Source organism: Anoplolepis gracilipes, chromosome 1 (genome assembly GCF_047496725.1).
Source record: "Anoplolepis gracilipes chromosome 1, ASM4749672v1, whole genome shotgun sequence".
NCBI classification, from domain to species: Eukaryota; Metazoa; Arthropoda; class Insecta; order Hymenoptera; family Formicidae; genus Anoplolepis; species Anoplolepis gracilipes.
This window is the reverse complement of record NC_132970.1, coordinates 11,700,418-11,939,041: the sequence shown is the minus strand read 5'-3', so window position 1 is coordinate 11,939,041 and position 238,624 is coordinate 11,700,418. Positions and strand designations below refer to the sequence as shown.

At 33.1% G+C, this 238,624-nt stretch overlaps 13 protein-coding genes and 1 long non-coding RNA gene across 48 annotated transcripts in view; 8 read left to right on the top strand and 6 right to left on the bottom strand.

The window, feature by feature from the left end:
• The first annotated feature begins 10,013 nt into the window (after nt 1–10,013).
• Nucleotides 10,014–37,368, top strand: LOC140664279 (uncharacterized). 2 transcript variants are annotated; one of them, XM_072889282.1, is made up of 5 exons: nt 10,014–10,186; nt 19,236–21,155; nt 24,540–24,611; nt 34,531–34,676; nt 36,301–37,368. In XM_072889282.1, the coding sequence occupies exons 2-5, from the start codon at nt 19,643–19,645 to the stop codon at nt 36,664–36,666; spliced, it is 2,097 nt and encodes a 698-aa protein (XP_072745383.1). In that variant the 5' UTR covers nt 10,014–10,186; nt 19,236–19,642; the 3' UTR covers nt 36,667–37,368. The 2 variants fall into 2 exon arrangements, with proteins under 2 accessions (XP_072745383.1, XP_072745392.1); XM_072889291.1 differs by lacking the exon at nt 24,540–24,611 and having other exon boundaries at nt 10,016–10,186.
• A 611-nt stretch (nt 37,369–37,979) lies between these two features.
• On the bottom strand, nt 37,980–45,272 carry LOC140664288 (uncharacterized). The gene is made up of 3 exons (XR_012046426.1): nt 45,014–45,272; nt 40,329–40,416; nt 37,980–40,204 (listed from the first exon to the last, which is right to left on the bottom strand). It is a non-coding gene; the product is annotated as an uncharacterized lncRNA (long non-coding RNA).
• A 3,390-nt stretch (nt 45,273–48,662) lies between these two features.
• Nucleotides 48,663–51,838, top strand: LOC140663703 (coiled-coil and C2 domain-containing protein 2A). The gene is made up of 3 exons (XM_072888102.1): nt 48,663–50,545; nt 50,879–51,030; nt 51,175–51,838. Exons 1-3 carry the CDS (start codon nt 48,862–48,864, stop codon nt 51,712–51,714), a joined length of 2,376 nt encoding a protein of 791 aa, XP_072744203.1. The 5' UTR covers nt 48,663–48,861; the 3' UTR covers nt 51,715–51,838.
• Nucleotides 51,839–53,680: 1,842 nt separating this feature from the next.
• LOC140663292 (very long chain fatty acid elongase 4) lies at nt 53,681–78,921 on the bottom strand. Of its 3 annotated transcripts, none has more exons than XM_072887368.1 (7): nt 78,472–78,921; nt 57,436–57,517; nt 56,673–56,860; nt 56,462–56,542; nt 56,073–56,244; nt 55,533–55,810; nt 53,681–55,458 (listed from the first exon to the last, which is right to left on the bottom strand). In XM_072887368.1, exons 2-7 carry the CDS (start codon nt 57,512–57,514, stop codon nt 55,297–55,299), a joined length of 960 nt encoding a protein of 319 aa, XP_072743469.1. In that variant the 5' UTR covers nt 57,515–57,517; nt 78,472–78,921; the 3' UTR covers nt 53,681–55,296. The 3 variants fall into 3 exon arrangements, with proteins under 3 accessions (XP_072743469.1, XP_072743479.1, XP_072743463.1); XM_072887378.1 differs by lacking the exon at nt 78,472–78,921 and adding an exon at nt 70,100–70,328; XM_072887362.1 differs by lacking the exon at nt 78,472–78,921 and adding an exon at nt 62,456–62,722 and having other exon boundaries at nt 53,682–55,458.
• A 4,924-nt stretch (nt 78,922–83,845) lies between these two features.
• Nucleotides 83,846–89,202, top strand: Alka (glycine receptor subunit alpha alkaliphile). Its single transcript, XM_072891129.1, has 9 exons — nt 83,846–83,922; nt 86,753–86,823; nt 86,926–87,025; nt 87,187–87,347; nt 87,420–87,575; nt 87,938–88,078; nt 88,338–88,567; nt 88,688–88,822; nt 88,914–89,202. Exons 1-9 carry the CDS (start codon nt 83,852–83,854, stop codon nt 89,166–89,168), a joined length of 1,320 nt encoding a protein of 439 aa, XP_072747230.1. The 5' UTR covers nt 83,846–83,851; the 3' UTR covers nt 89,169–89,202.
• A 104-nt stretch (nt 89,203–89,306) lies between these two features.
• On the bottom strand, nt 89,307–94,168 carry LOC140664854 (periodic tryptophan protein 2 homolog). Its single transcript, XM_072890463.1, has 15 exons — nt 94,032–94,168; nt 93,615–93,727; nt 93,391–93,485; nt 93,152–93,280; nt 92,782–93,052; nt 92,446–92,633; nt 92,074–92,329; nt 91,452–91,956; nt 90,989–91,326; nt 90,780–90,927; nt 90,477–90,645; nt 90,074–90,217; nt 89,939–90,013; nt 89,623–89,842; nt 89,307–89,536 (listed from the first exon to the last, which is right to left on the bottom strand). The coding sequence occupies exons 1-15, from the start codon at nt 94,047–94,049 to the stop codon at nt 89,395–89,397; spliced, it is 2,811 nt and encodes a 936-aa protein (XP_072746564.1). The 5' UTR covers nt 94,050–94,168; the 3' UTR covers nt 89,307–89,394.
• Nucleotides 94,169–95,188: 1,020 nt separating this feature from the next.
• On the top strand, nt 95,189–102,158 carry Vha16 (vacuolar H+ ATP synthase 16 kDa proteolipid subunit). The gene is made up of 3 exons (XM_072891904.1): nt 95,189–95,463; nt 98,138–98,327; nt 98,564–102,158. Exons 1-3 carry the CDS (start codon nt 95,382–95,384, stop codon nt 98,766–98,768), a joined length of 477 nt encoding a protein of 158 aa, XP_072748005.1. The 5' UTR covers nt 95,189–95,381; the 3' UTR covers nt 98,769–102,158.
• Nucleotides 102,159–104,813: 2,655 nt separating this feature from the next.
• On the bottom strand, nt 104,814–119,246 carry Nat1 (N-acetyltransferase 1). Of its 5 annotated transcripts, none has more exons than XM_072890705.1 (8): nt 119,101–119,246; nt 109,576–109,687; nt 109,194–109,410; nt 108,142–109,096; nt 107,908–108,048; nt 106,881–107,770; nt 106,346–106,651; nt 104,814–105,996 (listed from the first exon to the last, which is right to left on the bottom strand). In XM_072890705.1, the coding sequence occupies exons 4-8, from the start codon at nt 109,055–109,057 to the stop codon at nt 105,922–105,924; spliced, it is 2,328 nt and encodes a 775-aa protein (XP_072746806.1). In that variant the 5' UTR covers nt 109,058–109,096; nt 109,194–109,410; nt 109,576–109,687; nt 119,101–119,246; the 3' UTR covers nt 104,814–105,921. The 5 variants fall into 5 exon arrangements, with proteins under 5 accessions (XP_072746806.1, XP_072746892.1, XP_072746975.1 ...); XM_072890791.1 differs by lacking the exon at nt 119,101–119,246 and adding an exon at nt 118,897–119,027; XM_072890874.1 differs by lacking the exon at nt 119,101–119,246 and adding an exon at nt 118,217–118,875.
• Nucleotides 119,247–119,852: 606 nt separating this feature from the next.
• On the top strand, nt 119,853–124,556 carry Syx13 (syntaxin 13). 2 transcript variants are annotated; one of them, XM_072891681.1, is made up of 6 exons: nt 119,853–120,004; nt 120,852–121,055; nt 121,236–121,401; nt 121,524–121,654; nt 122,087–122,220; nt 122,365–124,556. In XM_072891681.1, exons 2-6 carry the CDS (start codon nt 120,853–120,855, stop codon nt 122,538–122,540), a joined length of 810 nt encoding a protein of 269 aa, XP_072747782.1. In that variant the 5' UTR covers nt 119,853–120,004; nt 120,852; the 3' UTR covers nt 122,541–124,556. The 2 variants fall into 2 exon arrangements, with proteins under 2 accessions (XP_072747782.1, XP_072747875.1); XM_072891774.1 differs by lacking the exon at nt 119,853–120,004 and adding an exon at nt 120,073–120,282.
• Nucleotides 124,557–124,729: 173 nt separating this feature from the next.
• Nucleotides 124,730–153,822, bottom strand: LOC140664612 (ankyrin repeat and BTB/POZ domain-containing protein 2). Of its 6 annotated transcripts, none has more exons than XM_072890330.1 (15): nt 153,201–153,822; nt 152,552–152,827; nt 145,992–146,230; nt 130,580–130,787; nt 130,171–130,413; nt 129,353–129,832; nt 128,874–129,204; nt 128,404–128,639; nt 128,099–128,301; nt 127,199–127,945; nt 126,748–127,016; nt 126,425–126,630; nt 126,014–126,307; nt 125,721–125,903; nt 124,733–125,624 (listed from the first exon to the last, which is right to left on the bottom strand). In XM_072890330.1, the coding sequence occupies exons 3-15, from the start codon at nt 146,195–146,197 to the stop codon at nt 125,418–125,420; spliced, it is 3,813 nt and encodes a 1,270-aa protein (XP_072746431.1). In that variant the 5' UTR covers nt 146,198–146,230; nt 152,552–152,827; nt 153,201–153,822; the 3' UTR covers nt 124,733–125,417. The 6 variants fall into 6 exon arrangements, with proteins under 6 accessions (XP_072746171.1, XP_072746262.1, XP_072745996.1 ...); XM_072890249.1 differs by having other exon boundaries at nt 153,421–153,822; XM_072890070.1 differs by lacking the exons at nt 145,992–146,230; nt 152,552–152,827; nt 153,201–153,822 and adding exons at nt 135,194–136,147; nt 137,762–138,072 and having other exon boundaries at nt 124,730–125,624.
• Nucleotides 153,823–153,946: 124 nt separating this feature from the next.
• On the top strand, nt 153,947–157,127 carry Mrpl44 (mitochondrial ribosomal protein L44). 5 transcript variants are annotated; one of them, XM_072891260.1, is made up of 7 exons: nt 153,947–154,310; nt 154,420–154,783; nt 154,862–154,946; nt 155,040–155,343; nt 155,436–155,542; nt 155,967–156,059; nt 156,769–157,127. In XM_072891260.1, exons 1-7 carry the CDS (start codon nt 154,241–154,243, stop codon nt 156,949–156,951), a joined length of 1,206 nt encoding a protein of 401 aa, XP_072747361.1. In that variant the 5' UTR covers nt 153,947–154,240; the 3' UTR covers nt 156,952–157,127. The 5 variants fall into 5 exon arrangements, 4 of the variants coding, with proteins under 4 accessions (XP_072747361.1, XP_072747450.1, XP_072747544.1 ...); XM_072891443.1 differs by having other exon boundaries at nt 153,952–154,310; nt 156,490–156,893; XR_012046603.1 differs by having other exon boundaries at nt 153,954–154,310; nt 155,936–156,059; nt 156,769–156,851.
• An 8,317-nt stretch (nt 157,128–165,444) lies between these two features.
• Nucleotides 165,445–188,666, top strand: LOC140665654 (uncharacterized). 13 transcript variants are annotated; one of them, XR_012046646.1, is made up of 3 exons: nt 165,445–166,048; nt 167,588–167,789; nt 185,943–188,666. XR_012046646.1 is itself a non-coding variant. In XM_072892395.1 (3 exons), exons 1-3 carry the CDS (start codon nt 182,637–182,639, stop codon nt 188,542–188,544), a joined length of 288 nt encoding a protein of 95 aa, XP_072748496.1. In that variant the 5' UTR covers nt 182,026–182,636; the 3' UTR covers nt 188,545–188,666. The 13 variants fall into 13 exon arrangements, 3 of the variants coding, with proteins under 3 accessions (XP_072748277.1, XP_072748137.1, XP_072748496.1); XR_012046655.1 differs by lacking the exon at nt 167,588–167,789 and adding an exon at nt 166,753–166,927 and having other exon boundaries at nt 165,446–166,048; nt 188,482–188,666; XR_012046659.1 differs by lacking the exon at nt 167,588–167,789 and adding an exon at nt 166,753–166,948 and having other exon boundaries at nt 165,446–166,048; nt 188,482–188,666.
• Nucleotides 188,667–188,999: 333 nt separating this feature from the next.
• The window catches only part of Smr (nuclear receptor corepressor smrter), a 75,497-nt gene continuing 25,872 nt past the window's right edge, over nt 189,000–238,624 (top strand). For 2 of the 6 annotated variants that reach the window (XM_072889461.1, XM_072889391.1), the window contains exons 1-10: nt 189,000–189,135; nt 204,743–205,037; nt 222,350–223,010; nt 225,451–225,915; nt 226,103–226,408; nt 226,590–227,009; nt 228,324–228,368; nt 228,786–229,142; nt 231,405–231,940; nt 233,149–233,384. In XM_072889461.1, coding sequence (XP_072745562.1) covers nt 204,763–205,037; nt 222,350–223,010; nt 225,451–225,915; nt 226,103–226,408; nt 226,590–227,009; nt 228,324–228,368; nt 228,786–229,142; nt 231,405–231,940; nt 233,149–233,384 — 3,301 coding nt within the window. In that variant the 5' untranslated portion in view covers nt 189,000–189,135; nt 204,743–204,762. Of the gene's footprint in view, nt 189,136–204,742; nt 205,038–210,568; nt 211,251–222,349; nt 223,011–225,450; nt 225,916–226,102; nt 226,409–226,589; nt 227,010–228,323; nt 228,369–228,785; nt 229,143–231,404; nt 231,941–233,148; nt 233,385–238,624 lie in introns of those variants that run through there. The other 4 variants (XM_072889547.1, XM_072889697.1, XM_072889617.1 and 1 more) reach the window with 4 other exon arrangements.
• Nucleotides 233,738–238,624, bottom strand: part of LOC140665173 (uncharacterized) — a 6,001-nt gene continuing 1,114 nt past the window's right edge. The window contains exons 2-4 of the mRNA XM_072890993.1: nt 237,143–237,569; nt 235,074–236,318; nt 233,738–234,573 (exon numbers count right to left, since the gene is read on the bottom strand). Coding sequence (XP_072747094.1) covers nt 235,115–236,318; nt 237,143–237,569 — 1,631 coding nt within the window. The 3' untranslated portion in view covers nt 233,738–234,573; nt 235,074–235,114. The remainder of the gene's footprint in view (nt 234,574–235,073; nt 236,319–237,142; nt 237,570–238,624) is intronic.

The window sequence follows — 238,624 nt, the reverse complement described above, 5'->3', positions numbered from 1 at the left end:
ATATTATTTGTGCTAAATTCGCAACTGAGATAACTAAATATCTAAATATAGAATTATCTAAGTTGATTCAAATATACATTTATAATATATGTGTATTTGGTTTAAATGTATACTCATTATCAATTATTTTTTAAATAATAGAGTTACAAAAAAATGTTTCGATTAAAAGTTGTTTTGTTTAAGTCTATTTAATGACAATAATAAATAATTTTTAACAGCACCCAAATAAAAATTAATAAATACTTTCTTATTAGAGATATTTTGTTTTTCCGTGTTCATATTTAAAAGCATACAACAATATCTTAGGAACCACTATTGAAAATCTCACTTTATTACACATTATTGAATTTGTCATAAAAATACCTTATAAAACTGTAGTAAAATAGATATTTAAAAAATAAAACTATCATGGATAACATTTAAAACAAAAATAATTTAAAATTTTCATTTAAAAGTCATTATACAGATTTTCTTAAACAATTTATTTGAGGAAATAACTGATTTTATACATTTAAACTCACTATATAATAACTAAGTTTATATTTAAGTACACTATATACAGGGTGTTCGGTAAAGATTAAATAAACGTTTGTGAATAAACCATTTTGCGATTTTCGCAATAATTATTGAGAAATTAATGAAAAAATATCGACCAATTCGTGTGAATATTAGCACGTGGCGAAAAAAGTCAGCCCGCTATCACGCAATTGCTAGTCGCACGCATAGTGACTGTGTAACAGTGGGCTGTCTCTTTTCGCTGTGCTTCTAACGACCACGTGACAGCAAGCTGTCTTTTTGCACACCGCTAATATATTGGCGCGTTGATCACGAGCGTTGATTCAATCTTTACCGGACACCCTGTATAATACAATTATGCTACATAACTTGAATATTAGTAATATATGTGTTGAACACCTGTTCTATTCAATAATATTCATTGTTAATTCACTTTCTCTCAATAGTACTAAAACGTTTTTTAACTTTATAGCTAAACGGTTAATTATTTGACTTTTATAGCTAAACTATAAGTTAATTATTAAGAATTTCGTCCATTGTGACTTTTGATCAGCATTAAATATACGTTTTCAAAGTTTCAGCTATTTTCACAAAAACCCAAAGGAGGTCTTTATAATCAAAAAGCATTACATATAAATTTTCAAAGTTTCAGTCATTTTCTAAGAAACCGTAGGGGGTTTTTATAATCAAAAAGTCGACTTACAATTAGTCTAAAGACCTATTAGACCGACGGAAAAATAATAAATACAATAGCATATTTTTGCATTATAAGAATGTTTCAGCTATACAATAGACAAAAAAGTTATCAAAATTAAAAAAAAGAAACATTTCTTACGTATACTATTAAAAAACTCAATTAAACAAATCTGGATTATAAAAAGAATTAAAAAATAAAATTAACATAAAATAAAGTAATTTTTTTATTCTTAAATTAAAATTATTTAAGAAAAATTTCAAAATTCAAAAATTGCAACTACCTTTTGAAATCAATTGCAAGAAACGAAAGAAATGAAAAACGCGCGCGCACACACGCACGCACACATAGGATAAACTAAGGTATGATGGCCATACGGAAAAGATGGCCATAGGCTGTAATTTTTCTAATAATCGCTACTTATACATGCGCTTTTTTAGTCATTAACCGATATTTACAATATCGATTATCTTTGGTAATGACTAAAAAAGCACACTATGTAGCAGTTATAGAAAATATACAGCCATCTTTCTAGTTTACCCTATATATATGCATATATAATTAAAGTTTAACAAACACGATTTTGTGAATATTTAAAAAAAATTAATAAATATGAAAAAGTTAATTAGTATGAATTATTGTTGTAATACAATTATATATATATATTATGGTTCATCGACCTATATTTACTCGTATATGAAACAAGATCCAGAAAAATAAGCGAGATAGCGAGACTCCTTTATCTCTATCACATGTCACATTATTAAAAAAAACAGTTATTGATTGCGGACTCATGCTGCCCTTATTCCACATTGGGATGATTTACTTTCAATTTGTATTTGCACAATCCATGTTATAATAATGATGTTATGGTCAAAGCATGGAAATTTCTGGAATTTGAAAGATCAATATGACCATAATAAATTTTGGTTTAGTCAAATGGTACACAGGTATATCCGGACTCCATTTTTTTCTTTTTAAAGCTGTGTACATTAAAAGAAAAGTTTAGACTTTGCACTATCTAGAGAAAATATACGTGTACTAACTGTTTCGAAATATAAGTAATTTATGGTGGATTTTTTCAAAGTTTTCTTCTAAATGTTTTTAGATTTTTTAAAGTTTTTGTAAAATTTATTTTTACAGTTTTTTTCTAAAAATTTAAGAATTGTTTTTTTTTGTAAAAATGTATACATTTTGTAATAAAAAAAAATTTAATTATCTGAAATTACTGGTCATTTATTTACTTCAAAACGTACGCAAAACCAAACAACTCGCAAGAAAAAAAGTAACAAAAATAAACAAAAATATATCACTTTGATCCGTCTGAATAATTCAACTTTTTGCAGTGCACGAAATTATAATAATTCTTTTCATGTAGTATGGAACTTCTACTTTAAGATTATACCGATTTTTTCTTGTTACAATACTCTATATAGGATATAAAATTTTTAATGTAAAAATGACATTTTTTCTATATTATTGCATATATTGCTTCTAGTCTTCCTCGCATAAAACCTATAACTCCCACATCAATGAACTTTTTATGAGCACACTCATTAAAGTCTAAACTTTTGATTCATGTACGATTAATGTCAAAAAAAATTAATTCTAAGTAAAGTTATAGTAAAAAAAACCGATCAGGGTCACACTTTCTGTGTATCACGTGTTCGGAATTTAGGATACATATCGTAACGGTTAAGATCAAAATAGCTTTGTGTTTCGGTTTCCAACTAGTGTGCTTTTAGTCAAAGCATATCTAACGTGGAAAATCAAACTTAGAAATTAAAAAAAAAAGTCTTAGGCTTTGACTAGTCGATAAATAATATTAAGACAACAATATATCTCAATTACCTCGTATGTGCTGTCGCCAATAAATTATTATTAATGATATAATAATTTAATAACAAAACATAATTTTTTATACGACTGAAAGAAAAAGTTTGTGTAACACATGTCGCTGTGTTCGATAAACTATTATCAATATATAAAAATCTGCCAACAGCTGAGGATGATAATACAGTTAAAACAATAAATTAGCCAAAGCACAATGTTATATACAATCTTAATGAGTAACTTTCTAGTATGCGTTTCGCAGAACTCTTCGCAAGAACGAGATAGAGAACGCTATTTAAAGCATCGTCGTAAATATTATGCAATCGCAATTAATACCTCTAACGTGTACATCGAGATATCGCATATGTTGTGTTGTGCGACAACTGTGACACAAACATTTTATATAGCACGAGCATCAATAAATCATTCAAATCATTTTTTCAATTTAATCCTTCGAATTTCGAAATATAAGGAGTTCGACAAAGATGATTTCGCAAATATTAAAAAAAATTAATAAATACGAAAAAGTGAATTATTGCGTAACACAATTTAAGTGCAACATATATCCGTAAATTTATAATAACAAGCATATTATGTGCAAAATGCGATATAGACATTATGACATCTTAAACTTAAATTTTCTTTCATGAATGCTTTGTTGATTTCACAAAAAAAATAAAAAAAGATATTTGTTTTTTGAAATTTTTTCCGAGTCATAGTATTTTTATTAATTTACAATTAAATAAAATAATTATTAACTTTTTTAAACATAGCGTTTTCGATTAATCATCGTATCGTTTTGAATCATACTTGACATAATCTCTCGATTATATTATTACGCACTTCCAGGATCTAATGTTATGTTCGTCGATTAAACGTTTGAACTTCTGACCGACTATAATGTCGGTACGAGAGCTTTCCGCGGCCCTCGAGAACGAAGGGCTTTTAGGTACTAATTTTATGTAAAGTTATGAGACGTTGCGGTGCTCTGATGTGCCATCACGCTTCCCGCAGGTGCTATAATCGAGAGGTTGCGCTTCACGACCACCGCGCTGCAGTATAACTAAATGTTCTGCTAGGAATTCCGAGATCTCCTTTGAACGTAGCAGGCAGCATTCAACGCGAAAATAAACTAACGACATTTTTGGACCTTATGAAAAGTCGTCAAATATATTTCTTATTCGTAACAAAAAAATAGAGAGTGTACAAATCGAAATTGGCAAAATATTTTAAGAAAAGTAGAAACAAAATTAAATAAATTGCTAAAAAACTAAATCAATTTGTGATATTGTAATTTATAAAACGATATTTTATAATTAAACTTTTTAACATTGCTTCAAAAACCATCATAGTACACAATTATCTTACAATTAGATGGATGCAATTTAATTTTATATTTATTAATAAATCGATTCGAAAATGTATGTGTAACCATATATTAATATATATATATATATATATATATATATATATATATATAATAAAATGATCAACAAGTTAATTATAATAGGAATGCTACGAAAGATATCGTCATGCAATGCATAAATAAGTTGCAGCGAACCACTCTACGCGCGCCTTCAGCGGTGAAGTGTTTATGGCGCTATAAAAAAATAAAAATAGAGAACATTTTTATAGGCTGATCATTAAAGTCGGCTTGGCAAGGCAACGAAGATGTCCGCCAATTAATGTCCGCGGGCTCTCGCGTAACTATAACTCTCCAGTATGCACAACACGAGAGATATATCGAATTATCTTCGTTTGATCAAGCTTTTTCTTTTTTCTCCACGTTTATCGTAAGAAATTATTATTCTTCCATATTTAATGGCTTGAACTTATGAGTCGTAAATTAATGAAAAAAAATTAAAGAAATTATAGATTAATCAAACAAAAATATGAGATATATTATTTAGTTATAGATTAATGCGAAAGAGAAGTGAAAATAAGAGAAAAAAATTACATTGAAATTAAGAAATTTGGCTGAAATCTTTATGAGAATTATAATTATTGTTGATCATTTGTAATCAACAAAATGCGACAATTTTAAAATTATATTATTATTCTGTTATTCTAATCCTCTATTGTTTCCTACTAGTTTTAAAAAAGAATTTTTTGTTACATAATTATCCATTTCTTAAATAAAAAAAGAATTATAATTATTTAAAAAATCTTGATATTGCACTGGATATTCATACAAATAAATAAATAAAATAAATCTATAAACAAATAAATCAATCAGTCTACTGATACAAGATTGTCGAAATGTTTTGCGCAGACCTTAGAAATTATTTTCAAATAAATTAGTAATTATACTATATATATATATATATATATATATATATATATATATACAATATATGGTATAATATTAGGTTTGTTTTATTGTCATTATTTTATATATATATATATAAAATAATGACAATAAAACAAACTTAATAAAACTCTTTATAATATCTAAACTTATAATCTGTAATAAATAAGCACGTGGCGCAGGACAAATATATAATAATTACGTGCTTTATTATCTGTATAATGGACTGTTACAAGCGCTCAATAAATTCGACGTTTTTATACTTCAACTTGTTCTTACTGTAAATATATTATTGGTATGATATAAAACTCTTACTATACTCACTTTAGAGTGACTTTCGGCGAGAGAGACCGACTGAAGCGTTTATGACTATCCTAGGACAAAACCCTCTAAGGACAAACCATAAAAAAAGTATAATAAATGTGCAATCTTATACATGATAAAAAAAACTGAAGTAAACGCAATGCTAAAATCATAATAAGGAAAAATAAAATTGTTTTTAAAAAATAACAATAATGCAATGGAGGAAAGATACAGATGTTTCGCATAAAGTTAAAGATAGCATATGAGTAAAAAGAACTGAAATGGCAATGAAAATTGCAGAATTCTGAGAAAATATAAAAGAAAGAACTTGTATCGAAATTGAACAAGCCGAAAGTCTAAAAAGGAAAGGGGAAAATGCAATAAAATAAACGAGCTTTCACTACATTCAACAATATGTATTTTCCAGGTACCTATTCAGAAAAAAAACATTGAAGAGCCTTCTTTCTTAAGTAATTTGAAAAAAAGTGACGTGATATTTTAAACTTAAATAAAGGAATAAAAAGAAAATCAAACATTCGAGCTTTTAATTTATTTATAACAGACAAGATATTTTCTAGTTTTTTCAAATATATATTGTATATTAGCTGAGAATATTCATTGAATATTAGATTTAAATTATTAATTCTTTCACAAATGGAATGTACTTTGTATAATTGTACACATCTATGTTATTATAAACTTATATTATCATGTGTGATAAAATATATTTCTCTCTCTAATTTTATTCACTTCTTTTATAAACTAATATTATATGATAGAATATTATACACTAAAATAAAAATTAAATAAATCCGATTTTATCGTAAGACAAATTATTAATCAAATTACTAAAGAAATTTATATGTAAGACACGACAGCAAACGAAAACCTAACAAAGTCCAAAAATGTTTGTCTAACAAGGAAAGGTATAGAAATGTCCCCCTCTGATTTGAATGCACTTTAAATATGTTGTAGTCTAGGTTAAGAGGGTAAAATATCCTCTTGAGAAAAATTGGTTTTAATATTTCTGAGCAAATACCGTCGAAACGGTAAGAGATATAAAAAAAAGTTTCGAATAAAAATCTTATGGTTTTTAATGTAATTTGAAATTGCATAATTAGATTTTTCAAAAATTGAGGGAGGAAGGGGGATTTCGAAAAATGACATTTTCGAAAAATCTGATTATACAGTTTTAAAGTACATTAAAAACCACAAGATTCTTATTCGAAACTTTTTTTATATCTCTTACCGTTTCGACGGCATTTGCTGAGAAATATAAAAACCGATTTTTCTCAAGAGGGTGTTTCATCCCCTTAATGTGCGCGCGCAGTCGAAAAGGCACGTATAAAAAAATACATGTCTCCTATTTTGACCTAGATTACAACATATTCAAAGCATTAAAATTGAAAAGAGACACTTCCATACCTTCTTTTGTAAATTAAATAACCATATTCAAACGGATACAATTCTATTTGTTACATAAAGGTCTCGTAACTATCTGTCTATGAAAGTCACGTCTAAAGTTGTCTTTGGAATAGTGATATATGTCATTGTCTGTTGTGTTATTTAGAGAAAAATGTGAAGAATCTAAAAACATAATTTAAAAATAAAAAAGCCCACCGGCTTTAAAGTTTTGTAAGTTAAAAGACTTACAGGTGATCCGATTCTGGCTCTCTGAGATGATATCAAAAAATCTATCACACTATTTTAAAAATCTTTACTTAATAATAAAGAAAGTTCTTATACATTATTAAGATCTGCAAAGTAATATAAAAGTTATTTAAGAAAAATGATTTCCAAAACGAAGCTTCGTCGTAAGATTACATTTGAATAATCACGATCGATATTATAGCTTTAGCCCAATGTAGGTTTTGTGTTATTCCTATATATATGTAATAATTTTTATCAATGTGTTATTCCTATATATATGTAATAATTTTTAAAATCGTTTGAGTCTCTTCGTCAGTCGTAACATAAGCAAATAGTCGACATTTAATCGTCCTCAGTCTTACATCTATACTCTTTTTAGATAATATTTCCAGAGCTCGACGTTAGGTTGCACGTTAAGTTTTCTTCCATCTTTTCAAAAATCTTGACGATCAATTTATCGTTCCTTTCTGACGTAGAGTCTGTCGACTTCTTTCAGACAGATCATCGACACTTTTCATCTCTTTATAACGGTTCAGCCACTTCGCGATGAACTACTGAGATTTTCCCATGTAACAAACAGCAGATGCATATGATAATTTTGGTTATTTTGGGTGATACTGCTTCAAGACGACGTAAAAATACTGTCAATTCATATCGAATCTTTATGGCGACCATTGCACATCTCTATTAAAGTCATGGATCAACTATAAAAAGAAGTTTTTCACCTCCAAACATCAATTGACTTTCTTATTACTGTGCAGAAGACTGGATCTCGTTCCTACACACATAAAGAACCTCAAGATTGACATTGAATTTCACAGTTGTAGTGTTAACCACAAATTTCAAAAGTTGTTAACTTTAAGTCAGCATTCTATTCTAAATTTCGAGATTGAAGACTTGAACATTAGTTTGATGTTTTTTAGAAAAAAGATCTGTGATATTGAGAAAGGACTCTTTGAATGTTTACCACATGACTTGGTTTTTGACTTTTTTAAACGTAGCAAACAAAGGATGTTCTTATTCGGTTTAAAGATAAAAAAATAATTTAATTAATAAGATTGACAAATTAAAATTAAAAAATGATTTCAAAGATGATCCTTTTCATAATATTGATAAATCCAAATGGTTTGTAAACATTAGTGATAAGACCATTCCTGAATATGTCTCCACTCTCTTAAGCTTGGGTGACAATTTTGCGCTACCCATAAATCCGTCACGCAGTAAAGATCGCGTTGATTATGTATTAAACGTCGTTAAGAGTTTTGAGGCGTGTTCTAGCAGGATTCCAACTGATCTTATAGAGACTACCAGAATCTCTGTTGCAAATACACTGCAGAGATTTTTGTGTTCTCGTCGTCATGTCAGTTATATTGAAAGACATATTGGGCGGGCCTTCTCACTTTCGAGAAAGTTTTTATCTAACAATAATGATTTATTAGTTACCAAAGCTGACAAGGGACAGTCCACAGTCGTAATGACTGATGACAGTCGACAAGACTGATTATCTGTTAAAAATGGAGTCGATGTTGAGTGATGAATTTACTTACAAGAAAATCAATAAAAATCCGACAAAACCACTTATGAACAAGATAAATTCATTATTAAAATCTTGGCTCAACAACGAGCTCATCGACGAAAGAACTTACAAACATCTTAACTGTACAAATGGAAATTTACCACGTTGCTATGGGTTGCCCAAGATCCATAAGCCTGGTTTTCCATTAAGAATCATTGTTTCGACTGTTGGCAGTGCTTTGTACAATTTATCAACTTACATACAGGATATACTGCAAAGGTCAGTTGTAAAACCAGCTTCACATATAAACGACGGATGGTCTTTTTCCAAAAAGATCAAGGACGTTATTATTGAGGGCGGTCAAGTAATGATATCATTGGATGTTAGCTCGTTATTTACTAATATCCCCAAAGAATTGGTACAAAAAACCCACTTGATCGGGAAGATATATCAACTTTTATTTGAATCACCTCATGAAATATAAAATTAATACGATTTATAGTCTTGTTGATCATGCATTGCTGCTCTCTGATACTAGGTTCCACAATGAGAATTTGTGTATCGTTTATAAAACACTGCGTAATAATTGTTTCCCTGACAACCTTATTGGACGACACATCAAAAAGAGGATCAATTTTTTAAAAAATCGCGACAATTTGGAATTTGAACCCCGGGGGAAGGAATTACAAAGAAGCAGCCTTTTTGTTTCAATTCCTTATGTTAATGAATTTAGCTTTTGTTTACGTCGTATTGTTTGTGACGCTGGTTTGAACGTCGTTATGACTATAACTAATAAACTTAATACATTGATTAAGCGTGGTAAAGACAGATTACATACTGACTTTAGAACTGATGTTGTTTATAAATTACAGTGTAAGGATTGCGATGCGCTTTACATAGGCCAAACAAAGCGACATATACGCACACGTATTAGAGAACATCTTAACAATATAAAATTACATCCTACCAATCAATCAGTCGTTAGCAAACACAGAGTTGAATTTGGGCATAATTTTGAGTGGGACGATCCGGTTATTTTACACAATGAAAAACTTATTAAGAAAAGAGAAATAGCTGAAATGTTTTTTATTAAGAAATTTAACTCCACGATTAATCTACAAAGAGATACTGAAAATTTAAATAATATTTATGACAAAATTATAAAGGTCGTTTGAACTGTTTTCCTTTTAACCATTGACAGTTTCGTTTAAAAACTCATGCTGACATGACGTGTCTCCTTGTTTGTGTTCATCTCAAAGTTAATAACCATTGTTTTTAACTAAGTGACATATTTAATTATTCCATCATTAAGTTCTACCTTTAAACATGTCCCATTGGATTCTTTCTTCTCTTTCTTAATTTACGTGTGAGTAGACTAGTTTTATAACGCCATTATGTTGTATTGTTTGGCTTAAATCCGTTAAAAATTGTATCCATATATCAATGTTTGATCCGTTATTTATTTTCTTTATAGTTACATTTGAAAAGGACCACAACCATATGGTCGAAACGTCGTGTAAATAAATTGAATAATTTTGGCTAGTCAGGTCGTTTTTAATTAACCCGTTGTTTATAATTAAATACTAGCGACTTTAATAACTTATAATTGTAAAAATACTGCTTCAAAAAGATTAACATATGCTGCATTTTGTTTACATTTGAGTATAACATAATAAAACGAACCTAATCTTTAAAGTATTTTAGCTTAATATATTGTCAATATTAACATGTAAAAGTTTTACTCATATATGACATCTCCCAGACAGCACAAAATATTTATAATAATTATTTAAATATTTTATAGATATTTTTAAAATTTTAGATTGAATAGATTATAAATATTTATCATAAATATCCTAGAAAATATTTGAGAAATATTTACAAAATAATTACTATAATTACTATAATAAATATTTATTTTTTATTTATCATAAATATTTCATATGTATAAAATATTTCATCTATATTTTAAAAATATGTCAAATAAAGATTTTTATAAAATATGTATAAAATATTTATATGTATAATATTTCCAAAAAATATATTTTCATAAATATTGTGTGCTGTCTGGGCTACTAACAGAATTATGAATAACACGCTCTTGTGTCTATATACGTATAGATATAAGTATATGTTACAGACTTTTTACAAACTCAATTATCAGAATTATACACTTACGTTGTAACATAATGTACATTATGTACATAAATATACATACGTTGCAGATTTTTTATCAAACTTTACAAAAAGCCTCTTTTTAAAGCATCGAATCTTTATTATTTAATAATGACTGCTAGTCTAATAGCAATATATTTAACGATTAACTAACATTTATACTTTTATCGCACTGCTATCATAATATTGACATATTTAAGAAAGAATTGGACGGATCAGAACTACGAAAAGTTAAATAAATCGAATATATATTGAGATTTACAAATTTGACAAAGCTTTTAGCCTTTTAAAACATAAAATTAATTATTAGTTTGTAAATTAAAGTAAAAATGTGCCCTGGATAATATAATTTAGTCTCAAAATTGTAAATATTATCTTGTATCAAACTTTTTTATAGTAACATTGTAGTACAAACTTTTATAGCAACTGTACACAAAAATTCATCATAAATAAAAATTTTAATTTTACAAGATCAATTTTTATTTTAATTCACAAATTAATAATTAATTTTATATTTTAAACACTAAAGAGCAATGTAAAATGTAAATTGTACAATGTCAAATTTATGAATTTCAAAATATTAGTATTAGATTTATTAACTTTTAACTCACCTGTAGTAGTTGGTTCGTCCAGTTCCCCCTTAAGGGGGATAAATACTGTGACGGCGACATGAGTCGACTTCTTTTTTTTGAATTTTCTTAAAATATAATATATACAGAAAGATATATAGTCTCCCAAAATATTATGTTTAATATTCATATAAAATTATGCTTAATATTTATATAAAATTCATATAAATAACGGAACTACGTTTTATTGCACGCATCGTATAATGCTCCAGATAGGTATGACATTTTCACAACTGGCCGTGCACTTTTCTTAACCAATTTACATCCAAATGATTTGAAATTTTGACAAAATATTTTCAAATATAATATCTTCAGGTAAGCTAAATTTTTTTCAACGGATTTGTGTTCATCGAAAATACATCAAAAATACCTATTCACACTCGTGTTAAAAATTGGACAGTGTAATTAGTAATTTGATCAATATCACATTATAACGTTATTGCACTAATGCGATATCTATTCCTTCCTACATTTCCTGAATCTAACCATGAAATTTGAAGTTTTACTACCTCTACATACTACTAATGTACCATACCAATCATTCTTCCATTATTGTAAAAAGCTGTTTTTACAACAGTACAGATTATATAGAGTTTAGAGAAACTCGTTAGTAACAGTTGTCCAGCCAAAAAGAAATAGTGCCGAAACTATTGCGTGACCAATTAAACTATTGTATTATTAATGATTCAACTTAGATGTCCTTCCGGCTTTCGTTTCATTATGGTCTTCTATTATGATTTAACACGGTTACATACAGATTACAGTATTACAGCAATAAAAGCAACAGGTGTATTAATCTTTGTCACACAATAAATGATTATTCTCAATAATTATACAACAACTAATTGACAATGTTTAATCATTTATTAGACGTTTGTTATATCAGCGTAATATCAGCGAAAATATCACAAATACATATATTTCGTTATACATGACACAGTTATACAAAAAAATAATCTTTTTTCAAACACAAGAAAAACAATTTTAACTATTTTCTGTAGTCGTTTTACTGAATACGTTGTTTTCCAAATTGTTCCATTATGTTATTTTTTTAATTTTACAAAAACTTTGCAAAAAAGCTATTTTAACGTGTTTTAAAATTATAGTATGTGTTGAAGAAGTTTTAATTGCATTTCAAAATTATGACCTTCCGTATTCAACACACATGTTTTTCTTATCTTCCATCAGGCATTGAGTCTTTGAACTTAAGGAACTGTTCTAAGCTTTGGAAAAAATCAGGGTCACTTGTGTGTTATATTATCCAATAAGTTTTTAAGTAAAATATTCAAGATAGAACTGAATTCCGGCTTTCTTTCACATCGAAGAAATTTTAAATTAAAATTTCGACTTTAAATCCCTAGTGTAACGGAGCGACTAATTATCGATATATGAAATCGTCAATATACAAATTAAAATATAATAAATAAAATATGCTAATATAAATATAATAATATAATAAATAAATATAATAAATAAAATTAATATAAAATAAAATATAATAATAATAAAATATAATCGATATATATATATGAAATATAATAATAAAATATCGTAATACATGAAAAATCGGAGTATGCTACTTGATCACGTGATAGTAAGTATAGTGCGACTAACAATAAGTCGCTCGTGTACTCGCCTTATAATCGATAAGATATTCATGGTTTAATATGCATTAGTTTTCGATTGTTCTTCAGATTGTTCAATATTCAATGTTAAAATTGACAAATTTAAAACAGGAATTATATATCAAAATTTTAAAAATATTTGGCAAAAATTTACACACACACATACACACACACAATATATGTACACATATTGTATATATATACACACACACACAAAAATTTATGTATACATTTTGAATTAATTTTGACATTAGATTCATATTTAGTAACTTAAAAATCTTTAGGTTTGAATAAATTCAATTGATACTTATTTGAGAGTTGTGAATTCTCAAAATAATTGAATTCACAACTTTTCCGCAATAGATCCCATATTTAGTCATGAATATTTTATTAACCATAGCAAAACAAAAAATTTCTTTTCAGAATTAAAAATCCTAAGAATATACTTAATTTTTCAATAAAACTTATTCAACGTATACTGTACCTATAATGTTCTAAAATATATTAAAAGCCTTGTTTGCAACTTTACACAAATTTTTCAAAATTGTGACGTGTGGAGCAATTTGAAAAACGAGATATAAAACATTAAAATAATAACATATTTATTTTTTTTTTATATTCTTGTTGGAGTTATGTACATATCTAAAAAATGAAAACAAATAGGAATCTTTATAAATTACGAAACGTATACGATATAGCGCGCATCCGATTATATTATTATTATAATACATAATTCTTATATAATACATATATATTATATATAATCCTTTGTTACAATGGCGCACAGTGTCAATGTACAACTGGAATAGAAAACGCTATCTTTTTAATTATTCAAAGATATTATTTAACATTTGTTACTATTAATTAATTAATATTATTATAGAATTAATTATGGAACATAACAGCATAAAGCGCGTCTCGTTTAAGTTTTGAACTAACATTCTGATAGACGATACTCGTGAAGTAAATATGCATAATTAAAAGTCGCTTTTGTGCGCGATAATGCGTAATAAAACCACAAAGAAAATGAAACGATAACTATTAGCCGGAAAAATATTAAAGTGAAATGAAATCTCGCCTCACAAATTGCAAACAGATGCTATTACTTATTCAAATAATAATATTGTAAAATCGTTCTTTCTGAAAAAAGCAACTCAAGGGCATAGGTATACATATAATTCTGTTGTTACAAATCAAGCCTGTTGTAGTTTAACCCTTAAATATGTCAAACTTAAGGGATTGAGTATATAAATCCAGTGACGTAAAAGAGAAAAGAAACATTATGCATATAACACACTTGAGAAACTCATTGGTTTACCATGGAATACAGTAAGTTGTAACAAAACACACGTAAACTAGGCCGATAAATTTTCCATGGCAAACCATGAAAATATCTAATGTATATACTAATTTAACCATACGTAAAAGATGTAATATGTGAAAGAGATTTCTCCTTTTCTACAAAAGGAGAAAAAATTCTACATATGTATAATCAAATATAATTACATTATAACTTAATTATAAATATATGGGAAAAATTCCATCTTATGTATAACAAATATAAAGAATAATCTCTAAAAAATATAATCAAATATATTTCAAAACCTTTGAATTTTCTTTTAAAGACGGATTCTTTGATTAATTTGGAGACGATTTTTCCTGAGCAAAAATATGGAAGTATCAATAATTTTCGAATTATAAGCTATTGAAAAAGTAAAATTTTTCGCATACTAAACTTTGTGTTATAAAGTTAAAAGATCAGACCACACAACTAAATTCTTTAGGTAATTTCTCAAGTGGAATTTATTTCAATAAAATTTTAATTTAAGACTTAATAAGGCTTACAAAATTATATAATGGCAAAAATTGGAATGCAAAAAATGATGACTTCTCTTCTTAACTTCTCCGATGAGAAAAAATTGTCATACTTCTATAGCAAATGAATCTATCCTTAAAAGAAAATTCGCGTTTTTCTTTCAAAAAAGAACTTGAGTTTTTATTTGCGCCTTATACTCTGCTCTTGACTCTTATTGTTTTTCTCTTGACATTATTAATTTAATTAGACTATTTCAAAGTGTTAAGTAAAGTCTCATTATTTTTAAAACATACCTCGATTTAGCTTTAGAGAATAATATTTATGTAAAAATGATAAATGGCTATTTTTTGTTTATTACAATATTAATATATATAATAAAATTATCTATATTTCAATAACTGATTGTGAGCCGAATTGATCTATAGTGTATTATATGTAACCTTTTTTGCTTAAAATGATCTCTAGAACATATTTTAGAAATTTGTCAGTTAAACTCCGAGACATCTTGTATATAATACATAAAATATATTTATATATATTTTCTTTCTCTTGTTTAAATCTTTGTCCGAATGCGCGCAACGGCAAGAAGAATGTTTCTCAGACTTTCAGCATCACACGCATATATACGAAACACGTATGCATGTATGTATGTGTATGGATATACACTTTTGGTTGTATGGTTGGTACGCATTTGGTTTGACGCTGAAGTTGCCGACGGACATTTCTGCTCTAGTGCGTCTATGTACAGAAAAAATTAATAAAAAGAACTAAAAAATAATCAGAAGAATTTTTACATTGGTTTTTTTAGAAAAAGTAAAATTTATTTAAAAAATAGTAAAAAATTATCCTTCTAATTATTTTCAAGTGTTCTGTTTATTTTCTGTGTATACGCAAATTATGTAAAAATAAGAAAATATGAAGTTCTATTTTATATATAATTATATTTTTATATATTTATTTTTGATTATGCAGGGTGTTTCATTTTAATCTTACTAAATATATCGAGAAATATTGAAGAAAAACGTTTCAAATAAAGTTATTTGACTCAAAGGGATATATAAGTTGATGCCATAATTTGATCATGAATAGTCGTTTAAAAGTCACATAAGTTCCCTTCAATTTCTTAAATAGAAACCCTGACTTTCATTACATATTCTTATAGCTTACTTTGAAAGATTTTCAAAACGTTATAATAAAGTATTTTTTCATTAAGAATTTTTCGAATTATAAGGTTTGAAAGTTAAAGTAAGGCTGACATTAGCATCTAAAATTTTCTCTAAATGCAGCGAAAAACTATTCCTCACAAAAGAGATTAGAAAGAAATATAAATGAAAATAAAAGTTGACAGAGGTGTCAGAAATCTTTATTTTACAACATGATTTGAATAACGCAAAAATGAACCTTTCTATTTAAGAAACATTCTCCATTATGCAGTTAGAAATTACATAAAAAAGAGTTAAAAAAAGAAAATTTAAGTAGAAATACTTCAATAGAAAACTTTTCTTATGAAAAATTTGAAAAACAATCGAATATGTGCATAAGCTTATTAATAATAAATCAAACATTAATCTGATTAAAAGGCCATACGAAATTATTGGAAGATACACTAATTGCCGAGAACTTGAAGTGTGGACGTGAAGAGGATTATATCTACTTTGGACATCTAACTTCATGTGTAAATATGTCAATGTTTGACGTATAGTCTGGCTATCCATGCGTGACAGTTTTTAAACACGTGCGATGTCGCGTCAATCTTTCCTTTGCAATCTTTTATTACTATGATTTTACCAGTTCCTCTTTATAATAACTTATAACGTTTTTAGTTTTAAGTTACGTTGAAATTTTAATTATAATTATATTAGTTTTCGAGTTGCGTGAATTGTCGGTTGTGTTTTCGTTTATTTACATCGAGTTATATTGAATTTATAAATATTGCGAATGAGAACTCGTCGTTTATGTTTTGATTTTGCCAGCTATGTTATCATGATTAAGTCATTATACTGAAGAAGATCCCAAAGTAAGAACTGAAACTCGAAACGTACACATTACATATGAAAGAGGCTTCATACTAATAAATGTACATACGTGCAATAAACAACTGTAGTTTAGCTTTTAAGTTTTTTTTTTATGGCCTTTTAATTAGATTTATATTTGATTTGTTTTCTTATAAAATTAAAACTAATCTAAAGATATGTGCGTATGTAAATTAAGAATTGACTCATTAACTACTCATTAACTTGATGTTAGTTAAAACTATTGTAGTTTGTTACACAAAGACATCTATCTTTCAGTATTAAGCGTGCGTAAAGAAATCCCACTTCAACTTAAATAAACGTAATAAACAATGATCATCGATCGTAATCATAGCTGTGATAAACTTGAGTTTTCGGCTCTAAATTATCTAAGCACGGAAATAATTTATGAACTTCTGACACAGTATATAACTGTTATACACATCCCAGACCATTTTGTGTATATATGTATGTGTGTGTGCACGCGCGCGTGTTGTATATGAGATCTTATTCGTGCAATAAAATAATATATTACGCAAATGCACTACTTAAAATTGAACATATACGATACTTGCGTTGATTTATATGCAATTTATATGTGATATATATTAAGTTATCATTTTTATATAACATAAACTCTGAAAAAATATTACATATGTTATATTATAATATTATAATAAAAATATATATAAAAAATATACTTTTATTAATGACAATAAATAAAACTTCATCTAACTTCATATAATTGCCGAAGTGTGTTTGATACTAACAAATATTTTTATATTTTTGTTATAATATAAAAATAGAAGCTAATACTCAGACATCATAAAATACGAAAAATATAGTTTTTTTTTTAATGTATATATAATTTAACCAAAGATTCAAGAATACTTTAATCTTTATTGAGATTTCTACTAAAACAAACAAAACTAAATAATAAAATATATAATATAAATTATGTATAATAATGTAATATAATATATTAAGAAACATAACAAATATAATAGATTTTCTTATATTATTTTTTTATATTTTCAGAACACACAATATATGCACTCATCTAACATAAAAAAAGAGAGAAAGAAAAAAGGAAAAAATAGAAACGGAGAAAGAGAGAGAAAAGAAAAATGAAATTAATTTGTATATCAGCATCGCTTATTTAAAATTTTTTAACGTAAATTCATGAAATACTTTGATGGCTTAGTTTATTTTTAACAATTAAATCGAGAAATTTGAATTAGCTCTTTGTACAAATTGTATATACAATCAAAAATTCTTTATTCTGAGATTCATTATTCGCGTTTTGAGTATTTGTGAAGAAAAAATTTGTAATCATTTCTTTTATTCGCGACTAAAAAAAATTCTGTATTTGTGGTCAAAATTTCAATTCTATTCTCTTTATAAATTCTTTACATAATTAAAAAAAAGAAGGAGCAATGATCGAATATGAATATAAGTCCAAAAGCTTGCAAAGTGCCGCAAGAAAAAATTATCAAATTTTTTTCAAATTTCTAATCAATCGTCCAATAATATTTAAGTAATTTTGTTGTAATTCTTACAGTAATTGTTGCAATTTTAACATATAGATCTTAGAAAATATTATACAATCGCATATTAAGTATTAGCTATGTATTTAATTGTGTTAATTTGAAATAACCATCTTTTCTAACTTTTTTCTTAATTTTTAATCTTGGAATATATCCTCTATTTCATACATTTTTTTATCATATTCGCGGTATTTTAGCGGAACCTATTCCCCGCGAATAAGAAGTTTTAATTGTATAAATTTTCAAATAATTAATTTCTATTAATTCTATTGTTCAATAATAAACGATTAATTTCGAGAAACAAATAAACAAATAAATATATAAGTAATTTTTACTTTATAATTAAATAATTGAGAGAGAGAGAGAGAAGAATAAAGATAAAATTTTTCTTTCATGGCAAAAAAATCGGAAGAAACAATGCGAGTCGATGCACTGACATATGAAATAAATATGTAACAGAGAGAGCGTGTCTTGTCGAAAGAGGTGGAGTCACAAGAGAGAAGACACAATACACGGGATCTCTTTTTTCTTTTCCTCTCCCTCTTTCTCCCTTTCTCCCTCTCTTCTCTTTCTCTCTCACTTTCTTTTTATCTATCTATCTTTTTCTGTAGATGGGCGACTCGTTGGACACCATTACGCTGAATCGTGGATGTAGATTGGTCGGTAGTACTGCTGGGTGGGAACAGAGCTTATCCGATTCGACTGCACCCCACCAAACTCGTGAACTTAGTGAGCAGAGAGTTAGTCGAGCGTCGAGCTTTAGCTATGTCGAGATATACGCGAGAGGTAAATTGGCGACAGACACTCGACAAAGTTACATCGTAGTATCTTCAATATCGATATCGAAGAAAAACAAGTCCGTCGCATCAAATAACGTTTCGTTCAGTTCGTCTGTCGGTTCGATTTTGTCTACAGTTTATATTCAACTCCGACTGTGATTTTTTATTTTGTTGTGTGGTGAAAAAAAACAGACATTCATATATTGTGTAAATATTTCAAAATATTATTAAAAAAAGACATGCCATCAATTTATGACGAAATCTTTACGGCAGAAACCTCGAATCTCAATAACATCGCCAACATGATGTCGCATTTTAACCAAGCAAACTTCACGTTTCGTCAACAACCGCAGCAGATCGCGAATAATCAGCAACAGCAGCAATTAATAATGCAGCAAACGCAACAGCAGACACCGATGCAACAGGTTCAAACGCACACCGCAGCCGCGGTTGCCCCTGTCATTGATGGCACCCACTGGTATGGATATCCCAGATCTATACCAGCGACACCGGCCTTGCATCCTCAACATCAGCCAAATACACACGCGCACGCACACACAACTCCTTCACAATTCTTTAATCATACCGAGGCCGGTATGATCATGCTCCCCGGATGGCCTTATTCGGCCTATTCGCAATATATACAATATCAGTCGCAACAACTGCATCATCTTCAACCACAGTCACAACAGCACTTGCAAGCAAACTCGATGCAGCAACGAATTCAGCAGCGTTCGTTGCTAGATGAACTTAACGAGCCACATTCCTCGCCGGAACAGAATATGCAGCAACATTCGCCATCTCAGCAGCTATATCCGCAACATTCATCGCCGCAAAATATGCAGCATCATTCGCCACCTCAGCAAATCTGTACGCAACATTTATCACCGCAGCAAAGTATGCAGGAACATTCGCCAAATCAACAAATCTGTTCGCAACAATCGTCGCCGCAGCAGAATATCCAGCAAAACTCATCACCTCAGCAACATTATCAGCAACATTCGTCACCGCAACAACACATGCAACAAATTTCGCCACAACAGTGTCAGCAACATTCATCACCGCAACAACACATGCAACAAATTTCGCCACAACAGTGTCAACAACATTCATCACCGCAACACCACCATGATCAACGTGCTTTATTAGCTAAACAGTATCAAAGATACTCGCATCAATCATTTAGAAGCCCTTATAGACAGCAAGTATTATTACATGAGTGGGGAAACATTAGACATGAAAATGAGGGAATCTCGATGCTAAATCCACATCCATCAATATCCATCAGAATAAACAATTCAAATGACAATATAATAAACAACAGTGGAGATAGCAGCATGAGTGGCAGTAATAGTACATCGTCGCCTAATAATTCAAACGCGATATACGATATGGATTTATCATGTACTTCCGGAAATATCAACTTGCCGTCGACATCCGCAGCTATACCATCTACATCAAGAGAAATGCCGGCCATACCATCTACACCAAGAGAAATGCCGGTCATACCATCTACATCAAGAGAAATACCAGCTATACCATCTACATCAAGAGGAATACCAGTTATACCATCTACATCGAGAGAAATACCGGCTATACCATCTACATCAAGAGAAATGCCAGATATACCTTCTACATCAAGCGAAGAATTGCCATCCAGGCGTCAACCATACACTTCCAGAGTCGCGCATGGAAGAAGAAGCCCCTTCGAGTGGATGAGAAAACCATCGTACCAAAATCAACCGAAGCCAGGTCAGTGCGATTGTCATCAAATAAATCGATTAACAAAAATTATTTCGGCTTTTAAGCTTTGTGTCCATGATTCTAAATTTTGGTCCGAATTTTGATTCCAAGAAAAAGTTATTATAACTTGGATAGTGAACATAAAGCCCACTTATTCACAATGCTAAATTTAGCTGTGAGAAATATTTAACCGAAAACTTACAATTAGTATTTATGAAAAAACAGCAATTTTATTGGCTACAAATTTCTCGAAACCTCTGACTAATTGTAAGTTCTAGCATCGTGGACATTGGGAATTAAAAAATTCGCACAAAAAAATATATCACGTCTTATTTTTCCGTACTATTAATTAATAGACTTTACTTAATTTCACGTTGACGAATTTTTATTAAAATTAATCTTATTTTATTTTTATTACAATTTCGACTGACAACTTTGATTTTTTTTAACATGAATGTGAATAGTCATTTCCAATGTATTTTTTCTCGCTGAACACGAATCCATTTTCAAAATTGGGTTACCATGTCATAATTTTATGAAAAATGACGTCAGAGACCAGAAACAAATTTCGTTTGTAGCTTCTTTAATACTATTTTTCTTAAAAATATAACGTGATAACCAAATTTTGAAGATGAGTTTATATTCAGCGTAAAAAATACATCGGAAATGATTATTCACACTCGTGTTAAAAAAAGTCAAATGTCAGTGTTACATGGAAAAAAAAGAACTATTTTAAAATTGTTATATTTTAAAATTGTTATATCTCGAAAATCATATCGAATGGAAACAAATATATTTTACAGCTAAAAGTTGGTACTTTTGTATGGTGTTAATAAAATTTAGAAAAAAAAATTTGGTGCCGATGATACAACACCATGAAAATCCTCAAAATTTTTGGCCTCTTTAACGCTATTTTTCTCAAAATTATGCCGTGATAACTAAATTTTTAAACCGGATTTATATTTAGCAAATTTTGTTTGCTAAATATCGGAAATAATTATTCATATTTGTGTTACAAAAATGATATTGGACAGTGTAAGCAATTAAGACAAGGAAAAAGTTCATTGATATTACTGTGAATAATATATGTTATAATAAATCATATTTTGGTAAGCAATTGTAATAACTTGATTACAATCTATCTGTATTTATATCCAAATGTAAATATTATTGTACGAGAACTCAGACTGAGACCTAGTATCGTGGACAAAAGGTTTAAAATTTTATTTTATATCGAGTCTTGAATAATAATGTGAATTTATCCAATAGTAGGATCATATATGTATACGTGTTTTAAAATTCGTTAGAAATTGACAAAATTATTATGTCATTAAAATAATACATTGAGAAACAGAATACATTGAGATTACAATAAAAGTATCTTCCTCACAGAACACATATAACATAGTACCATAAATTATAGTGAGCAGTAAATTAATGAGCAATAGTAACATAAATTAAAACAAAATTAATGTGACAAATATCAATTTAAATTCGTATTGTTAATATACATAGATATCAAAAAACACCTATTATATCTTAATATACGATAGATAACATGTTTCATGCAGAAGAAAAATTGCCACTTTTTATTTCATAAAATTGTTAATTCTCATTATAAATAAATTCATTTTAATGCATGAACAATAGATTCCACGCGCCGTCGGGAACATTTTACACCTCGATTCGTCGCTTTCTAGTCCCACTTAATTTTTATCTTATCTTGCATATTTGACTAGATATAGCACAACAATAGCACAGCATTTTATACATGAAAATTATTGTAGATCAGATTTTATTTTTTAATCTTAATTAACCGATGAAAGAAATTATACCGTCTACAATATACAGTATTCTGTTAATCGTGTTGATAGAAAAATTTAATATAAACATAGATCCATATATAGATTTTTTCAAATTATTATAGAGACAGTGTTATATATTCAATAAATTATCCGAAAAATTAATTAAAAATACAAACATCTCTTGCTCGGGATATCCTAACGAAAAAAATGTAAATAAATAAATAAATTTAATTATAAATGTCAAATATAAAAGAATAGTGTTAAATAATATTGAGAGCATAACAGTAATTCCTATTATTATTTGCTTAATTTGAAAAGAATGACTTGATATTGCTCCAAACTAAATAAAATTGCATTAGAAATTAATTACTGTAAATGTATAACAAATAGTTTATTGATGGTACGGTATTCAGAAAAATTCACAGCCAGGAAAGTTCGCAGAATTTGAATTTTCAAAAATCGCCATTCGGCGAAATTATGATATAGTAATTATTTAATTAAATATTTTCTTTAAAAATTTTCCCATCATATTTATTTACCAATTAATTAGTTAATTTAAATGACCTCTTATAATCGTATCAACAATAAAGACATGTTCATTGTGAAACATATTATAGGGCTAAAGTCATGATAATCATCGTAACGATGATATCTGATCAAGTCAGATGAGAAACGAAAAAACTCTATGTTATCGAGGATTAAAGCCAATAATGCAATTCATTATCTAAGCATTGTATATACCTAATTAAAATTTATAATTAAATAGAGCAGAATATTTAAATGCTGAATTGAACTAGCATTAAATTGAAACAAAAGCTCAAAAGATTCATCTACAGAATGAGAAAGTAGGATATATTTTTTAGTAAATTCTCCTATATTATATAGATATTTGTAATATTTTCGAGAATACATTTATTATATATTAAAAAGAAATATTGAAAGTACAAATATGTATTTTTTGTTAGAATATATAAAATTTAACATTGAAAAAGAGACGAGTCTACAGATGGTTCAGTTGCTGCGAGAGACGCGCAGATCTTACAAATATCTTTTTGACGAGACTTGAATGAAAAATCTAATCTTCGGTTTCACAAGATCAATTGAGAAATTGGAGACTATTTAAAAACATAATAGAGTTTAATACGCGTGTATTAATTGTAAGATGCACGTCTAACGAGAACGCCGAGAACTTCGACGATTATAAACACGTCTCGGCGGTCTAGATACGGCAAACCATGTAAACACGGTAACAGACGAGCAAACATCTAATTGCTCTCAAATATTTGTGAGATAATCCTCTCCTCCTCCCCTCCCCTCCCCCCCTCCTCTCCTCCCCCCTTCCTCTTTTTCCGTCCTCTTGTCACACCTGAATTTTTCTCTGGTTTCGAACGAAAATCCCATTCGTTCCCACACGATGTCCTGAATCAACACCCGCGACAAGAAAGAGTTAAAACTTTTACATAGAAACCCGCGTGTCTCGCGGCACCGTAATACTCGAGTCCGGTAGCTCGATAAACCGGTGAATTTCTTAATACTCATATCGACAACTTCTCGTACGATGAGAGAGATGTCATGTTCATTCTTGCAGCGTGCAACGCTGCTGACAATGCGGATTCACCTTCGCCAATTAACGAACTCTGCTGCCGACTTGAAACTCTCGGTACGAATTACAATTCGAGATTAATCGTTGTATTTTGATGTCTTTTGCATGCGTTGTATAGCATTGTGCATGCAAGTATATACTCAATGTTATTTAGTGAAGAATTTTGTAATTAAACTTGGACTCCAGCATTGAATTTAAACAGAAGCTCATACACATAAAAGAAGTATCTGAGAAAGTAAGATATATTTTTTAGTATTTTTTCTTATATTTCCAATTTACTTAAATACTTGCAATATCTTTAAGATTATATTTATTACATTTGGGGAATAATAGTAAAAATGTTGGATTTATAGAGCTACAATATTCAGAAAACGCTATTAATAACGATAGAAAAATAGCAAATATTGATATAAAATCTATAGATCTTCTTTTTTATTATTTTTAATATATGTAATATATATCATAATAATGTATCTTGATATTTCTATAAGAGCTGAGATGCTAACAAAACGTTAATGACGTTATACGTAAGATTTCAAGAGATATGAATAAATCTCTTAAATCAAAATTAATTAAAATTTATTATTATAGTCACTGTGTATGATTAATCGATCATTATTCAACGAAGCGATTCATATCTCTTGAAATCTTACCGTTTATCTCACTTTCCCAATCATCTTTATCCATCCAAAAATTTAGTTAAAAATTTTCATCGCGTAAAAAACGAAGTAGCTATTTGGCAAATTTTTTCTACTTTTTAGTCCATTTTTTCTTCCTGAAAACCATCAACTTCTTATGTTCTTTTATTCGACTGAAATTTGTATACCCGTAGAAAGACGAAATATTTCCCGATCACTATCTCTTCCGAATTCTGTTATTCTTCAGGCTCTATAGTTATCAGGTTCTTCCCAGATCCGCAGATTCTCTATTTCTATTTTTTTCTTTCTTTATACATATCTTCTCTCTTATTTGCATCTTATTTGACGCGCGTGCAGCAAGTATGCACTTTAAGTACCTTAAAACGAGCGTGTGTCCCCTGTACCTTCCAGGGACTATTATCTCCATTTTATGGTTATATTGCAGGCAGAAGCGCCGCTCAGGCAGGAGCCCTTTCTCATGACAACAGTCTGCTCGCATAATATACAGAAATGCGAGGCCGTCGTACAATCTCGAAGGGAAGGAAGGCGCGTTCCTTTCGTACGCGTTTTCTTGTTCGCGAATCGCACGCCTGTTCCGTGAGAGCGATCCTGCGATGGCAGCACGCGATTTCTACCGGTTTTATGACACCTTTCGTCTCACCGCGATCCCTTTATCGACTTTTGTGCGATTAAAAACATCACAAATGGCGGACGAAAAATTTAAGCCTTTGAGGACGGTTACTTTTTTGGAAAAATCAAACTTTTATCAAATTTAGAAAAAGTATTTTATTTATTTTATTTTATTTAATGAAACGATTTTTATTTATTTGATGAAAACGAACATAGTTTTGATTAAAAATCAATTAAAGCACATGTGATATTCATTGAAACAATTGAATCAGTTACACAGAGATCAACATTGCATTCTAATACGCATTCTTGACTCTGATCTTTTTTTTCTATTGTTTTTCTTTTTTTTTTTTTACCAGCTCAAATTGAATAAGAGAAGGAAAATTGCCTATCTATTAATAAGTTTCTTCGGATGTTCTATTACACTTGTTCGTCCAATTGATTTCGCATATTAATTGATAATTTCTCTGATCAATTGAACACTGAAATCAACAAATAGATTCCATTTTAAGAAAATTTTAAGAAGGAAATAAATAAAAAATATGAAAAAATGTGATATCTATCGATTATTAAAGTGAAAAACTTAAATATTATATGTTTACTGTTTTTTGAAAGAAAAATCAAAACATATACGCGTCTTCCTTTCTCAAAGGGTTAAAAAGGTTTTCGAATAAAGTTAAAGAAATACAGATTATTATCACTTTTTAGTCAATGATTGTAGACAATGATCTTTGTTTTTCTAGCTTTGTTGGAAAATTTAATCCAGTTAGACACGCATAATTTTCTTACACTCTGTAATTCTTATTATTCGTGCAAACATCTTTCTCAAAAAAAGAAGAACAGCTCGGTACGTTGTATTATGAGAAGCGTGAAACAGGACCGTATCAGTGATTTCAAATTATGGTCAAATATTTGGACACTAGGACCTAAATGTAACTAATGCCGAATGAAAGAAAAAGCGAGAAAGATAAATGTATTACAAATGTACAGATGTTAACTGCCAATTCAGTCGAATAGGTATTCATCTTTCTGCATCATTTATTTTCTATTGTAGCCTCGCGCTAGGTTTCCTCAGAGTTTTGTAAAGAATTTTTTTAGTTTGCTGTGTCTTCCTTTTATTCTTCATCAGCTAACTTGTCAATTTGCAACACAGCTAACCGGAACGAAAGCCTGTTAAGTCCATTTGTATTATACAATATAATTCAATCTCCGCAATGTTGCTACTCTCTTTCTTTCCTATTCTTTTAATTATCTGTCAAATATATAATCATATGTATATAGAACATAGGTTTGTATTGTATAGGTTTAACACATTGTATGCAGGTTAGAACTGACCTAACAATATCACTTCCTGTCGACGAATTTTACAATAGATGCTAAAAGAAAAAGATTGATGAACCGTCATAAAAAAAGCGGTCCAATTTGTGCTAAAGTCTTTTCATGCTGACAAAATAGAAACATCAATTCGTTTTCGGTGACTTGGTCTTGGTTTTGAGGCTAACAATGAGCCTGGAGCATGAACATAAAAGATGTCTTAATTAAATACAGAACCCCTCAACAGGGATAATGTCTTCTAATATGTAACAATTGATTTCTTTAACGTGGTAGAAAAACAGTATGATCGCTCGAGGTTGGCTCCTGGACGCGAATTCATATTTTATTTTATTTTCATCTTGTGAATCTTCCAATTATATTAGTATTATAGAGTTTATTGTTATATGACAATAATTTTATTCTTACGTTATTAATTTAAAAATACACTATTTTATAAATTTTATTAATGACTTGTATATACATATGTACATATGTATAAGTACACATATATATATATATGTAATTTATATAAAAAAAAAAGATTGCATTATTTGTGTATGTTATTTATTTTTAATAAATTTTGTACCCTTAACTTGTTACCTAACCTTAAACCATTTTTGTGCCAAATCTAGTTTTTGAAATTTCATATCTAGGGGTTTCTTGCGTTTCTGATATAACGAATCTGAAGTCAGATATTCAAAATTAAAAGAAAATAAGGCCAGTCAAATACAGAGAAAAAAATTAAAAAACCTTTAATTTTTGTGAAAATCAGTTGCTAGAGTTTTTCGAATTTCTGATTACGAATCTGAAGCCAGATTTTCAAATTTCAAAATGTTAAATCCAATGAAGATATACAAAAATTGAGGAAATAATACGATTAGCTCAAAAATACTAATAGCAATAAATTTTCTGTAAATCAATTGTCTTTTAATAATTTTAGTCCGTCATTTTAAATTTTGTAATTTTGATTCCATATTCATAAACAGTGATCCCGAAAACTTAAATGTCTAAATTTTCATTCTAATATTTTTAATAAATCATGAAACATGACATTTTTTTATAGTAGTTTTTCAATTAACAAAATTTATTTTTTTTAAATTATTTTTACGTTCATTTCTCGCTAAACAATTTTGCATGCAAAGAATCGAAGTAACTATCAAAATATCAGTGTAAACAATTAAACATCATTATAAAAAAAAAGTGTCACTGGTGAGACATTGTGGCTCGGAGTTAAATATTTTCTTTATCTCTTAATTAATTTATTTCGATCTCATCATTGTCATGTTTATCTGGCCCACCGTATTAATACCAAAAAAATGTTAGGTTTGCTTCAATCGAGATATAATATTTGCGCATTCAAATATTACCGAAGGGTAAAAAATTACGAACGAATACCTATATAACGATTACATGAAATATTATAAATGAAAGAATCCTTTGAGGGTGGGGGAAGAATATATATATGTATATGCATATATCACACGATCGCGCGCGCGCTGGAAAATCCCTCCTCGTGTACGTGGGCCATTTGATGTGCGATATACAAATGCGAGATGGCACAATAGAGGTAATTGTGACGCCGCTGACAAATGGCACCCGCGCGAGTCGGCGCACATGAGTCGTGGTGGCCCGCGCCGACACGAGAGATATCGCCGGGGGTTGTCAAACGCCCACAGGAAAAGCGGGGCACGCGCTTTTGCCATTTCGCGGCGCGAAATGGAAGAGCAAACGCTATAATAGGGTGGCAACGAGTCCCAGGAGCATCATTTCTTCCGCTCCCTCGCTCGCGTCTTTCGTCTCTCTCCCTCCCTCTCTCTCTCTCTCTCTCTCTCTCTTTCTCTCTTTCTCTCTACTTCTTCTCTAACTCGTAACAGTTGTCTCTTTTTCTCTGTCTTCCGTCACGCTTGTTCACATTTTGTGCGCGGAGAGACACTCGAGAAAAGAGCTCGGAGCTCGATTTGCCAAGTCTATTCGTTCAAAGATTCTGACGAACCAATGTTAAATCGGCCGGAAACATTTTTTGAAAAATTTTCCTCAATGTTGTTGAATACACGCTTTGCATTGAAATGTTACATCATTGCCGAGTTAAAATAAAAACACTTTTTGTGTTAATTATTGGTTAAAATATTTTTGATCATTATCTTTCTCACAAAGATGACAAAATATATAGACTTTGCAAGCAACTAAAAGATTTCTTCTATATAATCGTGTTTAAAATGTATATTAAAAATAAAATACATATTTTTTAATGTATAGAAAATATAGTAAGATATAAAAATAAATTAGTAAAAATAGTAAAGTTTGACTTTGGCTTTCTCACAATTATAAAAGGTGTGAGAAAGAGTGCAACTAACATATTTTGTCTTTATAATCATTATTGAGAACATTCGGTGCATTGCAATCGCGTTCGACACGTCATCGAGGCCCGGATAATCGTAGGTGCTATTTCCGATATCGGTAAGATGAAAAAGCCGACGGTAATCCTTCCAAACTGACTCACACACTCGCATGCAACTGTGCGTGCGATGAAAAATCCCGACGCAACACTCGCCTCCCTTCAAACAAGAGCCTATACAGTCCGTAAACTATCTGAGGGGTTGTCGACGAATAGTCTTTTCAGAATATAAAAAGTTTAACTCCGAGTAGAGTTATCCTGTTAACCCTGTGAAAAAACTTTCTAAAAACTAAAAATTCCGATCTTTTGTGTTTTTCGATTCAAAAAAGTTTATTTTTTTCCAAGTTCTTTTTTTATATGTTACAAACATAGTTAAGAAAATGAATCGTTTATCTTTGATATTAAATTGTTTTTATTTTGACAATTTTCTTTCTTTTTATATTTTATATGTAAAATATTTTATTATATAAAATTTGTCGTATATTAAATATTACATTTAAATATTATGTTATATTTTTTTGTCTAAAAATTTCGATATATTATTTCCATGCATTGTCAGATTATATTGTTAATTGCTTTTTATTATTTTGTTTTATTATTGTATATTATCTTTAGTATTGATTTATTTTTATTTTTTTCATGTATTACACTTATTGTTAGACAATTTTCTTAATCTTACAATTAATAAATGATATTAATATTTAAATTATCTATGTTCTCTATAAAAATTTTATTTAATTTTATTACACGTACACAAATACAAGCATCTGTTATTTTGTGTCTTTATTAGATATGTGAATAGTTTAATTTCCTTCTTAGACGGCGAATCATTCAACTTTGATGTTTAAATTTTTCTTTCTTTTTATTTTGAAAGTTTTTATTGTTTCTCTATTTTATATATAAAATTTGTCATACATTAAATATATTTGCTGTCTAAAAATATTAATATGTTACTTCTACGCGCACTGCCTGAGATTATACTATTAATTTTTTATTATGTTGAATTTCTGATATTGATTTAACTTTTTTATTGTATTACTATATATTTTATACACTAGGCAGTTTTTTTAATCTTAAGATAAATGATATTATTAATTAAAAATTTATAGTAATAATTTAAAGTAATAATTTAAAGTTTCGTGTTTGTAAACATTAAAGAGCCTTACTCCTTAAGTAATTTATTATTAATTATTTAAATCATTATTCTCTCTATAAAAATTTTATGTAGAAATAAATTTAATACATGACCTTTTTTTAGATATATGAATAGTCTAATTCATTTTTTATTAGCATTGATAAATGCTGTAACTGTTTTAGTTTCGCGATAAAAAATTGATTCGAAACTGTGGAATTATCTTTGCGAATGTGGCGTGATGAATCCCCCCCGTCGCTCGCGTACAAGGAATCTATCACAATTAAGGCCGGTGTACAGTTGAGAATTTTTTTTATTCGATTACAATCTTCAACGAGATAAAGAATCTGTCTTTTGATAAGGTTTAAGGATATTTTATGTTTGTTTATATGCATCAAGTTGCGCGACATTTGTTCTTAACGCGTCAAATATTTACACGTTCAACAATGTGCAGCACACATGACAGAAAAAAAATTTTTAAAATAAGACGAAATAAAAGGAAAAATTTGAGCTACATCGTGAGATATCATATTGACGAAAATGTAGCGAACACAGTGTCTAATATTTATTTTTCATTTATCTCTCTCGTGTGTATGTGTAGCGCTTTATTTATATAACAGAGATTTAAACCGATTACGCAATCATGAAGTAATCAATTGTTACAAAAAAAATCTCTTGTAATCAGGAAAGATTTCCTCTTAGAATGTTTTCTCATTTATTAAAGCTTTCGTTTCTTCAAAATATTATTTGCAAATTTGGCATAATAACTTGTTTTCTAGAAAGGAAATAAAATAAGCTTTATACATATATGTGTGTCTATTTTTTGACACAATTATCAATTTAATTAGATTTTAGTATAGCGGATAAATGATTGAACAATGAGTTGTATATCGGAATTGGAGTCTGGATAATCGAAAATCGGTAGTGACGGATAAGATGTAATGATCAGTAGCGAATACGTGTCAACTTATTACATAGCGCGCGTTCTCTCATACAGAATATACGGCAAAGATGTGATTCAAGCATTATCATAGATATGGAGCGCTAGAAGTGCCCGCGATAACGATCGATCTCAATCTGAGTAAATGAAAACTCGAAACCCGACAGTTCGTAATATATTGCTGGGTGTTACATTTGAACAGATTATATATAGATTTAACAATAAACGCGCGCACGCAATATCACCTAAATGTCAATTTGTTTCGCCTAATTCGCTAAATCCTCGATACTTATGTTACATCTCGCACGAATTTTTTTACAGTGTCGTAATAATAAGATAATTCTTTCGTACGAAATTTTCGTAAAAAATGTGTGCGCTAACGTAAAAGTTTTATATCTTAAAATTTATAATTTTCTGAAATCTGTGAAATTATTTGTTTAAATAAATAAAATATAATTTTTTTCAGATAAAAAATGTAGATGAAGTTTTGATGTGAATAAGTGATGCAATATATGCTCTCTTCTGCTTTGTTTTATGCAAAAATTTCATATAATTTTCGCTGCAAAAATTAGAGTAGAAGAAATAGACAAAAGTGTGTCCTTTGAAAATTTTTTTTTTCTTTTGTCTCAACAATTCTGATTTTAACATATTCTTAAAAAGAGAGAATAAAGAAAGAAAGAAAGAAAGAAACCTTGGAAAAGAAAGTTGCATAAAATTTGAAAAATAAAGTAAGCGACATTTCGTAAAAATGAACAATTGGTTCAAAATCTTGTGAATACTTTTCAAAGAAATATTTCATAAACTCTAGTAGGCTTTCTTTTTTTAACAATTCATCGTTCCTTCGGTTCTATTGTCTGTCGTCCATGCATCTTCGTCACGAGGATGTCCATGTTGGCAACCATTGAATTCATATTGAATCCACCTGGATCCATGTCTGAGATGGTGTACCGTAGAAAGTCTGTCTCTATAAGGTCGCCGCTTACTCGTGATGCCACGAAGGCCTCGGTATCCCCTTATCGAGGAGTGGTGGATTAACGTGCACGCCTTTGATCTCACCGGCGCGGCAGGGCCTTATCTAATCGTGTCCCTCTCTCTCGAGACATCTCGCGCCGTTCCCATCCCTGTCTCTTATTCCTCTCTTTCTCTTTCTCTCTCTATTCCGTATTTTGTGCGCGTGTTACCGCTACAAACGCGCGCCACGTCGTAAGAAACGCATTCACACCGCGCGATTGCCAACGCACTTTTTTCTTTTACCGCTTTCTGACGTAGCTGACGCGTCGCGTTTACTTCTTTCCTCTTTCCCAAGAAATATGTATAATAAGCACTCCGCGTTACTCATCTGCGAATCATAAATGCATCATGTTGTTTCAGACTTGTGGCTTTTTCATGTACGCTTGTCTTTTTTTTTTTTTACATTTATATAATTACTATTATAAAAAAAATATAAATTTTAATTCTCTTGTAGAGGCTGTACTCTACTTTGTTTTATTCCGTTTCAGAATATTTCTTATGTATGTTTAGCGCATAATCGTTTTAGGCTAATAATAGGTATTAAGCAAGTTATTAACATGACGAATGTGTAGTGTTGCTCAATTAAATTCATAATATTTGAAATTCATTGGAATGCGACGAGGTTCATGCGAAGCAATATTAATTTATATTTTTAATTGCCATCTAGATACTACTATTTCTTTTCTCGAGTGATAGTTTCGTAAATCTGAGATAAGCAATTAAAATAAATCGTCATAATCGCTATATTTATTTTGATCTAATAAGTATAAATACACTGGAGTGCTGAATTAAAGCAATTTACGTGCTAAAAATAATTAAGATTAGACAAGCACTGTATGATAAAGAGTGCATACGTTAATATAAATAATATTACTTTAATTAAGTGAAATATTTTATGTTAACGCAATTGGAAGAAATCTTAAACGAATTTTCATCATAGTTTGATTTAATAAAATTTTAAAGCAACCGTTCTCAATCATTTTATATATTATTATATTATATAGTAAAGCGTCCCTACATGTTACATTCGAAATTATAGAAATTTGTACGCAATTGTTTACCTCAGATGTAAAACTTCTTGTAGAATGGCTGAATTGCAAATGCCTCTTATGTTACCCTTTTTTTATTGATAATAATTTCTTTAATTATTTCCAAATGAAATTTAGCAAAGGATAATTCTTTTTGTATCGTCGATTATAGCCGACGCAGCCGTTTATCACACACACAGAGAAAAATATTTCTTTATATTTTGAATTAATGAATGTGTTTGTTTGACTTATATTTATTTCACTAAAATAAAATTATTATTTATACAAAACATTATTTTCATTGAATAAAAATTTGATTGTTTCGTTACATTAAATCAGATTGTTTGATAGTTTGAAAAATAACTATATTATTTGAAATAGTACTTTAAATATTCTAATTCGAACAAATTTGTGTTGTTTGTTTAAATTAACTTATTACTTTTGTTAAAATTATTTTTTAAAGGAATAATATAACTGTTTAAGTCTACGAAAAAATGAAATTCTTTTAAAAAATATTTTTATTTAAATATACATGTGTTTACTTTAAAAAACATGTATATGTTTTTTGAAATTTAAACAATCGCTTTTATTAATTTAAACATTATTCTGGTTGGACTATTTCAATGATTAAATTTCTTTAACCAAATTTATTAAACCCAAAGAAACATTTTTCTCTGATAGTCGACGTTGATACTAATGAAAGGGTTAATCCGACGTGAAATTAATTACGAAACTTTGTCTCTTCGCTTGGCTTAATGTCGCTACGTGGTGTATGTGCTGAAAACGTTATCTCTCTAACGTATTATTGACAAGAGAATCAGTACGATAGATACCTATTAACCGCGTAATAACCGCCGGCGTTATCTCTTCTTCTTCTTTCTTTTTCAGGAAAAACTCGCACAAAAGACAAGTATCGTGTAGTTTACACCGACTATCAAAGACTGGAGCTTGAAAAGGAGTTTCATCTGAGCCATTACATCACCATCAAACGTAAAGCCGAGCTTGCTCTTCAGCTCAATCTCACAGAACGGCAAGTAAGTATAAATCCCACTCAAATTAACGTTCAACCTTCGTGATGTTCTCTAATAGCTTCTTTTCGCACCATTCTTGTGGTGTACGTGTATTAAGATTATTTTAGCAGAAAATAACAGTTTTATATCACAAAATAAAAAATAAGATTAAGGAAAAGACAACCGCATAAAATTATCTAGAGATTCTCATTATAAGATCTTTATATACTTTATTTAAAAAAAAAAAAAACAAAGTTAAATGCAACGAAATAATAATTTCGAGATAAATTATAATTTAAGAAATTAATTATATATAATTATTTTATTTAATTACTATACATATATGTATTTGTCGATTTTGAGCTTTTTTTTACGTACTTTTCTCTTTATTTTTTTCCATTTTTAGTTTTATTTTCGTTTAAAATAGAACTAAAAATCATAAAAGAGAAATATAATTTTGAATTTGATATTTAAATATATTTTATATTTACGTAGAATATAAATATAGACCTTTTAATTTCTAAAGAAATAATAGGACTACGAATACTATATGTATATACAACACAGAAATGTGATACATAAATATATATATAAATATATAAATAGAAAAAAGGGGTATAATACCATACCGATCTTTTAAATCGTACTTTATCAATTTCTTGCTTATTAATAGTTAAAATATGAAATAAGTAAGCAATAAGAAAGAGAGATAAAAAATTATTAGATCTTTTTTGTGCATACGTTTGTAATGCAAATATACATATGCATTACAAATATTTGAAAAAATCAAATACGATTAACGTAATTTTTGGATAAATTTATATACAGTAGCTGATATTAATACACAACGTGTTCTGATTATTATGTTCTTTATAAAATTAGGTTTATTTTAAACAATTTTACATTTATTCAGTATACATTAGATAATTACAATTATTATCATGTTTAACACATTCGCACCATACATTTAGCTTGTAAATTATACCTGTATTCATTGCTGATAAAAAATATGTTATTCAATAATTATTTTATGTGTGATATTTTTTCATTTATTAATATGTATGTAATTTTGGTATTATTAATCTAGTCAAATAAAAACAGACTAAAAGCAACCGCAGAAAATAAAGTACGTAATAATCGTTTTTAAAAGAGATTAATAATTAATAATTAATCAATTAATAATAATGAACAGTTAAAAAAAATTAAGTATTATAATTATTTTAATAATATTAATTATTAATAATAATATAATAATACTTAAAAATTAAATAATAATTTTTTTTAACAATTATTTACGCGCCTTGTTTTCTTGGTTGGCTCTCAGTCCATTTCTATTACATTTTACATTACCGTAGAGTATAAATATAAACCTTTTAATTTCTGGAAAAGTAACAACGAATATTGTATACAGAAACGGTACGCAATATATTATATAAAAAATATAATAAATATGTATATAAAAAATATATATTTAACATAAAATATTTGTAGATAATAAATAGAAATATTTGTCACAGAGAATAAAAGATAACACTTTTAATTCAATAATTGAACAAAAAAAAGATTATTCTTAAACAATCACAACGACAAATTAATTATTATGATCAAATGCAACGAATGAACGAAACGCTTCGCTCGAATGTTTCAGGTGAAAATCTGGTTCCAAAACCGTCGGGCGAAGCAACGAAAGCAATTGAAGAAGCAGCAGGAACAGCGAGCGAGAGAGCAGATGAGGCAACAAACGACAACGCAGGTAGTCGCCGCGGCTGCAACTGCAACGAACGTCGTGAATGCAACGGCCGCGGCCGGCGGAATGGCGAGTTACGGCGGAGCAGAAATGGGAGGGATGCTGGGCGGTCTGATGCAGACCAACGGCGCCGGCGGTGCCAGCGGTAGCAGTTCCTCTTCCTCGATGCCCATGCCGATGCCTCCTATATCGCAGCCACCACCGCTTCTACCACCATCGTTGCCCCCGTGGATGGGACCCTCCACATCATCCACGCAACCTCCATAACCTCGTCCTCAGTCTCCGTAAGGCCGGTTCTCGTCTACAAGTTTCTCGTCTAGAGTCGTAAGTTGTAAGTCGTAAAAATTAACCAATCACAATTAAATTTAGGGAAGAATAATCGAATCAGATTGATTAATTTTTTACGACTTATGACTCTATTGTAGACGAGACCTGAGCCTCCTCATGCTCCTCAGCCTTCATAACTCTTCGTAGCCCTTATCATAATTTTCGTCCGAGCCCCTATAGCAGCAGCCTCCTAATGCGCACTTCTAGTCGACACTTTGCATTCCTTTCTTTGCAACCATCGAAAATAGTTCCGACTACAGTGCTCAATCTATCGCACTCCACATCCTATTACAGCCTAATCTCACAGAAAACACAACGCGAAAAACGCTCTGTCCTTGAAAAAATGACTAGACTATAATTTTGGGGGCAGATACAAGTAAAACAACCATAAAATAGAAATAGAAATGCACACGAATAGGCTGTAATTTTAGGAACAAAGATAAGTGGAACAACGATAGAATAGAAGAGGAAATGAAGACGGCTCATTACTTCATCCGAATTACCGAATTTTATTTAAGTGAAATCAATAGTGATCGAATGAACGAATGAGACGGCTCATATCCATCATTACATGGTTTCTCATCGCTCGCATCCGTCTATCCCTTCCATCGACCTGTGATAAGCAACTGTTGAATCAACGAATCGTTCATGAATTTATATATGTATATACATATATAGGAAACCTAACAAGTGGTTTACAATTCTTAATTATATATAATATGTATATATATATATGTATACATAATTCAGAATGATAAACCACTACCAAATTATGAAATTGTACTTGTAAAAATCTTGTTGTTTACACAATTTTAAGGAGCATATACATGTATGTACATATATGTGTAGACTGATAGATAATGATGTATAAATACATGTAAATAAATAGATAGAAATGATAGTTGAAATAAATAATTTTATTTCATTAATTTTGATGTCTACACATTCATCACAATTCTCGTTGATATGACAGTCGCATCTCGATTTTTCTATTAAGAAATTAAATTCGAATGCTCCCAGTGCGCACTGGTGTGCACATATTTAAACTCTGTATATAAATAGGATAAGTAATTGGATATTATAATAATTGAAATATTATATGTTATTGTTATTGTTCATATTTAATACGAATAAATATGATGCGTATCAGTTCCTTCTGGCGCATCCAATTTAATCTGATATGTGTTTTACGCCTCACCTTCTCTACAATTATATACACGCACTGGCAGGAATAATATCCGTCGACACTTTAATATACACACGCATACACACGAAGCGCGTACGTATACACGTGTATTGCGTACGCTTTTGGTGAACGTTAAAGTTGCCGATAAACACAATCCGGTGCATATACATATAATAGACTGCATATGAATGCCTTTACCTAGCCTACTATATTCTATATGCAATATATTTATTGCAATATACAATGTTGTACCTGAATATTATTTGTTCCTTTATAATATTCGCAAATTTCGTACGATTATCTATTTGTTGCGTTTTAAGATAAGGGTAGCGTAAGTATTCAAAAATAATAAAATTATCCGAAATAAACATAAACAATGTGATACTTTTCAACATGTTCAAATAATTTCTTAATCTCAAATCGAACTAACAATAAGTAATCACATAATTATGAATGATTTTTTCTTATTACTCGCGAGCATACTTCAATTATAAAAAAAGAGCATTTTACCTCGTAAACGAGATAATGTAACCATATGGTTACGATGTACAGATCCCAAAATGGTTGGACAGTTTTCTTTTGAATTATGTCGATTTAAAATATACATAAAGACATGCACTTGGGCTCAAAAATTTTTTATTGAATAAGATTTTTTATAAAATACAGGATTATTTAAATGTCACCCATTCACGATGACATTGACAATGACATTTGATTAACAGAATTTTCGAACAATTTTTTAAAGGCAATTTAGATCTCTTTTTGAAATCGACACATTAAACATCAATGTCTCAACAGAGGTAACTCGTAATTTTAAATAATCTTATAGAAAAAAGTTAGAAGAACCGTTAGGTCTGGTAGTAATAGCAAAGTGACAAAATTAAGGAACTACAGGAGGCAAAAAAAAAACCTTGAATCTTACGATTTATGTAAAGCAATTGTCTTCTTTACGGTATAACACGTCATATTGAAACACACGTGCGAGTTGCCTTTTTTTTTCGTTCTAGGATAAGAATAAGAAACGTTTCGATCATGGCTTCTTTTAGCCATGGGTGGAACTAACAATAAGGAACGTATTTTGAATTTTATTTCCTGCGGTATCAACTTCATCTGACTATCTTGTCATTAGACCTAATAATTTCGGATTTTTTCTTATATTTAGAACCACAAATTTACACAGCAAAACCACGAGACATCAATAAAACTAAAAGATTGAAGAAGAAATAATCGCGAATATCTAAATTGTCATTGAAAAATGTTCAAAAACTTCATTGATGACTTCGCGAATGTATCGCCTGTTGATGGGCGACATTCAAATAATATTGTATTTTGTCAATAATTCCATTTAATTTTTATATTTCCAAATACATGTCTCTATTTTTATTTTAACCGGTGCAATTCAAAAAAGAAAACTGGAAATTATCTGAAAACAAGGAAACTATCTAACCATTTTAGAATACTCACTATTATACATATATTTGTTATTTCTATATTTGATCATAAATTAACTTTAATTACTTAATAGTTAATTATAAATTTATTTTTATATTGACTAAATTAATTAAAATTGTACACAGACGTTTGTGTAAAATTTTACTTAAATATTATTTCAAATATATTAATTCTCGCAATAATTTTTTTTAAGTAACCCATATTCTTGGCGATCTGTCTTTAAAGCGATAGGCTTTCAATTAATGCAAATGCAATGTTTGTATCCGAGATTAAAGGTTGTCATTTTCAATGCATTTTATTATAATAACGCAAAAAAGAGATATACAAAATTTAAAACACTTAATCAAATATACAATTTTTTTATTCTTATTTTTATTCTTTCATAGAAATCAAGCAGCGTTCACAACAAGACTAAAATTTAATACCTTAAAAAAACACCGTTGCTCATATATTATTTAATAAAAATTGTTCAATTTACACCAGATTGTAACAAGATATATATCTTATATATATATATATATATATATATATATATATATATATATGTGTAAATTAGTCGAATTCTAGTCAAATTCAAATTTGTTCGAAAAGATCAAACGCGGTGGATTTTAGAAAATTTTGAATACTCGCGCAGCCCTAGTTGATAATTTGCGACGTCTCTTAAGAACGCAAGAACACTAGGAAACATGTATAATATATTAGATGTAGGCAAATATAAATGTAGGTAAATAATAAAAGACTCAACATAATATGCACATAATTTTAATGTACGAGGGGGAATACGTTCAGCAGAATTCAAAGTGGTGAAAATAGATCTAAGATCTTTTTGCATAGTAGCACCTGAAACAGTGATACATTGTGAAGATGATCCGATTAAACAAAAGAAAGAAAAGGAATACTATTGATTACGATATTGGTAACGTTGATAAATATTTGACACAAATTAAGGAAATAGTAGAATTACCTCTGAGACATTCATTTTTATATTTAAAGCTGCCGGCGTTAAATCATACATGATATTGTTATATCGGGAACAGCAAAGATTCTTATTGCTGTAACAAACGAAATAGAAAATCATTATATTTATATTTTACTTTGTTTGATTATATTTTGTTTAAAACGCATGTGGCAATTGATTTTTAATATTGTATATCGACATTATTTGAATGCATTTATTTTACCGCACAATCTTTCTCTTTAATTTTTAGGTATCTTTTTATTTTCTTGTGTGACAACAAAAAAGTCAACATACAAAAATATATTTGTTTCTTGTTGTATTATTAAAACTCTACACGATTTATTACATTCATCCGTGTCTGACAATGAGCTAATAAATGCCTCAACATCAACGCATATGTACATTCAGCTAAATATTAAACTTTATATATCTGAATATGCATAAAAAATATATAGAATTAATATAAAAATGTGCCTTAGAAAGAAACATGTAAATATGTTGAAAAAAATATAAAATCAATACAAAGATATAAGCTATTTAATTTAATAATTTAATCTAACAATAAGTATACGTAATATGTATTAAAATGTTATGATTATTAATTAAAATCAGATTAAATATTTTTAAAATGTTACAATAACATTTATGCAAAGTTTATTTACTTCCTACATCCGTTCGTGCATTTCTAAATCCATTCGTATAAACATCTATACACAAAAAGTAACAAACGATTAATTGTCGCTTATTAAAGCTTATTAATACTTATTAAAGTATAACTTTAAGTAATTTAATAAGTATAACTTTTAGTTAATGATATTGAGTATATCGTATCGAATTATAATGATTCAAATCGATTTTTCCATATCTAATACATAGCATGAGATTTGAGAGTGATGAAGATAAAAGAATGAAGGGAGAAGACAATGGACATAGCTCAGTGAAATCAGATGGTGGAGGAGACCAAAACTCACAAAGGACTGTAGAGGAAGGGAAGAATATTTTTTCTATTTTTTTTATTTTTTCTATTTTTTCAGTTTTTCTATTTTCGCTCTAACATCTATATTTTGATATTGTAAGCAAAGTCAAATTATTTTCTTTTAAAATTATTTATATTTCTACAAATACTCCTATCAATCCAGTTTGATCGTTAATTAGCTTGTAACATAATCAATAGTAGATTTAAAAAATTTCTATTAGATAACTATATATCGTCGGAGATTTTGATGAAAGAAAAAGAAATTGGAATTCATTTTAAACGTGAAAAAGTGAAAAAAATGCAAGAAAACGTGACTCAAATTTGATCCGAAATATGAATTGAGAATAATGAATATGAAATTGAATCACGTATTATCAATTACCTATATCATTCCTTCCGTTTGCACGCCAAAAATAAGATGCACAAAGAACCTTTTCTCAACAAAAATAAAAATTAAGAAAAAGAATAATTATTTCTTCTTATTTACCTCAATACAATTTTACTTACGTCTTTTTTTATAAAACATAATAGATCGTTTTTCACTCTTGAATTCAATTGTCTTTTTTTTCTGCGTTTTAGAAGGTTCCTTTATTCTTCAACAGTTGCAAGTTACAAAAGAAAATAAATTTGTCGCTTTGTTCAAGATGAAATAATCTTATATAATTTGTCAAAATTTATGCGGAAAATATTTTACATTATTTTGTAAAATAGGGCAGCATCTTTCCTCGGAGATAAAGACAAAAATGAATGAATAGGTGATTCAATAGATCGAGTCAAAATAGTAATGTTACTGCCAACAATGGTGGTAACCGAATAACAGTAATCGATTGAGTTATGCGGGGTTAAATGTGTGTAACAAAAAGTTTGACAATACGTTAAATACAATAAATATAGTTCCCAGCATGCACACAGTAAAAATGCAGAAACTCCTCCTTTTCCAGACGTTTATGTTAAATCTATAGCTTTCGGTATTTTGAATTAACCCAAGTGTAAACGACAAACTTGATTCCAGAAACGAACCAGTCTTACATTATTCCTTGCCGTCATCAAACATTGCGAAAAGGAAATTACAAGATATATAATATAAATTTTGTTACCGTGTTAAAGTTTCTCAAGCTTATCGGGAAATGAAATTTGCCTCGTTTTCGTCTCTTTCACACTTGTCAAAAGTATATGAACGAGTGTGAAAGTTCGAGTGGGAATGTCAAATTAATTAAAAAGCTCGCTACCGATACTAACAGTATCATCGTGTCGTAAACGCAAGCGGGAATTTGATCGAATTAGATCGCGCGTAAAAGCAAACGTAAAAACGCTTTATGCGAATCATCCCTCCTCCTCCCCTTCTCCACCCCGGATCCCCCGGATCGAGGAGACTGTACCCCATCTCCACGCATACCGCGAGCGCAGACGAAGGTGGCAACGAGTCCCGCGGGGGCACTGAAGTTAACTACCAGATCGATGTTCGACCCCAGCCCACGACCCTCCCCCCTTTCCCCCGTTCCCCCATCTCGTGAAACCAACCCCCCCGACACTTGGACGCGAGACCGAGAGCTCGTGTCCTGTCGAAGCGAATCGGGAACAACTTTGTCGCGGTTATGCGACCCGAGTTGATGCTTTCTTCCCCGACGGCGAGACGTCGCCCGAAAGCTCGGTCCGTAAACACGATTATCGCAAACGTTTAATGGTTATTCGACGCGACCGCAATGGTTTGGATTTACACTCTAGATAGTTGAAAGTCAAGCTTCGATAACTATAAAGAGAGAGAAAAATTTCTCTCGATGAAAATATAAAATTAAATCAATGATTTTTTAGTTTCTTCTTTAAATAAAATTGATGTACGGTACAGTTGATTTTAAATAGAAGCGATATAAGATAGAAGAATTTTGTTTAATCTAATTTTTCAATTAATTCTAATAAATCTTTTTAAATAGAATTATCAAGAATGTCAGGAAAAGTTATTATTTTAATTTTCACAGGTAGAGAGATATATTTGAGAAAAAAGAAATATATATAATAGAATACTTCTATACTAATATTTATAATAATATATTGTATTTATAATAAATAATATTAATAGTTCCTTCTTTAAATAAAATTGATGTACGGTACAGTTGATTTTAAATAGAAGCGATATAAGATAGAAGAATTTTGTTTAATCTAATTTTTCAATTAATTCTAATAAATCTTTTTAAATAGAATTATCAAGAATGTCAGGAAAAGTTATTATTTTAATTTTCACAGGTAGAGAGATATATTTGAGAAAAAAGAAATATATATAATAGAATACTTCTATACTAATATTTATAATAATATATTGTATTTGTAATAAACAATACAATATTAACATACATATTTATATATTAACTCTTATACTAAAATTTATATTAACTCGTAAAATTGAATTTTGCTTAATCTTCATCTCAAAATAACTTTGTTTAGCTAGGATGTCAAGGTCTCGAAGTCTGATGGTATGACAATCCCGACGGTGTGAGAAATAAACGCTGTGGAAAATTAATGGATCTGCTGCATAACTGTATCTATAGTCCAATTATTGCCGCGGTGCCGATTATACGAGGGTTCGAATGTAGTCATTCGCCACCAACGATATATCATTGTTTTAACAGAAGAGAGATGCCAACGCCGATGATGTAAAAGCGACGTTATCGAAACTCGATCATATCACCGAGCCTTCGCTTCGAATCTATTTGTCAAAAATATATCGCGAGATATAAAAGAATCGATTGACATTTATTCAAGCTCCTTTATAGAAAATAATGCAATGTATATATGTATATTATTATAAATATGTAAAAGTTCACACACGACATACGCTGTGTCTTATAACATTTCTAAATAATTAAAATTTGTAGATAATTATTATTTTAGATAATCTAGATCGACAAAAAACATGATTTTTTATATGTTTATTCGTCGCCTTCTCGGAAAGATTTTGACAACGATTTAATGTTACATGTTTTATGTATTATGCAGCATAACTCTGTCGACCACAAAGTTAATATTTAGTATGTCCGAAAAAAGTGGTATTTCGATTAAATTTATCCAACGATATCGCACCGACAAAGGCAGACCGCTCATTTGAAAACCGCGACAGGAAAACGAAAATGAATATAAATTATACCTATATATGTAGTCACGCGCTTTTTATTCACTGTGATAAAGGTGTTAATATATTTAATGACTTTTAACAAAATAATTTATTTAAATAAAAATATTAATTATATATATTATGCACTCTATTCACATATTTTTTAAATTAAAACATAATATCTTAGTACACGATCTAGTTTATTTATTACACAAAATTGAAAATTGAAATGTTTTTATAAAAATAAAACAAATAGAAAAGAGAATACAAGTTTAAAAAATAGAAATTTCACACTAGCCCTTTATTTGTGGCACATTTGTTGATCATTGTACCACGTTAAAATGTAGCTGCCATCGAATAGAAAAAAAAGATAGAACCTTGTCATATTTTCTGAAATGTAACGAAAGGAACAATAGGGTTGGTATAGTTAAACTGCAATATTCGCAAAGCGTCGAAAAGCACGTAATTTATGGCACGTTAAACTAACGGGAAAAACAAGAGTGAAAGAAGATAAAAAATGTCGGCATCAGGATCTTAAGGATAAACGAAAAAAAAAAACGTCGGCAACCTATAGTAATTGGACCCAAAGACGTAATAGTTTTTACGTACCAAAATTCCTCGCTTCACAGGGGTATATCTTTTTGTTCAACTCGTGCTTAGGTTCCAAGTCGGAAACACCAAATAGATTCTTTTTATGAGGGTCATAAACTCTGAATCGTCTGAATCTCGATTCTCGAGTATCGATGGAAAAGGGACTAATATCTGTTGATGAAAACTAATAAAACGTTGGTTCACTGCGGATATATTTTTAAATCTTTTCTGAATCGCTTTTCCTTACAGAAGTCTGACTTTCTTGTGTCATTTGTGAAAAATATAAATTGTTGACTGTTTATATTTTTTACATATATGCGAGTTAAGTCTTTATTTGGATTTCTGAAGAGAGAATATATATACACACATGATAAATATTTAACTCACATATTTTATATTTGGAAAAATGTAATTTATGTTTTTATACTTTAACAATTTTGTTAAATCTTGAAGGCAATAGAATGTATCATCAATAATTATTCCTTTGGAAAGGAAGAAAAAAAGATATTATGTGTAATAACCACATTTGAAAAAAATTAATGTTCTTTTACTATATAAAAATAATAAAAGAAATGTTATTTTTATATAGTAAATAGTTATATTTTTATACATTTTTACATAGTTATTTTTATACAGAGTGAGATAATAATTTTATTCACTTAGAACATCTTTGCTATTTTTAAATATATGAAAATATTGTAATTACGAAAGTTAAACACACAATATCAAGAAAGCCATAATATGGTAGCTATAATTTTTTAGGTAAAGGCGCTTCAGGAATTTCAAAGTCACCTCCATTTTTTTAAATGCCATACTATACTTTTTTATTTTTATACAATAATGAATGTCCAGTTTCGACGACTTATAATGCAAGATCGGTATTCGGCATTAAATAACAGAGTAAAGCAATTCTATCATATCATAAGAGATACTCAAAGTAATATTTACATTGATACAACGTTGCAACCATTGAATTCCTGAAGCACGAACACTTCTTCGTCGACCGATGGACGAACATATTGCAATAATTCGTCACTTCATATTTTCTGCTGTGGTCAGAATTTCTCAGTAAACAATACAATATTTTTTAATGTTTTTCATATAAAAGTCGAATGATGTTATATAGGCGAACGAACTAGTTGAAATAGATCCATCGCGTCCTATCCATTGCTATGGGAAGATTTCATTGAGTGTAGCTCTTACTCTATGTCCATAATAATACCAGGTATCCATTATGTTGATACTAAATTACTCGGCAAATATTTAATTGTACATCCTCTAATAGAATTCTAAGATCGTTGCGTCCGCTGCGTATAACATCCCTTCGAGCATCTTTTAAGAATTGTTTTACTCCTTTGTTTAATGCCGAATGACCTTGTCTTATAAGTCGTTGAAATTGTCTGAACATCTTACATTAAAATAAAAAAAAATAGCATGCCATTTAAAATGCAGGTAACCTTGAAATTTTTGAAGCGTCTCTATCAACAAAAAAATTATTGCTATCATATTATGACTTTCTTGATGCTTGATGTAATTACAATATTTTCGTATCTCTAAACATAACGAAGATATTTCCAAGTGAACAGAATTATTGCTTCATCCTGTATAATTATTTTTAATTTTTAACAAGTTTTTTTTACGTCATTCTCTGAGAAGCTTTGTAATAACGAGCAGATAACATTTTTTACCGTAAATTTATGATATCTAAATAATAATAATTATACATTACAATAAATACATGTTACATATTTATAACTTTATATATACATAAATAAGTGATTTATATAAAATAAAAGAATACTAAAATTGATATATTAAAGTAATTAGTACTATATAATTATTACTAATAAATATTATAATAATTTATTCGCTATAAAAAATGAAACAGGCTTACGAAAGAGCGCAATGATGTAATTTAAAAAAAATATATATTCACGAATTGTTTCTGATTGATCTAAATTCATCAAAATGTAGTGACCCACAAAATTTTGTCTAATGACTATTATAAACACTTGCATATTTTTCAACAGTAGTAATGTGAAATATATTTTACTCGACAATATTTACTTTGCGTTCATTTCTTTTGCATTATTTATTCTCTCGCTTATTTTTCACTATTATATATGTAATAGGCTTTTTTTCCTTCTTTTCCATAATCGAAAGAAGCCGATATTTCTTTCAAATATCCCTTTAAAGTTTTGTAATATCGTATAAGTAATCGTGTGTGTATATATATTTTGTTTCCGTAAATGTGGGCCAACAGCATGTAGAGAATTTCTTAAAATCTTTCTTCTTTTTTCAAAGAGAAAGATGTAAGAGCTATAAGTATGTATAAAAACACATCGTTTATGTATTTATACATACAAATAAATGTATATATTTATTTATTTTTAGCTACACATATGCTATTTTAATTACAAAATTTATAACAATAATAAATTTTCATCTATAATAAATCGTACTTAAAAACAAAGATCATTATATCTAAATTTAAAATAAACTTTTACGGGATATGCAGCTGAATTTCTGTTAAGTGGCGTCCTGGCTAGGAATAACACTTTAACTAAATTCATGAAAATGCTGTCGGTATACATTATATGAATGTTACCTTTCATCGATATTATCGACAAAATGTTCTTAGCTGCCTCTGTTTCTAATTATCAACATGATATATTTATAACATTGTTTTTCTTTGACAGGATTCATAATTTACTACAAAATTTGCTGTAAAATGATATTTATAATTATGAAAAATACAGACACAAAGTTCACACATTAGCAGAAAAAAATCGAGAACTTGCTAAACATACCATATATAAATCATATATATATTTATTACTTGTTATTTTATATATAAGCCATATATAAACAAATATAATCATATACAAAATATATTTAAATAATGTTTTCTTTTTCTTATATAATAATCTCTGTACTTTATTAACCATAGATAAACAGGATATTATAACAAATTGTATTTTTAACAATTTAAATGATTCTAATTAAATAGAAAAACAAGCACTTCTGACAAGTAAATTCGCTTTCTGTTTTTAATATAACGCAAAGTAATTTTATAAATACATTAATTTAAAGTTTATAAATTTTATATTATAATATTTTTTTTTATTTGTTATTTTTATTTCATTATATATACTTATATCTTTATTATATACAACGTATATTTATCACTACAATACTTTTGCATATAATTTTCCAATTATTATATTAATAAGAATATATAGATTTAATTAAATTTATTTGTTTACAAAAATTTTTTAATATATGTAACACACATTAATTGCAATAAAAATAATGTATTATTATTGTTATTAGTTTTTAAATCAATGTAATATATATTTATTTAATTAATCGTATAAACAGATAAATATAATATCGAAAACTTTTGATAATGGGAGTATTCAGTAAACTCAACCGCTTGACAGCAATTGAATGTGATTGTCTCTTACTTTTAAAAACAAATCAAGTTGAATATAACAATTTCAATGCTTTCTATCTTCTGTCGCAAGATTATAGATGTCGTTACTTATATCCTTTAGCTTGCTCGTTATAGGGTTCAAGTCTCTTTTCATATTTTATATTTCCTTTACCTGTTACCATGGAAATTGTCACCATAGTGACATCGTGAACAAAACAGATACCAATGAGAGTCTATGAAACAAAAGATTATACAGTTCTGTAATTTTACAGAAGAAAGAAGAAAGAAAAGCAAGAAATTTAGAAGTTTTATATAATGCTAAAAAACGATAGTTTAAATAGTTTAAAACTCTGTATAAATAAATTAATAAATAAATACCATAAATAAATTATGCAAAAAAATTTCTGAATAAAATTCTTTTGTAATCGACATGTCTGTCTCTCACATTGACTTTATAAGTGGATCGACGCAACATTCGCAAGATAAAACCGAGCAAGATCTTGGCCTTTGCTATGCATATCCGGTGATCGATGACGATCGTAAAACGAGCGACGTACTCGCGAAAAATCAAGCTACTTTGCGAGTGTCGAATGATAGAAACTCATCGGCAACGGAAGATGGATTGTACGTGTCCGAGAATCCCTTTACCAGAAAAATAATCAAACCTTATCAGCTTGACAATGTCAAGCAGCTGGATTATGAGTCACGACCGCGATTCCGCGGAAAACTCGTGGAAATTGCGATACGTGAGATTCGCATTCATCCGCCACGCGAACCTCATCAGTCGAATGATAACACAACAATGATCGAGATCATCTCGGTATCTATTCTATTCAGGGGGAGATCGATATGCAGAGCGAACAGCCCATTCAACAGGAAACTGTTCAAGCTATTGATCAAAGATTCCGAATATCATGATCTCTCAATACAAGTGCATACACGACACGGTGAATCTAGCGTGCTTCCGTTACCCTTACCCCAACGTTGCAATGCCAAAGACTATAAGGTAGATATAGACTTCGCAATTAGTGACAGCTCTCATAAAATACATGCTGGAATTGTCGCCTGTACTATTTCTCTATCGACATACGGATCTACGCACGAGCCGAAGGAAAGCGACGAGTGTCATCTTTTTAGACCGAGCAACGATCCAAACGATCCGCAAAATAGTTTCTCTTTACTAAGATCACAAAGAAGATATTCCACTAGTACAAAAAAGGTCAATTATTTTTTGCTGGAAGAACCGACTTTGATCTTCGATATCGCAAATGTCCGTGCAACACCTCCTAAATTGTCATCGTTGGACTCGAAACAGCCAGACATTGTGGTGTTTGAACAACCGGCATTCTCTTTGCTAGACGTATCTTTTAAGAATCTTTTTCGTCCTAATCGACCGCTCAGACCATCGTCCAGTGCTAATCACAGCAGGCGTCACACTATAGGAAGAACAATTCTCACTGTCACGCTCCTGCGGGGGGTGGAAGTACCAGTGAGAGAGGAATCAGCGCTCGTCTCCCCATTGTTGGAAGTAGAATGGGGTAATGTGCTTCGCGTGACTTCTATTGCGGATGGACCCGCCCCTATCTGGCAAGAAACCATAAATTTCGAACTACCTAAACAAAATGGAGAACAATGCGTGAAATTTCGTCTGTATGATCAACACCCAGTGTGGGGTCAACAATGGCTAGGCGAGGCAAGGATCCCACTCGAGCGTCACAGAAACTATCAAGAACTTGAACGTTGGATTGCTTTATCACCGCTTTTCAGTCCAGCGTTGCTCTTCGGTTATGCACAAGCCAGCCCCGGACACTCGCACACCAGGATCTATGTGCTAATGAGACTTGAACAACCTGGAAACTCTATGGAGGCTAATGCTGTCAACGCTTTGTCCAAGGGCGTCCAACGTTGTTTGGCACATCCCTATAAGATTTCTAACATAGAAACCCCCGACGATGCCGCCCGATTTGTCATGCTTCTGTCATCGTTACCTATTCATTACGGCCCGATCATGCCACGTCAAGCTTTGAATGTGAATAAAGTTGATCACTACGGCAGAGCGGCTTTGCTAGCGACGTTACTGCAGGCTTTCGACTTGCAGTCATACGTACTGTTAGGTATATTATCTTAATTTAATATCTTTGCGTATTAGCAGCAAGGTTTAATAATTTAAATATCGATATAAATAATATTTTTGATTCAATTTAATTTTAATTCAACATTATCAAAATTTAATGTCGCACGCATGTCTTGACACTTTATTAATATTTATATTAAATCAAATTTATTTATTATTTTATACTTATATTAAAATTTCTCTGTATATTTTCTTTCTTTATGTAATTATCAACAATGTGCATAAGTCAATTAAAGCCAAAATGCAGATATATATTATCTTTACAATAATCAAAATAGATAGGTGTAATGTTTTATGCTTGTGAATGTTACAGGTTCTTCGCAGATAAGTAAATGGACCGCCTATGTTTTGACCATCGAGAAAAATGATGTTGTTTTATGGGATCCCGAAATCGGGGAGCATTATAAATTAACCGACAGCCGTTGTTCATTGATGAAAGTGTCCCGCTTAATTAATCACTCTGGCGTTAGTATAAAACAATTATGTAATTAGATCTCTAAGTAATGACACATAATTTTCTTTCCGTTATCATTTATTTCATCTCCTTTTTTTATAATTATATTATTCCCGCTCGTATCCCACAATTCATAGTTTCTTCATCCATTTCAGATATGGGAAAACACACAAAGGTCTACTCTACCTCATAATCTGAAATACAATGTGACGATCAGCAAGGATTGGCGACCACTCGTGCCTGTCGCTCCGTCGTCGAATAGTAATCGATCCGTTCAGACACTAGAATTGACCGTCACAGCTGAGGAAGATACGCAAATGAAAGAGAGCGAATCGCAAATGGAGCAATATTTGCGAGATAAATTGTCAGGTTTGCGTAGCGCTCTCGGCTTAACGACGATATTTAATCGCCACGCGGTAAGCGTCTTGCGCGGTTTCATCTCCGACATTCCAAACGATGTGAAACACCAATTGGACAAGCGTGATCTGAAACAATTATTCAGAGCCTATCACACGCATGGTTTTGTCTTGAATCTGCGTCAGACTACTCTCGACGAACTGGCGGAGCAGATAGCCGCCACAAGAGTTCATAATATTACTGGCCCGGTCGAATTTGCTCTTGCTTGCCACATACAACGATACGTCGGCAAGACGTGCTCGATATGGTTAGCTCTAGCAATTTTACGCAGTCGTTAATCTCTGATTTTCACGATAATATTACTGTTTTTTTTTTCTTTCGTCGACATAAATAAACTTAAAACTAAAACACTTTACAAATGACAGTTATAATGGACACAAAACTGTCATTGAAGGAGTAAAAGACTGACTTTTGATATTTGTTATTAATCATTAAATGACTAAATGATAGTCATTAAATAATTTGATTTTTTTAAATTAATTTTAATATATTACACTTACTTTTAATATTTAATAAAAAGACTTAATTAATTCTTACATTAAAGTGTCGATTTAAAGATATTTAAGTTAAATATTCTTTTGTTTTTTATGTATGATGTAAATATATTCTCTCTTATTTCTTCAATAATAATTTTATTTTTTTATTCTTAAATCAATTTATTTGATACATTTTTCTCTCAAATCGTAACAATATTAAAATCGCAAACAATATAATTTGATATTAATAAATAATTGAAAATGAAATTGAAAATGATAACAAATATTATTCTTATTTATTATAAATTATCATAATTTATTATATTGCTATGCGAGAAAGGAGGAGAATTTCTTCAATATGTAGGAAAAAATAAAATACACGAATTGTAATTGACCGTGAAATCTGTATATGATATTTCCAACATGTAAATTATCTCTATAAATAATATAAATTATTTATATAAATTATTATTAATAAGATTTTATAAATATCGTGTATAAAGCACGCGGTACATGATATTATTTTATCTGTTGGATTGGTTGCATGCGCCTATGCTGGCAATCTGCTAGGCTAGAAATCGTATGTTTACTAATTATGCTGCTGACTAATTTTTTTGCATAGTTTGATGCTGACTCATTGCCAGAAGCAATTAAGATACAGCTTAGGATATAACAAGTTGCAAAAGAAACGAAAAGGAAAAATAGAATATTTTAAAGAAGAAACATGTTTGCATGAGATAAACATGTCAAATTATCATAATAAAAATGTTTGAATTAAGAAATATGTGCGTCGGTGCTCGTACGAAAGTCAGTATGTATAAAAGCTCGTATTAACCCTAGCCAACAACCGGTTAACAGCAATGCTGTTCACAAAGTAGCAAATACGCAATCCAACTAACAATTCAGCCAATAAAATAACGTATCTCGAGCTTAAGTAATGCTGGATTAATAAATAAGAGAAAAACGATCGATAAAATTAATCATGTATATTTCATTTTATTCGTATATCGAAAATTGTTTAATTATTTTCTCGATGCTTTATCTTTTCATATAACTGTATATTTTTATATTATAAAAGATTACGTTATAAAGGATTAATTGCATTTTGCCACATGTATCTAACGCGAATTCCGATACGATATACTATTCGGTTTTTAAATTAGGAGGAGTTTCATACATATATTTCATATACATATGTATGTATGTAATATATACAGAGTGTAACGAAAAAATATATATGATATATAACAGCAAATTCTTTGGACAATTTGGAGACGATTTTTCTTCAACAAAAATGTTGAGACATCAATAATTTTCAAGTTATAAGCGATTCAAAAAGAAAGGTTTTACAAATTAAACTTTGGAAAGTTAAAAAATTTAATTAATTTAATACAATTAAATTCTTCAATTAATTTCAAGTGCAGTTCACTCTAATAAAATTTTTATTTAAGGCTTAGTTATAAAGATATATAATGGCAAAAATTGAAAATTTAAAAAAAATGATAACTTCTCGACATTTTAATTAAGAAAAAAATTTCTCCAAACTGGCGAGAATCTGGCATTATATGCTGTATATGTTTTTTCAGTTACACTCTATATACATATTTTATGTGTACAATAAATGTAACTATATATGTATATATATGTAAAAAAATTATTTCATTTAACATAACATTTAATCAACACAAAGAAAAATTATTTTGTAATTTTTATTACAGAAGTTAGATATTAATTAATGGAAAACTTTATATAGAAAGGACGTAAATAAACGTGAATTGTAAAGAATTAACATAGCACAATTTCTTTCGTTTAAACATTGCGCAGCAATGCCATTTTTATAACAATTATCCGTTACATTATGTGTGAGTGTGTGTACGTGTGTGAGTGTGTGATAATAAAATAAACACATTAACAATAATATAATTATCTAAAAGAGATTGAGAAATATGTATATTAGAAGGAAACACACGATTCGCAAATAATAAAAAGCTATCGTCGCAAAATGATTATCTTGTAACTTATAGCTAAGGGCTAAGAGTTGCTATATCTGTAAATTCTGGGGTTAAAAATATGAATCGCACCGTGGATGAAAAGCAGATTCTACGCGAATGAGAGAAAACATGTTGTGATATAAATGTTTTCTCTGTTTTCTATCTGATTCTCTTGCATTTTACTATTATCTTGCCGCTATCGTAATTCTTACTGCGACAAAAAACGCATTATTTGCATATGTACACCTGTAGATTACTCGTGTAGAAAAGTGTCCGTATAAAAATCTGCGTCTAACTGATGGATACATTGTTTTTGTTGAAAAATATATGTCGTTTAGAAAACGAATAAGAAATCTATATCGTTTATCCAAATGTGTGTAATCATTTAATAAAAATGGTCGAGCCTTTCGTTCGGACTCTCGCAAGTTTCTCTATTCTGTGTGTAAATCAGTTGAAAATTAATCACGTTATAGGCTTAATTCACGTTTCTAAATATTTATGCATACAAGATTCGTTCATAATGTCGCTCGCGAAATTTAATTAAATCAATTATTCTAACGCAAGCATACATTTCGCATACATTTCGTTATAAACGTTTTAGAAAATCGAGCGCGTTAAATTTCGAGTAGGACCTCTTTTGTTCTCTTACAATTGATGTAACTTGAATTTTCCCAAGACAAACAAAACGGAGAAGAGAGAGACACTCTTCCATTAAAAGTTCTTTTCACAAAATTTCTTTTTCCGTTAATTTCTTTTTTTTTACTCATCCACAGGTAGACTTCCCTTCAGTTTGTTTATTTATTTCTTACCTATATATATATATCTTTCTTCTCGTTACTATTTTGCCTCAAATAATCTTAGTAGTCTCAAATAATATAGAGAAAGATTTCTTAAGCTTGTTTACTTCGACTTTTAAGAGAAGATTGTTTTCTTTTGACCGTATTTTGATATTTACGTCGAACCCTCGGGCGCTTCAGGCCTCCCTTCAAGAATATCTGAAACCTGTTGCACTAATCACTACGTACTCCTAGGTTCTAGAGCGCATCCGGCATGTATATATTTCTTAATATGTACAGAGTCATGCTGAGAAATCAGCATCGTGCCGCGAATGTACAATGTTGGTTGAGCTGAGATGAGGGAGAAATCGCGTATCGATAACTTTGGAATCACGTGGTGATCACGTTGCCTCGCGAACACAATATTTTCTAAATAGAACCTTTCTCTTTTCCTTTTTTTTTTTTTTTTTTGTTTCCTTTTTTTTTTCTTACATTATAAACTATCGTCGACAGATCGTCGTCGACTATACAGATTACTAACGTCCGTGACTATTTTCTTTTATCATGTGCGTCGCGAGCGTCGGACTCTCGATAACGAGAGAATCTCAGAGGGAGATTCATTGAGCCTTCCTCTTGGTCACCCCGTTCGTGTAACCGTTCATGTGTCCGTTCGCGATTGTTCCATTGCTAAATGTTGCGTCAGCAGTCAGCTGCGTATTCATTGCCTTCTCCTTGGCTTTTATCCTCTTCAACTGCTTCTCCGCATATACCTGTTTACCCTGCAAACAAACGTCATGAATTGAAAATATATTCGCACGCATCAGTTCCGAAGTCTATCAAGTTCAAGACTGACCTTTGCGATGTAAGCTTTGGCGTAGAAGTTTCCGAATAGGACGATGAAGGAGAGCATGTAAATGACGAGTGCGTACTGCATCCAGAGCGGGAAGTCGCATCCTGACCGAATGCCGTTGATTCCCAGAATCAGGGCGGTCGTAAACTGAATCAGCTGAAGGATTGTCAAATACTTCTTCCACCAGAGGTACTTGGCCACCGAAGGGCCTAACGCGGCGAGCCCGTAGTACGAGTACATCAGCACGTGGATGAAGCTGTTCACCATCGCTGGCAAAAAAGCTGCAGACACGCGTGAATGATAAAAAAAACATGATCGACTCTGGTTTTATTATGTAAACGAAGCGACTTTTTTTATTCTCATGTCATACGATTAAATTTTTTTTAAATATCCTAAAAATTAAGCTTATTATTCGATAATTGTCATTTCTAAACCTAGAATGTTTGTTAAATCTTTCATTTTTGGCAAGTTGCCCCATAAAAGAATTATCCAATTATTACAAATAAATTAATATGAAAGGAGAGAAAAATTTGAGATACTTACTAGAGCCGCTCGGTACCCATTTGATACCGATCCACCACAAAGAGAACATGGTGGAGTGATGATAAACGTGAAGAAAGCTCAATTGATTATCCTTCTTCCGCAAAATAAAGAAGAATGTATCGCAGAATTCCAGAAGTTTACTAAAGTAGTACCACCAAACCGCGTTAGCGATCTGCAAGCATCAGTATTTTTGAATGGTTTCATCTCGCAACGTTTTTCGCAATCTTATGCGTGACGCTTAAAAGCTTTTTCTTTATCGACTTATAATTTATTTCAATAAAGCAGAAAAGATCTTTTATTTTTAATAAACAATTTTTTTAAGCCAACTTGAAATGTAAAAATATAGAAAAAAAAAAGATTGTTTTTGTTGCTTCTCCGAGATTTCTTACCTGAAGTTCATCGGGGCGTGTAATGTGCCTTATCGGCTGACACACGTAACTGTATCGTAATCTCGTGGATGCTACGAACAACTGCAATGCAAAGAGATATCGATGAAACGACGGAAGCGTACTTTCCGTCAAGTGAAAGCGGATACATGGAAATAAATGAAATGATCCGCGATATTTTCTCGTTGCCCGAGGCAAGAAATGGTATACTCACTTGAATGGCAATATAAGCATTAAGACAGGCCATGGCAAGGTTGTAGGGAACGAGCGCCCATGTTAATTTGAAAGCTTTCCGTTTCTTCATGACCTTAGGACCTCCCCAAACAATGAGGAGGTATAACAACGTGTATAATAACGTTGGTTTCGGTGAATCAACCAGTAACCATCCTCTCGTTCTCTCGTCTAAAAAGCAAATTACAATACAAATTTTATGGTATTTTTTATATTTATTTGTTTAAAATTTATAAATATTTATTTATAATATAAAAAATACGATTTATTACTTTTTTATATTATCATAGTATATTTACAATGTAATTTTCTATATAATAAGATATAATTGTTTTTTTTATTTTTTTCATAAATTTATATTATATTATAAAGAAAACATAAAGATATTAATTTAGTAATATCTTTATATTTTCTTTATAATTAAAATATCTAATTATTTATATAATTAACATAATTGTGTCGATAATTAGGTTTCTGATTTGCTTCGAAAACTTCCACATTCGAAATCTCGAAAGCTCTTAATCTTTGAAGTTATCAAAAGTAATTGCTCTATTAATATACCTATGATAAGTTTAATATATAATTAAACTAATTTTTCTGACATTTATACAATTTTTATCAAAAAATTGCGCAACTTTATAAAATACACCTACGCATGCGCGATGTTGCGAGAGAGAGAGAGAGAGAGAGAGACAAAAACGAATATTATAATTAAAATACCGTAAAAATCAATTTCCGTAAATTACCTGCGAGGGACAACGTCCAGAGGTAGTAGTCGTATGCATCGTTGATGAGTTGCGCTGTCGAATTAATGAGGTTCGCCATCGCCTGCAACAACACGAACAATTCGTCATCACCCTTGAATCCGTAACCGCCTTGAATGAACTTGCATTTACGGCTTGCATGCGGGATAACTGCTGCGTCGAGTCACATTCTCTACTTTAATCATACACTGTCGAGAAGTGACAGGTCGCTGCGCAGGTTCACAGCAGCAAATAATTTTAATAGAATAGCCGCTTTCTATTGTCGTATACCTCATCTTTCAATACTACCTTGACCGAATAGCTCTTCAAGCTTAGGCACAAGGTATCGGAGCAAGACCACTATTCGCTCATCGACGAAACCGCTAATAGTTTTACGGCGTCAAGTACTTTGTCACCGACAAGATATATTTTTAACGAATTTAATAGGTATATTTTTAATAGATATATTTTTCACGCACTCGTGAAATATGTATGTCTCATAAGGAATAATTAGCATTTTAAATATAAGTATATTTAAATTTCTTAAAATTGTTAATATACGTTTTAGACTTGAAAAGGACCTAAACCAAAGTTCGAAACGTTGTCATGAAAAGCCTGTTCTAACATTTAATAAATGAATAAGGCTTAAATCTGTCAGTTTGGTCGCTTAACTAACAAACCTTCCGAATCATTTTCATCACTGGCGATATCAATTACTATTAATTAAATTTTTTATTTTAATTTTTCGTTTACTTTAACGTCATTTTTGCGTGACAAATATTCCTTCGAAAAATATCAACAATTCAAATGCATGCAAAGCATAACTAATTGATAGCTGGACTCGGAAAAAAGTCATATAAACAAAATAAATAAATATAATTAAAAAAAAGAATAATTTTTGAATTATTTTTTTTCTTTTAGAAAAATATTTTTGAAGAAGTTTTTGTAAAAATTGTTTATATATATTTAATTAAATGTGAGTAATTCTCTTCAGATTTTTTAAACTTTACATTTTTTTCAAAAAAAAACAATGCATAAATTATTCTTCTAATTATTTTTCTAATTATTTTCTATTACTTTCTATTTTTTCTATATATATGTACATAGAGTTTATACAGAAAAAAAAGACATATTTATATATTTTATCTATATAATTATATATGTATATTTACATAATCAAAAATAAATATATAATAATAAAAATAAATAATTATATATTTGATTATATATGGACTTTTTCTTCCCGAATAAACAAGATATTAAGATACTTAACAGCGACATATTCGTATCGTGTAAGGTTTTGATCGATTGAAGGGGACTAGCAATACGTATATACGTCTATTAGCGCGTAATTAATCTCTAATAGCAATTTCCTCGATGCACATTATTCGGTCGTTCACTTCACCGTTCGCATCGTAGAACATAACTTTCACGCTCCGAAGAAAACTATTACCACTATCTCCCCAAGTCGCTATAAACATGTACCGATGGAACACTTCTCTTCTTTAAGCAACTTGTTGTCAAATTGATCATCCATCAACTAACGCACATATCTTCCGAGGAAAGTTACTTTCATTCAACGAGCGACTTCTTATTAAACTTTCCGCGAGTTATTATGTTAACAAAGATTCATGTCATGATTCATGCAACGAAATCTTATATTTTTGAGAAAAATATAAATCTGCAAAAGTGAACCTATCGTTTCAAAGAGGAATAGAATGTTTTTGTAAAAATATATATATTATCCAAAGTAAAACGACGATTAAGAAAGGATCTTGCTGAGAAAAATCTCGCGAAATTTCTGAAATTTTAAGATCTCAGACTTTATGGCACACAAAAACAGATTGCTGTAACGTATCGCATATTTACATCTTTTTATTTATTTATGTAATAATCATAATAATATCACATAGTCAGCAAATACGTTATATACAATTATGTATGTACATACATGTACATTATAATTTGTGTTTCAAAACGAGAACTTAGAGAATATTATAGCATTTATTATTCAATAGAGTTGATCCTAAAAGCAAAGTTGGCTCGATTTTCTTTCAGAAAAATAACGTGTGTTTCTCGTTTTATATATATGTATATATTATATTTACAATAATATTAATTTTTTTCAGTGATTATTATTGTTATATCATTAATAAATTTAATAAATACAAAAATTTGTACTGTGATATATTAAATCTCCAATTTTAATTACTAATATTATTTATTAGTAATGTTAATTATTTTTAAAAATTATATTTTCTTTATATTCAGAAAATTTCATTATATATATTACATACTTTACACAAACTCTTTTAAAAATTCAAGCTAACTATTATTCACAAAGAGAATAATAATTAATAATAATTAAGATCGTACACAAACTTTCAAAATCCTCATGGATAATAGATAGTTGGAAAAAAATATGAAAGTTCGCTAAAGGGAATATAAGGAGGAAAATGGTGCGTTTTTATCAAACTCCCAAATATTTAATCTAAATATTTAATTATTCATATTTGTCATCTTCTTCTTCATTTGTTCGCGAACTGATTCGGCAAATTTCAACGACAAATGACTTTGCATATCAATAAGTTATTTTTCGAACAAAAACAACATTATAAATTCGGCGTTTAATTATGTCGAGCCGAAGTCATTAAAGGTGTATGAAAGTAAGCCCACGTAGCACAGCAAAAAAAAACACAATTAATCATTTCGATCGGTTTAAAGTGTAAATTGATTAATATTATTAAAATGTAATACGGCCATTGAACATCATATGATACGTGACAGCGGAAAATACTAATTACGCTTTCTTTACACCGGACAAAAAGAAGCGCAAATGAGAGAAGGCTACGAAATTTTACATTAAATGCATTTATGTTCTTCATTAAATTGCATCTTGCATGTAACGAAAGAGGCCGTGTCATGAAATATACAGACAATAATAAAATATAAAAGTTAAGTTAATATAATCATGTAAAATTTATATATATATATATATAAGTAATTCCAAAAATTTGCAAAGAAAACTTTTTATAATCTCTTTTCAGAGAGAGAAAGAGAGAGAGAGAGAGAGAGAGAGAGAGAGAGAGAGAGAGAGAGAGAGAGAGAGAGAGAGATAATAAATATTCCATTAATAATTAATACCTCAAGTACAAAAATTTTTATTTAATTTTTGTTTGTATATATTTTAATATATTTTTTATATATCACGAAAATAACATAAAATAAGTTTAAGCTTTTAACTAAATTTAATATTGTAACAAATACCCGAAACATAGATGTATTTTCCGATATTGTTATACTGACACATTTACTTTAAACCTTTTGTCATAAAAAAATTACACAATTAACTTGATTGAATTCTAAGCAAAAATAAGATATCATTTCGTTGCAATATCATTAATGTAATATCAAAACACTTATTTGAAATTTTCGCGAAATGAATTTGCTGACAATCACACATTTTCAAGCGGCATATTGCGACATTGAACCTCGAATCAAGTAGGTCATTATCCATTGCCAAACCTAATTTTTTTTTTATCATCATGATACCGTTTCTTAATTTCAGCAACAGAGAAGTTCTGATTGTACTAACGATTGCTCTGTTGGATTTCTTAGGATCTTAGAAAAATCATTTTAATCGAAAACCGCTGTATCTCGCAATATAGTAAACAATTATGTAATACAAATTTAAAAACGAGAATCTTACTTCCATTACTTGCAACTTTATTATTTTAAATATTCCATTAATAATTAATAATTTCAAGCGCAAAAATTTTTACTAAATTTTTGTTTTTTTACACACACACACACACACACACACACACACACACACATACAGGGTGTCTCATAACTAACGAGCCAACGCTCGTGAACGGATAGAGTACAGTAAACTGAACAAAAAAGTAGGGGACAAAATTATGTCATTTTGCGATTTTCGCAATAATTATTCAAACATTAATTAAAAACGCTTAACGAACAATATTATACATATGTACAAGATGTCCGGTAATAATCGCCCCACCTCTCTAGGGCTGATAGAGCAGGTCAAACTGAACATAAAAGTCCTGTATCATTTTCCGATTTTCGCAATAATTATTAAAATATTAATTAAAAACGCTCAGCGTAGGAGCGCGCGCCGCATATAGCGCTCAGCATACCCTGAGCGTTTTTAATTAATAGTTCAATAATTATTGCGCTAATCGCAAAATGATACAGGACTTTTATGTTCAGTTTGACCTGCTCTATCTGCCCTAGAGAGTTGGGGCGATTATTACTGGACATCTTGTAGCTATGTATAATATTGTTCGCTAAGCGTTTTTAATTAATATTTTAATAATTATTGCGAAAATCGCAAAATGACTTAATATTTTTTTGTTTAGTTCACTGTACTCTACCCACTCACGAGCGTTGGCTCATTAGTTATAAGACACCCTGTATGTATATATATATATATATATATATATATATATAGTATGTAGTTACCAGATATCTTTTAATATAAGCGAATTATCTGGACAATTTGGAAATTTTTCTTTAGCGAAAATGTTGAAGCATCAATAATTTTAGAATTACAAGCTGTTGAAAAAGGATTTTTCGCAAACTAAACTTTCTGAAGTTAAAAGATTAACATAATTATATTCTTCAATTAATTTTAGGAGTTTACTTTAATAAAATTTTAACTTAAGGTTTATTTAAAAATATATAATAACAAAAATTAGAAGTCTGCAAAAAATGATGATTTCTCTCGACATTTTCGCTGAGGAAAAGTCGTCTCCAAATTGGTAAAAAAGTCTGCCTATTAAAAGGAATAACTAATAACATCCTGTATATATATATATATATATATTTTACTTTTTGCGAAGTATCTGCGCGACTTGCGCTACATTAATAAAAAAACCTGATAAAGAAGAGACTCTTGTCAAAGTTAAGATAATTTTAAAAATTACTTGAACTTGGGATTTTTTCTTAAAGGTAAGAAGAGACTATCTTATCTGATACAGGGTTCTTTAGTGAACAGTACCTTAAGATCAAGTGTTTGGATCCCCTGTTCTTCTACTACGGGAGCGAAATGACGTTCCGGGAGATCGTTCCGAGACTGTTGATGATTAACCGCACCCACGACTTTAACGTTAGAATGACATGGCACGACGACCGTGCGCTTCAGAGGACGACACCGCGCGAGGTGTCCACCGAAAAGTGCTTATCCTTCTCTCCTTTCACGAAAGCCGAAGGAACCGTGGCACGTCGTGATCGCTCGACAAAGTGGCAGCGCCGCTTGTCAGCTTAGCTGGTCCACTTTATAACTTTGGTGCCATCCGCGCCACCGAAAGGCTCTGGTGGTGGGTCGTCCGGCACGTCGGAGGTGGTATCGCGCCCGCGAACGTAGGACATAAACGAGGCCAAAACCACGATCACGTGGTGGGAATCGATCGTGGGGATAGATCGACCGAGATCGGTCAAGGCGAGGATCCCCGCGATCGAGGCGTATCCCACCCTCTGGCCGTTACCGTCTGGCCTCTCTTCGCGCGAGATCGAACCCGCGAGCGGAGACAACGGGAACTCTCGCGTCTCGCGCGTTGCCTTCGCCTCTTGCGATTTCTACTTCCGCCCGCGGGTTGATAAGCTTGAAGTAATCGTAAAACTGAAACGTCCAATTTTACGAAAATTCGACTAGACTTGTCGAAATATTAGTAGAAAAATTAGTTTAAGAACAGGCGTTCTGATTTTTTACTTTTTTAAAACATTCGCTGTTGTTTTAGGCGTCGTCTACAATGACAGCAAGCAGTATAGAGTATTTAAAACAACGCATTAAATTTTTTCTTCATTAAAAATTGATCTTCATTTCATACATATACATCGATTTACGCAAAAAATTAATAGTTCTCATTAAAAAGAAAATATAATCTTCTACATCAAAAGTCAAATCAATGGCATTTTATATCACCCTTGACAAAAAACTTTTTGTAGGAAACATTATTCGATAAAAGCTTCGATTTTCGAAAAAAAAATGTGGTAAACTTTTTATCATAATACAAATTATATAATATAAATAAAGAATTATTGATAGTATCACGAATAACGAAGAAATTGTAAAATTTTAAAATGACATCTTATTAACGAGAGAAAAAATAAACATAAAATCAAATATTCTAACTTTATTACTGTTCGTAATTTCAATTTTATTTTATTGCAATGAAATCTGGATTTACAATAATTTTTACTTATATCACGATATGTTAAACAGAGTTTTGAGAGATGCTTTAATGCAACGGTAATACAGTTGAGGAGCAATTACTCGAAGAAGCTTTATTGTATTTATTCTATCTTTATCATCATCATTTAAAACAAAATCTCTCGTTGCAAAGAGTTTTAATTGCACTTTAAATTACGATTCAATACGAATATTATTAAGCTATAAGAACATAATTCAATTCAAATACAAAAATAATTTCAAAATCGGTTGTTTCACCAACGCGTTTGTCAAAAAAAACGTGTCAATTCAGCATAATCAAATCTCGTCCTTGTAACATTGTCGTCACTGTAATAATCTTTTTAAAATTTCACAATCAGAAATTTATTATTATAATATCGTCATGTTGCATACAACCGATCACTGATATGTGAAATCTACCGATTTGTATGATAAATAAAGGGTGTGTACAACGTTGGAATTCTTCGTGAATGAAAATGTGTCAGGATAATCCATCTCTTTCCAGACCATCCGGCCATATATAGATACCACTTGCTACACGCTACATACTACGTCACCGATGTAGCCTCGTTTTCCAAGCGAGAGTCGCGTAGCATCTCTTCACATTGCTACGTAAGTCTTCTCATAGCGTTTTTGCGGTTCAGGATCCTCGTGTCAGAAAAGTGGGCCCTGGAGCATCGTCCGGGCAAGGACGAACAACCGCGGCGAGTACAAAGATTCCCTTTCGTTAACTCTAGAATATTAATTTAGCAAGTTTCTCAAACAATACGTAAAATCGACGCATGAGTATGTTTTAAAAAATATGCTCTAACATATACTACACACACACACACACACACACACACACACATATATATATATATATATATATATATATATATGTATATAGTGTATACATATGTGTGTAGCTTCTCGGTAGTAAATTCATATTTTCTCTTAAAAACAACTTTTCTTTATATCTTTTACAGAATTGATTCCTTTCATTCTTCTGCGCGTAAAAATATATTGAGATAAGATAATCGAAAAACAAATATTTTACAACTTATGTCAAATGAAAATATGAAATATCTCGTAAACTATTTAATTCTTGGACATCCTACAATCTTATGCCTATTTACATCGAATATTGTGAGGAATCGATTTATATAAAAAAATAGAATTGTTCCATTTTAAAAAAATAGGTTGATCTTCAGACTTTAACAATTACACCCAAAATCAAACTATCTCTATTTTTTCCCCTTCAAATCAAACAACTTTTATCTCAAACATTTTTTTGCTATAATGCATATATTTTTAGAGATAAAATCAGCTTGTAACACTTACGTATGTAACGGCCATCCTTATATACGTAAGAATTTTCGAGACTTTTTATTTTAAATCTGCAGTCAAAATTTAAAAATTTAAAACAATATCTAATATTAAGAAAATCTCTGCTCTTTAAATATAAGTAATTTTTTATAATTGTTAGTCATTTTGATTACTCTATTGGATCTACTATTTTAAATGCAAATTTAACATCAGCCGACCGCATTAACATTAATGTAATACGATTTTAGGATACATTTATTACCGTTTTTTTTTTCGTTCTCTCCAGCATAAATTAAAAAAGTGTTAATTTTTGCTGATATTTCGTTTCTAATTTATTGTTGATTCATAACATATTTATGTTATATACTTATGTACATGTATATTCAAAGTGATTCGGAACCCTCACCCATTAAAATTTTTTTCCCAACTTTCTGCGACATTATTTTCGAGCACTTTGTAAATTATTGTAGACACCCACACATTCAAACGATTTTTTTGGAAACGTAAGAGATAATTGAAGTTCTAATAAAAGTTATTTCTTTTTCAAAGTTCTAGTTAATGATACCCCATTCGATCCATGTTCTCGTTTAAAATTTTATTTGAATTTGTTTTATTTTTTTATAAGCAATAATCTTGCGTAATATATTGTATTTGATTTCTTGTACTATTGTTTCTCTATTTTACATATTCATGATGTAACATTAGGGTTAATTAATCCCATAAATTTAATTTTATGCTCTTAATTGACCCCAATGTTACATCATGAATATATGAAATAGAAAAATAATAGTGGAAAAGATCAAACGTAATGTACTATGCACGATTAATACTTATAAAAAAAGAGAAAAATATGTATATATATTCATAAAAAAAATTCAAATGTCCATACCAAGCAATCTAAAAATAAGAATCATACAAAAAAATAAAGAGCACGCATAGGTATATATTTATAATATAAATGTAGAGATAATTTATTATAGCATTTTTCTCTTATATAAAATATGTTATCGTTTTCAACTCTATTTTAGTTCTCTGTACTTTATATAGACTGCTTTAAATATGCTGTAAAATATGCATGCAAAATGTAACAAAAAATCTTTCTCTTTTAAAGTAAAGAAAAAGGTTTTCTATTTTTTTTTAATTAAACAACAAAACATAGCGAGAGGAAAAACAAATTGTGGAGAAAGCAATGTGGAAGAGACAAAACCCATGTCAACGATAATTCAATGAATCGAAACAGGTCAATGGACCACTCGCTGCTGTGTAGCACGGTTCCAAAATCCAAATAACTTGGTTCATGAACCGAGACACGTCAGTTTCTTATTTTTTACCTTTCACCTCTCTCTCTCTCTCTCTCTCTCTCTCTCTCTCTCTCTCTCTCTCTCTCTATTTTTCTCTCTTTCTACCTAGTCACAATGTATATAATTTTGTACTAAAATGTACCAGCCAAATGTATCTACACCAATTCACAGATTTCACCGGCATTTCTAGAAAAAAATATTTCGCAAAAAAGTAAAGAAAAACGATCAACACATCCATTCTCTGTTGTTAAATCGTTAACAATTGATTCATGACAGCCAGTTAAGTTTTCAAAGAGTAGAGAATAAAACTATTATTTATTATAAGTTTCGTGTACACTACGTCCCTAACTCTTTTCCTTTACTTTAATCTCATTTTTCACTCTAACATCTAGTTTGATACTTTAAACAGTCAGATTATCTTTTCTTGAAATTGTTTAATCTGTAATTTAATCAAAAACTTCTCCTTATTATTATTAAATATCTTTGTAAGTGAAAAATTGTTCGTTTATTGCCTATTTAAGGTATAAAGTAAAAACGATAAATTTTTATAAATCAAATTTCTTTGTTAATTAAATTAATTAAAATTTCCACTCGGGATATATACAGAAGAAAAGAAAACGAATAGAACTTTATATTCGATGTACAGTGTTGACCTTGGTTTCTGCCCTATGGTACCATGCATTTAACGTGGTTTCCATTACGCGATTTCCTCTGTAAATGGTCATTACGCATTTTTTTTTCGTACAAGATAGAATAACTATGTGGTTATTTCTCCATTGTATATAGTATTCCTCTCGATTTGAATATGAATTCTTTTAAATAAAATTGCTGTATCATTCTAGCAGATAGATTTTCAAACAAGAGTATCAGTGATATCTGCTGGCATTTTATATAAAATTGAATTTTATTTTATTTTCATTGTAACTAATGCCAAGTTAACACATGTATATATCACATATTCATTTAATATCACAAATGTATGAAAATTTGTGTTTTAAATATTGATTTAAAGGTAATTGATCGATTTTCAAGAGAAATCACTAATGTGTCTTTTAAAATAAAAAAAGCAACAAGGAAAATTTGATGACAGTAAAAAATTTTTTAAATACAATATAAATTATAAAAAAGCAATTATTATATCATTCTCTCTTTTTTTCCTATATATATTGTAAATCAAAATTTTAATTGAAACAAGAAAAGGGTCGTATCTTTCATTGTTCAGAAGAAGCTAATTAATATAATACAGAAAAAGATTATATTATAAGTGTGTAGGCTGCACTCTTTGATCATACTTTAACATTTTGGATACACAACAGTTATTCACTAAGTTGATTTATATGCGCTTGTATACGTTTAATGTTTTAATAACAGGATTCAAAAAATCGAGAAATCGGTGTCCCAATCTCTTTAAATATTTGCGTAATGAGTTTGAAGCCGGTTGGCAATTCACGTGTCTTCCAAAGTGATGAAAAAAAAAGCGAAAAACGGGACCCGTTGTACGTGTGATCTCTCGCCGCTTAGTGGGCCGATGGGAGACTGGACCAACTTCAGCAGATGAGACACATTGGAAGCTGGGTTACTGGGTACCGACGACACGGTATCATCGCATCAAACCAAACTGGTATCGAGTTGCCCTTTTTATCGGACTCGAGCTAAAAACGAACCAAAGATGACAAGGAGAGAATTATCTCGAACCGAATTATTGAGAGAGAAAGCAAATGATATATATAATTATCTTCCAGAGAATCTCTTTGATTGATTAATTTTAAAATGGATTCGACCTTAATTAAAAGATATTTATTCGGTGAGCAAATGTAATTAACCCAATGATCTTTATAGGTAAGTCCGTAATGAATAGCAATTAAAAAATTGAAAAAAAATTTATTGCATCCTTTTAAAATGTTAATTTTTTTGTATTATTATTTAATTTCTGCCAATTTATTTTAATGTATATAAGAGAAAAATGTTATATATACACATATATATATATTTATTATATATTATATTATACATATATATTATATATTTTAAAAAATTATTTATTATATATACATTTACTTTTAGTATTTATCTTTTAGATAATAAAAACTGGAATTTTGCAAGAAATTAAAAGATTAAATGGCCAAAATAATAAATTATATGTATATATGTTTGATAAATGCGGAATAAGAAAATCCATTTCAATTTTAAAGAATTTTATATAAAATATTATTTCTAAACATATTAACATTTAAATATTAAAGGCAATACAAAACAGAAAGTGTATGTACATATATATGTATACACACGAGAAAGAAATCTGGTCAATTTACTCCCTCAAGCAAACTTTCATTCGAGAACATCTTTTGGTTGGCTTTTCGCCAATCGGGCCGTCCGGACCCTCACGGAGTAAAACAAGTTTACAAAGGGCATGAAAAAGATGCTCTCACTACCATTACAAGATAATGACGTAATTAAACGGAGGCACACGACGCCAAAGAAACCGTCTCTTATTTTTTCAAAAACATGTAATTTTTTTACAGTTAATAATTCATAAATGAAAAGCGAACAACATAAAAACGAAATGATGTATAGGATGATTCAAAAGTTATAACACAATCACAAAAAACGAGTAAAAACTCTTGTAAAAAAAAATCTTTCTTATTTCTCATAAAGAATCATCTTCTCAATCACGTGTTACAGACATTGAATGTATTTGGTTACTGAAATATTAATAACTGGTACCATTTTCTTCATCTTGTTAGAGCAGGTTTAATTCAATAAATTATGTTCGGAAATAATAAATTTTTCTGAATAAATAATAAGGTCACTCTCTCTTAATGGTCAAAGTTAAGGTAATATCGAGGCTCCTGATGATTCTCGCTACAGCGGATTATGACGTCAGCAGGAGAAATCAGATGTCATTTTTCTGTATGATTTAAAACAAGACAAATAAGCTTTTTTCGCATGTCACATTTGCGTTTAATAACATAAAACATATCACAATTTTTTTTTCATCGTGTTAAAAATTTTCATTGTGTTAAAAGTTCCTAATAATTTAGAATTAGTATAAGTATACAATGGGCAGTTTTAATTTCACAACAAATCTTCAGGGAATCTAATTGCTTGTGAAGTAAAAAAAATCGCCCAAAAAAAAACGTAGAATATCTTTGAATATTTATTAGTTTACTAAAATCTAATCTACAAAAAACATAGAATATCTTTGAATATTTATTAATTCCCTAAAGCCTAATTTACAAAAAAGTATCAAGACAAAATATCAAACGCAATGATACGGTACTTTGCTTCAATATAATTCTTGGCACTTTGAAGAATTCGTCTCTTTTAATCAAGCATCTCATAAGTGTTTTGAAAGTATCACACTTTGACCGTTGAATACCAATATATCATCATAACGAGACGTGTTTTATACTGTATTTTAATATTATTATTGATAATATATCATTCGCTTATTTTACTCTCTCTCTCTCTCTCTCTCTATTCGCAAAAGATCGTAAGTGTTGACATTATTACGGTAAATCTTTTGTCATAAAAATCGAACCTATTAACACTATCATTATCGTTTATGTATAAGGGTGGAAGGAACATCTAAATCTAATACACGTGTCTGAAAAGGTAACGGGAAGCCTTTTATAAAAATCTTCAGTCTCATTCAATGATGATGTATCCAATAGGCAACGACCTACTTATTTATATAAGAACGAAATATCGATTATTTCATCATTATTGACTTAATAATGCATTATGATTTTAACATTATTATTATATTATTATTTTTATTACCATTGATTATTTATCATTGTATTGATATCATGTAAAAACCAAATTATACTGAAGTACATACTTTTTACATTACTCACGTCGAAGAAATTGCCGAGATATATTTTTTTCATTTTACACACACATGTCCAGGAGATCTACTTAGTACACAGTACTCTTTCACACCTCACGAGCCGGGACATTTCTTCAAATCACGTTACTAGACAAACGTGTCTTCATGAATAATAAGCAGAACATCTCTTTTAAACTGAAAAAACACTGAATGCCACATGTTATACGACCTCGTTTGTCGCACGCGCGGTTGGTTGCGGCAATAACTTTTACACGCGCTCTCTATTTTGTAGTTGACTGAATAGCGATTAGAAAAACAAAAGATTAGAATTGTTTACGTCGGTACATGCTTCTATTATTTTGAACAACTATCGCAAGTAACACGATACGATTTCGAAGTCTGTTATGAAAACAAGCATCTACGCGATTAAAAGCGCATACATTTATTATTTACCGTTTGATAGAAAAAAATAGAAAATTTTTTCAACGCTTGGAAGTGCTAGGAATTGACAATTTGAATATTATATTTTATAACACAATGCACAAGATTGTTTATATGGAGCAATTGAATTTTTAGAAACTGATAAATGACTTGTACGTAAATATTAAAAGTATAGTAATAGCGTACATAAGTTTCTCTTGTGACATATTTTTATACATATGTGATAAAAAAATTGAGCAATAATAGACAAAAAAATATTAAGCAAGAGACTCTAAATTTTTTATTATTGTTGTCTGTTTCTATTATTATTGTGTTAACAATTAAATATTAATACGATAACATTCATTAAAAAAAAAAAAACGTAAGCACGCTGCAATTAAAATGTTGCAATTGATTCGTGAGACTATTTGACTGTAAGTCGATCGATTTGCTTATCGCTTACATCTTATTGCTTATGTTAGCCTTAACTTGTATATGCGTAGCAGCTAAAATAAACTCGACAAGTACATCATTGAGATTTTAATATTGCACACTTTCCGGGAATATAATAACTGACACACTTTGACTTTTGCACGGAAATGTATGAAACGTTGCTTAAAGACAAATTTAAGAAGAATAATATTTGGCTCTTCTCCTTAAATATTTGTCTGTCATTGTAGATCTTTCGAGAACTCATCACACATTAAATGTCAATATATCTTAGACTTGCAAGATTCAAATCTTTGTTATAATCACGTAATTTCCTGCAGATAAAAAAAAATATAATACTCGAAAAAATCCGTGACGAAGTCTACAGTTATGATCAGAATTATAGTTTGCATTCTGGAACATTTTATATGGACAGAGTAAAATGTATATAATAATATAATTTATCACATGCATAATTCAATTCAAATATCTTTTTTGACATTTGTAAAACAACTGGTGCTGTGTATCTAAAAAAAAAGGACAGAAAAAAATGATTAAAGTTAACCAATATTGGATAAAACGGACTATAAATCTACCCAATATTTGCTCTTGAGAAATGATCATAAATAGCTGTATGGTAAATCACAACTCAAGCAATGTGTGACTCAAAGACGTCGTAAAAGTGTCTAATAGACAAAGCAATCTTTTAAGCATCGTTTAAACTTCTGTATCGTTTAAAAGAAATAATCGATACTTTACTACTTATTTTGCTTTACAAGAAAACATTAAAATTCAAAATTTTTATTTGTAAAAGAACAATTTAAAAAATTACAAGAGACAAATAAATTTAAAGTTACATGTAACAAATTTTTAAAGCCACGATTACACTACGTTTATTTATACTACGATTATTCTTTCGATTTATTGCTGTTCAGAAATTGAAGAAATCTGTCGGTATGAAAATAATTGGCCGAATTTTCAAATCTGCACACGTATGTAATATTATCATCCACAATATAAGAAATTCGACCATGGCATAATGAGTGAAATTGCTTTCAAATAGTGTGTTCTTACGTTAACCAGTCTTCAGTTAACGCCTGGTTAAAACGAAGGGAAAAGTTGTCTAATAGAGAGTGGTTGCATTTCCTTTCTCCTGCATCAAATAGCGAGGATTGTATCTATCGTAATTATTAGCTATAAGACAAGAGCCTATGGTAATCTCTTTAAAATCTAATTCTCTTCTTGAAGTATACATATAATACATCAATGTCTCAACACTTTCTAGCTTCGATATTTTATAAAATAAAGATTAATACAAATATCTAAATCGTTTTAAAATCATATAATGCTTATTTAATAATTCCATACAAGTTTTCGTATATAATTTTTTTTTTTAATATTTTAGAAATATTTAATAAAACATATTTGTTGAATTGGAAAGAGTGTGCCATTTCTACGGCATGCGATAGCGCGTGAAAAGCGAAATAAGAAATATGAACATTGAATCTATGGATACTCTCACATTGCAAAACACGTACCGTTTGAGATTGTAGAAAGACAGTATTCATCTAAAGGCAATATTGACTAAAGAGAACTTAATTCAATATAAATAAATTCAATAAAAATAAATATAATTCTTTATATATATAAATTAATATATATTTATATATAAAGACTTATATGCAATTATATATAAAATATAAATGTAATATAAAAGTAATATAAAATTATATATAATATATAAAATATATAACTTTTCTTTAATTTTAAAAATAGCAACACACGTTTTATAAATTGGAAAGAGTGTGCAATTTTTCTAACAATAAGACATCGACAGAGTACGAAAAATGAAAAACTATTATAAAAATCAACAGACTATAAAAAAACTTAATAAATAATAAAATAAATTTACATGCATAAAAAAATCTGAAAAAATTGTAAAAAATACTTAAAATAATACTTTCTTTTTCCACGTAATTACCATGTACATTCAAGTACTTATCGTAACGGGAAATGAGTCTTAAAATTTCACTTTCAAACTGCACATTTAACTCTTTAAGTCATGATAAGATACCTTCTTAAACTCTTTGTCGATCCGAAACCGTTGTCCACCAAAAATAGACTTGATAAAAAGTAAAAATCAGAAGGTGTCAAGTCCGACAAATCCAGTGGGTCCTTATCATGTAAAGCGTTATGATCAGCTTGGAATTTCTTTATCCACGAAAACGTACCGTATATAATTGGTCATAATATTTGCATCATAAACTCGATACAAACATTCATGAATTTCAGCGGCTAGGTATAAGCAATTTTCAGACTGCAAAAAAAAAAAAAAAAAAAAAAACGAATTACGCACTCAAAAAGAATGATCTTGCAACTTCAACAAAAATTTTCTAGGTATAAAAAATTAACTAAAACAGATAAATTATTAGCAAATACTGTGATACTGCATATATTTTGCACTTAATCAATTTAAATGACAGACACAGAATTTATATCTGTACTAGTATAATTTAGACAGAAAATTTTTCTGCGATACCTATCTTTAAGGCCTATTGTCAAGGACAATTATATTTGTGATTAATATTTGGCAATGAGATCTAAATTTCTTCTAGAAGTATTGCTAGAATATTGCTGTTATAAATTCTATACGTGACAAACAATATTCTAACAGATACAAAAAGTAGCGATAAATTTTAATTGCGACATCTAGAAATCTATCTACATTAGCAAAATATATTTTGGAGTGCGGTACACGCTTCACAATTTTCAGATGTTAACACGAGTGGCAACTTCATCTTTCACTAAATTCGTAATGTAAATGTTGACCGTTTGTCTAACTTAATTTTCTTTCTATAAACTTGTTTAGGCTTATTAAATATATCTTGCCAGTGTCGTCGCATCAGTTGCCGCAAGCAGAAAAAAATAATATATATATAGCAATTACTTTTAAAATGCCGAATAAATTTTCTTCAATTTTAAAAATATTAATAATATACATTTTTAAATTAAAAATAGTGTGCACTTTGTGGGACATCGATAATATATAAAAAGCGAAATACTACAAAAATCAAAATGGTATGTGTATAAAGATAATGTTATATGTACGCAAAGCAAGTATCGTTCAAGATTGAAGAAAGGTAATACTGACCTGATGATCGGTTTCACCGCTAGTTTCATATATGTATACATATATTCGTGCTATATTTGAAGTTATTAAATTTCGCTTTCTATGTAAACCGCAAGTACCGTAATGCGCGCGATATCCGCGGGCTCCGTCTCACTCTCTTCGACCCTCTAGCCCGGGAAATGGATGCAATTATCCAAATCACAGATAAGAGCGCGACAGTCGCGTAGACGGTCAAAGAAAAGAAAAGGAACAAAATTAAACCGATACAATTGATAAGGTGAAAGCGATTGGTTTTTATTGGAATTTCTCTAATTGGCCATCCTTTTTGCATTTCCGCCAATCGGGAATGTTAATAATGAAAACGACTTCTCAAAGAGAAGTTCATAACTTATGCTATGACTGCTCATATGTTCTCTCTATTGTTTAGGTGAAGTTGCAAATATATGGATATATATCTTGCTTCGCAAAAACACCGTTATAAATCTATTAACGCTTAGATTAAATTCTGTTTTCCGCGAATTAAAAAAACAGCGATAAATTCATTACATAAATACAAAACAGTCAATAAAAAATATAATAATACATAAATAAAATAATATAATTGATATAATAATAATAATAAATATAAATATAAATATAATACTAATAAAATAATAAAAATATTAATTATTTCAAATAAAGTAAACTATTTAATAGATTTTATATTTCTTTATTCCATCACTCTTATAGTTTTATATCATTTTAGTTGCGTAAACTATTATCGCACAGCGGAATTCATTAGAGAGAAACTCTCCAGTTCTACCAGTAAATTTAAGGACTGGACGCGTTTTGTGCCAAAATTTTAATATATTCTCCTTCTATGTTCTATAACTGTGCATTAGCATGACATCAGTAACTGAACAATCGTTACACAAAGAAAAGGTCCTTTGAAGACGAGAATCGTCTTTAGAGTTTTGATTCAATGATATACGTAAGACGTGTATGGCAAACCGGTTGGAGGCTGGCGCACTTTCTTCGATACGTCTCAACGTTGGCCATGATCACCTCACTTTCGAGGTCAATGTCTAGGCCTGATGTGTACGCCCGTGATGCGACTAGCTCTTTTTGCATCGACGCAACTTTCCTTGATCGAAGTACAAATGTCAGTCGCGCGCAATTTTCCTATTTCTTAAACCAACGAATATTTACTCGAATATAACGCGTTTGTTGAAAAGTTTCATTAAAGCTTTCAATAAATTGCCGATTTTATTATTTGAGATTCAAAGTAGAATTAAAAACTATTTACAAAAACAAAAATGTTATATGTATATATGTATATGATTTAATTATTATCTCTCCGAAACTGTGTAGTTTTTTTATATAACTGAAAAGTTATAAAAATTATTTATTGTATAAAATAAATTTATTTATTTATATAGTTTTTCACGTATAGTATATATTTCACTTTTATGTACATTGTCGATGTTCTACAAATTGCACCTTTTTTCAATTTAAAAACATATGGGAAAATAATTCTAAAATTAAAGAAAATTTATATACAATAAATTTTATATATGATTTTACATTTATAATATAAATAAATTTAACCATTTATTTATAAAATATGGTATAACAAGAAATATCAAATATTCTAATTGTTATTTACTTTCCAATATTTTTATTACAAAAAAAGTGATATTTTTTATTGGAGTCAATAAGAAGATAATTACGGGTTTAATTTAAATGAATACCAAGAATATAGTGGAGGCAAATTCTTCGATCGTAAAAGATCTCGTAATACGCATTTTTTATTGCATTTTTCTCTCGCGATCGCGGTGATTTCTCCGCTACACACATCGACATATCCGATAGATCTCGCAAAAAAAGAAGCAGCGAAAGTAACATTTGCTTGGAGATAGGATCGATACGGAGAACGTTACTGGCTTTACAGTGACATTAGTGGCGTAATCTTCGCCAAACAACTTTGAGAGATTCCGCGCCTTTGATATAAAAATGCACTGAAAAAAAATAATGTTGAATCAACAACACCATTATAGAGTTGAAATTTATTTCATTGATTCAATAGCATTATTAATCAAATCAATACGCGGCGTATTAATTTGATTAATAATGTTGTTGAATGAATAAAATAAATTCCAACTACAATGATGTTGTTGATTCAACACTATTTCTTTTTTCAGTGTGTTTTTCTCTGAATTAAAAAAAAATTCAACATTTTAAAGCTCTATTAACATTTGTAAAATTGCTTTTTCTCGACTTAACGCGTCAAGTTAGTTAGTCGAATCGCGGTCATGGTGCATGGGTGGACATAAGTCACTTTAATCTAGCTGAACTGCCTGAGTTATTGTGATGCTTTCTACTGTCACATGTCACATGACTAAGTACGCGTTTGACCGCGTTTGGACATTTCGTGTCGTCTCATTAAACATCGTCAAATGACGATGGCAGTTCGAATTCCGCATGTTCTTGAACAGCATATTAAATAAGAAAATTGTTTATACGAATTACCGAATGTGCGCGGCCTCAATCGAGCGCGACTCATAATTCCTTTGTTCAAAATCGTCGATCATCGCGACGTGAAAAAAAAGCGCGCTTTACGAATGATTATTGATTGGTTGTTCATGTACCGTCATTCATGTTTTTCTTTTATTTTACTCGCATATTGTTTACTTTTTAAATATAATATAATATATTTAATGGCGTGAATTATTTTGTATAAATACTCCGGGAATGCATCGTTGAATCGAGCAAATCTACAGCCTGCAGTCGCGTGAGTCGATGACCGAGATATTAAAAGTAAGACGCATGAACACAAATGACGAAAGGGGCTACAAGTTGGTCGATAGAGCGTAAACTACAGACGAGCCATTCGCGGACAAGTGACAAGTGACAGGTGTGTACGTACAGCCTTTATATGCAATTACGGTTGAATAACCGCGTGAAAATTTTCATGTCAAAATTCAATTAACATTCAAATTGAACGCGAATTTAATTAACATACGAGATGCGACGCGGGTCTGTATAATATAACGAGAAAATCATGCATTTTCGTTAATATCGGGTAAGCTTTCCCCAGAGTTACGAATTAATAACAATTTATCTTGAATATCAGTGACAGTTTTTTCAAAGGGTAAAAATATAAATCTAGCTTCCCCCGTAACTTGCGCTAATCACTTTTGCACAATTAAAAATTTTACTAAATGTCTGTCCAAAGATATAAAGCAACTTTTTTTCTCTACTTCTTTTATAACATAATTTATATATTAGACACACGATTAATAAAAATAGAAGATATATTATACTATATATATACTATACATATACTAATTAAAATAAAAAATCCAAAAGTTCTTGTTTAGATAATGTCTATATATAATAGACAACTAACACTTTCGGAAAAATTTCTATATAATTTTAATTTCCGATAAGTATTTTCATGTGAAATCCAACATTCGAATTTTTAGTTGCTGCTTTTTTATTCAAGTTAAAGAAATATCATCCTTTAATTTAATTAGAGTCGTACATTAACGAAATAAGGTATCTATTTTTGTAAAAACAGAGTATTTATTTCCTGGGTAGACATAGAAATTCTCAGGAATTTCTTTTATGGAAAAATCAGAAAATTTTATTGAAATTCAAGGAATTTTTAAAACATTTTCTCTTTGATAATTTTATAAATTACTTACATTGTAAACAATCAGCAAATCCCTCGATAAGCTAACAATAAGTTATGTTTAAAATAGATATTTTGTTTCTGTTTAATTAGGTTATACGTTTTTTAATGCTTTTCACTTATATGAAAAACACAGAATAATTTAAGTTTCAAGATTTGCAAATGTATGAAAAAACTCAATAGCTTTCATAAAATAAACATTTTTCAGTTGCATAACATTTTTTTTTATTACTAATCAATGTTTTGACAAAAGACATGTTAATATTTATTGATGAAATATTTAATATTTTGTGAATGTCTTGACAAAATATTAAATATTTAACACATATTCTTTGCAATCTTATTATAATTTTTAGTGTAATAAAAAAAATGTTATGCAACTGAAAAAATGTTTATTTTATGAAAGCTATTGAGTTTTTTCATACATTTGCAAATCTTGAAACTTAAATTATTCTGTGTTTTTCATATAAGTGAAAAGCATTAAAAAACGTATACAATAAAAAATCTTATTTTAGAAAATTTAATCAAAAAATCTTGAAAATATTCTCGATCTTATCTAGAATTTTGAACAAAAATAGCTAAAAAAGGTCAGGGTTATTTTTAAAGAATCTTTACAAGAATAGACATCCTCTATAATCGACATACCTTTGATATGAAATTAACAAACTCTTGGTGAACACACACCGATATGTTACATCGATAAACCCGTCTGGCAAATCAGCTATTTCTTACCCAAGAGTATCGTTGCTCTTTGCTGATTTCTCCGACGAGTGATCCACGCGACGAGTAATCCGAAGGTCGGTCACGCGCGACCCTCACGTTTTTCGTAGCAATAATCCTCGTCGACGAGGCTGCAACCGCCGCAATTGCAACGTACGGGAATCCTATTAATTCGCGACTCTCTCATTCGAGAAGGTCCATCTGCATAACTACACTGCGCTAGCTCGCCGCCGGTCTTGACCGAACAATCTCAGGTGTTCAACGTTCATCCATCGTCAACCATCACTCGCGGACGGACCTCGACCAACAGTGATCCTTGATAAGCTCGCCGAATCGAGAGATAACGCGACACGTATCGTTTTGTAATAATTTGCTTTCACACTCGCGACATCGCGCTTCTTTTGTCGGGTCTCTTCCAGAAAAACACGACGATGCAACGATGCTTTACTCCTGGCTTTTCCTCCGATCGCCGAGGGTGCAGGCGCCGGCCGGCCGCCATCATAGAAATCAATACAACCCTTAAGGGGAGCTTGTACCGTCTATGTGTGCATATACATATATATATATATATATATATATATATATATGTATATATGATATAGGATTTCAGGACAATTTTTTGTGCTAGATCAAGAATCAGTTGGATACATGAAGGAAAATCATATCATTTTCGCGTTTTTTGATAATGAATTGATCGTGAATAAATATGTAAAAATCACTTTCGCGCGCCGACAATCGAATTTGATATTATGTATATCATTTTCGACCTGCTGTCAATGTTATATAAATCCGATCGCGTAATCATCGATCACGTAACTGTCAGTAGAAGTAGAGCCGTCAGCCTCTCTTTTCACTTTTTATCTTTTCTCATATCGATCTTCTGTCGATCGAATTAAATCTCGTTTCAATCTTTCTCTTACGCGATAAATCAGACGGTTGAAATTTGTTGAACGTTGGAGGTAAATAACGGGGACGATAGTTGAAGAAAATGTGGATATCCACGATGGCTTTCTATGTGTAAAATCTTTTTGACCGCTTCACCTAGTGTCCGCTTTACTGTTTGCCGATCCACCTACACGACGTGACATCCTTCTGATGATAATGGATGTCTTTGAAGTTGAACATATATTGATCGAAAAAGTTTTCTGATATTTTGATAGCGAATGGATGATCCGAATTAACATTTTTCTTTTATTTTCGATCTCAATTTTCAATCTGACATTTATTTTGATAGATTTTTAAATCAGATCAATTTTTTTAAAACTACATATTTAATTTATCATTTTTACCAAAAGTCCCTCTTTTAAACCTTAACTTACGGGAAAATTGTTTGTTTACTGTATTTGAAATATAAATTATAAGTTAGAGTTTAAAGTCGCTAGTATTTAATTGTAATCAACGGGTTAATTAAAACGACCTGACTAGCCAAAATCATTTAATTTATTCACACGACGTTTCGACCATATGGTTGTGGTCCTTTTCAAGTGTCAACGTAAATTAAGAAAAAGAAGAAAGAATACAATGGAACATGTTTTAAAGGTAGAACTTAATTGTGGAACAATTAAATATTTCACTAGTTAAAATCAACGGTTATTAAAAACAAATAAACGCTAACAACGAGACATGTCATGTTAACATGAGTTTTTTAAACGAAACTAACGTTGACACTTGAAAAGAACCACAACCATATGGTCGAAACGTCGTGTGAATAAATTAAATCATTTCGGCTAGTCAGGTCGTTTTAATTAACCCGTTGATTGAAATATAAAGTATAACAGCTTAATTATATAAATTAAACTAATTATTATATAATTAATATATTAATTATACACTACTCAAAAAATTAAAGGGCCACTTTCTTCCATATAAAAGAAGGCCAATTTTCAAGTAGTTGTAACTTTCTTAAAAATAATCGGAATAAAATCATTAAAAAAGAGTTTCAAAACTTGAAGTTTCCAGTTTTAGAATCTTTAAATAAATTTCAATTCTTTCTATTCGTTACAAAATTACATTGTAAGAAAGCGGCGGCCGTCGGTTGAACAAATTTTTCAAAAGTTTATCCAAGAATACCGAATTAAAAAAAAATCCTAGCACGATTTTATTACTTGGGTGTTAAAGAGCAGAGTTTTGGCTTTAATTTATTTTTTTAACAAATGTTCTATGATTTTTTTTTCGTCGAGATATTTATTATTAAAGCAAAATCGAGTTATTGATTTTGGACGCTTATAACTACTGAAAAAATAATCGTACAATAATCATTAATTTAGGTTTTTGAAATGAACAGAAAAAAAATAACATTTCGGTCTTTTGTACAAGTAACTGGAATGCTTTTTACTTGTAAATATTGTAGAGTTTATAAAAATTTTAACGTCTTTTCGTTAACTTTTATTGATTTAAATAAAAAAAGATAAAAGTGCAAATTTTACTTGATTTTTAAATAACAATTACGCTTGAAAAATGAATATTAATTGAGAAAACGAAAGGAGCATGCTAACTTTCTTCTTTAAATTAATTTTTACAGTTCTTGTACAATCTTTTGCCGAAAAATAAGTATAACTCTGACCATGTATGCAGCGTCGTCGACTACAAACCAATAGAACACGGGTTAGGTGCCTACTGGAGACCCATATGCTTCTACGAAATTTTTCTTCTATAAATTTTTTCTTAGACATATAAGATGCTATTATAATAGGAAAATGATAAAATAAATATGTTTATGAATAATAACCTTCTTGAGGAAGCTGAAAGAAAAGACAGATATTTACATAAATTAAATTATATAAATTAACTACATAAATTAATCTATCGAGAAATCTTATAGAATAATTATCTTGATAAAGCTAAAGGAAAAAAATATATTTATATAAATTAAGTATATAAATTAAATTCTATAAATTAACTATATAAATTAAATATATCGAGAAATCTTATAGAATCTATAAACGTGAGAAAATTGAGTTGAAAATAAGAACAAAACGACTCGAAGCTGTGTAAAGAAATCAAATTATTCAAATCAAGGAATCGACTAATTTCATGTTCTCACTGTTTAAAAAAATAAATATTAACTAATTTATTTATACCTCCTGAAATTCTTTCATTCAATAACAATATTCTTCTCCAACGCGCATTGATAAACGTGAAAACATTGATTTTTAAGGTAATGTATTTCTGCAACAGGAAATGGAAAAAGTTCCAATACCGTTTGCGTCTAAAAAATTTTTTAACTTAACTTTTATATCGATATTGCAAGCTTAAGTAAGAAATGAAAAAAGAGTAAAAGAATAATCTAATAGCAAATTCGATCATCCGCACTACACCGCACTAGTGCATAATAAAGGCTGCTATACATGAAGATATTTAAATAAAAAGGAATCATCTAAACATTTTAAATAATTAAAATTCAATCGTGATATATTTTTTCGTCACTTTTTTTAGTAGAACATACATTATTCATCATTAACGTGTTCATATGTTACGTCATTGTACTTACATACTTTATATATATACAGTCGGACCTCTTATCCTACGACCCTCTTATGCTACGAAACCTCTGGTCCTACGACAAAAAATCCTCTCATGCTACGACTGCGAAAGAGGAATTATACCCCCACTCTTAAATTTTTGTCGTAGGATCAGAGGTTTAAGGGGAAGATTCCGGACCGAAAATGTCGTAGGATAATTGAAAAAACTTAAAAATCGATGGATTTAATATGCACTAGTGTGGTGTAGTGCGGATGATCGAATTTGCTAGATTTCTAGGACTCAGCGTGAAATGTCGAAGAAAAAACATTATCCTTAAATGAAAGAAGTATGTAGAAAAGTATCTATATAAATCTTATGTACATTTAAAAATATATATCTTTGAGTACACATAAGCGACTAAAATTATACATACACATAAAGAGAAATACTTTCTCTTCCATCTGCATTGTATGGTTTCGATCCTTCTCATTTAAAACTACTGAAAAGAATTTCACAACTGATACATTAGAAAATAAAATATTGTTTTCAAACATGCAAGTCTATTATTTTGACCCTAAGACTCCAACGAAAAGGACCTATGTTTTTTAACAAAGGAAATAAATAAATGCAAACTATTTCTTTGGGATCCAAGTTGTACAGACGCGACGTGACGTCTAAATGGTACCGTTGCTCAGGATGCGAGCAGAAGGAAAAGAAAGAACGTGCGTGTATAGCTACAGTATATCTACCGTAACAAATCGTTCTTGCGCTTCCTCCTCGCATCATTTGTGAAGCTTTGCATCGGGACCAGTTATCCGTAAGCCGACCGCTTATATTGACCCACTCTCACTCTCACCTTTCTCTTTCCCTCCGTCTCTTTAGATTTTCTCCTCTCAAGAAATGGCACTATCTTCTCATGCGAGTCTATCAGAACGATAAGAGCCTATATATACGTATGTGACTCTATAAAACTGTATAAATTTTTATTTTCAAGTTATAAGTTGAACGATTGAAAATCACAAACATTTCTCAATCGCTTAAATTGAAAGAGTTTTCGGATACACGAAAAGAAGTTTAATGTCTAAACTAACAAATTCAAAATCAAAGAATTTTCGGATTTTGCATATATAAAGTCTCTCATTGTCAGATTAAATTAAATACAAATAAAATGTTAAAAAGTGACGAATATAATTGGGCGGATTCAATATGTTTCGGTAAGTAATTAATTATAATCTTTCTACAGTTTGAGAATGAAATATTTTTATTAATCTCAATCTTTATAACAAATTTCTCTCGAGAGATAAAGATTCTAACAATATGTAGACTTTATTTTTAAACGGAATACTATTTTTTTACGTCTCAAATACTACAGTTATAACATGATAAAAAAATTAAATAGCTCTTTCTTACAATTTTAACTTCGCCTATCTCAACAAATCGATGTTGAGCATGAAAAAAAGCAAGAAGAATTTTCTTCCTTGAATTTTTTTTTCATTTTGTTGTTTAGGAATTAAAGAATAATTAGAGGTAAAGCGTACGTGGAAAATGCATAAGACGGAAGAACGGCATGTGTTTTGGAACTGCAGCTGTAACCGCAGGGATTGTCGATAAATCTCATTAGCAATTCGATGTTAAAAATCAAAATGGCATAGCAAATATCTTTTGTAGACGCAGCAAGCGAATAATACTTTTCCCGACTGCGCGATGTAAATAACGTGTAAATAACGTGTATCTATGCCTAGATGGGCAAACTGTTACGCAACTCGCGTAAAGCAATTGCCTTGACGAGTACAAGATATTCGATAATGATATTCGCAATTGGACTAGATGATCGCGCGTAAACGAGTTAATTGATTAATTGCACAGCGCGGTGCAAAGGATGCTTGCTAAGGAAGACATCGCCGTCAGTCGACCACAACGTCCAGCTACGATGAAGGACACACTTCTAGTAGCTCTGCTTCACCTGTGCTGGAATTCTCTCCCGGAAGTGTGTTCCTCGAGGTAAATGACTTCGTACTCCTTTAAACGTCATTTTCGCCTCATTACGCACAGCGCGACAAAACGTCGTCGCATCGTTTCGTCGCGGCGTCTTTTCTCGCTTTCGAAAAAGGATGAAGAAAAACGTGCAAGTAATTTTGCGCTTGAGAACTAGAGAAAAGAAAGTCCCAAGTAATTTTATTTTGACACACGCACACACACACACACACAGTTGCAGCAATTTCTTATAACGTACATTTCCGCTATATTATTTTCAATTAATTATTTTTGGCAATTTGTGTCAGCAGAGAGTCTGTTCCCTAGATTTTTATTTTTTCAAAATTATATTATCTTTTATATTTATTAAATTAAATTTTAAATTATTTCAGCGGTTATAACAATTTAATATATTTTTATTTACTTAATAATTATGCGTATCTATATTATAAAAATAAAAATAGATGAAAAATTCAATAAGATGTTTCTGATTTTCAACGATAAAAATAGAATAGGAAACGCTTAAAAATATATAAATTGTAAATTAAAAAAGAAAAGTATAAAAATCCTTGAACTTTTAGAATATTCTCTTGTATTTAGAAAAATCAGAGAAATTATCTCATGGAAATTTATTGGGACTTGAAAATAATTTTTTTTAACTATCTCTCATAATTTGACTCTTATATTGTAGATAATGAGTAATATATCGATAAGCCAAGTTGTAAATTATGTGTCTAAAATATATTATAAATATATATCAATCTCTCTAATTATATCTTCAAAATTTCTTAATAAAATATTGAGTACATTTTCCTTATAGTAATTTTTAGTAATAAAAAATACAAATGTTGTACAAGTGAAAAATGTTTAGCTTACAATAGTTATTCAGGTTTTTTCAATACATTTGCAAACCTAGTACTTGAAACTTAAGTAGTTTTATGGATTTCCTTCGCATGAGAGAAAAGCATTAGAAACACATAGAACTAGAACTCTTATTTTTTAAAATTTACTAAAAATTCTTTAAACTATTAACTTCTTAAATTATTTCTCTTTACCTTAAATTTTGAACAAAAAAGTCTGGAAGATCAGGGAAATTTTTGTAAAATTTGAATAAACATCCTAGTCACAGATTTATTTTGTAATTAATATTTAATTTTTTAATTAAAATTATATACATATATATATATATATATATATATGTATACAGGCCAAATAACTTGTTACAAGACATTTATTTCCTTGAAACTATTAATGATATCAAAGAAATTTCTTTTGTAGTTTTTATAGTTTGTTAAGTCTTTTAATGATAAACAAGGCATTTACTAACAATATCTTAAAGAAAATTACAAAAAAATAAAATCTTATTTTTTAAATGGAACCATCCTAATTTTTTTATATAAATCGATTTGGCAATAATCTAGCATAAAAACTATAGGTATGATGGCCAAAAATTGAATAATTTACGAGATATTTTATATTTTAATTTGACATTGTTTTACATATAAACTATGAAATATCTCGTAAACTATGAAATATCTCATAAATCGAGTTTTTACCATCATACCTTTATAACTTTTTATGCAGAATGACTCAATTAGGTAAAAAATTAGGGTAGTTCCATTTTTTAAAAATTAGGTAGGTAGTTCCATTAAAAAAAAATAAAGTTTCATTTTTTGTAACTCTTAAAGAAATTATTAGATCTTTAGAGAAAATACTTTTTGCACTTTTTATAATTTAACGCATTTTAAAATGCCTTGTCATAACATGCGCCTGTAGTGGTAGACAATGACATTGTCATGACAAGGCATTTTAAAAGGCTTTAAATCATAAAAACTGTAAAAAGAATTTTTTTGCTACTTTTAAGTTTCAGAAAAAATAGCTTGTAACATTACAAGTTATTTGGTCCACTGTATATATATATATATATATATATATATATATATATATATATGAAAATATGAATGGCACACGTACAATTATACATAGAATTTTCTATATATAAACTATTCTATACAGAATTATATGATATATATATATATATATATATATATATATATATATATATATACATATAGAATATAAATATATAATTAAGTATAAATAAAATCCTATGTAAAATATTTTATATATAGAAAATTCTTTGTAGAATTGTGTGTGTGCTATTCTGTCATTATATATTATATAATTATGATTGGAAAAGCAAGTTAAAACAAACACAAATTGGAAAATAAATTTGTCACAAGTTGCCAGAAATAATTAATTAAAAATAACGCAAGTGCGTAAGTTTACATTATATTAAGAAATTGTTATAATTTTATGTATAAACAATATGTAATTTTTGAAATCAACTAACAGTACTTAAGTAAATGTTATTTGACTTTGCCAGTTTCACAACCTGATTAAGCTCACTCATATTTATCTGTATTATTTATTAATTCATTTTTAAAAACATATATCTATGCACGTAAGTACTTAGACTTTCGCAAACTTCTTGTAAAAAGATAAATTTTTTAACTTATCATTTTCCTCTGTTTTTCAACAGATAACAAACATCTGCCTGCAAATAGATACAGACTTAACTCGCTCGCTTCGACTTCTCTCTCTCTCTCTCTCGCGAGATCAAATAAGTATTACCTAACCAGAAAGATAAACATCGCGATTTTATCTCGATGCACGTACAAAACTGTATTGGAGTAGAAATATTTTTCCATGTTTAATTTTTTTCAAGAATTTTCAATGAGTCAGATATATAATACGATAATTTAAATAACAATGAATGCCGACAATAATGAATGAGCAAATTAAGTCAACACAACGTTAACAAACAAAAAATTTTAATAACATAACATTTTTGCAGCTCATTCAATGAGAATGTCAATAATTGCACTATGACGTCGAGGCTAATTCTGCCAAAACGTTACGTCAAAGGTAAATTGCAGCGTATGAAACGTTTCTAACGGACAATAAAAAATAAAATTTAAATTGAAACAAATTTTTAATTTGCAAATTTTGTAAATTTTACTTTTGTAGAAATTAGACCGCCGTCGGAGAAAGGCGCACCTGTAGTGGTAGACTTCAATATTTTAGTAGTCGATATTAATTCCATAAATGTTGAAGATATGGATTTTCGGTAAGCTTATTATTAATTATTATTTTAATTACTATTAATTATTTCATATAATTTTTTATCACAGTGAATTAAAATTGTATCTATATACAGTTCTTTTTTAATTAAAAAATACAAAATCTATATAATTAAAGAGAAACAATAAAGATTATGTAAATATATAGTGTGGACATGTTCGTCAGTCAGAGTTGGGTAGAATCTCGATTTGATATGTCTCACAATCAGAATATTTTTGAGGATGACGACGATTATGTGACACTTCCGCCAGAACTCTTCGATAACCTTTGGCAACCTGATCCGTATTTTTTAAATTCGAAGGTTTCCGGTAAGTATTGCAAGTAGCAAAAAATATCTTGCGAATTAAAATATAAATTATTGCATATTAATAATTTGTCAGAAATTGCGACTTTGAGCCACAAGTTCTCACTGGTCACATTATATCGGAATAAAACCGTCAAATATTCTGCACGAATTAATGCCATTGTCGCCTGTCAGATGGAATTTCAATTGTATCCAATGGATATTCAAATTTGCCCAATTTACATAGAAAGCTGTAAGTATTAGCCTTAAATACGCATGTTAATAAAAAGTGATAAAAGATTAATGATGTATCAATTTCATACATATTTCTACATAAAAAGTATCATTTTAATTCAATATTTATATTTTAATATTTAATTTTAATTTAACATTTTAAAATTTTTATTGAATATTTATAATTTTAACTTAACATCTCTCATAGAGAAAAGTTATTATTACACCTCTTCGGAATATGTATATTGTGCACGGATACCACTTTTCTTATAGATCTATCTTTAAAAGCGAGGATAAAAAAAGACGAGAAAAAAACAAGTATCTTCAGATAAGACTCCGGTAAATTTGTTCATTCGTTACAATCCGGATTATTTGTCGCAGTTTCCTACAATCGGAAAAAATTGCGTTTGAAATGGGGCGCGAGTGGTGTTACGGTGAATCCCGAATTGAAGCTCTTGCAATATGACATCGGGAAGCCTGCGGTATTCGAAGAAACTATAGATTATATGCTGGAAAAAAACGGTATACATCTGAAGTTTAATCTTTATTTATATTTAATAATATAATTAAATATAAAATCTTAATTTGCGATCAGTTATTCAATTTTATTATATGTTAAATATTACATATTAAATCAAATTTTTTAAATCTATCTGGAGAAAAAAGTTCATATAATATATTAATTATATATAAAATACGTATCCATATATATTTTTTTGTATAATTTCTGTCTGTATGTATAAAAAATAATAAGGGAAATAATAAAATATAATTCTTGTAGGAAATTTCTCGCGACTAGTGGTCTTTTTTCGTTTTGAGAGACAAATCGGTCATCACTTGATACAGACGTTCGCGCCCTCGACTCTAGTGGTGATGCTCTCCTGGTTCAGTTTCTGGCTGGGCTTGGACGCGATTCCTGGTCGAGTGGCTCTTCTGGTCACGAGTATGCTTACACTAGTGACGATGTTCACCGGACTTAAGAGCGACATTCCGCCAGTAGCATATATCAAAGTAAGTTTGCGAATGTACTCAAACAATCTTCGAGCTCTCTGTATAATGTAGGGTGTACCTTTGTGTCAATTTTTTTTCTTTCACACTTTTTGAAAATTTATGAGTTATTTACTTATACAGGCATTGGATGTCTGGATGGCTGGTTGCATGATGTTCGTATTTGCAGCTTTGGGTGAATTCGTCGTCGTCAAGGTGCTCGACTTGCGACACGTAGAGAATGATTCGCAAAGTTCCACGGGATCTCGCTCCTTCTCGGTTCGAATTATATATAAATCTCGTCCAGACAATCCTTACCAATTGTATCCCACATCTCTCTCTTTGCTGAATATTAATTATTTATTTTTAGCGATTAACGACGATGAATAAAGGATCGAACATCTGGAACGATGAATTCATTTACACAACTAAATCGAAAAATAAGCGAACTGGTAGTCATCTGCTACCAACTCTGTGGCCGTTAGATCCTGGATGTCAGACGACGCAGATGCGTAAAACGCGCTCTCAGAAAATTGATTGCTATAGCAGAATTGTGTTTCCTATACTCTTCTTACTTTTTATCGTTCTATATTGGCCGATAGTATTACTTAAAAAGGCGTCGTAATGAAAAAAATAATAATTTAGATTATAAATCTTTTCGTATACATGTTGTCTATAATTGAAATTTCTTTCGTATCTATTGAAATACATGAATCAATGTCGATTAAATTAAAAAATATCAAAAATGTGTAAAGATGGCACATATTTTTGTCCGACATTTGTATTTATTTTTCCTGTACAAAAATTTCATATATACACTGTCTTTTGCTTCTATGACATTTAAATAAGGTTCAATCAATTTCCATTTCTACAGTAGCATCAGAAAGCGATCCATCTTCTATCGTGATAGCGGAATATTTTGATATATTTTTTGCAGATTTTAATTCCCCTATATTCAATATATAACGTATTGTATATTGATTAAAATCACATCTGCAAAAGAGAATAACATTTTCAATTGTCTCCCTGTTTATAGTAACACATGTTATTACAGTCGAGAAAATATAATATGAGCTTACATTCTACTCAAATCGTCGTATTTCTTCTGCATATTCTTATGTAACATTAATAATATCGGCATTTGAAGTGCAGTATTAATCCGCGACCCGTGTTTTGTCAGAATTGTTTCTATCCATAGAAGATAAAAATGTATATGCCTAGTTGATTCCAGTTCAGACGCTATAAATTTCAGTAGCTTTTCCACATAAATGTCTGGCATACTTGTCGCCGTTAATTCAACTGTAGTATAATGAGAAAATAATAAATACCCATTTATATATCATTCATTGATAAAATTATTAGTACGTTTAATTAAAGATATACATAAACTCTTACTTTCTTTGTATGGAATAGCTTCTATAACTTGTTGCGTTAATAGCTTCTCATTTAATTTCAGTGCCATCATTAGAGCTAAAAGAATAATATCGCGTTTATTTTATTATCATTAATCTGGTATAAAAATGCTTATACCTTTTGCATAGTCGCGTTCATCAAGTGTTTCTTTTACAGTATCCGGAGTAACCCCAAGTTCCAATTGAAACGGATCAAACATCAATCCAATATCCAAAGAGTATATCAGTAAACCTTCCGTTGTTACTGCAGCCCATGCTTGTCCTATTTCACAAAATACAAACTGAGTCATTTATCTTGATCACTTTAAATTACTCATAACCTTTAATTTAATTTTTTTAAATTTAATTACTCATACTTTAGTTTGTATTACTTTTTTAAAATTATAGGATATCAAGGGATATAATACAATAATCAGTTTTTTATCTTATTTTTTTATCAGACATGAGTAATTTAAGATGATAAAGCTAGGTGACTCCTCTTTATACTGATTATTTTAAAATTGACAATTATTTATTTTTACCTGTTGGAGAGAATTGTAAGCAAAATACTCTCACTTCCGGTTTGACTCTCCTGCTTGCCATATCGCCACTCTTGACACCTGGTAATTGTAACGATCTGCTTCCACCGTCTCGATACTCGATTAAGGCTTTGTTTCCAAATTCGGACATATATTTCCTATTTATAACATCCTGCGAAAGTCGAAATAAAGCGTTAACTAAAGGGTCCTAACATTATAACATAATTTGGATAAAAACGGAATAAAAAAGTATAGTATTATTTTTTGCGATTAATCACAAAAACAAAAAAAGAAATTGTTTCTTACGTCCACACCGTCCAGAGATCTATTCTGCGTGATCTCATATTTTTTCAACAATATTGATTCTCGGACATTATAAATGCATACATTCTTGGAACGACCACCGGCTAATATACATGCACCGTCGGCCGAATAACATAAAGTAGTGAAGGCTCTGAAAATCAGATTTAAACAAATTAAAACATATTTTATAATACTTCTTACAAACTACTTACTTGCCCTGCAAATTTTTCTTTGCTGTAATGAGGTCTGTTTTTGATCTACCAGCACCTAAATCGTTTCTGCCTTCGATGAAACCTGTTTGTCTTGCTGTTTTACTCTCGAAAAACGTAATCTGTCCATCTAATGTAGCGACAGCAATTTCTTCCCCATTTGGTTTGTAAGTTACGCACAACGCATCAGCGATTAATCGTATAGTCTCGTGCGCGGAACCGTTTTCGACGGCATTCCATATTTTCAATGTTTTATCCCAGGACGCAGACACCAGTTCCGTACTGGCAGGACTGGGATTGAATGCTAAGCTTGCGATAGGTCCCTCATGACCGCTCAATATCTAAAATCGAATATTTTATCAATCGTAATATATAAATGGATACATACATAAGAATCAAATTGTACAATCATAAAAGTTAAAAATTTCGCGATTTACAATATTGAAGATTAAAATTATATGCATGCCTCTAAAAGAGTTCCGAGCTTCATACTCCACAGATACACATCGAAGAAATCTTGACCACCCGCCGCGAGAAACTCATCACTCGCGTCAATCGCCAAGCAAGAGAATTGCACTGGTCGTGGCGACGTGAGAGTTCGAAAGTTTCTGTATCTCGTTAGATCGTATGCTCGTATTGTTCCGTCCAACGAGGCAGACGCGATGAATTTACGATTGTGGCTGAACAGAACGCCAGATATAGACGAGGCGTGTTCGTGAAACGTAAGCGTACAAAATCCGCTTATTGTATTCCATAATTTTACTTTCCCGTCATCGCCGCCTGTCACGATGTATTGGCCGTCCGGACTGTATGCAAGACAGTTCATATTAGTTCTATGTCCTTGCTGTTTCATGGCATATGTCTCGCTCTGCCATTCCCAGACTAGTAGCTGACCAGCATGGGAAGATCCTATAGCTATCCAATCTCCAGTGGAATTTAATGCGATTGATGAGATACGTTGTCGGGATATACTGTAAGCATATACAGTAATTTAAAATAATTTAATATCTAATAATGTGTGATATTATAATAAATGTGTCTAAATATTTTAAATTAATCTTTTCTTGTATAACTTATTAGAATTGTACCTTAATGAATGGATCAAATTGGCGTGCGGCATTTCGTATAAATAAAATGAGCCTACATTAAAACCTATAACCAATATATGAGTGTTCTGATGATAAGCAGCTGCAGTAAGTTTTGGTTTCTTATAGTGCTTCAGAAGTTCATTTGCCAAATAAAAAGTAGCTTCCTTTCTGTAACCTAGCATTTTGATTTCTGTCTTTTTGACAGTATTATCCTCTTTCATAGCATCCTCTTCTTCATCATTTTCCAACAAATTACCTAATAAAATATGTACTTTTATAAAAAAAATAATGTTTTACTTAATCTTACAATATAATTTGTAAATAATATGGAAATTAAAAGATCTTATAGGATATAGAAAATTTTATCATCACCTGATTCTAATAATTTACGTTCAGCACGAGCTTTTTGCTTTTCTGTTCTTTCTATAATTTTTTCTATATCAATATCATCCTCACTGTCACTGTTACTATCTTTAGACTTCTCTTTTTTTGCAGGTGGTTGCCATTCAACCCAATCGTCCGGCTCGAGTGTGCATTCCCAGACACAAAGTCGGCCATTTCTATAAAAGAAACCAAAATGTATAACCCTATAACTTATTTGTATAAAATATTTCTGTTCAAAATTATAATAAAACTATTTCTGAAGCAACAATAATAATCAAGAAACTATCAATTTAAACATAATAAATGTCGATATTTTACACTTACTTGCTAATAGTATACATATCATAATCTTTACTTTCGAAGAAACATGCTACTATTACATCAGCGTGACCACCCAATGTAATCCATTTAAGATTCGCACATTTTTGTAAACTATATAACTTTATAGTAGTATCTTTTGAACCAACTGCTAATAGTTTTGAATCAAAAGACCAACTAATGCATGTAGTTTCAGCAGTAGCTCCATGAAATGCACGTTCCATAATAAACGGATTATAATTTCCCGTTTGTAAACCTGGTGCATTAAAAACGAAAACTGAAACGTGGAAAGAAATGTTATTTTAATTAGTAATTATAAAAATTATATATGCTTTCATAAATATAGGTTTACATATTTATAATGATATATACATACCACCACCTCCTTTGCAAACTGCAAAATGTTTTCCATCAGGAGAAAACTTTACACATTTGGGACAGCCTTTAAATCTATATTTATGTAGAATAACTTTACTTATTAAACTGATTATATGAGCCTCACCATCTGTGAATATATTATAAAATTATTTTTTACAAGAACATTTTTAAATTCTTATTAAATATTAATACAAATTATATTGCTACAATATGTACATATACAAAAAGAAATCTTACCTGTATTAATTGCAACTAACATAGTGCCATTTGGCGATATATCAATAGTAATATAATCAAATCTGCTTTCCACAGGAAGGGTGATAGATTTATTACTGTAAAAAAAAATAATTCTTATATATAGTATAAAATTTTGTAGGAATTCTTATCATATAATATTTATAAAAAGTTTCTTGAAGCTTTTAGATATGTGATCTATGTTCATTATGTTCATTTATACCTACTTTTTTAAGTCAAAAATTGTAATTCTATTTCCTACAGGACTAATCACTGATAATCCATCTGGAGAAAAGAGTAAGTCTCCTTTACGGTAAACTGTACCAAGTAAATTACTAAACTGTAACAGAATATATATATATATATATTTATTTATATTTTAAATGTATAGTATTTGTCTTTAATAACTTACAATAACTATATCAGCATATATTGCTTATAATTAAACTAACTAAATGTAAAATTTGTTTAAAAATCCATATATATTTCCATGTATATTTATTAATTTTAATAAATTATTAAAAAAATATAATTATATTTCATAGAGAGGTTAGAAACATTATATGCTGGAAACATGTGAAAACTTCGCAATTTAACGCAAAAATACGACCATATATTATGCAATTTTCCAAATAGTATTTTACCTTGTACGAGAATTTCATCTTTCTCTTTCAATATCAAATAAATATTCTTCAAAAACACGTGACAGGTCAGGAGATACCGGGGATACGGAAATTTCTTATATTTCAGGTCCAACTTGAACTCCACATCTTATATCCTATACTTTGCCACAAGATGGCTCTGTTTGGGCAGGGTTCCAATCTTTGCTAAGCGGGTTCGAGTCTTCGCTAAGTATTTGAATGAATTTTTTATTTAGATAATTATCGTATCTCAATCATATGAAAAATATCAGTTGTGCGATATTTATCATGTGATAAAAACTCTTTAACAAGTATCTTTGATAAATCAAGCTTCAAAACGATATCTAAAAAGGATATTTGTTTGAGAATTTATTTATCGTTAATAAAAAAAATCGAAGAAAATATAATAAAAATGTGATGAATAACTAAGTAGAACAGAAAGTTACGAAAACATTAAAATAATAAGAAATAATCGAATTATAATTAAAAAATGAGTTTTTATAGCAATTTACTCGTTATTTTAACGTCGTCGTCATTTTCTGTCGTCTATCTATTTTCTTCTTTTCTATCTGTTTTCTGTTCTTTCTGATGTGTATATTTGACATTTATTCTTAAATAATACCTACTTAGCAGACTCGATAAAATTACTTAAATCTAATTTAATTTAATTTATTAGAAACTCTCCAATACCAAGAAGGTGTAATTAGGTCAAGGATACACGAACGTTGATCAAATAAGACAGAAGCTGCTGAGGTCCATCAAAATATATCGTAATAACAATGACAAACAAAAACGGACACATTTTTCAAGACAATTTCACTCGACATGTGTCCTACTCGTATCACGTTCAATTTTAATCATCAATGTACCGTTCACCCTACTCTTTTTGAAAGTTCGCATCCAACGCAGTAACTCAGCTGACAGTTGAAACACGCGGTCATGTGCCTGCGAGAAGTCGCCCTGAATCTCGCGATATCATGTCACGCGCTCGCGACGACGAAATCGTGCGCGTCGGCGCGGCCAATCGGCAATCCGTACGCCGGATAGTGGGGATGGGACGTGGCGGGCGATTGGCGGCGGGCGCGCGTCACCGGCCAATCGCGACTCGACTACGCGCCGACACGGCGCACGACCACCTTCCACCGAGCGTTGATCGCTCGTCACTCATCACATGACCCGCGGCACTGTGCTCCGGTGTAGGCCATATTTGACAGTGGCCCACTAGTTTAGCGACGTGAGTGACGTGAAGATTGTTCTACGTTCGACGATCCGTGCGACCGCCACGATCGGCAACCTGTAAATACATCCGCGCTCAACTCCGATCGATCGAGAGATCCGACAAATCAAGCCACAATGAGTTCAATTGACGATGGAGCCCCGATATACTCGCCGTTCTTCGGCGTTATGGGCGCCGCCTCTGCCATCATATTTTCCGGTGAGTTTCAACTGTTGTCAGCCCACCATCGCCCTCGTGATCTCGCTCGCGAGATCGCTCGGGGATTGCATTCAAACTTCCTTTGCGGAAGTGAGGAAACGCTCGGATACATCGGTTTCTGATCATCATCGTCATCGACGACGACAACGACGATGACGACGATAACGATGACGGCACGATATAATATATCCCACGCCATTTTCTCGAACGGCGTAAGACGGACGAAAAATCCCTCGTCGGTGTGCGAATAGCGCGGCGCGCGCGGATTATCGATCTCCTCGCGGAGAAACGTTGGGGGAGCGTTTTCCACGAATGTTCGCGGCGACGCGACGTCATGTGCCGACGAGACGCGTGACGTTCCGCGAGAGTCGTCGCGACGACGAGAGGCTGCCTGAAATTTCGGATGCGTTATCTTCTTATCATGCTCGGGCAGGAATCGTAATTCCTGCCTCCTTCCCTCCCCTCCCTTCCTTCTCCCCTTTAACGGCCTCACAAATCGATTTCTTTTTTTTTTTTCTTCTTTATTCTCTATATCGCTCGTCGATTCAATCTTCTCGTTTCGCGTTAGTTCTGATCGAAGGCTATTTTCGCAATCCGCGAAAACGCGATCCAAGTGTCCGCGCCGTGGATTCTCGAGGAATGTCCACGCTTTATTCGCGGATCCGCGGGTCGATCCGGGCGCAGCTTATTTCGTAATGCTGACCTCGGATGAGCGCGCGCCGCTAGAATTTTGCAAGTCTCGGAAAAGCGACAGAGAAGAGAGAGAGGGAGAGAGAGAGAGAGAGACGAATCGACAGATATTTGAGCGGGCGTGCGCCTCGTGCGTGTCACGAGACACGCTTCCTCGCTATAATTTGTTCTCTTTACCTGCACCTTCTTACACTTTTTCCCTCCTCTCTTTTATATTTTTACTGGTATCCAGATATAAATTTTGACACAAATGTCGATTAATCGGCGAAAAATCGATTTTTCCACTCTCTCCTTTCCGTTCTTTATATATTTTTTTTTTTTCTCCTAAAAATACGAAAAGAAGTATAGATTATATTTCTCTCGCAAGAAGCGAACGCACCGCGTATTGATTTATATTTAATGATTTTCCCGAATTTGCGGCAAACGATATGGCCCCCGCGGGATCGCCGCCAGCGTCGCTTACCATCGGAAAGATCAATACCTTTTCCTGTACGAGCCTTCGACGCTTTTCTCATCAATGGGCATACATTTGCGCGATTACATCGTAAACGAAGCGAACATCACACTTTCCTCCCTTCATCATCATTCCCTGAAACGTATCGATCAAAATTATCAATTATCTGAACGTCCTATTTACGAGACGTTCGTAATTAACTTTTCACTGTATTCGAGTTCTTTTATGATTATTTGGATGACAGAGATGGGAGAATTTTATATATATAACCAACAAGAATGCAAGTTTAATTCCAATTATTCGCGTTTTTTTTTTTTACAAAGTTTAAAAAAAAAATAAAAAACGAAAGAAATCGAGAAATAAGAAACTCATTTATTAGCCTTGCAATATTTGACATAAACTAAGCAGCAAAATCGACCTACACGAGCATCCGTGATATTTATTTACGTACAATAAAGTGCTCACGATAACGCACATATGTTCGAAATATCGGCGATTAAATGGTCATAATTGATATACATATAATTAGGGTATAAAAACGCGTTGGAGAAACAAAAAAAAAAAAAAGGAAAAGATGCACAATCGCACCTTTCGTGCAGCCACGCCTCCCCCCTCCCCCTTCCCCTACTCACGGGATAGGACTTGATTGTCATGTGACTGCCAACGTGAGAATCATGTGACTGCAATTTCCAGGACTGGGCTGGGTATCCGTAAAGATACCTGTCGCGCCGCTAAAATCGGCCGAGTTTCACGGAGGATCTTATCCTATGAATTTTATTCTCGTCATTTTTTCGACGAAAATGGCGTGGGACAAAAATTATTTTCGTCCGCTGTGCAACGAGTTCTGGATCGATAATCTTTTCGTGCACACTCTTGGCGGCTAAAACCGCCAAGAAATGCACAGTGCGTCTGGAAAATACATGCGGCACGATTTATTTTACGATTCCTTTTACGAGATATTTTCGGCGGCTTTCTAGGACGGAGAGTTAATTCACGCAGAATTATACTGTCGATCTAAAAATGAATTTATTTCGCTTTAAAAATGTCGGACGACACGCCGTTCGCATATATCTCAAACATTTATTAAATTTCTATTAAATTCACTAATTCTAAAATCTATTAAATTCATTTCTATTCAATTCACTAATGACAGAAAAGAATTTTGGATTGCTTGAAGACAGTTGTAGTTAAATACTAAGCTGTTTGGATATACAGGCAGTTTACTAAATTTATTTTATAGTCAAATTTGACAAAATTTTAAATGTTATGTAGATAATAATTGTTATTATTATTCCATCATTTATTCTATTAGAAAAACAGATGAATGTTTCGACATCTAACATTTTTAAATTAACTTTACATAATTTTTAAAGTGCTTTAAATTAAATTATTATTATATTTACTTCTACATTATATGTCATTAATTAATAAAAAAACATTAATTTGGGAACAAAATATATAAAATAGAATGTAAGAATTTTTTACACAGTACACATATAATGAAATATTATATACACTTTTATTTTACAGCTTTGGGAGCAGCGTATGGCACAGCAAAGGCTGGTACAGGAATTGCAGCTATGTCTGTTATGAGGCCAGAATTAATCATGAAATCCATCATTCCTGTTGTCATGGCAGGTATCATTGCCATTTATGGTCTTGTAGTGGCTGTTCTCATTGCTGGCAATCTTGAGAAAGTCCCTAAATATGACCTGTATACGTACGTATCTCATTTAACACTTTTTTTATATAACAATTACAAACGTTACAATAAATCTGCTACTGTAACAATATCATGATACAAATGAAACGTTATATAATGTAATTACAAACTTCAGTTTTTATGATGTGCTAAGACCTAAGAGAAAAGAATATAATGATAATAATCTATTTCTTACACACATAAAGGAGAAAATAAATCTGTAATTGACATTAATTTTTGTTCTTGTATATTAGGGGGTTCACCCACCTGGGCGCCGGTTTGGCCGTAGGTTTCTCCGGTCTAGCTGCCGGATTTGCTATTGGCATTGTCGGTGACGCCGGTGTCAGAGGCACCGCTCAGCAACCTCGTCTTTTCGTCGGCATGATTCTGATTTTGATCTTCGCCGAAGTATTAGGTCTCTACGGTTTGATCGTCGCCATCTATCTATACACCAAGTAAACGGTCAGTAATGGCATCCTATTACCTGCCACATGGCTCCATGCAAGACATGTCGCCTGCAACCAACAACGCTCCCCGACTACTATTATGGCTAAAAAAAAAAAAAAAAGAAAATTTGTTTCGATATTTTACTTAATCACGTTACTCCATGCATACCTATCTACTTCTTACCATCTCGGCTCATCTCTTTGCGCGTTTCTCCTCCCCTGTAATATTGTAAACTCAAAAATCGATCTATTTAGCGTCCGAACATTTGTAATCACACACCAACGCCATTATTCATCACAAATCGTACAATTATATCTATGATTGAGAAATGCGCCTGACACTCTATTGATATTTCACAATATCGATGCGCGATGGTGTATTTCAATGCTATGGTATGCGAGTGTATAGCAAAAAAAGATAGAAAGAAAATGGAGAACAACGGCCGACAGGGAAATACATATGATATATATATATATATATGTATATATACATATGTAGAGAGAAGATCTCCTACGTTAATTCCACTGTCGAACATTTCTCTTTCACTGTATAGTAATCATCATTTGTAGCTTAGTACAACATTGAATTACCAGTTAAAGTAATCGGCTCTACTTGAGTGTATAAAAGAAACCATGTTATTGATAAAAGAATATTTAGCACAATTATATATATAAATATATATATATATATATATATATATTAAACGCGCGAAACGGCAGGTACGCGAATAAGTATCACTTAAGAGAACAAAAAAAATAAAAACTCTAAAGAAATGAAATTATGTTATCGGAATAGAAATATGTATGTAAGTGTAGGCGACACGCGAATCGCGTGTGATAAAACGGCGTAATATAACTGAGAGAGAAAAAGAGAGAAAGAAAAAAAAGAGAGTGAGAGAGTGAAATTGTATCGGACAAGATCTCGCGTGGACGGAGATTGTTCAGTTGAAAAAATTAATAGAAGAATGATCGACGAAACTTTGGTAAAAAAGAAGTATGAATGCAAATAGTAGTTGATCAACAGATACACACGATAGTATTAAGTTAATTGAGAGGCTGCTGGACGCGGCGAAATTTTCGCATTTTCACGGTTATTCATGGACAACGATACGATCGGCGCGATAGAGACGAGAGAAAAATCCCGTCTAATCGTCTGTAGAAACCGCAAAGGCCAGCGGTCGACATCCGATTAGATGTGCGACTTTTTATTCGATAGATTATATGCACATATACCTATATACATATTATTTCCATCGCTGTGAGCAGAAAGAAACGTCATCGTATGTCAATGGAGTAACGGAGATGTGAAAAAGCTTGCGTAAAATCATATAAAAACACCGTACGTGTACCAGTAGACACATCATATACACACAACAGACACACAAAAAAGGACAAACACATTTGATAGCGAGGAATTATCTAAGAAGAGAGAAGTTATACGATGATAACGAGACATGTGTAAACGGAGAATAATTCGTACATTCCATATTAAGTTTGTTCAATGCAGGCGAGTGGGCGTTTGAAAGAAAAAGAAAAAAGAAACAAAATTCACACAGTTCGCTACGTCAACATTCGTCGCGTTGGATGGATTGTCCGATTGGGAGCTGATGATTACATCCCTCGCGTGTGTCACGATCTTTCGAGCTGCACCTCTTCCCAAAATTTTTATTACAGAAACGAAGGATATAAATGGATAGAGAAAGAGAGTGAAACCCGAAAAAAACGCCCGCTTGCCATTCTTTCGACTGTGCAGTATTTTCTACCTAAGAAGAATCAATGTATAGGCGCATTTCCGAGAGGAAAGCACGAGATGTCATCAAGAAAGTTGAATTGATAAAGTTTGAAAAACCGACATGCGAATCGAAGAAGGAATTAACAATGCTCTTCTCCCCTCGAAAATGCACCTACATATATGAATGTCTCAAGATTACCGAAAACACACAATAGATTCGACGTCATCGTCGAGGAAAAATGGAACGGCAAGATGCGGAAGAGAAGTTATACTTTTCCGGAAAGTCGCGCGTACATAATCATAAAGCGCGCCGCTATAAAAGGAAATCTAATTCACGAGCGAGCCGGGGAGCGGTGGTGGTGGTTTGTTTATCTATTTTTTTTTTTTTTTTTTTTTTTTTTTTTTAATGTCACTTTACGCTTTACGAGCAAAATGCAGGCACATAAAAAAAACAATTTTAATTGCGCCAAATTATCTTTCTTCCCCCCTCGCGCATATTTCTCCCTATTGTATTTTAATATGTAACACATTGAAGCACACAAAAATGATTATATATCGAGGCAAAAATGTATCCGGGATTTAATTATAGTTATGCGCGCGCGTGTGATGTATATACATACCACCACAATGCTTCACGCTACGATAATTAAAATTTAGGCTAGATTAGGGTTAGGTATTGTTGTATACCAAAACCTCGTGTAGCTGAATGAACGGTAATTCTTCAAATAATATATATATAATGAAAGGATGTGTATATGTATGAACGAGCGATTGGGTGAGAGAAGGAGTGATTGAAAGAGTATGAGAGAGGAGATGCATGAGAATGAAAGATAGATGCACTTGGCAGGGGGAGCAGAGAGAGAAAGAGACCACCACCCCACCCCCGCCCTCGCCCCCAACCCCCAACTCTATTATCTTCCAGTGTTACTAATAGACTCATTGTTGAGCGCGAAAAAGTGATACTGATTGACGATGATTATTTATGTTATAATTCGTCCTCGATGTTACAGAGAAACCGTGTTTAATAAAAATTTCATTTGGACAAAAAAAAACAAAGGCGGAATCACTCAACCAGTCATCGGGAGTTTTACCTGGAGTGTGTCTGATCCGAAGAATAAGCGGCTCGGATTCCAATCGACTAGACTCTTTCAAAGCTGATAGAAAAAGATCGTAAATCTTGAAACAAAGACTTGTCATTTTTGCTAGTTATTCGTATATCAGTTTTATTTATCGAGGAGAGATTAGAAGAATCTGTCGTCGGAATTCCAACCCGCTTATTCCGGGATACTCTGTATATAAAGTACATACAGAGTATAAATCTGGTAGCCGAATATATACAATATATATATATATATGCATGAATTTGAGATATCCATTTTTATCACTGCCATTCAATCGAAACGAAAGGGAACGATACATGCACACTTGCTCTACATTCAGCACACAAATATACACATACACTAGCACACGCATATTTGGTTGCGATATATATTTTAGCATCATACTCCCAGTGCAACAAAACGTGTAGCGCAAACGCTTTGTGTTCATTTGCGGGAAGATTACTCCGGAAAGAATTTACAAATGCGAATACGTGAGATGTTAATTATGTTTCACGATGTCTTAATTTTGACTTTCCGAAAATGATAATAAAATGTGAACTTGTCCATTCGAGTCGTGATACTTGTACCTCATTTTCACAAAGCTTTTTAAGAGTTCGATAAAAAAAAATTTTATAAACCCAGAAAAGGAGGAATAATTTCTTGAAGATGCTGAATATAGTTGTCAACGTACGAGGTGCTTTATCATATTTTTGCACGAAATTTGTGATAAATAGTATGATAAAAAGACCATTTTATCTATATCAAGTTATAACTTTGGCATGTGATACATCAGGAAAATTTTATTTCATTTTAAATTAAATATATTGTTAGAATTTTAGTCCTAAAAAAAGATTTCTTATAAAGTGATTAAAATTAATAAGATTTTCATAATTAAATATTCAGTCTATTTCGAGAAAACTAAATTAAACCATTGAAAATTACGGACGCGATCTAACTTTTTTAATAATATAATTTTAAACGAAAAATAAAATTTATTTAAAAGTTACGTTAAACAGAGTGTCTACTCTCTGAAAAAATATGAACAACCTGAAACTTTTAAGGATTTTTGTACCTGAAAAAATTAAAAAATTTTTTCGTGGAATTTTATTGAGACTCAGAGAATTTTTTTTTTAAACTCTCTTTAATAATTTTGCTCTCATATTGTAAACAGTCGACAAGAGCCAAGTGAATTATATGCTGCAAAAAATCTTTAAAATATTTTCTTTAGTTTGGAATTTTGAATAAAAATATCTGGAAGCTCAATTTTCAAGATTTTCAAAAATTTTTTTCTGCGAAATTGACGCATTAACATCCGCGTCTGGCTCTTACATTCGCCAAGTATACACTTGCTTGTTTGTAATTTTCAAGATATTTTTTTACAAATTTTGAGTGGTTAAACTAGCATTTTTTAATCAAATCTCTATTCAAATATTGGGACGCGATAGAGAATCCTTCTGTGGTCAAAATATTAAGAGAGAGAATAAATATTCTTTTTCTTGGATTTTTTATTGAACTGTGTAATTTTAATTTGCATAATGTATGTAATTACACCGTTAAAGCCATCGCCATCCATTTATGCAAAGCATAAACTTCAATTGACTTCTCACACAACTTGTAAGTCATGTATGGTAAGTATTATGCTTTTTTATAAAGAAATTTTGTTTAGCTGCGTTTTTCTTAACATTTATCTATTTAATTATTTAATATCATGTGATCGAGGAGTGTTCCGCGCACGATAAGATATATGTATAAAATAATTGTCACTGTGATAAAAAAGAATTCCATTCACGTTTTAGAGATACAAAGGCAAGAGGAATGGCGATCATATCACGCAATCATAAAGAATGAATCTCGTCCTAGGAACACAGTTTTTATTGACAGAGATAAAAGAGATGACGGATTTATCAGATTTTTTTAATATCTAAGAGAAACTATATAAAGATCTCTACATAACGTATATAATTCTCATTACACGTGAAATAATACTGAAAATGTTATACATGGATCAATTATTATGCGCGCGTGTGTGTGTATATTAAATTCAAGAGCTGTGTAAATGCGTGAGAAAATAAATTAACATAATTAAAAAGATTCGCATCATCGCTCTCTCTCTCTCTCTCTCTCGTGAGAATGAGCGTGTAATAATGAAAACTTGCGCGTAATTATACAGTATACGAATGTGTGTCTATTAATGTATTACAATAATGTTGTAACAAATATATATATATATATATATATATATTTCTTTTTCTTCCTTTTCCGTTCATTCTCTCTCATGTGCGAAGATAAAACTCGACTAATTCGACGTAAAATCTTTGCAATGAGATGTATGTTTGTCCTTTTTGAAACTATTATAACAAAAAAAAACGATGACATAATATTATACACGCTAATACATATCGCTCAAACGCATTTAATGTTCTACTTATCATATATACTGCTTCAGCTGCAAAGGAAAATTCTCATTAGTAATTAATGTGTATGTATGTATGTATATATTCATGTGTCGTTAAATTCTGATTCATGAGTAATGCGGACCGGATGACAATGATACTTGACGAAAAGAATGTTCAATAAGCAACTGCTCGTTCTTAACTGACGATATTCTGTGTATATATCATCTACATTTTTAATCACAAAAAAAGATGCTGTCTTTGAAGAGAAAAGAAAAAAAAACACACTTCAGTCCGGCGATAAAATTAGACAGATTATGAGACAACAAAAGAGAGGGATATGTATATACACATATATATATACGTGTATATATATATATATATATATATATATATATATATATATATATATATATGTACAATATTTTCTAACGACAATGTTATACATAAACAACTAAAAATTCCAAATTCTCTCGGTACTTCAATCTCTACTAATAGGACAATAAAAATACTAATCAGTCGTTGTAAAGAGAAAAACAAAGGATTAAATGTATGCGCGACAAAATGTTACACAAGTGCGTCTCGAAGGCTTTCGAACGAAAGAGGGAAGATATGATGACAGAATCTTTTAATTATCGCACGGAGGTCCTTGGCTTAATTATTGGCATCTCTCATGCCGGTCTGAAGGTTATTATAAGCTATCGTATAATCGGCGACGATTTCGGGAGATACAGCAGCTCTCTCTCGGTACCTGGCTCTTCATCCGCTCATCTCGATCAGTACGCGTGGTTGTCCTCTTCACGCTTGACGACTCGCGCGTACTGATCTCTTCCTGTTCCAACGGCATCGAGCGAGATATAAAAAAAAAATGTAGCGTATACAAGGTGGGAATTGTAAGGTGAAGGTAATTGGTCATCAATGCAACAACCAGAGGGCCATCTGTAATAAATTACACCAAAGCATATTTTATTCTTTTTTTTTTTCTTTTAAATACGAGTTTTAATCGTGTCACTAGTGTTCACTAATTATTATTGTTAAATGGATGTGATGTTGGCTGCTGGTTGTTATTATTAACTGTAATTAATTACTTATTAAGAATCAAGTGGCGCTGCAAGTAGATACACAGGCAAACGGTGTATTCACTTTTTTTCGTCTTTAGTTTCGATAAATTGATTTGTCTCTAGATCGCAATCTAAAGATATTATTCCGATGTGGAAAAGAAAGTGTTTCACGGTTTGCATTTTGCGTACACTACTGAGTCGGCCGTTCATTTCTCATTAATTCCGATTTTTTCTTTTTTTCATTAGAAAGATGTAGATATATTTCGATTATTGGATGATAATTATGTATAATATTAATAATATAATAATAATATTAATAATTGATAATAATAATAATTCCTCATAATAAATGTAATGCTTGGTACACAGAGATAACAAACGACTTCACTTATTGCCGCGGACAAAAAGACTTACAAAACGTGACACATGCACAATACTAGACAAAAACTCGGACAACAAAAATGACCAGATTAATTTTCTCGCGTTTTCTTTTTTTCCCCTTTTTTTTTGCTTCCCGCACCGATAATCGTACAGCGGCGTAGTATCTCGATTGTATCTGTGCTGGCCCAGTATTATTTTATAATATAAATTATGTACCGATTTTTTTTTAATTATCTAAAAAAATTCTAAAACGTCTTGCTTGAAACGTCTGTCATATACCACTCATTTGTTACAAACTCTTATCCTTTTTCCAGACATGATTGTAAAGTCCTTTTCAATCACGCAAGAGGGCTTGAGACAGACTAACAAGATGTTTATGATTCTGGATGGAGATAACTCAATTAATAAAACTGAAACCGTCTGCGGTTCAGTGATATAGATAGTAAAACCCTATTCCAAATCATAGGTAGTCTGAATAATGCTCTCGAGGCTCTTCTGATTAATTCTTCTCATCCTCGTCGTCTTCTTCTTCCTCCTCCGATGCTTCAGCAAGCCATGTTAACCAAGTATTCACCTATATATATGTAACATAAATATACTTGCATTAATTTTTTAGTTATTTAATTTAGATTAAATTAAATAACAAAATTTATCACACACAATATTCACAATTTCTTATTTGTTGCTTACTTTTAAACCACAAAATGTCCAAGATTTTAAATTTGAGAAAATTTATGTAATAAAAGTATATCTACAGCATGCAGTTTTTAACAATTTATAACACAGAATTAATCTATCGCAAAACAGAATGAAAAAATTCATCTAAATGATAGTAAAATTCGATACGTCATCAAATATCAATTATAAGAGACTCTTTAGGCAAAACTTGTTTATGAAAAACTAATAATTGCACATGTACGTGCCTGGAATAATGCCTTGCCCTTGCCCGGATAAGCATCGGTAACAGTGTCTCTCCATTTGTGGTAAGCTTCCTCTTCGATGACTTCAAGGTTATAGAGTGCTATGAACCATCGCAACAGCAACCCTTTTGGAAAATTGTGCGAGAAGCAGAACACTTGAAGCGCATGAAGAGCCGTAACTTGAGAGTCGATGGTAGTCAGGAATGTGCGAATAAAGCGTGCATATTTCTGCAGTAACGCACTTTCCTTCTCTTGCAGTTGTTTGTCTGGATTTACGGTCGGATCAACACCAGGCGCCAACGTTGTTTCCTATTATTTTTTCCAAAAAAAAAAAAAAAAAAGTTGTATAAAGATATTACGCAGACTGAATTATAATCTCTCTACACATATATGTATATAAAAATAAGTCACATTTATTAATTTAAATATAATTATCTAAATCAGTAGTAATTTAATTGATCCTTATTTTTCATTATTTAAAATGCAATGACGACAGAGAATTAAACGATAAAGAGATATCGATATAAGTTTCACTAACCCCAGTGATGTATTTGAAAAGTACATTCATCATAGCATTAATAAATGCAGGATCTGAGTGGTGTTGAGGATCCAACTTCTCCTTGATCCACTTGTAAAGAGCGTTAGGCGCTGGATCGGCCTCTAATTGACGCCACATATCTCCCTGGATTCTGAGAAGAGGATAAAGGAAAGTCAATTCCCGGTCTTCCAAAATCTCGCCCAAGCGCTCCTTTGTCTTCTCCGCTTCTGGCAGTTGACTAATAAGATCCACTTTGCTATCGTTGAAGATCTGTGTGAGCCTTGTCTTGCCTTGAGTCTTGTGGAGCTGTTGTAAAGTCAGTAGGAACAGCGGATGATGACGACCATTTTCCGTTTCCGAGGCGAGATCCGTCAACTGAATTAGATTGTCCACTATGGCCTTAGCTGTCAAGAAGGCAACGTGGGACGCTACCAAAGGCACGGTACTTTCCTTCTCCGATATACTGGCTACTAGTTCCTTCCATCCCTCGTTTGCTTGCTGCAAAGTGAGCAAGTTCTCCTTCTTCAGCTCGACCACGAGTTTGATGGCGAGCTCGCGTTCAGAGTCTCCGCGATCCAATGTGTTAGAATACATCGTGCAGATCGCATGACGCAAGAATCGCTCGGGGATCTTAAGATCTTTGAATGCTGCCAAAGTGTCCTGCACGTTTGTATGTGAAGCGAAATCGTCCATTAACGCGTTCACCTTCTTCAACACTTCCTCTCGTGTGGGTCCCTTGTCCTTTCTATCCCGAGCCTTCTCGCGCTTGTCTACAGGACCTTGCTTGATCACGATAGCAGGCGGTGTCTCTTTGTGCAATAGAGGTGAGCTGGGCTTCAAAGCGGTAGTACGCAAGAGAGGCATGTCTGAGCCTCGTCCTGGGAACAAATCTGTTATTTTTATAATTAAAATATATATAATTATTATTAGATTTTATATTTTTTCTTCTTAGTATTATATTGAATTTTTTAGTAATTTTATTTTTGAAAAAAATAATGCAAATAAATGCGGATAAAAAAATATTTACCATTATTGAGAGGTAGGTTCAAGTTGATATTAGTTTGTTTGAACATCATTGAATTGGCTGAAGGTCTTAGAGACACTTCTTCCGGATGTCCTCCGATCAACATCTTATTTTTATTAAATCGAAGTTGTTCTTTATTGCTATCTGTAATGATACGAGAAACGAAAAATTTCCATAAAAATAATTGTTATATTTATTGATTAATAAAATAAAATAATTCACCGTATCTATACTCACTGTTGTTAAAGTTCTGCGGTAAATTATGTTGCGGCTGGTTGCGTTTTCCTTCAAAATTGTTCTGATGACGACTCTGGTTTTGATAGTAGCCTCCTCCTGGCTGATTACGTTGATTATGACGGCCATAACCAACTCCAGGAGTGCCGGTGAATCCATTCGGACTGAATGGTGGTGGTGGCATACCGAATGAGGGGGAAGTCAATGGAATACTTCCCATCATATCCACGTCTAATCCGCCTCGTCCCATCTTTCGTAAAAACTCCGCACCGAGGCGATCCTCTCGTCCTCTGTGGAAACCATTTCCTCGCGATGGCTCCTCGTTGTCATTGCGAATCTGATTAATCGGCATCGGGCCTTCGGTGCTAGTGGCCTTGCGCGGTTTCCAATCATCGCGGCGTAATTCAATCACATCACGCAGCATGAATTTGATGCGTAGAGGAAGATCCCTACTCTCTGCCAGAGAGTTCATACGTTTGAAGTATTGATCCATGAGTCCGCGACCCTTATCCGAGTCAAGGATACGGCCGCAGGTACGCATAATCTGGCAGAGGCATTCGATATCCTCCGCAGCGTCCCCCCGGGATCCCCCTCGCCTTTTCTTCTCCAGTAACTGCTGGATGCAACGATGTAGAATCGGCTCCGATACGATGCCCAGCTTGCCGAGCTCCCCGATAAACTTGATGTTACCGAGCATCTTGCGCTTGGCCACTTGCCGGCGCTCCTCTTCCTCTGGACCAAGCTCATCCTGATTCTCGAACGCCTCGCTTGCTTTTGAACGATTTTCGAACTCGTCTTTGCACTTGTTAAGTAAAAGGACTCTGAATGTGCTCTGGCCTTTTTGACTTTCATCGATCGGTTTACGGGGTTCAAAGTTTGCGGCTTCGTCAGACAGCTGTTTGCACAGCCGTGCGTACATAGAACTGTACTTGGGTTCATCAAGCGCTTTTTCGAAGATCTGAAAAATTGTTATTAATATTTTTTTTTAACGAACCAGCGTCAAAGCATCTTATACGATAAATGCCGTCACTTTACGATACACTAAGGCTACGTACCAAGAAAATAACACCCTTGAGAATCACATGGGAATTAAGCTCAACGTTGAGCAGGTCGTTGCTCAGCTTTGCGAATTTTTCCGGTGTGAGCTTGTTAAGAATACCCCGCACCTTTCTAAAGATGAGATCATTTCGGCTTTCTGGGGTGAGTGCATCGCGTCTAACAGTTGAAGGAGGGATCCAGCGTTGCTCAGTGGATAGGGAGCGAATATCGTCCCTGGAAGGCATCGAATTTTTCTAATGTCAGTGTCAACGCAACTAGCAACGCAGGGACGATTTGCGCACTATTTGTTGTAATAAGTAACACGTTCTTGCGTGTTCTCTATATTTTTTTTTTTTTTTTTTTTTTCGTTACTGCCAAGGTAACTTTATGGACCCTGACCTTCCTCCCGAGACACGAGAAGCACCCCCCGGTCCTGTGGGGTTGTCCGTTGTTGCGCGTGTTTTGGCCCCCTTAGTGATAAATCACAGCACACAGATCTTCCTTGAAGAAGCTGCAAAAAATTAATAAATTTTAGTTACATATATATATATATATTTCTCGCATACTTAAATATATTAAATATAAATATAAGAACACTGACTGATATAGCTAATACGTTACATTCTTTTGCAACATGTAATTACAAAAGAAGTGTATTTCAAAATTCATATATTTTCATGTTATTTCTTTAAAATGTATTTTTCTTAAAAAAATGTGTACAAGAAATTATAATAAGAAATAAATTACTATTTTCTAATATTTACATACTATTTTTTATTATAAAAAATAAAGACAAAGATTTCAACAGCTAGATTAGAAATACGTAAGTTCAACATATGTAATCTGAAAGCATAGCAGTTTTGATTTAGCTCTTTTTTTTCAATAAAAGAGAAATGAGTGATTGCAATCTATCGCTTTTTGCCAACGGCGTCGTTGATGAAATCATTCAATAACATTTTTCTCGTCGCGCTACAGTGACTTACATGATATACATATAAAAAAAAATTATATATATATATATATATATGTATCATTTAACAATGTGGTAATTGCGCATGCGAGCGCAATTTTAGAGAAGGTTCTCTCATTACGCGTTCAATAAATGACGCACGCAAATCCTACGGTTAACGTACTCGAATCAAGTGGTTCAAGGATAGAATCATAATAGGGCGACATTTCGCGAGTCGAGTCGTCTAACAGAGTCATTTCGAGTCTCATTTTTTTCCATTAGAAATAATCATAGAAACGACAGAGTTCAAAGTGACAGAGATCAGATTTTAAGAACTTGATGTAAGATCCTCTCTCCTCAGAAACTTCTCGCTGAAGAAAGAAAAAAAGAAAAAAAAACCTGTCCCAAAATCAGAGCAAAGACGGTGATTTTTTTTTACAGGACACCCTGTACACAATCCCTCTTGGAAGGCCTTCCGCGGACGAGAGAGGCAAGGACCTTCTTTCCCGGGGAAGAAACGACGGCTTTGATCTTGCTCGCTGCTCGAGAACAAAACGACCGAAACGACCTACGGACGAGGGGAATGTCGAAGGGGAGCATATATGTGGGGCGCGGCTCATGGTCAGACGGTCAATGAACCCTCTTCTCCTAACTCCCTTCCCCCCAACAGTTTCACCACGACCGATCATCTCGCAGACCCCGCCGCTGTTCGGCCGAGGTCGGACGACTTCGTCGGGATGTTCGACGGAGGTCGTGTCCGTCCGGCCGCGTCTACCGGGTGTCTCGAGGGTTTTCGACTCTAAAGAAGACGGTTTGGAAAAGGAATTGATAACACGTGGGATATACAAACAATAACTATATTTAAGAATAAAACTAAAATTAGAATAAAAAGACGTTCTCGAAATGGATACCCAGTAATTATAAATTAATATTATTTTGAAAAGGAAACTTATGTTTTTTTTTCTTTGTACGTGATGTGACTGGCGATTTAAAATCTTTGTTATATCGTGAGATAACACGTGGGATGTAGGAACAATAACTATATTTAAGAATAAAACTAAAATTAGAATAAAAAGACGTTCTCGAAATGGATACCCAGTAATTATAAATTAATATTATTTCGAAAAGGGAGCTTATATGGTTTTTTCTTTGTACGTGATGTGACTGGCGATTTAAAATCTTTGTTATATCGTGAGATAACACGTGGGATGTAGGAACAATAACTATATTTAAGAATAAAACTAAAATTAGAATAAAAAGACGTTCTCGAAATGGATACCCAGTAATTATAAATTAATATTATTTCGAAAAGGGAACTTATGTTTTTTTTTCTTTGTACGTGATGTGACTGGCGATTTAAAATCTTTGTTATATCGTGAGATAACACGTGGGATGTAGGAACAATAACTACATTTAAGAATAAAACTAAAATTAGAATAAAAAGACGTTCTCGAAATGGATACCCAGTAATTATAAATTAATATTATTTCGAAAAGGGAGCTTATATGGTTTTTTCTTTGTACGTGATGTGACTGGCGATTTAAAATCTTTGTTATATCGTGAGATAACACGTGCAATTAACGATAAGCTTTTATTTAAGTATTCGATGTCATAAGCAGAGAGAAAAATTGGCGGCTACGTTTAAAAGTAGACATATAATAAAAAGACTAGGTTCTTCTACTGAAATAGCATTTTCTAAATATTTGGCTTCAACTATGTATGTAGTTAAAAATGCGCAATGAAAATATCCGGCTACTCACAAACGTTTATAAATACAAGTAATGCAAACTTGAATAATGCGAAAAAGAGAGAAAGAGAGAGAGAGAGAAGAAAGAAATTAATCCGAGCGATTTCTGAAGAAATATCATCTTAAATAAGAGCATCAGAGGTTGTTTTAATGTGATAAGGAAAATTGCTTTATAATATGTATATGTATTAATCAAACTTTGTAAAATTGATTGAAATGCATGAAATCCGACATCGCGATATCACATACTTATCACGTGATATTATACAGGGCGATGCTATTCGATGTACAGAGTATCTGTTTTTTTTTCACGCTGTTAAAATCCGAGGGATTGCAAGATTTTGCCTCCATCGTGACGCTTCAAGAATTACCAATCTAACTTTCAAGGTTAGGTTTTTTTTTTTTTAATTAGAAGTTTTAAAGAGAAACACGCATTTCTGTTACGCCTCACCTCGTAAGGCGCAAAAAAGAAACGTGATTAACGGCTTGGACTTGACGACGATACGTAGAGAAAAAAAAATTCCACGCGGCAAAACGCGCTATACAACGATGGATATCGCTATGCGAGGTCGGGATTACACGTGTCGGAATTTGCCGAGATAATTAAATGAAGAGCCGATGCATGCGAGGAGCACAGAATTCAAAGATCGGCGCTTCTTTGTCTCTCGTCTTTTCGTACACGCATTTTGGGCTTTCTTCATTCTTGGCAAATATACTATTTCTGAGTATATATGTATTTACAGTCGCCGAGAGAGACGGTTCCCGTTATTTAGCTAACCGTTGATCCGAAAAAAGATTTCGCCCCGTATCCTTGGCAGTCGTCAGATTAACGTCGTTTACTTATTTAGTCAATGTTAGTTGTAATAACTCGTAATACGCTTATGCGAATATCAACGGATAATTTAAAATTGAAAAAATCACGCCAAACGTTAAGGAATTGATCAATTCTGATAGCAAAGCTAATAAAAATATTGAACGAACAATAACAAGTCTATTCAGATTTTGTAAAAAAAATTCTGTAAAGATTCTTTGATTTTCTAGATTTTTTTTTGTTCAAAATTCTATTTCAAGTCTAATACTTGAAATTTAAATGACCCTTTACTTTGCCTTAGTTTGAATGAAAAGTATTAAAAACCGCACAAAAAATTTATTTTGTTGAAAGTTGCTAAAATAATTCTCGTTACCTCCAGATTTCAAAATTATCAGAGATTTTTTTTTAAATTCTCTGAGTCTCGATAAAATTCCATGAAGATTTCCTGATTTTTACAGATAAAAGAAATTCTTACGAATTTCAGATTCGTCGTGTTTTTTCAGGTAGTAAATACCCTGAATAATAATTAACAATTCTAACAAAGTATATAAGAAAACAATTATTTTTAAAACGAATAATAATCATTCAAAAATACCGACTAATCAACGACTTCTTTTGGAGCAAAAATTAAATTCTTTTTTGCAGAATATATATATAAAAATGTAAAAGCATAATACTCTCTAAATGCAATATAATAATAAAGATAATAAAGTAAAAGATATTTTTCTGGAGAAGAGAGAAGCGAGGACGAGTCCACAGACGCAAGAATATGTCTACGTTGCACTTTAGAATAAGACACTTGGCTCATCATGGTATTTCCATGCCATGAATAATCGTTTTTCACTCAGGTAATTTCGCAAATGCAAACTTTCGCGTTCCGATCTATTTGCGCCGGACTTCGGCGAACTAAGTTACTACCCTCTATCGAACATCTATTAATATCATCAAGAAATATCGGAATTAATTGAATGTGATTAAACTCGCAACTACCCCGATGGAAAAAAATATATACGTAGGAGAGAGTATATATCTCTCAATATCTATAGGACAAAATCTCCATATTGCATTACTTGCCAATATTATCACAGTTTATATAGTGTTCTTAATCAATATAAAAACCAATATAATAAATTTAATGTAGTAAAACACAAACTCTCTTATATATAAGGATTAATATAAAATAAACAAATAAATCAATATCAAAGTTATAACCGGGATGTAAGTATATGAATGATTTATAAATTAATGACTAATAATCAATAAAAATAAAAAAGATTTATAATCGTCCGTTCATTGTTTCTGCGTCTTGTTTTTTCAGACGTCTGGTAAACTTCCGAAAAGCATGTATAGTCGTGACTTCTCGAGAAAGATCAGACAAACAGCGTATGCTGAATTCGTTCGTCGAATTTATTCGTTTTGTGTGCTATCGGCGGTCGATGTGACGCCGAAAGATCCTTGAAAGACAGAGAGACAGAGAGAGAGAGAGAGAGAGAGAGAGAGAGAGAGAGAGAGAGAGAGAGAGAGAGAGAAAGAAAGAAACCGTCATGCACGAGGTGGATGACGATGGCGCACAAAGAGATAGGCGATAGAATGACGCAAAACGTGCAAGTAAGCGAACGAACTTCCACGTTCCCTCCTTTTCTCCTTCCCGTCCCCCTATCTCCCCCGAGCGCACCATAACTTTCCGTTTCCTCACGACACGTCACTGATGCGCCGTGACAGCTGCTCGCTATAGCTCGGGACTGTCAATCTTGAACAAAATTTATAAAAAATCAACGACGAATCGATCGAATGACAAATTAATTGCCTTTTAAGTGCTTTTCGCAGAAGAAATATTAACGGTAAATACAACAGATGATAGAAAAATGACAAACTTTCGGTAAAATTATGTCGGAAGTACATCGAGCATGGAAAAATGCAAATGGAACACTCAGTAAAATAGATTACTGAATTTGTTTGTGTAAATTAAATGAATGAGAGATAAATTAAAATTTTTTGCCACAAGGACTTATCTTGATATTGCGTAAACTCGGCAAATTTGCGCAAAAGATAAATCGAGTAGTGAGTCATTCACTTATTTTATATTCTTTGAAAAATGATAATGCAAAAAATGATAAAGCGATTAATGTGCTCTAGTTGACTAAACTAATAAAAAGACAAGTAGCAAGTTATTATTCTTTCGACCTTTTTCCGGTAAGAATAATAGAAAAGATAAAGTGCAAGTTAACTTTTCGAGTTAACTCCGAAACTAACGACGAGACAAATAGCAAATGTAGAATTTTTTTAACAAGAGATAATACAAAAGATAAGCGAGCAACTCACTGACGCATTCGCCTTCAATATTTATGACATTCTAGTGTAAATTCAATGCATTACAGTGGACTACAGTCGAATAGATTTAACGACTTTTCTATGGAAACGCGTGCATGGAATATTAATAAACACTAGAATTTTAATAACAATAAACAAAAACATATCTAAAAATAAGAAATAAAATAAATACGCGAAATACGATGAAAGCGGAAGATTACACATCCGATATAATTTTGTTCTTTAATACAAAAAATATAAAATATATAATTTACATCTTTATCATTACGCAAAATTAAGCAAATGACTAGTCGAGACAGAAAAAAAAAAAAAAGATTGCGATAACGTCGATAAATATCTTTATCTCGCACTTTATATGATCGATGCAAATTGGCTCATCTAGATATATGTTGATAACAATCCCTTGACAAAGGATTCCTGCAAGACGTCTATTATTTCTTATTTGTGACTTCAAGTATTGGAAGAGATCGAATTTTGAGTTCAAAGATTATCGATGAGTTTTAAAGTCTGTGATTTCGGATAACAAGAAATATATTTACTCTGTCAAATCTGATTATACAGCAAACTTGCCAGAGGACAAAAGATCGTTGAAAAGAAGAAAAGATTTTATGTCTCCAGAACATCGAAGAAACTTTTACGAAAAAATCGCACAGCCAATGAAACAGTTACGAAAAAATCTACACTGCCATAAACAGATAAACAAACGCGTAATTAAGGCTCTCCTATAGACTTGTCGATAATGAGAGAGAACTCGTGTGAGTATGATCTAGAATGACCTGGAATAAAAAAAATCCAGATTCACTTGACCATCGCAAGCATCGCGAGAGATCTGCGTTCTGGGATCGAGTGGCGCGAGAACAGAATTTAGAATCGCATATTCATTGATTTGCACGTAGCTCAAACGTTAGACTCGCTCGAAAGAAAATCAGCGCGTCTATTCATAGTATAATAAACGTTTTCAGGTCTTGCTGCAACAAAGGAGCGCCGTCGCCGATCGGAGCCCTCCCCATACAAGCATGCATGCGCTGCACGGCCGTTTAAAGGTGCATGTATAGCGATGCACTTCGCTGCGAGAGACGACCGCACAATCGCATGGGCGAGGTTGAAATGAAACAAGAACGAGTTTTTCAACCAGATGTTTCGTCGGCATTCTTCGAATTCTCCGTTCGAATATTCACAAACTTTAAGAAGATCGTTTCATGGAAATTATCGACGCATAAAATGTTAGAATTTTCCTTCACCAAGATTGTTAAATATTTGATTGCGTGTATCTCTCAATGAAATTAACATTTTTTTCAATAATCGAGCAATTTGAACTTGATTTTTTGTTCAAAAAATATATCAGGATATCATTTTTTTCTTTCGATATCGCACATCGTAATTGCTGGCTCGTACTTTTTTTTTTTTAATTATACGTAACCAGAAAAATCGTTAAAAATCAAAACTTTACTGATTAAGCTTTACTGATAAACTTAAAAAGATTACCGTTTTATATGGAAATTATTATCGCGTAAAAATAATTAATAAATCATTTTCATTCCAAGATCAGATATTTGATTGCATTTTTCAACAAAACTAACGTTCCTTCGAACAATCGAAGAATTTGAACTTGACTTTTCGATAAGATAAACGTATCGAGAAGAGGATGTAATTTTTTTTTCCTTGAATCACAAGATTGTTAAATATTCGATTGTATGTACCTCTCTCGACGAAACTAACATTCTTTCAGATAGTCGAGAAATTTGAACTTGAGTTTTCATTAAGAAAAAAATGTATATCGACACGAGAATATATTTCCTTCGATATCGGCTTGCAAATTGTTTAAAATCATACGCCATCGGAGAAATAAGAATCAAAACTGTTAAGCACGGTAACTTGATAAATGCACGATCTTGAGAACATTTTAATTAGATCCACAAACACGAAGGGTATATCAGTCTTAAAAATAGCCCGATTAATGATCGCTAGTTGAAGCACGACCGAGTGTATGTATATAGATATAAAATGCTTATACCGTATTCCCAACGAGTGTATGCCTGCAGGAATCTTTTTATATACATCCCTATATAAAATATTTAGAAGGTACACGCGCGCATCGAGACTCGAGAGCTAATATAAAATCGCCTATCGTTGTTGAAACAAGCGTGACACAAGCGGGAGCACACACGCCTGCCTTCCAAGTCGGTCGTGTGTGCATGTGCTCGAGGCAACATCGATCGGTAAGAGGCACACGCGTGCTCTCCCGTGTGTGTTGCTCTTCGACACGCCGGGAGTGCCCATCGCATTTCCGAGAACAAAGCGGAATTTCCGGAATGAGCGACGATACGAGAGCCTCTTCCTGGAAGGAGGACGCGTGTGAACGCGTAATGGCGAGAAGGAGAAGATCCCGTAAGGGACGCGCGGTCCGACTCGCCATATTTCGAGCCTTGACTCCTTCGAGAAGATCGAAAAGAGATAAGAGAGAGAGAGAGAGAGAGAGAGAGAGAGAGAGAGAGAGAGAGAGAGAGAGAGAGAGAGAGAGAGATACCTAATATGTTAAATCTGATAACGATCCCATCGACGCGAATAATAAACGATACACATGCTATAAAATAATGAATTATGGAGATTATTTTTAATTATGGAGATTAGTTTATGCTGTAGCTTACTAATTCTGCGATTTGCAAAGCGATTTTAACTTTAGAATGCTGACTACGCGAATAAGATATGCGTACGTTATCGGATTGTATGCCAATATTTGGAGTTATCATGTACACTTGCCGTTAAATATTTTTTTGCAAAAATTTTCTAATACTGAAATTAAATTTCTACATGAGAATATAAGGAAAGTTACAATTAAATTAAATTAAATTAAATTAAAAATTAAAATTAAATTGCTATATGAGAATGTAAGTAAAATTTCTTGTAAATCACATTGTGCTTATAAAACACTCGTCGAAATTTGATCGATCAATTTTTGCACGTCTTTAGTATTACTGTGTTACTGCGTGTATTATCACGGAAAATACAGTCAGCGTTCTAAAGTCGAAACATAATAAACGGAAGGTAGGAGGAAAAACTATCACGAGAAAAACACGCGTGTCGTTGCTCGGTCTTGAGGCTTTTTTTTTTTTTTTTTTTTTTTTTTTTTTTTTTTTTTCCGAATCCGAGAAAAGACACGATAAACAATTTCTCCGAACGGTCGCGCGAACGAAAACGTTACTCGGAAACTCCAAAACGTCGAACGGGCTGCTGTTGCACGAGGAAAAGAAGCACGGCAGAGGATGACACGCTCGTGGCAACGAGCGTCTCCGAGAAGAAGCGTAGCGTCGAAGGCACGTACTAATTCCGGAATTCGTCGAAGCCAAGAGGGCACGCGGAAGAGAAGGGGGAGAGAGACCGAGAGACTCTCTCGCGCTCTCCTCTACTCTCTCCCTTCCCTCTCCCACCCAACCGCTGCTTCAGGGCACATCGTGGAAAATTTAGTAAGAAAAAAGAAGGCTATGAAAATCATCTTTCTCGCGCAACAGACTCGTTCACTGCGTTTCTTTCCGCAACTTTTCTCACGCGTGTGCCATTCTCGATAGACACCCTTCCCCTCCTACCGAACGATCGCGCACATCGGCTGGTTAAAGTGTCAAACGTGGGAGTTGCGTGGGCGACGACAAACCGCGGCGGTTTCTTCGCGAAAAATCTCGAACGGAAACCCTCTCTCTGGGCGGGAGGGGGAGGGGGCGCAAATCTCTCGCGAAAAATTCGCGGAAACTCGCGGGAGAAAAACGGTGGCGGGCGGAGGCTCCGAGAGAGAGAGAGAGAGAGAGAGAGAGAGAGAGAGAGAGAGAGAAATAGGTAGATAGAGACACACGATGCTTTGCACACCCGACATGACGCACGACGACCTACCCGTGTCCGCACGATGGGGTCTCGCTGCCCCCGAGAGAGAGAGAGAGAGAGAGAGAGAGACTTCGCGGAGGATCCTCCGCGATTCTCTTTTACTTCCGCGAGCACACGGTCGCGTTTCGCACCCGGTTTCGCCGCACCCACGCCACACCACACCCGTTAAATCACCGCGCAAAGCGAGAAGAGAACACAATAGCGTTTACTTACGGCCGACGGTTGTTGTTTCTGAAGGCTTTCGCAATCTGTCGGTCGCACTCGGCAACTTCCGAGCGAAGAGCGAGGAGGGGGAAATACCGCTGCTGTCAGCTCAACGTCCGTAACGCGACTGATGTGGAGTCGCGCGACGATCGATCGTCGCGCGATCCGAGGAAAAAAAATGCCGGAATATTAGTTGGGCGGAACACCCGCGAGCGAAAATTCGACCGATAATCGTCGAAATTAATCGGCCACGTCGGACTCTCTTTTGATCTCGCCAGTCGATGATACGTTGGACGGTAGATTAGACATTTCCACATGAGTTAGCGAAAACTCATCCCGGAAGAGCGTCTTCCGGTACAGCGGAGAAGGGGCAAATATATAATTTCAGGCGTTTTTCGCGCGCGATTCGAACGTATTCGCGATCGAATAATTGACATTTGGATCGTCCAAATTTTGCTCGCGACTTCGCAATACCGTACAAAAAAATGAGAAAGCGCTCGTAGATCGCAACTTGACTCCGGTGGTCCGACTGAATTTCGTAGTAAACGAATAGAATTGAATCGTACTTTGTCATGGATAGTAAAAATCTTGAAAGAAATTCGAAAATTTTCTTCGACAGATTCGCGTCGTTTTCGTAAATTTAATTCGCACGTACATGGCAAAAAAAAGAAAAATATACACGTCGGTAAATCAGATCTCTGTCAACGTACACGGACGGGAACGGAAGACGGAAGATGGGAGGATAAAAAGTCTGCTGTCACGCGGCCGTTGCGTCAGAACGTTTGGGCAACTGTCAGTTTCTGAGCCAATTCGTGTAGGAAGACACTTTTCTGCACGTTTTTAAATGTAATTCCACACGGAGACGATTTATATTTATACGTTTAAGGACACTTGTGATAAAGAACGGATTCAGGTTAGTGACGGACATCTTACGAGGTATTATCCACAAGCGCGACTTGCGTATCCCTAATCTAACCCCTCCTTCAATTAAATGATTGTCATACAGAATTAGAGAGAGCTCGAGTTTTTGACGTTAAATCTCCCGTATATGTCATCGTACAAAGGACGTGTCTTGTAAATTTAGCTTCGCGATACTTGTGAGCGTTTAAATATCTCGCGTTGTATAAGAAACAAACGTAGATTGACCGAGAAAAATTTCTAGCATTTTTAAAATAATCGTTGCACACAAAGGTACGTTAAGCAAGTTTGTATATCGGACAATTTTTGTTTGGAAAAATAAATAAAAAAAACTTGGACGTATAATTTCTAATAACACAAATAATAACTGACAAAATATCATTAATATGGTATAAGTAATTTGTATACATTATATATAATTATATACATTATATATAATTATTCATTGTATCAAATATTTATATAACTAATGTTATTTCATTATATTATGTATACAAGAAGCATATAAGAAGGTCACATTGTAAATATATTACAAGAAAATATTTACTATAATAACTCATCATATATAAATTATATATGATTTTTTTTAAATTCTGCTTTTAGTTTTCTCATATTTTATATAAGAGATTGCTTTCTTTATTTATTATAGATTTTATTATTTTTTTGTTTTATTATACACATGTGTGTATATGTTAGCAAATAAAGTTAATAAACAAAGAAATGCTTTTACATGTCTCAAACTTTGATATATGTCATGAGAACAGTTTATAAATTTGTTTATATAGGATTCTATATTTATATAAGATTCTGAACACAAAAATTAAGCAGTATTTTCTTCTCAGAATGGCTCAGCGCTCGCAAAACTATGGGTCTACGGATCAACGGGTGGATGTACCTGAAATAGGATTTAGTCCTACCGAACTTTATAGTCTCAGTGAAAATATTACCACTAACATATATACGATTAACACAAGTTGGAAAACTTTGGAAAGAGCTTATAAAAACATCGGAACCAGTAAGGATAATCAAGGCTTAAGAGACAAAGTGTAAGTAAATGCAGTTATAATATATATGTGATTGATTCATTAAATTATAATAATAAAATTATATATAAAAAATTCAGAAATATATATATATATATATATGTATATATGTATATATGTATATATTTGTGAATATATGTATAATATGTAGTGTATTTATTATATATAAATTATCTTTTTCAGACATGTAACACAATTAAGTACCAATCAAGTGGTTACACAAACAAGCAAGGATATAGCGAGACTAACGGTACTGATGAGACGCGGAGATAAACAACAAAAGTTACAAATTGAAAAACTCACAACAGACTTTAAAGATGCATTACAGAGATATTCTGATATGCAAAAGGTAAATGTCTATAAAGAGAGTGTATGAGATGCACCTTTGATACAAAAACTTGCAAAACATGAATACAAAGTTTTATGAAATATCTATCTGATCTTAAATTAACGGCAAAATACTTTTTGCAGTCAATTGCAGAGAAGATGAAGAGACATATTTTAGCTATAACTAATATAGAAAATTCAATGGATGGGGAGGATGCTGAGGAGACACACCGGCTACTTCAAGTACAAGAACAGGAACATAGAGCAACACAAAGGTTCGTAAATTTTCATATTTTTGCACTTTGGGCAAAATAATACGATATATGTACCCTCATAATTAATGCAGAAAATCTTACCTATTTGCTTAGTTGGAACAAAAGCGATGGTTTCCATTGGTCACATATTGCACAATGCTATGAACATAGAAGCTATCGTAATTGTATCAGCTAATGGAGAATGTAAGATTTTCTGGATCAAACAATAATAGAAATCGTGGATTTTGTAGCATATCTGACAAGATAGACTGAATTTAAAATTTCAGTGTGTGAAAAACTTAATTATCACATATATTTTTAATATAGAGAAGTTATAAAATACACTCTTATGTGTATGGTAAGTTAGTTTCAATGCATCTTGAAGAACAATATTGAGTAACACAGAATATTGAAGACAATATATACAATCATTGTATATTATGGCATGCCTAGGGCACTCGAGTTTCAACAAGGACTACTGTTAGAGAGAGAAGATAGGATTAAACGAATTGAGGGAGATATTCTGGATGTGAATCAAATTATGCGCGAACTTGCAGCATTGGTGCATCAACAAGGTGATACTATTGGTAGGTATCTTTTTAGTATTAAAATTGATTTTATAAATAATAATCTTTTTTATCGTATAAAGAGTTATTATAAAGTTCAAAATAAATGTGTTGCCTTAATAAAATATATAACATGCTTGACTGAAGCTAATTACTTTCTTGTAGATACGATTGACAACCATATAGAGAATATACACGGCAATGTGGAGTTAGGAGCACAGGAGCTTGTGAAGGGAAGTAATTACCAAAGTAAATTTCGTCGGAAAGTTTACATCTTGTTGTTACTTGCGATTATAGTTGCCATTGTATTAACTGTTATTCTAGTCATTAAATTAAGTTAGCGCTTTTAGCCTCTGTGCGGGTTTTACCGATAAATGAAAAGGGTTGTCTCAATCTATGTTTCATAAAGTTGATTAAGGTAACTTTTTTATGTTCTTACGTTCATCTTGATTTCTCTATTTCTATACATTGAAAATACAAATATGAGGAGAGTATAGAGACTTATTTTATATCTGCTTACGAATATAAATTATCTCTTGTATTTTTGGAGAGATAAGTTAGACATTTTAAAATTTTATGAAACAATATTTCAAGTGTAAAATATGAATTTTTATAACTTTTTTTTTTAAATTTTATTATTGCACTTCCTATACAGGCGTAAATTATTATTAATGAATAAATTATTGGAGCAATGAATAAATATTGACAAAAGAGCTCATGATACCTTTATCTCAACTCGTACTCTTATTTTATGATATACACAATACTTATTTCAGATACTTTTTCTATTATTATTAATTTATATTAGTATTATATTAATATAAAAGAATATTAATAATAAATATATTAATATTAATTTTATATTAATAGTAAGTTTTTATATTATTGGAATATAAATAAAACTTTTTAATTCTAAAAACGAACATTATGTCATAAGTATTATGTTAACACAGAATTTACTGGAACAAACTTTTCTCATGTTGTATGCTTCAATTACTTTAAAAATTACCTAAGTCATACATATTTGTCAATAATAAAATTTATAAAAATTTGTTAATATCTTTTTATAGCTTCAAAAAATTGTACATTGTTATGCTGTGTATTAGCCATGATATAAAAGTATATTCATGACATAAAGATATATCCATGGATGCACAGGTGTATAAGATTAATGGTTAATCAAAATTGTTCAAAAAAGAAATACCAATAATCATTGGATTCTAACATTGGGCGTTTCTAATTGACTATTATTACAAATTACTACACGTGACGTCATCATACACAATAGTACACTTTTATAGTCATGATATTAACTCGACTGATGTCTTTCTTTAGTAAAATGTATCGATATTTAAAATATTACGTAAAAGAATTAGGTTCTATAAAACTATTTTTAAACAGATTTATAAATAGGCAGAGAATTCAAGTTTTGTGCACATAAAAATTATACAAGCTGTGCAAATAAAATGTTTATTCTCATTATCACGAAATAATATATAATAAATAATGACGCGTGCATATGACTATAATTAATACAAAACTGCATATATATATATACATATTAATTATATTTGTATAAAAAATTTGTATATATAATTGGTTGTATTTAAATTACTAATTGAATAGATTTTTTTGTTATTCTACACATACTATTTGCATGTTATGATATATTACTAATTATCAACTCTTTTAATGAAATGATAATTCTAGTAAAATTGTATTAATCGATTATCGCATAAAAATCTACATATTGAATCTGTATATTATACGTTTTCCGAATTGTAATTTTATCTCAGTTATATTTTCTTTATGGTCGTATTTTTATTTCTGTCTGTTTAATAAATCTAATCAAGCTATTAACATTTATTAAAAATTACCTCATTAGTTTGGGTGTTAATTTCGTCAATATATTATTAATATATTGGCAAGAAAAATAATTTTTTTAATAACAAATATCTGAATATCATGGATTAAATTTATAAAAAATGTAACAAGTGCATACAATATAATAACATGTATATGTGTCTCAAGTTATATGTATCAGTTTTATTCAAGATTTGGAATATCACCAGACCTGATTAAATTAATCAAAATAATTGTTTATAATTGTATCGTTAAAATAATACCGCCTATATAAGGAGATTTAAGATTGTAAGTGTTAATAGATATAAGAAGGAAAAATCGATTTGATTGAGACAACCACTTTTCTATGATTACTCGATTCTAATATGATTATTAGGCATTCCGGATCCTCAAAAATCCAACATATAATATAATTAAGATTATAATCTGACTATTGTATATATAATTAATCATTAACATCCTTTAAATAAATAGTACTATAACATTGATAACAATACTTGCGCTAATGTCAAGTATAATAGCTTTATTATGCCATTGTTGATTTGTATGTGCTAAATTAATATTAGGTATTAAATTATGTTTTGTTCTTTTGCAAATAGATTTGTTTTATATCCTGTATAATTATAACATGGAATTGCATTGAGAAATATAAAGGTACATATATATATATATTTAAAGTGTACTATACACGCACAAAATCAAAAGTATCCGATTTTATTAAATTTGAAAACAGTTAATATAAAAAAATTCAATTACTATGTCTAATAACAAAGTTCTTGTTACACATATAGCTCTTGTACATAGTATAAAAAAAACTTATATTTCAGTATAAGATATATACATATTATAATGGTCAGATTTTCTGTTGCCAGAAAGTTTGTTCAATCATAGGCGAAATTCAACTTTTATGATAAATGCATGGAAAAGTGATATACATATAAAAATGTCAAAGCTTTTATATCAGCTTATTTACAAAAGTACTTTGTAAAAAGGCAGTAATTCTCGCATGAAATCTATTATTCTTATTATTTGTAACATACATTACATACATTATAATATTATATTACAGTACATATATAAAAATGTGTTCTTTTAACAATTTAAAATTACAATATTTAATATCGTTGCAATAATAGACTTTTATACATGTTCTATTAAAATATGACAACATTCAGTTTTGTCTTAGAGTACTTAAGATTACATCTCAGTGTCTTCTAAAACACAAGTCATATAAAGTTCTTTTTACTTTGACATATCTATAACTCTTGCAACTTAAAGTTGAGAGACTTAAATTGCGAAATTATTTTATGCTTATTTTCAATTATATATACTTACTAATTTCCAAATGGAACAGTCTAAGCTTTAATCTTGTTTTGTTGTTGAGATCGTCTGGCCTTTATCCGTGATTGCAGTGTAAGCAACAGGCCTGCGAGAACATCGTGATTCGGTAACTTTTTCGCGAATAACAAACGCTTAACTGAATCGTCATATGTCAGGAGAGCCATCATATTTTGTAATAGAAATCCTTGACAGTACTCCAAGAGTTGTGCTGCGTTATACACCTGATAATTTTGAAAAATAATTCGTTAAACGATAGTCTCAAGTACGAAGCGACTCTTAATTTTTCTACGGACATATACGTTGTTATAAAAATATACCTTTGCGTGAATATACATAGAAACGATATTGTCAAGATCCACCATTGTGGAACACTGTGCTTCACAGTATCTGAGCAAGCCATCGAGTTGAAAGAAATTGGCCGCCGCCATTAATTCTAGAACATCACTTTGATTAACTTCTAAAGTAGCACAACCGCCGTGATAAAGAAATTCCATGACCATCTAAAATCGAAATATATCTCTAAGAACAATCCTTTCATCTCGTATTTAATAAAATGTTCATAGTTAATAGAGAATAATACAATTGTCATATAAGAAACATAATTGCGTACCTGGAAGATGTGATACCTTATGTCATTGATCTGCACAATCGGAGGATTGCCTTCGCATAATTTTGAACTTAACATATTTCTGAACCTCGGGGAAGATGTAATCAATACAATTTTATGACCGTAGAAAACACGACCTTCGACTCTAAATTGTACGTCACTTAATTCAGGATTATTCACAAATTTCGGATCGATTCTCGATCCGCTCGACAGAGTCGTATCTCTAATTGGCTTGATGGGTTCCCAACCGAAGCATGTGCAAAATATATCAGCGAGCAAGAGCGTCGTACCTTCCTTCTGCAAAAAGACAAGTGCTAATGACATCTTGAATTGCATTATTATATATATAATAGATATTTTACAATTAATCTTAAAATCAACAATAATTATATGTAAACAATTCTTTTTATATACCTTATTATATCTAAAAATATTGAATAAGAGTGGCAGACACTCCTGCACGAATTGCGTAGAATAATCGTCCGGGCAGACTTGAAGAAAGTCTTGAAGTAGTTGATTTATAACCGAGTCTAATCGCATTTCGTGAGCCGTCGCAAGACTGTGCATCCAGCAATGCAGTGTCCAGCCTACTTTTAGCCCACGGAGCTCCATGGTGATATCTATTAAATCGTAATAAACATAATTATATATACTATATGAAAATATAAAATATATAAAAAATTTCTTTAATACGTTATATTGTTTTATAAATTCTTAAAAATTATATTTTTTTTTACCTAAATGATTGCTTTCTGCGCTATGATACATCGCTTCCTGTAGCGCCTTTGTTTGTATCTTATTAAATACTGGTTCTTTGCCTTCTCTGCGAGCTCCCCTCCCTTCAGCAATCTGCTGTTGAGGATTAGTGCCAGCATTACCTTCCGCTAATATTTCTTCCAAAGATAAAATCTCCTTCTCTCCACGCTTTGCTGAGAAGTTAAGTGGATGTGACAACAGTTGATGAAGACAACTTCTTTGGCCATGCGCTGTTGCTACCGATATTGCGCTATTTTTTATCAAAAATACAAAATTAAAAACTTTAGTTTCTATTAATATATTCTAATCAAACGTGTTCATCTTTTATTATAGATTTCAATATAGATCTATTTTTATAAAAATTTCTTCTCAAATAAGCTTATAAACATAGTTGGACTGCAAAACTAACATAAGATAGCACCTGTTACCTACCTGTAACAACCGCGTTGCGCGGTACCCGAGTAGGAGAACGAATCCTTGATCAGGGTGGATAAGAATGGTTGCGCACCGTGCGCCAAGAGTAAAGCCACCATCTCGTTGTTTCCCGATGCCGTGGCTGCCTGTAAAGGTGTGACCGTACATTTGTCCTCGTTAAGTTTCGCGCCGCCCTCCACCGCGGCACCTCTCTCTAGCAATATTCTCGCAACGTTGCAGTGAGCTAACAGAGCCGCGTAAGTCAGAGCGGTCCAATGTTGCGTTTCCGCGTTGAAGGCAGTTTGCGCGTAGCATACGTTGCCCGGGGTAACTCCATTGGGATTACCCGGGCTGTTAGCGGACGTTACATTCGTGTTCGACATTGTTTTACCAGTTGGCGTCATCATCATCGATTGATTGATCGGACTCCTAATGTTCGATGCACCAGGGGAAGAATTTTGCGGCATCTTGGAAGGCGTATTCAACGACGAATTTGCCGCCGACGGGCTCTCGATATTTAAATCCGCCCCGGCGTCCAACAGAGCCGTTACGGCTGATTCATCGCCGTTGATACACGCTAGCATCAGAGGCGTAAATCCGGCATCGTTCACTGTATTGAGCTTCGTTGAAGGCAACAGCGGTATCGCCTGGACTATGAGATCCGTCCGACCGCTGATCAACATCTTGAAAGCCATATCTAATGTCAACAATCGGACGTATTCCGCGTCGTCGACGCGCTTCGAGCACACCGCAATCTCCTCAGAGCTGCACATAGAGAGCCATATAGACTTTAATAAAGTTGTCAGCTAACTTAGATGTTAGAGATTTTAGGATCAACAAGACTAATCGTAAAATTTGGCTAAATCCCTAATTGTTTTACTCTACAATTATTTTATTTTAATAAAAAGTTGCGCTGACCTTATCGGTCGGACGGGACAATCCACACCGGGCAACAATAACCGGGCAGCTTGATTGATATCATCCTGGTCCACAACGAAACCATGTCTATGCTCCGCGTGCGCTGCAGCTACCCGTAGCCATTCTACTAACGGTGGCAACACCACATAAGCTCGTTCGTATGCCAATTCTTGTATTCCAGATCCACGTTCACCATGCTCGAGCTAAAGCAAAAAAACGTTTGGATTAGATCAATGACATACTCATAAATATAAATCTGAGATAATTTTCAGTTTTAAGTCTCTTGAGATAAAAATCTCCTATACCTGTGAGCATCTCATATAATAAAACAGGGCGTGTAACGCTCTTGTTGTTAGCGGTATAGGGCAATGTCCAGCCTGGGCTACCTTGGAAATCAAGTCCATCAATTCCGACATTGAACCCACACATGTCGTAAGCAGCGATGGTTCCAAAGCCGACTGGACTACATCTCGCCCGCTACGCGACGACGATGAAGAGTTCAAGGAACTTACACTTGCCCAACGAGGCATCGCGAGAGCGCCTACGATAAGAAATATTTTAATGCGATATAATCAATGTATTGATTTACCATGTATTTTTCTATTTTTTTTTTATCAGCACACTCATTATCTGTCGTTCTAATTAGAGACTTAATAAAATAAAAATTAAGCATCTGTCGAAAGAGATAATTAAAATGAAATAAATTTATCCGCGTGTAATTGAACATTAGCCGAGTATGGTATTCTTTTCTTTATCAAAGAATAAAATAATGAACCTGATGCCGTTCGACCAGCGTTCAGATGCGCATATGGCTGCAACAGGCCCCATAAGTCGCCACTGTTGGCTATAGCATGCTCCAGCATCGTCGCCGTGAGGGTCGTATGCGGCTCGGTCGGCACACATTGTAACAGGATTTCTTCCAGAAGATTCTCAATTCCGGCCGTAAGATATATTGCGGCGTATTCGTGAATCATTCGACCAAGTTTCACGTCAGACATCCAGCGTAGGAAACGTCCGACGGGCAATTGCAACCCCGAACGAGAGGCTTTCGATTGTTTCAACTGATCGCCGGATACAGCAAACATCGCGGCAGCTCGAAGACAAGCCTGTCAAATACCAAATGGCAACGGCTAATGTTTAGTTGAATGTTTTGCAATCAAATTATTATTAGAATAACATAACAACATAACATTATTCGATATTACTGCGTCCTATTCTTCTTTCTTATACAACTACAGTTACTTCCAAGTGTACCTTGGTGCAAGAATCTGCTAAAGCTGGGCAAAGCACAATCTTGAAGGCGCTGTACACCTCGTGTTTGCTGCAGAGCCCAATGGGCTTCGCCAGTCTCTGAGTCTCGCGACCGATCCTGACTAACGCGCGTTGCAGTAGGTAGGAAAGTCGCGGAATCGTCTCCATCGACACCTGTTCCATGTGTTCCCTCGTGCGACCGTTCTGAAGTACGCGCAGCACGTCGTGATGAGTCCACGGTAACTGCTGCAGCTCCACTAAACGATTGTGAGAGTCCACCCAGACGAACTCGTCGGCGCTGGTCACGTTGGTGTTGATTGTTTCCAAACTGGAGTGTCGCATCAGCCTCCTCACCGCCGGCTCCGAGCTCTCCGAACCGCTCAGCGACGAATACGTGGAGGAAGACTTGTGCGAGCGCATCGTCAGCTGTTGGATTGCCAGCTTTATGTCTTCCAAACCGGAACCCGACCATGGTACCTGTAGCTGTAACCAGAACAAGAGACAAATGATGCGAAACAAATCTCGTTAACGGACCATTTTGAGAGCTTAAATTTATTTTAATTAATTAATTAACATATAATTAAACGTTAATATCCATTAATATTCATTATCATACGCAATATCTACATAATATTCTTTAACGTATTTATTTTTATTTTTTTCTATTTTGATCTATTTTTATTTGACATAAATTCTAACATAAATTTAACTAATTTATACTCTTCTTTTCTAAAAATACGAGAGAAGAATAGAGAAAAAGAATTGATAAAATCTCAGTTCTCTTCGAGCAATATTTTATAACAACAGCTTTATATTGAGACCTTAGCAGGAGTAGCTCTATGCCGGTTGCGACTCTGGCCGGATCTTTTGCCGTTCCTTTGAGTAACCGATGCCGAGAGCCGATCATCTTCGGGTACGGCGTTCAGTTGCTGAGGACTGTGAGTCTTGTGGTGACGATGCGGTGGCGAGCTGCTACTCGTGTGGCCGCCGGTATCCGACATGCTCGCGTGTCCGGAAGATCGGTTCTCATCGGAGGAGCTGTTTCCGGTGCATTCTGGCCGTCTCTGCAAAAATTTGGTAATCTTTTTAATGCACGCATAAAGAGTGTAGGAAAAAAATAATATAGTATATTAATATAATAAAATATTTTAAAAAATATTAGAAATTAGACACACACATTTATGGAGCTTTTAACACGGATTTATCGTAGACTGAAATATTTCCAGCTACCTGAAGTGCACGAAGCTCGTGTAAACTGAGATGATGATGTTGAGAGTGACGTGGATGTTGTTGCGGGATTGGTGTTGGTGCCACACTGTCCGTATCCCTTTCCGGTATCATGTGGACCATATCGTGGACCCCGGTTTTAGGTGAATTCTCAGTGAAATCCTTAGAGTAAGGAGGGCAAAATATCTCACGGCTATTGCTACCACCCGGCCTATAAGAATTTTGATTAATTTGATATGTAATTTTCTATTTTCATATTTATTTTATATATTTTATTTTATAATTTAACATATCCTTATATATTTATTACTTTATTTTTATTTTTTACTATATATTATTAAATTACATATATTTTCAAAAATTTTTATTATTACACTTATTAAAACTGATTTATTATGATATTAATTATACTCATCGATACCATAAGTAGAATATTATTTCGTTAAGAACTTTATAAATCCTTTCATCAGTCTATATAACATTTTATTAATATCGTATGCAATAACATAGTGACAAAAACTTTGTAGGATTAATTTATATCCAACATGAGAAAGACACATTTCTTGTTTCACAAGAAAGAATTCCTGCTTACTTTGCATAAGAATATAATAAGATTATAATAAGATTATGTTTACGATGATGTCTCGAACATTTCTATCATAAATCTCCTCGTCTGTAGTTACATTATCATACGATGAGAGAATAGATAAATGAAACTAACGGAAACGAATATAGGCGTTGACTTTTTCAGAAGTATAGATGAAATATCTCTAACATGTTTCGCGTAGGCAAAGAATATAAAATCTCTTGATGAAATTTATAGATACATCTTTGAACTTCTTGAAAATTAATCTTTCTTTTCAACAAAAATATCAAAGACATTGATCATTTTCATATGTGATTAGAAATAAAATTTTCGCCAAATCTCAATGATAAAATTAAACAATAAAATTTTATTCTCTCCTTTATACATTTGATTTTTAATAAAATTTATTTCAATAATATAGATGTTAATTCGATGTTCACCAAGGTATTTAAAAAAAATCAAGTTTTCACTAAAGAGAAATTGATTCTAATTTGAACAAAGGAATATCCTCGCTGTAGTTTGTGGAGAACATGTTCTAGAATCACCTAGTATAGGTTTCTCTCGAATGATACGTGATATCCTGTTGGGTAGGTCGGCGCCTCCTTAATTGTCCTAGGAATAATCTCAGCTTGCTTTCGAGCAATTGCCTTATCTCCCGTGAGGAAGTAACATAATGTCACACACGAGACAGACCCATTCCATGAAAAAAGGGATTAGTTTCTCTCTCTCCCTCTTCCTATACACTCTCGAAAATATCATAAATCTAACATGTTAACGCCGCATCCGATTTCTATAGCTTATTTCTCGAGACGCTCGAGAGATAAGCCATAACACGAATAAACGGAATGCCCACCTTGCCGTAATGAAACTCATGTTACTTATAAACCGTTGTAATAATTGTAAACTCGGAGAGGATTCTTTTCATCCTCGGATGCCATGCTGAGAAACAAAAATTTATTTAGCTCGCGGAAAATGTGAAGAATCAATGAAACGCATGTTTGACTTGAAATGTATCGAATTAAAAAATCACACAATAATCTCGAATTTACACGTGTTTTATCAAAGATATTTTTTGCATATACAATAATCTCTGCTCACGTTTTATCAAATATTTTTTGACAAATGCACTATCCTATTTTTAAAATCAATTTTTAAGCGACTTTCAGAGTGTCTATTAAAATTTTGCAAAAAATTCCCAGATCTTCCAGATATTTTTGTTAAAATTCCAGGTAAAGAGAATATTTTAAAGATTTTTTTCATGTAAATTTTCTAAAATTTTTTATTGATAAAATACAAATTTTTAATAACAAAAAACTGAAAATATACAAGTGAAAAATGTTTATCTTACGAAAGCTATTTAGTTTTTTTCAAAACATTTACATATCTATCTGTTAAAGTTAAAAAACATTTTTTGTCGGAAGCGTTTCCTAATACTTTTTACATTTTTTAACTACAAAGATACAGGGACACTTATTAAGCTTCAACAGATAGATATGTAAATGTTGTGAAAAAACTAAATAGCTTTCGTAAGACAAACATTTTTCACTTGTATAATATTTTCACTTCTTTGTTATTAAAAATTTGTATTTTATCAATAAAAAAATATATACTGTATATTCAATATTTCGTTAAGACATTGAATATACGAACAGAGATAGATATATATTTATAATACATTTTAAACAAATAAAAAATCTGCCTTGTTTGTTTCGATTATTTACAACATAAGAGCAAAATTTAAAAAAAGAATTTTTTTTAATCTCTGAGAATTCGAGGTTTTTTACATTTTTCAAAGGTAAATACTCTGTATTTCAAAATGACGATGTACATAATTATTTCGGGAAAGCAGTATCGAAAGAACTCAGGGAGAACGAAACCTTATCGGAAATGCTCCAACAATTATCGTGATTAGCAAATTATGTAGGCCAACAACATGTCTGCTCGCGTAATTAAATCGAGTTAAAAACGCGCGTTCCTCGCCTATAAGGTGTAACTATAAAAATACGATATCGAAATGAGCGTGTTTCGAAATCCTCAAATGAACTCTCTATTATATTCGATCGCGCGACTATTGTTACTCGATATCGACGCCGAGGGGGACTTGGCTTCGACAACTTTCAAATCCAACAGTAAGGTTGCATTGCGCAAACCGTGCGCTCACGGTAGATACGAGAGAGATACGTGGAAAATGCAGCAATGCAGGTAGCGTATCAAACAAATCAATTCCCGGCTATGGCATATGATTATGCGAAAAATGCGTGGCCATTTAAACCGCTCGCCGCATTTCACTTTTTAGCTATAATACATGACTGTTTGGAGAACAAATCAATCCAAAGTCTGCGATTATCCAAGCAATTTGCTATCGCGAATTAACAATAAGTAAAATAATTCAACTTAATCTGACAATAGAAAAGTGAATCATTAATTATTATAAATAATCCATAAAATTTTACAATTATATATTCTGAGATGATTCACAATGTTGCGATTTTACAAATAGAATATATATATTTTATTATAAAAAAAAAATAATTTTTTCAGAAAAAAGCTTTCGTACAATTACTTGTGTATCTCCAAGATTTCTTCATTTGTTGCAATTTAATTCAAATAGAAGTGTATTATATAGTTTTATTTTATCGTACTATTATATCTCATTGAAAGGGCTCACTTACAAAAAACACTAGTACTTAAAATAAAAAAAAGTGACTTTATTTTGCGAAAAAATAATTTTAAAGAAGATAAATGATGAAATTATCTTCAAGGCATTACACTCTCGAATGCTCTTATTATAGACTTCGAGAAGCATCAACGTTGGAATTCTAGCATTAGCATCGCATCATCTGGATTTCCTCGGAGAGGAACGCGAGAAGAACGGATCGTTTGTACGAGGGGAAATAAATCGGTGAGATCGCAGCTACGAGTCTTAAAACAACTCGTGTAATCGTTGAATGTAATGCCGATTCGAGGCGCCTTAACACGACGATTTACACGCACGTCTCCCATTACGTTGATATCGATTCGATACGGAGCACGATGATGACGTTATAAACGTCCATCATCCAGGAACAAAAAATTAAACGAATGCGAAGATAAGAGTTTCAAACGCGAACTCTCCGATCAAGATATGTTATTCGAATCGCTTATGAATTCTAAATCACAGAGTGTTAAACTTTTTTAAAGTCGATGACACAGTTGATTGTTAGATATGCAATTTTCCTTTTGATGAAATAAATACATAAACATAGCTTATATTATAGCTGAAAATAATAAAAAGTTTTTTTTTATAATTTTGTTTTTAATTTTTGACATTATAGGTAAATCTTAAAATATAAATTCCCTCAATATATTTTTTTCACATTACGTTTTTTAGTGCGACTTAATTTATAAAATCCGAGAAAACAATAATTTTATTAATGATCGTTTAAGCCATTTTTATCAAGAATATCTTTACATATTTCTATTCTACAAAATTATTTTCTCTCTGCAAATATCCATCTCCTCATAAATAAGTATTAAAAAAATTACCTAACATTCTTTTAAATATAATAATAATATTATAAAAAATTTTATAATTAAAATATGATTATTTTTATTTAGAGATTATAGTATATTACTAATACAATCATTGTTATAAAATATATAATTAATAAAAATGCTATACATATTATTAATTATATGTAATGTGTAAATTATAAATTTAATGTTTGAAATTAAATATTTAAAAATTTAATGGAAGATTATTCTCTCTCTCTCTCTCTCTCTCTCTCTCTCTCTCTCTCTCTTTCTCTCTTTCAATATTAAAATGATTTTAATTCGTAATAAAATTTAAATCTCAAAAATGAAATATTAATGGGCTAATCAGCTACCTTTGTTAGCATAGAGACGGAGCAACAAACACGATCCGTAGAAATAATATGTTATCGTGAAGAGACGCAAGCGATGCGAGAAGGAATCCCGACTCGCCGAAAGGCAATATCTACTCTTCTGCCTTCAACGACGATAAGCGTGCGAGAGCGTGAGCGTAAATTTACCCTCTCAGTCGCCACTGCTGCACGAAGCTCCAGTCCGCCTTGAACCCGCTCGTGTCCCCCGGCAAGGACCAATAGTCCTCCAGCTGACTCTCGTCCTCCTCTATCCTCAGCACGTCTTCCCTGCTGGGGCTGACGTTCACCACGATCTCGTGCACGACCTTGGGATCGCCGTTCTCCGTCGCGGAATCCCGTCGTCCGGCGTCGTCCTTCTCGCCGTCCTGGTCCATCAAGTCGCCGAGAATCTCGTCATTACGTGGTCGCAACGAGGCCTCAGGATCCTCATCTTTGCATCTCGACGTCGCTTCCGGCGATGGTAGTTGCTTCATTTTGTCCTCTCTCCGTCTTGGATTCGAGTCGCCGAAGTAGATGATCGTCTTGTGACCGACGTCCTTTCCCATCTTCGAATCACGACCGTCGTTTACGGCCTGATCGCCGTTGCAGCGGCGACTTCGATCCTCCAAGGTCGAGCTTCTCTCGTAATCGTCGCACTTCGTAGGGACTTCCTGACGTTCCCTTCGGAACATCGGGACCTTCGGCGAGAAGGGCACGGCACGTCGCAGGATAAAGTTGGCGCATTCATTGCTGATCTGCTGTTGCAACTCGACGCTGTTCGCATTCATTTTGTAGCCCTTCAATTCGCGACACAGTATGCACCTACAGTCCTCGGTGCACTGTGCTCGTTTCGTGGACGGCATGTCATTCACAACGATTCATTCTAGCAAACGTTCTAGGCTACTCTGAATGACAATCGGTAAAACGTCGAAAAGTTTTTGCATATCTACAGACACGTAAAATTCGAAAGCGCGAATAAAAAGTCCAGTTTCCCCGATAATATTCTTAATTAACTTTCGATTTAATTATACACGTTTCACTAGGACAGTTTTAATCATCGCGCACTAAAACTCGGTGTCTGCTCAAATCTTATAAAAAAATTCCCTTATCTTCCAGATATTTCTATTCAAAATTCAAAAAGATGGGTATATATATTTTAAACATATAATTTATAACTTGACTTATTAGTGATTGCTTGCAATATAAGAACTAAATTATCAAGAAATATATTTTTACAAATTCTCTGATAGTAAGATCCTTTTTCTAGATACAAAAGAAATTCTTAAAAAAGGTTTTCTTGGAGTAGACACTCTAAAATAACGAATTTGCAATGCAAATAAATGCAAAAGATTTCTAAGTGTGACTTTTTCTCCAGTTTGTTTTTTCAATCTTCTTTTTGTTCCAATTCGTCGATTTTATTTCGTAAAATGTGATTTATATTTTATTATTCAGATCTTTGTACCCGTCACGATTATCCTTATCCTCCTTGACTGCTATTCAGTTCACTAGAAACTGGAGCAATCCGTTAAACTTTATCGCAACTTTTCCTCATGGAATCACAGGATGTCGGTTTCACGTCCGATGATAACACGTTCATTGCTCCAGTTTTACGCGGAAACTACAGAATCATCTCGCTGATTCATCGCAACTCAGCAATAAAGACGTTTCATCAACCGAACAGATCATCTCTATATTCGTTAATAATTATAAGAATCACTTCTCCTACATATATAGTCGACAGCCCACATACAAATTTAATTATTCTTCCCGAATTATTCTCAATAACATCTTACGATGACATAAAACTGATCTCGCGGAAATTATCGCCAACTTTTTTTTACAAAAAGGAAATGATATCGAGGCGAACCAACCGTAATTATAACGTTACTCCTTTTCCGCTACATTGACACAGCAGTCATCATACTGCGCTCAATGTAAACACGCGACTGAGACGACGACGATGCGTCTACGGCTTCCTGTGCATCAGCGAAACAGGTGAAACGCGTGCGCTTCCCTGCAGCAACGTCGGGGAGAAAAGAAGAGATATCCGTATCACTTTCCTACCTTCACCATACCCGCGTCCCCCGCTCGCCACTCTTTGTTCCTTCGCGCGTAACTATGATATCACGGGAAAAAGAGAGGCTTCTCGCATGGCGTTTATTGAAAAAAAAAGACGTCCCGACGACATGGTAATGACGCTTAGAAATATTCGCGCTCTCTATTGTCCCCCGTTGGAAACATTCGAGGCCGACTCTGAGGATATCCTAATTAATTGGCTATTTCGACTGTATCGAGGCAATATAATTATTTATTTATAAATAATTATACATTCAACAAAGTGTCTACTCAAACCTTGAAAAAAAAACTATCTAACCTTTCCCCCAAATATTTTTGTTCAAAATTCCAGGTAAAGGAAATATTTTAAAGATTTTTTTTATACAATTTTTTTAAATAAGTTTTTTATACGTTTTCTAATGCTCAATCATATAAAAATAAACCCAAAGCCAGTTTCAAATGCTAAATTTACAAATAAATTGAAAAAAAAATACTTAGCTGAATAGCTTTCGTATTAAAATAAACATTTTTTATTTGCATAACATTTTTATTTTCTACCATTAGAAATTTCAATGAAGAATATGTATTGCATATTTAATATTTTCTTAAGACATTGAATAAATATGTATATATTTATATTTAAAATACACACATAATTCACTTGATTTGCTGACTACTTACAATATAAGAGCTTACGAAACATAAAAATTATTAGAGAGAATTTAAAAAAAAATTCCTAATTAAATTCCATGAGAATTCCCTGAAGTAGACACTCTGCATAATTATGTAAGACCACTTGACACTGATATAATAAGATTATTCTCTAACATTTTGAATTGATTTTACAAAACTGAGCGCATCGCGCGGGATTCCAAGCGCGTGCTCGTGTGTAATCAATTTTATCGCTATCGTATCGAGAATTTATCACGCGCGATCGCGACGTGCGTAAGTGGCCGGCCGCCACTTGTAAACTACTGTCATGCTCTTTTCACTGGCCAGCCGCGCAGGAAACGGGAGAACACAAACGAGTATGTGTCTTTACATAGAGAAAGAGAGAAAGAGAGAGAACCTCCACCATATGTTTCGGGGGAGAACTTCCGGCGACCATCTCACTTCCTATGGCCGTGTACTCCAATCACATCGTTCCGATCAGCGTCCGTGACGGACTCTGACATCGCTTTTGATATTGTCGTCGCTTTTTTTTTCTCACCTTACATGTGTATGATGCGTTTGAAGCTCTGGATCAATTTCGGAATTCGTGTTATTCTCATATTTTTCAGATACAATTTCATATTTAAAATATACTTAAGAGATTATTTTATTTATCAGTAAGTTTTAATTCTGTGCGCCTTTTAATTCTCCTTATCATTTTTTTTTTTTTTTTTGCTAACTTGTGAATAATTTGTCAATTTTGTATGTAGGTATCTTTATTATACTTTCTAAATTTATATTATATTTTCTAAAATATGCTCCCCCAGTCCCGTTCATTGAGTTTGCAATATAAAGACACCCCCAAACTTATTTTTTAATTTTATAATTATGCGTTTTTCTTTACTCACTAAAACTAAAATATCAAGAAATTCTTGAGATATAATTGCGAAATTTAATAAATTTCTGGTGTTAATTCAGTTGATGTTAAACAGTTTCAGTAAAATTATTCAATAGTAAATAATAATTCTATTATCCGATTCACACACAAATCAGTAAAAATATTTAATCTTCTTTCTATATATTCATCCATTAGTAAGTCTTACTAATGAGAATGATAAAGTTTCTCTCTCCTCGAAAAAAGAAATCTATATATGTATAATCATCTACATATATGTATATATATATAATTATATATGGAATAGATATGCTTTATTATATATTTTCTCTGTTTATGCGAAAAAAATAATAAGAAGAGAATGGAAAAATAATTTAAAAAATAATTTTTGCAGTGTTTTTTTAGGAAAAGTAAAATTGCAATAAGATTATAAAAGTATCCTACATATGTATAACTTTATACAACATATATACAAGATGTCATTTTAACATCATAATATCTCAATATCAAATTTAGAAAAATTTAGTAAATTTAGAAAAAAATGGTGGTAATGATTTGTCCTTGAATAGTCGTTTAAGTGTTACGTGAAAGTCATCTTCAATTTCTTAAATACAAGATTTTGTACTTTGTATTTGTAAAATACTGGAATTTTTAAGGCTTTTACTTGAAAAGTACTTAACTAAAATATACTTAATTATAGTGTTTTGGAAAGCTCTCGAGATAAGTTGCAAGAATATGCAATGCAAAATAGGGGGTTTCAGTTAGGAAATTGAAGATCTTCAAACGACTATCTAAGGACACATCATTACCACCATCTTACGTTTCCTTTAAAATCATACAATTTTTGTCCGAAACATTTTTTTCTAAACTTGTGTAATATCGAGATATTTAGAGTGTGAATGTTAAATAAAAACACTTTGTACATGATTATATGTAAATAATTTTTTCACATTTTTTCTAAAAAAAAAAAAAAAAGGAAAAACTAGTTTTCTAATTATTCTTCTAATTATTTTTTTTCGTACACGTACAGAGAGATGAAATAAAAGAAGAAAAAGATATACATACATATATATAGACATATATTTTATATATAATTACATGTACATATATATTTGATTAAAAATGAACTTTTTCTCTCATTGTCAGACATATAAAACATTTTGCATGCCAATTGATAATTATCGTAGACGGAATTGAAGAGCAGGTATTATTAAATATAATAGTTTCTCGAAGATGATTTCATATATAGACAGCAAGTTATAAAGAGGTTTTAATAACATCTCACGCCTGCGTCTCACATACCGGTATCGTAACCTTTTGTATCGTGAAATCTGTCCACACGATCGACGCGGAGAAGGTTGAGTACCCCGCGTCATTCTTGATTCCTTCCGGTACTGTTTTATCGCGGCACGGCGCGAGGAAGATTCCCAGGAGAGGTTCCTCGTAGTAATTAAACTCGCGCAGGTGAACGCGGGGTGCCTCTCTCGCGGAAAACAGGAAGCGAAGTAGGTCAGCGTTAAAAGCGTCGCCATTAGAATTATACAGCGGCTAATATACGCGTCTGGGAAATGTATGCGTCGCGAAATTATTTCCGCGTGGATCATTATAACGCGCGGGAGAGAGTCAAAAAGAGAGAGACCGAGAGAGAGAGAGAGAGAGAGAGAGAGAGAGAGAGAGAGAGAGAGAGAGAGAGAGAGACTCTGGCTGTTGATATGCAACGGTGCCTCGCTATCATAAATACTTACGAGGCGATTCACGCGTCAAAATTGATAATCGTGTTGTAAATTGAATTGCGCAATCGAACGAAATATTTTCTTTTCCATTATTATTGCAATGATATATCGATAAAAATTTATATAAAATTTTAAATAATTTTATAAATAATTTTATAAAAATTTTGAAAGATTATAATTTCTCACACATAAACTTTTTCGCTTTATATATGATACATGTTACGTACATATTTTTGTATTTTAATATTAATAAATTATATGAATCAAATGTTTTTAAAAATTCACAAATACAAACATGTAAGATACTTTTTTTATCCTTTCTTCAATTTTTGATTAAATTTCATGGATGCTTCACTTTAACATAATTACACTTCTCGAATGATATTTATCATGGCATTTTTTATATACGTATACATATTTTTATTTTTAATATTATGTAAATTATAAGTTTTAATAAGAAATATATATGAATGCGTATGCAAATTTTGTAACTTTAATTTTCACCGTTTATGACAAATTACTCAATTTTTAATATATTTTTCAGAAAAATAAAATTTTCTCTGTTTCAATTATCAAAAGACTAATATGTAAATTATGTGAATCAAACGTCTTTAAAGAGTATTACAAACATACAAGAACGTAAAAGAAACGAAAAATGTTTTTATTAAATTTCGAACAAAATTTTTTGAATGCTTCAACTTAAATTAACTGTATCTCTCGGATAATATTCACGTCACATGGCAATTTTTTATATAATATGTATATATTTTCATTTAATATTATACAAATTACACTATAAGCTTTAATAGAAGCCAGTTATAAAACTACATAGCTACTGCCTCGAGCTCGAGTTACCGTAAATTAACGCGAAGAGAGACAGCTTTATAAACCGGTATATCTATTTCTTAGCGCGTGTTGAGAATCTACCGAAATCAACTTCATCGCACGAGGGATCATTAAACTCCAAGCTATAAAATGATAATAGAAAAAAAAAAACATGAGATGCATCTGTTTAAAGCGTGCGAAAAAGATCGCAAAAATAATGTCGGTATATAAAAGTACACATTGGAATTCGAATATAAATCGTATATAGTTTGGGAGCAAAATACATTCTTGCGGAAAAAGTCGAAAGGTAGAAAAAGTTTCGCGACCGATCGTATAGAATAACATTTACTGAATGAATGAAAAGTTTTTAAGAATGGCCAGACGAAAATCCGTAACATATGTGTCTCGGACACACTCGACAGGAGCAAGAGTTCAAAGGCAGATATTGTCCGTGCTCACGGGGGCGAAACTCCGGTGTCAAGGGCGGCGACGGAGGCGGCGGTGTACGAGGGGATATTAAATTATTTACCGAAGCGTGTCTGCGCCCGAATAATCTCCACCCGCCGAATTCTCTAAGCAACTCTCTCTTTCTCTCTTTCCTGACGAGCCGGTTTATCGCCGGTCGAATAACGTCAGTTATTATTCGACGTCATGGAAAGGAGAATCGCAATTCCTCCTCTCTAGAGTGTGCATGATATATAATTTTTCGTTTTTTCCCGCGCGAAAGTCGTGCATATATACATACATATATTCTAGCACGGAAGTCTTGCAACGTCGCTCTAACCGCATGTATAAAGAGAGTTTTTGATTCTTTATAAAAATTGGATAGTTGTTAATTTGTTTCTTACATTTGGAAAGAGAGAGAGAGAGAGATCGCTATGATATGCAAAAAAAAAAGACATATATATAATAATGTTGCAAGTTATATATAAAGATTTTACTTTGCTCCATGTAAGGATTAAAATATTCATACGTTAATTACTTGCGTAAGAGATACACTTGATTCGGCAGTAATTGAAATTTAATAGCGTCCCACGTTCGAATTTTAATAATCGCCAAAGTTTCAATTGCAATGTGTAAGAACTTGTCTAATAATAAGTTTCAATACATAAAAAACATGCTACGATGGCTTAGATGACTAACGGGGTTCTCGCGAAAGGAAATAAATGCATGAGATATTAGGTGAAACTTTTCAAAATTGAGATTTTCTCCGCTCTATAGTCCGAATCTCTCATTGTCAGTCTTTACTATCACATATTTCACTAAAGAATTAAAAGAAAGGGAAAAAAATTTATTTAATTTTATCAAAAATACTTTATCAAAAATAAACCCAAAACTCTCAACAATTAATAAGTTTTCATTAAGCGACGTGAGATGCCAGTTCACACGGCCGATTGTTTACAAAATGAAAGACAAAATTATCAAAAAAAAAATTTTCGAAAAAATTCCCCGAATCTCAATAAAATTCCATGAGACTTCCCTGATTTTTCTAGATAAAAGAATCCCTAAATATTCCATGGTTTTTCATGAGAGTAGACATCCTGGTTTCTGTAGCTTCTGTATGTCGACTGACTGCAAGAAATTGGCTCTTTTTCAGGAGATGTATTTCTAACGGTTTACAATACTGCAATAAATGCTTGTATACATTAGGGTGTCTACTTAAATCTTGTAAAAAAATGTTCTGAAAATTTCCTGATCTTCCAGATATTTTTGTTCAAAATTCTAGATTAAGAGAATATTTTAAAGATTTTTTAATACAATTTTCTAAAATAAATTCTTTTATTGTATGCATTTTCTAATATTTTGTATTGATACAAAGGAAGAACACAGAACTACTTATATTTCAAATGCTAGATATATAAATATACTAAAAAACCGAATAAAATAAATATTTTAAGATAAATATTTGCATAATATATTATGCATACATTTTCATTTTTTATTATTAAAAATTACAATAAAAAAATGTGTATGTCGTACATTCAATATTAAAACATTAAATATATAAACAGATATATATATATATACATATTTGACTTATCAGCTACTGTCGACTGCTTACAATATAAGCTCAAAATTATCAAAGAGAGAAATTTTTCAAAAATTCGCCAAGTCCCAATAGAATTCCCTGATCTTTAGACACAAAAAAAATTCCTGACAATTCCAGGTTTTCCAAAGAACAGACACCCTGTTATATAGCATTGGAAAAAAATGTCATTAAATGTAAATTAGATTTAATTCAATTATGTATGTTTTAATGATTAAAAAAAAAAAGAACAAATGTCAAAAGAAGATAAACACCTTCTTAGACATTTTGTATTTAAAATATTAAAAGATGATTAGCACCGGAAAAAACATGCAAAATGCATCTGAAAGCCGTACTCCATCTGAACGAAGCGTAAAAAAAAATGGCTCGCAAGGTATTTATTCACTCTATTCGATTTCTACGCCTACGGATACTTTACTTCTGGTAGCAACTATCAATGACATACCGGTGCAGAATTTTACGCGCAGGAGGATAATAAATGCTAACAGTAAAAGCTAGTTAAGATCGACGCTATGCAAGAGCGGAGGAAGGTGAGGCGGAAAGAGCCATTAACCTGAATATCTGCATTGACGGGGTTTCCCCTCACGTGCATCTTTAATCGCGAGTCGCGTTCCCAGATGCAATGCCACGTTTTCCCGCCAGTTTCCGACTTTCGGATAACTAATTAAAAGCGAGCTCTCTTTTCGCACGATCGTGCGCGTGCGTCTATTATGGGTAATATGCCAGACTAATTTCTATTTCATCCTAATTCGCCACCGAGAAAATGAATCGGACGATTGAGCGTTGAATGAAATGAGATGCGCAGCGAGAGTAAAAGTTTCGCGAGCATGACTATACAATAGTAGTCACCAGCATGATCGAAGCTATCTGAGAATATACAAAATTCGTACTCTGAACAAAACGCCTTATTTTTTACCCAGTTGCATCTCCCATTACGCGACATTCAGCTTCTTTCGCAACGCAATGTCTTCGGCAGAAGAACCGTATAATAATAAAAAAAACAAAAAAGAAAATCATAAACTTCCCGGAGGAGTTTTCGCGTACAAAGTTGGTAGAAGCGGTATAAAGACGAGCTCTTAAATTTCGACCGTGTCTTATCTGCATGCTGAGCAGATTTTTCGCTCCCGTGACTGGGATCGAAAGTGATGTTGATGAAACTAAATAACAGGGAAAGATAAGCTATGTCATATAGGACGAACATTGCCAATGGGATCGTTAATCGGATCGGTTGTAATTACGTGCCTCGTAAATTTTAACGATCCTCGATCGGAACAGCCGAATCGATGTGCAAAAAATTGGGCATTATAATTGACAATATCGGATTTACGAAGGTAATGTCTCGTTGCGTACACAAAATCAAGTTTGCAAATGTTATTGGCAGTAGAAATCATTGAAATTCTCATTATTATCCCAAATAATCGCAATTTAATCGATGCTTAATTTTCAAATTGTCGGAAAAATGCTGACACTTGAGTCAATTTGACGGTGTAAAATACATTGACGGAAAGAACGTGCGTGTGCTGTACATTACCGTTATTTTACACTAATCGCGAATAAATGTGAGCTCGTAATCAATATAAAAATATGTAAAGTAATTCCGTATAAAATATAATTATACAATATCACCTATCCTCATATATTCTAATACATTTGTTTAATTTTATATAATTAGATACAAAATAATCAATAATTTTAAATTGATTATATATAAACTAATTAATCATATTTTCTCCGAGAAAGAGTCTTGATGTTTTTTTATAATTAGTTTTCTGAAAAAAAAAGTCTGACAAGAAATTGATAAACATAAATTTATTACGAGATTAACGAAAACAGAAAAAAGAAAAGACAGAAAAAAAAGGTGGAATCAAGTATTTCTAATTCTTTTTTTTCCGTAATATGCGATACGATACTGAAGTATGTCAGATGAAAGTCGAGATGAAAGTGGGATCGGGCATGATGTTAGAGAACTCGGTAGGTCTAGATTTAAGTTATCTCGCAGAGATTTCTAGACGAACAATGAGTATCAACTAACTTTGCTTTTTCGCTTCAACGGTAGAACCTTATGAACCCACTCAGGAATTTCTGCAACCCGCAAGTGCAAAGACCCGAAAGGTTAACTGACAATGCGATGTCTACGAGAGTCTCGGTTTTAAATTCTCCATCTCTTTTCAACGATATTTCTATAGTAAACTTCTTTTATGCACGAGACATCTTTTTCAGATCTTATCTCTCGACATATTTTATGTGGTGGTAGAATTCGGCTCAAATAAAGAAAAATATTTTTTCTTGCAGTCATTCAACAAAATTAAAAAGATTCCAAAACATTTAACGTTTCCTTTTTGAATCTTTGAATTTTATTAACCGTATTACCGCAGCTACATTTAATGCACAAAAACTCCAAATGTGCAATTTTCCTCTTACTATTGTAAAATAAAAAGAAATTACATAATACGTCTCATGTGTATTGAGTGAAGAAGCTTTTATGAAATAGCAAGAAGCAGATTAATTTCTTTTTAATATTATATATAAGTGTAGGATTTTTTAGTTTTTGTAAAATAACAACAGTAAATATATAATAATAATAAAGATAATATCTAATTTCGTCAAAGTTCAAGTTACATAACGTTAAATGCTAGACAATTTTCATTCGATTAATCCTTATCACACCTTAGCAGATTGCCGGGTGGATCGACAGCCATTAATCAGATCTCCATTAAGATAAGTGTCGAGTGACTTTGAAACAAAGAGGAATGCGCTCACCGTCGTGGCTTCGGACGAAGTATCTCGTGACCCGAATCGGATATGCAAATACTCAGACTGAGCGGTCCCCCGTAATGTTCCGACGGAGCGCCAGTGGTCTGCACGGTAGACTGTTGAGGACCGGAGATACTTCCGGCCCAACCGGAAGTGCCGTTTAGAAAAAGCGGCTGTTGTCCGCCGTCCATCGTTGGCCGTTCCACGTTCATGGTGTCCTCCAGGAGCTAGCGCCGCCGGGAAATCTGCAAATTTTGCGCAACAATCATTTTTTATCATTCAAAGTATTGTACAATAAAAAATATGTACTACATATTCAATATTTTTTTAAGATAATGAATACGTTAGCAAAAATAGATATATATTTATAATATATTTTATACGCATAATTTATTTAGCTTTCCGACTATTTACAATGTAAGAGCAAAATTATCAGAGAGAATTTTTTTTTAAATTCCTTGAATTCCAATAAAATTCCCTGAATTTTGCAGTATGAAAAAATTCCTGAAAATTTCAGATTTGCCATGTTTTTCAGAGAGTAGACATCCTGTACTTTTTTACTGTATCTAGATCTAGAGTATATTATTAAACAGTATATTATCTCAAGTATAATATATTATACGAATATATATTTTTATACACTATAATGTTTTTAAACACGTTTTAAACAGTTTTTTTTTTGTTTTACACATAATTATTTTCAACACTATTTAACATATAACATAAGTGTCAAAAACACATGTTAAACAAAAAGAATATATTTTTTTATTTTAAAAAAACTAGAGTTTTTATTTGTCTTTTTACATCGTGCGCTCCTATTGCCTTTGTTCATTATTAGAATATATAGTATAATATTTCTTAAAAAAAAAACATGTGTTTTACTAACTCTCTAAGTACATTATATTTGAATGTTGTCATTTCAATTTTTACTCCTTCCTCTGTTATTTTGTTTTACATCATTGCATCCTGTCAATATAACATTTTGAATTTAAGCAGACCTAGTTATTTGTACAATGATAAATTTCGTTGTTGAACAATATCGGGAGAGATATTTGTTCATCACTACGGAAGGAAAGAACATTGTGAAATGCATTTCCAAACTCGGTGAATGAAAGGAAATGTTGTACAAACACGTCGCAGGAGATAATACAGAAACTGCAGCACACAATTCACACGAGAAACTATCTAACTAGGGATAATCTATGAAAGAAAGTAATTATGCGAAACTTTCTCGAGCGCGAAGGTCATTAACGAGCAGCCGGATAATTGTGGGTGGATAATTAACCGCTAAGATGCTTATCACGTTGAGGAAAACAACTATTCAAACTTTATTCATACGATTAAAGAGTATCAAACAAAACCGACAATAAAAATCATACTCCGTTAATAATATCCAAATTATACTTATTCAAATGCATTTTAATACAAAAAAAAAAAAAGAAAGTGCAAAAGAAGAAGTAAAATCAAAAAGCGAAAAAGAAGGGAAAGTTGGAAAGCTAATTTCGTTAATCAGAAATTATTGTGCGCGTAACATTCTATAAGAATTTAGAAAATGAGCAGAGATATTTTAGAAATAATATAAATTGCTTATATTTTTCTTTTGTGATATATGTATCTCAATAAATATAAAATTAGAGAAACTTATTTCTTTTTATACACATATATTATATTTCTGTTTTATTTTCTCAAAAGATACCATCGTCTATTTTTACCCGTGTATGGAAAATTACTACCTACCGATTATATATAATCCCGTAAGAAAACGGAACGAAAAGAATAAATTACGAGAATATATTTGACCTAAATTACGATAACTCAGACGAATTATCAGGTCAGATAAACAAACGTGTAAAAGCCGCTACGAGAATGCATCATCGCGGATGCGTCTCTTACTCGAAAAGAGTGTTTTGAGGATCAAGGATGAGAAATGCTATCTCAATGTACCCGGGTCTGGAATTCTCGCCCCGCGTAACATCGTGTTTGTGCTCGTGTTGCTCGCTTTGACGAACTCTCATATGCAATTACTCTGCCAAGGCTCCCAAAGTGCTTCCTTAAGCGTGCGTTTCAAGAAGGGGGACGCCGTCGTCGTATCCCTTGACGTGCCCGGCTGCTCTTTCGAAGAAGTTTTATCGATGTAATATTCGCCGAATCTCATCAGTACGACAGTTCTCCAGGTTGGAATGACGGGGCAGTCATATAAAGCCAGTATATCCTTTTTCGGCTATTTTTAATATTATAAAAATCATATGTAAATTATAAAAAAAAAAAAAATCTTTTTAAAAGTTAATGAAAAGCTCCCAAGAACGCTCTTGTTTTCAAAATTTAGAAAAAAATATTAACTGTGTATAAATATTGATATATATTGATAAATTTAAATTTTCTTTTTATTTAAAAAAATGAGAGTTCGGACATCGTCTAGTTTACATAAGACGGGAAAGATTTTGTAAAATTTGTATATATATTTCTCACGTTTCTTGAAAAAAGAATAGATCGCATATGAATAGACTGCACTCAATTCTCATTTCGGTGACTTATTTAATAACGTATGAGACTCTGAAGTAGCTGATGTAAAGTAAACGGACCCGCCAAAAATGACGTTGTCCTGAAGTGTACTTTTAACTGACCTCGACTGGTCTCACACATACATCTTTTTAACTGATTATATACATGTCGGCCGGATATACATGTGTATATACCTACATCTGAGAATGAGCAGGTATATATACGAATATAAAGTTGCGCTCTCGGCGTAAGTCTATCATTTGTCAGAAGAAAATCAGGGTCAACCGATAATCGTCCGATAAAGTGATTTTATAAAAAGACAAATTGGATATTAAATATTTCTCGGAAAATAATGCCATATTTGTTTGAAAGAAATTTTGAGAAGATCGATATTCCCGATCTTTCCCTCAACTAGTGCTTTCTACGGAACAATACAATAGAATATAAACAATAAAATATTATATTACAAAAAAATATATACAGGAAAAAAATTACTATTAGTTTAGTAGTATATTATGGATTGGTATGCATTTTATTGTATTTTTTAATTTTTTGTTTTTTTTTTACATTTTAATTTAACTTTCTTTAACCTTTTAATTAGTTTAATCTCTTTTTTCTTAACCGTGTACATAATTTCAAAATCCACTAAAGATAAAAACATTTTTTAATTTAAATTAAAATTCAAGATTCTTAAATTTTACAAATACAGTTAAAAAATTTACAAATATTTACAAAAGTTAAAAAAAAAAGAATTTTACAAATAATAAATTAAAGAACATTATCGGTCAATTTCCCGCCAAATTTTTACAACCATCAGTATTTATTATTACTCCTACCTGCCTTTGTTAACTTTTAGTAATAATAATTAAAATCAAATGTGCGTATTTTCCTGGAAATATACTTGGTTCCATTAGCTTTTTTTATACCATATTATTACATATCAATCAGGCAAGAATGTGATATCTCCTGTGAGTATACCCCGGCAAATCAAGGAAGTGGTTAAAATGTATGACGATACAGCGATGCCTTCGAGGCGACACCTGACAGCTCGTCCGACTCGTCTCGATCAATCCACTGATGATTACTGGTCCCTTAAGAGAACCAATTGCATCAATACGTTGCGGATGCACTCTAATTTTAGTTAAATAAATTTTCCTTCACACTATTTACGTCATGTACAAAATAAAATTTACATTTCTAAAAATATAATTCGTATTCTATAAAAATATAATTTGTATTCTATAAAAAAATTCTATAAAAATATAATTTTTTAATAGAAAGCTAATTTTATATAAAACATGTTCAAACTATGATGTATGATCTCTATGTCGATAAATTATTTTTTAAAATCATTTCATCGAGAAAGATATTTCAAATATATCCTTTTCTTAGCCTTCACTCTGTGATGTGCTTCTTTAAAAAATTTCTTTAACTTAACGAAAAGTCGCGAAAATTCGTCCAGTTTCTGGGGAAAAAAACTTGGAAAATTCCAAATTAAAAAATTTTATTTCTTTTTTTATTCTGGTCCCACAAGTGTGATGGATTATCGTTAGACTTTTCTAAGAGCTAAATTCTTCACAAACGTCAAGTTTTTTATTCATGATGATTTGTAAAATCTTTTTCAAACATCTAGAATTTTTAGCGTCTTACATTATACATGTAGTTTTATTAAAAAGTATTAATATTCGAATAATAATCGATTTCGAGTAAGTAAGTTGCGATTAAGTTTCTTATAGTGAAAACATAAACTTCATATCTTTCTATGGATCTGTTTATATTCTTAATCACTACAACTTTGTTTTTAAAACATAGAACTGTAGAATTCTTGGCGGGAAAAAGTCGGAACTCTCATGATTATTTTAAAATGCTATTCTATCCTAGGAAGAAAAAGTTCATATGTAATCAAATATAAATATATATAATTATATATAAAATTTGTCTATATGTAATGTTTCCTTTCTCTTGTATAATCTCTATCTTGTATAATCTCTGTACATACAGGAAAAATAATTAGAAAAATAATCGCATTATTTTTTAAGCGAAATTTAAAAAAAGTGAGAAGAAAATTGTCTATATATAATCATATATAAATTTATAGATAATTATACAGAGTGTCTCAGAAATTGGAGACACGGAATGCACAGCCTGATTAACCGTGCCACAAGAAGCAACTTTTTTCTCAGCGAAAATATCGAGGAAGGTCATAATTTTTTGCAAACTTCCAAATTTTGCTACTATATATCTTTGTAATTAATTGTAAGTCTTAAATAAAAATTTTAGTAAAGTAAATTCCACCTAATATTGTTTATAACTCAAAAATTATTAATGTCTCGACATTTTTATTGAGAAAAAAGTTGCTTCTTCTGGTGCGGACAAACACGCTGCACGTCCTGTGTCCTAAAATTCTGGGGCATCCTGTATAAAGGCATTTTCTTATTCTTCAAATTTTATTTTTTTAAACAATAACGAAAATTACTCTTTTAATTATTGTTCAATTAATCTTCTAATTATTTTTCTTGTATATATACGGACATAATTTATTATATATATATAATTATATATATAAATATATTTATAATTTCATATATATATATAAATTAATAGTTACATATATTTATATTTAAATTATATATCGACTTTTTTCGGGTAATTTTAAGAATGAGATACTAAGTTTATAAAAATTCCCCAGTTGCACCGTTTTTTTTTCTTCTTTTATTTCATTTATAAAGAATTAAAAAATTACGAAAGATTTAAAGATTCGCTCGATACAGCTGAGCGTAAACGCGTGGGCGCGGAGGAAAGTATATGATCAGGGCGCGTGATACTCTTGACGCGGCGTTGAAACTCGTACGTAAGACCTATACGCGGCATTAAATACACATATGTGTGTATGTGTGTGTACGTACACGTATATACACATAAGCGACGTGGTGTAAGCGACCGCCGCATTCCAAGAGGGCTACCCAAACTAAAGCTTATACCAGAATACCTTATACATCGAGCTCTCTCTCTCTCTCTCGCTCTCTTTCTCTCTCTCTCTCTCTTTCTCTCTCCTCTCCCCGCACCCGCTTCATCTCGATATTTCCCGTACCTCTCTCGTCCATCTCTCCACAGCGCTTCTTTTCTTCCCCCTCTCGTTTTCCTCTCTTCTCCTACTTTATCCTTCCTAGCGTCTCTCGCAAGAATCCACGCTCATCTTGTCCCTTTACGCGTATGAAATTTACATATTTCGCTCTGTTTTTTTTTTCTCTCTTTTTTTATCTCTTTACGAACGTCACGTAACACCCGGTACAATCTCATCGACTTCATCGAATTTGATTCGATCTCGAGATCTTATGACGTTGATGCTCGTCGTATTTATAAATATTTTATCTTTTAATAAAATAAAATATACAAGAATAGATTCCTATAATGTCGATTAATTTTGATCGGGAACTATCTTTCCATTATTCTCCATAAGAAAGAGAGAGCCATTTAAAATATAACGTTTGATATAACTAACAAGTAAATATTGAAGGAATTATCTTAGCTCTTTAACGGTTCTAACGGTTTCAAGATCCATAAGAAATATTAAGTAAAATTTAAAAGAGGAACAAGAAAAAGGATTTGATGTCTTCTAATACGGTGTGTATGGATTTCTATTTCATATATTTCAATCGAAATACTCGACGACTTGAAATTTTTTAGTTATACTTTTAGTGGAATTATATTTTAATTGTACTTTTCTATATCCCTAAGGAACTTCTTCAGAGACCTAATGAGTTCCAATTAATTGTGTTTTAATATTTTTGAAAGTAAAGATTAATTACATTTTTGGCATTTAAATTAAAGCAGATGCATATTTTCAGATAGAAAATGATATGAAAAAAAGAACAAAATAGACAGAATAATACATAAATGTCGACATACATATATCATTAGGATTATACGTTCACCTTTAGGCAAATGATTGTCCAGGAATGTGAAAATAGGCATAAGCAAACAATTTATGATTGATGGGCTTTGAACGACTAAAGTCGTTTGTCCATCCACCTGTCCTCGATTGCGAATAAAACGTGGCTTACCAAAAGTCGTTCAACGCGTTGACAGAAAGGGGTACGTCCTCGGGCTGTCGGGCACATATCTGGGAAACCGAAGAGAGACCAAAGTTTTTGCCACTCTTGCGAACGAGGGCCCACGTTCTCCAGCAAATTTTCGTCTCACTTGCACCGTTTTTATTACCATCAAAAGCAACAGGCATGTTCTTCTTGCACTGTCTGCAATCTTTCTCTTCTTATGACGATGATGTTTTAAACAAGTCGAAAAAACTTTCCTTTTTCCTATCGCAGTATCTTCTTTTCCTATAAACACACACACCACATACACTTTTTATTTTTAATATAATTTAATATAATTTAATCGATGGACAATATATATATATATATATATATATATATATAGATGCTAAAAAAGATATGAAATAAACACGAAAAATGCTGTTTTATCTTTTTTTGTACAATTTATTTCATTTCTTAAATTTTATCTTTCAAATTCGTACTTTGCAAAATTTTCAATATTCGAAAAAGCGAATCAATCTAAGATCAAACAATTAGTAATAAATAATTACACTACTTATTTTCAGCTTCATATATATTTAATGAATAGAAAGTTAATTTCTCTACTTTTTAAACATATCTAAATTATCAACAACATCCGAATACATTCTCCACTTACGGAAGTTTTTTCCATTTCATCCTATTCTCTTCGTGTAAAATTCTATCGTAAACTATGCATTAAAAAAAATCCAAACTTTGAAGTTTTCAAATATAAATTCAATTTCTTTACAATGAACAATAAGCACAAAATTGTCTCGTTTAACCAGCGCCGATCTCGAGATCTCTTCCCTTACAAGTATTACAAGTACAAAGGAGGAAGAAAGACTAAAGGAACAAACCTCTCTCTCTCTCGAGATGCGCGTGGAACTGTAAACACGCCCGGGCCTTTAAAAAGGTGTCTCTTTCTCTCTCGTGCACGGCATGGCAAACCGTCGCTGATAGAATCCGATGAGATGAGGCCGATTGTCCCCGCAGCTATCGCTCCGGGCGATTCGAAATCCTCGCGTTGATATCACGCACATTCGCGCCGACTTTTTTCTCCGCGATCGCGCGCCCCTCGCGACCGCGCACTCACGCTCGATCGCCGTGGCTTTTCGGCAGCTGTCAATTACTGCTAACACAGTTGCCGCGTTTATGCAGCATCTCGATCCGACCGCTCTTTCGTGGTCCAGAGAAATCGTCCGAGAGAAACAAAAAAAAAAACCCGCGCGAGACCCGTGGAGAAAATTACGTCAGCGCTACCTGACGGACATCTTTGCAAACCATTATCGATAATCATAAGAGTTATCGATCATAGATAGTCACATATCGAGATATGATAAAGGATCTTTGAGCTTTTCATTCCTGTGTGTCTCTTGGCACTGGTATGTTTTTTTTCGTTTTATTGTATAAATATAAAATTGTTTAAAAAAGTTGCCAATTACGTGGGAATTTATGCAGGTTGAAAGGTCAAGTAAAAAAATTAATTTACCGTGTACTTTTTGGTAAAATAAAGAATACTCGGACGAAATTGTGTAGAAAATTCTTGTGTTTATACCTAACCTGAATTAATAAGCTATTGTGTCGAGCTGTAAATTATTTGGAGTGAGGATATCTGCTGACAGGTGTTGACGAACAATTTCTCTGAAACAATTTAAATAACGAAATTATCATTCTAACATGAACACCTTACGTTCGTGTGTTAAAACTGTTATCCTAAGTAAAGGAGTGCGCTCTGTAAATTACGAAGGTTAGACTTACTATTTATAATATATTATGTAGTTGTGCGATCTCGTTAAAATAAATAGAATTGTAATAATTTGTCTTATCAAATTTATCTATATAATTTTGTGTTACAGGACAAAGATGTATTAAAAGATGGGTGGCTGCAACGCAAATAGCAATAACTACACGCAAAAAGAAAGTACCTGTGCAAGAACCAAAGCGCAATACCTTCTTGGAATGGAACAGATCTGCAGAAATTTATGCATTTAATAAGAGACTATCCGAAGATTTCAATTTTGAAAAATTGGAGCAAGCTTTCACTCATAGATCGTATATTATTCGAGAAGAAGAACGGCAGAAACAAATGGGAATAGAAGACCCTAAACTTGATGTACAGGATAACACAGATCTTATTATGAAAGGCGAGAAGCTTACCTCAGAAATTGTACAAAATTACTTAACCCAAGTTTTACCTCATGTACCTGAGAATGTCATAATGTATGTATGATTCAAGTTTAAATTTAAAAAATTTAAATTTTATATAGATTGAATAATAAAAAATTAATTCTATTCCAGTTTATTACATGATTATCTTCTTTCCGAAGAAACACTCGCCAAAGTAGCTTCTCATATTGGAACTAAAGATATTATTTTAACTGAAGTAAGTATATATGTGTGAAGAGAGAGATAGAAATCTGTTGCAAGTAAAAAATAACATCATTTTTAATTTATTATTTGTCAATTATTATTTTAGGAACATCCAGTAGCAAAGAAAACTTTAGCTGATACGTTCCTTGCACTTGTTGCAGCACTTGCAGAAAGTGTAGACACGAATCATGTGGCAAATTTTGTTAAAGATTTCCTAATTGTAATACTAGTTGAGAAAGATTTAACAGAAATCTGGAATCCAGATCAACCAGTCGAAATTTTAAATGATGTTCTACAGAAACAAAACAGATCGCCCGTTGAACCGCGACTTATCGGGCAAGCGGGACAAAGTACACTATTAGTCGCATATCATGTCGCAATGTATTCTGACAAAGAATTTCTAGGTTCAGGTAAGTGATAATGGGAACGCAATTTTATTTAATACATTTCATTTATCAATATATGCAATAATTGCTTATTTATTCCTTATATTATTTTTTAGGCTTTGGTCAAACAATCCAGGAAGCCAAAAATGTAGCTGCCATAAATGTCTTAAGCCGAATGTTTGGTTTATCAGATTCTAGTAAACCAATCAAAATCGACAAAACGGTAAATATATTCTCGTAAAAGAAACGAATGTGTAATTTTTAATTTTTCAAAGAAAATATTTAGTACAATAAAATAATAAATATTACAACACTTTTTTTTTTTGTAAAATATAAGAAATAAATATATATATAAAATATTCAAAAAATTTGGGAAAGGACGATACGTACCGTTTATAAACATGTAAATAAGATATATATTTCCTTGAAATTTTATTAAAGTATACAAATTGCTTTTTTTTGTTTTTTTTTAAATTATATATATATTTTTTTTTCAATTAATCACGTATGATATATAAAGCGCAATACAGCTATAGTAAGGTAATAAAGACACAGGAATCTTAAGCCTTATTTACATGCTCCGAAAGTCTTCAATCATTGGCTATTTCGTTGGCAGCAAAGAAATCCTCCAATAATTGTTAACGCAGAGTCTAGTGAAAATGGGAGAATATGATTCTTTACAACTTATCTCGCGAGAGGGCACCAACAACGACGAAAGTCCGTGTTTTATACATCTTTATGTAAGTTTCTACTCTATCTGATCGTAGTTGAAGCGAAAACACGCGCACTGCAAACTGCAATCTGCAAATGCATGTTGTGCCGGAGACAAACCTCTCCGGTCGAGCTTTGAATCATGCGATCTTATCGACGATCAGGGTCTTTTCTACTTGAGAACCAGAATGTCAAGTTTGCGCTGCACGATACTTAAAAACTCGCTTAGATCCCGATTTTTCCAAGAATTGTATTTTTTCTGAAGCATTTAAAAACGTTTTATTTTAAAATATTACAGAGATGTAAAATATAAAAATAATGTATTAAAAATTCCTGTATTCTTACTCGTGATAATGAAAACGCAACTCTCATTACACCGAGAATGAAATTTATTAAAATTCTAACGTGAGAATTTAATCAAAAAATTCTTATTTACATATTTTTCTACATTGTTTACAGCGTATACTTGCAAATACATAGTAAAAACTGCATACCTCATGAATGTTAATAAAGCTTTAGTATTCAGTATGAAAAAGAAATGTGTTTAGCCTCCGCTTTCGAAATTCTTATTTTTTTCTGAATCGCCGACTCGAAATGTTCCGATGTTTCCGAAAATGATACCGATTATAACGCAAATCGTCGAATTTCGTATTTCATGCGGATGTGGTTACGAGGATGAAAGGAGATTCTGTGCATGCGAAGTAACAATCAAAGTTTGAGTACGACAATTTCTGGCAGATGGCTCCGAAAATGGATTTCCGCGAACTGACAGCAGCTACCTTTAACGATGACGATGCCAATGCTCTTGTAGAAATGACGCAACTAACTAATGGAACTAACTATTCAGCTTCCATGTTCGTAACACATATGCGACGAATGATGTTTAACTATCGCCAGATGCAATGGCCGTTCATTAAATGACAAAGATGTATCGAGGACAGTACGATGGCATCGAAATCGAATAAAGAAGGCTCGTCGAAAAAATTGATAGAGAGAATTCTTTAAGTGAAATTTAAGCATTCTAATTTTTTATATGTTACACTTTTCTTATTTGTATAGAAAATTTTATTCAATATTAATATATTATATTTCCTTCATCCTTCTCCAATAACTCTATAAAAAAAATACTAAAATTATTTCTCACAATAGCTTTTTTAAAAAGAATACATAAATCAGAGATCTCTATATCGCATCACATAACTTTAAAATTTTCCACGTGATACACGTTTTACAATTCGATTAAAATTGATTAGATTGATTGATTAAAGCAACTATCAATTTAGTTTAATAGAAATTGCCAATAAATAATTTCTCGCAGAAATCGAGCAATTTTAATTGCTCGATTGAAAAAGAGAGAAAGTTTACATATATTGCGACAAACATTTTTATTCCAAGTTATTCGATTACAGATGTTGCATCATTTTTCAGAAACTCTCCACGTGCTTTTATTTCCTAGCACATAAATACCAAAAAATCGATAAACATATATAATTCTTATCTATTATTGGCGAGCTGAAAAATTAGTCTGCCGTCGATCGTCTAGTCTAGAGGACAACTAAAATGACATTTTCTCGTCGATAATTCTCCGATCGCAACAAATATTTTGAAAAATCATCGGTTCCTCATGCATACTCACTTTTCACGCCGCAATCTTTCTTCATACGGCACGTAAATAAGAAAAAATCGCTCGACGCGTGCAAGTACAGCACGCGCGTCCGCGCACAAGTCACGCCTTGATAAGCACCATCGCCGTAAAAAAGATCGTCGTCGTATTTTCTAGCGGTATCTCGACGCCAATAACGACGTAGGATCGATTTCGCGAATAATGGAAACGGCCAGCGCTCGTGTCACTTTCGCGTCCTACAGTCCTTGCACTTTTAACGACGGAATTTGCGAAATTGGCGAGTGATGTCATTGATCCGCAAATTGTTCCGGAGCTGAGAATTGTCCTTTAAATGAATCATGCAGCAACGCGAGAATTTTTAATCCGTTGAATAAATTATTCTTCCCGCTTCTTATCGCGTCTCTCGTCACGTAACGTCAGAAAGTACGCGCAAAAATTGTGCGTCGAAAATCCAAGGAGATATGTAAGACTTTTTTTTTTTTTTTTTTTTTTAGAAAATTCCAGAACTGCAATATCAATATATATATATATATATATATATATATATATATATATATATATATTTCCAATCCGATTATTGTTATTATTTTAAATATTTTATTTATTAGTTGCTTTATTTAATAAAAATTGTTCCGTTTTTTTTTTTTCGAGGCATCTTGTCGATGCGTATATCCTCGCCTAATGCGCGATCGTAAATGTGGAAAGTAATATTCCGAACGGGAAACGTTACATCGCTAACGGGAAACGCTATATTGCTGGTAGACTGGGCGACACATAAAACGCATTCGTCGTGCGAGCGCGAGTTTATGATACATTGCCTTCTACTTCTAACAACGGAAGAAAATGAAACGACGCAAGTCAAGCGCATTTCACGCACTTTGATATTTTCAATATGTAAATGTTATTCGTCGCGACGCGTAAGACAAGGCGAGGAGCGTCCGCGTTTATCGCAACATTTTACCAACTTTATTTTTCGTGTTTTATTATTCTACGTGATCGCGTGAAAATTTTCACGCAGCAGCATTTTAGATTAGATGATCCACGCACCATTTCAAATAGAATTGCGTACGTGTTAAAATGCGAACGTCGTTATGTGCGGTAATAATTGATCGAGAGATTGAGAGAAGCGTAAAATACATTATTTCGAAAAATGTATTATTTTAGAAATAACATTAGTTGAATACTGTTCCGATGATAATACAAGCTATGAAAAAAACACTTTTTATATGCTCGCTCTTCCTTTCGCCTTTCCTTCGTTATAAAAACTTTTACGTATCAAAAATATTTAAATGTAAATTCTTTATAATGTAATATATTTAAATTGTGAGCAAAATTGAAAAAACCTTGTATCGGTTGATGATTAATCGTAAATTCGAGTTGCTTGTTGCTATTAGGTTGCATGCGTCTGCAAACAGTAATTTAATAAAAATAGCAGGTGTACCACGTTGTGTCCGTTCTCTCTCTCTCTCTCTCTCTCTCTCTCTCTTGGAATGGAGATATCACTATCGCAAATTGCGTACGCAATTTCGAATCATATAAATTGCGAATTGCGGTTATTAAATCCGTCGGTTTACCGCTTGTATTAGGCTTGCGCGCATTTTACGTCTATAAAAAATAGACCAATCGCCGAAATCATGATCGTTCCGCGAGGAATGCATTTTTATACGTCAAACCATATACGTACGCGTAGAATTTCGGCCGCGGGATCGACAGATCGTGAAAAGATGTGGGCTCAACTATTCAGCGGATTCGACGACGCGGTTGAATGCCATCCTGAAATTTTTCTATATCGGTCGCAGGTATAATATTGATTATTTATGATCCACGCTATCCCCTTTAAGGTGGTTCATCCTTGTCCCCGTCCGCGCGTCGTACCTCCCCGCCACGCCACCACTTCTACCAGTCTCCGTCCGTCCTTGTCTCCTGCCCGTCTTCCCTCTCTTTCTCACCCCCTCTCCTTCCCCTCGTCCCTCTTTCTCGCTCGCGCTCGCTCGCGCTCGCTCGCACGCCCATGCGCACACACAAACATCGTACACAGACGTACACCCTCTCTCTTTCTCCCTCGTATTATCCCCCTACTGGCTCTCCATTCCTGCGTGTAACGACTCAATGGCGCTGCCACACCCTTGCGCCATCCAGTAATCAGTGCTATTGTTTTATAGTTCCTCTTCTCTACTATTGCTTCTCGATACTAGGAAAGGCGACCCATCGATCTTCTATTCGACTAAAGGTTCGGGAACGTCGCCGTCGCCTCGACCGCTTCGATCACCTCGACTCGCGCGAGCCGATTCAAAGCGAGCCAGGCTGAACCGAGAACCGAACCGAGTCGAACGAAGCTCTTTTACGGGCTGACTCTGGAGCCCGTATTCGTTCAACTGCGCGTTTCAAGATAAACGTCCGACTAAAACTTGAGATGCCTTTTAAAATACCCGCATTTTACGCCATCGCACACAGATACAGTCACGTTTTAGAAATTCTTGGCGCTCAAACTCCTGTACGATCGTGGATTCCCTCACAAATCGAGGATGTTATTAGCGAGACATCGAACGCGTCACTATGCCAGCCACGTGAAAAAAAAATTCTCTCCACCGCGTGTAAACAATATTGAATGATGTATAAACGTATAGGGACTTAATATTCTTGCCAGACTCGAGACACAGTAGGCGTCCAGATATACGAGCGTTTAGGGCGCGGCCCTCTTAACTTTGGCTTGTCCTTCGAGAAGCCTCGAGTTTGACGATGGTTAAGACATCGTTCGTTACAAAGCTATAGTTACAAAGCCGGGAATGATGCAGCATCCGCACAAGAGTAGCGCAAAATCCATGTCCTTGATCGGTTCTTGGTGCGCGGATGTGTATATTTAAAGTGGCGCGAGTATCTCCGAAAGAGCGATCGAGAAGAGTCATCGGATGATGCATGGCATCGAGAAGAGAATCGCAAACACGTCTCCTCGCCCAATGTTTTTTTTTTTCTTTTTTTCTTTTTTTCCCCACGAATTAACGCGCGGGGAAGATGTAATCTGTCCAACAGTATATTTCGTTATCTCGCTCTCTTTGTCCGTTTCGTTATATACGTAATGTTACGAGTGTATGTACGATGTACGGCGAAAATACGCTCGTTTGTTCGCGATAGAGTAGCGTTTCAGATCGTTTCAGATCGAACGATATAACGTCGGTGGAACGTCGCTCTCACTTTGCCGCAATCGTTACCGCATTGTGTCCGTGTCTGGGAAAGTCTCTTCCTACGATTCTTCGGGCGACAGAATGTTTTACGCGAACGACGCAACGTTTCGAAATAAAACACGTGTGTATGTGTGTGGGAAACATGTGCGCAAGAAATGTCTGGCTACGTTATTTGTGCCGAGATGTATGTACGCACAATACTATGTGTGTATGTGTGTGTGTGTGTGTGTGTGTGTATATATATAGTTTCTCTCATTTCTTTTCAACTACGAGTTTGATCATCATAAAATCTCTCTATGTATATGTGTTTTCTAGAAGAAAAATTGTACAATAACTAATATATATCCTATTATATTATTATGAAATTATATACATACGTAACGACGAATATTTAATTATATACCTGTTGCTAATTTGTTTTGCTTAATTTCAATAAACATATCATGTTACAACAATGTTATAATATATATATATATATATATTTTTTAATCTTCTGGCTTATTATATAAAATATAAATAATCAAAAAAATCATAATTGACTTACTAATTATTAGTCTATTTCCTGTTACTGCTCAGACTATTTTAGAGTGTAAAACACATGCAAATGTATGCGACGTTAAAAGTAATAACGTTTAAAAAAAAAATAAAATCAAAAACGCTCAAAGATATATATGCGGCAATATCCTTGCTCCTTCCTTTTCCTACGTAATTTTTCAAAAAGAATGTCCCCCAGTTTCGAAGTGTCTCGAGCCCTTTTCACAAAAGTTGCACAGTTACGGGAATAATTTCCCGTGCGTGACATTGAAGCATTCGCGCCGTGCAATGCGCGCCGATATTAAAGTACACGTCGGCGTTTAATCGATAAAACGGCACGAGTTCAAAATTCCCTTTCCAAATATCTATAGGAAGTAACGGAATCGCGTGTTTATATACAAACGAAAGCTACGCCAACATCCCACTGCCTCCAAAGTACATACTATAAATACACGGACACACATATATGTGTACATATAATATATAACTTTGTGCGAAACTGCTTGTTGCAAATTCATACTTTTTCGTAAGAACTGTTTTTTTTTTTTTTTTCCTTTCATATTGATTCCTCTCATTATTTTGTGCATAAAACTATTTAGGTAAGATAATAAAAAAATGAATATTTTACAAGATATTTCATGATTTGTCTAAAACTAAAGTATAAAATATCTCGTAATTTGTTCAATTTTTTCTCAGCCTTATAATTTTTTGCTGAATATTGAGAGGGACTGATTTATTGTATATATATATATATATATATATATATATATGTATAAAATTAAGATGGTTCCATTTATAAAAAAACTAAATTGACCTTGAAAAATGACTTTAATTAAAAAAATGCAAGATTCTCAACTTTTTTCTCTCTCAAAATTTTGTCTAAAACATTATTTTCTACATCAAGTTTCGGAGAAAACACTTTAAAACACTATGTGAAACTCCCTGTACAAAGTATATATATATATATGTATATATATGCTTTAGTCTCGCCTGCAATAAATGCAAAATTTGTACGCATGACGCATAATTAATGCTCTTATCACGTTCTTGTCGAGTTCCGTATGAGAACGCGCGCAAAGAAATGAATCAATCTTACGCAGATTCCTCCGGGGAAATCGGAATCTCTCTTTCTCTCTCTCTCTCTCTCTCTCTCTCTCTCTCTTTCTCTCTCATGACACGGCCAATCTGAATTTTTCTCGCGCACTATCGAGATCGGCCGACTCCATCTTCGCTCTCTCAAACGAACCGCATGTTTATCCGCGCTCTATCACGCAAAACTTTCGGATGCGGCCGACATGAGTGCGCGGGGCGTCTGACCTACTAACTTGTTTTGTTTAACTTATTCATTGTCCGATCGCGCGGGGTCGTAAAAAGGCTGTAGAACTCGCGATACGTTCTCGCGTACGTATACGACATACGACGTCGCGTTCATTGCGTATTAATGACTGGGATTTGTCGGGACTCTCAGACTGCTATAAGTTTGACAAAGTGTTCGAATTCTAAGATGTTATCGAAACACATAAACTGAATGTTCATTCATTGACGATATAATAATATTATAAATAAAGCATCGGACAAGAAACTTTTAATTTTCGTCAACAGGCTTGTGTAATATAAAAAAATTTATATTGCCTGAAATTTGCATCAATCTCTACTTCTTTACGGTTTTTGCCTCAAACGAGAGAGAAGGAAAAATAATTTGCGCGATTCGTAGAAGCGGAAACGTCTCTCGTGCGATTCAATAGTAATTCAACTTGCGACGTGGAGGAAATTATCGTAATCTCGAGACAAAACGACTTTGTCGCGATAGCCAGCGACGATGACGGTAGATCCGTGGCCCAGGTTACGTAGAAAAGTGCGTCGAACGAATAAAATCGCGCGATCGACGCATATATAAATATACGTATTTCGAATGCACCAAACGCTTTTCTGAAATCTCAAGAGATCGGGCGGAAAACTTGGTAGCCTGAGCGCTCTCTCTCTCTCTCTCTCTCTCTCTCTCTCTCTCTTTCTCTTTTTCTACAACCTTCTCTTTCGCTCGCTCCACACATTCGTCCTCTCTCCTCCCCCCTCCCCCCCCTCTTATTCATATCAGTCTTTCTCTCTCGCAAGCGCGCGCTCGCTCTCTCTTTCTCTCCCCGTCTCTTCCATCTTCTCCAGCGCGGCAAAACGGGATTCTTTCCTTCTCTGATCCGCCGTTCTCCGTACACTCGTGAGTGTTGGTGGATTGCCTGGCGTCCGTGAGGGCCCTCCTGGTCGACGTTGCCGCGCGCTCGACGGTGTTGCCGCGAGTCCGGCGTATCGCACCGTCTCGCTTCCGCGCGCTCGTTCGATCTCGCTCCAACTTTCTTCCCTCCGCGCGGCCGGGATCAACAGTACACTTCTCTCCCCTCTCTCCCGCCGCGGGTCTATCCCCGTCTCGCTGGATCTTCCCTCCTTCCTCTTCCTCTCTCTCCCCGCTAGGCAGCCGGCCTGCTTGTTCGCTTATGCTCTCGATGCAGTGCTGTACCCGGCAATTTTGCATGCCCGATACCATGCCAAAATCACGTCGATCGACGTAAAATTACGAGAGCCATCGATATAATCTCTCACCGAAATCTCGCGGATTATATTTGATTTACGTTGGAATATATTAAGTAATTCTCGTCAAAGTTCAAGCGTATTTCCGATCTCTAAAATGGTTACCTTATTGTTAGACGTTATTGTTTAAAAAAAAAAAAAAATGTTACGAAATAAATTTTACGGCGCATAACAGTTTAGATATTTTTAAGTCTTTGTCTAGAACTTTTATATAGTAGTATAGTGTATCTAGGTAAAAATGTATCTCTCATCAAGGCATTTTTTAAAGTCGACATTTTACAGAAAGTATATGTCCATAATAATCTTATACCCGCAAAACACGTATATGCATTGTAAAACTTTATTATCGTGTTGTTTTAATTTTGTCAAGAAATAGACGTAGCCGGGTTGACGCATTTATAAAAGAGAACAGCGCAGACGGAGCGGAGTCTCGTTTGTATCGAACGCGTCGCTTCCTTGGTACATTATTCGCACGGATCGTCTGTTTCATGTTGATTGTTAGACGCGTCCGGCGAGCGAGACGAGGATATATCCCGATAAAATTCGCGATATACCTGCGAATGATTCTCTTTTTGAAAGACGTTGCACACCGAGACAGCAGACGCTTGAAAATTACAGAAACGAACGAATCCCGGATCTCTCTCTCTCTTTCTCGGCCGCGGCGTGAAAATCAAGACGCGAGATGGATGGGAGAGCGGCCCCTTTGTGCGTTTTATTACGTGCGAGAGGAACGAGCGCGTTCGGCGGACCGAAAATAACAGAAAATGGAAGCCCGAGTGAAAGTATAAGTCTAAAGGACGTGCGAGCGTGCGTTTCGACCAACGGTGAGAGATTCTATGGCTCGAAAAGACATCGCTAAAGTCGTACTTTTCTTCGTCATCAATCCTTAAATATATTCGAATAAAACATAACAGAGAATTTAACGCCAGACGGCGACATCGCGTTCTCGTCGGCTCACGCATTTCAGTCTATCCGCTTTAAGTCGGGGGATCTTTCACGATGTAGCAGAGAGAAAGAGAGAGAGAGAGAGAGAGAGAGAGAGAGAGAGAGAGAGAGAGAGAGAGAGAGAGAGAGAGAAAGAGAGCGCTTCACTCGTGTCTGTCGTCTGTCCATGTCATAGAGAGCGATCTAAACGGACATTTTACGATCTACAAAAATTCGTGATAGTAATTCGATCGTGACGGATCCAAAAAGACATCGTTATTTAGAATCGATCGATCGAGGAGGAGGCTTTAAAGAATAAGCTTTTTACGACAATCAGGTGCAGAGACGACGAAGAAAAAGAATCCTCGGGGCTCCGGGGTCGCGAGAGCCGAACCTGAGCTAGCGCAGTCTCTCCCCTCCCTCTCGCCTAACCTAACCTGACCGCGCGCCGCGCGCCTCGCGCGCGAAGCTGCTACGTCGCTCGTTCGGTCGTTCGGTCGGTCGTTCGTTCGTCTCGGGACTCCCTTCCCCCTCCACTCACTCACTCACTCACTCACTCACTCACTCACTCATTCACTCTCTCTCTCTCTTCCTTTCTCTCCCACTCCGATTCCCATCGCGCGCGACCCCTCGTCCGCTCTCGCACGGCGGCCCGTTACCCTCACCCCGCGACCGTCCCGAACGCCCTCTCTCCCTCCCTCCTGCCCCCCTCTTTTTCCTCCCCGCGCCGCGCCCGCCGCCTCACCCGTGATTCCGCCTTGCCTGCCTGCCAGCCTGCCGTCCGTCCTTACGTCCGTCCGTCCGCCGTTTGGATCTATGGTTGTGTGCGGTGGATTTCGTGACGTTAACCTGGCGGCCCTGAAAACGCCGTGTGGACCGGCCGCGCCGATTTTCGTGCCGCATCAGCGAGACACCGCGTCGTCGTCGGGTCGCGAGTGCGCGAGAACGCGAGTGTTTTTTAATCGCGGTGGCCCGTTGTCGCTGTCGCCGCCGTCGTCGCCGCCGCCGCCGCCGCCGCCACCGCCGTCGCAGCAGCAGCACCAGCAGCAGCAGCAGCCGTCGCCGTCGTCGTCGTCGCCGTGGTGGTTGCTGCTCGCTAACGCCGGTGCAACTACTGGCGAACGGCACATCGCCAGGGAATAACGATATAACGAAGGAATAAGTTTTGCCGCGGGTAAGCCTCTCGGGAAGATTAATGTGCGCGAACGACGAGGGATATTCATCGCCGTCGTCCTTGTCATCGTCATCGTCGTTGTCACCGTCGGTAACATTCCCTCGTGATCGCGTCGCGTCGCGTCGCGTCGCATCGCATCGCATCGCGTCGCGACGAGTGCAGGAGGCATCGTCGCGTCACGTAATGTCTCGTCCACGATAAAATTAAGCACGGGAAGAGAGAGAGATAGAGAGAGAAAGAGAGAGAGAGAAAAATCTAAGAAAGAAAAAACGCTTCGAAACGCTCATCCCGTGTCGTCATGCTCCTTTTGTCGAGTCTATCGCTTTCCTTTTTCATCTCTCTTTGTCCTTGCGTTTATCCGTCTCTCTCTCTCTCTCTCTCTCTCTCTCTCTCTCGTATTCATCCGTTGCCTTTCTTTCCGTCTCCTTCTCTCTTTTATTCTCGCCTATATCTTTCTCTCGCTCGCTCCTCCGCGGTTCTCGTTCCCTCTCTTTTAGGCAATCACGCGAGTGTGCGTAATCTCTCATTTTCTTTCTCACGCACATCCACGCACCCACACATAGCAACGTCAACTACCCGCCACGAATACGTTTGCTCTTTCTCTCTCTCTCTCCTTCTTTTATTCTCCCTTTTCCTCCGCCCAGTTTGCTCTCTCTCTCTCTCTCTCGCTCTCTGCCTATTTATTCTACTTATTTTCCGTTCAGGATAAAGCGGGATAAGGATTAAAAGGAACGAAAGGAAAAAAAAAAGGGGGAGAAAGTCGACGACGAGGACGACGATGATGATGATAATGACGATGAGGATGAGAATGAGAATGAAGATGACGATGACGATGACGATAACGTAAAGCGTTTGCACCTGCATCCGAAAATACGAAACGTTCGTATAGTAGGGTAAAGTGTACGCAGTGAATACAGTGAAATACGGATATTTTGCGAACGTCGTCGTCGCGGCTCGCAGCCTTTTGGAGAGAACGCACGCCGCAACAACGCTATGCGCCGCGTCGCGTCGCGTCGCGTTGCGTTGCGTCGCGTCGCAGTATGTGACCGCGTTTGTCTCGACCGAACGTTTGTCCGTTGTTCGCGTGTTCATCATCGCACCCCGCCGATTCTTATCGTATGTGTTGTTTCTTTCCTTCGTACGTTTGTTTGCGTACGGTAATTTCTCTCGCTGCCGTTTGTTACATCGCACGCGTATGTACGTACGCGTCGCGTGTTTACTAGGATGCGCGATTACCGACCGAGTGTGTTCGACTATCACGCCCGTGTTTTTTTTTTCCTTTTCTTTTTCATACGACGTCGTGCATCAAGCTGGTATCCGGGTTCGTTCCCGGATCTCTCTCTCTTTTTTTTTCTCTCTCTCTCTCTCTCTCTCTCTTTCTCCCCGAACCCTCGTCGATGTGTCTGCCTGCCTGCCTGCCTGCCTGCCTGCTTGCCTGCCTGCCTGCCTGCTTGCCTGCCTGCCTGCCTGCCTGATCTACGTGTCCTCGCCGTCGACGGACTCGTCATGGTCTCGTCACCGTTCTCTCGGTGTTCACAGTGATATATTCTGCGTGTGATTGAACTTTCGGTCTCCACGCATATTTGTGCTCCAATAATCCAGCAGTGTCCGACGCGTCCAAGTATATACCCGGCGTTTCGAGAGCTGCAGAAAATAACGGACCTATTAACATGGAGATATCTCTCTCGATGCTGCTCCGCGTGTGAACTTGAAGATAGCGGGCCGACGGATTCGTTCTCGCGTACGTATATCATACGTTTTATTGTGCTCCGACTCGACAGCGAAGCCAAGAAGGGGAGGCGAGGAAGTGTATAAAGTATAAAGAGCGGTATTGTGCGTCCGCCCCCTCTCTTTCCCCCCCATGCCTCATGGGGGCAAATATTCATTTTTAAAAGGAGGGAAAAAAGCAGCAACTCTCTTTCAACGAAACGCAATAGCTGCAACTCTCTGACTACTCGCTTCTCTTTTTCCTGGATTCGCGGAAATTAGCCCGGAAGCAACGCGACGTCTCGTCGCCGAAGCGACGGCGAAGGTCTACTTGCTCGTACCTTTCCGGGAGGAATTTGTATTATCGTTAATCGTGGCCGTACATATGTACGGTGGAACAGTGTTGTATTTAATATTGAAATTTGCTGAAATGTGTCAAAATTAATTTACCAGTTTGAAAAAAAAGATGAGTAATATGTGAAACCGAATACGTAATACGAATACGTTTGATATTTTATTTTTGCCAAGGAGTAATTCTCATTTTTTGCATAACATTCTCCAAATTGTTTATGCCGAAGCGATTTTATTCTCGAAACAAAATGTGTTTGTGCAACTCAAATTCATCCTGGAAAGATATGACTCTTGACTTTACGTGATTGCAACGATGGTGTTGAAAAGAGGTGTACGATATAAATTTAATATTTATTATAATAATAAAATTTAATATTTTCTTCTTTATTTTTATAAAAAGATAAAAATTACTCGCGCGGGCCCATATAGTTGTTTTATGCCTAATCGGATTTTGATATTTACCGTTCAAAGTATTTGAAATATTGAATTTTTCAAATCTTCTCCGATGGAATTCTACAAAGTGCGATCCTTCGATTTTGATTTGTGCGACATTGCATTCTCGGCAGGAATATTTATTAAACGACGTGAGTGAAACTATAAAAGTGATGATAATTGAAAGAGTGTGTTTCAAAGAGTCGTCTTCTTCGAGAAATAAAGTTGCGCAGTTTGATTAAAAATCTATGAGAAAATTGAATTCTGTTCATCAAACTATACAACTTGAAATTTATAATTTTTTTACATTATTTTAATCATTTCTATGAATATTTCAATCTTTAACTTTAATCTTGAAAATTTCATTCGGATTGTGAAATTTAGCGATAGAGATCTGTGATTAATTAATTTCTCTATTTCGGAACTCAAGTAAGATCGTTTTTAATTTTCAATTTGAATTTTAATTTTTGAGAAGAATGTCAATTGCGTAAAATTTCATTCCTCTGATTGTCGGGATCTCTCATCGCTCTCTTTTTCCAACCAATCTTTAAATATAATATTACTTGGAACACAGAACGTCGATCGTTTATGATTTTCTTGCACTCTGCTGCTAATTTAAACGCTAGAGTGTTCGCTGCCAAGTATATACGCTGCCATACGGCTCGTTCACATCGGCTTTCGTGACATTGCATTGCTTTGATTGCATTGTTTCTTGCGAATCGCTCGTTATAAAGTCCACGGAGTTATCAATTATTTGTTATTTCGACCTGTAGTTTATTATTTGGTGGATTGAAAGTGAAAGTGGCACGAGTCAGAACCAATCGTGGGCAGAGAATAATCGAGATATAAACAAATTATCGGAAATTTAATTTTTAGACACACACATGCTCTGTTCTCTTCTTTCAAAAATTCTTTTCTTTTTTTATATATAATTTCTTGTTTTATTATTAACATAGAGGTCTGTTCTTTTCATCTGTATTTTCTCTCTTTCCTCTTTTTCATCGATGCGAGGCATAATACTTTCTTTGTTTTAAACATAAAAAAAAATGTACTTAAAGGGAACATACACATACATACACTTGTGTTTTATACATTTTACGAATAGAAAAGTTTCGATGTATGTTCGTTATATATATATATATATATATATATATTTTTTTTAAATACTTTCTGAGCATAAAATGAAGCTAATGAATTAATGTTCGCTGATCGGTTGATGAGAAATAAGATATCTACTCTTTGAACGAAAAATGGAAAATCTGAAATTCATAAAAGGATATAAGGATTTCTTAATTTAGTTTTATTAGATTTCAGAGAATTAAAAAAAAAATCTTTTTTTGATAATTTTGCTCTTGTATTGTTAAGAATTATGTGTAAATTATATGAAAATGTTATGCAAGTGAAAAATATTTGTCTTATGAAAGTTTAGTTTTTTTAGTATATTTGCACATACACACAAATCTAGCTTACTTAAAATTAAACCTGAATAATTAAATTTTAAGAGACTCTACGTTTTTCCTTTGTATTAAGTGGAAAAACTTTAGAAAACGTATAATACAACAAAAAATTTATTTTAGAAAGTTGCACCAAAAAATCTTTAAAATATTCTCTTTTCTGTGGTATCGTGAACAAAAATACCTGGAAGATGAATGAATTTTCATGAAATTTTTTTTATAAGATTTGAGTGAAGACCTTGAAAACGAATTTTAAAACGAAGAAAGTGCAGTTTAAATAAAAGTCTCGGTAACTTTAGTAGAATTTTTTTAAAAATTCTGTTTAATAAAAGTTCTGTTGATCGTGTAAGAAAAATAAACGTTTAATTAGTCTATTGTATTACATGTTTTATCGCAAATACCGAAAGCGCGAATTGTGCTTCTCCACAACACGTCAGCACGCACGTTTGAATCTTGCGATCGCAATCGTGTACGGTGTACGCAGTAAACTTGAGACTTGGGCGATGGTTTTGCCGATATTAGTTCGCGCCCGGCAAATTCTGAACGTCATAACGAGCGATGTTACTACACCAAAGTGTTCCATCTTGTTGAATCGTTGGGCGAGGAGGTCGATACCGTCGTCGAGTCGTCGCCGACGGCAACCGAGTTACTAAATCGCCAGTTTCATTCTACATATGTGTATTACATATTATGCAATATAAGTTGGAAGTTTGAAAAATTTTAATTTCTTTTTCTATTAATAGAAAGTATATTTGTTTTTCTTTAACCGAAATTCTTCGACAAGTCTACGATCAATCAGTTCGAAAATTTTGCAGAGTTGCAAAAAGTCTTAAAAATTGTTCGATATTAAATATTATTTAATATTAAATTTTTTAATAAGTAAGGTGCAAACTTTTTCATGAAAATAAAATTCACGCGAAATAATAAAGAAATTACAACTTGTCAAAATCATTAAAAAGAAGTTTATCCAAGTTATGAAGTGTATTTCAAGCGCGCTTTAATTAATATAATTAAAATTATTTACTACATAAAAGAGAATATTTCCTCTTTCCGTCGACTGATTTCTGTTTACGTAATATACAGCACTTTCCTCAATTTTTTTAAAAATCACGCTGTCGTTTGCAAGTGAATCCTTATCATAAGCACCGAGTGTATTTGTTGAAAACCCCTCTCTACAACTCTACATTCTGTACAAATTTTGCCTGAAACGTATTTACTATAACATTTAGCAGAGTCAACATTTTTGGCAATCGATATATTAATGGCTCGTCGCGCGACGTTCTCGCATATATTAATGCCCCGACATTGAAGCAAGCGACATTCTACTTCTAGTTCGGTCTTCAGCCAGTCTGCCGAGCGGAGAGAAAGTGCGCGACATTTGATACACCCTATATACACGTCGGCCAGCTCGAAACGACCTTACGAGATGGCCGCCGCCGTCGCCGCCGAGGCGCGCGGAACATTCTTGGCCTCCGAGGCTCTCGTACTGTATTAGGAAGGCTTCACCATAGTCTACGATATTCCCGAATATGCGTCCAGCATATCCGCCTATTTTGTTCCGACATTCAGATTTGCGAATATATCGCGTGTACATGTCATAGGGCTTTTTTTATACGCAAGTCGAATTATATAATGTCAAAACAACATTATTTTTCATCTGATAAATGAGAAAATTTTATATCACTATAATACTAGATGAAAATGAGTATTTACTATAATTGTGCTTAAGCTACAATTACTTGAATGTGATTTATATTTACACAACAATTATATATTCTTCTTATTAAAAATTCTATTACTCATGTATTGCATATCGTATGAATAATTTAACGCACTTTACACATGCTATATCATGTTAATTTCTCTCATTATTAGATGAAAAGTAACGTTCGATTTATCCGTAACAATTCTCATGTAACGAGTTTTTTTCACATATCTCTCCAATTAATTTGATTATCTTACGTTGCACACACAAAAACATATATGGTTTCTATCTAGAAAAAGATAAATAGACAAGAATTTATGACTGATCGTCCTCGAGAATAACCTGAGCATTTAATTTCGAGCACACGCCCACCGTTACGTAAGCCTGTGCGACGATCGACGAGTATCTTATCGGTTATCTGCCCAGTACTGTGATAGAGAATGTGCACGGTTGTTGGATTTACGCGAAAATATTGTGTACTTGAATCAATTCGTTTCAAAACTTTTTCAGTACAAAAGGTTGTCTAAAAATTGCCAGCGGGTTATCAAATTTTTTGTCTTACATCGTACTTCGAATACGATAAACACACAACAAGTTTCGCATCCAATGACAATTTACTGTCATTGAATTATTCTAGTGTTCTTGTTCCCGATTCTTTTTATCATTTCTATATAATATATGATCCTTCTTACATGTAATTTTATATAAAAAGTCAACTTTGGAGATATATTATTTCTTGAAATTTCTCAAGATTTTTTGTGCTTCCATGTAAAGATGAGCACAAATACGATAAAATTGTGCCACACGATTATCACAAATACTGATTTGGAATTTAAAGTTATAAAAACTAAGCACAAATATTGCTTTAAAGTTGAAAGTTCCGGAAGTCGGAAAATACGTATGCGTGTGTGAGCATCTTTCAATTTTATCATACATATAAATTTCGCATAATAATCGCATAATATATAATCTTTCTCTCTCTTTCTTTGTCGCGCTGAGTTTTTCGATAGGAGGACGATTACGTAATTTGTGTGTGTGTATATGTGACGTGCCTCTGCTGTCGCGTCTGTCTCTTCGCCTGTCTTTTTTTTTTTCGTTCCGAAAGGATAAATAACTTCCTCCCGTTCGTGAATGCGTTTCCGGACAGAAATCGTTATAATTTCGGACTTTTCAATATCCGACATGGCGGATAAGGTTGCAAAAATTGACCTCTCCAAAGATTATTATGGCTCTATTGTTCGCATGGTTACCGAGAAAAATGAATTCGGCAGGAAATATTTTATGTCGACTTTACAAAAATTCTGCTTTAAAAATAGACCGCTTTGACGTTTTTATTTTGAATAATAATTCAAGTAAAATGCACTTTTTCTCCGTCTCGTGCAAAAATACGCTTATATTTATATATCGACAAAATAATATTACAATTACAACTTTCCAACAGAATTATTTGTACAATAGGTTTTCTCTGCTTTTTGTTCATCGCAGTTATGATGTAAAGGAAACCGTGTAAAACTACAAAAGTATACAGAGCGTTCCATTTTATTTACAACAAATCGAATATCTGGAAATCGCGGAGTTTTAGAAAAAAATGTTTGGGACAAGAGTTGTTTAGCTCGAAGGGGGACATAAGATGGTGTCATATTGATTTGACCTTGCATAGTCGTTTGAAGATCACGTGAAGGTCAATTCTTCAATTTCTTAAATCTCCCATTTTACAATAAAGTTTTTTTTTTTTTTTTTTTTTTTTTTTTTTTTTATTAAATACTTTTCAACTTAAAAGTTACAGCACTGTCAGCATTAGCATTACCCAAGATGTATCATGTAGTGGTTGTATGATTGAATTTACACTTCTATTATATTTGTGCACCCATATACATACACGGAACGTACAACAGAAATGTAAATTCGACCGTGCAACCGCTACGTAACACACCTTGATAATACTAATGTCAGCGGTACTGTAACTTTCAAATCTTATAATTTGAAAAGCACCGAATGAATACTGAATGAAAAAAATACTTAATTTTTTTCTAAAATTTCATTCCAGATATTTGACTGTTCTAAATACAATGGGACACTCTGTATGCATGGATATATGTGTATAATGACAATCCGCGTATACTATTGATCAAATTCGCATTGAAAACGCATTATATTAAAAAAGAGTGCACGCGATATATGTATGTAAATTCACATTTTGCGAAATTACACATATTATACATATATATATATATATATATATATATATATATATATATGTCTATTTGGCCGGATGTGTATCAAGAATTTCCAAAAGGGTTAAAGCAAACGCATGTCACGAAAACGGAGTGCGACCAACGACGTTCCTTCTCGCGTTGCCAGATCTATCCGTTCGCCGTGAGTATTTTATACTTGGCAATGCCGCACATCCGAAAGCATTACAAATTACAACGGCGTTTCGCTCAGACGCGGCCAACGCAACGGCACGATTTTTCACGATATATATCCGCGATTCAATGCGAAAAAAATGTTAATGCTTAATAATATCCTAATAATCTCGGCGACGATGATGTGCGAATAATCAATTTTATGCAAATATTCTCCCTAACGTGAGAGGGGGAAATAATACGGGTAAAGTCCTTTATATTTTCATATATATTTTATATTAAGTATTTTTATAATATTCTAAATATGTATATTATATAATTTTTTACGTCACTTTATCATCGAATGTCTATTTGCAACAATCAGAAACTGCTCAAGTTCATGAGTCATAGGGATTTAGTTGGTTCGTTGTGTAAGCTGACATCGCAGATTTGGAAATGCAATTTGGTATTTTGCCGAAGAGAGAGAGAGAGAGAGAGAGAGAGAGAAGAAGAAGAAGTGTGCTGTTCCTAGCTATCTTGTAGTAAATCCGCTTTTGCGTAGATTTTCGCATCAATCTCATCGGACCTGTTACTTTGCGACGTTGCTTTATTCCGAAGCCATTAGCGATTTCCTGTATTCGGAGGAATATATATATATATATATATATATATATATCGAAAGATATGACGTTCTCGTTTATCAGATTTTTGCATCGTCATGCGTGACTCAGATGGTAAAGCTTTAAAAAAAAATACATACACACACACATACATACGTATATAAGCATCATCGTGGGTAAGAGCGCTGTTTTGGCAAATAATCGAGACTGTTGCAATTGCGGGGGGGGGGGGCGATAACGTTGACTCTAACACACTTTCTTCGCCGAATTATTATCAATCTTTCGCAAGAGGTATCGCGAAAACAGACGAATCATCAAATCGCTTGCGATCTTCCGTCTTATTTCTTATTTTGCTCGACTAACAAGCGAAAATTCGACGGATCGTTACGTCGGCTGCTTTCTCGGATCAAAGTCGAGCCGAAATTATCACGCGTGCGCACGCACGCACGCACGCACGCACGTTGTTATTGCATTTGGCATTTAGGCGCGACGATGAATACAAATCGTGAATCTTTCGTTGTCAATAACAATCATCGAAACCGAATTTCAATAATTTTAAATATAACACAAAATATGTCGCGGACTAGGACAACATTTCTGAAGGTTTCCATCAAAAGAAGGCAATATAACAAGGCGTTTTATGAAAGGGATCAGAGAAAGGAGAAGTAGAGACGCGACCTTTTTTCATCTCGCTCGTAAGAAAGCGAAATATGTATTAGCAACCTACAGATTATCACTCGAGTCGTCGGATTTTCTTTAAACGTGACCGGCTAGCTTGGCCCCGTTCCATGTTCAAGCATGCTGACGTATACACACACGCACACACGCAGGCACGCACGCACGCATTTGTAGCACCGCCTATAGCATCGTCGCACACGCATGCAAGCATCGATCTGGTGATGTACGTATTAAGTCCATTGCGAGGCCGATGGAAGGGCTAGTTTTCACGTGTGAGAAATTCTGAAAATTAATAAACGCCCCGCGCAAGATCAAAGAAAAGGTTCATATTTATAATTAAATATTATCATAATTATGATTATACAGCTCTGCAAATTCAATTGCATCTCATTATCTTTTCTTACGGCTTCTTCATTTTCAATATTAAATCTGTCAGTAATAAAACGTTATATTAAAGTCCTATTCAAGTATGCCTGAAATTAAATTATATGAAAGAATATCGACCTTTATCTCCTCTATATTGCGTCCGTGAAAATTTAGTCGCGAACAGCCATTTATCCTCGACCGCTTGTATAACTCAAAAGATAAGGCCTTTCTACACTTTCTCATGTATATAATCTTGTTTCTCTACACGACACGTGCAGAATTCTATTACGTACTTTCGAGTACGAGTTTGCTAGACGAGCATTATTTCTGTTTCGTGGCTTTTGCAAATCTGTACATGATTATTATTCGTTAACGATTTTGTCAACGAAATCGCGATGTACTCTTTGTTATGAGTTTATTTTCTCGTTCCTATTCCGCAATCTCTTAACTCTTTCATTCGTCTCGTATAAGTAATTGCAGTCTGGAAATATTTGAATTATAATATTGATTTTGCATTTTTCTTGATTTATTCTTAATCCGACAAAACTGTCCCAATATATTCTCGCCTGTAGATCACGATGACAATTTCGTTAACGAATACAGTTTTCACGCGTTCTTTTAATTAAAGTTACAAGAAATATATTATTAGTGTCGTCGCTCTAATGACGAATTCATTAACTTGGGAGCTCTATTACAGCCTGTATTACTCATGCAAAATTAACCTTCTATAATATGACCTCGAAGCGATGTATCACGTATGTCTTGCGTTTCTTAGATTGTCTCCGTTATGTTAATCAATCGATCGAGACAGTTGATTTAATTGATCCAATCGCTTTTATAAAATTTTATAAAAAAAGATTTTAAAGAAATATTGAGATCGAAGATAAAATGAGGAATATTATCCTCCGGTGATCTTGCTTAGTAACGTAAACGATAAACCGCAGACTGGTTCGGAAAATGTACCGGAAGTAGGCCTGGTCGAAAATAACACGGAGCCTATCGTAGCGGAATGAAGGCTATAGTTCGTTGACTTATTCAACGCCGCTACGACGACATCGCTTCGTCTGAAATCGATATCGCGTCCGATATTTCTCGCCGGATACAACCGCGATAACGAATGCTAAAGTTGTACGCAACATGGCTGGATTTCGCGAACGCATATTCCGGAACGTAACTTATATAAAAAAAAAAAAAAAAAAAAAATCAAAAAATCAAAAAATAAAGCGAAAGAAAAAAGGCTTTTATTTTTTACCACTTGTTTTACAAATATTTGCAACGCTCATATACTTTTATAATTGACACGACAATATAATAGATTTTTTTTTTTTTTATATAAATTAATATGAGTTACACACATTTAAAATATATTCAATCATTTTAATAATAACACGTTTTGCTTAAAGATGAAAAGTCTAATCAGCCTTTTTTTACGCAGTGTGTAAAAGATTAGATCTAATTTGCACGCTGCTTTAGAGTTAGATACTGCAACTGTTCAAACTTATTCGTATGCATGCGACATTGATCGGCTCGGAGATCGCGAGCGAGTGTTAATGGTCTTATTTTTCCTTAATGAGCGTTAACGTGCCGTTAGGCCGCACGATCGGGTATTTATATACCGTTGCATCTTTCTTAACGACTATGAAACTTGAGACTGCGACGACACGTTGACAGAAACAAGCATTACAATTGATTACAAGTAGTGCATATTAAATATTACAATTGTACTTTTAAATATATTTGTTTTTATATTTATGAGATTTTGTGTGTATTCTCTCTCTCTTTCTCTCTTTCAACAGAATAAAATATTGTGGCAAAAAATATATAAGATAAGGAATAATTTTTAAGTTATTGGCAGTCTTTTTCTTTTTTTTATTTTTCAATTTTTAGACATATACAATATATATATATATATATATATATATATATATATATATATATATATATATATTAGACGTATATTTAATTAATCTTATTATCAATTTTTCTTTAGTTCTAAGGCCGATATTTATAGTCCGTATAGTTCTTATACTTGAGATTATATTAAGTCTGATTTGAGGTCATCTTAAGACTCCATTTAGCCAATCAGATAGCCGAATGGAACGTTAAGATGATATTAAATTTGAGAACGGATTATGAATATCGGCCTAAATGTCATTCGAAGCTTTTCACAATCAATACGTTGTCAAGTTGAAGGAGTCGCGGGTAGACCATCGTTGTTTCTGTTCGCGTCGCGTGCGAATTAACGTCGCAAAATTTTTATATTTTTATCACGAGTAACGCGATCCAACATGAATCTCCAGTCATCTTTTTCACGCGTCGAAGGAAGAATGACACGACCCCGCGTGTGCGTTCTCTCGGCTTCGGTTCGGTTCGACTGCCCTCGGCTCGGCTCGACTTTGAGTCACGGCGGCCACGACGGAGCTATCGACCGTTCTGGGTTTCGCGAGATAATAATAACCCGGTTGAAATATATTTGGCGACGCGAGAAGAGCGACGTGTACTTTTGAAAAAATCGCCGTTCACGCGCGGCGGCGACGACGGTGGTGGCGTGGCAGAAAAAAAAAAAAAAAAAAATACAAAAAAAACGCGGGTTTACGTGCACAAAGTTGGCCGAACATCACGGCTCTTCTCTCCTCCTCTCCTCCTTCTTCCTCCCCCTCTTTTATGCGCCGCTCGTTAAAATGGCTCCGCTTGTCTTCTTATCCGTCAAAATCTGCAAACAGATGTACACTAGTATGGAATGCGTCAAAGGAACATGTAGACGTTGGTATATATTTTTATTTATTTTTAGCATCAATCTATTTTCTTCAAATCAATATCGAAATGGTGTGCTTTTAAGATAAGAATGTGAAGGAAAATTGTATGGCTTAATATTCACGAAACTGACAATTCTCAGGAGGAAAAATTTTATTATCTCTAAATGTGTAAGTCGAGAAATTGGAAAATTGTTCATTATAAAGAATAAGAAAAAGAGAAAGGACAGGAAAAGAAAGTGATACTATGTCCAGAAAGAAAAACGGATAATCTATATTACCTATTGGCGTTAGAATTTCATGTGGCTGGTTGTTTTCTTTATATGACTTTCACATCATTTTTGTAATAAATGTAAAATTGAGTTTGTCAATATTGTTCCCAGTGTATAAAGTTTTGTTACTTCAATTTTTTTTTTCTTATTCCATCTTACATCTTTCGTTTTATTATATTTGCACGTAAATAATTGGATACACATGAATACAACTTGATGATAATTTTACGAGGGGTTAGTCACTAACAGTTATAATGTATAAAAATTACCCTTTGATACAGATTACCCTTAAATTATACCTCGGATTATTTAAGATTACCTAATAGTATCTCAAATTAAAAATAAATTTTGAAAAAGAAATTTTACTTTAAATTATTTTAATGCTAAAGATTATTTAGATTTACCAAAAATAACCTTGGATTACCCAAAATTTTCCTGAGATTGCCGCTGAATTATCTAGCCCTTGTACAAAAATTACCTCGGTGACTAACCCCTCGTGATTTTACGTATCGTGTAATAAAGAAGGCATTTGAGGAATCGGAACAAACACGTACATATATACATACATACAAAGAATATACGGCACATAAAAGTATAAATAGGTTTCTGTCTGGAATTTTGTCGCGAATTACAAATCGTCTAAAATGGGCTTTATGCTCTAGACTTTGACAATGCCTGTCGAGAGTCGAAGAAGACGAGAAGAAGCGCCGGGTGGGGGGCGTCCGTGCAAGAGCGGTTCCCGCCGCTGCTGGGAGCGGCAATGAAGACAGAGAACGTCGTTTATTTTGACTTGGCGCATCAGCGAGCGCCAAGCCAAGCTGCCGAGCGTCGGCCGAACGTTGTCTGTCGTCCGTATGCAATTGCCGGCGAGGAAACGTGTATAAAGGGTGGTTTTATCGGCCATATAACCGGCGAGGTGTTGATTTTATACGTGAGAGAAATAACGAACATGTAGAGAGGATTTTTCTTTATTTTTCTTTTCTTTCTTTACGCGATAGACTTTTCGATTCTATTATAATAGAATAAAAAATTACGAAAAGACATCCCTTTCTCAAAGTCTTTATCGCGAAGGTAAAACTATTAGCCGAAAGCTTAATAATAGAGTAAATAGACTTCTGTGCGATTCTACGAACGTCAGATTATAACCGGTTAAAATTGAATGTCAGTCGGCTGTGGCCGACGGGAAAGGTGGGGAATACGAGAGTCGCGAAGGTAGAATATCGCTGTCATATCCGAGACGTAACAAGATTCGGAAGCTCGCGGAATGAATAATTGCTGGTCGTGTGTCGGAGTCGTCGCGCGAGGTCACCAACCAACCAACCAACCAACCGACCGACCGACCGACCGACCGACCGACCGACCAGAGGGGGGTCGGGGACGCGGACGCGGACGCGGACGCGACGCTGATTTACGAGGTTTGAATCACTCACCGACACACACATACGCGTGCACACGTGCGCGCGAGCGCGCGCGCATATATGCATGCCGAGTAAAGTACGCAAGCAGAGAGAGAGAGAGAGAACGGCCCTTTCGGTTTTTATAACCTCCAGCAGGTGGGGCGTTTTAATCGATAACGGCGTGGCTATCACGCGCACGGCGACGGCAAAAATCGTCGTCCGTTCCGGGTTTAAAGTAGCGCAAGACCGCGTCTTCCCACCGTCGTCCTTCGGGATAATACGATACCTTTAAACTTTTCCTACGCTCCTTTTCTCCGCGAGATTTGCCTTCGTCTCGAGCTTTGAGAAAGTCGATACTACTATAAGCGTCGAGAAAGAATATGTGTAAGCGAGCAGAGAGAATACGGCGGTATGGGGGAGGGGGCGACGAGGTAGCTTCAGTGGCAGAGTGATTACCTGCTGGAATGAGATCCTCGAGTCCCGGTAGGACCCCGATAACTTTTTCTCCGTTCGGAAAAAAGCTTATACCACTGAGGCGCGATCGGCGTCGTCGTCGTCGTCGTCGTCGTCGTCGTCATCGTCGTTTTCAAACGGAGCGTAAACCACGCGCTCGGTATAACGATCTTAAAATATCCTTTGACACGGCGTTTCTGAACTTTCTCTCCGCGGTCGCGTTGTTTTATACGACGCAACGATTCTAAAAATATAGCGAATACCTGGGAAGCGACCCGTGTAGAACCGCCGGCGTCAAAATGACATTTACGCGATCGCTCCTCGAGATCGAAAAGTAATTTGCCGGATTCATGATACTCATCCGATGATCGACCTGAAAAGCCGGCCTGCGTTTACAGAACGCAATATTGCGCAACAATCCGCAACTCCAATATATTCTATTGCATAGATACATCCTGCAACTAGAATGCTTGAAAAATCGCGAAATATTACACTTTTTTTTTCCTCCAATTTTATTTTTTTTTTTATAAAAAATTTTCTTTTTCACAGAAGTTTTATTTGAATTAATGTTTTTATAAATAAGCGATAATATATATATAAATTATATCTTAATAATAATAAAATCTAATATCTTAATAATAATAAAAATAATAAAATAAAACAAGTCATAATTAATAATTCATTGTATAAATTAATTCACTAGAGCGTGATTGTAGAATAGTTAGTTTTTTCCGCTTCAAGCGCTTTTAATAATTCACAATTGTTATAAAAGAATTGTTCGTGGGAGAATTTTTGTACTTTTTTTTTCACTTGGAGCATTATTATTTATCTGTACAGAGACAATTATTTTATTATTTTTTTTTAAACTATTTACCACGAGTGTCATTACATGTGTGAGTGAAAACTTGAATTTTCGTAAATTGAAAATTTGCGAAAACAAGTGTATTGGAGAATTAAAGAGAGAAAATTCACGATAAACGAGACGGTTTGTTACATTATTTCAGTGAAGCTCGCGATACGAAATCGCCTCTACTTTCGCCGTCGCGCTGTCTACGCGCGTGCGCCATAATCGATAGCGGGCGGAAAAAGAGGAACAGTTTAGCGAAAGTGTGCACGCACGAAGCCAAAGAGATGCGAAAAGAGCTATCGGAAAAAGAAGGTGAGAGCGAGCGAGCGAACGAATGAGTGGCTCTCGCTTACGAAATCCGCCAATGTGCGCGCGCGCGCGCTCTTTGCTTCACCGAAAAGTCAAGGCTTTTGTCAAGGATGTGACTGCATGTACAGTCAATGTCAGATTGTTTGGAGATATCTTTTGTATAGACTTGATGAATTCTATGAACTTGTATCTTTATTATATTTTCATTCTTTAAAAATGCTGATAATTTTGTTAAAAATATTATGTTACATACTGTTTTTTTTTTTTTTTTTTTAACACAAATGTATCTAAACACAACACATTTGATACTTTGAAAAAAGATAAAAATTATCGAATATTCCGATATTTCCTTGGTCGATATATTTTATTTTTATTGACAATGAGTATTTTTGTAGCAGATACATACTTTACCAGAGAAAATATAAGAAACCTTGGTTACATCTACACGATAGAAATTGTTAAAAGATTAGAATCAATTATTATAAATTATATTTGTTACGAATATATATTTGGGTCTGAATCAAGGAGATCAAGATTTTCACAGAATGTACGGAGGCACGGTGGACCCGCCAAGCGAGTCAAGGGTTACACGGCCGCTAGTAACCACCTCTGCCTCTGCCTCTGCCTCTGCCTCTGCGCTCGTCGTCAGAGGGAATGAGATCGCTCGCTCGTTCTCTCTCTTTCTCTTTCTCTCTCCGTGCAGCAACGCCGAGAAGTGGAACTCGCATGCGTGTGGCGTGTTGTTTGTGCAGCAGGGAGGAGAGCCGCGGCTGTGGATGTAGAGTAGTCTCCGCCGGGCTCGGGGACCGAGTGGAGTTGGAGGGGCAGGGGAAAAGAGGGGAACGCGGTCGCGCAGTCGGAGTGGGAAGGAGATGCGAGACGCTGCGCACCAACGGTGAATGGGTGAAGCTAGGGGCGAGAGTGGGGATGTGTACGGCGGCTGCGAGCAGCGGGATAGGGGAGGGAGAGCGGAGAGCGCGGATCGGAAGAGATATCTGGACTCCATGATGTAAGGAGACAAGGGGTGTGCTCATACGCGTGTTTACGTTAGCCGGCCAATAAGATGTCCTCCAGTCTGGCCGCGTCACTACGAAAGAGCTTCTTTCTGCTCAGTAATACACACATAAAAAGAGAGAGAGAGAGAAAGAGAGCTTATATGTGTACGCACACGTGATTATTGAGGTGCATCTTGTCTTCGATACCAGTCTTAGCAATTGTCTTTTATCTCTTTGATAACAGCAAAATAGATAATTAGTAGCAATATATAAATCTGTTTTAGCATATCCTATCTGTGATATATCTACATATATATTTATGTACTCTCTTGAAAGATAATAAAATGTGCAGATGTCTCCAAAGATTCTTTCTTAAATAAATAAAAAATATATATTTTTTTTTCCATAAATGTGTTACAATTGAGAAATTTTTTTCCCCGTTGAGATAGCGATATCGAAATATTACATTCTCAAAAATGCCATTAAGTAGAATTGACACTTGCGTTCGATACTATTAATATACTCAGCGAAAACCCAAATTTCTTTACACTGTAATAAGCAAGCACGTAATACATATTATCGACCGAATCATAATAGAGAGTGAGAGAGCTGGATGCGTAATGTACCTTAAAAAAAACATCCTCAAGGTGGACGGCCAAGTATATACTATTAATGTGTATAGTAATGACTCAGCTTGTAGTGCACTAGTCGTAATAATACGATTAGATTTCAAGAGAAAATGTTCAACACGTATATGATTAACGATAGCTAACGAGAGAAAAAGAAACCATTTTTTTTCCAATATCATGCAAAATATTTTTACATTTATCCTCGTGTATTTCGAGATTCCTTGATTTCGAGTGGACTTTTCTCGATCTTTAGAAACATTTTATTTTAATTAAATTATTAAAACGCAACGTTACTTTATCCTCGATGCGATAGAATTTTTTTTATTTTAGAGCAGATTAGTTGTACAATTATATTTCACAGTATCTATTTTCTGGTAAAATATGAAAAATCTGGAATTCTCAGGGATTTCTCCAGATTCTTGTGTATCTGAAAAAATTAGATAATTTTTATTGAATTTGATCGGGACTCCAGAAATTGTTTTTTTAAATCTTTATGATAATTTTCCTTTTTTCTTTTATGTAAGCAGTTGGTAATCCGTCGATGAGCCAAGTTGGGAATTATGAATTTAAAATATAATGTAATAAATATATCTATCTCTTGTTTATATACTTAATGTCTCAACAACTGAATGTGCAGTGCATATTCTTTATATTTTGTATTTTTAATCATACAAAATGAAAATACAATAAAGGAAACATATTAGAATAATGTGATAAAAAAATTTTTCCAATATTTTTTTTTCTGAAATAAAAATAAAAAATATCTAAGAGAGCAGAAAATTTTCAAGAAATTTCTGTGTTCGAATAGAGATTAGGAAAATATTTCGACGACCATAGATGCCGTTATTTTTGTGCCACGTAACGAGGGGATCGATCGTGAGAGAGCTAGACTACTCCCATACAGCTGATATTTGTCATTTTTGTTGTTGTTGCCTATTTCAAGCTCGCGAGACGGATCGACCCGGGTCCCTTCGACACAGCACCGACGGCGCAATTCAAAACGCGTGTCAGATGCTTTCTCCCGCAGTATTTCCCACTGCACGAGGATCGATCGCGCCCCCATTGCGTGCTTGGTACACGTATCCCGACGTAATTGCCATATCTCTGTCGGCTGCTGCGGATTTCCTGCAAAATATACGTTTTATGTTTCTTTATGTATACGACACAACGAACGTTGTATTTGAGACTTTTGCAACTCTTATATTTGTCGCAAACGTTAATTTATCCCCCACGCGAGAAATTTATGAAAGATTATTTTTTAACGAGATCTTGGTTACAGGGAAAACGTCCTATTTGCAAAAATTGTAATTTGAAAATGAAGATTTAATCTCGTGGCGTAGGGGAGAATTTAATTAATAGTAATAATTAATAGTTGCATATAAATTTAATGTATTAATAATTTTATCGGGAAAAGGGAATTTTCTGTCAACTGTTTCGTACTTTTATTTTTGAAAATATAATAGTAACCTCGTTCATTTATCTAAAAAAAGGAGGTATAAGATGTGTAAAATTTTTAGTAATATTGCAAAGTTAAAGTTTTTGTCTCCGTGTGTTTGAACAATATATTATTATAATTTTATACATAGGTATCATTTCTATCTATTTCTGTTTTATTCGCGTCTAATGTTTCTACACATTGTCTCGATGTACAAACCATGTATTGTACGAATGGTGGGTCAATAACCGGCCATTATCGAACACTTATCCTAAACCTGATGCAATCGTAATTTCTTTTTACCACATCACGTATTTTCAACTTTGTGGATAATGAGCTTGTAATGATGGTAGCAACAACGCGCATCTCTGTTTTTTTTCCTTCTACGTCGGCTCACGTTCGATCACTCATTTGCATGTTAATTCGTCTTCATTTATAGTTAGCGTACGTGGAAATACACGGGTCATAATTGCCGTCGATTACGCGGAAAATAGAGAGACCGAAACACAGAATGCTCTGTGAAGTTACAAGTGTTTCGTTATCGCGTGACCGGTTACTATCGTGTGCACGGCTCAGTCTGTAACGTAATTAGTTTCCGCAAGTATTCGCCGTTCCAGAGAAAAGAAGCGGACCGATTAGTCAATGGAAATCTCGGTGTAATATTTATTTCGTGATTGCAGCGAACATTCCTAAATTTCCGTATTAATTACATGTAAATGCGCTCATTCACGCACAATAAGCGTCATAGTATCAGGAAGCTAAAAACATTATTTACTTTTATTTTCAATTGCGTTTTTCATTTGTATTCTAAATGTGTTAGAAAGAAATAGAATACAAGAGGAAAAACAATCCCCGATTAGAATAATTTCACCGTCGCGTTGTTTTTTTTTACGGCCTTGTGACATAAACGGAAAAAAAAAAACGAGAAAGATAATTTCAAGAGTTACGAAATCGAAATATGTAATCAGAAGGAACGCACTTTTTTCTCGAATAATTTAAATTTAGCTCTAAAAACTAGAGACAACGTTATCACAATTATTTCAACTCCTGAAATATGTATTTACTCTCTAGCTAATCGCTATTTATTTTTCATCAATTGACATCAGCGAAACATGTCTTAACGAGAAACCGTACTTTATTCCGCAGGAGGAGGGATTACTGCTGGTGTCGGAAGAGGGAAAATTCTCGGCCACCGAGGTCGGCAACTTGGATGAAAACGACGACAAAAAGAAGAAAACGTGGAGGCGGCGGCACGCAGAGGGTATCGAGAGAGACGCGTTTTGTTGCGTAAAAGACGGATAAAAGAGAGGAGACGAAGGATTCAGCATTTGTTGGAATCTTGTCGGAAGCGCGGGACTGACCGAGTGTTTTTTTTTTTTTTTTTTTTTTTTTTTTCTCTCGGAATTTCGGCTGTTTTTCGGAATTTCACGATTTTTCGCGTGTATGTAGCGAATATTTCTCCGTCTCTCTTTCTATTTTTTTCCTCCTGTGTACAAAATATAATATGACGCAAAATCCATCGAATGGCAGGTTGTAATTTTAGTAATCATACAAGTGATAATTATCGCACGTAAAACAATCAAAATGATTGTATTGAAAACAATTTTAATTTCTCTACGCGATTAATTCAAAATTATCGCTTACCAAATGCAGAGTTTCATTAAAAAGAAACGACAAGGCTACGTATTTCGAAGAAGATTAAGAAATCGACAATTATTTTAGCCCTAGTTATTCCTTTTATTAATGACGATCATAAATTATTCGATAATTTTATTAGTCATATTAATTTTGGTAGTACTTCTTGTCGAAATTTATCGGGGAATCAACGGGAGCCGATCGCCAACGATAGCGATGAAAACGCAGGCAACGTTGATAGCGCGGTTCCGCCGTGGGAACGATAACGAGCTCTCCGCCGTGGCTCGGCGGCAACGGGGACGATATTAATAACGGCGATGACGAGTCGCAGGTGGAATACAGAGCGCAGGAGGTGCGCGGGTCAATGAGGAAATTCTCGGGCGTGCGAGGTGCGCCTACCTTGAATGCTACTAGCAGAGGGAACGGAGTGGGACGAATAGGAGTGCGTGAAAGAGATAGAAAGAGAGAGGGGGGAGAGAGAGAGAGAGAGAGAGGGGGGATAGGGTGGTAGGATAGGGGGGAGAGAGATAACCGAAAGCGGAACGAAGTGTACCGAGCGAAAACGAACGACGGGCGCAACAAAACCGCCGAGGGCCGAGGTGCACCAACGGCACGAGGCTGACAAACGCGGATCGGAGAAATATGCGGACCTTTGTGCGAGCAGCTGAACCGGAAGTCGAGCGGACAGCGCGCCTCTAATCGTCCATAGGCCACCGCCGATAGGCTCAGTCGGTTTTCAAACGGCCGGCCTCGAAGGCGACGGCGTGTCTCGCCTTACGATTACGTCTTACGTCTAGGTTGACCGAATCGAGAGGTTGCGGAATCGGAGAAATTTTAAATTTGCCTAATAGATTCCATTATGTTGTAAGAATCTTTTATCTTTGTCTATCTTTCCACGGAATGTGTTAGGAAGAGTTCGATGGAAACGTACGAGTATGGAATATAATATATAAAATAATAAAAAAAAAAAAAAAAAACGGGTTTATCGATTTGAATATATCAACGCCCAAATTTCACTTTTACCGCGATTTAATTTGAATAGATGTCAAAATTTTTCCGCAGCTGTTTATTGCAACATGGCAAACTCACAATTATTGTGATACATGTTCTTCCTTAAACGTGTCTATATTAAATCACTGTGCGTACATTCTATTTGTATTCCTCATATATATTCGATTATTAAATTGTCTAAATTAAAATCAGTAATTTACCTCCCGAAGACTGAACATTTGCTACATTTGTATTAGAAAGAAAAAAAAAGAGACATCGTTCCTTGTGATACATATATTGGCACGTACTTTGATATTAATAGCATCGTGTCTCCATTCCACGCGGAACACGTGCAGCGCGTGTGTCTTCTATGTAATGACGCATACATATATACACGAGCCTGTCGGGTCAATGCAACGCTCTTCGATTAAACAACGCGTGTCGCGGTTATTTCGCCGTAAAACGAAGCCCACGACAGCGCGACGCGATTCAAAATACTCGGAGGTTGCGTAATCGAGATGTACTAGGAAGTCGAAACCCTTCGTAATTATTTGGCGTGTAGTTAGAATCTAAATTTATAATATTTCCGATTTTCACAACTATTCAGATAAAAATAAACATGATACAATAGGATAAACAACGATGGGATCGCCAACATTCGGACATGATCAATTATAGGACATTGCTTGTATAATTAATATAAAATCTTGCGAATAAAACGAAAAATAAATATAAAATCTTAATAAAAGCAAATGCTTGAAAAAAATTTTGTTTTAAAACAAGAGTAGAAAAAAAATTTCAAAATTACGCTTGTATAATTAATATGAATCTTACGAATAAAACGATCTATATCAATATATAAAAAGATTCCTCCGCTTTTCGAATCGGTCACATCGAATCCGCAGTTGTCCGCGCTTTATGTCTCGCGCGCGCATGCGTTTCGTAGAGACGTGCGTTCTCTACGCACTCCGACAAACTCCGCGACGTTCGTTGCCGACTCTCCATGATTTATGGGTGCATTAATTCGACATTTTCCACAAAAACCTCGTCCTTTCCACAGAGATCGCAACGGAAGCGGCGACACGAAGTGCAGACGGAGAAGGAAAAGAAAGAAGAGACGTGAGTTTCGACGATTCTTTCGGGCGGTGTCTACGCGCGTGTGTGGTGCCGCGTGACGGTGCTCGTGCACACGTGTGACAGTGCGCGGGTGCGACAGGCAAAGGTAAAGGGGAGGAGGAAGAAGAAGAGGAAGAAGAAGAAGAAGAAGAAGAAGAAGAAGAAGAAGAAGAAGAAGAAGAAGAAGAAAAAGAAGAAGAAGAAGACGACGAGGAGTGAAGTAAACACACGCAAGTGCGAGACGGAGACGCGCAGGAGGAAGAGAAAGAAAGCGGGCCAAGAGGACGACGAGTGTCCTCCGCGCGCGCGCGCGCGCACGAGACGCGAATTATGCTGCGGAGTGACGTGGTGCGAGTCGTTTTACGGATCGACCGGTCGATCGAATTCTCCAAATAGGATACGCGCCACCGCCGGCGTTCCCGCGTGTGTGTACATATGTGTCAGGGCGCGCGCGTGTGCGTCGTGACTGCCGCACGGAATCGTCGTCGACGTCGTTCACGCCCGGCCAGGCCGGGCCGGTGAATCGCCGCGCCGGTGGATCGACCTGCCGCGGGAAACTTTGGATCCGGTTCGCTTTCCACGGCTGACGTCATTACCGGTGAGTCGATTTCTTTTTCTTTTTCTTTTTCTCTTTCCTTATTTTTCCCCTCGCCGGCGACCATCGTGACCGAACGCAAGATTCTTTGTGTTTCGTGTTTGCGCGAAAACAGGGTGTCTATTCCCTAGAAAAACATGGGTAACTTGAAAAATTCTCAGGGATTTCTTTTATACTAATTGCAAGAAGAATCAGGGAATTTTCTTGAAATTATTTTACGATTCGAGGAATTTTTTTTTAATTCTCTCTCTCTCTCTCTCTTTCTGATAATTTTGCTCGTTTAATTTATATTGTAAGCAGACGGCGATACATTGATAAGCCAAGCTGTGAAAATTTCAAGTGTTTAAAATATATTTCTCTGTTTATAATGTCCTAGCAAAACATATGCGGTAAATATTTTTTTAATGATAAAAAATGAAGATGTTATGCAAGTGAAAAATACTTGGAAAGCCAGGAAATTTTTTTACAAGATTTGAATAGATATCTGAAAGACAATCGAGAAATTTATTCTTTTGCGAATCGAACTGAATGCCAGCGATTAAAGAAAACGAGCATTCTCGGTATAAGATATTTCACGCTATATCTTCCGAAAGTTTAATCTTATTAGATATACATCTTGTCAAATATCGCATTTTATATCGTCGCGAATAAAATTATAAAGATCACCTGCATTTTTGCCTGTACAAATTGAATATTTAAATTTAATTATTCCAGTATCGATATATTTGCAAATACCGTAATTAGATGCATAAAATACCACAATTAGGTACATAAATTACAACTTTAATTTGTCAGAATTCTTTTGCTTTTATGTACATATGTAAGTCCATTTCTTTCTTTCGTTTTTATGTATGTTCTTATGTATGTCCATTTTTTTTGTATTATTACATAGATCAATGGGATAAAAGCTTAAAGTTCCGTTAAACTTTGTAATATTGGAGTAAACTCAGAGTTTGAGTCGAATCTATCTAAAGTATGGTTCATGAAAAGTAATATCGCGGGTTTTAAACGCATCGTAGATAATAAAACTTACTTGTGCAAAAAATATCGTTGTAAAAAATTCATTTTTGTTTCTTGGCATCAGGCCCAGCTACTATGCTGGTTTCTGACATAAATGCATTTGTCAATTGAATTTTAATAAAAAAATGAGATATAATGATTGCGATCTTTTGCGTATTCTTTTACAGATTTTGATAAAATGCGATTTCGCGGCAGAAGAAATTTAGCATTAAATTAATTAATTGATCGTTATACATTGCGATGAATATATATTTGTTTCTTGACGACCGTTCATCTAGTATGGCATTAATTACTGCAATGCCATCGGGGGCGTAGCGTGCGTGCGAAATACACGCGTGACGTGTACACGCGTCGGCGAGAAAGTCCGTAATTACAGTAATTTGGCTGCAGCTCGCGAGCGCGCAGTCTAACATACGAAAATGTCGAAAAATAAATACGTCTACAGCACTCGGCGACACTAGTAGCTGATTGCATTAGTAATATCATTTAGAGTGTCTAGCCTTTGAAAAAACAGGAATTTTCAGAGATTTCTTTCTCGTATTTGGAAAAAGGGAATTAGGGATTTCTCATGAGATTTTGTTGGAATTTGGAGGATTTAAAGAAATTTTCTTTTTGATCATTTTCCTTTAATATTGTATACTTAATATGCAATTTGCAATCTACTGATTATCAAGTTGTGAATAATAATATATATATTTAAAACACTTTTTTTATAAATATATGTCAATTATATATATATATCTTATATTATATGTATATTTAATGTTTTTTTTTATATTTATTCATTAATTTATATACTATTTATATATCAAATACAATTAAAAAAAAAAAAAATATATATATATATATATACAGGGTGTCCCGAAATGACCGGTAAATATTTTAATGGCAGGTTCTTTAAAACATTTTAAGGCGAAAAATTAAATACAAAAATGTCGAGGCTACAATAGTTTTGTTGAATGGTAGGGCTGAGATTTCACGCACTCAGGTAAGGCAAAATAACAATTGGTAAAAAAGAATTAGATAAATTCATAGAAGTACTTTTAGCAATTGTTATTTTGCCGCACCTGAGCGCATGAAATCTCAGCTCTACCATTCGTGAAATATAATCGCTTTCAATTTGAAAATTATTGTAGTCTCGACATTTTTGTATGAAACTTTTCGTTTTAAAATGTCCTAAAAAACCTGCCATTAAAATATTTACCGGTCATTTCGGGACACCCTGTATAATATAATACGATATAATAGAATGAATATATCTATCTCTGTTTACATATTCAATGCCTTAACAAGATGTTGAATCTGCAATACATAATTACTCTTTATTATCATTTTTAATGATAAAAAATTAAAATTTTATAGTAAAAATGCAAGTAAAGAAATGTTTATTTTTATGAACATTATTCAGTTTTCTTCAGTACATTTTCAAATCTAGCACTTGTAACTTAAGTGACTCTTTATTTTCTTTTGTATGAGTGGAAAAAATTAGAAAATGCATACAATAAAAAGCTTATTTTAGAAAGTTGCACTTAAAAAGACCTTTAGAAAAATTCTCGTTATCTGGAATTTTAAACAAAAATACCTAAGGGAATTTTTTTACAAGATTGAGTAGACACCCTGTCATTTATTATATAGTAGTATTTTACTTTAACGATATGTCGCACAGTGTATGTACGATAAATATCGTAAAAGTATATTAAGAAATATGATCTAGAATAGGAGCATTATTGTTTTCAATTATCCAAAATTATCTCGCGCACGATATATATTTCTCGTCGATTTGGAACATTAACAACGTCCCTTTCCTAAGGAAGGTTAAAATATAATTGGATATTTTAATGGTATCCACAAAATAACGTTAAATTATTCAGAGTTTTTTTTTTCAAAATTGAAGAAAGTAACAGTAGTAAAATTGAGAGGAAATTTATTTATTTTTTTTTTTTTTTTTTTTTTCTGCGAACACATATATGTCCCGCTAACTTCTATAAATTTTTAGCCGCGCGCACGCAAAACCGGGCGTGTGTCTGATCCTTTACAGGTAACGACCTGTCGGTTGGCCTGTGTGTTGCGTTCTTGCAATATATGTGCGTAAACTCTGCGTTATACTGGCTACTCCGTCAGGCGAGCCCGTCCTTCTTCTTTTCCGAGCGTAAGGAAAGATGGCCGCCTGTGTGTACAAACCGCATAGTTTGTCCGTCTTTCTCTTTCTGCCTCTCCCCCCCCCCCGCCCCTCTCTCTCTCTTTTTCTCTCTTTCTTCATGCAGTTAGACGAGACGCAGACGCTGACTGGCAGGCCAACCGACGGACGGTTTTAGAGAAAGTCGAAGCGAGAAGTTAGAATACACCAGGGGGTATAACGAAGGACACATGTCTATTGTCGGGCGATAATTTTTAGAATACGTAAGTTAAAAATATGGTTGACGACTTTTTAGAAATTTGAGCTAGTAAGAAGCAGCAGCTTCCAATCTGTTGAAAGCTTATATTGGAATGAAGATTGTAGATTTCATTTTTCATATAATTAGAGACTAAGAAGCTCTCGAGTCATAATGAACACATATTACATTTCATATTTCAAATTTTAGGGTCTCTTAAAGATCACAGTATAAGGGCCATAAAATCGAAAATCCGGCTGTGTGAAGCATTAAATTAAATTAATTATATTTGTGATATAAATAAACTTTAGAATTTTAACGCGATTTTATAAAATTGATTAAAGAGGATATTGTTATTTATTAAAATAACTACGTTAAATTAATTTTAATTTTAGATCTGATCTTTGTTGTTATAGTCTTTTTATTTGATAGAGTAATTTTACCATGTGATGCTTGGATACGACGGCAATGTTTGATCGTTTTCTCGCATGATAGTTTTGCTGTGGCAAGAGCAAAGTTGTTTTTTTTCATCACGTACTCGAATGAAGTTTCGCAGTCGTGCGTCTCATCCACGGCTTTCTCTTCGCTGCGTTGGATATAGTTTCGTATCCGGCGTCGATATGTGCGACGTCGCGTCCTTAATTAATTTATTTTCCCTCGTTTCCGCGCGCGTTTGTCGCGCGAATATCCTCGAGGCCGCACGTCTCCCCCACGCCTTCGTTAATCCGGAATCCCCCAGCACGGGAAATCAAATTTGAATATATAACATAATCAAGTGAATGCTAATTAAAGGTTAATTTGTTGCTTCAATCTCAAATTTTTTACGTGGTGCTGATTTAATCGTCGACATTTTTGGAAAAAAAAAAAATTATAGCAGAAAAAAGTAAATATATCAGAATTATTAATGAATTATTTTAAAATACTGTAAATAAATTTTAAAAAGATTTAATTTTTATGCTCCGACACGGAATCTTGTAAGGATATAAAAATTGAAGTTTATAATATCAATTTGATATTAAATTATTATTTCTCAAATTGATTACTGAAATATTCTAGTTTAGAATTAGTTGTTCGCGAAATTTGAGACTAAAGCAACAAATTATGTTGTACATCGAATTTGATTTCTCTTGATGGAGGTGTCAGGTTAACGGAAGTTTCAAAGTGTGCGATCATTAACACTATCATATGCGTGATTCACAGACGGGCGATCGTCTAATGTAGCCGGTAATGGTTGGCCAATTTTAAACTAATGTCTTAAAATGATGTAAAGTGATTATTATTGCTTTCCAGAAAATTTAAGTGAGCAATTAAGTTTACGAATAATAGATTAACAAAATGTATATTACATTACCTATCAATAAGTCGATGCTTCTAGGTTTTTTCCTTGACCACTCCTTTATGGCATTTACACAAGACTCACTTATGAAAACACGGTTAATAATAATCACGCATTCATAAGAATACGATGATCACACGATACTTTCCACATTCGAATGTTAATCACACGATGCGCATTTTATTTTATATCACGATGGGAGAAGGCAAAAATCACAGATACACATCACGAACGAATAGTATATAGATATACTTAAATGATAATTTTGTTTTTTTTTTATTATATTTTTTTTTATCAATTAGTTGTAATAAATCGTCTTTAAGAAAAAAAAAATATGAAAAATATTAAACACGACGACGTGTACATATTCGGCGCTTACCTTCCCGTGCGAGTTTCGTCGCAAGAATGACAATAAGGTGAGCGCGTATAAACGACAGCGCCGAAATTTTGCAGCGTATAAAGCACGATTGTTTATACGTGATCGCTTTGTTGACATTCTCGCGAGGTTCAAAAACGAAAAGAGTAACAACGCGAACCACTTCGTAAATCGTAGTAGGTATCTATCACGATAATAATTCCCTACGAACATTATATTTATAATACAATTTATAATACAATTAAATAAGCAATAAAATTGTAATATATATATATATAAAATGTATGCATATATAATTTGTTAACAAGATAGCATTTTGTAAATTAGGTTAGGCAATCTGTTGAATGAATCATAGCTTTGTACAACTGTGATTTTTGCATTCCTGCTTTGCAATGTAAAATAAAGTGCGTTCAAGTTGAAAATGTGATCATACTTGGGTGAATACGCGAACGATCATAAATTAACCATGTTTTCATGAGTGAGTGTATGAGTACTACAAAAGAACAGCAAATAAAAATGTAAATAAAAAATAAAAAGACTAATTTTTTTTATAAAATATATATATATATATATATTTTTTTTTTTTTTTTTTTCAAAAAACAAGTTTCTTATTTCAAAATGTTTTTTTCTTATATAAATATGTATTTTTAACATCTTTACTATCATTAAAGAGTATCGGAGACTCTTATAATCGATTTCTTCTATTCATTTAAAATTCCTGAATGGAAATATTCTACAAACTAATCGTTTCTCCCTGGAAAACTTAGGATTCTCAGAGATTTCTTTTGTCATAATCTGGAAAAATCAAGAAAATTTTATGGAATTTTATTGGGATTCGGGGAATTTTTTCGAAAATTCTCTTTTGGATTTTGCTCTCATGTTGTAAATAGTCAGCTGCGCGTATATGAAACTGGCATCTCACTTCGTGAAAACTCATTAATTGTTGAGAGTTCTGGCTTTATTTTTAATAGTTATAGAGTTCTTAATAGATTAAATAAATAGTTATGACCATAAAGAAAAGAATGGCTCGGGATAAACTGAGACGTCAAGTTCACGCTGCGTCTTTGTCCGCTGACGAAAAAATGTTGTAAATTTTTAAATTTTTTATCAGATTTTAAATGTTTGAAAATTCTATTTTAATAGTTCCATAAGAAGTTTTATGCATAAAAATTATTAGAATATTAATTAAACAAATCGTTTGAGATGCCGGACATATAAGTACCGAGGTGAGACATTCGTATCTCCGCTTGTTATAATAAATTAATTGTGCATATGTACAGAAGGCCGCATTAATGCCTTTACAAATAAATTTTTGGACATATCGACACATTTATATATTTTATACATATACAAAAAATGTATGTGTTCCAATATGTATAAAAGGATTAATGATCTTTTCTGTATGTATATATTATAGAAATGGTAAATTTTATATTTGTTATTACCTATGTATTTGTTTGGGCTTCAAAATATTTAAATAATTACAATATTCTTAAAACAATAATTTGTACATATATAATATTATTGAACTCGTATATGCATATAATATTATTGAATAAAAATATCGCGTGATTACTTGTATATGTATGTTACTATTGTATATTTCATGATTACAAATATTATATATTCTAATTTTTATTATTATATTTTTTCCGTGTTTAATAAAAATTACTATTATATTATTTCATTGTGTAGCAAACAATATAGAGAAATAACATGTACAGCACGAAGCGTATTAGGGAAAAAACATTGCGGACGATTCCCGACATTGGTCGACGGTTGCTACTAATATGGTCCGTCCCTAAACCGCTACAGCGCGAATATATAGAGATAACATAATAATAATAATAATAATAATAATAATAATAATAATAATAATAATAATAATAATATAAATAATAATAATAATATATAAAAAAAATAATGTAGAATATATTTAATAAATATATTCTAATAATTTTTACGCATAAAATCTCTGAAAGTTAAAAGTGATTACAGAATAACACTGACAATAAGACTGACACGAAATCTCATTAAAGCTAATGATCTATTGGAATACGACCAGCGTTTAATTTGGCAATTTAATTTGTTTAATTATTATTTTAATAATTTTTACGCATAGAACTTTTGAAATTTAAAAGACTGTATTTTTCCTTCGTGTAAATGAAAAACATTAAAAAACATATGTAATAAAAAAATTTATTTTAGAGAAAGTTGTATTGAAAAATCTTGAAAATATTCTCTTTACTCAGAATTTTGAACAAAAATACCTAAGCAATCAGGGAATTTTCAGGAAATTTTTTTACAAGGTTTTAATAGACATCCTGATTTTATTTTTTATTTTACCTTTTCGAAAACAATTTTAGTGGCTTAATGAGATTTTTGTGGTTAATAAAAGTCTCATTAATTCACTAAAATTATTTTTGAAAAAATATAAATTAAAAATACAAGAACTTTAATTTTTCATTATATTAGCCAAAAAATATGAAAACTAATATTCTATTTAAAAAAAATTGTTTTTTTTAATGAAAAACAAATTTTTTGTTAAAACGGATTTTTTTATATCTTTAGCAACGAAGATTAAACTATAAAGGAAAAAGGAGAAGGCATCGCGTGGGGTGGGATATGGAGGGGAGATGAAACTTATAATTTTACTAATTTATATTAGTTATAATTAAATTTTACTGTTTGATTATTTGTCCGATAATATAAACTAGCAATAATATAATCCGGCAATATAACTCGCTTTACATTATTTTGAGACATGAGAGTTTAGAATCGGTCAATGATAAACTATGTTTAGACGATCGTCTGTTCATGACTCGAGTATGGTTAATGTTAGTGATGGTGTACTTCAAGATCTTTAATCTAGCACCTCTAGAGAAATTAGATTCAAATGTAATTAAGTTCTAGTGTATTGCTCTAATCATAAATTTCGCGACAAATAAATCATAGTCTTAAAATAAATTTGCGAAATAATAAAAAATGTTTCACTTAATGCAATTAATTGCTTTTTTCGATTTTAAAATAATAATTTGCGAATTATTTATTCTCCAGATATGTCAAATTTATTGCTCATTATTTAACTTAAAAAAATAAACAATCGACAAATAAGGTGATACTCTAGCTTACCGTATAATATTTTTAAAATATATTTGCGAAAATTTGGAACAATTAACAAAAAATGTATAGCAATTAATTTTAGTATATTTGTTTGTTATTTATGATTTTCTTTTCGAAAATGCTAATGTAAGTCAATATCATATTTAATATCAATTTCCTGTTAATTGGGAGCAATAAATTTAAAATTACACTGACAAATTAACACGTTATAAATTAGCATTTGTACTTACATCATATATTCGAATTTGTTTTTGTTAATAGGAGTGTCAGGTTAACGGAGGTGTTTCCCTCGCTTCTCGCGCATCTACCCCATTTTTTGCGTATTATATAGGACTCCGATCCTATCGATCCCACATATTCCAATATAAAACGGCCGACGTGTCGCGACAACCGGAGAAACGAAGAATGGGAAACGAGTTAGAATGGAACGATACCGGTGGGGAAAGTGTGGAAACAGAATAGGGAAAATGCAGAGGGATGCGTGCGAGGGAAAGAGAGAGAACGAGAAGGATGCGCAGAAAAAGAGAAAGCGAAATGGGAATATATAGAACGAAGACGGAAGAGATCTGTCGGTGACCCGCGGAAAGTCGCCGACGTACATACATACATTTGTCATTTTACATTTTCACATTTGTCATACTGAAATTTTTTTTATTTTTCCCCACACAAATCACATTCTATCTGAATAACTGCAGGAGATCGAGGGATGTGATAAACTTATGTAAATAATGAAAATATTATAGCCGCGTGCTATTGATTTTTCAAATAAACGTGGATTTATAAGAGACACTTCGTAAATGTGACCAATTATCGACATAATCGACTAATAATACGTTGATTCAAAGATAAAGAACCGTGCGACAGAAATATGCGTTTCGATAAAGCTTCTCTGAACTCCATTCGTAGCGCCTCGAGCAGTTCCGCTTTAATAGCGGAATATTGTTCGGATCATTTTTAATTTTGCACAGAAAACAGATGCATAATGTACCTAATACACGTGTACACATATATATATATATATATATATATATATATATATATATTATATATACCACTGGTAAGATTCGCCGCGTGCGAGCGTTCTGATAACCGTACCGGTGGATGTGACGTAATAATGTTCTCCCGGAGAGAGATTACTTGTCATCCGCATCCATCCGGCTCGTTTACGTTTGCTGCGAATGAGATCTCGTATCTAGAGGATATTTTCTCTTGAATTTTTATTCGCGTTCACTCTCTCTCTCTCTTTTTTTTAATTAATTATTATATTTATTTTGCGCTTGCAATTAATATTCAAGAATAATTGCTTTTGTGTTGTTAATCAGTTCCATGTTCAGAAATTCAGTATAATTGATAGGGCTCCGGCTTTCTCTCTTCTCGGAGGTATTCTAAAAGTTCTATGTTTAATTTCTTATATATTTAAGAAAGAAATTCTACCGCTTAAGCTTAATGTTCATTTGAGAATGACTCTCGACAATACTTTTCTTAAATAGATATTCTCGCTACTATAGTCGTAAGATTGATAATCTTTTTCATTTCAAACAAGAATTTTACAAATTGAGTCGTAATACTTTAAGAGAGAACTTTGAAGCACATTATTCAGAATTTTCAAGGAAATTAAAATAAGTTCTAAATAACATTTTCTCGCAGTGCGATACAGTTGCGTACGAATACAAACAACATTATTAAATTTAGCTCGATGATGTAATAATTAAGTTTCCTCGATTGATTGAATATATTTCTCATAATTTCACTCGTATACAGCGAGGACGGAGTGTAGCGTGTTTCAAACGTGTTGCTCGATTTGAACGTCTGCATTTACCTCGATTCTGCTTCCGTCCGTGCAAAACTTACGTCACTCGTGAATTTCATTTGCTCTCGATTCCTTCTCTCGCTTGCATTTCTCCCGCTCGCACATCGATTACTATTAGAGTGCCGTTATAACGCGACGTCTATTGCACATCGCGCGCATCGTGGACTTTTCCTTTCTTTACGGAATTGCGGCGGGTTCGCGTGACGACGGTCTGCTGTCTGCTATGGAACGACCGCACTACGGTCTATAAACTATTCTACTAAAGTTTGCAGCTTTATTTCGATAGAATGGTCAGGGTGTCTATTCCCTGAAAAAAAAAGAAACCTGCGAAACCTGAAAAGTTCAGGCAATTTTCCTAAAATTTTATTGGAACTCAGGGAATTTTTTTTTTAATTCTCTCTTTAATAATAATTTTGCTCTTACATTGCAAGCAGTTAGCAATCTACTGATAATCCAAACTGTAACTTATATGTTAAAAAATTATACATTATAAATATATTATAAATATATATTTTTTTATATATTCAAAATTAAGAAAATATTAAATATAGTAAATTTTTATTGTAATTTTTATTGAAAAAAATATAAAAAATGTTATGCAAGTGAAAATCTTATTTTAGAAAATTTACCAAATAATCTTTAAAATGTTATCTTAACCTGGAATTTTGAATAAAAATACGTAGAAGATTAGGGATGTTTGAAGGAATTTTTTTTTACAAGATTTGAATAGATTTCCTGATGGCAATATTCTCCGTTAATGTTAGGCCCGCATTTGGTTCCGCAAATATTTCAAAATGTTTTGAGTAACACGATTGTGTCATTTTTTAAATGAACAGTTGTTATGGACATATAAGAAACGAAAAATATTTGGAATATAGAGTGTATAAAGTTAGCATTTTGACATTTTCAGTGTTCATAGAATTCTAGCTTCCTTGTGAAGAGTTTAGGAGTATTTTATAATTAATAAAAAGAGTCGATTAACAAATTTGAATTCGAAAATCGAGATCGAATAAGTAGTTTCGATACATTTTTAATGTTTTCTCATCTATTCGTACAAGTTCTTGCTAATTAAAAAAAATTATATACTTACAAATATACAAATTACGACTCTTTTGTGAATTTTCAAAAATCTCAAAAAAGCCGAACAATTTTCTCGTTAATTATCCTATTGCTTTTTATTATTAGGATTTTTATTATAAGAATTCAAAAATACAGAGCATTCATCAAGACCTCTGAAAATTCTTAAAATATTTGTTTTTGGAACCTTGAAAATTGTTGTAGAGAGCGTAAAACGTTGAATGTCTCTCGTAAACCTCTTTTTCTCTCTTGATTATATGTTAAAAATATATTTTCTATCTTAAATGTTATGTTATTACTAGTTACTATACTTTTTATTATTACATTAGTTTTTATGTTTTTGTTTTACTAGTACTATAATACATACAAATATATATATATATATATATATATATATATATATATATATATATATACATATTATATATCTAAACTTACTAAATATTATGTTAATTGCAATGTGATTGATGCATATTTTGTGTTGCATAATTTTATGTAATTTGCTAAATATACTAACGCATAGCTTGAAACAAAGATTATTTATTTTATCTATCTCGAATTAAATCAGTGTAAAAGTTTGATATGATTTTTAACTAAAAATTTTTTATTAAGACATAATAAAATAATTTGTTAACTAATTATATAAGCTTCACTATTTTCTATAATATTTTGACAACTTAATTATGTAATTAATTAAAAAATTGTTTTATCTTTCTGCAATAAAGTCAAACTTTAGTTAACAATCGAACTAATTTTTATTATACACTGATTCATATTCAATTGATATTCTTATTATTACGAAATCTTTCTTGACTGTAGTTTATATACTTCTATAAGAAACACTGTGAGTCTTCATACACACACACACACACACACACACACATATATATATATATATATATATAAATAGTTTTATACATATATACATATGTACAGTTTTCGGAATTCTAAAGTAAACTTATAAGGTTTTGAAATAATCCAACATGATAAGCGACGTATTAAATCTTGAATGAAAATTTTTTAACAGCTCCAGAGGTGAACATTTGAGATCTGAGTTCTGACCAGTTATTAGTAAATTCTGACAAATATTCTTATGTTGAGAACAGATCGGAGTGAGAATCAACGTTTTATGCTCTCAACAATAATTTTTAAGTCGCGCAGGCAAACGTTTTTTGAGAATTTTGAGAGGTCTTGATGAATGCTTTATATAATTTTTGAAATGTTTTAATAAAAATTTTCATGATAAAAGTAGTTAGATTAAGAAATAAATATCGAAATTATCAACTAAATATTGGAATGCTAACTTTACACACTTTTGGAGGAAAAAATTCATCATTATAGCAGAATTAGACGACGCCTACGAAAAATTTATTTTTAATTAGACGACTATTACTCTAAAAATATTATTAAGCCTATATTACTTTAAAAATATTATTTTGTTTTCAATATATATCAATTAGATTTAATAAATTAATAATTAAAATAACGATATACATATATGATGTTATATTTCCTTTAGTTCGTTACGTACTGTCTGAATTCTTATATCTTATTATTTTAAATTATAATTTATTAACAATAAGTAAAATTATATATTTATTAAATACAATAATATTTATAGGCAAAAAAACATTAGTTATTGACATAAAGATTATTTGTATTGCTAGATTATTTCTTCATTGGTTATGCACACATACTTAATTAATAAGACAAATTGATTTAGAAAATTCTTATATCTCAATATTTTAAAAATATGTATATTTTTATATTTTAGGTTATTCATTCTTTCATAATATCACGAACTAAAACGTAGTATTTTTTATGAGTAATTTATACAAAAGAGAATTATACATTTGCAAGTATAAGTATACGTGCATATGCAGCTCGATTTTAAAGTTTCTTGAAATCTTAATCAAAATTCACGATATTAAATGAAAATATACGAGGATCTTAAATCTTAATCTTAGCTTGATTATTTTTCTAAAATCCTCCGAACACTAAAGTAATACGATATTTTTGTTTTATAGCATATATTTTCTTATTAAAAACTAGGTCATCAATTATCATCGCATCTTTCTTTCAAAGGGAAGGTAGTGGTTTTAAATTTTAGAATTTCTAAAATCGAGGACAAGTCGTGTCAATATTTTGCAAATTTATATTATATATTTATATTAAATATTTATACGAATGCATTGATGTATCAGCTAATTTTATTAGTAAAATAAAATTCAACTTGTTAAATATAATTAAATATTTTAAATTTAACTCTCTCTCTCTTTTTCTCTCTCTCTCTCTCACACACACACACACACACACACACATTTAAATTGATTGATAATAGAAAAGATTGTTTTGTGGGATTTGGAGAGCATTGTTTTGCGAACGTTATATTACTCGATACATTTTGGCGGAAACATGCGCATAAATTTATGCATCGCATGGAAACTGCACACGTTTGTGTTGTATTACGCTTTATCTATATGCAGCACTTATTCGTCCACCATATCCCCTGCCATCCGACATGAATATATGTATTACCATATACCTCTAAGTTTATTTATGCTAGCCATGTGAGAATTTCTATAAATGTGCAACTCATGCCAGCGTGTTGTATACGAGGTGTCTCGTAGTGTCTGTAACCACGATATAAGTCTGTTCGACAACTTTGAGGTGATAAAATTTGCAGATAATTAACCCTTATTCCGTACTGATGGATCATTTTTGTCTGTGATTTTTCTAACAACGTCAATTTCTCGAAAACAAATAATCATAAAATAATATATTTAAGTAAATTATTTTTCAAATTTATTATTTTAGTCTTTATTTAGAATGTTCAAAGAAGGTATATACAAGTTTTCAGATTTTTTAAAACACTTTTACATATTAATAAACTTATCGAAAATACGCTGACCCACCTGTACAGTTAGAAGGTGCGAAAAATAACAATACGGAGTAAGGGTTGAATTTTCATGAATTTTGTGGTAATTTCTTAATCTTGTAAGTTACAGTAATTGCATCTTTATTTCTCTCATATTTCGTAACAAAGCTTGAAAAATATGGAAATATTTTATATTCCTTTATATTTTCCGCTAATTGTTTTTCTAAGACAATTATCTTCAATTCTTCACTTTATAAAGCACACTTTGTGCCGTTACAAAAACACGAAGTGAGTCGACAAGAAATTCGATCAACTTCCCGTTTCAGATGTAACTGTAATTGCATACTTACGCGCGATACACGTTCGTTTAATCTCCATACTTGTACGATTGATACTCCGTACCATTACGAAAGGAAAGGCACGGTAAACAGACCGTGTGCGTTTCCGCAGTGTCACGACTGGTCCCTATTGATGCATTCAATCTATTCAAGCCGAGTGGATGTATGAAAAAACTATGTCGGTGATAATTGAGCGATATTAGTGACGCGTATGTATCGTCATAATTGAGCCGCTATTGATGGTCATAATAGTCTACCGATAGTTCAAGTCTTCTGTGATTGTTATGTTAAAGGACAACTCTCACTTGATTTAAATATTGTATTTAAAATGTGCAATATGTAAAGGAATTTTTTCTTAAACTTTTATTGTAAAATTCCTTATTTTTATTTGAATGACAATTATTCATATTATTATTATTATACATTTATATGTTATAAGTTGTAAGTGTACACACAACATACCCATCGGAAAAATAGTTTTAAATGTGAATTCCTAATTTCCATTAGCTCTTACAATTTCTATAATTTTTGTTCTAGAAAGTTCTTCAACACAATACAGAGAAAATTTTCTCTTAAGATTTACTCTAAAAATCATAGTGATTTTGGGACAATAAAGCATCTTAAAATATTTCATAAAATTTTTTATTTATTGTGTTGTAACAAAATATTAAATGTATTCGGCTAAATTCTATTAAAGTATCTTGTATGTATAAAATTTCAATAATTTGTTAATAATTAATATTAATTTTATAAAAATTTATAAAAAGTATTAAAGAAAAAAGTTTCATTTTTTAAAATAAAAAGCATGCAAAGTATTATAATAATAAAAATATAAGATATACTGCATATATATATATAGATATTACAAAAACAATATTATTTTTAATGAAGTTATAATATATTTTTAATTGCTCATTGACAATACTGAAAAACTACAATCTATATTTATAAAGAAATGCATTGAACTTTTATCATACAGTTGTCTACAATATTTAGATGGCAAGTTATTGTCCCAAGGTTATTAAAAATAGAAAAATAGTAAAATTTATGTTCAACTATAAATAATTTTCTCTGTGAATTTTCATTTTATTTTTCACTCGGTTCATCGTTTTTACTTATTTTATAGATTCGAATATGATTTTATTTATTTTTTTTCGTACATTTTTAATTTATTCTTATCTTAAAATTCCCGCCCTCCTTTCTTTCGATTGTCGAGTGATCTCGCGATTCAAGATGAGAATATCTATTTTCTACAGCTCCGATTTTTCTGTCTGTTTCAGTTCACAATGCGCTAGGGGTGATGGAGACAGTGGGCAAGCAAGTTCAGGTAGTGAGCGGACTGGGGGGTCCGGTGGGCCCTGTGGGCCCAGTTGGGGGAGATTTGCATCACCATCATCACCCTCACCCGCACGCCCATCCTCCGCACCCGCATCCCCACCCCCACGGTCATCCCCATGGATCCCACGGCCACTCGCTCGTCGGCGCGACGTCGAACCCCGGTAGGGGTCAAGCCCAACCACCCGTCTCGCATAATCAGCACGTACCTGCGAGGTCCACTCCCGTACAGCTGCACAGGTAAGTCTTTTCTATTGTATCTATTAAACATCGAAATCACCGTTATTGACGTCTCTATAACTACGCGAATATAAAATATTTCGCGCAAAATAGAAATGATTAATAAAGATTGCGCGATAACGTCTGAGAAATATTTTCCGATCCACCAGAAGGCCACCGAAGTGACTCAAAACGTCTTGCGCGCTCTTGTTTGTTTGATAAACAACCACTATAAACAATTACGCGTTTATAAATGTACTCTTAAATTTTTCCTTAATTATAATAATTAAATATATTATTGATATAATTTTAATAATAAAATAAATATATTATTCTTTAATTAATATTACAATTTTATATCTAAGAAACTGTATTTTCACTTATCTCACATTCTTCTCTCTTTCTATAAAGTTTCCTTTAACAAAGTATTTTTTAGAAATATATAGGCCCGTTAGAGAGAAAGAACATTCTCTTGATTCTATCGAAATTCTAAAAACGAGTCGCATTATACACGATGAATAGAGAATACGAATTGAAAGCCGATACGATCGACAGCGCGGCATATGTATTTTAAGAAGGAAAGTCCACAAATGGGGTCTGACATCGGGGATGGTTAGAACGAAGAAAATAGGCAAGGGACGCGTGCAGGAACGTTCGTGCAGGTGCCAGGCTGTCAGCCGGATATTCGTACGAGATGGCACGTCTTTGAGAACGAAATTAAAAAATACTTCCTTTTTTTTTTTTTTTTTTAAACGTTTGTTCTAATGAAGATCTGGATCTGACGCAATGACCCCTGATAAAGATCGCGTAGATTTCCGATTAGGACACCCGATCATATGAAAATGTTATCATACGTGTCCAGCTCTGACAAGGAGCTTACTCGTAGATTCATTTCAAGATTGTTGCTCGTACAGAATGCTCACACATACACACACGCGCGCGCGCGTACGTCTTTTTTTCATTTCAAAGTTGCAATACAAGAATAAAGACGCGTTTTGCGAATTTCCGATTACAAAAGTATGTTACAGCGTACAAGAAGCAACACCATTTTTATATAACCATCGCCGCGTTACTAGTTATCTCAAAACGCACGTGTCGCGGTTTTAATCACGTCTCTTTTAGTCGGGAGTTATCTGTTTTGTTGAAAAATCGATAATTATTTAGACTCCTTGGCGCCAAACTATGCAAACGATAATTCGCGGAAATTCGTTATTTACTAATGTGAATTTTTCGCGATTTTTTTGCTTTAGCGGTCATTTGCGTGATTATTTTTTTTTGAAGTTCCTCAATATTTAAATTAGTTCAGCGTGAGCCACGAAGGCCAGACACGAATCTTGCCGCATGATATAACGCCTATACATGTACACACGAATGGGCTAATTCGTGGGGCTTTGCGTTCTTTGATTTCGTCAAAAAAACTGCTACGCTGACGAAAGTCAAAGAGTTCGAATATAAATTTCGCATAAATTGTGAATACGAGTATAGCCTGATATTAATTATAGATGCAAAAAATATAAATATATTAATTGTAAAAATATTTTTTATTATTGTAATCTCATAGGTTGCAAAAATAGAAGAATACGTTTTATACGTGTTTTATATGTGTTTAATCGCGATTAAAAAATACTTTTAAGAGTAATAATAGCTTTCTCTCTCTCTTTCTCTCTCTCTCTCTCTCTCTCTCTCTCTCTCTCTTTTAATTACAACTAATTAAGTGCAATATGATTTGTAATGTTTTTTTTTTCTAATTTACACTTTAGAAATCTAAACAGTAAGTCATATAATGACAGACGTTAGAGAATTCTCAGGGAATTTTTTTACAAGATTTGAGTAGACATCCTATTATGGATTAATGAAAGCTTCTATTTTGACAATCACTTTATTAACTTTACTATTGAGTCATGCAATTGAAATTGAAAGACACGCTTTAACGATTAGATCGACATGAAATGTAATTTTCGTACTCGTTCGAAATATTAGATTTTTTCACAAATCTCATTGTGTTACAAAACGCGAATAATTTTTCTCGACAATTTTATATCATTTATATAAGAAACTCACGTTACTTTTGTCCTATACTGCTTATTACGCTGGCGAGTACTCGAATGTTTATATGAATAAAGATATGGGATCATTACGACCTTTCTACACGATATCGTACAAAAGACGTGCAAAAGGCAAATAGATACTTTGAAAACAAGAGAACGTGACTGCCATTTTTTCCTTATATTTAATGTCTCTACGTAAAGGCGTCGCTATGTATTATTGGCATTTGTAGTTGACGCATCGACGCTAGATCATATCTCCGAGAGATATAAAAAAAACTGTTAATTAAAAACAAGAGATTCGTACATAGACTATTCGATAATAAATAACGTAATTTGTTTCCTTTTTTTCCCCTTTCTTTTTTCTTTATTTATTTAGATCTTTGCGACAATTGCGCTGGTGTATTTTTTAAGGACTACTCAACATTTAAAATTTATTTAGAAATATGATTCATTATTTATATTTGTAAAAATAAATATCACATCTGCGTGTGTTATCGTCGATACTATAACATTGAAGTGCGCGTTAAATTTCACATTTATTTTTAACCGAGATAGAATTGACTGAATTTCATTAGCATGGATTTTTTGTATTTGCACTTGTCGACATATTTATCGATGATACTATATATTGAGATTATGTATATTTCATCATATATAACCTACATATTGCGTCTATATATTGAGATGATACTATGTACTAAGATATGTATATTTTATCATATATGTATATAGTTATAGATCACCTAACGGAGAAGGTGAGAGATATTTCTGCCTGAGACAACGCAATCTGCGCGAAGTTCTAACTCCGTGAGGGTTATATAAGATGACGCGGCTTAGAATACACTTTATATACGAACCACAAGCCTCTTGGCTCGATTTGCATTATATTTTAAGCCTATTACATAGTGAAGAATGCAGTAACGCCGAAAAATTCATAACTGTACAATACGGAATTACGAAGAAAAAATGCAAAATTACACACACACATACACATGTTCTCTTTCTCACTTTTATTGTAACGTGTGCGTAATGTCATATTTATTAATTTTGATCAGATTATATAGGGTGTCTACTTCCAAGAAAGATATTGAAAACCTCAAATTCTCAGGCACTTCTTTTTATACTTGGCATAGTCAGGAAATTTTCATGAAATTTTTTATTAGAACTCAGTGAATTTTTTGAAAAATTTCTCTTTGATAATTTTGTTCTCACATTGTAAACAGTCGATAAGTCAAGTAAATTTTATGTGTTTAAAATACGTTATAAATGTGTATTTTTGTTTATATATTCAATGTTTTAACAAAATATTGAATGTAAAATACATATTTTTATTATAATTTTTAATAATAAGAAAATAAATATATATTATGCAAGTGAAAAATATTTATCTTATTTAGTTTTCTAAATATATTTATAATACTCTCATACTTGAAACTTAAGAGGTTTTATATTTTTTTTTCGTATGAAAAACATTAGAGAATGCATGCAATAAAAAAATTTATTTTAGAAAATTGCATCAAAAAAGCTTTAAAATATCCTCTATCTGCAATTTTAAACAAAATATTTTAAACACCTATCAAGAAGAATTTTAAGGGAATTTTTTTTTACAAGATGTGAGTGGACATCATGTCATATAAGATTTAAATAGAGTTTACATCAGTCAGAAATGAAAAAACTGGTATAACTTGTTTGTCTTTATTAATTAAAAACACAACTTCTGGGAAGATGAAATAACTGCTTAGAGATATTTATTATATAAACAGAAACGTACAAAATTTTTTTTTATAATCGTACCTACACCTTTGATTTTTTCTTCTTGTTTTTACAATAGTCTGAATTTTTTAATAACATGCGCATTTAAATGCGTTATATTGATTTTATAAAAACTGACTTTGCTAAAAACTGGATCCGTATATCGCACTTTATAAAACTAGAGAAGGTCCATTTATTGATAATTTTTCTTAACTGAATGATTCACATGTACACTTATGTACATATCAATTAAGTATAATGATGAGAAAATATTCTAAGAAATATTTTTCAAAAAAATTATTTGTTATATAAAGAAGTGATATTACCACATGAAATATGTTTCTCGAAATATGCAAGATGCTCGATCAGTAGCATATCGCTTGTTCATTATGTATATTTTTCGATAAATTTACATTTACTTTTCTTTAAACAGTAGCGATATTTTTAACAGAATATTATTACATAAAAAAATGTATCCACAAAATGCAAAATCACCGCGCGAAGGTTGACGGTTTAAAATAATTATTACTTTGAATTGTCATTTTTTTTTTTTTTGTTAATTTAAAACATAAATATTATATTGATACGTTATATTTTATTAAGTAAACAAGAACAATTTAACAAATTTGTACGTAGATTATTTAAGATATATTCATGTCTCAATCGTATTCAAGAGATAAAAATTTTTAATATCTTTGTGAGTTAAATTTATCGATCTACGACCTCGGGGCTGCGTTTTGAAAACTCGCCAGGTGTCTCAAAAGTACAAAGTCTTTAAAACGACGCTACCTTTATCACAAACTATTAAAACCGTCGCATAAATACAGACGCTCGTACTTCACTTTTTACTTACCTTTTACTTATCTTCCATGATCTGTCTTTTAAAATATACGACGTTTATAAAAAAAGAACAAAATCTCAAAATATACATCTTAAACGGAGAAAATTTTCAAGAACATAAAAATTCGGGAGAAACTCGTCGATAAAACTTTACGATTTATTCAAAGATTGTTTTTGCAAAACTTAATTAAATGCTTCGATAGCGGAATTCCTCTCTCGTAATACACGGATGCTTCTTCTGACGCATTTACTCCGCCGTGTCGTATCGTGGATTCTCGTTAAACCCGGTTCGAAACTCGCATATTTCGTAGGAGAGGCATGCCTCGTCGCTCGCGTGACAAACCTCGAGATGAGACGCGAGACGAGACAGGACAGATCATATCGCGTAATTAGTAATGGATCAAGGTCAATCTGCAAAATTGGCCTTCCTACATTTCAACAGCGTTTTCAAAACAATTTGTTTTCTAAAGCTTTAATTTAAAATTTTTAATTAATTTTATTTCAAATAAATGAACAACATAATTACACATTTATGAAAGCCTATCATTATTAATGTTCGTATATTTTTTAACATATGTTAGGTTACAGGAGAACGAAGGCGAGAGAGAGAAAAAGAGAGAGAAATTTGATCGTTCTAGCCTTCATTCTATTTTTGCTCTTTCTATTTTATTTTTGATCTTATTCTTTAATTTTTATTATATATATATATATATATATATATATATATATATATATAAATAGAGAGAGAGAGAGAGAGATTTAATCTTTCTGTCCTTTATTTTATAATTATAGTTGCACACATATCTGCAATTTGTGTATGTTGGATATTTATTGCTTCTGTCAAGATTTATTTAAAAGCAAGTTGTAGTTTTTCAATTTCATTCTTATTATTTCTTTATTCAAAGTTATTGGTAATTTTATTCAAAATCCACTCTGTGATTTTTTAGTAGACCAGAAATGAAACTTGAGTTTTTCGCCTGTCGAATGATCTGTTTTCTACTAACAAAATATTTAAATTTCTATCTGTGTCAGATAAAGCAGGAAAATGATTTTTTCATTATCTTTTTTTTTCCTCTCTCTTTCTCTCTCTCTCTCTCTCTCTCTCTCTCTCTCTCTCGCGTGCTCTCTCTTTCTGGATATATTGGAAATACATGTATTTCTATTTTTAAAATCCCTGAATTTGAACCGATGCGATGCGAGAGAGCGCGTGATGTATCCGCTACTGCGCGCATCTAATTTTACCGAGCGTAAGGCGCACGCGCGCCGCGTGCCACACCACTCACTACTCACTACTGCTACCTGTCGATTCTAACCTCAAACGTCAACGTTACACGTTGATCTTTAACCCTCTCGCATCGTATTTTCGCGACCGCGATCTTTCGGCAGATTCGTCAACTGTCATTCCTCATATCTCGTCGTGTCGTGTCTCATGTCGTGTCTTTTCGAATCGTCGGCGCGTTGTGATCTGTGAGTGTGAATGCCTTGGTGGATATAGGCTTCGAAGCAATAACGGCGGAATGCGCAATGAGGAGAATGCACCCGGCGCGTACAAGAGATCCCCATGAAAGCCAAGGTTACGCGCTTGCACGATGATGTAAGTCCCTCGCCAGCGATTCCCGTTAATCGCGCTTTAACGGTCTCTTCGCGATCTTCGCGGATTCTGGCCGCCACGCTTCGAAAATTCTAACCTCGTTATTCACGTCGCGTTTGCCATCACGCGAGATAAATCGCGACAGTGTGTAAGTTTTTTTTTTTTTTTTTTAGATATATTTATGATGCATCCATCGCGAGATTATGTCGCACAATCGGTCGGAATCATTGAACTATATATATATGTATGTATATATGTATATATGTATACACACGTTCTTATATACACTCGAGAAGAAAAAAAAAAAAAAAACAAATGGAAAGCATGTCTATACTGCTATTGTTTTTATACTCTCTTTTTCTCTTTAAGCAACTTAAAATTTTGGTATAAAGCCTGCATCGGAAATTTAATAATTGTTTATTTCAGATAATCGCGAAACATAGTATTATAGTATTATGTATAGAATGTAAAAAGGAAATCTTCATTGACTTTACGGAAAGAAAGAGAAAAAGAGACAATGAAATATCGTGAAATTATCTCTCTCGATGCGATACGTGTTTCAGCACACGTGCATAGATTTTAGTGGTCGAGAACACGTGTCTTTCTTAAATAAGATCCATTTACACTCGCTTGTAACACTTTTATTATGAAATTTATCTCACAATCAGCGTCCGTGCAAGAATTTGCAAGCGTGAATCTTTAATCGTTTATGGATATCCTTCCTTCTTGGAAGGCAACATATATTGCGGTTACAGTCGTGATAATCTTTTATTTAGACGAGTACCCATTCAAGTATTTTACCTCTCCTTTTGCTTCTCATCAAATATATATCATTACTCTGTTCGAGAGAGATAGAATGATTACTCTTCCTCCCCTTTCTCATTTTCCTCAACACGTGGCTTGAGGATCTCGTTTACTCGGACAATGGGTCTTTTTTCGTTTAACGGTTAACTTTTCAGCTTGGTCGGTGGGAATGAGTTCTCATCACGCGGGAAAATTGTGAGATTAAATTCGCTAACGTACACTCGGTTAACTCGACGGCAAGTAGGAGGAAACGAGGGGCGGCGAACACGCCGCTGTTGTCTATGGATTATGAATCAGACCGGCGTGTCTAGTAGAGTTAAAGCGGTGGGAGGGGGGAACGAGGTCGAAGGATAAGCGACGGTGATAACGCGATGCGATCTCTTGATACGTGTATGCACGCTTATGATGCCCGATATATTCGTGTGTGCAAGCAAATATAAGATAATTCAATTCTTGCCTCGTATCCCCGTTTATATACATTTATACGTTCCAACAATAAATTTGTGAGTTTATGATGATAGATTATCGAGAATAAAAGTATGTAAGATAAGATATCTGGAAAAGGAAAATTAATTGATAGCGTATTAATTTTCGTCAGATTTTATAAGATAATGAATTATGTGTTATTAAAATTAGCTAGATTGAAAAAACTTGTGAGATTACATCTCGCAATAATATTTAATAATTTGCGGATATTTAAAATATTTATAATTTATACGTGAAACCCCATGATTAACTTTTTTTTTAACGGATAACATTCATGCTTTCTTGTTTTCAAAGAATGCTTTTTCCGATGCGAGAATAAAAGGCACTTGCATTTTTTTTTTTTTTTTTCATAACAAGTGCAGTATTTCACGATACAAGATAATGTTGATACTTAAAACTCGATCTCTTGTGAATAGTTTGCCCTTAAATTACACGGCATACATTTATGACGTCCGCGTACGCGCAGCTATACGACTCGATGTCTCGTAAATAAATTGAGAACGGTGTCCTGGGAAAAAGAAGAAGCACCATCACGTAAAACATACACGTGCGAAATATGTATGTTTAAACGGGACACTCATAGGAACAAATTGATACTCGATACTCTGTGTATTCTTTTTTAGCGAAAGAAATGATTAATGAGATAGAAGTTAAAGAACGGTCGCGAAAATGTTCAAACAACGAAATATTTCTTTTCATTCACACAGGTTTTATTTAATCTAAAATACTAACCAACACGTGCGATTTGCGAACGATGATAAATATTATTAAAAAAAGCTGATAAAGTTCACATGATTTAACTGATATAGACGCAGATTTAAAGTATCGATTCTTTTTGTAAAACAGTTAGATAAAAATTTCATTATATACCTAAAATTATTTCAGGTTCGAATATTAAAAGTGAACCTGGCTTTGAGAAAAATATAATTTTAAACATAGTTATATTAAAAGAAATTTAATATAAAACTTTTTTTAAATTCATTACATTAATTTCATTGAATTTTTATCGAAAGTTAACATCTACTTTAATAAAACACGACAGAACTAAGAGATTTGATCGATACACTTGTCTGAAATATTTTTATAGTTATCTGTTTTTAATTATTGATCTTTCGTATCTTAAAATAAGTGCGCACTCAATAATTAGATAAAAGTTTTATTTACGTTACTCGCACGACTTTCGATTTGAGGGCAATCGTAATGCGCGAAAAATATTGAAGGACTATTTACTACTGTTGTTGATTAGAATCGCAAACGATAAATATTTATGTATACCAGGTGGAGAAGAAAGGCGAGAACGAAGGCGTTCACGAAGGCAGCAAAAGAATTAAATACAAGGGGGCTCAAGGACGTACCAATCTTTTTTTTTTTTTTTTTTTTCTGCCTCTTCATTCCCGGCATAAATTCTCACGGAGTATTTTCTTGAGAATTTTGCGAGGCCCTTCGTGAAAGATGTTTACGAATTCTATATAATACATTCGTAGTCGTTTCGTAGTGTTGATCTTATGTAATATGAGTCAAGTTTATGCAAGTAACATTTCAGAAGCAAAGAGAGAGAGAGAGAGAGAATTTTTTTTATTTGCAACGCATTTTTTAACACGAAATATTCGTAGGTAAAATTTGCACTCAGAATTTTGCGATATTCCGTATGTGTATTTTTACTACGGAAAGGTTAGAAATATCACGGTATTAAATATTGCTCGAGACGATATCGGCCGATTTCTTCTCCCTTTTAGCGTTAATTTGATCGCGCGAAAAATAGTACTGCGAGAAATGGGTCGTGGGTAATGTTTCGCAAGTTCACGACAGCCGGTCATATGTATCCGAAGAAATCGAGGAAGCATGGATGGAATCGATCGCGCGTTTAAAATTGTCGTTGATACCCACTGGAAAATGGAGGGAGGAGGAAGGAAGGAGTCAGGTGACGTTTGGAAATTCGAACGACAATATTGGTGAAAAGTATGTGCTCTTGGGAATTTAACGTGTCATTGATAACTTGGACTTTCATTTACATACGATCCTTCACCAGCCCTCTCTCTCTTTCTCTCTCTCTCTCTCTCTCTCTCTTTTGCTCTCACGTGTTTCATATAAGTTATGTACCATGTTAACGCATGTATGTACATGGGCTATTGATCCTAACGCTTCTCCCTCTTCTGCATGTATTCTCTCGACCCCTCTCCCTGCATATCTCTCTCTCTCTCTCTCTCTCTCTCTCTCTCTCTTTCTCTTGCAAAGCAAGATACCATGCATCTCGATATACGGTCGACGAGCTGTCCTCTTCCGATACTAATGTTTGCTATTTTTGCAACGTTATCCGTTATCAAGATCTCCACAAATTTGTCCGTCTGTATCAATTCTGCGCATCCAGAGACACGTGTTCGAAATTTACTTTACTTTCGTTTACAACATTTTAAAAGACACGAAATAATCTTTGAATTATGATAAAAATGAGGGAAATGTAATAACAATTTTTTTTAACGCGTCCATCTCAAATTTCCAAAGAAAGATGTGCGGAATAATTTATATATTATATAGGTATAATAAAAATGAAAAGAAGACATGTAAGCGCAATTTTATATTTAAAGACCAAACATATTTTCTTTTTATTGCCGTAACACATTTATTACTCGTTTTTAATAAGTGCTCGTAAAAACAAAATATATTGGTATGTTTAATAAAAAGAAAGTTCACGACACATATAATCGAATCATTTTCGTTATACTGCATTTGTCAAAACGTGCAGTGCATGCGTGTATGTTGTGTGTGTGTGTGTGTATACGGAATCAGTGCACCTGAAATCCGGACTCTCGTATCTCGGAAACGACATCGTATATTCGCTTATTTGAAATTCATCATTCGGCAATGCATTAGTTGCAGATAATATTTCTGTCCAATAGAAACCCGATGAATCTTCGTCATTGAATCACATTCTCTCGTTCGGCCTGTTACGATTTCTATCGCGGATAGATTGTAACTGATGTAACAATTATTCGTTGCTCTTGATCTTCAATATTATACGAAAACGAAAAAAAAAAAATATAATCACGCATCAATTATCGCGTTTCCTTGTTCGTAAATAAATAACGTAATCAAGTAAAAGTGCGATAGCTCTGTGTTATCTGTACGAGCGATACGCCGCTAATACAAGTACAAAAATGGAGTCGAGGGGGGGATGGGGAAGAATGGATAAGGGAGAAAGGAGAGATGGGAGGTATCCGAAACTTAATAATTCGCAGTAAAGTGAAACGTCCGCAGCATTCGATGATGACGTCGTATTCGTATTCGCTGTGTGTGTGTGTGTGTGTGTGTGTGTGTGTGTGTGTGTGTGTGTGTGTGTGTGTGTGTGTGTGTGTGTGTGTGTGTGTGTGTGTGTGTGTGTGTGTGTGTGTGTGTGTGTGTGTGTGTGTGTGTGTGTGTGTGTGTGTGTGTGTGTGTGTGTGTGTGTGTGTGTGTGTGTGTGTGTGTGTGTGTGTGTGTGTGTGTGTGTGTGTGTGTGTGTGTGTGTGTGTGTGTGTGCATGCGTGCATTCATACGGCGAATTCAGCAATAGACGCACACAACATACACAACACAACACACACATACACGCAAAGCACCGTCGTTCTCCTCCTCACGTTGACTTATGCACGCGTATAACGAACGCTATATCGCGCGCGCATCGCCAGAGGGAGAAAGAATAGATGACAACTGGGCACGGTGGGGGTGTAGATGAGCACCGAAGGAGGGGGGGAGGGAGAGGGGGAGACGGGAAGAAGAGGGCTCGCCAGAAGTGGGAGGGGGTCAGTGACCGTTACGTCATCGAGAACCCATAGTCGAGGAAGAGCCATCGGTCGTTGGAAGAGAACGAGCAAGCGAATGCCGATTTTAATCGACGCCGAGAAAGGACGGCGGGGTAACGTTTCCACGAAGGCCCGCCCAGAGGCGTGAAAATTATTAAGACTTCGGTTGCCCGACTTCGCTCGCGCTTAAAGTAGGTAACTTTTCCTCGGGATGACGGTCGAAAAAAAAAATTTGTAGATCGAAATGCGAAATGTCATTCTCGATTTTAGACGTTGATGAGAAAAAATTGGAAAATGCGGTGATTTCCGTAATTTTTCTAAAGAAACTGTTTTTTTTTTTTTTTTTTTTTTTTTTTTTTTTTTATATCAATTATTTAATCGATTCGTTACTCGATTAATTCTTTCGCGCAAACACAATTGCACGTAACAATATACGCACTTTCTTTTCGAAAGCGATGTTAATAACCTTCCTTTTCAAGACCTGTAAATAAAGAGGCACGACAATAGAAATATAAATAAATTAATGCTAATATGATATAAATGATGTGTGCGTGTGCGTGCGTATGTGATATAAAGTTGTTGAAAATTCTGATATTTTAGAATTTCAATGCACCTTAACTTTCTTTACAAAGCTATAGAAATGCGATATTTATTTTCACTTCGTACCGACTTGGTGCGATTTTGCGAAGAATTCTTTCGCGCGTTACGTCGTGAGTGCACGCGGTGGATTCGTTCGTGTATCGCCTATATATCTCTTTGTTCGAAGTAGGTAGATAGGCAGGTAGAGTTTCTAGCTAGGTAAAAGCGTTTCGGATGTACGACTGGTCCGCTCTATTTCACATCCGTTCGTTTACGACGACCAATCTCCCTCGTGCAAGATAATTTCACTCTCTTCTAGAAGGTTGGGAGACGAACCCAGCACCGTATTGCAAGCAGTTTTATTTTTTACGATGACTGTTAGATTGGCTGGAATTTACTATTTTTGGTTTTCGAACTTTACTTACCGGATAATTAAATCACCGAATGCCGGAGGATTTAAATTACACGTTCACTCACATTACAATGCAATTGCATTTGATATAGATTTTACAAAATTTATTTTGTCAATACCTACTTTCAAGACATTTTTTACAATGAATAGGAATTTTATTAAAAGTTTAATATTTTTCAAATTTGTCGTACATTTATATGTGAAGACTGAAACTTTCTTAATATATACATCTTGTCAGTACACGCAATATATGCGCCAAATGAGGCTTCTTTCAATGAATACTACGTATGATAAAAATATAGATACGAAAGTGCAAGGCATGACAAAGAATAGTGCATGTTCATATTGCAAAGCATGCATTTATATGTCGCAATATTCTGTCGCTCTGTTTTTGCGACGTATGTATGTACTTTGCCTTGATAATATACTGCTAAATGTAGCCCACTTGGTTACAAGCTGCACAAGAAGTGCATCTATTGTTTGCTTCGCTGTATTCGCTTAGGTCAACTATATTTGAAAAGTAGACTTTTTTGTCTCGATTGTTCTCGCCGCTCTAGTTTATCTCGAAATTGCCAATAATTTCTCGTTAATTACTATACGCTCGATCGATATTTGTGCGTTTCTCGCGACATGAATTTCTTTGAGAACTCGCGCAAGACGCGAGGTCGAAGATGCATGTGTATATTCCAGGACGCGGGAAGGTCATGCTCATCTATCCTCCGTTTCGCTCTGTCGAGGAAAAAAAAATCCAAGAAGAAGAAGAAAAGAAGGAGAGGAAAAAAAAGAAATCAGCAACAATCGCGGCTGAACAACGAACTCTCGTCCGTCACCGATTAACCTTCCACCGTAATCCGTTAGCGAGTAACGCGGGCAGGGCAGGGGAAGCTCGGCCTCGGCGAGTTTGGTGGGGTCCAGCCGCCTCTGTTGCAGCGCTTCAGCTCCAATGGAGAAACGGCAACGCCGCATTCTCGAGAGCCGAGCGACAGGCGCATTCACCCTTTTCGGCGAGCGCGTTGCGCATGCGCGTCCGTCCGTCCGTCGAGTCGGCACCGACACGCGGAACCGCGCGCAAACACCCCCGCACGTCTCGTCTCGTCTCGTCTCGTCTCGTCTCATCTCGTCTCTCTCTCTCCGGCGAACCGGCTCCGCCGGCGCATGCGCAACGGATTCTGCCACGTGTGGCTCACTGCCGCCGAAATGTCGTCCATCGAGTAGGAACGCTGCCGTGCGGAACGCCAATGGCAACTATTCCGCCACGAATCGTTTTCGACGCGTCATGCGATTGGCCGGCTGTTTCAGCCGCACCAGGTACCCATAATTTCTTCTTCGGTTCTCCCTTTACGGATCTCTCCTTGCTTCTTTTCGGTACGCTTCCTTCCACCTTCGGTATTCTTTCACTCTGTTCGGCCGTCTTTTCTTTTCGGTCACTTATTTCACGCACAGTCTACCCCTTCATCTATATCTAATTTTAAACCCGTATGCAAAATAAAATACGTTCTCGCGAGATGACTTTACACATTCTCAGTTAGAATGATGAATCGTAGACTGCGCGTAACTGCGCTATAGCAACAGCGGCGGAAATAAGTTGGACCATCGCATCGGTTCGAATGGAACTGTATTTGTTTTGATTCGACGTATTCTTAAAATACAAATTGTAGAAAATGTTTATCGCAAGAGTATCATTATTTAGGTAAACTTTTGTATCGTGTTAAATTTAATTTTATTTTTGAAACAGGCAAATTGGGAAATCAAATATGTCTTAAAACACTTTGGTATTTTTTGCGCATCGAAATAAATAAATCCATACTTCGGAGCATAAGAAAATCTGAAAAATAACCATCCTGCTATATCGGTACCGGATGTCGATAATTTTTCGCGAATGTCGCGGGTCAGGCCGACGACTCGCTTTTGCCTGGGGTGCGATCGATGGGAACCTTCGGGACTGAAATACGCACGAGAAAGAGAGAGAAAGCTAGATCAGTCAGGAACGAGGTCGTTGCTAGACGCGAATGTTATTTGCGTGGAACAAATCGCGCAATCGCGTTCAATAAAATATAACATTTTATATCAGGCGTTAACCCGGATTAACACATATTCAGTCAGCGATGGAGTTCGTCGATGATCTTGCAATTTATTTCTTCTCAACGAAGTTTGATGAATCCGCTATTATACAGATTGCTTTGCGTCATTTAAGGCAGATATATATATATATATATATATATATATATATATATATATATATATATGTAAGAAAGGATTTCCATGTAAACACAATTAAAGCATCTCACTTAAAGCACAATCTCGAATTAAACGTTATTGGTTTTGATTTCGATTCGTTTTTAGTCTTTTAGTATTATTTTAGTAATAGAAGCACTATTAATTTTAACCTTTTACCGTTACTAGGCGGCTTAATCATGCGACAGCAATTGCTCATTATTAATTGATGATGCGTTGCTTATTGAGAAAAACTTACATTTAGCAAAATAAATATATCATATTCTTTTTTTTCATATTAATTTCTCGTAGCATTCGATATTGATCTATTCTATTTAATGTCTGGTGCTCGCTGCTGTCAAGATCACTAATTAGTTCAATTAAATTAATAACCACCGACAAGGTTTCCGACGAAAAGAACGGAAGCAGAGAAATTGCAATTTTTGCAATCACATTTTTTATTCTGAGTTAACTAGATTTATAGACTCGCTCATTAATCGAAGTTTTTTCCGATAATTGATTTTTTAACGAAAATTTAATCAAATTCTATTTTTTTTTTCTTTTTTCGAAACGTTCCAACATTTTAAAAATGCATATATTTATAATGTATAATGTCCTAACGATAAAAAAAAATATATATATAATATTTATTATAAAATATTATATTGTTGTTATTATTATAATATTATAATGATTTAATATGATTAAATATACAATATGCTTTTAAATATACAGTTTTTAGTTTTATGTCGCAATTTTTTTATTGTTTTATTTCACTGATATTATATATATTATTCAGTTTTGCTTACATCAAGATTAATGATCTGCAATTTCCGTGCATTCTGTTGCGATGGTACGCGCAGTGGATTCGACGTGATTATAGGCTGGTTCGACGAGATACGCGATATATTCGAGAAATCTTGTTGGCAAATACCGTTATTCGCGTGAACATCGAACGAGTTAATGAACCAGATCATCAAGTGAATTAGTAAACTAAAGCATACATTTAAATTATTGTCACGATTCTGGCTCTCTATTTCTCTCTCTCTCTCTTTCTCTTTCTCTCAACGAGAGAATTATTTATGTATGCAACGTTAAGGCCATCTAAATGATATGATTTTAGTTTGCAGTTGCTAAAGTATCCGTGACGAAATAATACAAGCGCGTATTTATCATTATACTAGGTGATTATAAAATATTAAGTCATCAAATGTAAAGTGTTATTTTTATAATAATTTTTTTTAGAACTTATGAAGCTGAATTTGTTATAACGATACACAATGAATAATTGTTTGTTTAAATATTTTAATGATAAAAATTAAGAAGGTCAGGCAGATAACATTAAAATTTTTTTGCAAAATTTCTTAAAGACATCTATCAAGTTTTATTTTTTTATTTTATTTTTATTATAAATTTTTCGATATTAATGTAGTGGTCTCAAGTAAGTCTTGTGTTATTTTGCTCAATCGCTATCGATATATACATATTTTTTTATATATATGTATGTCGATAGCATCTTACTCTGCAAGAATGATGCGCGACGATTGAATCCATGCAAATGCAAAACTACACAGAATCCTTTACGATAGTATTACGAATTATTCAATTCAACAATACATTATTCATCAATCATCAATCATTTTATTGATCAAAAATAGAAAAAGCGCGCGATGAGAGAAAATTAATTGGTGAAATGTTCGATTCAATTCAAGAGAAAGAATCTTCATTTTGACGTTTCGGATTACAGAGCGGTGGCCTTCGGAAAAAGAATCAGAAACTTGGATGGAATCGTAAACGTGATTGGATAGAAAAAAAAAACGATGGGTATCGATCAGCTATATAAAGTTGTTAAGCCGCTGTCAATCGTATGCTTGACAGTTTTCTTTTTCTTCTAAGCCGGTCAAATTGGATCAACTGTGTATGACGTGTGACACACGAGTCGATAAACAAACTACTGCGACGCATTCTGATATAACAAGTTCGCTGACTGATTAATATAAATACTAATTGTAGGAAATGATGAAATCACGTTCTATATATCATTCTGATGATATAATTTTAATTACTCAATATTTACGTATATAAAATATTTTCTTCAAAAATATACTCCGTAAATTCATATAAATATTTTTTTTTTTCATACCAATGCGATATAGTTTATTATCTCAATTAAAATATATAGTACTTGAATTAACTCAGGTTTAAAAATTTTAATCTATTGTCAAATGCTTAAAATTGTTCGTGAGATATATCATGTGATTAGATTAGATTTTGATTCTTTCAGGACTTATTTTGCTATATTTTTGTAAAGACAAGACAGGGCTTATAGTCATGAATTTGTAATATATTTAGAAGAGAGAAAATGAAATATCGATCTTTAGATGTTTAAATATAATGATATTATCAATGTGCTACTATCTTTTAATTGGCAACTACTGATAAATAGAATATCATATCAGCATCTATTCGTGAAAGGCTAAATTCTGAAATAGTCTTCCTTATCACAGACTTATGTATTTTGTATTCATATCTGTACTTTTATATTTTTACATATTATTATCAAAAATACACGATTAACAGTTGAATAATTATTAACCAAGTCAAATAAGACAGAATAGGGTACGATCAACTAAGAAAAATCAAATTTCTTTACAATATACAATGTAAATTACAGTTATAAATTTAATAACTTGACTTCAATTGTGTCTAATAATTTATATATAGCAATGAAAAAAGCAATTTTATACTCGCGAGACTTTTTTGCCTCGGGTCTATTGTACTTAAATCTCTCTATCCTGGAATCTAATGAAATTTTACGATGATTGCAGACCAACGCAGAGTTATGTCAACATCAAGAGCAGCAGCCCAGTGTCGCCGAGGACGGTAGGAACGGGAGCGACGTACGTGCAGGGCGGTGCGGCCGCGTCTTCCGCGGCGGCGGCGGCCGCGGCCGCCGCCGCGACCGCGGGCGGATCTGCCGTCGTCGCTGGAGTTAGCACCGCCACGAGCAGCGGCAGCAACGGTGGTGTGGTCGGCGTTTCGAACGTTTTATCTGCAGCGGCAGGTGGCAACAGCGTGAGCAGCAACAACGCGAGCAACGGTAGCGCGAGCAACAACGCCGGCGGCGGCGGTAGCAGCAATGGCAGTGGCGGCGGCGGCGGCGGCGGCGGCGTTGCTGGTAGCGGCAACGGCAGCAACGGCGGCGGCGGCGGCAACGGCGGTGGCGGTGCCGCGGGTGGCACTCCTTACGTCACCGTACCATCCATGCTCCGTTACATTCATTCTTATCCGCCGACCTCGGTGTCGGCGCCGGCGGTAGCGGCGGTCGTCACCACCGCACCGTCGCCGGCGGCACCCGTGCCCATACCCGCGCCCGCACCTGCACCCCCTCCGAGCCAGCCGACCGTCATCGCCAGCCAAACACCGCCGCCGCCGCTCACTGGGACTGCCTATACCGCGAGAGACGCGTACCGCGCCGGCACTACGAACGTAGGTATTTCCATGGCGCGAAACTGCACATATATACATATATATACGTGCGCGCGCAAATACTTCCTCGTCACCTTTTCCTCGAGGTCTATCGTCTCGGTCGAGAGTCGGGATATCCCCGATCCCCGATCCCCGATCCCCGATCCCCGATACGCGCACGGCGTCGCGACGCATCAAACGGTCACGGTCACGCAAGCACGCCCGGGAACGAAAAAAAAGAGGATTTTTTTCAGAGCACTGTAAAATTGTAATAAAGTCGAGAAATAACAACTACGGAAAGCGGAGAAGTTCCGTCTCGAGAAAATTGCTTCTTTCAACGCTCCTCTTGTCGTTTTAATATTTTAATATTAAAAAATAAATATTAAAAAAATGAATACGCATACGTATAAACGCATATATAATTATGATGTGGCTTTCGATCCTTTTATAGAGACTTTTTTTTTTTAGACTTATTTATTTTTATCTCGCGTTTGATTTCTACAAATTAAAGGCCACCGCTGATGTGTGTGTACGTAAATAATTTTTCCATATCATTTGAATGTAATTATGTTGAAAGTTATCCAATAAAAAACAGAATTTTTCTCATTTTAAATTATTCAAGAAACTTTAAAAGATTTGATGTCTTAAAAAGTCTTGCTTTATGGTTGTTTGTAATTTGGTCAATCGAAAGTCATTCGAAGGAGCGATTTTTTGATTGTAACGAGTGATGCATCATGAGCGCTACGTCGAGATACGCGTTTTTTCATAAAAATATCCGAACTAGACATTCATATTCGTAGCATCAAATTCGAGAGTAATCCGGCCACGCAATCACGCAACGCAAGCGTCGTATACGCACGTCATATCGGCCGGGGCCTCGTCCTTGACTTTCACCGATTATCGGTTCTCTTCTCCTTTTTCTCTTTCTTTTAACAATATGATTCACGCGCACTGACACTCTGTAGTTTTAAATATGGCACGTCATTGTTAACGCAGAATTGATGAGCCGAACGATGTGCATGTTCTTGCCAGAGATTTAAATATATATATATTTTGATGACGTTGCATTTCATTATGCTAATAAATTATTCTTATGACGAAACCGCAAATATATGTACTATTGAAAATACGTTCGGATAAAATTATAGAAAAAAAATAAAGTTAAAAATATATAAAAAGAAATAAGAGTTATATATAAATAAAAGAAACTTGATATTCATATATGTACAGTATTTCTTTTAAACACGTACATATATTCAAATGAATAGCAATATGCGATTATGATAATCCCATGATATATTTCCTGAAAAAACATAAAGACTTTAGAATTTTCAAAGATTTTTTTATATCCCTGGAAGAAATCAGAGAATTTGAAATTTTATTGAAACTCACGGAATTAAAAAAAAATTTGATTTGTTCTTTAATAATTTTAAGCACGTGGTAATCTACTGATTAGGCATTTTAATTTAGTCTTTGATAAGTGGCTTTTTATTGATTCTTTGTATGAATGAAAAGTATTAAAAACGCACACAAAAACTTATTTTAGAAAGTTGCATTCAAATAATCTTTAATAAATCATCTTTACTTGAAATTTTGAATAAAAAAACTTGGAAAATCAGGAGATTTTTAGAGAATATTTGAGTAGACACCTTGTATCCAATTATAAAGTAATGAAAAACTGTTTCTTATTCTTTGTGAGATATAAAAATTTTGGAAATTTATTCAAGAATTTTTTAGTGAAGCGTGCAACGATATTGCTGAATATCGATTATTCAATTTTTATGAAGTTTCCCGAATCTTAAATCAAGTTAGACCGACGGTATAACATAGTTCTAGCTGGCATTATCATATTTAGCTCGTAGCGCGATACGAGTGGGCGGGTGAAAGTTTCAGTCGCCCACTCTCGGGCGACACACGCACGCGTTCTACATGTGTACGTGTAAAACACAATCGCATCGTATTTTGTTTGTTTCTTATTTACATTTCGAGCCGGTTATTTAGTTGTCACGGCTTATAGAGTAATTTGTACATTACGGTACAATGGGGCTGTGGAATTTAGCTTTGCGAATAACATCCGCGACAAAACACGACGAACGAATGAACCAACAATGTGTGTGCGAAAAACTATTGATAGAAATAAAGAAAAGAGAAGTTCGAACAGATGATTGCGCGCGGGAGATGTAAGAGACAGTGTAGCGGTCGCGAGGATATATCGCGCGTTTTCTTGAACCGGGTCATCGATTTTCCTGAAATAGTTTCGCGGCGAGAAGGTTAGAAGAGAGTGGAGCGAGAGATAAATTGAACTCTTTGGCAAAGAATAAGTAAGACAACGATGAAAGAGAATAGAAACGGATAAAGAAAAGAGAGAGAGAGAGAGAGACAGAGAGACAAAGAGGGAGAGGAGAGGGGTAAAGAAAAGTGGAAGCGGAATAAGACTTTGACCGTGGTATTTTCTTTCCAGGTGAACGAGAGGATCGCCATCAGCGTAAGCAACAGTCCTCTATCGCAAGTCGGTGTCGGGGTAGTGGCCGAGTATAGCGGCATGGGAACCGGCGGCAGAAGCGATCGACCGAGGATATCCCTCTTACCTACCGGCTCCTCGGCGACGCCGACACCGTCGCCGACTGCGGCCGCCGCGTCCGAGTATCAACAGCACGCGGCAAGAAATCCGCCGCGGGTAGGTCTCATGCCCGTCCAACCGGATCAGTATTGTACTCGCACCGCCATCGACATGGCCAGTCTGCAAGACACGCCGCCCTTCAAAAAGATTCGTCTGGGTCAGCCGCATCAGCAGGTCCAGCAGCTGCAGTCACAACCACAGTCGCGTTGTCAGAGCTTGTCGCCCGCGGACCCTTGCGGTGGAAAACAGGAACAGCAGCAGCAGCATGTCGTGCAATTGCAGCAGCCGCTTAGGATAGACACCAGGGTGAGTATAACATGACAATTTATCTTGATGATTTAATTTAACAGATTGTATATAGTCGATCTTTAAAGAATAAACTATAAATTGAACGTATCATTAAATAGGAAAAAAATAAAATAAATATAATATATAAAAAGTAATATGAAATAAGCATATTAGATACAAATATGATATGACGAATTTTTGCTAGGAGCAGCCTGCCGTGGGTGCGTATACGCCGCAAACGGAAGCTATTTCGCCTACTCTTCCAGAGCCGAATACGCAAGAGGATGCGCTTAGAAGTACCAAGGATGAGCTTTTGCAGCAAATCGGCAAGGTCGACAGAGAAATCGCCAAGAGAGAGAATCAGTTGAACATGTTGCGGAAAAGGATAAAGGAATTGGAAGAAGCAGCGAACAAGCCTCTGGAAGCGAGTGGTCTCAAACGTAATATTGAGGAACAGTCGCAACAACCAAAGCATCAGTCATTGGCACAAAAGATCTATGCTGAAAATAGGGTAAATTATATACAAGTAATATTAATCGAATTACATTAAGTATTTAGATGTTTAAGTAAAAATTTGTATTGTCAAAGTACGAATTTGTATTGTCAAAAGATTGATTAGATTAATATTTTAACCGTACAGAAAAAAAGTCGACGAGAATTGATTAATAAAGTTGGCATATTCTTATTAACAGCGAAAGGCGGAAGAAGCTCATAGACTTATGGAAAGACTAGGCCCCAAGATAGAACTACCTTTATATAATCAACCGTCGGATACGAGTGTGTACCAGGAGAATCGTACGCGGCATCAAACGTGTATGCGAACCAGACTCATAGCGAGGTTGCGGAGAGATCATACTGAGCGTGCGTCTCTTCATCAGCAGCAAACGCAAACATACACAATCTTAGTTCAAGAGTGGCATCGGAAGGTAGAACGGCTGGAGGCGACGCAGAAGAGGAAATCGAAAGAGACAAAGAACCGCGAGTTCTTCGAGAAGGTGTTTCCCGAGTTGCGAAAACAGAGGGAAGACAAGGAGCGTTTCAACAGAGTTGGTGCTCGCATCAAGAGTGAAGCCGATCTTGAAGAGATAATGGATGGTCTACAGGAGCAAGAGGTATATCGCGTTAAAATCACATTTATTTAAATAGTCATGGAATGAGCGGTGCGACACGTTGCGAAAGAGAGAAACCAAAATTATTAGAGTGAGGATGAAGAAATGGTGTAGGGAGTATAGTAAAAAGAAGCACGTTACTAAAATTAGTGTTTATAAACACTTTGACAACAATTTGAAATAAGGACTTTAAAACATTGGCAACGAATATTTCAGTTTTGTTAAATCAATGATATTAATTTATAAAATAGAAGCTATCTTGGCATACAGATTTCTCTTCTGTTGTTGGCATTAGACAATAAAGTTAATATTTAAATAGTAAATTTAAGTTACTATTTAAATAGTAATTACTTGTCTATTTAATTATTGTTTTAAAGAACAATTTATAGATTCAACATATATTTATAGCAAATTAATATTAGTTTTGCAAATAAATTTAATTATTTATCTTTACTACATTTTTTTTGTTACAATTTTTTGAATATTTATTTTTTTAATGGTTAATTATACATTAGGTGTATTAAGATATAAGATATTTTATGAACCTGTATAAATTAAACATAAATATTGGACATTGCAAATACTCAAGTTTGTTATAAACTCTTTGTATTCTTAATCTGGGGAAGAAAACAGCATTTTAGAGTTAAATCAACTCAACGTTACGTTAACATTTGCATTATCGAATCTCTTAATATTTATTTTGAAATATATATAATATTTTCATATTTCAATTGTTTACATTTTTAATACAGTAAAGCTTAACATTATATTTTCTTTTGACAATTTTTCTGTTAATTTATTATATATCTTTTTCTCGTTTTCCCTAGAGCGCAATTCTGTGAAAGCGCCATTGTCACATCAAGCAAATAACTAAAGGTTTGCATAGTTATAATCAAATGATGGTAACTGACAGTTTCTTCCTATCTTAGACATTTGTTTTCTCTCTTGGTCTTCTACTGTATACGGACCAGGGAAAGGATGGCAAACTGGATAAATGGATGGAGATGATTGAAAGTTACCATCGGACATACTAATAGATGTGCTGGACAGTAAAATCTTAATTGATTTAAATTCAGGACGCTCGGTAGAAAAGTTTTCGAAGGAAAATGTCTCTTTGCAATTGGCAATGTCATATTAAATCTGTTTTTTCTTTTAGAAAATTTTTATATTGATCAATGATCTTATTTAATAAATTTCTGAATAAGTATTGTTAGGCATTTTTATTTTTTTTCTTGTGTTTTCGTTTTTAATTAATTCTTGTTTTGAGATTCTTTGATGATGCTTCATGGAAGATATCTAACTTTACTGATTCCCCAGGAAGAAACATTGCAAGATTTAAAAAATTCCATTAAAGCCTGTCAGGTTAGTAACGTGCGTTTTTTTGCTCCCCTTCATCCTTATTCTCACACCATACATTAGTTATGGATCATATACTGCGGCATTAATTCTAACGTGCGTTTGATCAATAAATTTAAAATACTAGCGTAATGTAATAATAAACTGCAAGAGAAACACATTGGATCCATAACTATTGCTAAAGATCAAAGACATTAATCTATTTTTTAAATCAAACACATCATTTACATACCAATATGTTTTACCAATATACTTTCTTTTTAATTAAATAGTTTTTAACAATGAGTTAAAAAAGCTCAAAACTTAATAAAAGTTGTATGCGCAGTGCATTACAAAAGTATATTGATAAGATATATCTTTTTATTAATTATATAATAGATATAAAGAGATAAAAGATATATGAAACTATATTATTTATAACAGTTGGAGGATAAGAAGATGCGTTCGTATGCAGTTATACCGCCTCTACTGTTGGATGCGAAGCAACGAAGGATCGCCTTCCAAAATCGGAATGGACTGCTCCAACCAGAAGAGTTGGAAGCTCTGCACAGTGAGCGTAAATTGATCAATGTATGGAGTTCCATGGAACATGAATCATTTAAAGAGAAATACCTTCAGCACCCTAAAAATTATGGAGTGATAGCTCAATCATTAGAACATAAGGGCGTTCCAGATTGTGTACATCACTACTACCTCACTAAGAAAACGGAAAATTATAAACAACTTCTACGAAAGTCGCGTCAACGGACGCGTAGTTCTCGAAATAATCCAAATAATAAAGTAAGTTTTATTATAGTTGTTATTTTCATACATATAAATACATATATATATATTTACACGCTATATTTAGTATGCTACATTTTTATTGCTATAATTTTATTATCTTTTATCTTCGCAAGTCGAATCAAAACTATATTTAGACAAAAACATTGTTTGGTTCGAAGGAGATAAGATAGTGCCATTGATTTAATCTTGGATATACGTATGTATATTAGGTCAAAGTCATATGGAGATCACCCTTCTTTGTTTTTTTTTTTTTTTTTTTAAATAGAACTTATCAATTTCTTGCAACATTCTACATAAAAAATTATGAGGATATAATGACCAAAAAGTAAATAGTTTACAGGATATTTTATACTTTGACATAATTTTAAATTAACTATGAAATATTTCGTAAAATATTTATTTTTCGATTATGTTGCCTCAATACTTTTATGCACAAATAATAAGAGAAATTAATTGATGTAAAGAAAGTATACATAATTGTCTTAAAGACAAAAAGCATGAGTTTGCAATAAGTAGTTATATATTTTTTCTTTAAGACAACTATGTATTTTTTTACACCAATTGATTCCTCTCAGTATTTTCTGTGTGTGAAAGTATTGAGGAAAGATAATCGAAAAGTAAATATTTTACGAGATATTTCATAATTTATGTAAAATTATGTCAAATTAAAGTATGAAATATTTCTCGTAAATTATTTAATTTTTTACCATTATATCCTCATAATTTTTAATGCAGAATATTGCAAGAAATTGATTTATATAAAAAATTAGGGCAGTTCCATTCCAAAAAACAAGATTAATCTTTTTATGAAATAATCTTGGTTATTCAATGTTAAATCAATGCACAACTTTATGTCCTCCAACTTTTGTTTGAATATATTTTTGATTCGACTTTACCCTGTGAAGATAAAAGGGGAGTGATTTAAATTGAATGACACTATATATATTGTATAGAAAAATGTACCCAAAAAAATGCGTGATAAAATTTATATTAACTTTTAATATTACGACACCTTTTATTACTATATTAATCAGTGTACGTTAACTATATATAAGGTGTGATTAAAAAATATGAATGCTGCATGCCATGTAGTTGAAAGAGAAGAAACGTACATAGTGAAATCTAATTTTAGAACCTTATAATAGTGACAAGTTTTAATAGTAACAGTTGTTTAGTTTGATCAATCAATATTCATTACGAATATGAAAACTTGTTTTTTTTTATTTTTCTTTATTTTTTTTTTATAAATATGAGAATGTAAAATTATATAGAGTGTTCTCAGATTAAATAGCGAAACTTGAAATATGTATTTAAGACCTCAAAATAAAATAAGATTTATTATGGAAATATATTCATAAACACTTCGTTCAAGAGATATTGACTTCTTAAGTAAAAAAGTATACGAATAAAAGATTAAAAGGTTTTTTTTTGTATTAAAGATTAAAGGTCATTGATAGGCTTGTGTTTAATTACAGTAAAGTAATAAAGAGGGTAAATCTAGATTATTTCTACATTATTTGTTTCTATAATTTATTAGCTTGAAAAGTCAATCTCTCTTGAGCATTTGCGAACATACTTCCACAGGAAAAATTTTTTTTGCGGTCCTATATACATATTTCAAGTTAGACCATTTAATCCAAAGCATCTTGTATATTTCAGATCTGTCGTACATAGACATTTTTCATATATTATCTATTGTATAGTTTATAAAGAAGTTACGATAGATTATAACGAGAGCGTATTACCTTTTATGCATTCCTTATTTAATAAACCGAATCGGCTTTATGGTGATTCTTCTTCCAAAATGTTGTATAGTTCAATATATCAGAATGTCAAATTTAACTCTAAAATGACAACTGAGATCGTTAGTATTCAGGTGAATATTTATTTCTGTCATTGCTAAAATAGAAAAAGTAAAAACCATTACACTTTTGGACACGAATTCTTGTGCAATAATACTTATAAAAAGACTCATCCCTTTAATTTATAAGACAGATTATTTTCTGCTATAGAAAGCTTGTAGTATTTGTAAATGTAATGTTGCATATATGCGTATGATTACGTTCAAATATGGACAAGCTTATTTCTATTTTTCGAAAAAAAGTTTAGAATGTAGGGAAAAACCTTATACCTATATTTTATCTTTTGAACAGTGCAGGTTGAAATTTACTTTTAAAGACTCAAATCTTAATAATTTAAATTGCAATAATTATTTGCAGATACAAATGATGTAACGTGAATGTGATGTTGTTTTAGGTAAATAATACCAGCTCGACTATCGGATCCATAGATATTCTAACGACAGGAGTAACGACGAGGTTACAGCGAGAGCAGCAAAAGACTCAGGAGAATCCCATGGATATTTTAACGGCAGGAATAACGACGAGGTTACAGCGAGAGCAGCAACAAAAGACTCAGGAGAATCCTCAGAATAATTCGGTAACGGCTACATCTACATCTACAACGAGTACCACGGCTACATCGAGCGCGTCATCGACAACCGTTACGACCACGACGGTAACGACGTCCACGACTCCCTTAAGTTCGACAGCATCGGGCGTTAGCGTAACGGCGGATTCTGTAACGGCATCAACGACAACGACAACGACATCAGTCTTGAACACGACAGCGTCGAGCGTCACAACAACATCGACGACGTCCAGCGCGAAGGATTCTAGGGAGACGAGTAAGGAGAACAAGGAAAACAAGGCCGACTCAAAGGAATCTCATCTGGTAAAGATGGATTCAAAAGAAGAGGCACAATTGGAATCGGGAAAGGATATAAAAGTGATGTACGTTAAGTATGAAGACGTTGTTTTCTTATATATTTTAATTATTATTTGTACAATATTTAAAATATGTCTATCATTAATTTTTCTATAATTACACACACATTTTTACATATATATCTTTATTTTTGTTTATATAAATTATGTATAGAAGCGCGCTAAAAAATAATTATGTATTTCAACGGATATTAGATTTTCGAATCATTGAGATACTATGATACGATATACCATGACATATACGCATATATAAATGCGCCGGTCAAATATTGTTGCGCGAATATCGTATTCTCTCTGCTTCTTTTTTTCAAATGTTCACAGCGCGATATTGATCATTTACTCGATATGCGAATAAGAAATAAAAGAGTTGGCGCGGCTCATTTTGCGAAACGCGCATACCAATTGGTCCCGATTCTGATCTATATAAAAGCGTATACGCGGACTGATTGAATGAACCGTATCCATCGGCCGGAAGATATTCATTCTGCAAACATACCCCACTCCAACGAACCAATCTCAATATTGTTCACGGTGGGAGAGACGACCCGCGAATACCCATTTAACGATTACAATACATCGCTCGGGCACAGCGCACGAATATTATAAATCTACGTACAAAAAAAAAAAAGGAAAAAAAGATTTAATCTATCTTTTTATCCCTGGTGAAACTGTAATAGAGATAGGTGTTACTTATCATTGGTGATCGCGCAATAGCTGAATGAAGGAACAAATCGTTGAGATATGGAAAGTCGGTTCGAAGAGAAGCGGGGAGGGGTAATGGGGATATATGCCAGGGGTGACGGGATGAAGTGAGATAGATGCGAGAGGCAGCGACGGCGGCTTGACAAGGGTGGGGGAAGATCAATTATTAGCAGATTGTAATGCTAATCAATGGTTACCGGTTAGTGGATTATGTTTACGTAGGCTCTCATCACCGTAATTGACTCGATAGTTGAAAATGTGATTCTGTCCGATGAGAACGATGACGAATGTCGAACTGTCGCTGTTTTTCGAGGCACAATCGACGAAATTTTATCAGGATAAAATTTTTTATTATCGACAAAACGCTACAGTTCTTTTTTTCTTTTTTGTTGAAGAAGAATAAAAATACGTTTGAAATAGAAAAGAAAGGAATAAAGATTATATTATTTAATAGATTAATAAAATTATATTATTTAATAATTTATATGTAAAATATTAATATTTTATTACAGAATGGAAGGAAAAGGCGCGTTGTCTTCATCCGCTTCCTCGTTGAACATCAACGCGACGAATGTCTCGACTATTCAGTCTGAATTTAAAGAATCCAGTAAGAAGAAATCAGGTTGCAGGGACACAAGTGGCAGTGGTGTTAACGTGGCGACCAGTAGCAGAATAAAGGACAAGAAGAAGGAGAATCATATTCCCATGGAGACCAGTGACGAAGAAGCACCGTCGATCGATGTAATCGGTAAGTTTCGAATTGATTGATATTTTCCTTTATTTCGCATCACTCCTTTGCTACAGTCTAAGCTTGAATTTCGTTTCGACAGTTTGAATTATATTATGTTTGTGTTATTATAAAATAAGAATTAGATTGATAATATTAAAATTAAAAAAAATCATTTTTAATATTGTCGAAAGGTTTTCAAAAGGTTGATACAATAATGGAGATAATACGAAATAGTATTTTATATTATTGATATACTTTTGGAAAAACACTACCGATTTATTGGTTTTATTACGTCACTTTCACAATGAAAAAATGGAGTAGGATATTTAATAACATTATAATCTCTCGCGGTTCATCACGTAATTTCGTGGTTTATTTTTGTAAAATTTGAAGAATATTTTTCAAGACGTATATCGATATATTTAACATTAGAGGTTGCGTTAATTAAATCCAAGAATCTATACGCTATATATACATTATTGAAGTATAAAGCTCGATTCTATGACGGATTAAAATTTGTTCTATGCGAGACGAATGAGAGACAGCAACGACTTGAATCTTAATCTAAATTTAAATTTAACTTTAAGTATAACTCGCATATACGTGCAGTTATATTTTAGATGAAGAAATTAGCGCTTTTTCTATTCGTGTCATAAGTATTCGTTTCACAGTTAAACGTTGTGTAAAACGTTGTGAAAATGTGTATACGCATTGAAAATTTGGTTACATCAGCTACATAATTACACATCGCAGATTCCTATTCTTATTTTATACAATTTGTTGATACACGAAATATATGCACCGACGCATTTAATATTACAGTGTGTGTTGTAACATCGAGATATACATGTATAACGTTAAAGAACGCACAGAAGAGAGAGAAAAAAAGAGGATTAATTATTATCTATCTAAATGCAAATTAATAATTGCATAAATTCTCACTTCGACGAAACTTGTTTTCTAGACTAATTAATTTATACAATTCTGAGGTAATTTGAAAATGTGCTTAATAATTACGGATGTTAAGGGGATAATATGCATTATTTATATTATCATTCTACAATAGTCCGCTTTTTAATTCCCGATCTTTATTTGCAATCATATATTCGACGCTCAAATATCGATATTTTGAATTTCACATGTTATTGAAGTGATTCTTCTTGCAAAATTCCGTCCACGGATATTTGCATAACGAACAGAGGAGAATCTGAAAATGATAAAATCATATTAGAATAAAAGTATTGTCCTTATCGAGTACAATAACGCGTCAAATGTGATAATAATAGAATTTTGTGACAGCTACTGCGTATTATTTCTCGAATATACGACTTTGAAAGCAGCTTACGTATGTAACGAATGTGGAAAAATTTCATCAGTTATATATGTGTATTATACGTTTATACTAAGTGTTCGTAAAATTTAGAGAGCATAATAAAAGATGAATAATATATTTTTTAATATTGTAATAAATAATTAATAAATTATACATTCTAATTATTTTATATTAATTAATAACACACAAAATAATTATTCAATTTTAACATAAAAAAATATTGCAGTAAAAGAGAGCATCGAAATTCGATATGGTTAAATTATAACATTAATATTTTTTTTTTAATCCATTTTTTTCTAATACAAAGATTATTTCACAAAAGATACCGCAGTTCGACGTTAAAGACTAATCGGACATAAATATCGTTTCAATACCCATCTATCCGAAGCGAAAAGAGGACGCGTGTCTTCTCGTTTCACGGAGCACCCTGAGGGGACGATGCGTTCACATCGTGACTCGACGTGTTCGTTCCGTCGATGACGGCTTGTCTCTCCTCGTCGTTCGCGTGACATAGCTTGCGGTGTTTATGCACGAAATAGTAACTTGGGAACTTGCAGCCGCAGATCTTGCAGGGGTAGTATTGTACGTTCAGATCCAGCAATCTCACCTCCCTTCTATTTCCTCGCGCGGCAACGGCGACGGCAGCGGCTGCAGCTGCGGCTGCGGCTGCGGCTGCTGCGGCTTCCTGTCTCGAGCCGCTATCGCCGCTGTCACTGGTCGCCTCGTTCATCCTCGTCGGTGGTAACAAGTGCCGCTTCGCGTGCTTCCTGTAGCAATATTGCGACTTGAAGGTATGCTTGCAGTAGCCGCAGGTGTAACAGCCGCCATTGTTGGCGTTGCTGGCATTGCTGGCATCGTTGCTGGAATCGTTGCTCGGACTGCGTGCGAGGTTGCCCGTGCGTCCGCTCGCCGGTGCCGGTCCACCGTTCTCGTCGTTTTCACTCGATGGGTCCTCGTTCTCCGCCGTCAATTGACAGTTCCTCTGCGGGCGTGTCTGCACGCCGGATCCGTGCGATGACGTTACCGATGAATAGTTTTCGTTCAAGACTCGGTGAAAGCGCACCGGCCCGTCGCAGCACGCGATGTCGTATATCACGGAGAAGACGGTGCTCGACGTGGAAGGGGTCTCTCTCGCGGTCGGGGCTCGTGCTCGCCGACGAGACGAACGTGCTCGATCCTCCCGTTCCGACGATATCGCCGCGTTTCCGTGATTGCTGTTGCCGATTCGATTGCAATTTGACGTTCCATCTTCCGACGAGTCTGATCGGCGTTGTTGATCTGCGTTGCGCGATCTGACAGAAATCTCGGCTTCCCGTTGACCTTCCTCGCGATCCGTCGTCGAATTCTCGTTGTCGCGATGCACAGGCGAGTGCGTCCGCGACACGGAGATCGGCGAGATCGAGCGCGACGGCGATGACGTTCTCGTCGTAGAATTCGCTGTACTGTTCGTCACGGTGAATGCGGTAAACGCAGCCGCGGCCGCTGCCACGAATGGCAGGGTCGACACGGTAGATACAATCTCCGGTGTTCTCGATCTGCTGGAACTCGTTCTCGGACGTTTATGATGCGTTGTATGCAAAGTCGGCGAGGATGGCGGCGACTTGGGCATCTCGCCGATGCTGTAACATTTCCACATATTTTTCAATTTATCTATTATATTTTATAATCTTTAATATATAGGAAATATTTTAGGAACTTTGAAATATTTTTTTCAAATACTTTTACGAAAGAAATTATTATCGTTATATTGTGGCTTATTTTTGTCACATTACAGCTGTTAATTAATATTATTATTACGCTTTAAAATTATGATAATGTGAATCGCTGCTGTTAAATATGCACTTTGTCTCCATCAACAAAGTCAAAAAGATAATTTCGATAATTTATTTAAATTTATATATAGTTAACTTACAATTTTTTGTATCTTTTTTTTTTCTTTTTAAGTAAATTACATTTTCTGCAAAATAGAAATAAAATTTTTTTCTTACGCAAATATCTTTGTATTGAAAATCTTGAAATAGCTAATTGTACAATTGTATTATTAACAGAAAAAGTTATTGATTTTCAAAGTACTTAATATAATTAAAGTGGTCTATTATCTTTTCTAAACAAATAATATTTTTTAAATTAAAATATAATAAACTGTCACAATTAAATAAAAATTCGATAAAGTATAATAGCTTTTAGATCATTATTAATAATGAATATACATACTATAATAATATAAATATTGTCAAATCAATAAAATTTATATAAAGTTTTATATATATATATATATAAAAAATCTTGTATATAAACCATATAAAATTATAATTTATAATCTATTAGTCTCCTCTTGCTTAAAGATTTTTGTGTAAACTCTCTCTCTCTTTTTCAAGAATATAAATATATTTTTGAATCAAAATCGCATAAAAAAAAAAGATTTCATCATTCTACTGCGAACCTATAATGCGCGCACTGCTCCTGCTTCTCTCTCGAAGTGACGATGCTCGACGTCACGGTCGTCGGTCGCATCAACGGCTGCATCGATGGCAGATGATGCGATATGGCCGCCGATGCCGGTGCGTACGCGAGCGGGGCTGTCGGGGGCCAACAGAGAGGCGGGCCCACCACCAGCCGACTCGGTATGGGCCGCAGTATGCTGGTCCCCCCGATCGGTTGCGAGCCGGCGGTCGTCGACGACGTCGCGGACGTCGGCAACGGCGGCGGCGGTGGTGCTCGCAGCCTCAGTAACGCGGCCCTGCACTGCTCCAGGGCGCCCGGCATGTGCAACAGATGCGTCGCCAGTAGCACGCTGTAAACGTTGTCCAGTGTCACCTCCAACCGCCCGGTGTACATGTAGTTGAGCAACGGCGCGAACGCCTCTCCACCTGCCGTCAGATCGGGAGGTGATCATCGTTAATTGTTTCAGATTGAACGCGAATTAATATAGGGTCTATTTGTTGGAAAAATAACATAGAAAATTTTCAGGGATTTTTTTCGAAAAATCATGGAATATTGGGATTCGGAAATATAAGAAATAAATTTAAAAAATTCTCTCTTTGATAATTTTGCTCTTATATTGTAATAAATCGACTAACAAGTTAAGTTATGAATTATGTGTCTAAAATATTTTACAAATATATGTCTTTGTTTATTTATTCAATGCCTTTAAAAAATATTGAATATACAGTACATATTCTTTATTGTAATTTTTATTTTTAAAGAAATGAAATGTGCAGTTGAAAATGTTTATCTTATGAAAGTTATTCAATTTTTTTTAAGTACATTTGCAAGTCCAATACTTGAAACTTAAGTGGCTCTGTGTTTTTCCTTCATATGAGTGAAAGCATTAGAAAACACGTACAATAAAAAATCTTATTTTAGAAAGTTATACATAAAAAAAATATTTTCTTTACATGGAATTTTGAATAAAAATATTTGGGGAATCAGAAAATTTTTTTATAAGATTTGAGTAGATATCTCTCTTAATGCAGGTTTAATTGATGAATAATTTTTTCGTTCGTTTTATAAAGGAAAAAGACATTATTCTTACATAGTTTTCTTTTATTGTTAAAAATCTGAATTTTAATCTGATCTGATATCAAGCCGGAAAAGAGATAATCGATATGATTTGTCGAGAATACTTAAAAAAATTAAGAGTCGGTAGGTAGCTGATAGTAGTTTATGGTTGGAATTTAAATCACAATTAGTGAATCAAAGTATAGATAGCCATCATTTTACAAATATAATATTTCTGTAATGTGCACAATAGATTTTTTCAACTTATTATTGTAATTAGAGAGTATAATTATATAGAGATATTATAATTATATAGAGATTATTATTAAATAGAGAAGTTATAATTACAATGTATTCTGTTTCTGAAAATTACAAATGTAGACTTATCGCCGTTTGTAAATCGAGTTCAATTATTGGATTGAAT

Bases quoted from the DNA above. Each gene is read 5' to 3' on its own strand.
- Mrpl44 (XM_072891260.1), top strand. From the start codon at position 154,241: ATGAACACCTTACGTTCGTGTGTTAAAACTGTTATCCTAAGTAAAGGA. The intron at 154,784-154,861 runs GTATGTATGATT...ATTCTATTCCAG, and splicing joins GTACCTGAGAATGTCATAAT to TTTATTACATGATTATCTTC. The intron at 155,344-155,435 runs GTAAGTGATAAT...ATTATTTTTTAG, and splicing joins CAAAGAATTTCTAGGTTCAG to GCTTTGGTCAAACAATCCAG.
- LOC140663703 (XM_072888102.1), top strand. From the start codon at position 48,862: ATGTCTGTCTCTCACATTGACTTTATAAGTGGATCGACGCAACATTCG. The intron at 50,546-50,878 runs GTATATTATCTT...TGAATGTTACAG, and splicing joins GCAGTCATACGTACTGTTAG to GTTCTTCGCAGATAAGTAAA. The intron at 51,031-51,174 runs GTTAGTATAAAA...CATCCATTTCAG, and splicing joins GCTTAATTAATCACTCTGGC to ATATGGGAAAACACACAAAG.
- LOC140664854 (XM_072890463.1), bottom strand. The intron at 93,053-93,151 runs GTATGTATATAT...TCCACGTTTCAG, and splicing joins AGTTTGCAAAGGAGGTGGTG to TTTTCGTTTTTAATGCACCA. The intron at 90,218-90,476 runs GTAAAAATAAAT...TTTGTGAAATAG, and splicing joins CTTACAATTCTCTCCAACAG to GACAAGCATGGGCTGCAGTA.
- LOC140664279 (XM_072889282.1), top strand. From the start codon at position 19,643: ATGCCATCAATTTATGACGAAATCTTTACGGCAGAAACCTCGAATCTC. The intron at 21,156-24,539 runs GTCAGTGCGATT...TCATTCTTGCAG, and splicing joins CCAAAATCAACCGAAGCCAG to CGTGCAACGCTGCTGACAAT. The intron at 24,612-34,530 runs GTACGAATTACA...TTTCTTTTTCAG, and splicing joins CTGCCGACTTGAAACTCTCG to GAAAAACTCGCACAAAAGAC.
- LOC140664612 (XM_072890070.1), bottom strand. From the start codon at position 135,888: ATGCCGTCCACGAAACGAGCACAGTGCACCGAGGACTGTAGGTGCATA. The intron at 129,205-129,352 runs GTACACTTGGAA...GGTATTTGACAG, and splicing joins TAGCAGATTCTTGCACCAAG to GCTTGTCTTCGAGCTGCCGC. The intron at 128,302-128,403 runs GTATAGGAGATT...TTTTTGCTTTAG, and splicing joins ATTATATGAGATGCTCACAG to CTCGAGCATGGTGAACGTGG.
- Alka (XM_072891129.1), top strand. From the start codon at position 83,852: ATGAAGGACACACTTCTAGTAGCTCTGCTTCACCTGTGCTGGAATTCT. The intron at 83,923-86,752 runs GTAAATGACTTC...ACATTTTTGCAG, and splicing joins CCGGAAGTGTGTTCCTCGAG to CTCATTCAATGAGAATGTCA. The intron at 87,348-87,419 runs GTAAGTATTGCA...ATAATTTGTCAG, and splicing joins TTTAAATTCGAAGGTTTCCG to AAATTGCGACTTTGAGCCAC.
- Syx13 (XM_072891681.1), top strand. From the start codon at position 120,853: ATGGCTCAGCGCTCGCAAAACTATGGGTCTACGGATCAACGGGTGGAT. The intron at 121,056-121,235 runs GTAAGTAAATGC...TATCTTTTTCAG, and splicing joins CAAGGCTTAAGAGACAAAGT to ACATGTAACACAATTAAGTA. The intron at 121,402-121,523 runs GTAAATGTCTAT...TACTTTTTGCAG, and splicing joins GATATTCTGATATGCAAAAG to TCAATTGCAGAGAAGATGAA.
- Nat1 (XM_072890586.1), bottom strand. From the start codon at position 109,421: ATGCCTTCCAGGGACGATATTCGCTCCCTATCCACTGAGCAACGCTGG. The intron at 109,097-109,193 runs GTACGTAGCCTT...ACAATTTTTCAG, and splicing joins TCAAGGGTGTTATTTTCTTG to ATCTTCGAAAAAGCGCTTGA. The intron at 105,997-106,345 runs GCACGTACATGT...ACATATATATAG, and splicing joins AGGGCAAGGCATTATTCCAG to GTGAATACTTGGTTAACATG.
- LOC140663292 (XM_072887368.1), bottom strand. From the start codon at position 57,514: ATGGCGAACCTCATTAATTCGACAGCGCAACTCATCAACGATGCATAC. The intron at 56,543-56,672 runs GTGAGTATACCA...TTTGCATTGCAG, and splicing joins ATGCTTATATTGCCATTCAA to TTGTTCGTAGCATCCACGAG. The intron at 56,245-56,461 runs GTAAGAAATCTC...TGATGCTTGCAG, and splicing joins CACGCCCCGATGAACTTCAG to ATCGCTAACGCGGTTTGGTG.
- LOC140665654 (XM_072892176.1), top strand. From the start codon at position 165,691: ATGGTTGTGTGCGGTGGATTTCGTGACGTTAACCTGGCGGCCCTGAAA.
- Vha16 (XM_072891904.1), top strand. From the start codon at position 95,382: ATGAGTTCAATTGACGATGGAGCCCCGATATACTCGCCGTTCTTCGGC. The intron at 95,464-98,137 runs GTGAGTTTCAAC...TTTATTTTACAG, and splicing joins CTCTGCCATCATATTTTCCG to CTTTGGGAGCAGCGTATGGC. The intron at 98,328-98,563 runs GTACGTATCTCA...CTTGTATATTAG, and splicing joins CCTAAATATGACCTGTATAC to GGGGTTCACCCACCTGGGCG.